This window comes from Orcinus orca, chromosome 4, assembly GCF_937001465.1.
Source record: "Orcinus orca chromosome 4, mOrcOrc1.1, whole genome shotgun sequence".
Lineage (NCBI taxonomy): Eukaryota > Metazoa > Chordata > Mammalia > Artiodactyla > Delphinidae > Orcinus > Orcinus orca.
In genome coordinates, this window is record NC_064562.1 from 101871437 (window position 1) to 102156577 (window position 285141).

The 285141-nt window shown below is 39.4% G+C and overlaps 2 protein-coding genes, 1 long non-coding RNA gene and 1 other non-coding gene across 5 annotated transcripts; 2 read left to right on the forward strand and 2 right to left on the reverse strand.

The window, feature by feature from the left end:
* Positions 1–33642: 33642 nt before the first annotated feature.
* Positions 33643–187926, reverse strand: TBC1D19 (TBC1 domain family member 19). 2 transcript variants are annotated; one of them, XM_004266216.4, is made up of 21 exons: positions 187439–187926; positions 155694–155766; positions 154670–154715; positions 138260–138335; positions 120894–120968; positions 119661–119724; positions 118445–118491; positions 114447–114557; positions 102128–102200; positions 98732–98770; positions 97044–97156; positions 87798–87872; positions 84452–84514; positions 72490–72574; positions 69432–69476; positions 53282–53314; positions 49689–49798; positions 47509–47600; positions 40257–40372; positions 34852–34922; positions 33643–33849 (listed from the first exon to the last, which is right to left on the reverse strand). In XM_004266216.4, exons 1-21 carry the CDS (start codon positions 187535–187537, stop codon positions 33775–33777), a joined length of 1581 nt encoding a protein of 526 aa, XP_004266264.1. In that variant the 5' UTR covers positions 187538–187926; the 3' UTR covers positions 33643–33774. The 2 variants fall into 2 exon arrangements, with proteins under 2 accessions (XP_004266264.1, XP_033277517.1); XM_033421626.2 differs by lacking the exons at positions 118445–118491; positions 119661–119724; positions 120894–120968.
* Positions 119168–119283, forward strand: LOC117200088 (U5 spliceosomal RNA). The gene has a single exon (XR_004481522.1). It is a non-coding gene; the product is annotated as a U5 spliceosomal RNA (small nuclear RNA).
* Positions 187927–243537: 55611 nt separating the features above from the next.
* CCKAR (cholecystokinin A receptor) lies at positions 243538–263889 on the forward strand. Its single transcript, XM_004266215.3, has 5 exons — positions 243538–255713; positions 256393–256644; positions 259723–259984; positions 262209–262336; positions 263281–263889. Exons 1-5 carry the CDS (start codon positions 255605–255607, stop codon positions 263811–263813), a joined length of 1284 nt encoding a protein of 427 aa, XP_004266263.1. The 5' UTR covers positions 243538–255604; the 3' UTR covers positions 263814–263889.
* LOC125964203 (uncharacterized) lies at positions 260257–263455 on the reverse strand. The gene is made up of 3 exons (XR_007476946.1): positions 263337–263455; positions 262772–262964; positions 260257–260459 (listed from the first exon to the last, which is right to left on the reverse strand). It is a non-coding gene; the product is annotated as an uncharacterized LOC125964203 (long non-coding RNA).
* Positions 263890–285141: the final 21252 nt, after the last annotated feature.

Here is a 285141-nt window from a genome sequence, read left to right on the forward strand (position 1 = left end):
ATGCTCTTCCTCAGCTCTGCACATTCCTTGCTCCCTCATGTTCTCAGGGCTTGACTTCAATATCACTTTTCAGTGAGTCCTTCCCTGATCACCTATTTAAAATAGGTGCTATTTAAAATAGCATCCTCCTACACCCACACCTGGTACCTACTATTACTCACCCCTAATTAACTATTTTCCTTCTGCTTATCACCATTTAATGTACTGTGATTTAACTTATTTATTCATTTATCCTCTATCTTTCTGCACTCTAGTGTAAGCTCCACGAGGGCAGAGATTTTTTGGCCTGTTTTTTCACTACCCCTGGTTCATAACAGGTGCTCAAAAATGTTATTGGAATGAACTGAATCAATGATTAAAGAATCGGTGACAGAGTCTGTTCTCTTATTCCATTACGGCTCTCCTCTAGAACAGTTTGAGCTTCTCTGTGGGAAGCAGCCAAGAGCCATGCAGGGTTTAGAGCAGGAGAGAGAGAAGGGACAAAGGAGAATCTGGGGGCAACTGTCTTGGGGAGAGTGTGATAGATGGCTGTGGGGTTGGGCGGGGGGGCATGGGGAGGAAACTGGGGGCAGGTTGGCCAGCAGGAGGCCATTTTTATAGTCAAGAAAAGAACTAATGATGACTTTGGGGTTCAAGCCTTTGTGACTGGGGCAGAAAGACAGCACTGCAAGGGAAAACTCAACATCTGGAGAGGGAGATTCCTCTGAGGCACGTTCAGTTATGACCTTCCTTCTTTTTCTTATTTCCCAATAAGCAAATGATTATAATGATTATTTGAGTGGAAATATTTTTTTTTCATAAACACCATATTTGATTGGAAAAAAAATTTAATTGTCTCATCCATACTATATCTCTCTGAGGAAAGTGGCAGACTTTTGTTTTTATTCAAGAAACATAGGAATGTACTAATAAATGCTTCAATGTATTTTTCTGCAATGCCATCTTTTGCCCCCAAAATGCAAACTCTACAGCTGTACAGTAAAAATATATTTTTAATATTATCTTGGCAACAATCTAAGAAATAAGACTCTGGCCTAAGTGAGATAAGGTAGATAGAGAAAGACAAATACTGTACGATCTCACCTATACGTAGCATCTACCACAAAACAAAACAAAAAACAAAAATGAACCAAACTTATAGAAAAAGAATCAGATTTGTGGTTACCAGAGGGGAAGGAGGGGGAGGGGGAATTGGATGAAGGTGGTCAGAAGGTACAAACTTCCAGTTATAAGGTAGATAAGCCCTAGGGATGTAATGTACAACATGACGACTATATTTAGTACTGATGTATGGCATATTTTAAAACTGTTAACAGAGTAGGTCCCAAGAGTTCTCCTAAAAAGGAAAAACAATTTTTTTCTTTTTCTTTTTTTTATATCGAGATGAGGTGATGGATGTTAACTAAACTTATCATAGTAATCATTTCACAATATATGTAAGTCAAACCATTATGCTGTAGACCTTAAACTTATACAGTGCTGTGTGTCAATTATATCTCATAAAACTGGGAAAAGACTCTGGGGCCAATACCTTTGCAATCCTTAAAGGTAATTCTCTCGGTCTCTCACTTTCTCTCTCTCAGTACCTAGTTATCCATCCATCCATCCTCCTATCATGATAATAGCAATCATGTATGTAGTTCATTTATATATATATTCCAGGCACTGTTTTGAGCTTTGCATATGTTACTTCATTTAATTATTACAACTGCCTTATGAAGAAGGCTAACTGCTGTAGAAACCCACTCTAGATTCTCAGCTTCTTAGCACAATAAAAGTTTGTTTTGGGCTTCCCTGGTGGTGCAGTGGTTAAGAATCCGCCTGCCAATGCAGGGGACATGGGTTTGAGCCCTGTCCGGGAAGATCCCGTATGCCGCGTAGCAACTAAGCCCATGTGCCACAACTACTGAGCCTGAGCTCTAGAGCCCGCAAGCCACAACTACTGAAGCCCGTGTGCCACAACTACTGAAGCCCGTGTGCCTAGAGCCCGTGCTCTACAACAAGAGAAGCCACTGCTGTGAGAAGCTCGTGCACTGCAATGAAGAGTAGCCCCCGCTCGCTGCAACTAGAAAAAGGCCGCATGCAGCAACGAAGACCCAATGCAGCCAAAAATAATAAAAATTTTTAAAAAGTTTGTTTTTCACTCAAGTAATAGTTCATGCAGGTGTTTGGCAGGCAGCCTTCTACATGGTGACTCAGGGGCCCAGACTCCTTCCATCTGGTGGCTCCCTCACCCGCAAGGCCTCAGAGTTCTCTTAGGCACCCTAGGCTAGCAGATGGGTTAAGTGAGAATGTGAGGATCACTCAGGAAGCTTCCATGAGCCAGGCCTGGAATCAGTGCACATCACTCGCCTCTCATTCCATTCGCTGGATTCCATTCGCTGGAGAATTCAATCCCATAGCAGACCTATCAGCAAGGGAGGCTGGGCTGGGAAGAACAGTCTGGCTGTGTGTGAACAGTGGGCACATATCTGTCTTTGCCAAAGGCGGGCACTAGTATATTGTTTTACATATGAGAAGACCAAGGGCTAGAAGGTTAAGAAATTTCCCAAGGTTTTATCAGTAAAAAGCGATGGAGCCAGGATGCAAACCCAAGCTGTCAGTGCCCAGAGTACAGGTTCTTTATCACTACAACTGTGATGATGTCCCATGGAGGTTAGGGCAAAGTGATGACCAGCCACCCCAATAAATGAAAAAAAAAAAGCAACAATGACTCCTAGACCCCCAGAGTGCTCCCATGTTTCTGCTTACTCTCAATCTGCTGTTTCCCCTGAGGGTACAGCCGAGAGGGCCATAAACTCAGCAACAATCCCATGCCCATCCCCCGCCCCCAGGTGCTTGATAATCAGGGAGCCAGCCTGAGCAATCCTCCCGTCACAAATGCCTGTCATTCTCTTAACAGGAAGCCAGCCTGGCAGGTGGGCGGGCTGTGGGGGAGGGCTTCACCGGAAGGCATAGAGGGGCTGAGGGATCGAGACTTCCACAGTAGTCCATCTGACAGGTCTAATTTCTGTCTAGGGGGCCCTGTTCAGAACATCATGGGCTGTCGTCTTATTTTAGGCTCTCTCATGGGGCCAGGGCAGTGGAAAGGGCCCTAGAGACCTCACTTTCTCTCTCTTCTCTGCTGCCCACTGGTGGAGTAGCTTTGGGAAGTCACTCACTCATGCTCTCTGGGCAAAGTGAGGAGTTGAGATGTGATCAAGACATCCAGGGGGGTTTTAAAACCAAAAGTATCTAAAACTAGGGGTCCTCTCCCCACAAAATGCACATAGCCGGCTGACTTTGCAGGACTGACTTCCTGAAGGCTATCCCTGAAGCTCTCGTTCAGATCAGCTGACTCTGGTTACTTTTTAGCTTGAATGCTCTTGCTTTCCAAAAGCAGTGAAGAGCCGCGCCCCCTGCTTTTGCTGCCTCCTATGGAAGGAAACCTCCCGGCACCTTCTGGGTTCCGGGGTCAGCCTCCAGGAGGTCCGCTTGGCTATGCTAAGCACAGCCGCACCCCACAAGCCACGGCCTCTGGTTGCTTGGCACCGCGCCCCCAGATCTGCTGGCAGACAGCCTTCTCCACCAGCCTTGTGAAAGTGTGAGTCATGGCAGAAGCTCTTCTGATTCACAGGGAGCATTTGTTTGACAAAGGAGGTTTAAGGGGACTTGTTTCCCTTTGTGACAGCTAATCTTTTTTTTTTTTTTTTTTTTTTTTTTTTGCTGTATGTGGGCCTCTCACTGTTGTGGCCTCTCCCGTTGCGGAGCACAGGCTCCGGACGTGCAGGCTCAGCGGCCATGGCTCACGGGCCCAACCGTTCCGCGGCATGTGGGATCCTCCCGGACCGGGGCACGAACCCGTGTCCCCTGCATCGGCAGGCGGACTCTCAACCGCTGCGCTACCAGGGAAGCCCCATGACAGCTAACCTTTAGAAAGCATTTGCTTCTTCACCGTCAGAGGAGGGTTTCTGTAATGGAGGAAAGGCTGGCTGCCACAGTCCTGCAGCTGTCCTGGGCACAGGAAGTCCAGGGGCTACTTGTAAAAGGTAAGGGGAACTAGAAATACTGTAAAAAATGAGAGCCTCCAAGTTCAAAGGAAGTCCGGATGTTGTCAAGGTCGGGCTGAGGAAGAAAGGGGGCCCAGAGGGAACCTTTCTGCTTCCTCTGAACCTTCGGTATTCCCTGCTGACCTCTAGGGAAAAGCCGGACGGAACTCCTTAGCATTTCAAGTCCTCTAAGCTCAGGCCTCAATTCGCCTTTGCCACCTCAGGCAGCTGTGGCTCCAGGTAGCCCCCCTTAGTGACACCGAATGTGCTTCCAGCTTTTCTAGGCACACGCTCTCATCATGCTGTTCTTCTGCCAGAGGACCCTCTCCCTGCTTTCCATTCATCTCAATCCCATCCTTTCTCCAGGCCTGACTTTAATTCACGTCCACCTGGAAACTTTTCTAGACCATTACGAATATAAATAAGTCACTCTTTATTGAGTGCCTACCATATAAGAGGTGTTTTACAAACCTTATCACACTTGATTCTCTCAGCAATCTTGCAAGGCAAGTGTTATCATCTTATTTTATAGGTGAAGAAACTGGGTTTGAAAGAGTTATGTAAATCTCCTGAGGTCATGTCACTAGTAAATGACAGACCGGCAGCTCTTGCCCAGTTGGCTTTAAAACCACTGTGGGACTTCCCTGGTGGTCCAGTGGTTAAGAATTGCCTTCCAATGCAGGGGACGTGGAAACAAAGATCCCACATGCCACGGGGCAACTAAACCTGCACAACACAACTGGAGAAAAGCCCACAACGAAGAGCCCGCACGCTGCAACGAAGACCCAGCGCAGCCAAAACATGAAAATGAAAACCGAAAACCAAAAAAAGAAAAAGCCACTGAGTTATGCCACAGCGCCCATGCATGTGTGCAGGCACCATCTGTCCGCCCACCCCTCTACCCTCTCATCTATCCATCCAGCTGACCATCTACCACCCTCTTGTTCCTTCCCCAAATACCTACATACAGCAAAGCAGTTCTCTCCCACTTCCAATGTCCTGTGACACTCAGTATCTGTAAGCCTCCTGTGGTAGCCCAGTGTGGTACTAATTCTTTCCTAGTGTAGACATTACCGTTCTAGCCAGATCGGAATCACCAAGGACAGGGATCAGGTGTCCCTCATGAAGCCTACCACGGCACTTTGGGCATTTTGGATACTTATTGACAACTGGTTAATGACTGAATATTTACCCTGCTTTTTATGGGCAGGCTGAGACAATAAAAACCATGTTCCCAGATGACCAGGAAGCAGGAGGCCAAGTCTTTAGGCGACCAGGGCCAGGGAAGGCCATTCAAGACAGGTCAACAGACAAAGGGTCTCTTGCCAGAGTCCTGAGCCAGCGTCTCCTGGAGCCCCAAAGAACCTGAGTTTTATATTCTTTCAAAACCTTTTGACAGGTATACAATGCTGTCAAGAAACTTCTGCAGTGAGCATTGAACTTTAGCCTTGAGATTGTAATCACAGGAAACAGTGCTCCGTTTCCTAAACAACCATAATTCTTTCTCTTTCCATCCTGCATGCCCCTTTATATTACAATGAAAGCTCTGATGACTGGAATACAAATCCAATCTACTCTTCAACAGCAACCAAAGTGGTATTTTAAAAAGCTCCTGGAGATCCTGGTCCTATGTAGCACAAGGAAAAGGAAATGAATAAAGCAGCAGTTGTCTGAACCCAACTCTGTTCCTGTTTACACAGCAGATGGACAAACAAGCGGTTGTCAGCCACCCATGCACATCCACGCAGCACTTCTGTGTGTTGACTGAATGATGTGGTCCCCACCCGCTCCCCCGCCCCCAGTCTCGGTAGAGTTCTCCTATCTAAAGTCCTGATCACACGTCATGCAATATTCTCACAGCACTGTATTATGATCACCTGTTTACTTGAATGCTCCCTCCCCTAGGCTGTGAACTCCTGGAGGGCAATAGCCATGTCGTCATCACCATCATCATCACATTAACATCTTTCAGTGCAAACTGTGTGACAGACATGTGTTAACCACTCTGCATACATTATTGGAATTATTGATGATCAGCATGGAAGCTGGGGGGAAGCTTCCTGGAGATGGCAATCACCAGAAGACGTTGTGCTCCAGGAACATTTCTGCCACGGCTGAACCATACCTATTAGGGGAACTATGAGGAACGCCCATTTCTCTAAATTAAAAACCGTGAAGAGCATTCCTTCTCAATTGTTCACCCCGCCTCCATCCTCCTATCTTATATCTCCCCCATCTAGCTATCATTTTGACATTGTATTGTCAATCTTTACACTTTAGCTCAAAAGGCATACCTTATTTCTCGGGATGACAAGTTCTTTTGCATTAAAGGGAAAAAAATAGGATTGGCTAAGGTTTCTACCAAATAGCTTCTTTTTTTTTTTTTTTTTTTTGTGGTACGCGGGCCTCTCACTGTTGTGGCCTCTCCCGTTGCGGGGTACAGGCTCCGGACACGCAGGCTCAGCAGCCATGGCTCAGCGGGCCCAGCCACTCCGCGGCATATGGGATCCTCCCAGACCGGGGCACGAACCCGCGTCCCCTGCATCGGCAGGCGGACTCTCAACCACTGCGCCACCAGGGAAGCCCAAATAGCTTCTTTTTTTAAAAAGTGATTTTTAATCTTGGAATAAGATATTCCAATTTGTTCTGCTCTTCTGGTCTATTCAAAATATCTTTCAGTAGACCTTCAATCAGAAACCAGATTTTGTTTCCCTCATACATTTCAATGGAAGGTGCTTCTCTAACACACGGCGAGTCATCTTCTCTGATCAACATCTAGAATCAATCACTCCTCATGCCCTTAATTAAATCTTCAAGTTGGAACCTACGTAGTAAGATTCTTTATTCAAAAATACCGAGAGAAACATAAGCAGGCTTCATTTCTTGTTGAAACAATACCAGTTTTCCATAATCTGACCTTCAATTGACATCAGTGGACCAGAACCTTTCTTCAAAGCAGTGCATGTATTTTTATAACCTAGATGCACAACATGACAGAGGATTATCTTCAGTCATTTAAGATGTTGGAACATTCTTTATTACAGTTGGAAAAAATAGCCCTGAGGTTAGTTATAATTCCTGTTTGAAGCTGACTTGAGTTGTCTTTTGTTGTCACAAGGTGTGGACTCCAAGTGTAGGATTGTAAATACTTACATTCTTTAGGACCAATATTTAGAAGCAGATTAGATATGTGACTCACACATTCTGTAGAATGTGTGATCATAAAAAATGCAAATATACTCACAGACAGGAAAACTATTTGTATTCTCTTCCCTGAGCAATCTGTATTTATTTTCAAGGAAAACTTATTAATGCCTTGTTCTCAGAATATATGCTATGTTTTATTCTGCCATGATTTGCTGTTGTTTCAATTTGCATTTTATTTTATTTTTAATTAGTTTATTTTTAAATTGAAGTATAGTTGATTTACAATCTTGTGTTAGTTTCAGGTGTACAGCAAAGTGAGTCAGTTATACATATATGTATATATATTCTTTTTCAGATTCTTTTCCCATATAGGTTATTACACAATATTCAGTATAGTTCCCTGTGCTATACAGTAGGTCCTTCTTGTGTATCTATTTTATATATAGTAGTGTGTGTATGCTCCATGATTTTTGAAAACTTGTTTTATAAGAAAAAAAATCAATGTTGTTTTTTAACCTACACAACCTTCCATAATATGAATAAATAAATGATCAGTTACAGGGAAAACAGGCATTGCCACAAGACACCAATGTCAAAAGAAATTAAATTTGACAATAAACCTTTAGTCACCATTAACCGTAGTACAACACGCAATGCTAAATTTAAGACAAAGATGCAAAACTGTGCAAGTAATGGAGTCTAACTCCAGTTTTGAGGTTTGTCTGCCGACAACCTTCAAGCCCCTCTCCCTTTCCCTGTCTGGCCCACGGCTGGGCAAGCTGAGGAGCCCGCCCAGGTGCAACCTCCTTTGGCACCAGCAGGAAGTTCAAAGCATGCAAGGCTCCAGTCCCCGTGCAGGAACCCTCACCCAGCCCCCACTTCTAACCACACTAAAACCCCCAAGCCAGTCTCCTTTCTCTGCTCTTTCGAGCCATTTTTGGACCTTCTTTGAAGTCTGCCCTGCATTCCCCAGAATACCTCATAATGTGAGTAATAAACCTTTTCATATCCTGCTGGTGCATGTGTGGCATCATCAGTTTTGACATTGAACCAAATTTTGAGTTGAGGTGATCACAACAATACAGTGAGCTCCTATGAAAAAGCTTTTCTATATGTACACATATTAATAGTTACACCTGTGAGCAGAAAACCAAACCACAGAGAAATATACTGAAACCTTAACAGTACTTGAGTGACAATCTCTAAGCAGTAGGATATGGGTGTTTTCTTTTCTCTTCATAGTTCTCTGTATTTTCTAAAATTCTTGCTATAAAGATATACTTTTTAATATATAAGTTAAAAACAATGTAGCATGCAATATAGAATCAAAAGTGTCGTGCCTGAAGAAGGAAAACGCTCACATTGTTTCGATTAGTTGTGTTAACCTTGCCTGATCCTGAATTATATATACGAAAAGCCCAAATTAAGCTTCCTCTCTCTCTTAAAAAGGAAAAAAAAAAAAACAGATGTAGAGGACTAATGTACGGACACCAAGCGGGGAAAGTGGCGGGGTTGGTGGTGTGATGAATTGGGAGATTGGGATTGACGTGTATACACTAATATGTATAAAATGGATAACTAATAAGAACCTGCTGTATAAAAAAAATAAAGAAAAAAAGAAGAAGAAGAAAAAAAGGAAGTGGATATTTGGACACACAAAGAGAAACCTGGGATGCACACACAGAAGGAAGACCATGTGATGAGGTAGCAAGTGGGCAGCCGTTTGCAAGCCAAGGACAGAGACTTCAGAAGGAGCCTGCCAACACCATGATCTTGGACTTCTGGCCTCCAGAACTGTGAGAAGATTAAATTCTGTTGTCTAAGCCGCCCAACCTGGTATTTTGTTATGGCAGTCCTAGCAAACCAATACAGTGAATGACTAGGTATCACGGTTATGGGCACAGTCTTGCTTCAGGGACATCATTGCCCACCTGTGCTCCTTGACATCTCAGCCCCAAATGGGACATTTATTATGTGTTTTTACCTTTCACTCTCCTGTGTTCTATTCAATCAGGAAGTGAAGTTGAGAGTTGATCAACTCCATCATTCTGAAAAGTTATTAAATGAAAGAGGTGCATGACTGCAGCGTTACATAGAGATTATGGAAAGTACTTTGGTGATACATGTATATGAAAATCCTTGAGAGAGTTCATATTCTTTGGCCCAAGATTACATTCCAATAAATATATCTTTAAAATTAAAAAAAAAAAAAGGGAAGCATCATTGCATGAAGTTAAGTTTCACTTTTTAGGAAAGTTTTAATTTAATATTTGAAACTATTTGGATGAAAGTCAGCATGAGGAAATATATTTCTGCTAAAAGAAAAAATCCTTATCGTCAGGATTCAAAGGCTGAACTGAACTCTTAAACCTAGAACCATTAAAAAATGTTAATTAAAACATATTAACATTAGCATCCTATACATGTGTGGCCATTTCCTGTCTTGCAGATTTTCACTCTAAGGACAGTAGGTCTTGTTCTGTAAATTTCCTATCAGAAACAGTGGAGTGGGAAAGAGACAGAAACTATTATAAGCTCATGACCTCCTGTGGAAGAGGTGTTATTTCCCCCATCTTAGAGCCGAGGGAACCAATTTGCAAGGTCACATGACTAGGAAGTTGCAGAGCTAATATTCAGAACCTGACAATCTAACTTGCAAGCCCCACTTTATGACCCAAAGTCACATCCATTACCTCTGGATGCTCCCAAGGCAGCCTGATTTCAAGGGGCTGAAAAAACGATGAGCAGTAGTGCTCGTACTTGAGCCTGTGCCAGAATCACCTGGAGGGCTTGTTAAGTCACAGATTGCTGGATCCCACCACCAGAGATTTGAATAACTCAGCGGGTCTGGTACGGTGCCTGAAAATGTGCATTTCTAACAAATTCCCAGGTGATGGGGATGCTGCTTCTTAGCAACCGCACTGAGAACAAGTGGGTGAGAGCAGGACCTTAACTCTGGGGCTTTCCAAGGCAGACAGTTCAAGGCCTGGGTCTTAGAGCCCTTAAGAAGTTCCTCTAATTTATTGGATGCTTAGGGCTGTCAGAGGGCCCCAGTGGCCAGGCTGAAACTTCCAGTCCCATAAACAGACAATCTCCACACACTGGGCTGTTTCTCCACTTGCCGGGTACTTCCCTCCAGAGTTGCTTCCACCTCTGCTCTCTACTGGTTAACTAGCTACCCCCAGGTGAAGTTTCACTAGGCCAATTACTCACTCGCCAGGAAGTAATCTCTTCTTTTGTTTCCACCCTCAAACGCCTACATTTAAATAGTGCCCCCAGGGGGTGTTATTAGGCTTGGGGAAGTGAAGACAGGAAACTAAATCTACTTAGACTTGTCATGGGAGACCAGAGGCCCATCTGAGAGGCTGGGTCCAACCCACTGATTGTGCTGCGGGTACTTGGCCACTTAGTAGCTGGGACCAGAGCCTCTGGGAGGTTGTTGAACACCCGCATCTGGGAAATGAAGCATTCCCTTGGCTATCCTTTGGGGAACAATAAGGATTAATTATGCTATCAGTAGAGAGGAGAAACTTGCTCAGCCCTTGAGCTACATTAACTCTTTTAGTTCCCAGAGTGGCTTTCTCTAAATCCTTGGCAGGAAATTAAAGAGAGTCTCAAGAATCTGGAGGGCGGGAGGGGTGGGGGATGGGCAGGTGTTATTGCAGAGGGTAAACAGTTTGTGCTCTGATGGCCAGTTTTATGTGGCACGTGGTAAAATGCCTTGTAAGTAGGGCTTAGAAACATCAGTGAACAAGCCCCAAATAAAAAACATGGGATAATCCCAGTTAGAAAGAATCCCCTACTTGGTGGCCTGTGCACTAGACGTCTTAAGTTCTCAGTTTTCCCTTCCCTTCCCATTTTTCTTTTTTTTTTTCTGCCAACCCTAGAGAAAAGTGAATTAGTTTGCTCTGTTGTATAAGTTAATTTTGGGCCCACTGGAATTTTGGGTAAGTGTCCTGCCTTCTTAGAAACAGGGCCAGGGGGCTTCCTCAGCCTCAGTGTGTCCAGAGGGACCCCTTACTCAGCCTTCACGTCACAAACAACCAACCCAGCCCTGCCTGCTGGAGGCCAGGGGATCTGAGTCAAAACTCTGGACCCCACACAGGCCCACCTCGCACTCGGCAGGTCCCACGCAACTTGCTGATGACAGTTGCTTGGGTCTTGCCAAGGGAGAAAAATATATAAATTAGAAGCTGGAGTGAGCACAGTGTGTGTTAAGTCCTGCCAAGCTCCAGTCGTCAGACTGAATCCTGCCTGCCATGCATGGAGCCGGGATGAACAACAAATCGAGTTCCGTCACACCGGGTCTCTTGGTCGCTCATCCTGTGGCCCTTATTCTCCTGGCTTGAGTTCCTCAGTGTTATGGCCTGAACTTTTGCAGTTTTGACTTAGCCCGAGTAAGCACACGCGGGGCTGAGCAAGTGCCCCAGGGCCTGCTGGTAAGCCTAGACGCAGGACCCCAGGGAGAAGTGAGAGGATAACTAGGGGAAGAAAAGGTAGACGGCCCATGAAGGCACAGGCAGCCGGAAAGGAGACGTGCGTACTTGCAAGAGCTCTGCCCTGGGGCCCCAGTGCTGCAGCCCGATGCTGGCTGGCCCACCAGCCCAGGCTTGGTGTGGTTGCCAGCCCAGCACCAGGTGTGAAGCAAGCGGGAAGGCCACGGAAGAGCCTGAAGCACCCGATCCCTTCTCCCAGAGCTCCTTATTGTATCTCACTCAGAGATGAGCGGGCCAGGACTGTGCCTTAGACAAGCTTACCTTGATTCTGGGCTATTTGCATTTATTGGTATTGTTGAAAGAAACCCCAGGGAGTTTCATTTTGCTCCAGAAACTCCTCGGACCAGTAGCATCTGTCATCTGGGAACTTGTTAGAAATGCAGAATCTCAGGACCCGCCCCAGATCCACTAAATCAGTATCTGTCCTTTAAGATGCTCCCGGGTGATTCCTAGGAACATTAAGGACTAAAAAGCTCTTCTTAAGCACTGGTGTCAAAACTTGGCTGTACTTTTGGGGAGTTTTAAAATATACTGATGCATGGGCTCCATCCCAAGAGATTCTGACTTACTTGGTAGGAATTGTGGCCTAGGTATCAGGATTTTTAAATGATTCCAAGGTGATTCGTTTAACGGGCAGTAAAAGTTTGAGAACCGCTGCATGAAGCGCCTTCAGATATTTCTCCTAGAGCAGCGCTTCTCAAGTTTTAACGGCACAGGAATCACCAGGGCACCTTGTAAAAATTCGGATTCTCATTCAGAAGTCCTAAAGCAAGGGAGATTCTGCAGTTCTAATGAGTTCCCAGGTGATGCCAGTGCTGCTGGTCCGAGGACCTTACTTTGAGAAGCAAGGTTTTAAGACATATGAGAGTGACCGTGGGACAGAAAGGCAGTGAAATAAATGCAGTGAAAGGCCGATTTCTGGATTCAGGCAGCAGGGTAGTGTGGGAGAAAGACCTCAGGATTCAGAGTTGAGCAGGCCAGAGTTCTTCCTTTCCTACAAGCTGTGGAAGCTTGAACAAATTGCGTAATCTTTCTGATCATCAGTTTCATTCACTGAAAAGTGAAGAAGGCTTATCTAATAGAGCTATGTAAAGATATCAGGGGACCTACTATCCCAGGGTTTCCTGTAGAAGAAAACCAAAAACAAGAAAACAGAACAAATACTAAACACTATATTTCAAGAAAATTTTCTTGAAATTAAAAAAAAAAAAGATTTGAAATTATGTGTTGAAAGAGCACAGAAAGAACCTCAGAAGATCAGCACAAAACTACCAACACCAACATCCTGATTTGTCTGCCTAATTTTTCTGTAAATAATTGATAGAGGGGTGCTAAAATCTCTATGATTTTAGATTTGTCTCTTTTTCCCTTTCTCCTCTATCAGTTTTGCTTCATAATTTTAGAAACTCTGTTGTATGTATAAACATTTAGGGCTGTTATATATTCTTGATGATTTCACCTTTTATCATTATGGTAACGTTCCTTTCTTTACTTTGAAATCTAATTTGTCTGATAGTTATACAGCCACTCCAGGTTACTTTTGATTAGTATTAGCATGCTATATCTTTTTTCATCCCTCACCCCTCATCCTATTGTTTGTTTTAACCTAAACATACCTTCATAATAATGTGGGTTAATTAAAAGGAATATATAGTTAGGTCTTGTTTTTTATCTAATCTGACAATCTCTGCCTTTTAATTGAAATGTTTACATTTAAATCTTACATTTTAATGTGATTATTGATTTGGCTGAATATTTTGCTATTTTCTATTTTCTCCATGTGTATTTTGTATCTTTTTTACTCCTTTTTCTGCCTTCTTCTGAACTGCATGTTTTTATGATTCCACTTTATCTCCTTTGGCTTATTATAATAACTGTTGTTTTATTTTAGTGGTTGCCTTAAGATTTATTATATACATCTTAAACTTATCATAGTATACCTTCCAGTGATAGTCATACCACTCATGTGGACAACCTTAAACTGTGTATACTACATTTCTACTCTACTTGCTGTTGTGCTATTGCCATGCATTTTACTTCTATATAAACCTCATAATTTCTTATTATTTTTGCTTGACATGGTTTATTTTAAAAATAGATTTAAATAATAAGAAAAAAGTTTTTATATTTACCTACATAATTATTATTTCCAGTGCTCTCCATTACTTTGTGTAGATCCAGGTTCCCTTCCAATGTCATTTTCCTTCTGCTTGCAGGATTCCCTTTACCATTTTTTAAAAATTAATTTTATTGAAGTATAGTTGATTTACAATGTTGTGTTAATTTCTGCTGTACAGCAAAGTGACACAATTATACATATATAATATCCTTTTTCATTATGGTTTTTTTTTAATAGATCTTTATTGGAGTATAATTGCTTCACAGTACTGTGTTAGTTTCTGTTGCACAACAAAGTGAATCAGCCACATGTCCCCATATCCCCTCCCTCTTGAGCCTCCCTCCCACCCTCCCTATCCTACCCCTCTAGGTCATCGCAAAGCACTGAGCCGATCTCCCTGTGCTATGCTGCTGCTTCCCACCAGCCAACTATTTTTACATTCGGTACTGTATATATGTTGATGCTACTCTCACTTCGCCCAGCTTCTCCCTCCCACTCCATGTTCTCAAGTCTATCTTCTATGTCTAAGTCTTTATTCCTGCCCTGTAACTAGGTTCATCAGTACCATTTTTGTTTTTTTGGATTCCATATATATGCGTTAGCATACGGTATTTGTTTTGCTCTTTCTGACTTACTTTACTATGTATGACAGACTCTAGGTCCATCCACCTCACTACAAATAACTCAATTTCATTTCTTTTTATGGCTGAGTAATATTCTATTGCATACATTGTGCCACGTCTTCTTTATGCATTCATCTGTCAATGGACACTTAGGTTGCTTCCATGTCCTAGCTATTGTAAATAGTGCTGCAATGAACATTGTGGTACATGCCTCTTTTTGAATTATGATTTTCTCAGTGTATATGCCCAGTAGTGGGATTGCTGGGTCATATGGTAATTCTATTTTTAGTTTTTTAAGAAACCTCCAAATTGTTCTCCATAGTGGCTGTATCAATTTACATTCCCACCAACAGTGCAAGAGGGTTCCCATTTCTCCACACTCTCTCCAGCAGTTGTTGTTTGTAGATTTTCTGATGATGCCCATTCTACAATTTGTATTCCTTTTATTTCTTTTTCTTCTCTGATTGCTGTGGTTAAGACTTCCAAAACTATGTTGAATAAGAGTGGCAAGAGTGGACATCCTTGTCTTCTTCCTGGTCTTAGTGGAAATGCTTTCAGTTTTTCACCATTGAGTATGATGTTTGCTGTGGGTTTGTCATATATGGCCTTTATTATGTTGAAGTAGGTTCCCTTTAGGCCCATTTTCTGGAGACTTTTTATCATAAATGGGTGTTGAATTTTGTCAAAAGTTTTCCTGCATCTATTGAGATGATCATATGGTCTTTATTCCTTAACTTGTTAATGTGGTTTATCACATTGATTGATTTGTGTATATTGAAGAATCCTTGCATCCCTGGGATAAACCCCACTTGATCATGGTGTATGATCCTTTTAATGTGCTGTTAGAGTCAGTTTGCTAGTATTTTGTTCAGGATTTTTGCATCTATGTTCATCAGTGATATTGGTCTATAATTTTCTTTTTTGGTGTTATCTTTTTCTGGTTTTGATATCAGGGTGATGGTGACTTCGTAGAATGAATTTGGGAGTGTTTATCCCTCTGCAATGTTTTGGAAGAGTTTGAGAAGGATTGGTGTTAGCTCTTCTCTAAATGTTTGATAGAATTCGCCTTTGAAGCCATCTGGTCCTGGACTCTTGTTTGTTGGAAGATTTTTAATTACAGTTTCAATTTCATTATTTGTGATAGGTCTGTTTATATTTTCTAATTCTTCCTGGTTCAGTCTTGGAAAATTGTACTTTTCCAATTGTACTTGTCCATTTCTTCGTGGTTGTCCATTTTATAGGCATATAGTTGTTTGTAGTAGTCTCTTATAATCCTTTGTATTTCTGCAGTGTCAGTTGTGATTTCTCCTTTTCCATTTCTAATTTTATTGGTTTGTGTCCTCTCCCTTCTTTTCTTGATGAGTCTGACTAAGGGTTTATCAATTTTGTTTATCTTCTCAAAAAACAGCTTTTAGTTTTACTGACCTTTGCTATTGTTTTCTTCATTTTCATTTCATTTATTTCTGCTCTGATCTTTATGATTTCTTTCCTTCTACTGACTTTGGGTTTTCTTTGTTATTCTTTCTCTGGTTGTTTTATGTGTAGGGTTAGATTGTTTATTTGAGATTTTTCTGGTTTCTTAAGGTGAGATTGAATTGCTATAAACTTCCCTCTTAGAACTGCTATTGCTGCATCCCATAGGTTTTGGGTTGTCATGTTTTTATTGTTATCTGTTTCTACGTATTTTTAAATTTCTTCTTTGATTTCTTCAGTGATCTCTTGGTTATTTAGTAGTACACTGTTTAGCCTCCTTGTATTTGTGTTTTTTACAGTTTTTTTCCTGTAATTGATTTCCAATCTCATGGCATTGTAGTCAGAAAAGATGCTGGATACGATTTCAATTTTCTTAAATTTTCTGAGGCTTGATTTGTGACCCAAGATATGATCTATTCTGGAGAATGTTCCATGTGCACTTGAGAAGAAAGTGTATTCTGCCACTTTTGGGTGGAATGGTCTATAAATATCAATTAAATCTATTGTGTCATTTAAAGCTTGTGTTTCCTTATTTATTTTCTGTTTGGATGATCTGTCCATTGGTGTAAGTAGGGTGTTAAAGTCCCCTGCTATTATTGTGTTACTGCCAATTTCTCCTTTCATGGTTGTTAGCATTTGCCTTATGTATTGAGGTGCTCCTATGTTGGGTGCATAAACATTTATAATTGTTATATCTTCTTGGATTTATCCTTTGATCATTATGTAGTGTCCCTCCTTATCTCTTGTAACAGTCTTTATTTTAAAATATATTTTATCTGATATGAGTATTGCTACTCCAGCTTTCTTTTGGTTTCCATTTGCATGGAATATCTTTTTCCATCCCTTCACTTTCAGTCTGTATGTGTCCCTAGGTCTGAAGTGGGTGTCTTGTAGACAGCATATATATGGGTCTTGTTTTTGTATCCATTCAGCCAGTCTGTGTCTTTTGGTTGGGGCCTTTAATCCATTTACATTCAAGGTTATTATTTATATGTTCCTATTACCATTTTCTTAATTGTTTTGGGATTGTTTCTGTGGGTCTTTTTCTTCTCTTTTGTTTCCCACCTAGAGAAGTTTCTTCAGCATTTGTTGTAAAGCTGGTTTGGTGGTGCTGAATTCTCTTACCTTTTGTTTGTCTGAAAAGCTTTTGACTTCTCCGTCAAATCTGAATGAGATCCTTGCTGGGTAGAGTAATCTTGGTTATAGGTTTTTCTCTTTCATCACTTTAAGTATATCCTGCCACTCCCTTCTGGCCTGCAGAGTTTCCACTGAAAAATCAGCTGATAACCTTATGGGGATTCCTTTGGATGTTATTTTTTGTTTTGCCCTTGCTGCTTTTAATATTTTTTCTTTGAATTTAATTTTTGTTAGTTTGATTAATATGTGTCTTATTGTGTTTTTCCTAGGGTTTATCCTGTATGGGACTCTCTGTGCTTCCTGGACTTGGACTATTTCCTTTCCCACGTTAGGGAAGTTTTTGACTATAATCTCTTCAAATATTTTCTCAGTCCCTTTCTTTTTCTCTTCTTCTTCGGGGACCCCTATAATTTGAATGTTGATGCGTTTAGTGTTGTCCCAGAGGTCTCTGAGATTATCTTCAATTCTTTTCATTCTTTTTTCTTTATTCTGCTCCTCAGCTGTTATTTCCACCATTTTGTCTTCAAGCTCACTTATTCATTCCTCTGCCTCAGTTATTCTGTTATTGAGTCCTTCTAGTGTATTTTTCATTTCAGTTATTGTGTTGTTCATCTCTCTGTTTGTTCTTTAGTTCTTCTAGATCTTTGTTAAACTTTTCTTGTATTTTCTCAATCCATGCCTCCATTCTACTTCTGAGATTGTGGATCATGTATACTATCATTACTCTGAATTCTTTTTCAGGTAGATTGCCTATTTCCTCTTCATTTACGTGGTCTTGTAGGTTTTTACCTTGCTCCTTCATCTGTGACATATTTTTCTGCCATCTCATATGTATATATATATTTTTTGCGGTACGCGGGCCTCTCACTGTTGTGGCCTCTCCTGTTGCAGAGCACAGGCTCCGGACATGCAGGCTCAGTGGCCATGGCTCACGGGCCTAGCCGCTCCGCGGCACGTGGGATCTTCCTGGACCAGGGCACGAACCCGTGTCCCCTGCATTGGCAGGCGGACTCTCAACCACTGAGCCACCAGGGAAGCCCCCCATTTTTTTCTTTTTTTAATGAGCAGGATTGTGTTCCTGTCTTACTGGTTGTTTGGCCTGAGGCTTCCTTCACTGGAGTTTGTAAGCTATTGGGTAGAGCTCGGTCTTGGTGCTGAGATGAGGAACTTTGTGAGACCTCACTCCAATGAATATTCCCTGGGGTCTGCGGTTCTCTGTTAGTCCAGTGGTTTGGACTTGGAGCTCCCACCACAGGAGCTTCGGCCCAACCCCCAGCTCATGAACCAAGATCAGGCAAGCCATGTAGGGTGGCAAAAAAAAAAAAAAAAAAAGAGAACAATAACAAAGTAAAAAATAAAATTAGACTAGGAAACTAACAGATATGTTAGAAAGAATATAAAAATAAAAATACAGATGAATCAACAACAGGAAGGTACATCAATACCACATTAGTAAAAAAGAGGAGGAGGGAAAAGAAAGAAAGAGTGGGGGGAAGGCCTTGGCTGTGGAGGGCAGGGCCTAAGCAAAGGTGAGCTTTGGATGGTGGGTGGGGCCTATGTTTAGGATCCACAGGGCTGGAAAAGGCTGTGGGGGCTGTGGGGGGTGGGGCTTAGGCTCAAGGAACAGAAGGGGCCCAGGTGTACCCCCCACCACTTGTATCAGTGGGATGGGTACCTCACCTGGGAGCCCAGCAGGCTTCCTGGGCTCAACTGGGCAGGGCACATGCCCTCCTCTCCTCTCCTGCTCCTCTGGTCTGGGAGGTCCCCTCCCACCTGCCTGTGCTGACCTCCCCCGCCTCCCTCCTATGCCCCCAGGACCCACATGGCCTGGATGGGGCTTTGGGGGTGGGTACTGGCTTGGGAGCTCAGCAGGTTTCCTGGCCCGAGTGGGCCAGGTGATTGCCCTCCACTCCTCTCCCGCTCTTCCTGGAGAGTCCCTCCCGCCTGCCTTTCATGACGTCCCCAGCCTCAGGGGCACTGATCCTATCTGGCTTCACTTTTCCTCCCCCCTCTGTCCCCCTATGTCCTACTGGTTCACTTTGGGGTTCCTCCTGTCTCCTTGGGTGTCAGAGTTCCCCACCAGCAGCCGGCAGGTGGCCTAGCTGTGGGGAGATGCTAACTCCACGTCTTCCCACACCACCATCTTGACTCCGCCTCCTACCATTTCTTTTAAGGCATGTCTGCTGGTGATAAATTCTTTCAGCTTTTGAATGTGTGAAAAAATTATCTTTATTTCCCATTCATTCTTTTTTTAACAGTTTTTTTTTAAGTGTTAAGATATTTTTTTAATTTTAATTTTGTTTTTGGCTGCATTGGGTCTTCGTTGCTGTGCGAGGGTTTTCTCTAGCTGCTGTGAGTGGGGGCTATTCTTTGTTACAGTGTGTGGGCTTCTCATTGTGGTGGCTTTTCCTGTTGTGGAGCACGGGCTCTAGGGACATGGGCTTCAATAGTTCTGGTGTGTGGGCTCAGTAGTTGTGGTGCACCAGCTTAGTTTCTCTGCGGCATGTGGGATCTTCCTGCACCAAGGATTGAACCCGTGTACCCTGCATTGGCAGGTGGATTCTCAACCAGTGTGCCACCAGGAAAGTCCCTCCCCATTCATTCTTGAAAGATAATTTTACTGGGTATAAAATTCTAGATTGACAATATTTTTTCTTTCAGTACTTTAAAGACATTACTCTACTGTCTTCTAGGTGGCATATTTCTGGCAAGTAACATGCTATCATCCTTAACCTCATTTCTCTGCATAGAATGGGAGTTCTTCAGCTGCTTTTAAGATTTTCTCTTTATCACTGCTTTTAACCAAATTTATGATTTGTCTTGTTGCAGTTTGTTTATGTTTCTTGTGCTTGGGGTTTGTTGATCTTCTTGCACATGAGGTTATTTTTCAACAAATTTAGAAAATTTTATATCTTTATTTTTGCAAATATCACCCTCTCTACCCCCCACCTTAGGGATTCTAATTACAAGTATATTAGGTTGTCTGAAGCTGACATATGTCTCATTTATCTTTTCATTTTTTTTCCAGTCTTTTTTTTCTCTTTGTATTTCATTTTGAATACTTTCTATTGCAATTTCTTCATGTTTCACTAATCTTTTCTTCTGAAATGTCTAATTTTATGTTAAAACATCCAGCTATTTTTCATCTCACTGTATTTTTGTTTTTCTCCAGAAGATTGATTTGGAACTTTTAAGTATCTTCCATGTCTCTACTTAACATGGTTAGTTTTTCCTTTAGCTTTTTGAACATATGGGACAGTTATAAAAAACTGTTTTAATGTCCTTGTTCACACATTCTATCATCTGTGTCTTTTCAATCAGTTTTGATTTACTGGTTTCTTGCCTCTTATGAAGTGAATTTTCCTCCTTCTTTGCATGCCTGGTAATTTTTAAATTAAATGCCAAATATTGTAAATTTTACCTTGTTGAGTGCTGGGTATATTTGTATTCCTATAGATATTCTTGAGCTCTCTTTTGGGTTAGGGTTAAGTTACTTGGAAACCATTTGATCTTCAGTTTTGCAGTTAAGGTTTGTTAGGTGGGACCAGAGCGCCATTGGTTTGAGGATTAATATTCTCCACTAATGAGGCAAAACGCTTTTGAATACTCTGCCTAATGCCCCATGAATTATGAGGTTTTCCACTTTGGCTGGTGGGAACAGGAACCATCCTGGCCCTGTGTGAGCTCAAGGGATTGTTCTAATACTTTTGGGTAGTTTTTTTTTTCTTGGCCTTGGGTAGTTTCCTCACATGCATGCTCTGAGGAAAGCTCCCAGCTGGATAGTTGAAAAGGATTTTTTTGCAGGTCCTTAGTTTCACTTCTCTGTGCATCGCTCTCCTCTCCAGTACTCTGTCCTGCAAACTCCTGTTGCCTTGGCCTCCTTGGCCTCCTAGTTCCATTTCTTCAACTCAGGGAGACCATCAAATTCTTGCTGGGTTTCCCCTTCCTGTGTTGCATCATGGGACCTTTCTATAGGCAGTAAGTTGGGGCAATGTAAGGTTCACCGTCCTTAGTGTTTGATGTCCCACATGTCTTGAGACCTGTTGTTTTAGTTTGTTTTTTAGTTGCTTTAGGGAGAGAGTAAATATGATTGCAATTATTTCATTAACTGGCTGCTATAACAAAATACCATAGACTGGGAGGCTTAAACAACAGAAATTTATTTCTCACAGTTCTAGAGTCTGGAAAGTCCAAGATCAAGTTTCTAGCAAGGTAGATTTCATTCTAAGGCCTCTTTCCTTGGCTTGTGGTGGCTAATATATCTTGGTGTGCCCACAGGACCTTTTCTTCCTTGTGCTGGAGAGAGGGGTCTGGTCTCTTCCTCCTCTTATAAAGACACTAATCCCATCAGGAGGCTCCACCCTCATGACCTCATCTAAACCTAATTACCTGCCACAGGTCCTACCTCCTAATACCATCCCATTCTGTGTTAGGGCTTCAACATATGAATTTGGGGGCAACACAAACACTCAGTCAATAACAACCACCTAGGACAGAAGTGGAAGTTTCCCCAAACTGTGTTTTGGGGAAGACTAAATCTGCAAGATGTTAATAGTTTGTGTACATACAAGGTTGAAAACCCAAGGGCTAAGTAGTTAATCAGGTTGTATATTGCAAGAGTTCTGAGAGTCTCTAATGGCAGTGTAAATCTCCAAAAGGAAGATATTGTACTACACATTTCCCAAATGTACTGATCATGAAATCCTAAAAATGGCAGAGATTTTGATGGGCCCTACTATTCAGGACTTGTTATTTTTGGTGTAACTATGTACATATTAATTCTATACCTCTTGAGGAAAAGAACAGTTTCCTTTCTTCTTTGTAAGTAAAGTATCATGTGAAATGTTTTATATGCATTATCTCATTTAATTTTCAGAGTAATCAGTCCTATTTGGTTCTAATTAACATTTTATAGATGAAGAAATGAAGGCTTATAAAGTTTAGGTAATTTTACCAAGGTCACATAGCTAGCAAATGGTGGAGCTGGGCTTCAAGTTTATGTCTAATAGAGCATAAAAAATATGGAGGGCTTACTGGTGGCACAGTGGTTAAGAATCCACCTGTCAATGCTCGGGACATGGGTTCGAGCCCTGGTCCGGGAAGATCCCACATGCTGCAGAGCAACTAAGCCCGTGTGCCACAACCACTGAGCCTGCGCTCTAGAGCCCATGAGCCACAACTGCTGAGCCCACGTGACACAACTACTGAAGCCTGTGCGCCTAGAGCCTGTGCTCCAGAACAAGAGAAGCCACCGCAATGAGAAGCCTGTGTACCACAATGAAGAGTAGCCCCCACTCGTCACAACTAGAGAAAGCCTGAGCGCAGCAACGAAGACCCAATGCAGCCATAAATAAATAAATTTATTAAAAAAAGAAAGGGATATTGTGAAAATATTTGTTTTCAAGAGCTGTGACCATTCACTCTATCTTCAGCACAGGAGTTACTAATATGCATGGTTCCCTACAAAGCACAGTAGGAACTCTCCCCCTCCCTTCCAACAATCTCCCTCACATAGAATAGGTATCTGGTGGTCCCTTAGAGTAAAGAGGGTCCTAAGGTTAATGCTGGGAGGTGTCCTCACACAGTCATTGATTATATTGGTAAGAGAAGTCCTGAAGGTCAGGAAGGGTGTTGTTCCTACTCTCTGGATGAGGCCACTGACCTTGTCCTAGGGCTGAAGTCCTGGATTGGCCTTCTGTCCAGGGGAGTTCTTGTCCCTCATACGGTGTCCCCTTACAACATTTGTGAACTTGGCCACCAGCCTGGCAATGTCAGAGCCCTGTCAGAGTTGGGGTCCTAGAGGCCTGTCCGCAGATCTAAATCTTTCTTCCCATACATTTATTCTGGTCTTTCCATTTTCTTTAGGTTCTCACACATGAGATGTTTAATTATTCAGCCACTTTTCTCCTACAATAAGGGGAGGAAGCCCATCAACACAAAAAATAGCATGCCCTTCTTTGAGGGTAAGGCACACAGTCCTTTGAAAGGTGAGAGAGTTTCTTCCTATACAGTCTTAACATTGACATTCTCATCCTTTCATTTGTTCATTCATTCATTCATTTTTTCTCTCTCTCTCACATACACACATTGTCTCTCCATGAGTCAATCCATCGCTTGTTCAATGGGTGCAAATTAAATTGTAATTAGAGACAATTTGTTGCTTTCTATTTCATGAAAATTTGCAGTGATTCCATTTATAAAGGAAGGATCCTTTTGTCTGAGTAATTAAAATAATCTCTCCCCAAGCCATGAATAAGTTGAAACATGAATAGGCAAAAGCCCAAAGAGGGAGAGGAGAACCAAATTCACTGGATGGGGAAAAAAATAGCTAAGTCACCAAACTAGTGCAGTGCTGGCGCAGAGACAACCACAACTCCTGCTGACTGAAGAAGCAGCTGACTATAATTAGACCATACCAACCCCAGGCTCCCTCAGGGAGCAGCTGCTCCACCACAGAAAACGGTCTGGAGCACAGCAATCATCTCTGAGAGGATTCCATTTATTCCTCTCTCCATCAGAATTCTAAGCTTCCCAGTCATCAGTTACTTACCTAAACTTTCCTCCCTTATTCTGACCTAATTCCCACCCATCCTTCCTTCCTCTCCCTAGTAAATTCCTCCCCCTTTGTCTCTTAAAATTCCTAATTCCCAACGTGAAATCAATGAACCCTTGTATTTTTCAACCCTTTCTCTGAAGACTGTATTCACCTCTTAACTAAAAGTGGCTGTATCCTGGGGACATGGTTTCTATGCAGCCCTCTCAAATGGATTATTTCTTTTCTCTCAGACCCAAAGTGCTTCAGCATCAGCCTTACTCCTCAATGCCAGTTGGAGTTTTATCCCCCCTTCCCTCTTACAAATCCCTTCTGCTCCTTTGAGGCTCACAGCATCCAACTGTACCACTCTTCTTCCTCCATGTTATAGTCACTAATTAGTAGCCTCTGGGTCTTTCTTCCTCATTCTCAGTAAAACTAACTTGCAATTCAATTTTCTTTTTATCTCTATCCCTGTCATCCTTCTTGCTGATTTCAACATGTAGGCTGATGATTGATTCATCCAATACTACAGACTCCTGGTTTCTTGACTTCCTCATATTTTCAATGATGTGTTTCTTCTACCCTACCATAGCTATCCACCATGCCTTAGATCTCGGCATCAACAAAAATGGCATAATCTCCAAAATTTCAAATGCAAATATCTCATCCTGGCTACAAATATTATTCTTCCAAGCTACTTGCTAAAGTACCCTTTCTTCAAAAGTGCTTTCATTTTTTTGTTGTGACCTTTAATCCAACCACTTCTCTTTATTCATATAAGAGAATGAAAGCCCTCAATCACCAACCCCTCCTTATCCCTCATTTCTTCTTTTCTAGTTTATATTCCATGACCCATTGTTATAGTTTTTTCCTTCAAACCCTTAACTTCCTTGCCCTTCTTTTTTTGGCCATGCCTTGCAGCATGCAGGATCTTATTTCTCCGACCAGGGGATCAAACCAGTGCCCCCCTGCATTGGGAGGGTGGAATCTTAATCACTGGACCGCCAAAGAAGTGGCCTCTTTGCCCTACTGAATGAAGTTTGGAGGCCCAATAAACAGCACCCTTCTTCCTGCCTGAGTTCTGAGTACTTGAGAGGTAAAATGAAAATCTAGGTAAATAAAAGCAGATGAAGATGATGTATCTTCTTTCCTACTGATAAAGTTAATCTCGGAATGTGACTTAATTTTGCAGCAAGGACAGGCTTTTCAAAAGTGTGTCTTGGGCTTATGCACTCAGGGATGACCTGAACAACTGCAGCCACCCCCTCACCCCACTTTCTCCCCATACCACGGGATCCAGACTTCTAAAGCTAGGGCGTAGAGGAACACTACAGAACATACGTTTGCTCTGGGCTGCTAGACCCTAAAAGAAAGGTAAGAGAAAGGGGCTGGCTTTATTTACATGCCCACTCATTGATCCCAACCTCAACAATAATATAATTCACTCCTCTCTATGGGAGGAGAGAGTGAGAAGCATTACACCAGTGAACTCCCTCCACATGGAGAGAAACATTACGACTTGGCAATGCATTTCCCCCAACACGTCTCTTCCTCCGTTACACTTGCCTTATAATAGCCCAGCTTTTTGGGGTCTTTTCCCTGTCACCACCAGAGCAATAGAAGGTTGTCTTCAAAATACTTTCACAAATTTTATCCTATTTGAACATTATAAAAACCACATGAGAGGAACTCGACAGGTAGAATCACCTATTTTTTAGGTAAGAGAATTGAAGCAATGCGTATTTATTGTCATAGGTTACAGTCGATATGGTAAACACAATTTATCTGAGAGGAGGTAGGTTAGTTTCCTGCTGTTGCTGTAATAAATTACCACATATTTAGTGGCTTAAAATAACACAAATTGATTATGTTACAGTTCTAAGATCAGAAGTCTGAAAATCAAGGTGTCAGCAGGGCCAAGTTCCTCCCAGAAGCCCTAGGTGAGACTCCATTTCCTTGCCTTACGCATTCCTGCATTCCTTGGCTCATGGTCCCTTCCTCCATTTTCAAAACCAATAGCATAGGGCTTCCCTGGTGGCACAGTGGTTAAGAATCTGCCTGCCAACGCAGGGGACACGGGTTCGAGCCCCCGTCTGGGAAGATCCCACGTGCCGCAGAGCAACAAAGCCCGTGCGCCACAACTAATGAGCCTGTGCTCTAGAGCCTGCGCTCTAGAGCCCATGAGCCACAACTACCGGGCCTGCGTGCCAAACTACTGAAGCCCGCGCGCCTAGACCCTGAGCTCCGCAACAAGAGAAGCCACGCAGTAAGAAGCCTGTGCACCGCAACGAAAGAGTAGCCCCTGCTTGTCACAACTAGAGAAAGCCCTCGCACAGCAATGAAGATCCAACACAGCCAAAAATAAATAAATTTATATATTAAAAAAAGGAAAGAATTAAAAAACAAACAAAAAAACACAATAGCATAGCATCTTCAAACCCTTCTCTGACTCTGATACTCCTGCCTGCCTCCCTCTTTTCCTTATAAAGACCCTTGTCATTACATTGAATCCACCTGATAATCCAGGATAATAGCCCCATCTCAAATCCCTTATATTAATCACACAAACAACATGCCTTTTTGTCATGTAAGGTAAGACATTCACAGGATTCAGGGATTGGGACATGAAAATCTTTGGGGAGACATTATTCTTCCTATCGTAAGAGGGATAGCACCATTACTTCAAAAAAAGAGGTGTTAGTATTCTAGTTCCAGAAGAAGTAATGTCTCTTTACCACATTTATTACTGAAAAAGCAAACATACAAATACGTATAAACATGAGCACCCAGAATAGTACCTCGTTCAGAGTAAGCATTTAGTGTTTGTTGAATAAATACATGCATACCACATATCTAAGAAAAAAGTTTCAAGGGTAAAGAATAGTTGAAGTAATATAAAATAATCACCTAATTAACATAACAAAGACATTAATACCTGAAGCCAATTGTTTAATTAAATGATCTGAAGAAGCGTTTTGGATCATCAGCAAAATAAAACTTAACAAAGTTATCTTCACTTCGTACCAGTATGTCTCCCCACCTCATTCTGAATCTGTCTCATTTCCTTCCACCGTTTAATCCCTAAACTGGCCAAACTAGTAAATGGACATATATTTTAAATATTTGTTGCACTTATTCAAGAAAGGAGTACATTTAATTTAAAATTAGGTGAGCTGCAGCACTTCTTTATTCTACTGCAGGTTCCAGTCAGTGAATAAAGGAAGAAAAAGAAATAAAAGGCATATAGATTTGAAAAAAATGTAGAAGTGTCTTTATTTATAGATGACACATTGTATATGTAGAAAATCCTAGGGCAGCTACAAAAAGGGATACTAGAAGTAGTAAGTTTAGCAAGATCTCAGGATACAAGGTCAATATAAAATAAGCAACTGTATTTCTGTATATTAACAAACCACTGGAAATTGAAATTAAAAATACCATTTACAATAGCATAAAAAGTGAAATAATTAGGGATAATTTTAACAAAATATGTGGAAGAACTCTACATGGAGAACTACAAAATATTGCTGAGTGAAACTAAACAAAACCTAAAGAAAATGAAGAGATAGTCCATGTTCGTGGATTGGTAGATTCAATATTGTTAAGATATCAATTGTTCCCAAACCTATTTACAGATTTAATGCTATCTTAATAAAAATAAAAATTGTAGCAGCTTTTTTTTTTTTTTGGTACAAATGGAAAAGCTGATTCTAAGAATTATTTAGAAATGCAAATAACTTAAAACAGTCAAAATAGTTTTGACAGAGGTGAGCAAAATTAGAGTACTTATACTACTTGATTTCAAGATTTACTCTAAAGCTACAAAAATCAAGACAGTGTGATATTGGAATAAGTATAGACATGAATCCATGGAGCAGAATAAAGAGTCCAGAAGTAAACCCATAGACATATGATCAATTGATTTTATACAGAGGTGCTGACATAAAAGGATAGTTTTTTAGCAAATGGTGCTGGAACAATTGTACGTCCATATGCCAAATGTGACTCTCAACTCTTAATTGGTACCATACACAAAAATTAACTAAAAAAAAAAAAAAAAGAATCAAAGGCCTAAATATAAGAGCTAAAACTATAAAATTTCTAGAAACAAACATAGGAAAAAAATTTTGTAACTGTGAGTTATAAAAAGATTTATTAGATAAGAGGCAAAAAGTATGAACCATAAAAAATGGATAAACTGATTCAACAAAATTAAAACTTTTGCTCTTTAAAAGATAGTTAAAAATTAAAAGACGAGCCAGAGGCTGAGAGAAAATTTTACAAACCAGAAGTGTAACCAGAATAAAGAATTCTTACAACTTCAGGTAACTGATTAAAAATGGGCAAAAGATTTAGACACGTCATAAAAGGATATATATAAATGGCAAATGGACATAAAAAGATGCTCAACATCATAAGTAACTAGGGAAATGCAAATTAAAACCACCTATTAGAATGACTAACATGATAACACCAAGTATCGGTGAGGATCTGGAGCAACTGGAACTCTTATAAATTGCTAGTGGGAATGTAAACTGGTAGAACCACTTCAGAAAAGAGTTCGGAGGTTTCTTAGAAAGTTAAATTTATGCTTACATATGACTCAGCAATTCTACTCCTAGGTATTTACCCTAAAGAAATGAAGATATTCTACATGAAGGCCTGCACACATATGTTTATAGTAGCTGTATCCATAATACACGAAAACATGAGAACAACATGGATGGCCGTTAACAATGATGGGCAAACAAACTGTATAAAATACTACTAAGTCATAAAAAGGAATGGAAAACTAATCACACAACATGGATGAATCTCAGAACATCATGCTGAGCAAAAGAAGTCAGACACAAAAGAGTACATATGTATGATTCCATTTACATGGAACTCCAGAAAAGACCAATGTAATATTTAGGAACAGGGCAGATCAATGGTAGTTTGGAATGAATGTGCATATGGAAGAGCAAATGGGAAGGAGCATAAAGAGAATTGCTTCAGGTGATGGAAATGTTCTGCACCTTGACTGTGGTGGTGGTGATGTGGGTTTATACATTTGTCTAACTTTATAGAACTGTGTAATTTAAATGAATACATTTTATTGTACATAAATTATATCTTAATAAAGTTGGCTTAAATGAAATAACTTGAGTGAGCTGAAGAGTGTACATTTTCTTCTCTCAAAATATTCCTACTTTTTGGACTTCCACAGGCAACTCCACAAATCAACTTAGTAGGGAAAATAGCTGAGTGACACTGAACAAGTGGAGATATTACTCTGAACTGAGCAATTTTCCTCATCAGTAAAATGAGTCAATTAGATGACTTCATTTGTTCATTCAATAAGCACTGACTAAAGCTCACTATGGGCAAGAAATATGCCAGGTTCTAGAGATGTAAAGCTGAAAAAGAAACCATTTTTGCCCTTTAGGAATCTGTCTAGTGGAAGACAAAGACAAGCTAACGTATCATTAGGATACTGCTTACGTATATTTAGGGTATGAGGAGAATTCATAAGAGAAGCGATCTTCCCTGATGATGCAACACCTGAGCTGGGTTTTGAGGTACAAGTAAGAGTTAGGTAGAGAGGGAAGAGAAGGCATTCCAAGCAGAGGGTGCTGTATGGGCAAAGGGCCAAAGGAGAGAGAGACATACCATGTGTTTAAGGTACTGCAGGTTGCTTAGTACATCTGGAACACAGATTTCATCCTTGTGTCTTGACTGAAAAAAAGTTTTAGAAGATTCTGCTAGTTTAACCAGTGTGTAGATAGGGGTCCTGTACCAAAGATGATATCCATGTTGTAGAGGATCACCTAAAAGGTAAAATAACTATACCTTCAGTTAGGATCCTTTCTATTGCAAAGAGAATCTTTTGGCTCATGTAACAAAACAGTCCAGGGGTAGACTGATGGAGTGTGACCTGGGAATTAACAAGGTCAACAGAGCAGCTTCTCGCTTTTTGCATTCCTAGGCTGCAGCAGCTCCAGACCCTATATCCTCTCTTGTTCATATCCAGCTTCCCTGAAAGATTAAACCAAAGCCTCATAATCAAGTTTCACTGATTTTGCACAGTCTTAGGTTTTGCACGGATCCTGAAGCAATCCTTGTGGCCAGAGAGATGGTACATAATGATGGCTTGGCCAGGACCCAGAGGTCCTGGAGGTGGGAGTCAGCCTCATCCGAAGCGCATGGAGGAGGGGTAGATCTCCAAATAAAAATTAGAGCCTTTGCAGAAGAAGGGAGACTATAGATACTTAGGAGGAATTATATTTTAAGAAAAACATAATTGTTGAACAGATTCCAACAATTTTTAGAACAAATCCGGGGGTACAAACACACATGGACAAATTTCTTCTTTCATCTTCCATTCCTAGGACTAGTCAATGAAAACTGACTTCAGAACAAAGTGATGTGAGACTCAATACATATACAAAAAACTATCACTCAATATTCTAAGCACCGTATTAGTAAATGAGCAGTTTTATGAGAACAAAGAGAAGGGTGTAATTAATTCTAATTTATAGGCTCCAGGGTATCTTACAGCAGAGGAGAGTTTTTTAGTGGGGCCTTGAAAAATGGAGGTCCTTCTGGCAGAGATAAAGTACAAGGCCAGTACAATAGCTGGTTGAGGATGAGCACGTAATTTGGTGAGGATGAAGCACAGGATAACAGATCAGTGTGAGAGAACAGGAATGGAAAGATCAAGCTGTGGTGAATTTCCCCCACTCTGCTACAGAGCCTGGACTTTATCCTTTAAGCAATGTGGTATCGTTTAATTTTTTTTTTTTTTTTTTTGCGGTATGCGGGCCTCTCACTGTTGTGGCCTCTCCCATTGCGGAGCACAGGCTCCGGACGCGCAGGCTCAGCGGCCATGGCTCACGGGCCCAGCCGCTCCACGGCATGTGGGATCTTCCCGGACCGGGGCACGAACCCGTGTCCCCTGCATTGGCAGGCGGACTCTCAACCACTGCGCCACCAGGGAAGCCCGGTATCGTTTAATTTTTAAGCATGTAAGTGACACAATCGAACCTGTATTTAGAGAGCTGCAAGAACAGATTAGATACTTCCTGAGACAAGGAAGAAGATAAGTATAGGGGAATAAAGCTAAGTTGTGAAGTGGAAGCCTGAGGGAGTTCAAGCCTAATGGTCTCTATTTTCTCTATGAAATAGGCAGAAAGAGTACATGCAGAGTGTAAGTGGGTGCTATGCATTTAAGATACACTGAAAATTTCAATTAGCCAGAAGGCTGCATTACCAAAACATTCTGATCTAAAAGATTGTTCAATAAACTCTTCCACGATATAAGATCATACATATTACATACATACATAGTGAGTGAATTGAAATCCAGAAGAGCCAAATGCCATTCGTCTATTAGGCTATTTCACCACCAGTAAGAATGCCACAGGCAGAATAATGATGTAATTATCACTGGTCATTCAGATCACTGTGATCACTGGCAGAGCCTATGTGAGGGGCTGTCAGGGGTTGGTAGGAGATGGCGGGGGAGAATGCTGGAGGGAGGAGGTCAAGGGAAGTAGTGTGAGTGTAGCTAGAGATGGAGTGGGCAAGGCAGCCTGACTGCTCTCAGTGCAGTATTTTAACAAGCAGCCAAGAGCAGCACATGGCTGAGAGGGGCTTGTGACAGCAGCGAAATGTGTGGCAGCCTACTAGGTTTGGCTTTGGGGTTCAGATTCAGAATGACTGGCTAGAGCCACCTGTTCCAAATGAAAGGATCTGCTATGCCATGGTCCATTCATTTTCTTATAGATATAGAAGAAGTCTCAAATTATCAAAGTCATACAAATGCTAATGAAGTTGGGCATTCTTCACATATTATCTTCTACCACTTGATCTTAAAATGTCATATTTAAAATTAATTACTGGGACCTCCCTGGTGGCACAGTGGTTACGAATCCACCTGCCATTGCAGGGGACATGGGTTCGAGCCCTGGTCCAGGAAGATCCCACGTGCCGCAGAGCAACTAAACCTGGGCACCACAACTACTGAGCCTGCACTCTAGAGCCCGCGAGCCACAACTACTGAAGCCTGAGTACCTAGAGCCCGTGCTACGCAACAGGAGAAGCCACCGCAATGAGAAGCCCGCGCACCGCAACGAAGACCAGCCCCGGCTCACCGCAACTAGAGAAAGCCTGCGCTCAGCCACGAAGACCAAACACAGCCAAAAAATAAATAAATAAAACAAAACAAAATTAATTACTGACAACCTCTTATATTTGCTTGGTGCTTTGTAGTTAAAAAAAAAAAATCACTTTCAAATGTATTTTCTCATTCGGTCTTACTCAATCCTGTAAGGTAAACAGAGCAAATACAAAACTTTCATGCTGCCTGTCGTCTCCCCCGCATACCCCACCCAAATTACAGATAAGAGAGAATAGATTATCTGGGGACTTCAAGCTAGGACAAGAACTCCTCCAGTTTAATGTTTCTCCCACTAGATTACTACATTGCTACTTTTAAAAAAGCTTATGAATATTCTCCTAAAGAAAAAAGCCAAAGGTGGGTGTATCTGTACACATTTGACCTTAATCACTTAAAACTCTCTCTCTTCCTAACAATCATGGGTATATGCTTATCCCTGTGATGAATGTGCATTTGTATACACAGAATGGCAAAGCGTATGATTATAATTGTATCGCCTTCAAAAGCAATAACATGGAGTTTATTAAGAATCAATCACTGAATAAATGATTATTTAGTCCTCAATAAGTCAACAAGTACCTGATGAATAAAAGCATTTACGTAGATTTCCAAATTAATAACTAGTAGTTATATAAAATTCCACCACACTTGCAGTCCTGTGCTAAACCTCATACATTTCCTAAAAATATACTCTCTAAATAAAAGACTCCAGAACTAGATTTTGATAAAACTTAATACAATTCTAAGCATTCAGTAAGACTATCAATCCATTGATTCAGAATTTTATTGAAGTGATCAGCATCTTGAATTTGAGTATAAAATTGAAAGACAATGATTTTTGGACTTTTCCCCCCCACATTCTATCATTCTGCATTATAGAAATGTTAGGTCTCTAAGAAGTAATATAAAATAAGACCCTCTACTTACAATAAGGACCAAAATAAGACTGATGCCTTGCATAATGTCTTCAGTTCTAGAATGAATGTATAATACCTACTTCTGGTCTCGCTAAGCTGCTCTGCCCTAGAAGTAAATCTCATTAAACCAAACTTCAGTAAAAGTGCATATGGGGTTTCCCTGGTGGCGCAGTGGTTGAGAGTCCGCCTGCCGATGCAGGGGACACGGGTTCGTGCCCCGGTCCCGGAAGATCCCACATGCCGCGGAGCGGCTGGGCCCGTGAGCCATGGCCGCTGAGCCTGCGCGTCCGGAGCCTGTGCTCCACAACGGGAGAGGCCACGATAGTGAGAGGCCCGCGTACCGCAAAAAAAAATAGTGCATATGGTTTTGATTTTTCATTCCCTTCATTGAGTCCTTGGGTGTCCTCTTTGTAAACTTCCAAAGTAATGGAATCTGGCAACAGATCTCAGCAGTGTCAAGTCTTCTAACTAAGAGATGGAAGGTTGAGAAATTTAAAGGGATCATTCTATTTTCTTTTTTCAGAAAGTGATGAATAAAACTGTCAAGTGGAGACAACTGTATTTGACCTTCCCCAATAGAGAGAGAAATAAAATGGAGAGGGATCTAGATCTCTGATGAGAGAAAAGTTGTTAAAAACACCAAAGTACATTTGAATTCCTACTTAAAAGCATTATCTTTTTCAAGTCTTCCCACATCCTACCCCACCCCTGGCTTTGAGTGAAATGCAATTTATAAGACAAAATGATTCATTATCTAGAGATAAATTTACAAACTGACATAAGAGAACTGTCCCAGAGGCTACATTACCTATTCAAGTTTATTACAGTATCTTTAGTTCTTATTGCATATATTGTTACATGCCTTTTACAAGCCAGGGTTATCTATGCTATGTATGCTCAATTTAGCAGAAGTTATATCTACTGCTTCTCTCTTGAAAATCAGCAGCATGCAGTGCAATACGCGGTGTGCAGAGTTATTGTTTCAAAAAGTGAAAAACTACTTAGGTTTAACTGAGGAGGAACATGATCTTTATTGGCTTATATGCAAAGTTTAATTTTGGTTTTATGCAGAGTTTGCATAGTTCATGATTAGTTTCTAATGAAAAACTAGATGTGTTGTCAGTGACCTTGAAGAAGATCAGGTGACAGTAGCAAACAGAAAAATTTGAAGAAGAGGCATAACTTTTAAAGTAGAAAGGTCAGCAAGAACTGCCTGAAACAAAAAACAAAAGGAATGATTAATATCGGCATTCTGATCAGCAAAGTGAAGCCTATGAAATAAACACAGAAACACCTTTACAATGTAATTCTGATATCAACACACTCTGAGTTCTTCAGATTGGTCCCAAATCTCTGTACTGAAGCTACAACCTTCTTTCTCTTTTCTGAACATCTTAATGTTAGAACATGTGCAAAATACTCAAATGTGCAGTAGAAAATAATCTGGACTTTAGTCTTGAGCCTTCTTCAAATATACAAGGTAGCATGAGTTTATAAGAGGTCTAACATTTCAACTTGCTTCTATAAATAAACGTACATTATGAATCCTAGTCCCGTTATACTAAGGAGTAACTGACTTTAGGAAATCACCTTAAGATGGAACTAATGTTTACTCAGTTGCAAGATGCATAAACATCCTCTTCCCTTTAAACAAAGAATGTAGGCAGCTATTTTAAGGATAAAATGTACATTTCTATGAGAGATAACAAATAGAGTAATATTGTAAGCCACTATTTAATTGAACCATGCTTCAGGTGTAAGATATACTACTGAAAAGAAACGAGCTTTAAATAATTAACTCACAACTAAAAATAAACAAAAAGCCCATGTATCTTTACTATATCATCCAAACACATGCTCTTTAATTCTTTCAACTAGTTTGTCTTTGTTCTATGAGCATATGAACAATTATAAGAAAATGCAACATAAGCCCCAATAGTTTCTATTAAAACTACTAGGTATCTTGTTTCCTGTAATGGTTATAGTGGTTTCCCATAATAATCTTGTTTATGACTTCTTCACAAGAACACTGTTTTCAAGTAATTAAGGAATTCTGAATACTTAATATTACTTAGCTCAAAACTTATGGGTTTTACCCAAGTTAAAAAATTAGTCTGCGAGTAATGTGTGTCCTATGCATCTGATACTAAAGTGCCCGAGCCTGGCAATCTCTCAGGAACTATTTCCATCCCATCTGAGTGAAACTTATCCTTACTTCAGCTGCAGCCAGTGATGTCACCTCCATCAGGTTCACTGCTCGGAAAGCAAACACAGCAGCTGCCAGGACTGGAAAAGAATGCACACTATTTCAACTGCTGGTCTGGTCTACTCATCAGCCAGGCAATTTTACTGCTATGCCCACAACCCACGATGAGGGCTCAGAATTAGTGCTTCACAACTGTATCCTGCATTCTGAGTTAAGGCCTTGTGATGAATGGAAATTGTCTCCTCTGGAGAACAGTGGTTTGATGGTGCAGTTTTGGGGAAAAGGGAAATTTTAGTGGTTTTAAAAAAGCCATTTTATAAATTGTTTCATACCTATAACTTCAATTGTAACAATTTTTAAATGGCATGAAGATCTAATGACTACCTTATAAATAAAGATTTATTTTGATGCAGGTGTTTCTTACTGATGCAATGGAGAGGCTTCTGAGAAGTTATATGCAGACTGAATTTTTAAATATATCAGATGATGTTTCATATGTATCAAGGAGGTATCCTGATAAAAATGTGGCAATGAATTCTTTCCTTAAAAATATTTTTATACTATTTTGTTATATTTATATTTTTACGCTCAGCATTGACTTTCTTAGAGTGTCATAAATGGATACGTCTGTGGGGCGGGCTACTGTGGGATTGATCCTGACATTTACATTAATGTTGGCCACAGAAAAAGAAGTTGAAACTTTGAAAAGAAAATAAACCAAACCATTATAGAACATCTTGAAGGTCAATAATGTATACTGACTAGAAAACATTTGGATTTTTTTCCCCATTAATCATCTGCATATGAAAAGAGAGTAATGCTGACATGAGTTATGTCTTATTATATAATCTACCATAAAACTTTGTGAAAGTGAATGAGTCATCATGAACAATGGAAGGACCATGTAATAGGTTCAGGCAACTCTGATAAGGAAACGGTACTGCCTGGAGGTGACTCTTGACTTCTCCCCATTTTTTTCATCACTAGTAGTGGTAGTACATTCCCTACCCAACAAGTCCTTAAAGTTTAGAAAATGAATGGTAAGGAATCTTTAAAATTATTTGGAAGACTTGTTCCTAAGTATATTGCATAGATAATGCAAATGTTTTTTTTAAAATATATTTTTACTATGGAAGTAATAATAATGATAATAGCAGTTAATTCTAATACCAAAAATGAGTTAAGTACTATTGTTAGCCCCATTTTACTAATGTAGAAACTGAGGCACTGTGAGTTTGGATGACATATACAGAGTCACACAGGTAGAAAATAGTAGAGTGACTACTCAACTCTGGCCCTAGAGCTCAAGCATTTAACCACTATGTGATGACATTTTTGAGATTGAAGGTAAGCAGTAATGACTCATCCCTGATATAGAAATCTGTGTGCTTTCCTAAGAATCACCTTCTCTTTTGTCTCTCAGAATAGTTTTCCCCTGGCAGAAACCATAATGGCAAAGAATATAAAAAAGACTGTATATACATGTATAACTGAGTCACTTTGCTGTACAGAAGAAATTAACCCAACATTGTAAATAACTATACTTCAATTTAAAAAAAAAAAAGAATGGTTTTCCAGAGACGGCCTGAAGGATGATGCATGGTGGTCCTGGGCTCTGGACCACCTGATAGGGGTCATGCCTATGGAGTAGAAGTCAGGATACAGGTCTCTTAATTTCCCCAGATAGAGGCCGAGTGACTGGGAAGCACAGGCATTTTTTGAGGGGACAACAGATTTTGGACAGTTTGTCAAAAAAAGCATTAGAACTAGTTAGGAAAATTCTGGGAGAAAAATACATGGTAGTGGTAAAACAAAATTTAAAAAGTCATCAGCTGGGATTATTTAATATGTAACAAGGGATATAAGAGACCTGGGGCAAAGAATTTACCCTTTAATTGAAATGGAGAAAACTTAAGTACCTAAAGTCCCTCAGCTTCCATTTTTACAAGAATATCAAAGAAAACCATTTCTGTGGACCAACAACTTCTTTATAGCTTTCTAATATCTGGAATCATATTTGAAAATGGAGACATTTTAGGAGCTAAGGGTTGTGGTCACTATTTCCTTTTTTGAGTATAATTTAACGGAGTTGGTGAAAGCTTGACAGGATGGTCAAATTTTCCGCTGTAGCAGGAAAGAGTTTTACATGGTGGGAAATATATAGTTTTTCCAAAGGCAGATAAGAGGGGGAATAAAAGAGTAGTTACTAATTGACTTCAGCATCCAAAATGCTTATGTGCTCACAACCTTTATTTATCTTGGTGTCACATCACAGAAGTTCCTTTCCGTCTGCTTCATGATTGCTTTGCCCAGTACTTCCTCACAGCAGGTTTATTTGCCAAGGAAAACAGGTCTATACTTTGGGATATTTTCTTTTTTAATTAAAAAAAATTTTTTTTTTTTTGGGCTGTGTTGGGTCTTCATTGCTGAGTGTGGGCTTTCTCTAGTTGCAGCGAGCGGGGGCTACTCTTTGTTGCAGTGCGCAGGCTTCTCATTGTGGTGGCTTCTCTTGTTGCGGAGCATGGGCTCTAGGCACGCTGGCTTCAGTAGTTGTGGCTCGCGGCCTCTAGAGTGCAGGCTCAGTAGTTGTGGCCCACGGGCTTAGTTGCTCCACAGCACATGGGATCTTCCCAGACCAGGGCTCGAACCCGTGTTCCCTGCATTGGCAGGTGGATTCTTAACCACTGCGCCACCAGGGGAGTCCTGGGATATTTTCAACTGAAGTCATGCTTCATATGAAATATAGAAAATCAAATATTTACTTTTGGTCTTTTAAACTTTTCTCATTACTTTAATTTTAAGCAACTCTATCATGAACATTAAGACACCTATGCTTTAAACTGTTCTTCAAAAGGCCCTAATTATTCACAATTGAAACCAGTAATATTTACTAAAATATTTCGAAAGACTACATAAGCTCACTTGAGCAAAAAAAGGTGGTCACAAAATATTCAGCCCCGAAAATGTATAAAATAATCAAAACTAATTTATATACACATCTACATGCAATTACCTACCCTATGGCTCTTTATCTGAATTCCATGGTAGGAATTCCCATTAGTCTAATTCCATTTCTAGATGTTCTACAAATCTTCTCTGTTGATTTCTTTTTTTAAAATAAATTTATTTATTTGTTTATTTTTACTTTTGGCTATGTTGGGTTGTTGTTTCGATGTGCAGGCTTCTCATTGCAGTGGCTTCTCTTGTTGCAGAGCATGTGGGCTCTAGGCACAGGGGCTCAGTAGTTGTGGCGCTTGGGCTTAGTTGCTCTGCGGCATGTGGGATCTTCCTGGACCAGGTATCAAACCTGTGTCCCCTGCACTGGCAGGTGGATTCTTAACCACTGCGCCACCAGGGAAGCCCCTCTGTTGATTTTTTAAAAACACTCAGAGAAAGTGAATGGATGCAATAGTGTGAACTGCATTTCTACCTATACATCAATAACTTTTTAATTACTGTATTAAGCTTACAGCAAAGTACGTGGCTTAGAGCAAATGCAGCATTCAACATTCATTTCTCTTTCACTTCAGTTTGCTGAGGGGTGATAAGTCACAGAATGGGAGACTTTAAATTGGAAGACGCTTTGAAGGTCTTCCAATTCAACATTTCTTTCATGATAGAAAACCTCTTAACCCTTCAGATGACAGTTAAAAAGCCCATTCTACTTTTGGAAAGTCCTAATTATTAGAAAGTACTTTCTAATACTGAGCCCATTTCTTTAACATGCTCTAATGTTTTCTGAAATGATACAAAAAGCTACATACAATACTCTTCAAAATTTATGCCCTACCCAGAAGAGTTATTTGGTAGAAAATCTAAAATCCTGTTACCTGAGAAATGGTAGCAAAAAACAATACTACTTAGCCTGGAAAATAGAAGACTTTGAGGAAAGGAGGGGGTGAGAGAGTAGAAAAAAACATGATGATGATCCTGGTTTAACAGTAGTACATTCTAACAAGTTATATTATCCAGGGACTTCCCTGGCGGTCTAGTGGTTAAGACCCCGTGCTTCCTCTGCAGGGGTTTGATCCGTGGTGGGGGAACTAAGATTCCACACACCATGTAACGTGGCCAAAAAAAAAAAAAAAAAGTTATATTATCCAGAAATGAAATGGGCTACTTGGTAAGACAGGGATTATCCAACACTGAATGTTCAGGCACAGGATAAGGACTGCCTGTTAGAAATATTTAAAAGAAGTTATACCTGATGACCTCTAGGATCCCCTTTTGTCTCTAGATTGTATGCATCACTGACATTCAGCCAAAAGAGGTGATGGCAGACCAGTTTTTCCTAACTCATATTTGTACAGGCTTTAAAAACCACTGAGATAGAAGGATACTGGGAGTTGTTAAAAACCCCAGTAAATGATATCTCTCATTATACCAGGGGCAACATTTATCTTCATGGTACTTTATTATTACCTCAATTTTCCTTTTCAAAATGCCATCTAATTACTCGAACTTTCAGCATTCAAAAATATGTTAATATGGTACCTAGAGAATCTTCTGCAAGAAAAGGGTCATCAATTAAGCATTATTTCCAAATGGCCCAGAGAGGTGTCTTTACAATGCTATCACTGGGTAAAGATTAAATAATTTGTTCAATGTCACAAAACTGGAGAAGGTTGGAACCAGCATTCTCTGCTCTCCATGTGAAAACCCTGTAATACTTATTTGAATTCCCTGATAATTTCAATGATAAAAATAATTGAGTCGATTTTACACACAGAGAAGCAAAATAATATAAGAAATCTGTGCCCTATGTGTTATCACACAGTTGCCCTCTGTGTATATCTGTTGTAAGAACTTAATTATTAAATAAGAGATAGATTTGTGGCTTTCTGAAAAAAAGATGAATTTCTTTTTGGCTTAAGAGAATATGTAAAAGGGGAAACTCAGTTACCAGGGCAGGAGTTAGAGACTGTTAGCAACAAGGAAAAGGTTTTGAGTTCAGTATAAACTAGTCCAGAAGAGCCGAGATTTCAACTATGCAGGGAGACTCAGTCTCAGTTTGGATTTTGGTAGTAGTTGAGAAAGGGCACAGAACAGAACACTAAGGTAGTCACAGGAGTCAGGAAAAAAACAGAAGTATACCTACACTCTGCTGTGCAAACCTCACAGGTGCTGAGACCGTAAGCCCTGGCTGGATTAAAAGCAGGGGAGGGGAGCTGGACATTCCTAGAAGTGACAAAAAAGGACTAGGAATAGACGTGATGGGCAGTTATGCAGACCTATTTAGATTGCAGAATCTCAGTGCTTGTCTTCTAAGGCAGATAAATCTACTAAATGTTCATGAATTAGAAATGAAAGACAACTGTAGACTCAAATTCCAATTACAGATGGTGAATATCGGAAAGCAAAGGGGCTTTACTATAAAAAGAGCATGTGTTTTACAAACAAGCACTTACTCTTACCAGCAAGAATTTCCAGAGAGTTGTACCCTAGGATTCTATCCCACAAAAGCAAGAGTTGATCTGTAGCTAAGTATCCAGAGAAAGCTCGAACCATCCATTTAAATGATATGCGAAGTCTGTAAGCAAAGAAAAAAAAGAAATTTTACCAGTGGAATTTTTTCTCATCAAAAAGCAGTATCAGAAGAACTCAACCAGTTCCATTATTAGATAACTCCTTTGTGGGTCTGAAAAATCACATGGGCATTTAAAACTCAAGCACTCTACATATATACAATGGAATACTACTCAGCCATAAAAAAGAATGAAGTAATGCCATTTGCAGCATCATGGATGGACCTAGTGATTATCATACCAAGTGAAGGAAGTCAGAAAGAGAAAGACAAATACCACATGAAATCACTTATATGTGGAATCTAAAATATGACACAAATGAACTTATGTATGAAACAGGCTCACAGACATAGAAAACAGACTTGTGGTTGCCAAGGGGGAGGGGGGAGAGATAGATGGGGAGTTTGGGATTAGCAGATGCAAACTACTATGGTATTGAATGGATAGACAACAAGGTCCTACTGCTGTAGGTCCTACTGTTCCTACAAGGAACTATATTCAATATTCTGTGATAAACCATAATGGAAAGAATATGAAAAAGACTGTATGTATATGTATAACTGAAACACTGCTGTGATTAACACAATATTGTAAATCAACTATACTTCAATAAAATAAATTTAAAAAACCCTCAAATACTCTATTAAAAGCTGTAAAAAGTACAATGGTGAGAAACCATGAGTCCTCAAATTAGTGGTCTCAAAAGCATTAAGAGGGCTTCCCTGGTGGGGCAGTGGTTGAGAGTCCGCCTGCTGATGCAGGGGACACGGGTTCGTGCCCTGATCCGGGAAGATCCCACATGCCGCAGAGCGGCTGGGCCCGTGAGCCATGGCCGCTGAGCCTGCGCATCTGGAGCCTGTGCTCCGCAACAGGAGAGGCCACAACAGTGAGAGGCCCGCATACAGGAAAAAAAAAAAAGCATTAAGAGAAAGAATTATATTCCTGAGTCCTACTTTATGTTATAGTTCATTCTTTAGAAAACTCACTTCTACATTCTGTTTTTCAGGGTGTGTACTAATTAGCTATCAATGAGGTGATCTTATAGTCTTAACAGTTCCAGGCAAGCCTAGAACATTCGAATTTTTATTCAAGATACTTGAAAGAGCTTGATAGCTGCACATTTTTCCAATTCAATAAATTATATTCCTACATTTCACTCAAATGGCTACAAAGGATGAAAAAAGACAAAGAAAACTAGTTTTAAAGCTATAGGGGGACTTCCATGGTGGCACAGTGGATAAGAATCCGCCTGCCAATGCAGGGACACAGATTCGATCCCTGGTCTGGGAAGGTCCCACATGCCATGGAGCAGCTAAGCCCGTGCCTCAAACCACTGAGCCTGCACTTTAGAGCCCGTGAGCCACAACTATTGAGCCCATGCACCTAGAGCCTGTGCTCTGCAACAAGAGAAGCCACCGCAAGGAGAAGCCCGCGCACCACAATGAAGAGTAGCTCCTGCTCACTGCAACTAGAGAAAGCCTGTGCACAGCAACGAAGACCCAACGCTGCTAAAAATAAAAAATAAAATCAAATCTTAAAAAAAAGAAAAGCTATAAGGGACCTTAGAAATAGATCTCTGATTTGAAACCCTTAGTTTTATAGAGGATGTCATCAGAACTCTGAAAAATCAACCAGAGAATTCAATTAAATTCTATTTTGCAAAAAAAAAAAAAAAAAAAAAAAAGTCCTAAGAAGTATGAGATCCTACTGTTTCATAAATAGGTTATGTTACAATAACAATTTATCTCTAGAATCAGGAAACAAACTCTTTGGCTTTGGTGCCTGAAGAGATTAAATAGTCTCTCAATTTCTGTACTATTGGCAATTAAACATCACTTGACTGCCCCTGAGAGGTTCTAGCCAAATTCTTTGTTAAAACTGTTATACAGATAAACATCTGTACTTTTTCTTAAAAGAGAAAATGGGATTGAGAGATTGCCTTTGTTGGTGTCACATTAACTTTCTTGAGACTGAAAAAGGACCCCCCAAGTTTCAGAAATTCCTCAATACTAGATAACTATTGTTCTAATATAACAAAATACATGTAGGCAGTAGTATTGATAAATCAAGATTTTTGGTTGGTTTTAGAATTTCTGTTTATAGATGCCAAAGAAACTTTTAGCCACCAATTATTTTAAATTTAAATAATTTACTAACTTTTAAGCCTAAATTATTAACTTCAACTAGTTTCATTTTACTGGATCTCTCAGTGTCTTATTAGAACAACAGCACCACACATCATGCCTTCTGCTCCCTAGTATACATCACAGATTCAATTTCTTAGAAATACAGTTTATTGAGGTATAATTTATGTATAGTAGAATTTGCCCTTACTAATGCACAATTCTGAGTTTTGTTAAGAACCAAATGGAAATTTTAGAACTGATAAATACAAAAACAACAAAAACAATAACAACAACAGCAACAAAACAGCCCTCACTGGATGGATCCAATAGCAAAATGGAAATAACCATTGAGAGAGCCAGTGAATTTAAATATAAATCAATAGAAGTGTCCAATCTGAACTACAGAGTAAAAAGGATTGAAAACAAAATGAACAGAGCTTCAGGAAGCTGTGAGATAAGACTAAAAGTTTTAATATTTGTGTCCCAGAAGAAAAGGATAATGAGTGTGGTGCAGAAAAAAATATTTGAAGAAATAATGGTTGAAAACTTCCTAAATTTGGCAAAAGAAATAAGCCTCAAATTAAGATGTTAAGCAAACCCTAAACAGGATAAACCCAAGAAATCCATGTCCAGATACATCATAATCAAACTGCTAAGATCTAAAGACAAAGATCTTGACAGCAGCCACAGAAAAACAATAATTGATATTATTTCTTCCTGACATGTTTTGTAGAATTTGCCCATGAAACCCTCCAGGCCTGGAGTTTATTTGAAAGTAGAAGGGATAAATTAAAGATGTATATTGTAAATCCTAGGGCACTGCTATAGACTGAATGCTTGTGTCCCCACTCCCACCCCCAAATTCATATATTGAAATTACCCCCCAATGTGATGGTATTAGGAAAGAGGTGTGTGGCCTTTGGAAGTTAATTAGCATTAGATAAAGTTATGAAGGTAGGTCCTCATGTTTGGGATTAGTGCCTTCGTAAGAGTCATGTGAGAGCTTCTTTTTCTTCTCTGCTCTCCATCATGTGAGGATACAATGAGAAGCAGTCTGCAACTTAGAAGAAGGTCCTCTGGAACTCAACCATGCTAGCAACCTGATCTTAGAATTCCAGTCTCCAAAACTGTGAGAAATAAATTTCTGTTGTTTATAAGCCATACAGTTTATGGTAATTTGTTATAGCAGATTGAACTAAGACAGACACTTATCAAAATATATTTTTAGAAAGGTATAAATAATAATCCAATACTGGAGATAAAATGGGGCAAAAAATTATTCAATTCAAAAGTAGGCAGGAGGGGAACTTCCCTGGTGGTCCAGTGGTAAAGAATCCACCTTACAATGCAGGGGACACAGGATCGATCCCTGGTCAAGGAACTAATACCCCACACGCTGTGGGGCAACTAAGTCCACGTGCTACAACTACTGAGCTCATGCGCCTCAACTAGAGCCTGCGTGCCACAAACTACAGAGCCCACACGCTCTGGAACCTGCATGCCACAACTACAGAGCCCACCTGCCCTGGAGCCTGCGCGCCACAACTAGAGAAGAGAAAACCTGCATGCCATGACTAGAGAGAAGCCCGCATGCTGCAACAAAAGATCCTGTATGCCTTGACAAAGATCCTGTGTGCCGCAACTAAGACCCAATGCAGACAAAAATAAAGAAAATAAATAAATAAATAATAAATAAATTAAAAACAAACAAACAAAAGTAGGCAGGAGGGACTTCCTTGGTGGTCCAGTAGTTGAGAATCCGCCTTTCAATGCAGGGGACATGGGTTTGATCCCTGGACGGGGAACTAAGATCCCACATGCTGTGGGGCAACTAAATCCTTGCACCACAACTAGAGAGAAGCCTGCATGCTGCAATGAAAGATCCCGTGTGCCACAACTAAGACCCGATGTGGCCAAAAATAAATAAATAAATATTAAAAAAAAAAAAAGTAGGCAGGAAAAGAGGACAAAAAGAATAAAGAGCACATGGGACAAACAAAAAAATGTCTATCAAGATAGTAAATAATATCAATTGATATTATTTATCCAATAATATCGATTACATTAAATGTAAATGGAATAAACACACCAATTAAAAGACAAACTGCCACACTGAAAGACCCAAGTGTACTTTTGACAAGAAAGCCATCTGAAAAGTAAAGACACTGATAATCAATACGTTAAAAGTAAAAAGACAGAAAAGAATACACTATACAAATTGTAATAAAAAGAAAGCTGGAATGGCTATATCAGACATAGTAGATTTATTGCTAGGAAAAGACATTACATAATGATAAAAAGATCAATTCTCCTAAAAACAGAGTCAAATACATGAAGTAAAAATATATATAGCAATGCAGAAATAAAAAGACAAATTCACAATTATAATTGGAGACTCTAACACTTCTTTCTCAATAATCAATAGAAAAAGTAGACAGAAAATTAACAAGTGTATAGAAGTCTTGAACATTATCAACAAGCTTGACTTGATTACCACTTACAGAACATTCTGCTCAACACTAGCAGCATACAAATTCTTTTCAAGTGTACATGGAAGATTCATCAAGATAGATCATATTCTGGGTCATAAAACAAACTGCAACAGACTTAAAAGAACTAAAATCTTATGAAGCACATTGTCTAACTGTAACAGAATTACAATAGAAATAATAACAGAAAGACATAATATCTTTCCAAATATTTAGAAATTAAACAATGCAGTTTTATATAAACTATGGTCAAAGAGGAAGTCACAAGAGAAATTAAGAAACATTTTGAATTGAATGAAAGTGAAAACATAACACATCAAAATTTGTTGAGTGGAGGTAAAGCAGTGCTTTGAGGGCAATTTATAACACTATTGCTTACATTAGAAAAGAAGAAATGTCTCAAATTAATTATCTAAATTTCACCTTAAACAAGTAGAAAGACAAGACCAAAACAAAACTAAAGCAAGTATACAGAAGGAAATAACAAATAAAAGAGCATAGGGCTTCCCTGGTGGCGCAGTGGTTGAGAGTCCGCCTGCCGATGCAGGGGACACGGGTTTGTGCCCCGGTCCGGGAAGATCCCACATGCCGCGGAGCAGCTAGGCCCATGAGCCATGGCCGCTGAGCCTGCACGTCCGGAGCCTGTGCTCCTCAATGGGAGAGGCCACAACAGTGAGAGGCCCGCGTACAGCAAAAAAAAAAAAAGAGCATAACTCAATAAAACCGAAAATAGAAAAACAAAATCAATGAAACCAAAAACTGATTCTTTCAAAGAAGAATAAAATTAATAAACCTCTGGCCAGAATAATCAAGAAAGAGAAACAAGGTACAAATATCAATCTCAGGAGTGAGAGCGGTAATGTCACTCTGATTCTATAGATATTGAAAGGCTAATTAAGAATTATTATGGAATATTATGAATAATTTATGTCCATAAATATGATAACAGATAAAATGCACTAAGTACTCAAGAAGAAGGAGATATCCTGAAGAGTCCTATATCTAGTAAAAAACTTAAATTCTAAATTAAAAACCTTCCAATAGCATTAGTTTTAATTCATGAAAGCCTTTTAATAATTGATTTCTAGCCTGATAATTAAATTTTTATATTTTCTCTTGCATCAGAATTTTAATGTTTATCATAATTCACTGAAATAAATTTGTTCCTTTTAATGATTAAAGTGTATAAATAGACTAGAAAAAAGCCAGTATTTTAGCATCTAGCAATAAACTAAATGTCTTCACTCTAGTAAGGAAAAGCATAGTTATATTCAAATATTCATTTCACAGTAGTAAAATAAAGGTCAGTTTACCACAAGAAAAAATGACTTGTATGTAATATAAAATATTTCTGCCATATTCTTGTTTTATAATATTAATTATTAATAAAATCCTGTTTTTTAATGTCTACAAAAGAAAGAGTGTCACCTAGGTGTTATCAACGGACGATATGAGGTGTTATTTTATAAATGGCATTTCTAAGATCTAAAATGTCTGAAATTCGATGGTGATTTTAGAATGGAGATATATATGTATATATGTATATATATATATGGAGATATATATGTATATATACATATATATCAATATATAAACATATACATATTCAATCTTTAAACAACTCCATGAGGTAGGAATTCCCTTGATTTTAAAGATGAATAAATTAAATTGTCTTGACTTAAAGAAAGAAATTGAGGCTTAGGTAAATTAAATAATTTTATCAGGATTTTATAGTTTAGTAGAGATAGAATTTGAATCTGGGTCTGTCTCTTAAACCCACCCACCCACTCATCCATCGGCTATGGATTCTATTTCCCATTAACTACTTTTGTGGTCTCAAAGAGTTAGTGTTCCTTTCAAATATGCCCTTATATAGGAGAAAATGGTTACACAGAAACGAAGACAGTAACAAAACACTGATAAATCATTTGGAAATTTCTGTTGCCTTAAGACACTGTTAATTAAAAAAGAGAAAAGAGAACCAATAATAATGAGGTCCACAGGTACCCTACATATTCATTGATAACTCATACTGAGATAAATGAACAAAAATTCAAGCTTTTGGAAGAAAAAAATCACAGTGTACAACCATTGGTAAATAATCGATCTAGATTCCTTTAATGAAAGCCAGCAAACTTTAACTTTTCTGTCTTTCATAAGTTGTTTTCTGATAAATTTGGCCTAAACTGACTTAATTTTAGTATTATCACATTTCTCAGGTAGTATTTGTTTCCACAAATTTTTGCCTCAGTTTGGCCAACACCTTTCATTATGAATAGAAATTAGTTCTTTTAGTGATTCTTGTACCAAGCACAAAAATCCAAGCAAATAAGAATTTATTAGAATTTTGGTAAGTCTCCCAAGAATTTCTGGCACAATGTCGAGTTATAAGTTACTACTTGATAATTATTGTTTTATTGGGGAGACTGTTAGTCTAATGTCTCTGAAAAATTACTGTATCTTTGATGATGAAAAAGAGCCTTCTGATATCAATTTATTCTTCAATTAGGAGAGAAAAATACTCACGGTTGAGCCCCAATTTCTCGTAGATGATAAAAGAGTTGGGGGAGATAAGTTTGAAGAAGAGTTTCAAACAGCAGACAGAGTGACACGATACCCTGGATACAATAATAAATCACAAGAGAAATGCATAATTTAGTATTTAAAAATGAACTCTGCCATTAAATTATTCAAATGGAAATGAGAAAAAGATTATCAATATGAATATTTTTTCCTTTTTAACAACGATAGGCTCCCCCACGTAACCTGGCATGTAGTAATGTTAGGAATTCAAGGAAAACGTCATTTTATAGAAAAACCTGCTTCTCTGTAAGTCATATAGTATCACGTAGGCCCACCAAAATTAGTTTTTTCTGGATGCATTCCAGTTTCCAGGTATTTCTCTGGTGCTACAGCCACACCCTTCACTTTCTCCTCCATATGTCCCTTCCCTTCCAGCTGTCTCACCCATCAGGGAGAATATTTCCTGCTTTTTTAACTCCTTCATTGAAATCCATCCCCAGAGAAAGACTAACTGTTTGAAATTTGCATCAGGAAGTTATCAAACAAGAATGTTTGATTACTTAGTATAAGGATAACTTTTTTAAAAACTGAAATCCACTTTTTTAAAAGGGCATTGTCTGTAGAGTACAAAGTAGATGGTTTTTCAAGTGTATTTATTACTTGACAACTCTGAATAAAGTCTTTCTTGCAGCTCAGCATTCCTCAGCATTGATCTTTGTAAGGAAGTTTTAATCCTCTTTTTGAATTTCTAAAGAAATAAGGCTGTCATGGTTCCAAATAGTTAAGTCTGGCTGCAAGCCAGAAAAGGAGATGACTGCCTGTTAAGTCTTTATTTCACTGAATAAAGAAAGGGCAGAGGCAGGGCTGTCCCAATCAATCAGCTGAAAAAGGACACCTTAGGGTCAGCACGGATATAGAGAAGGCACATCCAGAGTTGCTCAGTGGCAAGCTTCAGTGGTCTGCACAGGGAAAACATCACGGGTATCTACTGGGCAGCCAGTTAAAAACATTTTTTTGAAACTCTGAAGCATAAAATGGTACAGAATATGTGAGTAAGAAATCTGAGGCTAAGGACGAGTTATAAGAAAAAAGAATTATTAATATATTTTTGGTTATTCTAGATTAAATATTCATGCAATATAGGCATTAAATCAAGTTGTCTCAGAGAGAAGAAACCCAAATAATTGGTGGTACTTCATTTGTTCATCTGTGACATCCTAGATTTCTGTTACTTGCCTGCTTTCACTAGCAATGTATGAGAGCAACAGTGGAGACAGAGGAAGGTGGAATAGGAATACACAGGAATGGCGGGGGGAGGATAATGAACTGCTATTTAGTTGAGTAGCGGTGACAGCCTCCTCTTTTGGGAAACTTGGTAGCCCTGACACATTCCAATTTTTAATGTTTTTTTCTGGAGAGTCAGTCAAGTTACCCACAAGCAGACCAAAGCAGGCTCAAAGACAGAAAAAGTATAACTGAAATAAAATAAACACTGCTTTTACTCAGGCTAAGGAGGGTGGGGGTGGGGGAAGGAAGATATGATAAAGGACTGGACAAAATAAAACAGATACAAATACTCAACTCCCAGTATGCTTCTCTTTGAATTTCATGTTAAGGCCAAGGAGCCATCTATTGAATAAACACAAAGGAGATATCTAGTTTGATAACTGATAATTAGCCAAATTGAAAAATAAGGGACAAATAAATGTTTATTTTTCATTAACAAAGAAAAGATGATGATGATGATGATGATAATCGTAACGACAACAATAAAAACAGCAGCCATCTATTTACTGAACATCTGCCACGAGCCAAGTGCTACCCAGGTGCTTTGTACACTGCTCTACAGCACCACAGAAACTCATTATTAACTCTGAAATGAGTTTCAGAGAGGAGGAAACCAGCATTCAAAGAAGTTAGCCACCTTTGTCAAAGAAAACAATACAGACATTGCTATGTTTTTTCTTTCAACATATAAAAGATAATTTAAATGCAATTGATAAAAGGCTTTTTCCTCTCTAATTATTACTAAAACTATTTAAATATCAATTTCTTCTTCTCTTTCATTTATTCTATAGAAAAGTGTTGCTTGACCTCACAAATTAACATTTGTTTTTCTTAAGGAAAGGAAAAACAGATTAGAGTCTGCTTTGATCCATTTTTTCTTTTTTTTATGAACTTACAGAAGGATGAGAAGAGATGGAATGAAGTCTGAAGAAAAAACGCACATACATCTCACGGAATATCTGATACAATTTGGAAGGTTCATGGTACAGAAAACAAAGTGGTGCAACTGAAAGAACAAAAAAGTTAATTAATAATATTGCAGAAATACTAAAATTAAAAAAATAAGTTCACAAAACATGAAAGAATAAATATTTTCTAGTAATAATATTCATTCATAGACAAGTTTAGAATCACATATATATTCTTTTTTCATGTTGAAAAGGGAATATATGCACACATAAAAAACTGAGTCATTAAAAATTAAAAAGAAGGGAGTAAATTATAAAATATTATAATCTCAACAGTAGAATAAGAATGACACAATGGAACTATATAGGGATATTGAAAATTCAAAGTAACTTTTAAAAACTACATAAAGTCAAGTCTCTTTTTTTGAATTGAAATAATAAGAAAGTGACAATCAGGCAATTCATTTTTACTTTGTCCCACAAAGGATCTTTTGAAATTTTTAATTTTTGAAGTCAGGTAAGTAAAATATAAGATGATTTACGACTAGCTTTTAGAACGATGGTCTGCAACTAACTGAATTTGAAAATTAAAATTTTGATTAACAGTTTAGGCTATTGGTCTATATTGGCATATCTCAATATGTATCTAGACAGTTTTCATAGGCTTAAAATAAAACAACTCTAAGAATTTATTTCTCTAATGAATTTGAATTAAGTTTTCTTTTGTACCCAGTTCATGGCAGTTAAGCACAGGTGGGTCAACTCAACCAGACAGCTCATGGCTGACTGTCAGAAAGTCAGATTTTAAAATCAGATGCTGACCTGACAGTCTGATTATTCTGCACTTGCGAACGTGGTCATGCTTTTCATCTTTTCAACACTCAAGAATTTTAGGCAGCATAAATACACTATAATGCAGATATATAAAACTGCATTACCTAAATATTAATTTAATAAAAGTGACTTACTTATTGGGTAATTTCATCTATGATATAGATCAGACAGGTAAGAAGGTCTTGGGCTTTATAATGTCCGTGATGCCCTGAGGGCAGTAGGCATTAAGTAAGCAGGGAAACCAGTGAGCCAACTCAGCTCACTTCCTTTTGACAACGTGAAAGGAAAAAATGATAAAAAATTTTAAATTCTGACAAAACAAAAATTCGATTATCTGGGATAAATGGCGGTGCACAGTATTACTGATGAATAAATTATCAAAAACTAGCATTGCAACTGAGAAATTTCACTTTTCTGAAGGGCAAAAGAGAGACAAATCAATTTTAGGGTGGTAAATATCTAAATACATCCAAAAAAACCCCTCCTTTTATATATATCTATAGGAAAAGACCTTTATGTTTTATATATATATGTGTTTAAAAACTAACAGCCATGTCCTTTCACTTCAAAACTAATTTTAAAAAATTATTTTACTATCAAAATAAATTCCTACTTATTTAAATAGCCCCAACTGAGGTATTCTATACATTTAAAAAGAATAACTCTCATTCTAATTGCAACAACCTAAGAAAAAGCAATGTGGCACAAATACATGGTATTATTACAAATTCAAAATGAAGGTTTGGAATTCATTTACTTTTTGTGATGATGTATATTTTCCCCTCCAACTTCTTAAGTTATTGCTATTTAAAAACTTATAATTTGAATCTAAAGGTTTTAAAGATTCAGTAATCATTAATGATCATTTCCAGTGAAGGAATGAAAGAGAATTTTAAAATCAGCACTTTTCTATAAACATATATAATATAGAAAACGTTATAATCAGTTATTATTCAAGATGCCACAATTGGTGATGTTGAATTCCCTTATATAGCTATGAAATGGAAAAGTTTTAGTCCATTACATATAATATGTAAAAAATCTTCTACATGACTTTATTTTCCATTTTAAGCATCTTTCCCTATTTGGTTCTTCCATAAAAATGAATGAGCTCATCATCCTTTTAACCAATTACATACTGCACTATAGGAATTTATTTATGAAATCATAATATACTATACCTACAATAAAAACTTCATTAATCTACATATGTGGGAAAGGATAAGGCCAGTTTAAATTAGAGAAAAGTTTTGAATAAATTTTTAAAAGAGGAAAGTATTATAATTTTAAAGAAATACAGTAACTAAAACTAAAATGGCCTAGTACTATGTAGAGATCCTGGGGATAAGTTGCAATTATGCTAGTATACTGGTTCTAAATAAGTGGTCGCTGCTCTAAAGTATTTGTGGATGCTTAACATATTTTTCTAAAATAGTATAAACTGTATATTAAACATTTTGCATCACCTATTTCCTTAGCGAACTTTTCCCCCTTGGGTGTATAAACTTTAACCTATTAAAACAACCAGAAATGTGAATAGGCAGGAGTCAAAGATGTATTTTGTACCCTGAGAGTTGTTAGAAGATTTAAACTTTCCTGACGTTATTAACTGTTCTCCAAATCGCTCAAGTACATCTTTTAAAAACTAATTACTTGAAAAATGCTTGCAGTTGGAATTATCAAAATAAAAGAATAAAAGGGCTAACATTTTTTATTATTAAAGGTAAAAATTTATATTCTTAACCTTTTTAGGTTTTCTATTTTAAATTCCTCACATATTTATAAAAGAGAAATATGCTGGAACCTCACTATAACATTATGTGTTACATTATGAAATTTTTGTTGCTCAAGAGAATAAAGCCAAGGGCAGCATAATGCAGAATTCCTAGGCACTTTAAATCCTTTTCATTGTATGCTGGTTTTAAAGGTTTTATATTATGTCATTCACGATGACTGTCTGATGCGGAACACTTGAGGGGTTTTTTACAAAGAAAAGTGTTAATTTATCGCTGATTCTTTTTACAAAAGTAAACATTACTGTATATTTCTGTTTAGTCTAAAGGTTGGGGAGTAGGAATAGTTGGGACAACAATCTTCAACAAGCTAATATGTAATGCATGAAAATTTAAAAATTAAGTGGCACTTAAGGCATAGAGCATTCTTCCTCTTGCTAATCTTTGTTACGCTTCCTGCATTCCTCATTCAATGATACGTGAGGACACAAAGGTGCTCAGGGCTCTCAAACCTGCACATGCGTTTGTCACGTGTGCCTCAGGATGACTGGATGCTTCAATGTAATTGTTGCTGTGCACACCAGCCAGTCTGGAGAAATTATGAACTCACACTCAGTGTTGTCCCTCCCTTTGCATTCTTTCTGACCTATTATTTTTTTTTAAAGACTTATGAGAATTAGTTTAGGAATTTAAGCAATCTCATTTTACATCTATTAGAACTAAATATCAATGTGTGGCTCTAAGTTCCATTGAATTAGAAAATGGAAAACCACAGAACCATTTTCCTGGTATGTTCAATTCTAATTTGACAAGCAATCGCCATCTGAGCAATTATGATGACCCTTTATTTGAAAAAACTTTTAATTGGACATATAAACAGATATCAAATCCAATGTTTAAAAATGTTCACAATAACATTGTTAAGTGTGTGGTTGATGTAATATAAAGTGTGATTTTCATGTTTAATTTTCCAAAGTGTAATAAAAACAGTGAATATTTTAAAGCCCAACTTACCATACATTGAAAATCCATGAAAAGGGATTACACCTAAAAAAATAAAAAAGTATTTCTTTTCAATTAGTATACCCACTGAATTATTAGGTAAACTTCAGAGGATTAAAGCCAAAAATAGTGAGGTTTCCTATTTTTGCTTCAACTTTGTTCATGCATGTCAGAAAGACTTAGTGATGGGTCACCAACAAAACGATAGGCTTTTTAATACCTTTAGAAAAGCAATCTAGAGGTTTTCAATATATATCCAGTTAACTTTCTATTGATAAAGTTGAAAATTGAGACTGTGAATATGTGTTACAAAAAACAGAACAAGGCAGATCACAGAACTAAGTTTAAGAACTAACTATAACGGTCTCAGGAAGTCAATAGATTAAGTCCTTCTTGAAGCAACTTCATCCTATATACTGGAGTCCAATCTGTTAAAAAATAAGTGAGCATTTCAAGGCACCTCTTATATAGATGCATTCCCTTATAAACTTACCACAAATTACATCACAGGATGTGGTTTAGAAAAAATATTGGCAGGAATATGGTACAAATTCAGTGTAATCTTTGGCAAGAATTATACACAAGTAAAGTGCACATCCATTTAGAAGAACATACTTGAAGCCTAACTTGGTATGCTAAACATCTTGTCACAGTCTAAGTGAAAAATTAGAACTCGTACAGCTTAGGTTCAAAATGGAAGCTCTGTAATATAAACACCACCATAGATCTAACACAGTACTAAATCAGGTTGCAAACACAAAAGAAAGATGAGTTTACTTTTTTGAAAAATAGCACAGAAACGTTTCATTCATCTGACATGTTCAGAGGCAAAAACTTAGTGTTGGCAGAGCCTTCAGAGGTCACCTAGGGTAAGTTCTAACAAATGATAGTTCAGTCTCAGTCTAAAACATCCAGCAATAGGGGGCACATTCATTCACAATGCAACCAATTACAATCTTGAACAGGTTTAATTTGGGGGGAGTTATTTCTCATACAGAGTGAGACTCTGGTTCCTTGTAATCCCCACTTATGTTTCCTAGTTCTGACCACAAGGGTCACATGGAACACACCTAATTTATCTTTCCTTGTAATCCCCACTTATGTTTCCTAGTTCTGACCACAAGGGTCACATGGAACACACCTAATTTATCTACTGTGAAAACTTTCAGAAATACTGGAGGACGCTGTTCTCTCCCCCGCCCCCATCACCACCAGGTTGGGTTTTTTGTTTTGTTTTGTTTTTTGGTTTTTTTTTTTTTTGGCTCTGAGACTTTATGAGTTTCTTTAACAGTTCCTCAGACTGAATACCTTCTCTATTCTATTCTCTGGACAAGCTGTAGTTTACGACAGTCCTTAAAGTGAGGTGATGAAAGCTTTTAAGCATTTTTCCTCCCTACACACCCCACAGCTAAAGCACAGTGCACTTGTGCAGTTGTTTCTGACCTAAGTAAAGAACTGTATTCTTATCTCTATTACATTTCCTCTTTGGTGAACTGTTCCAATTTGAGATAATCCTGGATTCTCATCCTGTTATCTAATGTATTCCCTCTTCTTCCTGGGTCCACATTGCTGGAAAGTTTGATAAATGCACTATCTATGTCCTCATCTAGAGCACTATAAAAATGTTGAACAAGACAGAGTGACGGGGCTCCCCTGGTGGTGCAGTGGTTAAGAGCCCACCTGCCGATGCAGGGGACACGGGTTCGTGCCCCGGTCTGGGAGGATCCCACACGCCGCAGAGCGGCTGGGCCCCGTGAGCCATGGCTGCTGAGGCTGCGCGTCCGGAGCCTGTGCTCTCCAACGGGAGAGGCCACAACAGTGAGAGGCCCGCGAACCGCAGAAAAAAAAAAGGAAAAAAGAGTGAGGACAGGACTTGTCACTAGAGACCTCCTTCCATACTGATAGTAATTCATTGATCAGCACCCTATTGTGGTAAGTTAAGAACACAGACCAGATATCAGACAGACTTGGTTGGGTTCATCTAGCTCTGTTGTTTAAGAACTTTGTGTGCCTTTAGGTAAGTTCCTTAATCCCCTAACCTTCAGTTTCCTCATCTTGTAAATCAGAGACAATGCTAGAACTACATAAATGATTAAATGAGATAATGACTGTAGCTCAGCCATTAATAAATAAATAGTTTAGACTCAATAAAAGTTAATTATTGATATTATTATTCACAAATTAGCTCATATTTCTTTGATGATTCTAGAAGTAATTTTATCAAAAAAAGTATGAGGAAAATCCAACATTATTCTGAACTAGTATGCCAGGTCAACCACCTTTAGAATTTTGTGCTGCAACACTCTTAAATTTCACAAGCTGTAATTCTCAGGATCTACCTTTTCCCATTTTTCCCTAGTCTTCTAGAACACACCACAGATCATGTTGTCCAACTGTGTCTGAATTCTGTGCTGTTTATCATTTTCCCTGTTTATCTCTGTTTGATGAGCCACCCTGTTCTCTCAGAACCTTCCTGCTCTTCAAGTGCTTCACACTCAACTGCAGAACTCACTTCCCTCCTCTCTGGGAGGCTGATGCCACTGACATAAATTCTCACTTGTCTGTTCTTTACCTCGAACGTTCTTCACACATTTCATCTGTTTTCTCACTTCCCTTTAGGGAGGTCTTTGGAGGAAGATGCTTCTTCCTTTTTCTTTTTCAGAGCTACCATCTTCACCTGTGTTCTTAATCCTGTTTCCCTCACTTTCTCTCACAGAAGCTATGGTCAGATCTGTGGCTTGTCTATGTTTGGCCTGTGAGCTAAGAATGGATTTTACATTTTTGAAAGATTATTTTAAAAAACAACAAAGAGGAATATGTGGCAGAGAATGTTTGTGGCCAGCAAAATTTAAAATATTTACTATCTGGCCCTTTACAGAAAAGTTTGCCAACCTCTGCTTTGGAATCCTGCCCCATCAGTTTTCCTCCTCACCCTTTTGTGTGCATCATTCAACAAATAGGAATTGAGCCTCTACTCTGTGCCAGACACTGTTCTGAGGTCTGGAGCCTACTTTTTATTAGGGACAGGAAAGTCATGATAAAGTAAGTGAATGTATGTCAGACAGTGATAAGTGCCACAAAGAGAAATAATGGAGGGAAGGGGGAGAGAGAGGAAAAGGCTGGGGGAGGGAGGAGGTCTTACTGATAAAAGAGCCACTGAAGCTAAGTAGACGAGAGTCACCTGGTAAGAGGTGACCGGAAGCCCTGGGCTTCGCATGGCGATTGCTGTGAACCGGGATAAGCTTCCTGAGGTCAATGGCCTGAAGGCGGAGAGTGGTGGCATCGGCTCTCACCCCTGCTAGTGGAGGAGCAGAGGCAAGGCGTGGGTAGGTCCTATCAAAGTACTCCTCTCTCCAGTCCCTCCTGTTTCACTGCAACCTTTCAGCCAAAGATATTACAAATACCCTTGCTAATAATAATGACACCAAAGAAGAGGAGGAGGGGGACTTGTCCATTTTCTTCCCTGAACCTTACTTTCCCATCAAACAAATCTCTAATCTCTCTTCTTTCCTTGAAGCCAAGCTTAACTTGTAAAAAACTATTCAAAGTAACTTCCTTTATTTCCACATTATATATATCCCCAATTCCTTAAACTGGTTTCCACCCCTCTCACCCCAACTCCTGATGGCTGAATCCAGGCATCTCCCCTCTGTGTGTGTCCTGGCCCCCTAGCAACTGAACGTTCCTTCTCAAACTTGAGCCCACCAGGCACTGATGACGCTGTGCAGATCAGGCTCCCTGCCTCAGAAACTTCTGCTGCTCAGTTGTTGTTTTTGTTTTGTTGTCTTTTGGACTAGTTCTCTCTTCCGCACACTCCTTAAATGTAGCTACTTTCCAAGACTCTGTCATACTTGTTTTCTCTCTCCTTCCACCAGTATTCTCATTATTAACCTGTAATTCAAACAGTAAAAACCCAGTTTCCTGCGCCTCCTTCTGGACTACCTAGCTCTGTAAACAACTCCTTCCCTCCCTAGGCTTCACGGAAGAAAGCGTTGAGTCATCTTTGCTTTCTAGTCCTCCCTCAGCCCTTATACCTAAATGTGATTGTGCTCCTTTCCTGTCCCTTTAAGAAAAAGAACGCTTAACTCTTCAGGATTCAGCCACAGTCTAAAATCAGCAGCTTCAGTTTTCTTCCCTACCCCGCAAGCACAACTCTAACCCTGCCAAACTGATTGCCAACCCTTCAGCCTCTGGGGCTTAAGGACAAGGGCTGTAGGCCATGCTTTCCTACACCTCTAGCTGTGTCCCAGCCCCACCCCTGTGAGATTTTATTTTATTTATTTAAAAATAAATTTATTTATTTAATTTGTTTATTTTTGGCTGCTTTGGTTCTTCATTGCTGCGCGAGGCTTTCTCTAGTTGTGGCGATCGGGGGCTACTCTTCGTTGAGGTGCGCGGGCTTCTCATTGCAGTGGCTTCTCTTGTTGCAGAGCACAGGTTCTAGGCACGTGGGCTTCAGTAGTTGTGGCACACGGGCTCGGTAGTTGTGGCTCATGGTCTCTAGAGTGCAGGCTCAGTAGTTGTGGCGCATGGGCTTAGTTGCTCCACAGCATGTGGGATCTTCCCGGGCCAGGGCTCGAACCTGTGTCCCCTGCATTGGCAGGTGGATTCTTAACCAGTGCGCCACCAGGGAGGCCCCCTTCGAGATTTTAAACAATACTCCTCCTAGAAAGATCTCCCTGACAGCCCCTGACTCTCTACCCCCAATCATTCATTAATCAGTACTCTTGTATCAGCTGATTTGCCCTGACTGGTTGAGGTACCCTTTCACCTCTGTGAGCCTAGACAGACCTGAGCAATTCTGGTTCCACTTTCTACCTGTGTACACTTAGGGTGCTTACTTAACCTGTTTCCTTATCCAGTACTGCTCTTAGACCAAGGCAGGGGGCCTTGGAGTAAGGGCCCTGCTCTGGCCCTCCTCTGACTATACCCCTCACCCAGAGTTCATGTCCCTCCTTTCAGACCACAACCCAGACACCCAAGACTCTGAAATTCCCAGCCCAAAGGCTCCTAGCCAGCTTCCAGGGTCTGCACAACCTCTTAGGTGGAGCTACCTTCTTGATGGGTGCTATCCTCAGGATGGAGAGGTGGGCAAAGGATGGTTATTTCTGGAAGATGTGAACAGAGCTTGGACCTGCAGGCTAGTGGGTCCACATGCATGAAGTCTGTCCAGGTGTGGGGTAGAGTCATAGATAAGAAGCGGGTGAGGGATACCATAAGCTAGGGACTTCTGAGGAGTCTAAGAATTCTGAATCTGAAACTGGCCTTCCAGACTGTTACAAAGGTATATTTTTCAAGACAAGAAAACAAAGTAGACTTTACTTATCAGTTTATTAGTCTGATTTATAACTTCTAAAAATCTAGACTTATAGTAGGTGGGCTTCCAATTGCACTCCTGCCCTGGACCCTGCAAAAATTAGGAACAGACTTTCCTACAGCTGCAAAATGAGGACAATACCAATGAAGTTGTGAAAATTAAATAAGATGATGTATGTTACATGCCTAGCACAACACTTGATGCAAAGTCAGTACTTAACAAATGATGTTTTCATTCTCTTATCATACAATCATTTTTTGTTTTTCTCTCTTCCAGTGAAATAAATTACCTGAGTACAAAAACTATTCCTTATTTATCTCTATTCCCAGAGGCAAGCTTATTGCCCCGAATATAAAAGGCACTCATTAAATGTTTATGGAATGAATATATGCAGTCCTAGAGAATCTACCTCTACCATTTTTCAACTGTTCGCTTCCTTCCTACTGCCAGGGCTGAGTTCAGGCTCTGATGAACTATTACCTATGGTCCTGCAAGAGCGTCCTAATTGGTATCCCTTTACCAAAACTCTCTGCCCTCCAACAAACTTTCGTAATGGTTCAGAAATGGTTATCTTCTAGAAAGGTTGATGAGACCACGAAAAAGACCTCTACATCTATCGAGGATTTTCCTCTGACCATTCATCCATCCACCAAGTATTTGCTGAGTTCCTACTCACACGATTAATCAGTGTTTAAAAACCTACTCTGTAGCCTCTGGAGAGATTAAAATGAATATAACATTTTCTCTGTATCTATGGAATTCACATTCTAGCCTTATAATATAGGCTAAGTGTCTACAGAGTGAAATTCAAAACCTTGATCTGATCTTAACCATTCACGATGGCAACCTGAGATATATCTACCTGACTCTATACCTACTGTGGTACAGCCACACTAGATTATCATCATCGTCAGAACTCATCATGCACTTTCATACTTTGGTAGCTTTGAACTTGGTAATTCTGTACCATGAATTGCTTTAATGTCTATCAAAACCTTGCTAAGGACAAGTAACGTCTCAGAGAAACATACCAAATCTCTTAATCATAATTAAATCCTCATTCTTCTGCATTCTCATGGCACTTTGTTCACATTTCCATCATTATAATTTCACAGTTTAGTGTTATCATTAGCTGTTTGACAAATTGCTCCAGAGGACGGGAAATATGTTTTATTCATCTTTGCATGCATTTTATGACGCCACATAGTTGATAATGAATATAGTTTTGCTGAATGAATGGGTAGATGGGTAAGTTAATGATGAATAGAGAAGGAGCAAGAAATTTATTGGTCTCTAGTCGGGAGATCAGGATTCCACTGTGGGCTTATCAGAAACCAGCTGGGTAACCTTAGCAAAATCATCAAACCTCCTGAGCTTCAGTAATTGACTGTCATTAAAAGGGGCTAAGATTGTCTCTGAAATATCATCTAACTGTAGAGTTCTATGTCTAGATTATGTCTAGGGCAAATACAGAAAAATTTGTGAGATGTGAAGAAAACTGGACATATGAGAATCTTCCAATGGTTAAGATTCTTTACCAACTTAAAAGTTTTTTGCTTTCTAAAAACAAAAAAGTTCAAAACCAGATTAGATACACACACTGAAAGTCAATATTCCTAATGACACTATAGCCACCAGCTCTAGTTCAATGGAATACTTAGGAGGGTCCAAAGACCATCTTTCTTCTTTAATTTCTCTCTCTGTTTCTATCTTTGGTTGAGTCCCTTTTTCTTCCTGTGAACACCCATCTTTTTTCTATCTTCCCTAATTGCGGCTTCATTTTATTTCCTTTATTGATTATAAACTTTTAACATAATTTTAAAAGTTCATCTTCGCCTAATCATGTTGACATGTGAAAGAAAAACTAAGAGAGAAAAATAAGTTCATAAATAGAAGGCATATTTTGGTACCTTACAAAAATATAAGTATACATTATATCTTTCTAAATACTAAATATCAAAACAGGTTGCTATTATACAAAACCCCTATATTCTTATGCAAAAACAATTTTTCCTTCCTCTATTAAGTACTGAAGAAACCTTTAAACAAGCATGTTAAAGTAGTCAGAAATGAAGACCTTACTATTATTATTTTCATCTTCTACAAATATTAATTAAAGATGTCCTAAGTATAGGAATACCTTAATCAAGACAGAGCGCTTTTCATTAGGAAAGTTAGAGTGAATGAATTAGTGAACTGCCAAGAAGCAAAAGGGATGCATGTATTAAGATGACCCATGGTAGGACTTCCCTGGTGGCGCAGTGGTTGAGAGTCCGCCTGCCGATGCAGGGGACGCGGGTTCGTGCCCCGGTCCGGGAAGATCCCACATACCGCGGAGCGGCTGGGCCCGTGAGCCATGGCCGCTGAGCCTGCGCGTCTGGAGCCTGTGCTCCACAACGGGAGAGGCCACAACAGTGAGAGGCCCGCGTACCGCAAAAAAAAAAAAAAAAAAGATGACCCATGGTTAATCACACTTTCACCATATTTCCCCCAAGTCCTGAAATCTATAGCTGCTCTATAAGCAGCTAGGTTATAAGCTATTTGAGGCAAGGGCCACAATTCATACTGTGTATCATCTTCAGCATCCAGCATGGTATTTTCTACAAGTGAGATGTTCAATATATGTTGTTAATGATGGAAATTCAAGGATTTATAAGTATAATCATAGCTTATAAATAAGATATTAAAGTATTAGATTCATTTATGAATAAGCAATTAACTTATAGGACAGGAGGTTCTCAATAACTCAGTGTTGAAATTATAAATGGCCCACAAAGTCATACAGACATGCATTCGAGTCTTGTGTGCCTCCAGGAAAGTTACCAACACTCTCTGAGTCTCTATTTTCATTTTTGAAAATGGAGATAAATACTACTAACTTCACTGGGTTGTACTAAAGCACCAACGAGTTAATGTATTTAAAGCGTACCAGTACAGTATTCAGTACACAGCAGATGCTCACTAACTATAGCTATTTTATGCTCTCAGAAGGGAGAGTACCACATTTAAGTATCAGCTTAAACCTAAGGGAAAAAAAAATTTTGTCAGTATTAAATAAAGGTTCACTTCTGCTTAATCAAGATTAACCAGGGCTTAGGATTCCAGAAGAGCGTACATAGTTTGCTCTGTTGAAGAAGGACAATGTCAGATTCTGGCAAACAAACGTAGGAGGCATAAGAAGCAGTGAATTCATTAACACTCCAGGGCACATACCACCTAAAACATTTCTTTGATCTCAGAGGCTGTCATGTTCTTGACCAGTTTTTCAAAATCCTTTCCTTTCCCTCTCACCACTTCAGTCTTTCAAGGGCCAAGTTTTCAGCCACCTGGCCTTCATCCAAGAGGCACTGGGATGCTTGGGACACCACCGTTAATCTGGCCTCAGAGTTCTACAAGTCTGCTATAAGTGATTATTTTAAGATCCTAGCCTACCTCTATCTAACTGAAGAAAGTCTAAAATACTAACTGCCTACTCCATTCAATAGAAATAACTTTATAAAGTAATGATTTAATGGGCCTTTGACATAGTCCAGAATGGTAAACATCATCAACAAAAATAAATCTTGAACTAGATGACATATAAATAGTAAATATGACTCAGAAAACACCCCAAATATCAATGAGCTTTGCACCTACTAAATATTTCCCCTTCATTTCCTCACTGTCTCTATTAATACTTAGCGTTTATAGTTGTACCATAACTCTCACATCTGATTCACTTTAACATCATTCCAGTTGAAAGCAAATTTTTACACTCTTTCATTTGGGATTACTTAGTACAATTTATTTAATTCAATGTTGAAATAATCATTTCCTCTGTTTATTCTCATTTCACATGTAGCCTACAGGTCAGTAAGCATAGGGATCAGGACAATGGTCAAATTGTTTTCTAGCTATTTCTGTTATCTTTCTGAATTGGAACTTCAGAATATGACTTTGTTAGTTTATTAAATTTAGTAGTTAAAAGTTCCCAAAACATCAGAACATAACCATGTTTAAATATCAATCTAGAAATGATACTTCAAATAATTAGTTTTTCAACTTATGTCCAAAGTTACACATGACATGAATTTTGGATTATGTGATGTTTTTAATTTATTTAATTAATTTAGATAACAAATTACACTGCTATTTATCAACCTGACACTTGCAGGCAGATTTTAAATGAGATATTTTTGTTATTTCTTCCAAGAGCCTTTCCTAATCTTTGTTGTGAAGGGTTGTCCTGCACACTGTAGGACGTTTAGCAGCAACCCTGGCCTCTAACCAGGAGATACTGGTAGTATATCCCTCCCCTCTGACAACCAGAAGTGTCTTCAGACATTGCCAAATGTCCCTGGAGGGTAAGGGGGTGGAATTGCCCTTACTGGAGAACCACTGCTCTGGAGTCCTAACACTCCTCTCCCTAATGTTCACTAGCAATTACTTATTTTGTCTTGTAGGAAACAAATGGTATTAGCAAATTATGATGTTTGTTTATTTTAAGTCTCAGTCAGATCTATGTATATTTTTCCTATAAGTCTCACCTCCTTGCTTCTATTCTTGCTCCTCTATATCCTTCTACATTCATTCCCTCATTCCTTAGCTCACTCATTCAATAATGTTTCCTGAGCAGTGACTTTATGCCATGCATGATTCTAGATGCTAGATAATATTGGTCATCAAACTATTAAGGTCCTTGTTCTCTTGGAGCTTATGCTTTTATTCTACATAGTAGTCAGGATGATCTTTTAAAGATATTCATCAGGAACTGGAGGAGAGATGTCACTGAGAAGAGTGAAATAGAAAACTCTAAAACACCATCCCTCCGCTATAGCAATGGTTAAACTGGCTAGAACTGTTAGAATCAACTTTTTTGAATTCTGGAATCTAATAAAAAACTTACAACAACCAAGGAAATACTTAATAAAGAAAGATGCTATGGAATTTTGGAAAGAGAAGATTGTGGTATTTTAATTTACCCACCTACTCCCCCCCAGTCTCTACTTTGGTGGCTATAAAGACAACTGTCCACGTTCCTGGTGCGGCTTTCTCATGCCAGAGGGGAAAATATAGATCTTGAATCAAAAAATTGTGGTTGTGTGTTTTGACCTGTCTAGTAGCTACCTGAGGGATTGGGCTAAAGTGGCCAGCCAGGTGATATTTATCAGATTTATTTATTTATTTTTAATAAAAGCAAATGTATTAGCCTTAGCCACCTGGGGCAGCAAGGGATAACAGATGGGGCAAGGACTAGGCACACTGAAAAGCCTCGGAAGGAAGAGATTGGAGAGGCATAAATATGGAGGGATAAAGGCTTTGAAAAGCTCCTCTGTAATGAGGGGAATCTAGAAAAGACCTGAGAAGAACTTCAGCTTTCATTTCTGCCTGATTTCTGGGCCATGTGCAAGCAGGAAGTGAAAGCTAAGGCAGAGCCGTAAATGGCCTGGCTAAGCCTTGAAGGAGTACTCCCTACACAGAGTATATCAGTGAAGACTGATTTTAGTTTCAGACATTTAAGGAAATCTCTGTCAAATCACTAACTGATCACTAAGCTAATGGAACAGGGACTTCAGGGGGCACTCAATACAAAAAAAGATAATTTGTACAAAAACAGTTTAGAAAAGTCACTAAAAAACTACAACCCACAACAAGCAACAGCAAGTTCTGGGGAGGGGAGAAAATCTGATTTTTCAGAGTTACCACAATGTAATGCTCAAGATATCCAGTTATCAACAGCAAAAAAATTACTATGCATGCAAAGAAGTAAGTATAGTCTATTAACAGCAAAACAAGAAATTAATAGAAACTGCCTCTAAGGGAGTCCAGACATTGGACTTACTAGACAAAACTGTAGAACAACTGTCCCCCTAACTGGCCTGGCCCCTGTCTACCTCTCACCTCACCTTGTACCAGTTTATGTTTTGCTCACTCTCATGAGTCACACTGGCCATCCTGTTGTTCTTTAGTTCATCAAGTATGTTCCTCTTAGGACTTTAAACATGTTGCATTCCCTTTGGAGTGCTCTCCTCCTCCTTTGCACAGCTCACTCTGCACATTCTGGGCTCTGTTCACATTCTACCTCCTCAGAGGCATCTTTTCTGACTTCCTTATCTACAATAGCTGTGCCCTTCCCCCACCTCCCTACCTACTATCAATTTCTGTTCCCTTTAATTGTTCACGGCACTCTCTGAAATTATTTTCAGAGTTATTTATTTACGGTAGCTACTTATGTACTTGTTTATTGTATGTCTCCCTCACTAGGATGGAAGCTCCTTGGCAGCAGGTACTTTATCTGTGTCCTTTAATAAGTATTTATTAAATGAATAAATAAAGTTATACATGTTGAACAAAGAATAAAAACAAGAAAAGCTTAAAAATTTCCTGTGAGGAGTCTCCTTCAGCTCAGAAATTTTTGCTCACCAGTTGTTTAATAAATCTACTAGAGAAAGTCTTTCCACTGACAAGGCTTCAAATAAAGTGACAGGGTAATGTCCGATGCCATGATGCCCTGTTATTTCCATCCTAGGAAAGGAGATCACAGGTGGGGAAGTGCGTGAGCAAACCTCTGTCCCCATTTAAGCAGCTTCCGGGTCAGGGGTGGACAGTGTGTCAATGAGCTGCAGGCAAAGCTCTCTGGGTGAGCCCCTGTGACCACGAAAGCCAGGCCACTTTTGGTGGCAGTGGGAGAGGTGTCCTTGAGATTTCAAAGTAATCCCGTCTTTGGCAGAGGTTGAAAAACAGGGTGGGTAATATACAAATGTTGGGTGGTATTGCCTTGAGTAAAGAGCAAAGGGACAGTGGGCTGACTGCTCTTTGTCTCTTCTTGTTCTGCAGTTTCAGAATCAATCCCCAGAGAAGAATCTCCTCTGATTCTGGTAAGGTTCTAAAACAACCAGAGACAAGAAATGATACTTAAGTATTAAGATTATGAACAGCTTATGAACAGCTTTTAATTTACCCACCTACTACCCCCCACTCTCTACTTTGGTGGCTATACAGACAACTGCCCACATTCCTGGTGCAGCTTTCTCATGCCAGAGGGGAAAATACAGATCTTGAATCAAAAAAGGTGGGTAAATTAAAATACCACAATCTTCTCTTTCCAAAATTCAGTAGCATTTTTCTTTCATAAGCTTATAATAAATGGGTTTATTCCATTAAACATTAAACTATTTTTTTTTCTGGATGAAACTGTTTCTAGAACCTGTTATATACATCAAAATTTTCAATATATTAACCGCTTAATTTTCTTCTAAAAGATACTACAATGAACTCAGTAACATTTTTCTGAGGTAGTAGGGCATGGTGATTAAGAATACTGCTTCTTGGGACTTCCCTGGTGGTCCAGTGGTAAAGAATCTGCCTTACAATGCAGGGGACTCAGGTTCGATCCCTGGTCGGGAACTAAGATCCCACATGCCTCGGGGCAACTAAGCCCCCATGCCACAACTACCGAGCTCATGCGCCTCAACTAGAGCCTGCGTGCCGCAAACTACACAGCCCACATGCTCTGGAGCCTGCGTGCCACAACTAGAGAAGAGAAAAACCCGCACGCCACAACTAGAGAGAAGCCTGCGTACTGCAACAAAGAGCCTGTGTGCCGCAATGAAAGATCCTGCATGCCTTAACGAAGTTCCCGCGTGCGGCAGCTAAGACCCAACGCAGGCTAAAATAAATGCTAAACATATTTTTTTTCTTAAAAAAGAACGTTTTCTTTAAAAAAAGTCTGACTTCTTTTCTGAAGTCAAAGAACTTGGGTTCAAAGCCTGGCTTTGCCGCTCACCAGCTGGGCAAGTTAACACTCTGTGCCTCAGCTTCTTTTTTTTTTTTTTTTTTTTTTTGCGGTACGCGAGCCTCTCACTGCTGTGGCCTCTCCCGCCGCGGAGCACAGGCTCCGGACGCGCAGGCTCAGCGGCCATAGCTCACGGGACCAGCCGCTCCGCGGCATGTGGGATCTTCCCAGACCGGGGCACGAACCCGTGTCCCCTGCATCAGCAGGCGGACTCTCAACCACTGCGCCACCAGGGAAGCCTGCCTCAGCTTCTTTATCTATAAATAGGGATAATACTAGTAGCTGCCTCAGAAGGTTCTTGTAAGGATTAAATGAATTAATACATGGGATGTACTTAGCACACTGCTTAGTATATAGTTCTGCATGGAAAAATGTTAGCTGCTACTGCTGTGACTACTATTACTATTATTGTTATAGCAATATTTTTTTCTTGGTGCCTTAGCTCATTATAAAAGTCTTAAATTACTATAATATGTTGCAATGCAATGATACTTATTTAAAGGGTGGAGGGTTATTGACTTTTACATGAAATGGTCCCAGACCTATTTGCAGGAGTGCTTTTATATGCTGTTTTATAGCTTTTCTATTTTCCTTTGTGAGGTCTCTGATTTTCACTTCTACTGTTGTTAATCATTTTTCCTATGTATATCAGTTTCTTTCTGTACTTCTTTTGTTACAGGGGTCATAAAAACCAGCAAACCAAGTTTGTTAGGCACGTGTGTCAAGTAAAAGCGAATATATTCTAAACTAAGTTGGAAAAGCTCTCCTATATATGAATAGAGAAAAGAAAGTTGACTCCACGGACATTTCATTTGGCCTTTCAGAGGTATTTATTTTTTCTTATTTTCTGATTCTTATATAAATATAAAAAGTTATATGAAAATTAATTTTCTGGGGAGACAGATGTAACAAAGTTTACACATAAATGTTAAGATTAAAAAGCCTCTAATTTAGCTCAAATAAATACTCATTAAGGTCCTACTATAGCTAGATACTGGAGGAGCAAAAATGAATGATATGGCCCTAAACCTCAAGAGGCTTGCAATCTAGAGGGGGAGATAAAGCATAGACAATTAATGCCAAGATAATATAGTAAGAGATACCGAAGGTAATCACACTGGGTACTATGGGAGCCTAGAGGAAGGGCCCTTAACCTCACCTGGGGTTCCAAGGAAAGTCTCCTGGAGAGGATCATGCCTGAGCTGAACCAGAGGGCAGCCAGGTGAAGACATGTTGAATGTGCTATTACAAGCATAGGAACAGAAGTCATGAGGTAGGAAAGCAGCATAGTGCTTTTCTGAGAGTATGTAGCTGTGTTTGTGTGAAGAATTAATAATTTGATATTGTTGCAATTAAAAAAAAAAAGTGAAATGGGAAATGGTGAGAAATGAAGCTAGGAGTTAGACTGAATAGGGGCCAGAGTCAAGAGAGGTTGTCTTATGCCATGCTGAGAGGCTTGGACATTGCCTATAAAGAAATGGGGAGCCATTAATAAAACTTTAAGGAGAAAAACGGCAATTTTCAGATTTTCCTTTTAGCTGTATAACTGAGACAGCATTGTAAAAGACAGAGAAAAGCTAGAAAAGACTGGAGGAAGGGAGACAAGTTAGGTGTCAGTTGCAATGAATAAACTAGAGATAGTAAAGCCTGAATGAGGGCAAGGTAGTAGTTATGGTGAGGTAGAGAGGGTTCCAGATGTAGTTTGAAGATAAGATTGGATGATCCTGGTGATTTATTAGATGAAAGGGGTCCAAGATTGAAAGGAATCAAGGATGACTACCAGATTTTAGACCTTGAATTACTGGTTAAATGACAGTACAATTAACGGGAGAGAGAAAGAGGACAGTGTTTGGTTTATCTTGTTGCTGTCATTTTGTTTTTTAAATTTAAGTTTGCCTTTGTTGTTTTTCTTTTTTAAATAGTGGGCATATGAAGAGTAATTAGTTCAGGTTAAATTTGAGTTAAGTAATGTAGAAGTCAGAATTGAAGATATCACTTTTAGAGTAGTTAACAAATAGAAGCAAGAGAGCAGATAAGAAGTCCTAGGAAAATGTGTGAAAAGAAGAGAAGCAGAAAAAAAAAAAGAGCAGCAGAACAAGAGTGGGGTGGGACATTGGAATGCCAGTGCTTAACGAGGGACAGAGGAGGCTAGCCTGTGAAGGAACCTGGGACAGCACACTGAGAGGTACAAGGAGAGGACAGTGCCATGAAAGCCAAGGATGAGTTCCAGATGGGCTGGTCAGTAAAGAAGCTAAACGCAACTTGTATCAGCTGCATTTTGTGAGCAATCACTACACATCCGGTGCTGTGTCATACAGTGTTATCTCCTTTAATCTGTTACCCATGTGCTATAGATGACAAATCCGAAGTTCAGCGAAGGTGTATAACTTACCCAAGGTCATAGGGTGAGTTGGCAGAACTGGGATCTGAACCCAGGTCTGCAGGATTACAAAGCCCATGTTCTTAACTCTGCTGGAGTAAAAGAACTTCTTCAGGATGCAACATTATAGTATCATAATAAGGACTGCTATATATTGCTTTTCCAAGGAGCATATCTTAAAACTATCTGATAATCTCAAAGAAATGATATTCAAGGAGGTCACTATACATTTGATCACTTTAATCAAAACATACTTTTTTCAGTGACGTATTTCTTGAAATATTTTTATTTCATAAATATTACACTTGTCAAATCATGAGAACAATAAAGTGCAACACAAGGCAACCCACTCATTAGGGCACTGCTCCAATAAAGCCAAAAGGAAGGTCCTAGACGGACGAGTTAATGTCCTTCAGAGGAAAGCTAAGCACCCTGGACTTAGACACCTGAGTCTTCTTAGCTTTCTCACAAATGCTACTACTGGTCTCAAGGAAAATCAGAAAGGATACGCACAGTTCAGCAAAAAACTACCACAAACATGAAATTAATTAGAATAGTTATTCTATAGAAGGTTTATTTTAGATGATAAATTATTATCCATTTAAAGATAGAGAATAAGAAGTCACAGTGCTATTATAAAAGTTGTAATTTTCCTATTTCCCACTAGAGGGAGGAATAGCATTGCTCTTACCATTTGGTGGATAAAAGACGGCATATTCTTCTAGTCCTAGTTTTCCTGTAAGAGAAAACCATAGAGAGTTCCAATATGATTAGATAAAATAGAAAAAACTTTAAAAATTAATTTTGTGAATATACTAAAAATTAATGGAATTTATAAACTACTATAGTACAATCTCCTTTCATTTCATTTTATGATATGGAATTAATTTGAAAATATGCCAGCCAATCTTTTGGTATTAGCAAATCCTTTCATCAACTAAAGTCAATAATACAAACTTAAGCACTACAAGGTAAGTGATACAAAATAATTAAAAGAACAAACGTTTTCAAGCTCCTTAAGCACTTAAGAAGAGCAGCATCTATTTGTAAGCCTAGAATTGTTGTGTTAATTATAAGTAATTCTAGTCTAGTCATTAAAGTAAGTCCTAAGCTTTGCAACACCTCATTAGTTTACATTTTATGGAATGAGCTAAAAAGTTAAAATTAAATGTCTTTCACTATATGGTGGTAATATTTTCTGAATTCCTAAACAATTGATATGGTCTGAGAATGAGGCTAAATATTTGAAATCAGGATTATCTCAGAAAATTAAAGTATATTCACCATAATTAAATGTTTAAGTGAGTTTTAAAAAGTTTTTCCTCAAAACTTTCAAAGGTCTGAGTTTTTTCCCACCTTCTACTGAGGTGGGAAAAAGTAGGTAGCTCTTATCTTGACAGTTTTTCTAACACTGTTGAGTCTACTGAAAAGTCACATGCGTTTTTGCACTTTGGCTTTAAGGTAAGATTTTTAATTAAAAAAATTTTTTTGGTTGGGAATGGTGGGAGAGAGGAAATGAAGAACTGCATGAGCAGTTTAGGTTAGGGTGGAGACAACAAGGATTGATCTTGTGAGTAAGAAGAGAATGAAATGATAGATGGGTAGGTAGGTCGATGGATGGATGATAGAGAATATCTGCTGGGTACCCAATACTGGGCTAGGTGCCGAGAGGCAAACAGAGTAGATATGAGATACGGTGTCTGAACCATGTGGCTTATAATCCAGACTAAAACAGGAAACATTAAGATATGTTTGCTAAGTTTTCTGGCACAGCCTTTAAGTGCTTTAGAGGTTTCGAGGAGAGGGAAATTGATGATGGGTTGGTGGACTTGGAGACAATGGAAAATGTATATTGGTCTCTGCCCCTGGTTGCTGGCACAGAGCTCCTGAAACCCTTGTACTTTCCTAAGTGATAAGAGCATTAGGAGCATCTTTCATTGTATTGGGGTGACTCTGAGTGGGCTTCTGAACGGGCGCTGGTCACCAGAAAGACCAAGCCTTGATTAGAAGCCCCACCCCCTCATACTCCAGAGGGACTGGAAATGGAGTTTAATAATTGATCATGCCTCTGTGAGGAAGACTCCATAAAACCCCAGAAGTAGGGGGTTTGAAGAGCTTCTAGGTGGGCAAACACATCAACGCTGGGAAGAAGACGCACTCCAACTCCATGGGGACAGAAGCTTCTATGCTTGTGACCCTCCCAGGCGTAGCCCTATGTGCCTCTTCATCTGGCTGTTCATTTGTATTCTTTATCATATCCTTTAACCAACTGGTAAATGTTAGTACGTGTTTCCCTGAGTTCTGTGGGCCTCTCTAGTAAATCAGTCAAACCCAAGGAGAGGGTTGTTGGAATGTCCAGTCTAAAGCCAGTTGGTCAGAAGCACAGATGATGACCTAAGCTTGTGACTGGTGTCTGAAGTGTGTGTGTGTGTGTGTATGTATGTGAGGATTGAGTCCTTAACCTGTGGGATCTGACACCATCTCTAGGTAGACAGTGTTAGAATTGAGTTAAACTGCAGGACACCCAGGTGATGTCAAGACTAGCTTGTTATTGTGGGGAAAACTCCCCACATATGTGTGACCAAAAGTGTCAGAAGTGAAGTGCTTTGTGTGAGTAGTAAATTAAAAACACAGGAGCAAAACACAGTAGGAAAGAATTGGGTTTTTCCCTACATAGAAGGAAATAATCTGAGTTTTTCTGATACTGTGAGATATAGGCTAGTTCTTCAAGAACCTATGATTTTGGGGGTGGAGGAGTGGGAATCTTTCCATGTTTAGGGAATATATAGAGGCTTAGAATGAAAGTGGGATAATGTGGAATAAACAGAGAATCAAAGTTAGCTAGGTTAAGACAGGATCAACTGATGGAGGGCTGAATTAAAATTTGGCTGAATTTAGAGGTAAGTCCATTAGATAAGTTCTATAATCAGTTTTTCAGCAGATGATGTGAAAGAAACAAACAAGTAAACCAAATGCTTCTATCAATTCAGTATAGAAGCAATGTAACCAAGAGAGCCCCCAAGTGGGGGGAGCCTGATCCCAGCACTGGCAATGTGGGCCTGTCTTAGGGCAGGGGTTGTAGTAATCAGGCAGACGGTTGGACTTAGGAGATACAGGACAAACAGCATCTTTCTTTATGGGAATAGCAGAATGACCATACACAATAGGCTTATAAGCTTCCAGTGCTGGGTGTTCACTACTTAATAAAAAGGAGAAATCGGGGAAAGGCTTCCAGCTGAAATTAGTTCAATTGCCAGGTGATAGAAGGATACTGAAATAGCATTATCTTGTAGGCAGCTAGTGATAAAGAGAAGAAAGCAATAAAATAGAATTAAGAAAGCTAATAGCATATAAATTATATCAAACTTTAAGTGTGGTGTAACATTTTGAGAGAAGGAATAAAGAAAGCAAAAAAAAGAAAAAGCAAATTCAACTGATAAACTCATAGTTAGAAGGGTAAGTAAAAGTCAACAGATATGGCAAAAACAGCAACAGAGGAGAGAGCAAACAGGAAAAATGAAGAAGTAATTTTAAATGCTGTTTTGGGGAACCACTTTCCTGTGATCTGCGTTAAGTGGCTTGGGCACTGATTTAAGTGGGAGTGAAAGATAGTTACAATAACCTGAGAGACATCTTATTAAATAATTTACAACAAAAATTTTGACAACCAATATATGCTATAAAATAAACAGTCTTGGCATGATTATGTAAGTGTTAAAGAATACTTCCTTTATATACTAAAATTTTACCTCTTATGTATGATTTCGGTGGTGAAGCGCTGTTGTATGCAAAGTGACCCAACACAGATGTATCTCGGGAGAAACAAAGTAATACCTGGGTACAACATTGGAAAAAACAAACAATTAAGCACTGTTTTTTTCCCTTTATTTTGTATTGAGATATGGTTGCATTACAATGTTGTGTTAACTTGTGTACTTTTTATTTTTTTTAACATCTTTATTGGAATATAACTGCTTTACAATGTTGTGTTAGTTTCTGCTGTATAACAAAGTGAATCAGCTATACGTATACATATATCCCCATAACCCTTCTCTCTTGCGTCTCCCTCCCACCCTTCCTATCCCACCCCTCTAGACGGTTACACAGCACAGAGCTGATCTCCCAGTGCTATGCGGCTGCTTCCCACTAGCTATCTATTTTACGTTTGGTAGTGTATATATGTCAGTGCCACTCTGTCACTTCGTTCCAGCTTACCCTTCCGCCTCCCCGTGTCCTCAAGTCCATTCTCTACATCTGCGTCTTTATTCCTGTCCTGCCCCTACGTTCTTCAGAACCATTTTTTTTGATTCCATATATATATAAGCACTGTTTTATAACAGGTAATTCATCGCTACTTCTGCTTGAGAGGCACTGAGGTAGAATCTTTTAAGTTCAGTACTGTGCCTCTCAATGGGAAGAGTGCCCTCTATTGGTACACCCGTGGTAAGTGTTACAGTAGATACCAAGTGTGATGGGCAAAGTTCATCCAAAGATTTCTCACTGTTAGTCACCTAAACCTTAAACAACTGCAGAAAATGCAAGTTACTAACTACCAGGTGATTCTTTTTTTTTTTTAACATCTTTATTGGAGTATAATTGCTTTACAATGGTGTGTTAGTTTCTGCTTTATAGCAAAGTGAATCAGCTATACATATACATATATCCCCATATCTCCTCCCTCTTGCACCTCCCTCCCACCCTCCATATCCCACCCCTCTAGGTGGTCACAAAGCACTGAGCTGATCTCCCTGTGCTATGTGGCTGCTTCCCACTAGCTATCTATTTTACATTTGGTACTGTATATATGTCCATGCCACTCTCTCACTTTGTCCCACATTACCCTTCCCCCTCCCCATGTCCTCAAGTCCATTCTCTACGTCTACATCTTTTTTTGTGTGTGTGTGGTACACGGGCCTCTCCCATTGCGGAGCACAGTCTCCAGACGTGCAGGCTCAGCGGCCATGGCTCACGGGCCCAGCCGCTCCGCGGCATGTGGGATCTTCTCAGACTGGGGTACAAACCCGTGTCCCTTGCATTGGCAAGCGGACTCTCAACCACTGCGCCACCAGGGAAGCCCCTACGTCTGCATCTTTATTCCTGTCCTGCCCCTAGGTTCTCCATTACCATTTTTTTTTTTTTTTAGATTCCATATATATGTGTTAGCATACGGTATTTGTTTTTCTCTTTCTGACTTACTTCACTCTGTATGACAGACTCTAGGTCTATCCACCTCACTACAAATAACTCAATTTCGTTTCTTTTTATGGCTGAGTAATATTCCATTGTATATATGTGCCATATCTTCTTTATCTATTCATCTGTCGATGGACACTTAGGTTGCTTCCATGTCCTGGTTATTGTAAATAGAGCTGCAATTAACATTGTGGTACATGACTCTTTTTGAATTATGGTTTTCTCAGGGTATATGCCCAGTAGTGGGATTGCTGGGTCACATGGTAGTTCTATTTTTAGTTTTTTAAGGAACCTCCATACTGTTCTCCATAGTGGCTGTATTAATTTATATTCCCACCAACAGTGCAAGAGGGTTCCCTTTTCTCCACACCCTCTCCAGCATTTACTGTTTGTAGATTTTTTGATGATGGCCATTCTGACTGGTGTGAGGTGATACCTCACTGTAGTTTTGATTTGCATTTCTCTAATGATTAGTGTTGTTGACCAGTTGATTCTTTTAGTGTATTTTTAATCTGCAAAAAAGAACCAACTTGAAGAAATTTAATAAGATAAGATGTGTAGAGTGGGGACCCTAGGTAACTACGATGGCACAGAGAAGTTTGAAAAGTGCAGGAAACTGGAACTAGGCTCATTGCTGGGATGCAGCAGCTAGCAGTGGGCATGTCAGGGTGGGAGGGAAGGCAACTCATGGTATCTAAAAGGGATTAGCAGCAGTAGAACAAGTGGCAGCCCAGCACAGGTTAGAAGCTGGTTGTTCTGACCAGCAGGTAGATATGGCAACTCTACCTGGAAAGGAAAATAGGTAGGGCAGAAAGTCAAAATCAAAGATGTCCAGTACGAGGAACTGGATTGTTGATACCAGCCTGGAGGCAGGGGACCAATCCCCAGGAAGGTGATTAGTGAGTGACAGGAAATCTAGGTCCTGGTGTTAGAAGTCCTGGGATTCAAAAGATGTTACCGAGAAAAGGATTCGGGAATAACAGAAAAAGGCAGAAGCCCAGTTAACAGAACTGGGGAACAAAATCAGGGCTTGACTAGCAGCAGGAGTGAATGGAGAGGGGAACCATGAGTTCAAGACACAAGAAAGGGGCCCAGCTTTAGAAACAGGATAGATATGGAGACTGGGCATCAGTCAGGTGCAGTCATGAGATACATACCAACCATTGCTGCTGATTTATTTTTATATATTAAAAGACTATGCAAGCAATACATGTTTATGATAAAAATAAGAAAAAAATTAGAAATAGAGATAATTAAAAAATGGAGAAAGAAGACCCACAATCTCACCAGTGTTAATATTTTGATGTATATCCTTCCGGGCTGTTCTTATACATACATACATAAATTTTTCCAACAAAATAGGATTATGCATACTGTTCTATACTCTACTTTCTCTCAGTATTATAAAATAAGGGATTTCCCTGGTGGTGCAGTGGTTAAGAATCCACCTGCCAATGAAGGGGACACGGGTTCGATCCCTGGTCTGGGAAGATCCCACATGCCGCGGAGCAACAAATCCCATGTGCCACAACTACTGAGCCTGTGCTCTAGAGCCCACGAGCCACAACTACTGAGCCCACGTGCCACAACTACTGAAGGCCGCATGCCTTGTGCTCCACAACAAGAGAAGCCACCGCAAAGAGAAGCCTGCACACTGCAACGAAGAGTAGCCCCTGCTCACCGCAACTAGAGAATGCCCACGTGCAGCAATGAAGACCTAACACAGCCAAAATTTTAAAAATAAAGTAAATAAATCTGTAAAAAAAAATTATAAAGTAAGTATTTTCTACACACATTTTTTAATGCTGCAGAATAATCCACTATACAGACGAACAATAGTTTATTTTTTGCGGTACGCGGGCCTCTCACTGCTGTGGCCTCTCCCGTTGCGGAGCACAGGCTCCGGACGCGCAGGCTCAGCGGCCATGGCTCACGGGCCCAGCCACTCCGCGGCATGTGGGATCTTCCTGGACCAGGGCACGAACCCGTGTCGCCTGCATCGGCAGGTGGACTCTCAACCACTGCGCCACCAGGGAAGCCCTGATGTGTATTTTAATTAGGAACCTAAAAGTGGTCAGGAAATGAGCCTGGGATAATAAGATTTTGGAACAGGTCACCAGGACCAGACAAATAAGCCTAGGGTTGAAGGGAGAGGTCCAGAAAGCCCCAAAAGACAAATATAAATTAAAGATAAATAAAAATTTGGAAGTTGTCAGTGTACGGATGGTACTTAAAGTCAGGAGAATATATGAGATCACCAATGGCAAAGATGGGGGAAAAAAAGAGGTCCAAGGACTTATCCTTGGAGTTACTCCAGGGTATGACAGGGAGATGAAGAGAAAGCAGCAAAGGTGAATGAGAATGCCAGCCAGTAAGATAGAAGGGAACCAGAAAGCATGATATCCTAGAAGCCAAGTGAAGAAAGAGAATCAAAGAGAAGGCATGATTGAGTGACCAAACAGATAAAGTAAGGTGAAAACTGGGAAATGACCAGCAATATGAAATCACTCGTATCTTCAGTAGGACAGTTGGGCAAAAAAAGACTGATTAAGGAAGGTTCAAGAGAGAATAGGAGGATAGGACTTAGAAACAATATCTGCAGATTTTTTTAAAAGAAGTTTTGCCAAATAAGGGAACAGGGGAATGGGGCAGTAGCTGGAAGGGATAAGGGATCAAGAAAGATTTTTGTTTCACTTTATTTTGCTTTGTTTTTCAGATTGAGAGAAATAACCATGCAGTTGTATACTAAGAGGAGTGATCCAATAGAAATGGGAAAATTGATGATGGAAAAACTAACAATTGCACTGCCTTTGAGTACCGAGGGAAGATGAGTTTCAGTGTCCAAATGCAGGGACTGGCTTTGTTATAAATAAATGCACGGGCAGTTTATCCATAATAAGAGGAAGGGAAAGCTGAATATATGGGTGCAGAGGCAGGTAGGTGGAATACGTGTGGTGGAGGGCGGTTCTCAGAACTTTTATTTTTTTCAGAAACAGGACTCAAAGTCATTACCTGAGAGAGAAGAGGTGGAGATCTGAAGAGAGAGGAGGTATGAGAAGTCCTCTAGGGGAATAGATGAATGATTGGACCAGGGAAATGAAGTAGAAATGCCAAGCAGAAGTGAGGACTCTCTTGAGGTTAAAGGTCATGAATTTAAATCAAACCAGTCATCATGATTGCATGTTTTTCTCCAGCTACTTCCAGCTACTTTCAAATGTACACTGCAGCCACAGAATTGGTGGAGAGTTGTACTTAACCAGGATTAAGGTTTTGTCAGTCAATTACTACTAGAAATTGGGAGAAGCGTGAGGGAGTTGAACATGTATTCAAGAGGAAGTGATTATAATGATAGGTCATGGTATTGACATGTCTTTCACATTTGTTCTCTCTGTTCACACAGACCTTGCTCTATAGCAAGTGCTCATTAAGGTTAGCCTGAATTGCCAGAGTTGTTCACTGCCATGAAAAGCTAATCTCTCTTCACTAATCACCGTATGCACATGGCTCATGTTTATTTTTGTTTTTCTCAGTCTCCTAATTCCTTGCCTTTAAGAACCAGACATTTCCTCAGAGAAAGACAAATACCATGATTTCATTTATAAGTGGAATCTTAAAAAAAAATAACCACAAACAGACAAACAAAATAAAACAGAAATAGATTCATAGACACAGAGAACAAATTGACGGTAGCCAGAGGGGAGGTGGGTGGGGGGTTGAGTGAAATAGGTGAAGAGGATTAAGAAGTACAAACTTCCAGTTATAAAACAAAGGAGTCATGAGAATATAATGTACAGCGCAGGGAATACAGTCAATAATAACTGGAATAACTGTATGGTGACAGATGGTTACTAGACTTATCACGGTGATCAATTTGTAATGTATATAAATGTCAAATCACTATGTTGTACACCTGAAAATAATATACTATTGTATATCAACCATACTTCGATAAAAAAATTTAAAAATTTTTAAATTAAAGGAAAAAGAACCAGACATTTCAGATAACATTTCTATTCTGAAGCCACCGCTAAGCTGAACTACTCCCAGAATTTATTTCTCCTTTAATTGTATTTGCATGCAACATTGCATAAACGTCTATCAGAGCATTTATCAAATTATAACTATGTATTTGCCTTTACCTCATTTTTCACTAAAATGTGAGCTTAATAAACATGCAGCACCTTACACAGTGCCTGTATCAGAACAGACACTCAATAACTTGACATGAATAAAGGATATCTGATTGCACCTGGGCCTTTCTTGAACACCATTCAATGGCATTAAAATATGTATAACTATGGCATATTCTAATATGTCAGTATTCCTACTAAGCATATGCTAGATAAGCCAAGCGTATGGTAGAGAATTTGTCACCCAACAGAAAGATTAATTCCCGTGTCTTCTCTTTACTATATAAACATTCTTCCCTATAAATATTTTATATACTTTGGACAATAAGTTAACTTTTATAGATTGTCATGATGCTATTAAGTACTAGAACCTGAAAATGTTATTGTCAAACTACCCAATATACTTCCATGGAATAAGGGTTATCTTCTGTTTGAACACATTTTAAAACTCTGATATAATTTAAAACTTTCAGCACAATGAAGTATTTTTAAGAATTTCATGCAAAATAAAAACTAAACTTCGGAATACAAAAAAGTTGACTTATAACTCAAAACATTATTTCTGTAATGCTCAGTGTTGTTGCTTATAAAATTTAGGTAACTAACATGAGTCACTCAGAAGAGTGCCTGTGTATGCTTGTAGCATTGGCCCAGATCTTCCTTCAGGAGGGATTACTGGAGGTTTTCTCGTCTATATATGGACACAGCAATGCCACGTGCTGTCTAATTTTGTAGCCTAGTCACAAAACCCAATAAATTGATTATGACACAGAGCATGCCAGGAACATTAAGTTCACTCCATTACAATCAACAATTTTCCCATAGAGCAGTTATGTTGCTAGGCAGCTCTGCCAAAGGAAAGCCTATAATTAGTGACAAGAAAAGCCTTTCTTCTTTCTTATACATACATACACATACAAGTGTGCGTGCACACACGTATAGGGATAAAATTCTTTTCCCAGAGAAAAATCAGAACTCAATTTCTGATAATATTGTTTCCAATACATACAATTATAATTTTTATTACTTAAAATGAACTTCCCTCTGATAAGTCAGACTAATTGTAAAATTAGTTATTTAAAAGGTATGATCATGGAAAGTATCCACATGAGGAAAATTTAATTCTGCATAATTCCCAAAGACAGAACTTACATGTTATAATTATCCTTTTATTTATGTTATAAGGATAAAGATCCACATTACAGCTTTACAAAGTACTAAGAGTAGCAGAGGCCAGGAGATGTACGACTGAAAAAATTATGTGAAATCTAAAAATAATACAATTTGGACTAAAATATGATAAAAATGGAAAATAATTGTTAAAGCACACTCCTACAGTACTTACTATCTGTGATATTAATTAACTTAATATCCAATGCTGTACATAAACACTTTAAAACAATTTCAAAACATTTTTGCCTCCCTAGCTAGAATGTAATAAGCCCATCAAAGGTGGTATCATTTACATATAAGAATCAATAAATATTTACTGATGATCAACCTGCTTTTTCTCAGAGAATGTTTACTGATGATCAATCTGCTTTTTCTCAGAGAATGCATCCATTGTTTATAAATGGTTCTGTTTTTCAGACTTAGTCACTTATAAGTTTTCCAAGTTTATGGGGTACACAAAGATGAGTATATCCTCAAGGGCTAATTCTGGCACTATTTGGAGAAATTGTTACTACTCTCATTTAAAATGATATCCTTACTGACCCTGTTCATCAAATGAGGCAGATATGTTGCCTGGCAAATCTCTTTTACTACCACCAAAAAGCCTTTGTAGTTGTAACTTAAAATTGACAATCCTCTTCTTTCCAGTCACCAAAGGGGATGAAATCGTCAAATTTACACTTTTTCTACCCACACACTGAAGTAGAATAGTCAACACACTATAAATCATATGATTATTGGCCTTTGGTTGATATTATAATTTATGTATTCTTGTTTACTGTCATAATACTAAACATTTATGGGGGAGAAATTATAAAATAATCAAATAAGCTATAAAAAGTACTATAAATAAAAAGTATGAAAAATACTACATAGGACTTTAAAAGCATACTTTAGATGGCCATGACTTTGTGTGTTTGTGTTGGGAAGCAGGAAGTGGGTCAGGGAAGGTATTTGTGAGTAAGTGATATTTTAGCTGAGAGCTGAAGGAAAAATAGGAATTTATTAGAGGAAGAGGGGAGGGTAACAGTCTTTTACATCAAAGGAATTGCAGGTCTCATGGCCCTGAGGTAGAAAGAAGTATAGTGAACTTGAGGACTAAAAGATCAGAGTGGTTGGAATACACTGTGCCAGAGTGTCAGGGCAGAGGTGAACAATGAGGCTGAAGAGGTGGACCAGTGTACACAGCGTCATGTAGGCTTCATGAAGGATTTTGGTCTTTTTGGTTTTAATCTCACAAGTAACATGAATTGATTGGTGTTTTTACAAGACCACTCTGAGCAATCAGGCAAGACAAAGAAAAGAAGGCATCCAAACAGGAAAGAGAGAAATAAAATTATCTTTATTTGCAAATGATATAACCTTATATGTAGAAAATCCTAAGGATTCCACCAAAAATCTGCTAGAACTAAACAGTGAATTCAGTAAAGTTGCAGGATACAAAATCAACATACAGAAAACAGCTGTGTTTCTATACACTAACAGCAAAACATCTGAAAAAGAAATAAATAATTCCATTCACTATAGTATCAAAACCAATAAAATACTAAGGAATAAGTTTAACCAAGGAGGTGAAAGATCTGTACACTGAAAAGTACAAGACTTTGATGAAAGAAACTGAAGAAGACACAAATGGAACAATATCCCATGTTCATGGATCCGAAGAATTAGCATTGTTAAAATGTCCATACTACCCAAAGGCATCTATAGATTCAATGCAATCCCTATTTAAATTCCAATGGCATTTTTTTCACAGAAATAGAAAAACAATCCTAAAATTTGTACAGAGCCACAAGAGAACCTGAGTAGCCAAAACAATCTCAAGAAAGAATAACAAAGCATCATACTTCCTGATTTCAAGCTATGCTACAAAGCTATAGTAATCAAAATAGTATAGCACTGGCATAAAAATAGACACACAAGCCAACGGAATAGAATCAAGAGCCCAGAAATAAACCACACATAAATAGTCAAGTAATATTTGACAAGGGAGCCACGAATACTCAATGGAGAAAGGATAGTATCTTCAATAATAAATAGGGTTGGGAAAACTGGATAACCACATGCAGAAGAATGAAATTAGACTCGTATCTTACCCCACTCACAAAAATGAACGTGAAATGGATTTAAGACTTAAATGTAAGACCTGTACCATAAAAATCCTAGAAAAAAACACAGAAAAAAAGCTCCTTGACTTCACAGAGATTTTCTAGATATGACAGTAAAACCACAAGCAACAAAAGCAAAATAAATAAGTGGGACTACATCAAACTAAAAAGCTTCTGTAAAGCAAAAGAAGTAAACAACAAAATGAAAAGGATAGGAGGATGGGAGAAAATATTTCCAAATCATATATCTGATAAGGGGTTAATATCCAAAATATATTAAGAATTCTTACAACGCAATAGCAAAAAAACAAAAAAAACCCAATTAAAAAAATGGGCAGAGGAACTGAATAGAAGTTTTCCAAAGAAGACATACAAATGGCCAACAGGTACATAAAAAGGTAGTCAACATCAATAATCATCAGGGAAATGCAAATCAAAACCACAATATGTTATCACCTCAGGCCTGTTAAAATGGCTATCATCAAAAAGACAAGACAAAGAAAGACAAGTATTGGGGAGGGTACAGAGAAAAGGGGGAACCCTAGTGCACTGTTGGCGGGAATGCAAGTTGGTACAGACACTACAGAAAATAAATACGGAGGTTACTCAAACCTGCTCTCCACAGAGGTCTGCCCTATGAGTTGAAGGCAGGGAGTCCCTGACTTCTTGGCTGCATTCTTCTGGAATTTAGCATCTGCAACACAGAGCTGAGGAGTGTGAGAAATACTGGTTACCTGACCCTCATATAGAGATACTGCAGCCCTTGACTAGAAGTTATAGGGAAACGGAACCCCATCTTCCTGGCCACACTCAGCTGAATTGAAGCTTCCATCATGATGATCTGGGGGTGAGGGGAGGGAGAGAGTGCATCACGACTCAAGTGCTACAGACTGTTCTGAGATTTAGTAGCTTTTCTTGAATAAATGTTTTTTGGGTTTTTTTGTTGTTGTTGTTGCTGTCTTCATGTATGACCTTAACACAGATTCCAGATTTTTTTTTTTTTTTTTTTTTTTTGCGGTACACGGGCCTCTCACTGTTGTGGCCTCTCCCGTTGCAGAGCACAGGCTCCGGATGCGCAGGCTCAGCGGCCATGGCTCACGGGCCTAGCCGCTCCGTGGCATGTGGGATCTTCCCGGACCAGGGCACGAACCCATGTCCGCTGCATCGTCAGGTGGACTCTCAACCACTGCGCCACCAGGGAAGCCCCAGATACTTTAAATATTTTTGTTTTTTAAATAATTTTCACTGATTTTGATTTTTCTGCTAGGGATGGTTCTGTGGACCTCCTTATGATACAATACCAAAACTAATCATTTCCACTCAATATTTCTTAAGTATGGAAACAAACATTAATATATAAATGAAGCATTAACTTTACTGTACATTCAAAATTTTACTGAGTACTAAGAATTAGGTACCAGGCTACATACTAGCTAGATAAGTAAATAAACTTTTAGATTTTTGTATTTTCCAACTTTTAATTATGTTGAAGAATGGGATTTTAAATCTTTACTGTTTTTTAAAATTAAAAAAATTAATGGCACATTTAAAATCACTGAAACTTCATTAAAATTGTTTCCAGGGTTATTTCAAATGTTAGCTTTATAAATAAATTTTATAAAATCGTTGGAATTTAGTTCTTGGAATATATGATTAATTAAACCTTCTTGAGAGAATCTTATTTAACTCTTTTCTTAAACAGACGCACAACTACCACCACTATTACCAATTAGAAATCTGCTAATCCAGACAGCTGGGACTGATTTACATTTAATGAAGCAGAAATTGTCATGTGGAATCTAGATATTTTCTCCATGACACATGTTGACATTCACTCAAAATCAAATTATTAATCTTCTATCTATCTATCCATGTGTGTGTGATCTTTAAAAAAAGTATTACTTAAGCAATTCTACATAAATTTCATATTTCCTATTTGTGGTAAGATGTTTCTATTTTAGTAGATATGAAAAAGACCTAGGTAAATCCAAACACACACAATATCAGCACATGAAATGATCAAAGAGTAATCACAATGCTTCAAACTGATTTCAAAACATTTAATTATTTATTCAAGGCCTTTAATAGAAAACTATCATGTAAAATGCTTTCTCTGAATGTCTTGGGATGACTGAAATATGAACTGGACATTCAATTTAAGAATCCATGCCTAATCAAAAACTCTACACACAATAAATGCTGGAGAGGGTGTAGAGAAAAGGAGACCCTCCTACACTGTGGTGGGAATGTAAATTGGTACAGCCACTATGGAGAACAGTATGGAGGTTCCTTAAGAAACTAAAAATAGGTTACCATATGATCCAGCAATCCCACTCCTGGGCATATATCTGGAGAAAACCATAATTCGAAAAGATACACATACCCCAATGTTCATTGCAGCACTATTTACAACAGCCAGGACTTGGAAGCAACCTAAATGTCCATTGACGGAGGAAAGGATAAAGAAGATGTGGTACATATATACAATGGAGTATTACTCAGCCGTAAAAAAAGAATGAAATAATGCCATTTGCAGCAACATGGATGGACCTAGAGGTTGTCATACTGAGTGAAGTCAGTCAGACAAAGACAAATATCATATGATATTGCTTATATGTGGAATCTAAAAAAAAAGGTACAAATGAACCTATTTACAAAACAGAAATAGAGTCACAGATGTAGAAAACAAACTTATGGTTACGGGGGGGGAGGGATAAATTAGGAGATTGGGATTGATATATATACACTACTATATATATATACAGATAACTAATAAGAACCTACTGTACAGCACAGAGAACTCTACTCATACTCTGAAATGACCTATATGGGAATAGAATGTAAAAAAGAGTTGATACATGTATAAAAAAAAAAAAACTGTGCATATACCTCTCCTGGTTGGAGCAGATATGTAGCTCTTATTCTCCTACCTAGTCCCATGTAAGAACAAAAATTAACCTTATCCCAAACTTAGAACATTTAATTAGATAAAAAATAAACATAGTGGATTTCAGGAAGATTCAGTTAACAAAAGAGATATCTTCTAAAGTATCCTGAGTTAGAGAACTTAAAACAAGAACATTACATATTTTAATTTTTCAACTTACCTGATATAAGTAATCTTCAAATACAAAATAATAATCATCATTGCTTGCTGTCAATTTCACATCCTATAATTAAAAGTAGAGAGCACTGAAGAGAACCTAAATGAATATGTCTATAGTACTAAGACATAAAGGCAACATCTAGAAATAATACTGCAATGATTTTATTTTTATGTATGATTATAAACTTCTCAATTAGAGTTTATCACTAGAATTATCACAGGTAAACTTATAAATTTACTTGACTAATATAAGTGACACATTATTTGACTACAAATTGTTCACAGTCTTTCTGGTTCCATTAGTAATTCTTTATTATTTATTTCAATTTTATCTCCTTTAAATCTAATATTTAGGTGTCTTAAAATTAGAAAAGGAGATGCAATCACAACATCCAAAAGCAACCATAGCAATCTGGCCTCAAATTACTGTTCCAATCTCATCTTCCACTATTCAGACCCACATTCTTGCCATTCCCTCAAAATACCAAAAATCTTTCATGTTTTTGTGATTTTTCACTTGCAAGTCATTGCTTGCTAGCAAACAAACAAACAAACTAGACAATGTTTATCTTCAATCTCACCAGCAAGAAAACATACATAGTAGAAATATCGGAACAGTTACAAAGAAATATTGCAGGAATCTATGATAATATTGCTCAACCTACAAAATTCAATCAGACTATTGATCAAAGCAGCAATTACAGGAGGATGAAATGAGCTGTGGATGACTCTGGAGGTAGTGAATGTGTGCTACGCTTGGGAAAACTGAAAGACGCAGACTAAGAGGAAAGAAAGGAGCCAGTCTAAGTCACAACGTGGGCAGAGGCAGAGACCATGCAATCTCAACGAGGATGATATTGCCTCTAAGGAGTGAGACTTCGTTCCTGGGGATCAAAAACTTTTACATAGTACAATGGTTTGTGGACCTCCAAAGCTTATCCTTACCCACCAAAATCTTATTCTTTGGTATTTAATTTTTTTATATTAGAGAAAATTTTCTCTTTAGGGATAATAATGAAGAAAAGGTTGAGAAACACTGATATAAACTGACAGGTCAACTGTCCATCGTAGCAAGTGGTGGAAAACTGTAGATGGTGTGGATTCAAGGCAAGTTTGTGGGAAAAAAACACAGTCCAGAGAGAACCATTAGATATTTTAGCTTAGGGAGGGTTTGATGGTGTTCTGTATATAAGCATTGCCTTGTTTCATTAATTTCTTTAATCACTAAAATAATTCTACTTTACTTTCAGTTAAATTAAAAATGAGCCTTTGCCAAAGGGACTTGTAATGAAACTTCAAATAATTTAAAAATGCTCATTTCCTCAAGGGCTGACTTTAATAATGTTTGGAGTTGTTCCAATAAGATCAGCAGAACTCAACTAATACAAGTCAGAAACAACCAGAGACAGATATCTTCCTAAAAACACTCATGTTGTGGACAGTCAGGATTGATTCTAGCAGAACTTATATTCAATTCTTCAGACACAAACTGTTTACCTCTTTCTCATGACAGATTTGTTTTTTACTGATTCTAACTGAAATTCATGTTGGCAGCAAAGAGAACTCTCATGCTAGCACTCTTGGATTTTTTGAACAACTTCTCTTGTTGAGTCTTCTCTCATTTGAACAGAAAGGAGACTGAAGGTCTTAAAGCCCAAAAGATCTCTTAGGCTGTTGTTAAAATAATCCCCTGAGCACAATCATTTGACCTCAAAGTTAATAGTAGTACCTGTGATCCAAATCTATGTAAAAACTTCTGTGAGAGTCAAGACTTTTCATCAAAAGACTGCATCCTCTTAAATTTCCTCATCTTTTCTCTCTGTAGAGCACAGTGGTTAAAGGTACGGTTGTGAAGTCAGATTACCTAGATTCAAATCTTGGCTTTGCTATTTAATATATGAATTTAAACAAATTTCTTTACTCTTTCTTTACCTCAGTTCCCTCATCTGTAAAATGGTAAAATGATAGTACTTCCTGTTTTGCTACAACACATGTATCAATATGTGGCTGGTGAGTAAGGGAATGATGGCAGTATAACATGAAAATTGTGTTCGTTCATATGCAATTTTTCTTTAAAAAAGGAAAGCCAGAACAGCAGAAGTAGAATTATAACCTTCAGCAGGAAAGGACAAAGTCTTCCACAGGCATGAGCCCTTATAACTGTATTTCAAGAGAATGGAAAATGAATGATTGCACGGGGGCCCCCTCTCCAGAGAGGCACACCCCCAGCCTTGCATATCTCTTAGCTTCTGCACTTCCTCTTGTGCCCACCTGAAAAGCAGCCCCAGTGGTGCTGTGCACCACTTCCATCTGCATTACTTTAGCATTTACACTTTATTATTTTTGTACATTTTTAATAACTCCTGCAGGAGCAGCCTGCCTGAGTTGTCCAATTCATCTCCCAATTATTGTTTCTGTTAGCACTTTAGTTACAAAAGTGCTATTTTTCCTATAAGCTCTTATTTTTAAGCATGATTTTGCAGAATGCAAGTTTTTTCCAGGAAAAAATGCATTTATCATTTACAGCCCAAATGCTGGTATCTACCACCCAAGGTAGCTAACAGGATCAGATGACAATCTATGTAAAGAGTTTGGAACAATGTATGGCACATAGTAAGCAATCATTAAATGCTAGTAGTCATTGTTATAATTAACTTTAGTTATGTTTTACCCACACAAATTTTTAGGTTCTTCTCTCCCCTGTTTCTGAGATCTGGAATAATATGCCCGTCTCCTCTATCTTACAAGTTCTAAATCTAAAATCCAAGTCTTTTAAACAACCCAATCATTAATCCAGAATCAGTCATATCCTATACCACGTTTTCAGCATCTGCATCTCGTCTCAATATCAGATGCCTGGAAACAAAAACTCAATGAATCCTTATCATAAAACTTGAGACGTGCTTAACTATATGTCTAGAAACTAAAAGAAATTAAAAATAAAACATGACTTCAAAATAATAAAATAAATAAGCAGGCCCTAAAGACTGTGAGACAAATAAGATAAAAAAATCCATAATCTCATTTTCCTTTTAGTTTCTTTTTATGTAGTTTGTGTGGAAAACTTGAATTTATAAGGACAGGAAATGCTTATCATTCTCTTAATCAATAAATGGGAGGGTCAGGAAAGGATTATGAGGACAGTTTCAACGGGAAGGAGGATAACATTGAATAGAAACTGCAAATTCTGAAGGTCAAACTTAACTTTGTAAGTATAATGATCACTTAAAATTATTTTTCAAGTTTAATATGTATCATCATGCATAGTGCAGTCCCTACATGTTGAAGACTCAATAATTGCTTAATGATATCAATGAAATGGAAAAACTATGTATACTTTTACTTACTTTATAAATTAAACTGTCCACCAAAAGGTCATGTTGTATCACATTAGTCTTAAGCTGCTCATAATACAAGATATCCTAGATTTAAAAGTTAAACAAACAAAAACATTAAAAGTCAATCACATTTTAAAGTCAGCCTCAAATAAATAATGCCTTTAATAAATAATGATCATTAATAGTATTATAAACACTAAGAGGATAAGGACTTTTTTTTTTTAATTTATTTTTGGCTGCATTGGGTCTTTGTTGCTGTGTGCCGTCTTTCTCTAGTTGCGGCCATCAGGGGCTACTCTTCGTTGTGGTGCATGGGCTTCTCATTGCGGTGGCTTCACAGGTTTCTCGTTGCGGTGGCTTCTTTTGTTGTGGAGCATGGGCTCTAGGCGCATGGGCTTCAGTAGTTGTGGCTCGCGGGCTCTAGAGCACAGACTCAGTAGCTGTGGTGCGTGGACTCAGTTGCTCCGCAGCATGTGGGATCTTCCCGGACCAGGGCTTGAGCCTGTGTCCTCTGCATTGGCAGTCCGATTCCTAACCACTGCCCCACCAGGGAAGTTCCCAGGACTTTTTTTTATTCACTACTACAGTCTCCATGCCTGGCCAATAGTAGATGATCAATAAATATACCTAATCCCATCCCTTAGGATAAAATCTGCTACCTGGTGGGTATTTAATCAATGTTTGCTAAACTGATTAACTGTAATTTAATAGCAAATGCAGGACTTCCCTGGTGGTGCAGTGGTTAAGAATCCGCCTGCCAATGCAGGGGACATGGGTTCGAGCCCTGGTCCAGGAAGATCCCACATGCCGCGGAGCAACTGAGCCCACGTGCCACAACTACTGAAGCCCGAGTGCCTAGAGCCTATGCTCCACAACAAGAGAAGCCACTGCAATGAGAGGACCGTGCACCACAACGAAGAGTAGCCCCCGCTCACCGCAACTAGAGAAAGCCCGTATGCAGCAACGAAGACCCAACGCAGCCCAAAATAAATAAATTTTTTTTTAAAAAGAAAAATATAGCAAATGCAGTATTTATTAAGTAATTACTAGGTGTCAGGAACTGTTTTACACATGAGTTAATCTATTTAATCCCACTACACATGAGTTAATCTATTTAATCCCATACCAACAAAATAAAACTGTTCAACAATGATTATTATTCCCATTTACATTTGAGAAATTAAGGCCCAGAGAAAGAAGTAACTTGCTGTCCAAGGCCACAAAGGTAGTAAGATTTGATCCCAGGAAAGCCCTGAAACCTATATAAAAACCCAGAATGACTACACTACACTGCCTTTCTAATATCTAAATTATTATAAAATAAAAAAGTTTAAACATACTAAATCAGCCCTGGTAGTAAAAGTAATCATAGAGCATATGAAAAACATCAGGGTTTTTTTTATAGATTAAAAATCTTTTATTATTCAGTTTTTAGTTCAAAATATAATGATTATAACTATACAGAATCCTATGCAGTTAACCTGTACATGATTTAAGCACAGCTTGAGAAGATACATAAATTTCCAAGAGATAATGAGAAACACTCTCATCTCATCTGGCTAATGGACAATAATAAGGGTTTAGGACTTTCAATGACATTGATCAATAGAATCAGCAGTGTACTTTTCTTTACATCTGAGTCCAGGTTTTTAGAAAAGTAAATAAAAATCAGTTATAGCACAGGGAACTCTGCTCAGTATTCTGTAATAACCTAAATGGGAAAAGAATTTGAAAAAGAATAGATACATGTATATGTATAACTGAATCACTTTGCTGTACACCTGAAACTAACACACTGATAAGCAATGATACTCCAATATAAAATAAAAATTTTAAAAAATTGTAATAGCAAAAAAATCAGTTTAAAAAAAAGAATATGGTATTATATTAGAAAATCTAACTCTAAACAGTGATAAGATTTGGCTAATGTTTAATTTAATAGAGAATAAGAAATAAGAAGGAAGAGAGGAAAGATAGGAAGAGGAGAAAAGGGGAGGAAAGGAAAAAGAAGAAAAGACAGGGGAAGGCAGAGAGGGAGGAGGGACATAAGACGTAATCCAGTTAAGCATCAGGCTAATAGTTGGTCGGGGTGTTCATAATAAATAATAAAGGTTAAAAAAAAAAGGTTAAGACTAAATGGGTAGTAGTTGTGTTAAAGAGAGATGGAAATATCATCTCACTACTTCAGCTGATCCCTGTGTTCCTCCAAATCCCTCCATCCATGTCTTGGGCATTTTAGCCCTGGTTTCCACCCATATCCAAATACTGCTTGGCTCCATCAGTACATCCCAGTCTACGTGATTCTTTCTGAAGACATTCCCTCAAATAAGAGTTGTGAGACAGGTTCGCCTGGGACAAAGAAGAATATCTGTTGCATGCAGCTGCCTTGGCAGGGTGGTGTCCAACCCTATGTTTCCTGAAACACGATTTCTTTGTCTTGAAAGATGCTTAATACACAGTTCTCTGATTTGAGGCAAAGTGCTCTTTGCATAAAGATAATCTGGGGATTTACTGGCTATTTTTAGTCATTTTAATTTTAATTAAAAAGCCTTACTTTGTTCTCATTCATGTTGTTTTGATTTCTTACCTAAAGCAAAATTATTTTACTATTTTATTTACCTTCCATTGTATTTATTAAATCCATCTCTCTGGCTAGAATAAAAAAACATTTTTAAAGTCAGGAACAGCACCTAATTCAAATACCAATCCTTGACAACGGGCAAAGGGCACAGTATTATACTTTAATGTCTTCTAGGGAACACAGTGGAAAAGCTAAGATGCTTAGAGTTATGTCTCTTTTTAAAAATAAAATAAGTTTAAAATTACAAACTGATATATGACCATTAAAATAAGTGAAACAATCTAAAGCTGGATAAAGAAAAAGTTAATAACCTTTTCTTCTTCCCTGCCACCACACTGAAGAAACTAATGTTATTTGTATTGTATTTGTAACATTATTTGTAATTTGTATTCTTCCATACTTTTCTCCATGCTTATACAAATATATAATATTTAAGGGTTTTAGTTGTTTTTTTAACATAAAATGGAATCATTCTATACTTATTTTTCAGTTTCTAGTGTATATCATGGTCATCTCTCTATGTCTTTTTAATAACTACATACACTTTAATATTTTTGAAGCTGTGCTACAGATGTATCACAATTTATTTAACCATTCCTTTAGCCTATAGATGGCTACTCAGGTTGTTTCTAGTTGTTTGTCACTACAAATACTGCAGTAAATATCCTCATGCACATATGCTTTTGTATCTATGGGATAAACTGGCAAAGGTAGGATTGTAGGCTGAAGGCCATATATATATATATACACACACACACGCACATATATCTTTAGTTGGACTACAAATTGCCTAACTACTTTCCAAAAAAGTATCAATTCAAATTCCCACCAGCAACCCATGAGAGCACAAAGTTTACCTATATCCTCACCATTTTAACTTTTCCATGGATGAAAAATGGTTATCTTACTGTTGTATTAATTTGCACTTTCCCAAATACTAATAAAGTTGACATTCTTTCATATGCTTACTGGTCATTTGAATTTCCACTTCAATGACTTACATATTTTTCTATTAGATTACATTTATTTTATTAATTTGTCAGGCTCTTTATTGATAATGAAGATTAACCTTTTGTCATTTGTGTTACAAATACTTTTTCTTCAAATTAATATGTGTTGTTTGATTTTTGTTTATGGTATACATTGACAAATTTTAAAAAAATTCTTTATGGCTTTGGATTTTCTTGCTTCCCTTAGGCAAGGCTCTCCTACATCACATGTTTATACAAATATTTTTCTAGTTTTTTCTAAAATTGATTTTTTTTTTTTTTTTTTTTTTTTTTGCGGTACGCGGGCCTCTCACTGTTGTGGCCTCTCCCACTGTGGAGCACAGGCTCCGGATGCGCAGGCTCCGCGGCATGTGGGATCTTCCCGGACCGGGGCATGAACCCGTGTCCCCTGCATCGGCAGGCGGACTCCCAACCACTGCGCCCCCAGGGAAGCCCCTAAAATTGATATTTTTAATTTAAATGTTTATAACCTACATGGAATTTATTTTTATATATGGTAAGCCAAAGGTCTGAGTTTTCTTTCAGAAGAACGGTTATCAGCATCCTTTATTAAATAAACCATGCATTTCCAATTGAAATAAAACTCCAACACCTCCCTATCAGAAATAGATTCAGCAGGCAGAAAATCAGTAAGGTCGAAGTTGAACTCAACAACACCATCAATCAACTGGATATGATGGACACCTGTACACTACTTTATCCAATAACAGTAGAATACACATTCCTCTCAAACTCACATGGAACATTCACTAAGATAGACCACATTCTGGGTCATAAAACATAGCCTTAACAAATTTAAAAGAATAGAAATCATACAATGTCTGCTCTCAGACCACAGTGGAATTAAACTAGAAATCAATAACAAAAAGATAACTGGAAAATCCCCAAATACAGGGAGATTAAACAACATACTTCTAAATAACACATGGGTCAAAGAAGAAATCTCAAGAGAAAGTTAAAAATATTTTGAACTAAATGAAAAGGTAACTTATCAAAATTTGTGGGATGCAGTAAAAGCAGTGCTTAGATGGAAATTTATAGAATTGAATGCATGCATAAATTAGAAAACAAGAAAGATCTAAAAATCAATAATCTAAGTTTCCACCTTAGGAAACTAGAAAAAGAAGAACAAATTAAACTGAAAGTAAGCAGAAGAAGAGAAATGATAAGAATTAGAGCAGAAATAAATGAAATTGAAAACAGGAAATCAATAGAGAAAAATAATTGAAACAAAAAGCTAGTTCTTTGAAAAGATCAATAAAACAAATGAGCCTTTAGCCAGGCTAACTAAAAAAAAGAAGAGAAAGGACACAAATTACCCAAATCAGAAATGAAGGCGGGTACATCACTACAGATCCTATGGACATTAAAAGGATAATAAAGGTATACTATGAACAATTCTCTGCCCACAAATTTGGTAACCTAGATGAAATGGATCAATTACTTGAACAAGACAGAATTTGCTGAAACTCACACAAGAAGAAACAGACAATCGGAATAGGCCTACATCTATTAAAGTAATTGATTTAATAATTAATAAGTGTCTAAAACAGACAGTACCAGGCCCAGAGGGCCTCATTGGTGAATTCTACCAAACATTTAAGGAAGAAATTCTGCCAGTATTCTACAATCTCCTTCAGAGGACAGAAGCAGGAGGAATACTTCTTAATTCATTCTATGAGGCCAACATTACCCTAATACCAAAGACATTATAAAACAAGAATTTATAAAATATAACAATTACCAATAATGTAATAGGATATTTCAAGAGTATTTTGTATAAGCTTTGGCAAAATAGATATTTAACAGTAATAAATCATGATTACAAAAAGCAATCTTTGAAAAGCAAAATAGCCCAAATTTTTAGCATCAGAGAATATTTAAATTTTAGTATATGTATCTATTTTATGCAGACTTACACACTATCTCTTTAACTAAAGAAAAAAGGAAATATACTCTCAGGAAGTCAAAGAACTCACAGAACATTCCTAACAGTTTATACTTAATTGTTCATTAAGCATTTAGATGAGCTGACCATTTCTAGATGCTGTACAAGATACTGACTTTACAGATGATGAAGAAGAAAAAAATCCCTGTCCTCAGGTACTCAATCTAGAAAGGGAGGCAGCCAAATAAAGTAAGAAGTATGGTATATGTTTCTCTGTCTTTAGGTCTTTGCTCCTGCACTGGTTATGGTGGGAGAAAAATGAAGGAAGTATCTAAGAGTAGCAGTGATGGAGTTGGGAGAAGACAAGGTAGAGGAGATATTAGGAAGGCTTCTCAGAAAAGGTGATGGAATAAACTGCACGTGAAAGAAAAGTAGAATATCCAAGAAGACAAAAGTCTGACAAGGTTTTTTTTTTTCAGGTGGGAAGAGAGATAATTCAGCATCTCTTGGATGACCACAAATAAATTGAGGTAAAGATTATACCTTTTCTTTCAGATATCATGAGTCTGATACACTTTCAGACCATGTATTAGAGTTCTGCAGGAAACTGGAAATAAAAGTTTTAGGCTTAAGACAAAGTTTGGTTGAAAACAGAGTTGAAGCCATTATGGAAAAGGTGACTGTAGATGAGACAGTCCAGGGAAAATGTGCAGGGTGAAAAGAGGATCAAAATTGAATTCTGAGAAATACAAGCACTTGAGGTCTAGCAGGCGAACCCAAATGCAGACTTAAAAAAAAAGAAAAAAAAAAAGAAAAAGAGGGAAAGAAGAACTAAGAAAACAGGATGAACTAAATTAAAGACCAAGAATATTTCAAGGGCAGAATAGATAATAGTATCAAATGCAGTAGATGTAAAGACTAAAATGTATCCACTGTTCCTTGGTAACTTTAGCTAGGACAGTTATAGTCATGTAGTGGGGTGTATGCCAGACTATGGTAGACTGAGTGATTAATGGGATTAAGGAAGTAGGAGCATCTAGCATAGACTTTTCTTGCACAAGGCTTAGATGTAAAAGTAGAGGCAAGAACAGGTGCTGATGCAAGTAAGTTTACAGGTTTGGTGGAAGGAATTTGAATGAGTTCCTTCTGATGACTTCTGTTTTCTCTGGTTAGGAGAAGGTGAGATCTTTTGCTAAGACTCTGAAAATAAGTGGCTGAGGAGAGTGAAGGACAGAAACAGGCACTGGGAAGACTAGGTGAGCTGACCAGAAAGATCTAGGATGGTCAGGCATTATTGCAGACCTTTAGGTCAGGTTGTGGAGAACCTTATTGTGAAATCACTAAAGGAAATCTTAAATGTTAATACTCATCTTGGCTATCTTATCAGTAAGCAAGAACCTAGAACAAAGTATAAGACAATTTTCTACTTTTAATTAGCAAACTGAAATTAAGCAAAATATTTAAATATGAATGTTTACTAAATATGGATATTTTGATCCAGAGATCTAGAGAGCTGTAGAAAAGAAAATATATAAAAGCAATTCTTTTAAACTTATCACATATTTTCTTAAAAAGAGAAAAAAATCAAAGTTAAATAATGTTCTAGTAAAAGTACTAAATAAATTAACTGCTAGGAACTTAAAGCATTAAATCCCAAGTCTTTCTATTGAGGTAAGATTTTTTTTTTTTTTTTTTTTTTTTGCGGTATGTGGGCCTCTCACTGTTGTGGCCTCTCCCGTTGCGGAGCACAGGCTCCGGACCCGCAGGCTCAGCGGCCATGGCCCACGGGCCCAGCCACTCCGCGACACGTGAGATCCTCCCGGACCGGGGCACGAACCCGTGTCCCCTGCATCGGCAGGCGGACTCCCAACCACCGCGCCACCAGGGAAGCCCTTGAGGTAAGATTTTAAAAATAGCTTTATGAGTGTGAAATTTGAAATATTCCATTTATCTAACTCCTCAACTATGATGCATTTGTGTGTGTAGCTTATTTTAAGTGATTGGAAAGTAATTGAACAAAAAGTTCTGATAAAGTATTCTTCATAAGAAGTAAGTATTCTCCCTCTCTCTGCCTCTCGCTCTCTCCCCCTCCACCCTCTAATGTACCACCTACAACAATTATTTCGGAACCGCTATAGTTTGTTCAGGTCACACATTTACAGTGAAAATAAGTGTAAGTGATAGAAAATGTTTTATTCAATAAAATCAAGATTGCCTTCTGATAATATTAATTTCTATTTACAGATTTGCCATTTTGAATATAGAAAATCAAGATAACTTAACTCCAGAATTCAAGTATAAAAACTGCCTTTGAACTTTATACAATCATTATCTGGGATTACTACTTTTATTCTACAACTATACTTCTGGAAAAATTCTAAATCTATTTCTGAAATGGTAGTAGTTAGTTCCTCTGCAGAGACAGGACTTGCTAACTTAGCTCCTGATCAGTGAAGTTGGTAGGTCATCTACACAGGTCAGGACAAGAACTACTACCTCTTCTACAAGAGTTGATACACTCACAAAAAATGCCCAGCGTACACTCAAAACTGTTTTGTAAACTGTTACTTTTAAAGTGTCACCTCAAAACATCAGTAGTATCATTTGGTTTAAAACTGCTCTAAAATAAATCACAAGGTTTATTCTTTCAAAAAGGAAGCAAGTGATTTTTGATAGTGCTGTTCCGATCGGGAGATTTAAAATACTCACACACACACGCACACACACACACACACACACACACACAAGCATGCATACATAATTTGCAAAGGTTACAGGTGTAGTTTTTATAATATATGTTAATAATGTTTGATTTTCTTAAAAACTGCATTATTATAAATTATAATTAATTTATAACATAATTACATGTAATATGTAATTACTATTGCTACCATCAATGGTGACCTGTTATATCAAGTACTGTGTTAATAAAAGACTCACATAGATTTCATTTAATTCTTTCAACCACACTGGGATATAAAAATTATTACCTATATCTAAGTATGGGTAAGTTGAAGTTTGAAGAAATTTAACTCACTCAATGACTTATTTCAAATAAGTTGAGGGAGCTAGGAGTTGAAACTAGGTCATATGATTCTAAACAAAACCCATGTTTTTAACTGCTAGGTTAGGGAACTATTAGTTTGCTATTTATTAAAATCTTTAAATAGATGACTTATAGGATCAGTGGGCTTCAGCAAAAAAAAAAAAAAAAATTCTCCAAAATATTTCAAAAAGAATCAATGTCTTACACTTGTTTCTTTGTTGAATCTATTACCTGTCTGTTGGTGATTTCTCCTCATATTCATTTTATTTCCTAAAATAAGATGTTCTTATACTTAGAAAAATAACATTCCCACATAATCTGTCAATTTTTAAACCCATAAAAATCGTGCATATTTTGAAAGTAACTGTAGGGACAAAGTAGTCATTTACATATATTGAGCTGTCCATCTTTATTTCTCCCTATTATAACTCCCAGTTCTACCACACATTTTCACTGATCTGAATTGGTGGACTCCACTTCTTAAGATTTTACTTATTGTTCTGTTGTATGTATAGGTTCACCCTATCCAACTAATTATTAATAACAAAAACGTCTATGTTAAGCACACAGTGATTAAATTATATGTTAATCTTATCTTAGAACTCTAAACTACAGTGAATTTGAAAATTAAAAAGGGAGTAAATATTAGACTAAGAAAAAAATATTTCTACTTTGAATGCAGGTCTTTGAAAAACAAATATCAAATCTGGCCCATCCTTTTTCTTCTTACCTCAGGTTGGCTGGAAATATTCAAAATGAGAGCCCATAATTCAGCTCTCAGTGCTGTGGGACTTCCTTGTCTGATATACTGTTGAGCAGCAGCACTATCTTGTTCTGATAGAACTGTCAAAAGTATATTAAAATCTCATTAGAAAATTCATAATGTAAGAAATAACATTGAAATCTTTAAAAATCTTTTGGGAAGTAACATTTCATCTTTATGTCTAACATAATTGCATCATATCTTGACAATCTTCTTTTACTCTCAGATTTTTGATGTGGCCTTATTTACAGCCCTGTAAGTTTCAAGCCATAAGCTCCTCCACCTCCTACCCCACCAGGTGAAAGTTTTTAATGTAGGTACCTTGATTTCACTGTGCTTTAACTATAGCTCTATGGATGTGAAACTTGTGATGCATATGTAGAATAATTTTTGGATTTCATCATCACATGAAGTCATAGCTACAGAAACCCTAAATTTCTTATGCATATTCTACTAAGTCATGAATGTTCTAGTATTTGGAAGTGGTATGCTATTTGAAGTATTATGACTGAGAATTCTAAAGAATGTAGATATCCATTCTATTCGATGACCTTTTAGCTATCTGCCAAAATCAACAGAAGAGAGGGATTTTTAAAGAAGTAAAAACAAAAAAGATCTGATAACCTTTTAAAAAGGCCAAAAATTATTCATAAGCAGTCAAGTTCATAAAATTAATATATTATCCTTTTGTTTTCATCTTTATGTTAATGAAAATACTAGCTATTAAGTCTGGAAATTAAGCCCCCATCCAAAACAAACAAACAAAACCAAAAAATAAAAACAAAAGAAGAAATACTAGACAACTGCTGATATTTGTCAAACAGTTTTGTTTTCTTATATTTTCTTCTTAAAAGAAAAAGGAAAAAAATCTTACACTAAATGAGAATGAAACAAAGGGACCACATGATAACTTGCAGTTGTGTTTAATGAAAATATCAAATCATACAAATGCAGTCTTCTAAATAAATAGGATTCTGAAAAATTGAACTAGGGAGTTTAGAACATGATAATATAATTGCTATAGAAGATTTATTCTGACACAAGACTTATCTGCACTTCATATTTCAAAGACAAAACAGGATTTATAAAAATAAGGAAAAGAATCTTAAAAAGATGGGGAAAATTTGTTCTCCAGAACACTAACAGCTGCTTCAGTTTTTTTTGTTTTTTTTTTTTTTTTTTTTTTTTTTTTTTTTTTTTTGCTGCTTCAGTTTTTAAGCCCTACCATGGTGAACAGTCGCTGGGAAGTGTGACAGCTATTATTCTCTCCTGATGCAGGAGCATATTCCTATTAACACTAATGAGAAGGGTGTGGGCACATCAGAGAGAGAACCTGGCTCTTTGATTTTAAAATGAAATTCTACTGTTGAATGGATTAAGCTAATATCCTTGAGAAATGCGTGCCTGCATTTATCATTTCCTTTTTAGTGAACCATCTGTGTACTTCTTTACCTGACATTTATTGATAAAGCCAAATTGATGCATTTCCCCTCTTTATAAAGATTCCCATTGTTTTATCTACATTGTTAAATTTTATTCCTTTTTAGGTCTTTAGCTTCTCAGAGATTAAATTTCAGTTGAGGGTATACGATACAGACATTTACTTGAGACTATCTCATTTTCAGAAATTAAAATAAGTATAATCAAAAGCTTACCTTTTTGCCCAATACGTACATGCTCATTTTCAAAAAGTTCTAAAAATGATAAAATAAATAAAATTATTAGACACAAATATAATCAGCCACATTTAGAACAATATTATGTAAATGTTTTCTGGTGTTGATGCTTTTAATTATTTTCAAAGCTGAATGGCTCTCCAGGAAACTATAAGAATATTTATCTTTATATGTGGAAAAATCTTTTTTCTAAGTTATTTCAAGTTTGTAGAAATGAAAAGGAAATATATTTAATCAGAAGAAAAGATTGATAAACTAATTTTCTTTGTTAAAATAATACAGAATATCTTCTCACAACACAAATGTTTGTCCATTCATCTTTGACTTTTTTTCCTAAAAACAAAACAAAACTTACTGATAGTTTTATTTGCAAATCCCTACTTCTACTCTAATCTACCATGAAAGCAAATCTAATAAAAGCCTTAATACTTTATAGGAAATCCCACTATACAAATGCCATTTAAAAAGATTGTATGGGAGAAACAAAGATTTGTTTTTAAAGTACCAATCATAATGGAAATAACCTCCTAAACTAGATCATATTAAAACCGAGAAATATCTGTTCATCAAAAGGTACCACTGAGAGTGAAAAGATAAGTCACAGAGTGGAAGACTGTATTTGCAATACATATATCCAGCAAAGGACTTGTACTTAGAACATGTAAAGCACTCCCGGTAAGTCAATTTAAAAAAGACAACTATCTGACACAAATAGGCAGAAGCTGTGAACAGGTTCTTTACAAAAGAGGTAATCCAACGGACCAATAAACATATGAAAAGATGCCCAACCACATCAGTCACCAGAGAAATGCAATTAAAACCATTATGAAATACACACCCATCACAATGGCTAAAATGAAAAAGACTGACAATTCTAAATGCAAAGGAAATGGAGCAAATGAGCTTCTCATACAAAGGTGGTAGGAGTGTAAATCAGTACAGCCATCTTGGAAAACTGTTTGGCAACATCTACTTAACACTGAATATATGCACGCCCTATGATAGCAGCACATCGCTCTCAGGTGCACATCTTATACCTATGCGCACCAGGAGACTTACACAAGAATATGCACAGAAGCACTACTGATAATAGTCAGCCCCCTATGTCGGTGGATTCAACCAACCACGGATTGAAAACATTTGAAAAAAAATTCCAGAAAGTTCAAAAAAGCAAAACTTGAATTTGCTGTGTGCCAAGCACTACACTGAATCTGTGTGAATGAACTGATGTGTTGGCATACCCTGCTGTAGTCTCCCGCCATTTCACGGATCCTCAGTCTCCAGCACTTGTGTTTGAGTATTGTTCACCTTGTGTCTCGTTTGTCACTTACGTTGTGTGCACCCTTTGTTTCTGTGAAAAAATGGCTCCTAAAGAGCAATTAAGTGGTCAAAACAATCCCTCAAAAGCTATGTAAAGCAATTATACTCCAATAAAGATGTTAAAAATAATAATAATAATTTTTTAAAAAGCTAAACAATCCCTCAAAGGCTAAGAGGGAGCATTAAGTGCTATCTCTCAACAAGAAAATTAAAATCTTAGATCTTTTGAAAAGCGGCATATTTCTTGCCAAGGTGGTCCATAAGGTCAGTAAGAACAAATTGAGCATTTGCAAAATAAAGCAGAAAGAAGGTGAAATTTGTGGAAGTGTTTGTGCTGCCCCTACAACAGCAAAAGTGGTCTCTCATTCATGACAAATTGCTCGCAAAGGCGTCAAGTATGTGGCTGGAGGACATGTCACAGAAGCATATCCCTGTTCATGGCAAAATGATGTGTGAAAAAGCACTTAGCCTCTGTGAATACTACTGTGACGGGGTTGAGGAGAATGAAGGAGTTTAAGGCTCATAAGGGACGGCTGGCTAACTATGTGAAGTGCTACAGCCTCAAGAAGTTAGAGATCATGGGAGAATCAGCATTGGCTGATGCCAAGGGAGCTTCAGCGTTCTCAGAAGAGCTCAAAAAACTTATAGAAGAGAAAGGCTACCTTCCAGAGCAAATCTTCAATTGTGATGAAATGGGCTTGTTCTGGAAGATGTCCAATCATACTTATATCCATAAGACAGCAAAGTAGGCCCCAGGGTTCAGGGCCTGGAAAGATCACCTTAGGCTGGTGCTGTCTGGCAATGCAACAGGTCACGTGATCAAGCCAGGCCTCATCTACTGAGCAAGCAATCCCCAGGCCCTTAAGAACAAAACCAAAAATTGCCTGCCTATGTTCTAGCAATACAAGAAGGCTTGGGCAATGGCCATTTTGTTCTTGGAGAGGTTCCAGCAGTGTTTCATTCCTGAAGTAAAGGGATGAAGAGAAGGGGCTGCCATTCAAGGTCCTCCTCATAACTGACAACACTCTGCTTCACTGGCGAGAATGTGGACATGATGTTCCTGTCTCCTGCAGCAGCGCACTGAGGTGAATTAACACCAACCTTGCCTTCAGGACGTTTCGTGCTGCCCCTGATGCTAACCCTGACTAAGCAGCATTATTGATTTACGAAAGAGCTTCACAACTGCAGGTGCAGTTTTGCTTCCCACAGAGGCTGTAGATGCCTTAAGTCCTGAGACCGCCGATGCATGCTGGAGGCAGTTCTGGAGTGAGGTGATCAGTGATTTCAGGGGCTTCTCCACTACTGATGCAGAAGTCAGTAGTATTTTGAATGTTGCAGGGGAAGTTTGGTGGGGAAGGCTTCTCTGACATGATTGAAGACAATGTTGAGGAACACACAGAAGAGCGTAGAGAAACCCTTACCAACAAGGAACTTGAAGATCTGCTGAAATCCTCTAAAGATGATGGTGATGGTGATGATCATGATGCAGAAGATTTAGAGGAGGCAGAGCCATCAATCTGGACACTTGAAAATTTTGCAGCAGTTTCTCAAGTATGATTAGAGAGAGAACATACATGTGTGTGGAAGTGGGGATGGGAGTAGCAGGAGGGGGAGGGACAGTGTGAGGAGGCAAGAGATGAGACCTGAACAGTAAAAATAGTGGTTATCCTTGACACAGGGGATAAAGATTGAAAGATGGTAGGAAGGGGCTTCAGTTTATTGATCTGGGTGGTTATTTAGTTAGGTGTGTCCAATTCATGAAAATTTATTGAGCCATTCTCTTAGAATTTTGCCAACAAAATGACTTACATATGTCTAATGAGTTTTCAAAATTATTTTAAAGACCCTCAAATAAAAAGACAAATATCTAGTTGAACTCTAATAATTGTAACATACAAGATTCTATTCAATAATTAATAGTAACCAAGGAGAGGCAAAAAGCATGTTAGTTGTCAGATATTTAAAAAGTTACTAGATTAATTTGGAAATGGCAAGATAAACCTTAACCTCACTCTCATTTTCATTTAGTATATGCCATATGGGAGAAACACTAACCAGGAGGCACTTGTGTAGAGTCATCTATACCAAGTTGCCCTGCAGTTAAGCCAAGTTCCACAAAGAATTCTTTCTGAAAAATAAAACACAGAATTACCATGCATCTCAGACTTTGCTACACATTATTTTAAAAAAATCACCTTCACCTAAACATCAACTTAAATGAAAATTACAATGTAAAATAAATCTTTGCTTCATTCAAATATCTAAAGAAGAAAAGAATATTATTGAACTTTTAGATAGTAATGCTTTAGTCCAAAATTTTCCCTTTTTAGGTAACAAACTAATCAGTAAAAGTAAGGAATAATTATTCTGAGGAAAGAATAATAAAACTTAAATCTCTCCTGAAACATACATACACACACAGCATATGTAGCACTTAGCAATTTTATTTTCTAAATTCATTGTCTAAAATTACCAATATAATTCTGTATCTGTGCTTTCTATGGTACTGTACTTCACTCAGCTCTTAATCAAATAAATACTGCAAATATCCAAAACAACTTAAATTAATTTTTAAGTAAAATTAGACCACCAAGTACTCTGCTAAAATAAGAATAAATTAGATTTACTCTCCAGACTTCCTCTACTTATCTAGTAATGTCTAAGGAAAGTAATCATGTTTGTCTGTTGTTTTATAAATATATAAAAAACAACCCCATAGTATTCACATTATTTTTATTCCCTAAGTAATTAAATATTTCTATTAATATTTGCCTCAGTGTTTTGTTACTATTCTAATTGCTAAAACCAAACTCCCTTCTCCTTTAAAAAATGGAATTAGTTTTAATCCTTCATAGTTATCTATGATTATTTAAGTTAGTGATTTATTTGCGTCCCTCATAAGACAGTTATTCAGCCTAACACACATTTCATTTCTGTATCAATTTTAAATAACTGCCATTATATTTCAATTTTTAACTAAACTAATTTTAATCTATACTTTTAAAAAGCACTGCAACTTATGTTACCAATTTTTAATGACTCAAGTGGTAAAAATTCACTGCTTTGGATATTTTTTACTCTATGTCAGTAGACCTGGTCCCTAATCTCAGATTTCCTTCTCTATGAACATGTATTACCTTTTTTCAATCTGTATCAAAGAATATAATCACACCATATTGAAATTATCTTTTTACTGTCCATCTCCTCATTAGCCTGAAGCTCTTGGAAGACAGAGACTATCTCTTACACACATTTGCACCTCCTGTTCTTAGCACAGTGCTACGTGACACAAAACAGTGGGGAGTCAGTAAATAGTGAACCACACTACTGAGTTCTAGTTCCCACCTGCTGTCTCTACAACACTGAATTAGTGAACAGGAATTAGTCAACAACTTCTCTTTAGAGTTAATAAATTTCAGTTTCAAGAAATTCCCTTTTGGCAAGAAAGGGGTACGGGGTTAAGAGATATAGATTACTACATATAAAATAAATAAGCTACAAGAATATATTGTATGACACAGGGGATATAGCCAATATTTTATTTTATTTTATCTTATTTTATTTATTTTTTAATAGATCTTTATTGGAGTATAACTGCTTCACAATACTGTGTTAGTTTCTGTTACACAATAAAGCGAATCAGCCATATGCATACACATGTCCCCATATCCCCTCCCTCTTAAGCCTGCCTCCCATCCTCCTTATCCCACCCATCTAGGTCATCGCAAAGCACGGAGCCAATCTCCCTGTGCCACGCTGCTGCTTCCCACCAGCCAACTATTTCTTTTCCTTCTCTGATTGTTGTGGCTAAGACTTCCAAAACTATGTTGAATAAGAGTGGTGAGAGTGGACATCCTTGTCTTGTTCCTGATCTTAGTGGAAATGCTTTCAGTTTTTCACCATTGACTATGCTACTTGCTGTGGGTTTGTCATATATGGCCTTTATTATGATGAGGTAGGTTCCCTCTCTGCCTATTTCCTGGAGAGTTTTTATCATAGATGGGTGTTGAATTTTGTCAAAAGCTTTTTCTGCATCTATTGAGATGATCATATGGTCTTTATTCTTAAATTTGTTAATGTGGTGTATCACATTGATTGATTTGCATATATTGAAGAATCCTTGTATCCCTGGGATAAATCCCACTTATCATGGTGCACGATCCTTGTAATGTGCTGTTGGATTCTGTTTGCTAGTATTTTGTTGAGGATTTTTGCATCTATGTTCATCAGTGATATTGGTCTATAATTTTCTTTTTTGGTGTTATCTTTTTCTGGTTTTGATATCAGGGTGATGGTGACTTCGTAGAATGAATTTGGGAGTGTTTATCCCTCTGCAATGTTTTGGAAGAGTTTGAGAAGGATTGGTGTTAGCTCTTCTCTAAATGTTTGATAGAATTCGCCTTTGAAGCCATCTGGTCCTGGACTCTTGTTTGTTGGAAGATTTTTAATTACAGTTTCAATTTCATTATTTGTGATAGGTCTGTTTATATTTTCTAATTCTTCCTGGTTCAGTCTTGGAAAATTGTACTTTTCCAATTGTACCTGTCCATTTCTTCGTGGTTGTCCATTTTATAGGCATATAGTTGTTTGTAGTAGTCTCTTATAATCCTTTGTATTTCTGCAGTGTCAGTTGTGATTTCTCCTTTTCCATTTCTAATTTTATTGGTTTGTGTCCTCTCCCTTCTTTTCTTGATGAGTCTGACTAAGGGTTTATCAATTTTGTTTATCTTCTCAAAAAACAGCTTTTAGTTTTACTGACCTTTGCTATTGTTTTCTTCATTTTCATTTCATTTATTTCTGCTCTGATCTTTATGATTTCTTTCCTTCTACTGACTTTGGGTTTTCTTTGTTATTCTTTCTCTGGTTGTTTTATGTGTAGGGTTAGATTGTTTATTTGAGATTTTTCTGGTTTCTTAAGGTGAGATTGAATTGCTATAAACTTCCCTCATAGAACTGCTTTTGCTGCATCCCATAGGTTTTGGGTTGTCATGTTTTTATTGTCATCTGTTTCTATGTATTTTTTAATTTATTCTTCAATTTCTTCAGTGATCTCTTGGTTATTTAGTAGTACACTGTTTAGCCCTGTATTTGTGTTTTTTACAGTTTTTTTCCTGTAATTGATTTCCAATCTCATGGCATTGTAGTCAGAAAAGATGCTGGATACGATTTCAATTTTCTTAAATTTTCCGAGGCTTGATTTGTGACCCAAGATGTGATCTATCCTGGAGAATGTTCTGTGTGCACTTGAGAAGAAAGTGTATTCTGCCACTTTTGGGTGGAATGGTCTATAAATATCAATTAAATCTATGTGGTCTATTGTGTCATTTAAAGCTTATGTTTATTTATTTATTTTCTGTTTGGGTGACCTGTCCATTGGTGTAAGTGGGATGTTAAAGTCCCCTACTATTATTGTGTTACTGTCGATTTCTCCTTTCATGGTTGCTAGCATTTGCCTTATGTATTGAGGTGCTCCTATGTTGGGTGCATAAACATTTATAATTGTTATATCTTTTTATTGGATTGATCCTTTGATCATTATGTAGTGTCCCTCCTTATCTCTTGTAACAGTCTTTATTTTACAGTCTATTCTATCTGATATGAGTATTACTACTCGAGCTTTCTTTTGATTTCCATTTGCATGGAATATCTTTTACCATCCCTTCACTTTGTCTGTATGTGTCCCTAGGTCTGAAGTGGGTGTCATGTAGGCAGCATATATATGGGTCTTGTTTTTGTATCCATTCAGTCAGTCTGTGTCTTTTGGTTGGGGCATTTAGTTCATTTACATTCAAAGTTATTATCGATATGTATGTTCCTATTACCATTTTCTTAATTGTTTTGGGTTTGTTTCTGTGGGTCTTTTTCTTCTATTGTGTTTCCTGCCTAGAGAAGTTTCTTTAACATTTGTTGTAAAGTTGGTTTGATGGTGCTGAATTCTCTTAGCTTTTGCTTGTCTGAAAAGCTTTTGACTTCTCCATCCAATCTGAATGAGATCTTTGCTGGCTAGAGTAATCTTGATTGTAGGTTTTTCTCTTTCATCACTTTAAGTGTATCCTGCCACTCCCCTCTATCTTGCAGAGTTTCTGCTGAAAACTCAGTTGATAACCTTATGGGGATTCCTTTGTATGTTATATTTTGTTTTGCCCTTGCTGCTTTTAATATTTTTTCTTTGAACTTAATTTTTGCTAGTTTGATTAATATGTGTCTTATTGTGTTTTTCCTAGGGTTTATCCTGAATGGGACTCTCTGTGCTTCCTGGACTTGGATGACTATTTCCTTTCCCATGTTAGGGAAGTTTTCTAGTATAATCTTTTCAAATATTTTCTCAGACCCTTTCTTTTTCTCTTCTTCTTCTGGGACCCCTATAATTTGAATGTTGGTTCATTTAGTGTTGTCCCAGAGGTCTCTGAGATTGTCTTCAATTATTTCTTTTTTCTTTATTCTGCTCCTCAGTAGTTATTTCCACCATTTTGTCTTCCAGCTCACTTATTCGTTCTTCTGCTTCAGTTATTCCGTCATTGATTCCTTCTAGTGTATTTTTCATTTCAGTTATTGTGTTGTTCATCTCTGTTTGTTTGTTCTTTAGTTTTTCTAGATCTTTGTTAAACTTTTCTTGTATTTTCTCAATCCATGCCTCCATTTCTATTTCCAAGATTGTGGATCACCTTTACTATCATTACTCTGAATTCTGTTTCAGGTAGATTGCCTATTTCCTCTTCGTTTATTTGGTCTTGTATGTTTTTACCTTGCTCCTTTATTGTGACATATATTTTTGTTGTCTCATTGTTTTCTTTTTTTAATGAGATTGTGTTACTGGTTGTTTGGCCTGAGGCTTCCAACACTGGAGTTTGTAGGGTATTGGGTAGAGCTGGGTCTTGGTGCTGAGATGAGGAACTCTGTGAGACCTCACTCCCATGAGTATTCCCTCGGGTCTGAGGTTCTCTGTTAGTCCAGTGGTTCAGACTTGGACCTCCCACTGCAGGAGCTTTGGTTCGACCCCTGGCTCGTGAACCAAGATCCTGCAAGCTGCATGGGGTGGCAAAAAAAAAAAAAAAAAAGAGCATAGTAACAAAGTAAAAAATAAAATTAGACTAGGAAATTACGATATGTTAGAAAGAATACAAAAATAAAAATATAGATGAATCAACAACCAAAAGATACATCAGTACCACAATAGTAAAAAAGAGGAGAAGGGAAAATAAAAAAAAAAGGGGGGAAAGGCCTTGGCTGTGGAATGCAGGGCCTAAGCAGGGGTGAGGTTTGGGCATTGGGCGGGGACTATACTTAGGACCCACAAGGCTGGAAAAGGCCCTGGGGGCTGTGGGGCGTGGGGCTTAGGCTCAAGGAACAGAAGGGGCCCAGGTGTGCCCTTTCCCTGGTCTCAGAGGGCAGGTGACCTCACCTGGGAGCCCAGCAGGCTTCCTGGCTTGAGTGGGTGGGGCAAACACCCTCCTCTCCTCTCCTCTCCTGCTCTTCGGGTCTGGGAGGGCCCCTCCTGCCTGCCTCTCATGATCTCCCCAGCCTCCCTCTTATGCCCCCAAAGACCAATGTGGCCGAGGCGGGGGGGGGGGGGTCTTGGAGGGCAGGAAACAGGCCTGGGAGTTCAGCAGGCTCCCTGTGCTGATCCCCTGCCCTCCAAAGCTACCTCCAGGCTGCATGGGACCCTTTTGATATGGGTAAGTCTAACCCTAACACTGTGAACTAGGTTTGAGGGCCATCTATTGAGGCATCATATGAGACTCACTGAGTCTCACTAAGTTCAGTATTCACACAGACAGACCAGGGTTACAGATAAACCATGCATCATCAGGTCAGAATCACTATCACCAGTTTACATCATTCAGGAAACATGGGGACAACTATCCCTCATGCCTGCAGACATTAGGTATAGTTACAATTTTTTAAAAATTTGCCACAGGCTTTTTGTTCTCCAATAGCTAAGAATGAATCCACACCAGCTCCAGGTCCCTTCAGACAGACAAAGGCATAATTAGCCCCACTTACGCACATGCTAAACATTTTCATACATTATCCTTTCCCTGCTTCTTTATCTAGCAAACTCCTTCAAACTATTTCAAATGGCAGTACCTCTGAGAAGACCTCCCACCACCTCTAGGAAAAGAATCTGTCACTTCCTCTTCTGTACAGCCATATCACTTTGTATAAACTGCTACTAATAGGGCTTCTAACATCTTTTAAAAATAACTTCTTAAAAATTATTTTTTAATGAAAGGTGTAGTAGTAATGTTTAATAGTTATATACTGCTTACTACTTTCCAAGGACCATCTATATGCTTTATATTTATATATAAGTTTCCTAGGGCTGCCAGTGGTACAAAAAGTACCACTAACTGGTTAGCTTTAAACAATAGAAACTCATTCTCATGGTTCTGGAGGCTAGAAGTCCAAAATCAAGATATTAACATGCTCTCCCTGAAGGCTCTAGGGGAGAATCTGTTCCATGCCTTTCTCTTAGCTTCTGGTATTGCTGGCAATCTCTGGTGTTCCTTGGCTTATAGATGCAACACTCCAGTCTCTGCCTGTCATTCTCCTTGTGTGTCTCTCTTCTGTGTCTCTTCTCCTCTTCTTATAAGGACACCAGTCATATTGGATTTTGGGCCTACCCTACTCCAGTAAGACCTCATCTTAATTTCATTGCATCTGCAAAGGCCCTATTTGCAAATGAGGTCACATTCACAGGTACTGGATGTCAAGATTCAACATATCTTTTGGGGGGGACACAATTCAACCCATAACTTATATCTTAACTTACTGATGTGCACAACACTTCTATGAGATACTATTGTCCAGGGCTTCCCTGGTGGCGCAGTGGTTAAGAACCCCCCTGCCAATGCAGAGGACATGGGTTCGAGCCCTGGTCTGGAAGATCCCACATGCCACAGAGCAACTAAGGCCATGCGCCACAACTACTGAGCCTGTGCTCTAGAGCCCGCGAGACACAACTACTGAAGCCTGTGCGCCTAGAGCCCATGCTCTGCAACAAGAGAAGCCACCTCAATGAGAAGCCCACGCACCGCAACGAAGAGTAGCCCCTGCTCGCCACAACTAGAGAAAGTCCGCGCTCAGCAACAAGGATCCAATGCAGCCAAAAAAAAAAAAAAAAATACATACATTTATTTTTAAAAAAGATACTATTGTCCATATATTAAATAAGAAAACTAAAGCTCAAGGTTAAGAAAAACTTGCCCAAGGTCACACAGCCAGTGAGTGGCAGAGCAAGAATTTAAACCCAGGTTAGTTGGCTTCAGAATCTAATCACCTAACCACCACACTATACTATCTTTACGGGCAATAAACAGAAGTCAAATCAGCTAAAAGACTTAACAACAACAACAAAACAGCAGTTCCCTATTTATGCACTCCTCCCCAACACACACATACACAACACACACACACACACACGCACACACACACGCAATCATACTTAGCCCACTATTCAGGAACAACTACTTTCAGCGTTTTTTTTTTTTTTTTTTTGCTGTACGCGGGCCTCTCACTGTTGTGGCCTCTCCCATTGCAGAACACAGGCTCCGGACGCGCAGGCTCAGTGGCCATGGCTCACGGGCCCAGTCGCTCTGCGGCATGTGGGATCTTCCCGGACCAGGGCACGAACCTGTGTCCCCTGCATCAGCAGGAGGACTCTCAACCACTGCGCCACCAGGGAAGTCCAATTTCAGCTTCTTTTTCTGGTATTTACACCCATATTTCAAGTAACAAGTATATATTGTTATTTTTAATTTATCAGTTTCAAATATCTACTGATTTTTTAATGATAAATGAGGATTTTTAGCTCATGTACATTCTCTTTTCCTCCCTCTATCATTCCATTATAAGTATATATCAATTCTTGATTAAATCCATATTAAGAGTTTACATTATTATTACTATTTAAAAATTATTCACTGCTGAGGCAAGGAGTATGCTATAAATATGTTTCCTTTCCTAAAATATGTATCTTTTTCATACAGTCCATAATTAAACCATTTTTTCACTTATGCAATTTTCTGTAATCACTTACCTCTTCCTCTACCCTTTAACAACTCTGAAAAGACCCTCCACAATACAATTTTGCATGTGGTTAAACCTGTCAGATCATCTTTACTTTTGGTGTTTTTCTTGCAGGCACTCATCCTGGAACCCTCCAACCTCCTGTTCCAAACTGGAATCGCTCTGCTCTGGTCCTGTTGCACAAACTTTGTCCTGGAACCTCTCTTCACTGTCATTTTGGAAATTGTTCTTCTCTTAGGTTGGAATCCCATTTCCTGGATCCTCTGTTTTGCTCTTTTTGTTTTTGATCTTGTTTTGGAGCATTTCTGCCAATAGCTCCCTTAATAAGAGTAAATATTTGAGATCACATACATCTGAAAATGTCTACTTCAAATTCTCATTTGATTGACTGTTGGTTACATACAGAATTCTAGGCTTGAATTCATTCAGATTTTTAAAGGCTTTACTTAAAAATCTTCTGGCTTCCAGTCTTCCTGCTGAGCGGTCAGATGCTTGAAACTTTATATATACTCTGTTTTTCTTCCATAAAAAGTTTTTAGTCTTCTCCTATTCAGGTGCCTTGGGTCTTCTTTCACTCACAGCATTGGGTACTGGGTGGGCCTTTTCACAATGAAGATTCCTGTCTTTCCGTTCTTAAAATTTTTAATAATTCCTTTACCTCTGTTTTCTCTTTCTAGAACTCCTATTGGTCAGGTGTTAGCCCTTCTGGATCGATCCTCTAATTTTAAAAAAATACCTTTTCCTTTTTATTTTTCATCTCTTTGGCTTTTTTGCTTTTGCTCTGTTTTCTGACAGACATTTCCTGGGCTTTCTACTGATTTTTTTTTTTTTTTTTGGCATACCGTATTTTTGAGTCCTATAAGCTCTTTTTTCATTTTCTAATGTTTTGTTTTGTTGTTTTAATGAAATTCTATTCTTGTTTAATGAGTAATATCTTCTCTCTGAGAATATTAATGTTTGCTTTACATCTTCTATTGGGGAGAAATGGTTAACAACAGGCTAACCTTTTTGTCCATGTGAAGATAACCTTGGGTTTACCTTCTCTCAGCACTGTTGACCTGAAAATGTACTGGATCACACAAAAAAACTGTGGAGAGGAAAGCCAGCTATATTACTAAGCAATATAATTTACTGAAAAAATATGACCCTTGACTGGTAAATTATATCTGAAATGGAAGACTGTAAGTGGACTATAAAAATCTAATGGAAAACACAGGCCTTAGCTACCTGGTGTGCCTCTTGAGAGGACTTGGAAGCTATGGTCATGTGCATTATAAGAAATAGTTCCTATCGCATATGAGACTTTCCTATGCTGTGCCTATGTAGCCTTGGCACTTCAAATTGCATGCATTCCTTGTGGGGCTAGGAAGTAGCATCTGGTTGGCTGCAAGGACTTCCAATGAAGATCTACGTGATATACTGACATGCCATGTTTTCTGTCCTGTATCATTTTGCAAATCTAAATGAACCTCGCACCAGGTTTTGGCCTATTGTATCTTGTGAGTGTAGATGTAAATTCAAGCCTGAAATAACTATTGGTGGTCGTAATAAGCACTCATTCCCTAAATTGGCTATTTCTTCTTCTTCTTTTTTTGTTTGTTTATTTGGTTTAGTTTTGACCTATGCCTTTAAAATTGGAAGATTTCAAGTATCTGGAGATCCTAGGCTGGTCAGTTACATTTAGGGTTGAGGCAATTAACGACTGACTGGAAGCTCTGTCTGCAAGAACTGGGCAGAGTGTGGTGGACTTCACTGTGAAGCAATTATAGCCAGCCAGCTATTTTTCTTTTCTTTTTTTCCCCCGCCCCCGGTAAGGGTTCTCCAAATCTCTGTTAACCTTTTCTCTGGCATTCTAAAGTTGGTGGAGGGTGAAGAAGGAGAGACTGGGCAGGCATAGTGGTAGTGGTAGGGGACAAGGGTATTAGTTCACTATTCGGTCAACTTTCACTTAATTCCTCTGTTTTCAATACCGTGCCTCATTCCTGTTCAGCTCTATGTCTGAGGTCACTGAGTTTATAGCCTTTCTGATTCTGTTTCTGTAGTGATTAACACACCTCTGGTCTTCTGTGAGGGAGGAGGAGTCACCGGAATATGAAGGATGGAAGAGTCCGGGGGTCTTAACCCTTCCTGATACAGACTTTTACACAATCTCCACTTTCAGCCCTATGTCTCCTCAGAGACTCTATAACATGTGGTATCTCCAATTCTTGATCCTTTCCAAAGTTCAAGGGAGAAAAATCATCTGGCTTTTTGTATCAGTCAGAGTCCCGTCAAGAAATAGAAACCATACCAGAAATGTGAACAGGGAAAAACAGAATTAGCAAATGCAGAAAGGAACTATGACTTCTAAGCAGGAGGGTGAACCAAGAAGGAACTAAGAACTCAGGAAAGGGTCCCCCAGTGCCCTCAAGACTGAGATTCAGACTTTTAAGGAGAGGGTATGCCTGCCACAGGAATGTGCAGACCAGAGGTGAAGAAAAACCTTGCCAGAGAGTACAGGCTGGAGCTGGTTGACTAAGGGCTGCCAAGGTGAGTGCTACTGGGTCTTCTGTTTGCTGATCTGCTGGCTTCTGTACATGGAAAGCCCCTTTCTCCTGCTATTGTCTTGCAATGTCCCTCCAGAATCCTCTATTGACAAAGCCTAACATCAAGCTAGTTTGCAAAAAAGAAATGTTTAGAAGGTCCAGCTCCAGTATAATAAAACAGAGCAAAAAAGGCAGATTTGCAAAACTACAATGAAGTATCACTTCACACTGGTCAGAATGGTCATCATCAAAAAGTCTATAAATAATAAATGTTGGAGAGGGTGTGGAGAAAAGGGAACCCTCCTACACTGTTGGTAGGAATGTAAATTGGTACACCTGTTGTGGAAAACAGTATGGAGGTTCCTTAAAAAACTAAGAATAGAGTTACCATATGATCTAGCAATCCCACTCCTGGGCATATATCAGGAAAAGACAAAAACTCTAATTTGAAAATATATTTGCATTCCAATGTTCATAGCAGCACTATTTATAATAGTCAAGATATGGAAGCAACCTAAGTGACCATCAACAGATGAATATATAAAGAAGATGTGGTATATATATATATATATATATATATATATATAAAATGGAATATTGCTTACCATAAAAAAGAATGAAATATTACCATTTGCAGCAATATAGATGGATCTAGAGATTATCATACTAAGTGAAGTAAGCCAAAGACAAATATTATATGATATCACTTATATGTGGGATCTAAAAAAATAATACAAATGAATTTATTTACAAAACAGAAACAGACTCACAGACATAGAAAACAAACTTATGGTTACCAAAGGGGGATAAATTAGGAGTATGGGATTAACAGATATACACTACTATATATAAAATAAACAACAAGGATTTACCCTATAGCACAGGGAACTATATTCAATATCTTGTAATAACCTATAATGGAAAAAAAATCTGAAAAAGAATATGTGTGTGTGTATAACTGAGTCACTTTGCTGTACCCCTGAAACTAATACAATATTGTAAATCAACTATACTTCAATTTTTAAAAAAGGTAGATTTGGAGCTGAAAGATAATAAATTGACTACTGTCACACTTGTCATCCATACCTCCCACCTTTTAGAGGCATTAAGGCTTGACCATCTTCATGTTTGCGTCATTCTTCATTCTCCCATCAGCTCTCTATCTTAATACTTTAAAGCTTAGAGTTACAAGTTGTTTCCTACTTTCACCAAAGACAGTATTTACATTTCTGCGCTCCTTATCGTTTTGGGGTAATTAACAAAAGAAAGAGTGATGGTAATTTCTTAACTCCTTTATCAGGAAATCTTCCCACCTTTCTATAATTACTCTATTTTTAAACTAACGACCTTATCAAATTGTGACAGTCTCCAGAGCAAAGACAGCCTTTAACTCATCTTATGTTCTTTTATCTCCCTCAGTGTCTCACCATGTCATGAGCTTAATAAAGGTTGGGTGAATTAAATGAAATGTACATTCTTTAAAAAAAATTTTTATAAAATTCATAATTTGTTTCAATCAGTTTTACAGCCATACATCAGGCACTCAAATTCCAACAAGTTGTCTTATAAATCTATGCTGTTTATTAAAATAAGAAATAAGCAAAAGCATTTATAGGTCAAGGAAAGCTCATCTTTAATCCTACTAGCAAAGCAACTCACTCTCTATACAACATACTTACAATAAAAAAGAAACTTTTCATTTTATTCATTTATTTAATGAGCAGATTGTCCTACTGCTTTAGACATATGCTGCACTAAAATATATTTCTAATAGTTGCCCTCTAAAATATGTTAATTTATTTTTAAATGCCTATACTTACCAATTCAGGGATGTCTTTTACTTTGAGAGGAACTTGGATTAAACCCAAATGAGTCCTGAAACTATGAGAATCACCATTTTCATAATTTGGGTTGCGAAGATTAATTAAAACCTTTAAAAACAAATCCAACATAATTGGTTAGTTTCTTTATTGACTATTTACACTTACAAAATTGGTAGTAATAACCTTAGTATATATCACAAGATTAAAAACTATCTGGGTTATGCATATACTTTAATTACATTCTGAAAACTAAAATTGTATTAAAATGTTAAAATACTATAAATATGTTTTTAATTTAATATTCCAACAGATGATCTACCATATAAAACTAAAAAATTAAAAATTTAGTTAGAAAGAAAAACTTTCTGATGGTAAAAAGAATTGTTTGATTATATTTTACCAGGGAAAATGACAGAAAAATTTAAATTGCTTGATTGTAATATTTGCCAGGAAAAATTTTAGAACCAACTCTAACTCTTTTAAAAAACAGATACTGACAAGGTTTATAGAAAGACAGTGAGTAACATCATAAGGTTTTGCCGATAAACCGAACCCAAAGGGAAAAAAAATTTTTCAGAGGCCAAGCTAACAAGAAAGACGGATTTATATATTTTTCAAAATTAACTAGATTAAAAAAAAACTTAGATATTTGCACAGCCTTTACTCTAGGAATCTCACTTCTATCAGTATGATTATGGAAATAATTAAAGCTGTTTGCAGAGACAGTGCAGAAAAAAACATCAAGGAAGTACTGTTCTCTTATAAAACAGAAAAACATGAGACAACTTAAATATTCCATTAGAGGAAATTACCTAAATAAATTATGTTTAATTTGTACAAAATACAGTGTAATATGCCTCAATTAATATCACAATATGTTTATTAAATTAAAAAGTTACAGTATAGTAGTATTTATTGCTCTATGATGACATTATGAGTAATTTCTGTTTTAAATTTTCTTCTTACATATATTTTCTTATTTTTCTTACAACACACATTTTGGGGAGAGAATAATAATAATTTCAAAAATATTTAAAAATTGAAACTGTTGAGGGAAAGAAACCACCAAGAATCCAAGGAAGGAGATTATAATGACAGAAACACTATCATATCTGAAGAAGGCATTCATAAACTGATAACTAATGGCTGATAAAATGGAATATGCTATAAGGTCAAAAGAGTTTCCTAAAATTGCAAACACTAAATTGAAACTAAAAATATCAAAGGTATTTGTTTAAAAAAAAAGAAAAAAGAAGATTTAGCAAAGAATCAACAGTGTTAAATACAGACTAATATAGAATAACACAATTTTAGTCTAATTACACAAATAAGGCATCATACTTGCATGGGAAACTCAAAAACACAGAATTGAAAAGAAAAAGAAACTATGAATATGTGGGCAATAGAAAAGAGAAAATATTAGAAAAGCAGAAACTATAACTAAGGAAATGATTATAGAAAATTTGCTTGAGTTAAAGAAGAATCTCAGCATGACTAATAAAAGGATCAATTCAGCAACAGTCCTGAAGGCCACAGAACACTATGATTATTAAGGAGAAAACAGTTAAAGACAACCATAAAAAGATTACATGAAATTTAAGTGCTAGAAAAGGAAAGAGTTTGGGAGAAATCTTTAATAAGCTAAGAGAAATAATGCTAGCACCATAAAGGCAGTTTCAAACCAAAGTAATTTTTCTTTAAAGTTAAAAAGATACTGCTTACAATTCTAAAAGGCCTGAAATAATTTCTAACAATGTTCTATGCTGGCAAACTGGTATCAGAGACAACAGGTTCAGAAAAGAAAAAAATAAATAAAATGTGAAAGATTCAATCATTCGTTTACTCATTCACTCAACACGTTTACTGAGCCATGATGTGCTAAGCACTGTTCAACCTGTTGGAGAGAGAACAGTTAAAGATAGGATCAGCTTGCAGCTGCAGCTGGTTTATGGTAGCTCTATCTTATCTTCAGGGTTACCTGGACATCTAGTAGCAACCCTTGGCCAAGATGGGGTAAAATGCACTAACTAGTCATTTATAATGTGCTATTTAATGTCCCCTGGAGGAACTCCATATCAGTTTATTTACATTGTTTATTGAAAATGTACAGATTGCTGGTTTACATCTGAATTACCAGTGGGGTATAAAAGACCCCTCAGAAAACTTGTGCCTTGACTCCCAAGACCGAAGTATCTTGCATGTACCTTGGAGATTCATAACCCAAAGACAAAGTGCATCCTGTGCAACTGAGAAAGGGGCCTGGGAGATGTGTCTGGAAATTCTCATCTCTTTGTATTTTCTTTCTCTTGCTGAAAGAAAGCCTTATGTGGGTGTATCCTTGTGGGTGAAGTCTTGTTGAGCCTTTTCAATTATCTGACTTGACTCTGTAATTGTTGCAGCAGTGAACAAAACTTCCGTCTAATAGGATAAGGCAGGCAATAAGCCAAATAGAAAAATAGTATGTTATATGATGCTAAATACTATGGAGAAAAACAAAGTAGGAAAGGGCTATAAGGAGTTCCAACCAGGGGAGCCAGGGAAAAGTTTGCTGAGAAGGCAACATTTTTGTGTGTGTGTATGTGTTTGAATTTTTTCCATGAATATTTTTTAATTGAAATAAAAAATAATTGAAATATAGTTGATGTACAATATTATGTTAGTTTTAGGTGTACTACAAAGTGATTTGACATTTGCATACATTGTGAAATGATCACCACAATAACTCTAGTAACCATCTGTACCCATATTATACCCATATAATACCCAATATTATTGACCATATTCTTTATGTTGAGAATGTGACATTTAAGCAAAGAAATAAGGAGTGAGGGGAATGTACACACAAGTATCTGGGGGAAAAGCACTGCAGGCAGAGAAAAGAAGGAGCAAAAGGCCCTCACAAATGGGCGGAAGCCAAGGTAAAGCAAGGAGGCTAAAATAGCTGGAGTAGAACAAATCAGGAGAAAAAGTAATAGGAGATGAACTCAGAGAGGTGGTGGGGTAACAGGCCAAGCAGGATATTTTAGGCCACTGTCATGACTTTGGTTTTTAAGTAGGAGGAGATAGGAAGCACCTAGATAACAGAAGAGTGGCTTCTTCAGAATTGTACTTACAAGTCTTCCTCTAGAAACTCTGCTAAGAACAAAAGGACAGATTCTAGGTGGGCAGCTTAGAAGCAGAAAGAGCAATTAAGAGGCTACTGAAATAGTCCAGACAAGAGATGGCTGCTTGGACCAGTGAAATAGGAATGATCCTAGTAAGAAGTGGATGGATTCTGGATATACTTCAAAGGTAAAGCTGAAAGGATTTGCTGATGGATTACATGTAAGGTACAAGAAAAAAAGTGTAATCAAAGAGAGGTGAATTAAAATAATTAGTGAGTTGTAACTGCCTACTGAAGAGTTCCACTTGAATGCTCAATATGCCTCTCAAACTTAAATAAGCTCATCATCTTCACTAATGGACCTGTTTCTCCTCCTGTATTCTTTATCTCAAGGGCAAGTTACCTCTGCCCAGTTACCCAATCTAGACACTTAAAGGTTATCTTTGTTTTTTTTTCCCTCATGTGCTTTAGATCTAATCAGTTCCCAAATCTTCCTTAAAATCTCTCAAGTCTGTTGAATTCTTTCCATTTTGAATGCTGTTCTCTTAGTTCAGACCTTTATCATGCCTTGCCTGAACTACTAGAACAGGAAGGAAATAAAAAAGGAAACAATTCACTGAGCACCTATATGTGCCAGGAAGCAGGCTACATGATTTACAGTCACTATTTTTTAATCAAATCTTCCTGATTTACTTCCCTCTAATTTTTCCACGCTCCAATGTATTTTCCAAGAGCAATTTCCAAATATAATATAATCATGTTATTCCACCATTTCAGTGGCTCTGGGGCTTTTTACATGGTGATTCCTCTGCCTGGAGATGTTTTTATACCATCATTTCTTTTGCATTTTTACCTCATTAATATATATATATATTTAGCCAATAGAACCTACCTCGAGAAAATCCTTAGGTGCATAAACAGGCCTGAAAAGGCTTAAATCTAGAATTAATAAGATAGATTAAAACAAAATTTCAATTATAACATAAAAATTCTTATTAATAATAAATTGTAATGATTCTTTCATATGTTGCTATGCAGCTAGATTAATTCAAACATTTGCAGAATATCAGTTATTTGTCATACATTGCGTTAAGTATTGAGCCAATAAAAATAAAAAGGTAGTCCCTTCCCTTGACAGCCTAGATGACATACTCTAGAAGAAATAAAGAGTCCCCCCTTTGATAAATTTGTAATAGGTTATTTGTAGTTGAATTGAAAAACAATGTCAGTATAATATGAAAGTTCTATATGAGAACAGAGAATTCTATATGAGAATTCTCAAAGTACTTAGAATACAAACAATGCATTCTTAGTGAATTCCTGTAGTTGTATTGAACTGTTCTCCCTTTTGAACTTCTATAACACACTGCTCCCTTTATTATGGCACAATTTCTTGCCCAGTACCCACCCGCCTCAACTTTCTTTTAAGAAGGAGTAGTGAGGATTATGTACATGTCTACCTAAACAATTTTATATATGTATCTGTTTATCACAGTAAATGCTAGAGTTCTCACTCATTATATGTTTATAAAATTGATTGACTCAATTTTAAACATTAAAATGAACCAAAATAAATTCTTAAAAACATTTTAGAAGTATTAAAACTGTTCCACATATACTCTGGTTTCTCTTCAGATCAAATAAATCTCTTGCCTTTTACTAAAGATTTTCGTGGAGAGAAACAAATCTGAGTGTTTAATAAACTTTTTGAGGCCTTGCTTTGGCAGGGCTAGTAAAAAAAAAAACCAAACTTTTCCACATTTAATCCATCTTTAACATCTCAATGTAATTAAAGTTTGAAAAAGATTTGTCTATGAAATCCACTGAATGATTTAATTTACCCTTTTATAAAAATGTTTTCAAATGCTGCTTTAAAAGAAGATAACTGATTTAAATATCCTCAAAATAATGGAGAACACTGACCAAAGTTAGGAATTTTAAACTGCAAAGTAGAAGTTTAAGCAAAAAAAATCAGATGATAGTAAATTAGTGGAGAGGGAAAGTTGCTGTCTTTCCAAAAAAATTGTTAATATTGTTATTTTGGATTCACAATTAAGAAGGCAATTTTTTTTCCCACTACCACATTTTGAAAAGAGTTTTACATATACCTGGCTCATCAGTTCCCATTTCATTCCATTTATTGAGAAGTTCTTTCTGTTCTCCAACTGGCCTCTAAAAAAGGTAATTTTGAAATTGATTTTGTTTTGTGAAGTTAAGCAATGAAGCTGAAAAATAAGAATCAATACCTTATCTAAAAGCTGAAGTAAGCTACCATAACACAAGAAAAAATAATTTCATTACATATGGTTAGCTTCTTAGGGAATTACACTTAAATTACATTATTTAACTATTACATTATACAGTAGTCTCAGTGGCTCAGTTACAATGTGGTGCTAATGAGTCCAAGAATAGAAGGTAAATGATCTGTGCTGGCTAGTAAAATTTCACAGAGAAAAACTGCTCCTCAGCCAGATACTGCATCTCTTACCCCATCCAGCAATCTGAGAAATGCATTGCAAGGGGGACTGGCCAAGAGAGTGTGACTGTGAATCAGTAGCACCATCTTCCTATATGAAAGACAGTATATTCTACAATACTACATATTTAGACAGTTTTTCATATAAACTTATCTTTTTTTTTACACCATCCTTCTGGTGCCTTCAGTGACTTGTGCTTGGATATTATCCAAAGTACATTCACTATATCCTGTCCAACAGCAGGAAATAAATAGCAGGTTGGGAGAATGAAGTGAAGAGAAACGTTCTCTCCTACTCATGAGCCGCTATAAAGAATCCAGAATATTTCTCAAGTGGCTTTTCTCTCCTTTTTCACCTCTCCCCTCTCGAAGCCCAGAGTGACAGATAAATGTTGAGTATTAGATCTAAATAGTTCTGCAGAGATGACAAATCATTCAAGTAAGGAGACTAAAGGTAATTAAAATCTTTAAAGTGTATTTATAAGACAAATCTCCAAATCACCTATACTGCAGAGTCTATATTTATTCTCAAGATATAGGTTTATTACAAAAAGCACTACAGCATACATAATAGAAACCTATATAAACTACATCCACATAATTGGCCTTTCACAGATTTTTGTTTCAAAACAAACTGATATACTAGTAATAAAAAAAGATAAATCTGCCTGACAGTTATTTCATGATACTTCCTAGTACTTGATTCACAAAAAAATACTTAAATGTTAAAAGTACTTTCCGTGCTCTGTGGTGACTTAGATGGATGGGAGGGAGGTCCAAGAGGGAGGGGATATATGTATACATAATAGCTGATTCACTTCGTTGTAAAGCAACTATACTCCAATCAAAAAAAAAAAAAAAGTACCTTTCGTGCCAATGGGATACTCAATTCAGTGCACATACTATTTAAACTCTTCAAAATTCTTTTTTCCCAACTTCCCTGAAACATAAGGAACAATCTATTATTATTTCTGGTTAACAGTACCAAAACTGATTTTAAAACATTAAAGATGTTATGAGCTATATAGAAATGGTGAAGTTGGTTGAGATTGGTTATCTTTATTCATTAGTTTACTCAACAAATATTGATTACTGCCTACTATGCGCAGGATACTATCCTTAGCGCTGTGAAGTAAGCTGTGAGTAACAGAAAGTCTCCGTCCTCATGGAACTGACGTTCTAGTGGAGGATGGGAATGAAGATAGACAAAAAAAATAAATCAACAATCAGATGGTGATAAACATTACAAGGGAAAACAGCAGATAATAAAAAGGTAAGTTAGATTTAAGCATTTTATAAATGTTTGATACTCAGGAATCCCATTAATGACCTAGTAAAATAAAATTTTACAGAAATTGTTATAATTTTTCCAAACATGATATTTTACCCTAAATACTTCACCATGAATTTTCTAAGAATAAGAACTTTCTCCTACATAACCACATTACCACTGTCACACCTAAAAACACTAACAATAATATTTCATATTATCTAATATTTAGTCCATATTCAAAAATTTCCAATTATCCCCAAAAATGTCTTTATATTTTTTAAAATCCTGGATCCATTAAAATTGAATGCATTACATTACATTTGGTTGTTCTGTCTCATTCCTTGCAGCTTAATCTAGAGTGCTTTCATCCTTTTCTTTTTCATATCGACTTTTTTGAGGAGTCCAGACCACTCGTCTTTTATGTATCACAATCTGGATTGGTCTTACTACTTTTTCACAGTATTTATTACATTTCTTGTAAACTTGAAATAATAAGTTAATTTTAATGGTCAGTCATAAATGGATTACCCATATATACCATATTTTAGTAAACTATTCTTTTTAATGCCAAGCTAAAATGCCATAATTTTTGGTCTTTTTATTAAAATATGCCTACAGACCACTTCTGACTCACTAAAACCAAAATAAAATAATGCCAAAGCTCCAAAATTTAACCCAAATGAGAAGAAAAGGAGAGAATTATATATTACATTACCCATAAAGGACAGTTACAACCAGACAATAAAAGCAGAATAATAATAGCTCCATTATGTGATTGTTATAAAGATTAAAGTACTTTGAACAGTGACACAATAATGATAATCATTCAATAATTGATAGCTTTTACTACAGCTATCATTATTCAGAGCTTCTTTAATACACATATTTAAATACATTACTCTCTATCTGGAATAAACCCTCCATGCTCTCCTCCCATCCCAACATACTCATTCCTACATTATCTGAATAAATTTTATTCACCTTCCAGGTCTTTACCTCTATTAAGCCTTCTCTTACCTGGCCCCTCATCCCAGATAATATTCGGTACCTTTGCTTATGGGTTCTCACAGCACCTCTTCCTTCACCTATCATAGCACATATCACACTTTGTCTAGCACATAATAAATTCTCAATAATTGAACAGATTTTACCCTAAGTTATGTTGCAAGCATTTAAAAATAATCTGATACAACTGCCTAAGCAATGAATGAACAGGAAAAAAATCATCTATAGGAGGAATACAGAACTGTGTGAAATGCATGAGGCTTAATTTACTAAATATGTAGAAATAGGTTTTCAAGAATAAAAGAATACTCTTAATATATTGCATGAAATACTGCCCATACCGTGTGACCCCACCTCCTTCCCACCCTGGGCAGGTAACCCGGCCCCGCCCCAGCTGTGGCCCCTGGCTGCAGAGAAGTCTGAAACGCAGGTGCCCTGCCAGGGCCTGAGTGGCCATCCCCCCCACCGCCGGCAGACCTGGAGCAGCCTGTACAGGGGACACAGGTTCGATCCCTGTCCAGGAAGATCCCACATGCCGCAGAGCAACTAAGCCCGTGCACCACAACTACTGAGCCTGAGCTCTAGAGCCCATGAGCCACAACTACTGAAGCCCATGCTCCAGGAGCCCATGCTCCGCAACAAGAGAAGCCACTGCAATGAGAAGCCCGCACACCACAACGAAGAGTAGCCCCCGCTCACCACAACTAGAGAAAGCTCATGCACAGCAACAAAGACCCAAGGCAGCCAAATAAATAAATAAAATTAATAAAAAATTTTTAATTGCATGAAATACCCCCAAAACGAATTCCATTTACTGGCTTATTTTCAATTCTTTCTCTTTTCTTTTCTTTTTTTTTAACTGTAAAAAGTTCTCTTAGATCCAAGACTTAAAATACATTTGGGTACATTATTCATGACCAAACTTTAATTATTGCAATATAACCCACTTCCACCCTCAACATCCTTATCCCCAATTTATCTAGATAAATCTTATTCAAGGTTCAGATCTCAGCTTAAAAATAATTTCCTCTAATAAGCCTTCTGTCACTTACTCCCCCAACTCCAGATTGTTGGGGGAGCAGGTATGAGAAAGTTTAATTAAAAAAACTGTAATTTTAATTCAGCCATTACTATAAAACTAAAATTTGCATAAGATTAAAAAGTCAGTCCCTGAATTTGTATTACTTATCCTATTATATAAAGAACTAAATTTCTAGCTATTGAATTATGATTCCAAAAATTCTCATTTTCAACCACTAATAAGAGGGCTCTTGAGTTGATAAAAAGAAAATAACTCTAAGATATAAAAACAAAATTAAAGTTACAAGAGACAGCAATGTGTGGCTTATACACAGTGCATATTTTCAAGACTGCAATACACCATTTTAATACAACATAAAACCTACTAAAAACTCAAACATGAAGACCATTTAAAATAGAATGATACTTTCTGTAATTATACCTTGATAAGATATTCTGAAACATGTTTACCTTATCCTTTAAAAAATTATTCTAACAAAACATCTCTCCAGGTGTTTTCAATAAAGTACAATTTCAAGTGATTAATCATAGTTCTCCTAAATGGATATCCCACTTTACCAAGTATTTCAACTTACCAAATTTAAATTTAATGTTACATGTAATATACAGAGAAACTAGTTAAGAAAAAAGTTACAAAGAAAAGAAATTAGATATTAGAAGAAAGCATTCTGAATGAAAATAATTTAGGAAACAGAGCTATGTGATTTTCATGTGTTTACATGTGTTATTTTATTAATCCTGTGAGATATGTATCATTACCCTCATTTTACAAATAAGGAAACTTTTTAAAAGAACACCTGAGAGTAGAATGGAAAAGAATATTAAGAACTGAAGCAATGCTGCACAAAGTTTTACTCAATTATTTTTTCTGTGCTCTGCAACTAAAGCAGAAACTTGGAAATGGGGACTTCCCCGGTTGTCCAGTGGTAAAGAATCTGCCTTACAATGCAGGAGATGCGGGTTTGATCCCTGGTTGGGGAACTAAGATCCCACATGTCAGGTGGCAACTAAGCCCGCGCACCACATCTACTGAGCTCGCCCGCCTCAGCGAGAGAGCCTGCGTGCCACAAACTATAGAGCCCATGCACTCTGGAGCCCACGTGCCACAACTACAGAGCCCACATGCTCTGGAGCCTGTGCACCACAACTAGAGAGAAACCCATGCACCACAACAAAGAGCCCATGCACAACAACGAAAGATCCCGCATGCCGCAACTAAGATCTGATGCAGCCAAAAAAAAAAAAAAGGAAACTTGGAAATGATCCAGAAGAGAAGAACAACTTAAAACTGAGAGAAGGAAAGAGGAAAAGGATGTTCAATTCAGAAAAAATCAAATTTTTATGGCTAGAAAAGGGGGAAATGAGGTGTAACAGCTGAGTTTTCAAATAATGAAAAGACATAGATTCAACAAATGTTTATTGTGCACCTATTAAACACATGTCACTAAAAGATGAAAGCATCCCTGTAGTGAGGGTGGGGAGGATAAGACAGAAACAAATAATATAAGCTGCAAAAAGTTCATAAGGGCTACACCAGTCTATATGTCATAAACCAAAGAAAACATAAAACAATAAGCAAGCAATAGGAAGCCAGGTATATCAAAACTTCTAGTTGACAACAGAACACATACCACTTCCTTGAAAATCCTAAAAATAATGAAAGAAAAGCGACCCCAGTGGTTGGCCACTTCCCTACTCCCTGTTCCATATCTATGGCAAGGTTGGCAGGATTTTTCCAAGGTACGCCTTGCAAGAACTTCAGTCAGATGGTCAGAAGTCATTTCATAGAAGTCTTGGATGGTCAGAGAAATCATTTGCTCAGACATCAGAAATAGTAATAGGATTTCCTGACAATGAGGACAAATCCAAGATGAAGCAAGCGGCTGCTTTTAAGCTGGGTCATCCTTTAGGTCATCCTCAAGAACTCTAATCTTGAGTAAGTGGTATTCATTCATTCCTTTGTCTCACTGACTAACATGTACTGAATGCTTTCTATCTATAAAGCACAAAGCTCAGACCAGTGAGTAAATGTTATAAGGAGCATGTAACCATTTAACACAAGCAAGAAACTTTCCAGCAAGTAAGAAGACTTAATCAAAATGGGTTAAGTCAGTGAAATTGTGAATTCCCTGTTTCCAGAAGCTCTCCACCAAAAGGAGACAAACTCTAGAGGTTGGACTGGATAAATGTGAAGGTCCGCTTTAGCTCCAGTTTTACAGATACTTAATTTTTCTCAGGTCCTATTTCTGGAGGTGAATAAATAAGCTCTAAGTCTCAAAACTAAATGCTCAAAAAAAATCATAGTTATTTCTATGTTATTATTTAAGTAAAAATTTCAGTGTGTACCTAGCACCAAAAAAAAGTAGAAGTAGCAAATAAGTTATTGAAAAACGACAGTGCATTAATACAAAATAAGAAGAAAGTAATAGTTTCTACCCCAAAGACTTATAAAATAAAGATCTTTTAAAATGTTGTTTAAAAGGAAAATGAATGGCATTTTACATTTAAAATGTTTAAATAGGAAGACATTACCTTTTACCTAAACCCATATCCTCTCTAAATGAAATTATTGTTGCATTCTAATCAGTTTCCCTAATAATTGGAATCTATGGTATTAACTCAAAGTATTTCAAGAGTTTTATAAATACAGTAGTTTCTAAGCCATGAGAGGCAAAAGATTCACAAAAGAACTGCAACTGTATTGAAATCTTTAAATGGGTATTAACTATCACCTTGTTACTTTTTCATAGTAATGAAAATAAATAAGAAGTCATTAAAAAATACATAATAAATATATAACACGCAAACAACTATGAAATTACAAAGTTTAAAATTACTTTCTTCACCTTGAAAAGAATAAAGTAAAACAAAATAATAATCATCCAGCTATCTAATGGAAAAAGGTTTTAGTAATTCTCCGATTATAAAAGTAACACATTTATTCAAGATAGTTGGAAAAACAATATGTAAAGAATAAAATAATAAATAAGCACTCATAGATTTCAATCCGCCAAAATAACCACTGTTACCATTTTATTCTCTTCATTTTTTTCTATGCATGAATGTGTACAATTGAGATGTATATGTGTGTATGAATATACACACGCATATATATACATTTAATGAAAGCAGAATTATTTTGTTTTTATAGTTTGCTTTTCCATTTAAGATTATATCATATGCAATTTCCCATGTCATTATATTTCTTCAAAAATGTCATTTCTGATGCCTGTATAACATTGTCTTTTGGAGTTTCCATATTATATTTAAGCAGGCCCTATTGCTGTTCGTTTAGATGTCTTAAAATTTTTTACTATTATCATGAACATGAATTTCTGTGTTTCTCTGATTCTTTCCTTTAGGGTCTGAGAAATGAAATTACTAGGGATAAGGGTATGAATATTTTCTAAAAGGGAATACTTTGCAGTTTTTGATTATTCAATTCATTCATCATTTTAAAAAAATATCTATTGAGCGTCTACCATGGGCTAGGCCCCATGCCAGATGCTGCAGATACAATTGTGAAAAGAGGGACACTGGCCCTGCTCTACAGAATCTAGTGATGATACAGACAACCCAAGTATTGTGGTGGGAAGTATAGGGTGCCTCCCATGTGGAAGATTGGAGAAACAGGATAAATATCTGAGTATCTGAGAAGTAGGGGTCAGAAGTCCTTCCCAAAGAAACTATCATCTAACACAGGACCTGAAGAATATGCAGAAGTTAGCCAAAAATATGTGGGATTTGAGGGTAGGCAGTTTTGGGTAGAAGCAAAAGCATGAGCACAGGTTCTCCTGCTGGGGAACAACTGAGGAGATCAAGGATGACTAGAGAGAGAGAACATACGTGTGTGGAAGTGGGCATGGGAGTGGCAGTAGGGGGAGGGACAGTGTGAGGAGGCAAAAGATGAGACCTGAACAGTAAAAAGGGGCAAGATCACTTATAGCTTTTTAAGCAAAAGTAAGGAATTGGAGCTCTATCCTAAAAGTCTTAGAGGTTTTCAGAAATGGAGTGACAATACAGAAGGCAGAAAGGCCAATTAGGAAGGGGATGTGAATTGAAGTAATATAAAACTAGCAAAATTCTCATTTTTGCTAAGGTTACTCGATTGACAGTGAATAGGATAAATTCAACCACACAGCACATCTTGAGTTTGTCTGGGCATTTCTGGACTGGATACAGAAATAGGCTAAATATCGTCAGGTAGTGTAGATTCTGGAGCGGCTGTCCAGATTCAAATTCCAGGTCTTCCACTGAGTAGTTTGGTAAAGTTGGCCCCATCTAAGATCGTAAGAGTGACTCATTTCATAGAGTCAGCATAAATATTAAATGAGTGAATACTTGTAAAGCACTAGAATGGTACCTGGCACGTAATTAGAGCTCTATGTGCTTACTACTATTATTTCACAAGAAAACTTATGCACTTACATTTATCACACTGCATATAAGTTTCTTCAAATATTGCTTTCTGTGAAAGGTGTAGCAAAATAGTTCCCAAAGTATTTTACATGGAAATAGATTACATAAGTTTGAACAACACTAGATTGAATAAAAATTAAAGTTTCTTTACTGCAGAACCTCTCTGAGCTGTTAACAAGCCAAAAGAAATTGTAAGAAACAAAATTAAGGAGTATTAGATTTAAAAAAAGTATAAACTAAATATCCATGAGTCCCTACTGATAAAAATAAATGATTGAATAAATAAATAAGTGGGGGAGAGGAGACAACTCTTCCATGAAGAAGAATTCCAAATAATTTCTGTAGATACTCCCCGCCTCAGGGAGGTGGAACATAACTTCTTCTCAAGTGTGGACCGTGACTTCCTTCCAGACGGTACAGTATACATACCAAGGGGGTGGGGGGAAGAGTAGCTTTACAGTGGAAAAACCTCACAAATAATACCTCAATCAGGCAATCAAGGTCAACATCAACAGTGATATATCACACTGATAGTATACACCATGATATAATCTAATGACTATAAATGGCATTTTATATCTGTGATCTTCCTCCAAAAAACCCACAACCCTAGTCTAATAATGAGAAAAACAGACAAATTCCAAGAGAGGAATTTGTCTGACCAGTCCTTCTCAAAACTGTCAAGGTCATCAAAAACAAGGAAAGTCTGAGAAACTGGCAGAGCCAAGAGGAGCCTAAGGAGACATGACAACCAAATGTAATGTGGTATCCTGGATGGAATCCTAAAACAGAAAAAGGATATGAGGTTAAAACTAAGGAAATCTGAATAAAGTATGAACTTTAGTTATTAATACTGTATTAATATTAGTTCACTAAGTGTAACAAATGTACCATAGTAATGTGAGATGTTAATAGGGAAACTGGGTACGGGTTCCATGGGAACTCTCTGTACTGTCTTCTCAATTTTTCTGTAAATCTAAAACTCTTGTAAAAAATCAAGTCCACTAAAAATAATAAATTGTGATTCACCAAGAGGAAAACAATGTGTACTTCCATCCCCAAACTTATTTGTCCCTGGAACCCCCTTTTATGGAGTATCTCTCAGGGCTAGGATTCAGTATAAAACACTCTGGAAAATGCTGATGTTAGTATAAGGAGCCTCTTCCCCTCATCAGCCCAGAAAACTTCCTTGCCATCTTCCCTATAGCACATAGCACTTTCTACCTTATGTTATAGGTACATATGTCCAAGTCTTATTTCAATTATTAAATCATGAAGTTACCTGAAGGCAGAATCTGTATCTAATTTATTTCTGAATCTTCACAGCACATAGCAGAGTGTCTTCTACTCGTAGGCATTCAGTAAATATCTTTTAAGTAAATATTGTAATAATTGCTAGAAAGGATGGTAAATGCCTTTACTTATTGATTCATTATAAACTTACTAAGCTCCTGCTACATAAAGGTCAGTATACTAGAGGTAACAGTTACACAAAAGTCCTTTTAAAATTGTTACTGCTTTCCAGAGGCTTATAGGAAAAGACAGAAAGATGCGTACAGAAATTACTATAATAGAATGCAATTTGTGAATGAAGGCCATGAAATGACAGTGTGCTACAAGAGTGCAAAAGAGGGAGAGATCCTTTCAACAGGGTAATAACAACGTCAGAGAAGAGACGCCATCTGAGTTGACACAAAATAGATGGGATTTACATAATGTAAAGCAGGCAGAGGGCTTTCCGTGACAGGAAAACAAAGTAAGTGTTAAAGATGCAAGAGGAAAGGCAAAATGATTCACTTGGAATGGCACAAACGGCAGTTACAAGACAGCAGAGACTGATAAAGTGGAAGGAGCAGCTGGGGACAGATAGTAAAACTCTTAAATCGTGGGCTGTGGAGTAGAAACGTCATTTGTTAGGCAATTGGCAATCACTGAAGGTCTGTTAGAAGGCAGTGAGACACATTATAAGGGTTCATCTGTTTGAGGTTAAAGTTAATAGAATTGAAGGTACATAAGGAGAAAGACAGATTGAAAGTTGGTAGTTATAAAAGTTAGTAGTGAGGGACCTTCAAGATGGCAGAGGAGTAAGAGGTGGAGATTACCTTCCTCCCCACAAATACATCAAAAATACATCTACATGTGGAACAACACCTACAGAACACTTACTGAACATTGGCAGAAGACCTCAGACTTCCCAAAAGGCCTGAATGAGCAAGAGCCCGCTAATCAGCTGCTGTTTTAACCCCGTCCTGTCTGGGCAGGAACAGATGCCTGAGGGCGACCCACACACAGACATGGGGCCAAAATCAAAGCTGAACCCCAGGAGTTGTGCGAACAAAGAAGAGAAAGGGAAATTTCTCCATGCAGCTTCAGTAGCAACAGATTAAATCCCCACAATCAACTTGAGGTACCCTGAATCTGTGGAATGCCTGAACAGACAACATCCCAAAATGGAGGCGGAGGACTTTGGGAGCAACTGCAGACTTGGGGTTTGCTGTCTGCAACTGACCTGTTTCTGATTTTTATGTTTATCTTAGTTTAGTTTTGAGCGCTTGTTATCATTGGTAGATTTGTTTATTGGTTTGGTTACTCTCTTTTTTAAAATCATTATTTATTTTAATAATTTTACTTATTTATTTTTTTTAATTTATTTTTCTTTCTCTTTTTTCTCCCTTTTCTTCTGAGCCGTGTGGCTGACAGGGTCTTGGTGCTCCAGGCCATATCAGGCCTAAGCCTCTGAGGTGGGAGAGACAAGTTCAGGACACTGGACCACCAGAGACCTCCTGGTCCCATGTAATATCAATCAGCGAGAGCTCTCCCAGAGATCTCAGTCTCAATGCTAAGACCCAGCTCCACTCAACGGCCAGCAAGTTCCAGTGCTGGATGCCCCATGCCAAACAACTAGCAAGACAGGAACACAATCCCACCCATTAACAGAGAGGCTGCCTAAAAACATACTAAGTTCACAGACACCCCAAAACACACCACTGGATGTGGTCTGGCCCACCAGAAAGACAAGATAAACCCCCACTCACCAGAACACAGGCACTAGTCCCCTCCACCAGGAAGCCTACACAACCCACTGAACCAACCTCACCCACTGGGGGCAGACACCAAAAACAATGGGAATTACGAACCTGCAGCCTGCGAAAAGGAGACCCCAAACACAGTATGTTAAACAAAATGAGAAGACAGAGAAATACGCAGCAGATGAAGGAGCAGGGAAAAAACCCACCAGACCAAACAAATGAAGAGGAAATAGGCAGTCTACCTGAAAAAGAATTCAGAATAATGATAGTAAAGATGATCCAAAATCTTGGAAATCGAACGGAGAAAATACAAGAAACGTTTAACACGGAACAAGAAGACCTAAAGAGCAAACAAACAATGACGAACACCACAATAAATGAAATTAAAAATTCTCTAGGAGGAATCAATAGCTGAATAACTGAGGCAGAAGAACAGATAAGTGACCTGGAAGATAAAATAGTGGAACTAACTACCGCAGAGCAGAATAAAGGAAAAAAAATGAAAAGAATTGAGGACAGTCTCAGAGACTTCTGGGACAATATTAAATGCACCAACATTCAAATTATAGGGGTCCCAGAAGAAGAAGAGTAAAAGAAAGGGTCTAAGAAAATATTTGAAGAGATTATAGTTGAAAACTTCCCTACCATACCAAGGAATTAGTCAGTAAAGTCCAGGAAGCACATAGACTCCCATACAGGATAAATCCAAGGAGAAACATGCCAAGACACATATTAATCAAATTATCAAAAATTAAATACAAAGAAAAAATATTAAAAGCAGCAAGGGAAAAACAACAAATAACATACAAGGGAATCCCCATAAGGTTAACAGCTAACTTTTCAGCAGAAACTCTGCAAGCCAGAAGGGAGTGGCAGGACATATTTAAAGTGATGAAAGGGAAAAATCTACAACCAAGATTACTCTACCCAGCAAGGATCTCATTCAGATTCAACAGAGAAATTAAAACCTTTACAGGCAAGCAAAAGAGAATTCAGCACTACCAAACCAGAATTACAACAAATCCTAAAGGAACTTCTCTGGGCAGGGAACACAAGAGAAGGAAATGACCTACAAAAACAAACCCAAAACAATTGAGAAAATTGTTAATAGGAACATATATATTGATAATACCTTAAATGTAAATGGATTAAATGCTCCAACCAAAAGACATAGGCTGGCTGAATGGATACAAAAACATGACCCATATATATGCTGTCTACAAGAGACTCACTTCAGACCTAGGGACACATACAGACTGAAAGTGAGGGGATGGAAAAAGATATTCCACACAAAAGGAAATCAAAAGAAAGCTGGAGTAGCAATTCTCATATCAGACAAAATAGACTTACAATAAAGACTATGACAAGAGACCAAGAAGGACACTACATAATGATCAAGGGATCAATCCAAGAAGAAGACATAACAATTGTAAATATTTATGCACCCAACACAGGAGCACCTCAGTACATAAGGCAAATGCTAACAGCCATAAAAGGGGGAATCGACAGTAACTAAATCATAGTAGGGGACTTTCACACCTCACTTTTACCAATGGACAGATCATCCAAAATGAAAATAAATAAGGAAACACAAGCTTTACATGACACATTAAACAAGATGGACTAAACTGATATTTATAGGACACTCCACCCAAAAACAACAGAATACACATTCTTCTCAAGTGCTCATGGAACATTCCCCAGGATATATCATATCTTGGGTCACAAATCAAGCCTTGGTAAATTTAAGAAAATTGAAATCATATCAAGTATCTTTTCCGACCACAAGTCTATGAGACTAGATATCACTTACAGGAAAAAAGACAGTAAAAAATACAAACACATGTAGCTAAACAATATGCTACTAAATAACCAAGAGATCACTGAAGAAATCAAAGAGGAAATCAAAAAATACCTAGAAACAAATGACAGTGAAAACACGACGACCCAAAACCAGTGGGATGCAGCAAAAGCAGTTCTAAGAGGGAGGTTTATAGCAATACAATCCTACCTCAAGAAAGAAGAAACATCTCAAATCAACAACCTAAACGTACACCTAAAGCAATTAGAGGAAGAAAAACAAGAAAACACCAAAGTTAGCAGAAGGAAAGAAATCATAAAGATCAGATCAGAAATAAATGAAAAAGAAACAAAGGAAATAGCACAGATTAATAAAACTAAAAGCTGGTTCTTTGAGAAGATAAACAAAATTGATAAACCATTAGCCAGACTCATCAAGAAAAAAAGGGAGAAGACTCAAATCAATAGAATTAGAAATGAAAAAGGAGAAGTAACAACTGACACTGCAGAAATACAAAGGATCATGAGAGATTACTACAAGCAACCATATGCCAATAAAATAGACAACTACAAGGAAATGGACAAATTCTTGGAAAGGTACAATTTTCCAAGACTGTACCAGGAAGAATTAGAAAATATAAACAGACCAATCACAAGTACTGAAATTGAAACTGTGATTAAAAATCTTCCAAGAACAAAAGCCAAGGACCAGATGGCTTCACAGGCAAATTCTATTATACATTTAGAGAAGAGCTAACACCTATCCTTCTCAAAGTCTTCCAAAATACAGCAGAGGGAAGAACACTCCCAAACTCATTCTACGAGGCCACAATCACCCTGATACCAAAACCAGTTAAAGATGTCACAATAAAAGAAAACTACAGGCCAATATCACTGATGAACATAGATGCAAAAAACCTCAACAAAAAACTAGGAAACAAAATCCAACAGCACATTAAAAGGATCATACACCATGATGAAGTGGGGTTTATCCCAGGAATGCAAGGATTCTTCAATATATGCAAATCAATCAATGTGATACATCATATTAACAAACTGAAGGATAAAAAACATGATAATCTCAATAGATGCAACAAATTCAACACCCATTTATGATAAAAACTCTCCAGAAAGTAGGAATAGAGGGAACCTATCTCAAAATAATAAAGGCCATAAATGACAAACCCACAGCCAACATCATTCTCAATGGTGAAAAACTGAAACAATTTCCTCTAAGATCAGGAACAAGACAAAGTTGCCCACTCTCACCATCTTTATTCAACATAGTTTTGGAAGTTTCAGCCACAGCCATCAGAGAAGAAAAACAAATAAAAGGAATCCAAATCAGAAAAGAAGAAGTAAAGCTGTCACTGTTTGCAGATGACATGATACTATATAGAGAATCCTAAAGATGCTACCAGAAAACTATCAGAGCTACTCAATGAACATGGTAAAGTAGCAGGATACAAAATTAATGCACAGAAATCTCTTGCATTCCTATACACTAATGATGAAGAATCTGTAAGAGAAATTAAGGAAACACTCCCATTTACCACTGCAACAAAAAGAATAAAATACCTAGGAATAAACCTACCTAAGGAGGCAAAAGACCTGTATGCAGAAAACTATAAGACACTGATGCAAGAAATTAAAAATGATACAAACAGATGGAGAGATATACCATGTTCTTGGATTGGAAGAATCAACATTGTGAAAATGACTATACTACCCAAAGCAATCTACAGATTCAATGAAATCCCTATCAAACCACCAATGGCATTTTTCACAGAACTAGAACAAAAAAATTCACAATTTGTATGGAAACACAAAGACCCCGAATAGCCAAAGCAATCTTGAGAGTGAAAAACAGAGCTGGAGTAATCAGGCTCCCTGACATTGGACTATACTACAAAGCTATAGTAATCAAGAGAGCATGGTACTGGCACAAAAACAGAAATATAGATCAATGGAACAGGATAGAAAGCCCAGAGATAAACCCACGCACATATGGTCACCCTATCTTTGATACAGGAGGCGAGACTATACAATGGAGAAAAGACAGCCTCTTCAATAAGTGGTGCTGGGAAAACTGGACAGGTGCATATAAAAGAATGAAATTAGAACACTCCCTAACACCGTATACAAAAATAAATGCAAAATGGATTAAAGACCTAAATGTAAGGCCAGACACTATATAACTCTTAGAGGAAAACATAGGCATAACACTCTATGACATAAATCACAGCAAGATCCTTTTTGACCCACCTCCTAGAGAAATGGAAATAAAAACAAAAATAAACAAATGGGACCTAATGAAACTTAAAAGCTGTTGCACAGCAAAGGAAACCATAAACAAGATGAAAACACAACCCTCAGAGTGGAAGAAAATATTTGCAAACGAAGCAACTGACAAAGGATTAATTTCCACAATATACAAGCAGCTCATGCAGCTTAATATCAAAAAAACAAACAACCCAGTCCAAAAATGAGGAGAGGACCTAAATGGACATTTCTCCAAAGAAGATATACAGATTGCCAACAAACACATGAAAGACTGCTCAACATCACTAATCATTAGAGAAATGCAAATCAAAAGCACAATGAGGTATCACCTCATAATGGTCAGAATGGCCATCATCAAAAAATCTACAAACAATAAATAAATGCTGGAGAGGGTGTGGAGAAAAGGGAACCCTCTTGCACTGTTGGTGGGAATGTAAATTGATACAGCCACCATGGAGAACAGTATGGAGGTTCCTTAACAATCTAAAAGTAGAACTACCATACAACCCAGCAATCCCACTACTGGGCATATACCCTGAGAAAACCATAGTTCGGAAAGAGTCATGTACCACAATGTTCACTGCAGCTCTATTTGCAATAGCCAGGACATGGAAGCAGCCTTTGTGTCCATCGACAGATGAATGGATTGAGAGGATGTGGCACATGTATACAATGGAATATTGCTCAGCCATAAAAAGAAATGAAATTGAGTTATTTGTAGTGAGGTGGATGGACCTAGAGTCTGTCATACAGAGTGAAGTTAAGTCAGAAAGAGAAAAACAAATACCGTATGCTAACACATATATATGGAATGTAAAAAAAAGAAAAAAAAAGGTTCTGATGACCTAGGGGCAGGCCAGGAATAAAGAGGTAGACATAGAGAGTGGACCTGAGGACATGGGGAGAGGGAAGGGTAAGCTGGGACAAAGAGAAAGAGTAGCACTGACACATATACACTACCAAATGTAAAATAGATAGCTAGTGGGAAGCAGCCACATAGCACAGGGAGATCAGCTCAGTGCTTTGTGACCACCCAGAGTGGTGGGATAGGGAGGCTGGGAGGGAGATGCAAGAGGGAAGAGATATGGGGATATATGTATATGTATAGCTGATTCACTTTGTTATAAAGCAGAAACTAATACACCATTGTAAAGCAACTATACTCCAATAAAGATATTAAAAAAAAATTACTGCAACAAAAAAAATCTTCAGCCTTGCAGATTTAGAGACCCACATAAAAAGACTGTAAAAATGTGACTTCCCTTATTTTGATAAATAATAAACAATTCTTGAATTTCAAACAAACAGAGAAACAAAAAAGAATCAATTACAGTTGACCCTTGAACATCTTGGATGTTAGGGATGCCAACACTCCACACAGTGGAAAATTCGAGTATAACTTAACATTTGGCCCTCCATTCCTGTGGTTCTGAATCTGCAAATTCAACCAGCCTAGGTTAGTGTAGTACTGCAATATTTAGCATTGAAAAAAATCCACATATAAGTGGATTCATGCAGCTCAAACCCACGTTGTTCAAGAGTCAACTGAATTTCATCAAACATTTACCGAGAGTGTTCTGTGGGCTAGGCACTACGCTTAGATGCTCAGGATTAAAAGCACAGTCCCTGCACTTAAAGGGACTAATTTAGTGCAGGAATCTGCAAACTTTCTATAAAAAGGCAGACAGTAAAAAATTTAAGCTTTCCAGGTCATAACATCTCTAAACCAACTATTTAACTCTGACATAGTAGTGCAAAAGCAGACATAGCCAATATGTAAAGGAGCATGACTATTTTCCAATAAAACATATTTTATTAATTCCTATAAGTTTCATGGGTCACAAAATATTATTCTTCTTTTGATTTTTCAACCAGTTGAAAATGTTAAAAAAAATAATAAAATTCCTAGCTTGCTACCCATACAAAAACAGGTGGCAGGGCAGATCTGGCCCATGCGCTGTAGCGTGCCAACTCTGGATCTAGCAGGTAAGCCTGGAGAGGAAAGAGAGGAGTACCATACTCCTTGTGTGTATATACACAATACATATATTTACCATTCATATATAGTCTCAGCAACTAGCAGTAGGCTTTAAGAACAGACCTGTTATTTATCTCTGTATCTCTTCAGTCTTAATAGGAAACCAACTTTTGTGCTTTGTTTTTTATACTTATGCTAAAACTGATACTTTCTCTAAAACTTTCAGAAATTTTCAAATTTTGCCAAAAAATACTTAGACCTAAGCATTTAGTTTTATTTTCTTGAGTTTATATCTTTACAACAAAAGACCAATTATTTCATACGTGTATCACGTGATGATTATGATTTATGACACATCAATAATAAATACTGTCTGATTGCTAGCCCTAAAGTACCACCTAGAGATAGAAACAGATTACATATTTCCTCAAATATCTCCATGTTTTTTGTTTATATTGCTTCCTTTCACCCTCTAATTTTGAGGGTTTTTAAAATGAATATAAAAGCAGAAAAAGAAAAACCTGCCTAACATCTACCACTGTGGAGCATGGTAACTCAAAGCAAGCAGAACACTTCTCAGGAGCAGCAGAACTATGATAACTGTTGAAGCTGGGTGACGGGTTCACTGGAGTTCTTTAGGGTGTTTCTGAAAATTTTCATAATAAGTTCTGAGACTATGATAGAGAAAGAAGGTTGACTTATGAGGTCCATTAAATGCCTCAGCAGTGTTAGTTAGAGAGTCCCCAGCACTGTGAGGAAGGCTCATGAATAGTGCCACCTCACAGGCAGGTAGACCACACAGGGCCAAGGCAAAGGCCAGCTAAAAGAATTAGGGGCATGTGACAGAACTTGTTACGTTTCTACTTTAACAGCTTTTTACAGTTTTTCTGTTAAAGTTATTTTATTTTACACTTTTAAAGTGACTTTTAGTTGTTTTCAGTGCATTTTAGATACAAGGTTCATTTAGGTTCTGTAACAGAATACAATTAGTATGTATAACCTGCTATGAAAACAAATGTTTCAAATATAGTATCAGTAACACTGGTGTCAAAAGCTAAAATTTTAAGGGAAGAGTGAGTCAGTTCATTCCCATTTCATTCCTTTAATATCACACAATATTAGGAACAAATTGTTTCATAATATTTACTTTTATGATATTTTAAATTTTAGGCCAGTATAGTACATGATTTTTTTTTCTTCTACTCAACATTTTCAAGATTACTATAGTTAAGTAAGTGCAATCCTTGGTTACTGAAAATAAAAAGTATGCAAACAGTATTCACCTCACTTTAATGGTCTTTACCCAGTCTTTCATATAATAAATACAGTCCTAATATTAATAAGGATCTTTCACTCTGCATTATATAACTTGGTATGGAAAAATAAAATGAACAGTAGCCAACCTGTGCTTTCCTCATGTATACCAAAGGTTCTTTAAGATGTTCAGGAGGTGCAGCAGGATGACTGGGTAAAGGAAACCTGGGGACAAAAAGAGGAAGCTGAGTATTATACATTACTCCTTTTTTAAAAAAATAAACAAAGAATGCATGTTTTTATTTATTCACTCAACAACCACAGACCTGAGAGCCTACTGCCATGTACTGGTTATATACAGGTAAACAGGCCCCTGCCCTCAAAAGGTTTACAAACCAAAAGCAAGCAAGAAAAACTACAAAAGCACCACAAAAGCATATATAGGAGGCAAAGAAGTCTGAGTTATGTATTTGATACAATTTTCCCTTATGCTAAGAATTGAAAAGTATATACATTACTCTTAATAATTAATCAGTTCGCCTGGTTAGAAATTACTTACCTCTGTAGTCCATGATAGAAATGAAATAGATATTTGTTAGTTCTATGTGCTTACACAAGGTACAACAACCTAATAAAACGTTAATTCTTATCCTACTAGCACAGTAGTTATAAATTAACGATTTAATGACTTGTTAAAAGTTAAAGTGAATTCATAAATTTACATAAATTTAAAAATTATTTAGCTCTGTAAGTGCTCACATGAAAATTTTCACAACTGTTAATTTTAGTATGTAAGTACTATAACACTTAGAGAAATTTTTTTTAATTCTGAAGTCTAAAAAAGTCCATTAACTTACTAATATATCAACTTTTCTCATTTCTCCCAATTTCCTTTTCCATAGGATTGAAATGATAGTAAAAATACTATCTTTTGTAATAGCCATGTTTTAGTATTAATATATTACATACTACATTAATTCACAAATTTAATAAAATTTTAATGTCTTGAAAATTATGTTTTCTATGTAACATTACATTTTATATTCAAAATGTATTGTTTTTTATTAAGAAAACAGATTTATTTATTCAACAAATATTTGAGCCATTCTAAGTACTAAGTATATGGTAGGATTAAGACAGTTATCTCCTGTTCTTATGTACCTAATATTCTAGTGAAGAAAGAGTCAATATTTATAAAAACAAATAAATAAATCAATAGAATAATATAAAATAGTAATAAGTGCCATGAGACAATGAGAGCAGGATAGAGTCAAAAGTGATTTGGAAGGGCAGGGAAGGTGTCTAGAAAAGCTAATATTTGAACCAAGACATGAGTGAAAAGGAGCCAACCATTCAAAGATCTGGGGGAAGAACATTCTAAGTAAAAGGACAGCAAGCACAAGACTCTGAGGTGGGAAAATATGGAATGTTTAAAAATCAGAAAAAGCCAGGATGGTTGAAATGTAATGACTGAGGCACAGAGTGATATAAAATCATAGAGAAGGCAATAGGAGAACACAACAATTTAACATTTACTTAGAGTTTTCAATCTCTTTCACAACATATAGCTCCCATTGAAATTAATCATATAACTTGTACCTACAGCAAAGCAACCACGTTCTAACAATCAAGAACCATACACTGAATTCTCAAGAAATTCCTCATCCAAAGGGGGACATCCAAAGGGGGACACCAGACAATTTCACTAACTGATTATTTCTGGCTAATTGTTTTTTTCTACTAAAATCTGCATTCCATGTACCTAAACAAATCACCTTTTCCCACTCACAAGTGAAAAACAAATTGATAATCTCTAGATATCTCAGTATTTCTTCTTATATGCAAGATAGTTTAAAAGCTATATATTTTATACCACTCACTACATCATTTGTAAAGAGACGTGATGTATAATTAAATATAACTCTTAAAAATTCTTCCATTTTAATGGTAATTATTTCTAAACTTAATAAAACTTAGAAATTTAGGATTGAAACTTGAGAGCACTTACTGATGAACTTAAGGGTTATTTAATGCTCAAAGAAATTTATCCATAAAAAAAGGTAAGAAGTGACAACCCCAAATCATTCATATTAAACCAAAATAAAGTTAGATATTTATTCAATTGTAAATATTTAATGAGAACCTACTAAGTTCAAGGTAATAGAGATACAGCAGGGAACAAAACATGTTAAAATCTCTGTCCTTGGGACTTCCCTGGAGGTACAGTGAGGGTGCACGGGTTTGATCCCTCATTGGGGAAGATCTCATATGCCACATCGCGCAGCCAAAACAATAAATAAAATGAAATAGAAAAGAATACAAAAGAATAAAACAAAATAAAATAAAATCTCTGTCCTCACGTATTTTACATTTAGTAATACAAAGAGATGAGGGTCAGTAGATAGGAACAATGCAGAAACCTCCGTATCACTCTTGACTCCTCCCTCTTCCTGTCTCCCTAAATCCCCATAAATGCCACTCATCTTCTCTACCCCACTGACAGTTTTAGGCAAACAACATTTCTCGCCTGCATTCATCTGACAGATTCATAAGCAGTCTCCCCTGCTTCCACACTATTTTCAACCTATTTGCCAATTTGCCTGGTGGTTAGTCAGGAGCAGTGTCTTCCTTATTCACCAGTGATTGTATTTCCAGTGCCTAGCATAAGGCCTGGCACATACTAGATATCCAGTACATTGTTGAATAAATAAAATGCAAATGTGGTTATGTCACTACTTTGCTTAAAAATCCTAAAATGGCACCCAAACGCTTTTAGGATCCAGTCTACAAATCCTTGAGTAAGAAGCACATCCTTGCCTACAGATCTAGCATAATTCTTTCCTATGCCCCTTTCCTCTCTACCACCCAACTCTTGTTGCCGTACAACTTTTGTTCCTCCAATATACTGCATTCTTTTCCACCTATAAACACCTTTGAACCTGTTGTTCCCTCGTGCCTAAAGCATTTTTCTTCTCTACCCCTTCCCCTGACTAAATCCAGCTCAGCTTTTGGATCTCAGTCTGAGTATTATTTCCTGTGATAAGTCATCATGACATCCCCAATGTGAGTTAAGTGCCTGCCCTATGTACTCCTTGTACTTATCCTATTATAGCGCTTACTATATTGTACTATAATTGCCTCTTTAAATTCTCTGTGCCCCACTGGGATGTAAGCTCCATAAAAAGCAAAGACTATCTGCCTAACTTGTTCACTATCCCAGCACCTAGCTCTGTACATAACACATAACAAGCACATAGTAATATTTAAAACTAAGAGGGCAGGGTAGAGTCAAGATGGCAGTGTGGGAAGACGCCAAGTTAACGTCTCCCCATAATTAGGTTCCCTGCCGGCTGCTGGTGGAGGACCCTAACGCCCAAGGAGATGGGAGGAACCCCCAAGTGAACTGGTAGGACATGGGGGTACTGAGGGGGGAGGAAAAGTGGAGGCCAGACAGGATCAGCACCCCTGAGGCTGGGGAGATCAGGAAAGGCACGTGGGAGGGGCCCTCAGGGAGGAGTGGAAGAAGAGCTGAGGGCATTTGCCCCACTGACTTGGGCACAGGGAGACTGCTGAGCTCCCAAGCCGGTCCCCTGCCCTCCAAGGGCCCCCACTCCCCATGGCCACATTGGTCCTGGGGGCATAGGAAGGAGGCTGAGGGGATAAAAGGAGAGGCAGGCAGGAGGGCCCCTCTGAAACCAGAGGAACAGGAGAGGAGAGGAGGGCGTTTGCCCCACCCACTCGAGCCTAGAAATCCTGCTGGGTTCCCAGGTGAGTTCCCCCACCCTTTGAGACCAGGGGTGGGGAGCATACCTGGGCCCCTTCTGTTCCGTTGAGCCTATGTCCCACCTCCCACAGCCCACAGGGCCTTTTCCAGCCCTGTGGGTCCTAAGCATAGGCCCTGCCCACTGCCCAAAACTTGCCCTTGCTTAGGTCCCGCCCTCCAGAGCCAAGGCCTTCCCCACCTGCCCCTTTTTTTATCTCTTCCCTCCTCCTCTTTTTTACTATTGTGGTACTGTTGTACCTTCTGGTTGTTGATTCATCTATATTTTTATATACTTTCTAATACATCTGTTAGTTTCCTAGTCTAATTTTTTTTAAACTTGGTTATTGTTCTCTCTTTTTTTTTTTTTGCCACACCACGTGGCTTGCGGGATCTTGGTTCATGAGCCAGGGGTCGGGCCCAAGCTCCTGTGGTGGGTGCTCCTAGTCCAAACCACTGGACTAACAGAAAACCTCAGACCCCAGGGAATATTCATCACAGTGAGGTCTCACTGAGGTCCTCATCTCAGCACCAAACCCAGCTCTACCCAAAAGTGTACAAACTCCAGTGTTGGAAGCCTCAGGCCAAACAACCAGTAAGACAGAAACACAATGCCACTCAAAAAAAAAAAAAAAAAAGAGATGACCAAATAAATGAAGAAGAAATAGGCAATCTACCTGAAAAACAATTCAGAGAAAAAACAGTAAAGATGAATCACACACAAGGTTGTCCACTCTCAACACTATTGTTCAACATAGTTTTGGAAGTTTTAGCCACAGCCATCAGAGAAGAAAAACAAATAAAAGGAAACCAAATTGGAAAAGAAGAAGTAAAGCCGTCACTGTTTGCAAATGACATGGTGCTATACATAGGGAATACTAAAGATACTACCAGAAAACTACTAGAGTTAATCAATGAATTTGGTAAAGTAGCAGGATACAAAATTAATGCACAGAAATCTCTGGCATTCCTATACACTAAAGATGAAATATCTGAAAGAGAAATTAAGGAAGCACTCCCATTTACCACTGCAACAAAAAGAATAAAACCTGGGAATAAACCTATCTAAGGAGACAAAAGATCTGTATGTAGAAAACTATAAGACACTGAAGAAAGGAATTAAAGATGATACAAACAGAAGGAGAGATATACCATGTTCCTGGATTGGAAGAATCAACATTGTGAAAATGACTACACTACGCAAAGCAATCTACAGATTCAATGCAATCCCTATCAAACCACCAATGGCATTTTTCACAGAACTAGAACAAAAACTTTCATAATTTGTATGGAAACACAAAAGACCCTGAACAGCAAAGGCAATCTTGAGAAAGAAAAACGGAGCTGGAGGAAACAGGCTCCCGGACATCAGACTATACTACAAAGCTAGAGTAATCAAGACAGTATGGTACTGGCACTAAAACAGAAATATAGATCAATGAAACAGGATAGAAAGCCCAGAGATAAACCAACGCACATATGGTCACCTTATTTTTGATAAAGGAGGCAAGAATATACAATGGAGAAAAGACAGCCTCTTCAGTAAGTGGTGCTAGGAAAACTGGACAGCTACTTGTAAAAGAATGAAATTAGAACACTCCTTAACACCATACACAAAAATAAACTTAAAATGGATTAAAGACCTAAATGTAAGACCAGACACTATCAAACTCTTAGAGAAAAAAATAGGCAGAACACTCTATGACATAAATCATAGCAAGATCCTTTTTGACCCACCTCCTAGAGAAATGGAACTAAAAACAAAAACAAATGAGACCTGGGCTTCCCTGGTGGCGCAGTGGTTGAGAGTCTGCCTGCTGATGCAGGGGACACGGGTTCGTGCCCCAGTCCGGGAAGATCCCACATGACGCGGAGCGGCTGGGCCTGTGAGCCATGGCCGCTGAGCCTGTGCATCCGGAACCTGTGCTCCACAACAGGAGAGGCCACAACAGTGAGAGGCCCGTGTACCGCAAAAAAAAACAAAAAAAACAAATGAGACCTAATGAAACTTAAAAGCTTTTGCACAGCAAAGGAAACCATAAACAAGATGAAAAGACAGCCCTCAGAATGGGAGAAAATATTTGCAAATGAAGCAACTGACAAAGAGTTAATCTCCAAATTTACATTCAGCTCAATATCAAAAAAGCAAACAACCCAATCCAAATATGGGCAAGAGACCTAAATAGACATTTCTCCAAAGAAGATATACAGATTGCCAACAAACACATGAAAGAATGCTCAACATCACTAATCATTAAAGAAATGCAAATCAAAACTACAATGAGGTATCACCTCACACCAGTCAGAATGGCCATCATCAAAAAATCTAGAAAGAATAATTGCTGGAAAGGGTGTGGAGAAAAGGGAACCCTCTTGCACTGTTGGTGGGAATGTAAATTGATACAGCCACTATGGAGAACAGTATGGAGGTTCCTTAACAATCTAAAAGTAGAACTACCATAAGACCCAGCAATCCCACTACTGGGCATATACCCTGAGAAAACTATGGTTCGGAAATAGTCATGTACCACCATGTTCACTGAAGCTCTATTTGCAATATCCAGGACATGGAAGCGGCCTGGGTGTCCACTGACAGATGAATGGATGGAGAGGATGTGGCATATGTATATAATGGACCATTACTCAGCCATAAAAAGAAACGAAATTGAGTTATTTGTAGTGAGGTGGATGAACCTAGAGACCGTCATACAGAGTTGAGTGGGTTGGAAAGAGAAAAAAAAATACCATATGCTTACACATATATATGTAATATAAAAACAAAACAAAACAAAACAAATGGTTCTGAAGAACCTAGGGGTAGGACAGGAATAAAGATGCAGACATAGAAAATAGACTTGAGGAGACACAGAGTGGGACATAGAGAACAGACTTGAGGAGACACAGAGGGGGAAGGGTAAGCTGGGATGAAGTGAGGGAGTTGCATGGACTTATATATACTACCAAATGTAAAATAGATAGCTAGTGGGAAGCAGCTGCATAGCTCAGGGAGATCAGCTCAGTGCTCTGTGACCACCTAGAGAAGTGGGATAGGGAGGGTGGGAGGGAGGAGAGAGAGGAGATATGGGGATATATGTATATGTATAGCCGATTCACTTTGCTATAAAGCAGAAACTAACACACCACTGTAAAGCAATTAAATTCCAATAAAGATGTTAAAAAAAATTTTTAATAAAATTTTAAAAAAATGAATCACAATCTCAGAAATAGAATGGAGGCACGGATTGACAAAATACAAAAAATGTTTCACAAAGATCTAGAAGAAGTAAAGAACAAATAGAGATGAACAACACAATAACTAAAATGAAAAATACACTAGAATGAATCAATAACAAAATAACTGAGGCAGAAGAACGAGTAAGTGAGCTGGAAGACAAAATGGTAAAAATAACTGCTGAGGAGCAGAATAAAGAAAAAAGAATGAAAAGAATTGAAGATAATCTCAGAGACCTCTGGGACAACACTAAACGGACCAACATTTGAATGTAGGGGTCCCAGAAGAAGAAGACAAAAAGAAAGGGACTGAGAAAATATTTGAAGAGATTATAGTCAAAAACTTCCCTAACGTGGGAAACAAAATAGTCACCCAAGTCCAGGAAGCACAGAGAGTCCCATTCAGGATAAACCCTAGGAAAAACACACCAAGACACACATATTAATGAAACTAACAAAAATTAAATTCCAAGAAAAAATATTAAAAGCAGCAAGGGCAAAACAAAATATAACATACAAAGGAATCCCCATAAGGTTATCAGCTGATTTTTCAGCGGAAACTCTGCAAGACAGAAGGGAGTGGCAGGATACACTTAAAGTGATGAAAGAGAAAAACCTACAACCAAGATTACTCTAGCCAGCAAAGATCTCATTCAGATTGGATGGGGAAGTCAAAAGCTTTTCAGACAAGCAAAAGCTAAGAGAATTCAGCACCATCAAACCAACTTTACAACAAATGCTAAAGAAACTTCTCTAGGCGGGAAACACAAGAGAAGTAAAGACCCACAAAAACAAATCCCCCCCAAAATAACAAACAAACCCAAAACAATTAAGAAAATGGTAATAGGCACATACATATCGATAATAACCTTGAATGTAAATGGATTAAATGCTACAACCAAAAGACACAGACTGACTGAATGGATACGAAAACAAGACCCATATATATGCTGCCTACAAGAGACCCACTTCAGATCTAGGGACACATACATAGTGAAAGTGAAGGGATGGAAAAAGATATTCCATGAAAATGGAAATCAAAAGAAAGCTGGAGTAGCAATACTCATATCAGATAAAGTAGACTTTAAAGTAAAGATTGTTACAAGAGATAAGGAGGGACACTACATAATGATCCAAGGATCAATCCAAGAAGAAGATATAACAATTATAAATGTTTATGCACCCAATGAACATTGAGGAGCACCTCAATACATAAGGCAAATGTTAACAACCATGAAAGGAGAAATCGACAGTAACACAATAATAGCAGGGGACTTTAACATCCCACTTACACCAATGGACAGATCACCCAAACAGAAAATAAATAAGGAAACACAAGCTTTAAATGACACAATAGACCACATAGATTTAATTGATATTTATAGACCATTCCACCCAAAAGTGGCAGAATACATTTTCTTCTCAAGTGCACATGGAACATTCTCCAGGATAGATCACATCTTGGGTCACAAATCAAGCCTTGGAAAATGTAAGGAAATTGAAATCGTATCCAGCATCTTTTCTGACCACAATGCTATGGGATTGGAAATCAATTACAGGAAAAAAAAAAACTGTAAAAAGCACAAACACATGGAGGCTAAACAGTGCACTACTAAATAACCAAGAGATCACTGAAGAAATCAAAGAAGAAAATTTAAAATATATACAAACAAATGACAATAAAAATACGATGACCCAAAACCTATGGGACACAGCAAAAGCAGTTCTATGAGGGAAGCTTATAGCAATTCAATCTCACCTCAAGAAATAAGAAAAATCTCAAGTAAACAATCTAACCCTACACTTACAACAACTAGAGAAAGAAGAACAAAGAAAACCCAAAGTCAGTAGAAGGAAAGAAATCATAAAGATCAGAGAAGAAATAAATGAAATAGAAACGAAGAAAACAATAGGAAAGATCAATAACACTAAAAGCTTGTTCTTTGAGAAGATAAAAATTGATAAACCCTTAGCCAGACTCATCAAGAATAAAAGGGAGAGGACGCAAATCAATAAAATTAGAAAGGAAAAAGGAGAAATCACAACTGACACGGCAGAAACACAAAGGATTGTAAGAGGCTACTACAAACGACTATATGCCAAAAACATGCACAACCACAAGGAAATGGACAAATTCTTGGAAAGGTACAATTTTCCATAACTGAACCAGGAAGAATTAGAAAATATATACATACCTATCACAAGTAATGAAATTGAAACTGTAATTAAAAATCTTCCAACAAACAAAAGTCCAGGACCAGAAGGCTTCACAGGCGAATTCTATCAAACATTTAGAGAAGAGCTAACACTGATCCTTCTCAAATTCTTCCAAAAAATTACAGAGGAAGGAACACTCCCAAGCTCATTTTACGAGGCCACCATCACCCTGATATCAAAACCAGGGAAATATATCACAAAACAAGAAAATTATAGGCCAATATCACTGATGAACGTGGACGCAAAAATCTGCAACAAAATACTAGCAAACAGAATCCAACAACACTTTAAACAGTTCATACACCATGATCAAGTGGGATTTATCCCAGGGATGCAAGGATTCTTCAGTATACACAAATCAATCAATGTGATACACCACATTAACAAATTTAGGAATAAAAACCATATGATCATCTCAATAGATGAAGAAAAAGCTTTTGACAAAATTCAACACCCATTTGATAAAAACTCTCCAGAAAATGAACACAGAGGGAACCTACCTCAACACAGTAAAGGCCATATATGACAAACCCACAGCCAACATCGTTCTCAATGGTGAAAAACTGAAGCCATTTCTACTAAGATCAGGAACAAGACAAGGATGTCCACTCTCGTCACTCTTATTCAACATAGTTTTGGATTTCCTGGCCATGGCAACCAGAGAAAAAAAAGAAATAAAAGGAATACAAATTGGAAAAGAAGTAAAACTGTCACTCTTTGCAGGTGACATGATACAATACAGAGAAAATCCTAAGGATGCCACCAGAAAACTACTAGAACCAACCAATGAATTTGGTAAGGTTGCAGGATACAAAATTAATGCACAGAAATCACTTGCATTACTATACACCAATGATGAAAAATCAGAACAAGAAATTAAGGAAACAATCCCATTTACCATCGCAGCACAAAGAATAAAATACCTAGGAATAAACCTACCTAAGGAGGCAAAATACCTGTACTCAGAAAACTATAAAATACTGATGAAAGAAATCAAAGATGACATAAACAGATGGAGAAATATACTATGCTCTTGGATTGGAAGAATCAATATTCTGAAAATGACTATACTACCCAAAGCAATCTACAGATTCAATGCAATCCCTATCAAACTACCAATGGCATTCTTCACAGAATTAGAACAAAAAATTTTACAATTCATATGGAAACACAAAAGACCCCAAAGAGCCAAAGCAATCTTGAGAAAGAAAAACAGAGTTGGAGGAATCAGGCTCCCTGACTTTAAACAATACCACAAAGCTACAGTAGTCAAGACAGTATGGTACTGAAACAAAAACAGAAATATAGATCAATGGTACAGGATAGAATGCCCAGAGATAAACCCACACACATATGGTCACCTAATCTACGAGAAAGAGGCAAGAACATACAATGGAGAAAAGACAGCCACTTCAATAAGTGGTGCTGGGAAAACTGGACAGCTACACGTAAAGAATGATATTAGAACACTACCTAACACCATACACAAAAATAAACTCATAATGGATTAAAGACCTAAATTTAAGACCAGACACTATAAAACTCTTAGAGGAAAACATAGGAAAAACACACTTTGACATAAACCACAACAAGATCTTTTTTGACCCACCTCCTAGAGTAACAGAAATAAAACAGAAATAAACAAATGGGACTTAATTGAACTTAAAATCTTTTGCACGACAAAGGAAACCATAAGTAAGACAAAAAGACAACCCTCAGAATGGGAGAAAATAGTTGCAAACTAAACAACAGACCAAGGATTAATCTACAAAATATACAAACAGCTCATGGAGCTCAATGTCAAAAAAACAAAGATTCCAATTAAAAAATGGGCGGAAGACCTAACTAGACTCACCAAGGAAGACATACAGATGGCCAAGAGGCATATGAAAAGATGCTCAACATCATTAATTATTAGAGAAATGCAAATCAAAAGCACAATGAGGTATCACCTCATAATGGTCAGAATGGCCATCATCAAAAAATCTAGAAACAATAAATGCTAGAAGGGTTGTGGTGAAAAGGGAACCTTCTTGCACTGTTGGTGGGAATGTAAATTGTTACAACCACTATGGAAAACAGTATGGAGGTTCCTTAAAAAACCTAAAACAGAACTACCATATGACCCAGCCATCCCACTATTGGGCATATACCCTGAGAAAACCATAGTTCGGAAAGAGTCATGTACCACAGTGTTCACTGCAGCTCTATTTGCAATATCCAGGACATGGAAGCAGCCTTTGTGTCCATCGACAGATGAATGGATGGAGAGGATGTCGCACATGTATACAATGGAATATTACTCAGCCATAAAAAGAAACGAAATTGAGTTATTTGTAGTGAGGTGGATGGACCTAGAGACCGTCATACAGAGTGAAGTAAGTCAGAAAGAGAAAAACAAATACCGTGTGCTAACACATATGTATGGAATCTAAAAAAAAAAAAAATGGTACTGATGAACCCAGTTGCAGGGCAGGAATAAAGAAGTAGACATAGAAAATGGACTTGAGGACACGGGGTGGGAGGGGGAAGCTGTGGTGAAATGAGAGTAGCATCGACATATATACACTACCTAATGTAAAATAGTTAGCTAGTGGGAAGCAGCAGCGTAGCACAGGGAGATCAGCTCGGTGCTTTGCGATGACCTAGAGGGGTGGGATAGGGAGGGTGGGAGGGAGGCTCAAGAGGGAGAGGATATGGGGACATGTGTATGCATATGGCTGATTCACTTTGGTGTACAACAGAAACTAACACAGTATTGTGAAGCAATTATACTCCAATAAAGATAAAAAACAAACAAACAAACAACTAAGAGGGCAAAGAAGAGCTATGATTAGGACACTTTGGAGGTGTCCAGGTCTACCACCTGAGGACTCTTCCAGAGAACACCGTGAATGTCTATAAAGACTTACCCAATCTTGTGGTCTAGTGTAAGGTACTCATTATCTAAAATCTTTCCATTTTGGGCCCACTGTAGTTCAGCATTTATACCTCTCCAAGGTATGGTAGACACTTGCATATATCTACTATAGCAGTAGACTACAGTACATGTTTTTTTATAATATATACACATATAGAAGGTTTAAAAAGGTTTATATATTTCTTTAATTTATATTCCTTAAGGGAAAACAATAGGTCTTCTAATTCTTTATAAACTGCTCTACACAAAATACAGTAAAGAATAGGACACAAAGAAATCGGTACATTTTCTAAATCTTTACAGTAGTTTAGGATTAACAGTTATACTAATTGTCCTCAATTCAACAAATATTTATTTTGCGCCAGCATTGGTGGGTGGCTCAGTAACTACTTGCTGACTCAACGTCATTTATTTGATGCTATAGGAGATACTCAAAGAAATGTAAGACATAATTCTTGTTTCAGAACACTTTTAATCTAGGTAAGAAACAAGATGTAAATACAGTAAGTCCCCTACATACGAACGAGTTCCATTCCGAGAGTGCGTTCGTAAGTCCAATTTGTTCGTAAGAACAACAAAGTTAGCCTAGCTACCCAACTAATACAATCAGCTATATAGTTCCAAACTGTAATAGGTTTATAATACTTTTCATACAAATAATACATAAAAAACAAACACAAAAAGTAAAGAAAACATTTTAAATCTTAACAGTACAGCACCTTGAAAAGTACAGTAGTACAGTACAACAGCTGGCATACAGGGTCTGGCATCGAGTGAACAGGCAAGAAGAGTTACTGACTGGAGGAGGGAGAGGAGGTGGGAGATGGTAGAGCTGAAGGATCATCAGCAATAGGAGATGGAGGGCAAGCTGCAATTTCACTCACGCCTGACACTGACGGCACAGGTTCTGGTTCCTTGCTGGATTCAGTTCTATCTACTCTCTTGAAAAACCGATCCAGTGATGTCTGGGTAGTAGCTCTTTTTTTCTCATCGAAGATGACACGGTTGCACTGGATTGCATTCTGAACGGCTGCTGCAACCTTCGTGTACCATTCTACGTTCAGGTCCTGTGCCTCACAAACTAACAGTGCCTCCTCAAATAAAGAAAATCCTCTTGCCATTTCCTATGTCATGAATCTCTTTAGCTTTTCAGTTATCTCTTCTTCCTCTTGTCTCTCTTCGCCCTTTCCCTGGGCCTCCAATTCCATCAGGTCTTCATTAGAAAGCTCCTCTTGTTGCAGAGCAAGGAGTTCAATGAAGTTGTCCTTTTGCAGATCTAGCTTGAAATAAAGATACTGTACTACTGTACTCTATACAGTACTGTACAGTAAAGTACACAAAAGCACAACCACTTGTAGAGGATGCACGCATGTGACAATGTATGCCAGACACGTGAACTAACTTATGTGATTGGACATGCGAAGGCACGTTCACATCTTTGAAAGTTCTCAGCCTGAAGGTTCATATGTAGGGGATTTACTGTATATGTGAAATGTAGTAAAATGTATGGCTTTAGAATCAGACAGCTAGAGGTGAAACCCTAGCACTGCCATTTACAAGCTATATGATCTTCAGCAAGTTACTTAAGTGGTCTAAGACTCATTTTTCTCTTCTGTAAAATGATGATAATTATAAATTCTACTTCATAGGGTGGTTATAAAGACTACCTAATACAAGGTAATACCTAAAAGTGCTTACCACAGTGCTGGACATAAAATAAGCATTCAATCAATGTAAATTATCATCAACATAATATTAAGTAGTTATTAACACAATAATAGTTAAACAAAGTAGGCAGTTTTGAAGTGGGAAGAACTAACCTGGGCTAGAGTTACAAGTTTCATGTAATAACAGAACACAGAAAATTTTCTGCTATATTTGTGAAATAAAAATCTGACTAGGGCTTCCCTGGTGGCACAGTGGTTGAGAGTCCGCCTGCCGATGCAGGGGATACGGGTTCGTGCCCCGGTCCGGGAAGATCCCACATGCCGCGGAGCAGCTGAGCCCGTGAGCCATGGCCGCTGAGCCTGCGCGTCCAGAGCGTGTGCTCCGCAACAGCAGACGCCGCAGCGTTGAGAGGCCCGCGTACCACAAAAAAAAAAAAAAAAAAAAAAAAAACTGACTAAAATATTTGGAATGTTTACCAAAATAAGTAAAATGACATGAGCAAATTCCATGTATGATCTGTAAAGCTCACATGTCCACACTTCTATTAGTAATGAGAGTATGGATTTTTTTTCAGTTCCAATTACTTAACAATAAATATTTCTACTTCACTTTTGCTTTCTTTACTTATCCATCGTGGTTTTTGCCAATGAAAAATGCAACAGAATGTGCTAAGTCCACTTTATTCTTCTGACTTATGTTAGGAAACACTTCTTCCCACTCCAGATGTGCCCTTCCACATGAAAAGAGCTCCCTCACCGTAACATTCTTGGCCTCTCTCCAGGGCTTTACTCACTACACCACAGAAGAGGTTTAATGCCTTCTCCAACTTTTAAATTTTGGAAGACTAAGCTGAACACACTCACCAACGCTATTTAACTAGAAGGTTAAGTCTATTTAAGCCTAGAGTTCAGTTAAACAGCTTATTTTGCTCTTGCACTAAGCTATGTCCTCCTACCCAGTCTTTACCACAAATAAAAGTATAATTTTGATCCCCCATTTGCCTTTATATTTTATTTTATTTTCTCAATTTGTTCAGAACCCAAGTGAGGAAAGAGGTAGTATTATTGGGCTCCTTCAAATATCTCAACAAGTTATTCAAAATAAAATATTTATTTAACGTCTATTATGTAGGATATCAAAGATATGACAATGAATGAAATGCTGTCCCTGCCAGCAAGTAAAAAGGCACTCTGTCTCATAGAACAATTTTCAGGAATGCATTATGCCACAAAAATAGCAATCATCAGTAATATCTCCGCAGATGAAAATCTAATATTTGGAATTATACACAGCAGATGCTTTTATTCTGCCCATATCAGAGACAAAGACACTGAAGTTACAAGCTTTAACAGGCAGAGAGACAAATCAGCATGTCCATATTAGTCTAATCAACCCGTGGTATTTCTACTACATTTGGGGAATTTTGAAACCTTACTTGTCATGATAAATGTCTTTTCCTTTGGTGACTAGAACCAAAGGCATGATCACAATCAACTTTAGTTAATAGATAGCATTTTATATGTGATGTTATTTAAGAGGTCAAAAACCAACTCAGAAGATAGCAATAACCGAAGAAGCAAATACTAATTTTAAAAATGTGTGTCAGGCTTCCCTGGTGGCGCAGTGGTTGAGAATATGCCTGCCAATGCAGGGGACACGGGTTCAAGCCCTGGTCCAGGAAGATCCCACATGCCGTGGAGCAACTAAGCCCGTGCACCACAGCTACTGAGCCTGCGCCCTAGAGCCCGTGAACCACAACTACTGAGCCCATGTGCTGCAACTTCTGAAGCCCGCGCACCTAGAGCCCGTGCTCTGCGACAAGAGAAGCCACTGCAATGAGAAGTCTGTTCACCACAACCAAGAGTAGCCCCCCAATCACCACAACTAGAGAAAGCCCGCGCGCAGCAACGAAGACCCAACTCAGCCAAAAATAAAATAATAAATAAATTTAAAAAACAAAAACGTGTCTAAGCACAAATCCACAAGCATTCATCTGAGTCTCTTTGTTTTACAGACAATTCTGGTAAACTGGGTTATCTCATTTCCCAGTTAACAGCAGATTAGAAGGAGCAAATTGGAGGGAGTGTGAGAAACTAGAGAATGCTAGAGACACATTGATAGCAGGAAAAGAAAAGAAAAAAAGACTTAAGAACTCTGTTAGATTATAAACTCCATGAAGGCAGAAATTGTGTTCATTGTTCTATGCTATATTCCCAGTGCCTGGCATAGTGCTAGAAATAAATAACTGATGAATAATGGAACATTAAATAAACTACAAAAGCTAACATTTGGGATCTATATTTTTTGTAATGACAAATAGTTCTGTACACTTCAGCAGACTCTGAGAACAAATCCAGATAAATAAAAACATTAATGTTCTTAATAATGACACCAATTTTTTAAAAAAAGAGATAATTGTGTTTAAAATGATCAGTTTACAAAGACAGAAGGATAAGATCCAAAATGGCAACAATAAAAAGAACATTGGTAAGCTTAAATTATCCAAAATATTAACTTATGAGAAATATCATATTTCCTAATTACACTGGATAAATGAATTAGTATAAAAATGTTGGCAATAAAAAACCCCACCTATTAATTCTCAGGCAAGACTGTAATTTTTAATAGTATTAACTTACTTGAAATGCCATTTAAATACTAATGAGAAATAATAACACTGAGTACACATAGCAATACTATATTCGTTACTTACAAAGCAAATACAGCTAAACATAAGAGTATCTCAAAATAGGAAAAACTCACACACTCAGTTCACTGTACACAGCATTCTGAAGTTTCTTCTCCCAACCTATTAAAAAAAAGGAGTAAAACATACAAACATTTTAGTTTTAAAAATAAACATACATCATAATTAAATTTATCTCACAAAAACTTTAACATTACATTCATTGGTGAAAGAACTTTATCAACTTCCAGTTGCTGTGTAAAGTGTTATACTAAGGAATTATTTCTTATATATTTACCAATATCCCTTGGCTAACACTAAGTAGCAAAGTCATCAACATGATTTATTCTTATAAAACTATGGCACCATTTTCTTAAGATGAGAAGAATATTTCCTTCTTCCACTGTTAAGGTACTCAATGAATGCCAAAATCTTGGGCCATCGCACTACCAGAGCTATGAGAAATGTGCCAAGGGAAGGGCAAGAAACAGCCAGGCACTTGACAAAGATTACAAGTAATTCGTGACAATTAACTAGTCATTAAACTCCTAAACAAGAGAAGTAGATTATTATGAGGCACCATCAGTCAGATCAGTTCGCTTGGCTGCTAACTACTTGAACTTATACGGGCAAGTAAACCACTTAATATCTCAGTTCCCAGTGCAAGGGCTGCTAAACTGCTTGCTCTAAAAAAGTTGGGATTTTCTTCTGTTTTCTTTGAAAGGGTAGAAAAGAGGAGAGAAAAGAAACATGGGAGAGAAAAGAAGCAGAGAAGGAAAAAAGCCACAAATGAAAGGTAAAAGTCAAGTTACTTAGCTATGGAGATTCTTAATACATTCAGGATGTATTTTGACCAGGAAGGTAAACAGTATTTAAAACTGATTAATGTAAAGCAGTCATTCCCACAGTGTTCCTGAATTTTTGCAGCATTTCTGCAGAAATATCTGAAAGTTCTAATTCTCCCCAAATAGAAACCTATCCCGTGACTGTTACACAATTTTGGCTGAGTAATTGGCTGTGGATACAGTGTTCCCTCAGAATAAAGTATTTCCTTATTTTGCCTTAAAGAATCCGAGAAGGAAAAAAAAGCAACTTACAAACCTGATATTTTAAAGAATTCCTTAATATCTTCTTTTAGTGATTCAAGTTTAATCTCAGGTCTCTGAAGACTGGCCTAATTTTAGAAAGAAGAAGAAAAAGAAGAAAGGAAAAGACAGAGGTCAAAAGTAAGTCATTTGGGATGATATTTAATGCTAATGAAAGTTTTAAAAAGGAATGTCCAAATGTGCACACTATTTAAAAACTCCATTTTGAGGTCAGAGCATCGGAGTATCTGGAATAGCTCATAAGAGAGAAGACTTTTTCACCCATTCTTGAAATAGAGGACCTGTGATAATATACTATAGACTACTTAAAATATTAAATCTTGCAGCTTATGAATAGTTAACATCTTCACCTAAGCATTTTATTTTTATGAACATTTAACATCTATTTTTCTAATAGGAAAAATACTCAGATTTTATAAATTCATTCTCTTAATATTATACTTAGCATATATAGCACCTGGATTCACCTAATAACCAAAAACTCTGTTGCATCCATATAACTGGAGCTTTGAACAGTGTCATCTTTGGATCACTGCTCTGTAAACCTGCATTTGTTGTACATATTTATGGAAAATACATAAAACTACTCACTCACAAATGCTTATTAGTGTCTCTTTCATCTTCAATTGCATGATTTCTATTCTACTGGTTTTTCACACTGTAATTTTTACCAAAAATACTAATTTCTCCAACTTATAATGGCTTCAGTTACCTTTGAAGTGTTCATCTTTCATCACCTAGCTCTCTCTATCAAATTCTAGAAGCATATTTTTTAAGAAGGTTTTTCTATTAGGGTATCTCATAAGCATTTTAAATCTAAGAAATCAAAAACTGATCTTATCTTCCACTTACTACCTTTCTCCTCTTCTATTTTTAATCCTCATCCATGAAATTACCATTCACCAAATCTTCCAACTCAGAAACTTTCATTATTCTCAATTCTACTCTAATTCTTCTACGATTCAACCCCTTTCTGGGAAGATGGCATTGGTGGCAGTGCGATTTTTTTTTTTAATCTTCCTGATCTCCACATAAAAACAGACGAAGCAACTAGAGAGCAAAACCAAAATTCCATGGAAAACATTTACAACCAAACTTGGTGATAAGATATTCCTCATAAACCTAAAATATAAGCAGTTGTGGACAAACCAACAGCCACATAACCTGTATGGTATTAGCATCTACACAGGAAAAAGCAGAGGAGTATCTGATAGATATGAAAAGAGGAGAACCCTGAAATAGCCAGCAAGTGTTCACTGGAACATATGATGAGCTAATTTTAGAACAGGAGCTGACAATGGGAGGGGTTTTGTCTAATCCAATATAGCAGATGAGATCTGAAGACACTGGCGCAGCCTAGCACCTATGAATTCTTGAAACTGGCCAGCCAGGGCTCCCTTTCTCCCTTTCTGAGGAGAAAAACTTGATAGAGTAATAAAAATTGAGGATGACAGGGAACCAACTTATTACCTTGAAAACTGATAAATAAATGAAAAGGCATTTATCTAGCCTGCCTTTCCTACAGGAACGGTACCACTTGGTAACCAAATAATAGATAATGGGAAATGTCTCTTTATAAAAATATTCCAGCTAATAAGTAAAACAGATATGATATAATTAGAATATCACCGTTTTGCAATCCCTAATCAATTCTAGGCATTGAGCAGAAACAGCTATTAACTTTGCAAAAAGATAACCAGCAATTACGTGCTTCTCAATGAAAGAAGACTCCAGTGCCAATAGTCATGGTCACTGAGATGGCACCTGAGCCTGATCAAAGACTCTGGGTCCAACTGTCAACTTCTACGTCATACAAGCTGCACCATGAGTGTGTAATCAGAAAAATCCAGGTTGTGAGAAATCCTAAAGGTCAAACGGCCCAGTTCTTCAGCTGATCAATTGTAAGGGAGAAAAAAAAAGGAAGGAGAAAAAACCTGTAGATTTTAAAAAACTTAAAAGGTATATCAAATAATCTTTTTTTAGTTGGCAAAACTCAGAGCATCCAGGGATATACATTTGGTTAATGAAACTATCAAGAAATGCAGGAAAGTGATTACCATAAAAATCAGGTCCTCTGGGAGGGAGGGACTTGTGATTGGGTTGTGACAAATGGAGAGGTTTCTGGTGTGGCTGGCAACATTTCACTTTTTTACCAGGGTGGTTGTTTAAGGTCGTTCATCTTATAATAATTCATTACATTATAGATTTGTTTTGTGTAGCTTCTGTTTGTGTTTTACTTTACAACAAACAGGGCAAAAAAAGGAAAAAGAAAAATACATCCTCCCAATCTATTCCTTCTCTCCATTCTAAAGTCCCACTTTAGGGCTTCCCTGGTGGCGCAGTGGTTGAGAGTCCACCTGCCGATGCAGGGGACACGGGTTCGTGCCCCGGTCTGGGAATATCCCGCAAGCCGCGGAGTGGCTGGGCCCGTAAGCCATGGCCGCTGAGCCTGTGCGTCCGGAGCCCGTGCTCCGCAACGGGAGAGGCCACAACGGTGAGAGGCCCGCGTACCGCAAAAAAATAAAATAAAATAAAATAAAATCCCTGGGGAGAGGCCTGCGTACCACAAAAAAAATAAAATAAAGTCCCACTTTATTAAGGCAACCTGATTTTTCTGTTTATAGGTCAAGGAGGAAGAAACATGGCCAGCTTCCCATCTGGTATATGTACTTTCTTCTTGTTTTTAATTGGAGTATAGTTGATTTACAATGTTGTGTTAGTTTCAGGTGTACAACAAAGTGAATCAGTTATACATATACATATCTCCACTCTTTTTTAGATTATTTTCCGACATAGGCCATTACAGAGTATTGAGTAGAGTTCCTTGTGCTATACAGTACGTCCTTATTAGTTATCTATTTTATATATAGTAGTGCAGCCACCTTATTTAAATTGCAACTACCCCCCACCTGGCATTTTCACACCACCTTACTCTACTTTCTCTTCTTTCTTAGCATTTATGCCTCTTAGTATACTGTATGATTTATTTACTATGTTTATTGGTATAGTATCTCCCTACACTAGAAGTGGTAAGCTCGACCTGGGCAGATATCTTTTTTTGTTGTTCTCCTTTGTATCCTAAGTGCCTAGAATAGTTACTGCCCCATAGTAGATGCTCAATAAATGTTTATTGAATAAATGAACCAATTTCTCCCTTTTCCAATCCATATTCCAGCATTTTCTTCCTAAAACGTAGTCTTTCTCGGCTGTGGATCTCCACAGCATATATAAGAAATCTAAACTTTTCAACAGCACACACTGGGACCTTCACAATGTAGACCAACTTATCTCTCCAAATTCATCAGCTGCTGCTCCACCAAGCCAATAACATCCTCTTTTTTCACACCTCCTCCCTGACGCCCTACACTCTAGCCACAGAGAGCTATAATCACTGATACCCCAAATGTCAAATACTTTAGGGTTCCAGGCTTTTGTTCATATTGTTTCCTCAGATATAAGAGCTCCCTCAACACCTTGGCAAATACCTACTAGCTTCCACTTCCAGACATCCTTCAAATATCACCTCCTTTCCCAACTACCTCACCTGCTACCTGCAAAGATAGTACATGCTATTCCTCTGTGAGAGCACTTACCCAATTACACTGTAATTTTCAGCTCACCTATTTCTCTTTTTAACTCTTAAATTCAAAGGCAAGACCATGTCTTCATTTCTGCATCCCAAGTGTTACTTGTCATTAACTGTTGCTTGACAAAATTAAATTGACCAAACCATGTTCTATCCTTTTCAACTAATTTCCCCTCAAATAAACAAGGAACTTTATAAAACTTATGTTTAACTGAAGAGACTGGTTTCCAGTCTGTAATTCCTAGGATTTTAAAAGCTGCAAAACCCTTCTTATTATTCAAGAGTATCAAGGCAAAAGGAAATAGGTTTTCTTTTTACTAAGTCTGTATTTGGAAATGACCCAGAAGTAGCAAAATTTAAAGAATTTCAAGAGAAAAAAATGATTATTCCTCCTAAGCATTTTCAATACTTCAAGTTGCTAGATATCCTAGATATATATTTTTTTAATATAAATTTATTTATTTATTTATTGGCTGCGTTGGGTCTTTGTTGCTGCGTGCGGGCTTTCTCTAGTTGTGGCAAGCAGGGGCTACTCTTCGTTGCGGTGCGCGGGCTTCTTATAGCAGTGGCTTCTCTTGTTGCAGAGCACAGGCTGAAGGCGCACGGGCTTCAGTAGCTGCAGCAGGCGGGCTCAGTAGTTGTGGCGCACGGGCTTAGTTGCTCCGCGGCATGTGGGATCTTCCCAGACCAGGGCTCAAACCCGTGTCCCCTGCATTGGCAGGCGGATTCTTAACCACTGCGCCACCAGGGAAGTCCTCCTAGATATACTTTTTGATATCAAAGGCAAATCAAAATTCATTAATCATCTAAGCTAATTGTAAGAATCTTGAGAAATTTGAGACTCAGAAGCAGGACAGTGACAGGAGGACAACGTGATAAGGCACAGCAATTCTCAAACATGTTTTAGCAGCATAATCCTTTCTTTCAAATGAAATCTGAACCCTATCGGAACCCAATTATATAAAACACGTTGAAAGTGATATTACTAGACAATGAAAACAATGAGTCTTTTCTCATTGACTAAGGTATGATTAACATTAAAAAGGCACAGCTTTATTCTGCTATGGTCTCAATACCTAATTTATTTTTGTATTTTGTTTTATTTGCTCAATAAAAAAAAAAGATCCTGATTCACAGAGATAGGTGTTTACATTGTTAACAGCCCTCCTGGCAATCTCAGCACACTCCCAAACAAACTGCTGCAGGAAATCAAAAGAGAAGTATGCAGCTGGAATTTTTTATTTTGAAGACAAATCACTAAAAGTATTTATCACAAATACAAAAATCAGAAAAGGGCTTCTGATACCTAGAACTGCTGAAACTATGCATCGCATAGTATTACTACCATGTGACGTGTTCTCACATCAGATGTTGTCCCATATCTCAGCAGTGCACCTGGATGTGGGCTCGTGTTGAGCAGATGCACCTTCACTCGGCCTGGCCCATGCCTGTCACTGTATACCCCCTGCAGTACTACCTCACTTGTACAACGTACCATGAGTGGACATGTGCAAGCCCAAATATTTGGAAAGACCAGTGCAGATTTACATCCTTCCTCACCAATGACACATTTCTAAGTGTCCAAACAAACATATGAAGAGATGAAATAAACAGGGTTTTGGTTTTTCTTCCTCTAAGATCTATGCAGAAACAAGTTAATGTGAAATCACAATAGTGGATTATGGAGTATTTGATATAACAATGCATTTGAAAGAGTGTTGTTTCTTAATATAATGATTAAGTATTTTTAAGTGAATAGAATGTTTTCAGAATCCTTGGATATAACAGAGCATAGTTCTAAAACCACTTGGGGGGCTTCCCTGGTGGCGCATATCCAGTTTCGTTCTACTTCCACCAGAACAGGCTTAATCCAAAGCATTGCTCACTGGCAATCTTAAATTTCTAAACTTGGTGAGTAAAGGAAACTGGAGAAGCAAAGTGGCTGAAGTCGTGGTGGAGTCAAAAAAGCCAGGAGATAAACTGAGGCTAAATACTCATGAAGCACAAACCAAGGCAGAGGAAGGTTTACAAAAAGGGTTCCAAAAACCCTCTGATTCTCTCTAAAGATGTCCCATCCTCTCCACTTCTCATGATGCCACTGTGCCAATCCTGGGCTTCATCTTTCTGTGCCTGAAGAATCACAGAATTTCAGGGTTAGAAGGGACTATAGAGTTCTTCTAGGTCGACTAACCATTTAATGACTGACTCTCTTCTCCAGGGGATTTTCTAGCTTAGAAACTCTCACTTAGAAACTCTAAGCTAGCTTTCCCCACCTTTAGTCAATTCCATCTTTGAACTTTTCTGTTAGAAAATCCTTTATTATGAACTAAAATTGATTCCCCTTAGCATCTGCCACCACCATGTGTGCCCCCCCACCCACCGCAAGGTCACAGAAAATATGCTGAATCACTTTTCTGTGAGAGATCTTCAAATATTCGCATTTAACTACTGTGTCTTCCCTGAAAGCTTCTCAAGGTCACATACGTTTCTAGGTTCTCCAAGATCTCTTCATATGACAGTTTCTCCTTACCCCTGGCCATCCTTGTCTGAGCAAAGTCCAGTCCAACTTTTCCTCTATTGTAGTAACTTCCTAACCTACCACTCTACTTCACTCATTCCACTAAACCACTGATTCTCAAACTTTTAAGTCTCAGGACCCTCACTCTTAAAAAATTACTGAGGATCTGGGAGGACCTTCAAGATGGCAGAGGAGTAAGATGTGGAGATTACCTTCCTCCCCACAAATATATCAAAAATACATCTACATAGGAAAGAACTCCTAGAGAACACCTAACGCTGGCAGAAGACCTCAGACTTCCCAAAAGGCAAGAAACTCCCCACGTACCTGGCCGTGTGGCTTGGTGCTCAGGCCAGGTGTCAGGCCTGAGCCTCTGAGGTGGGAGAGACAAGTTCAGGACACTGGACCACCAGAGACCTCCCGGCCCCACATAATATCAATCGACAAGAGCTCTTCCAGAGATCTCTGTCTCAACGCTAAGACCCAGCTCCACTCAACGGCCACCAAGCTCCAGTGCTGGACCCCCCATGCTAAACAACTAGCAAGACAGGAACACAACCAGCCCACAAGCAGAGAGGCTGCCTAAAATCATACTAAGTTCACAGATACTTCAAAACACATCACCAGATGCATTCCTCCCCACGAGAAAGACAAGATCCAGCCTCATCCACCAGAACACAAGCACCAGTCCCCTCCACCAGGAAGCCTACACAACCCACTGAAGCAAACTTACCCAATGGGGGCAGACACAAAAAACAACAGGAACTATGAACCTGCAGTCTTCAAAAAGGAGACCCCCCGCCAAACACAGTAAGTTAAACAAAATGAGAAGACAGAGAAATACACAGCAGATGAAGGAGCAAGGTAAAAACCCACCAGATCAAACAAATGAAGAGGAAATAGGCAGTCTACCTGAAAAAGAATTCACAGTAATGATAGTGAAGATGATCCAAAATCTGGGAAATAGAATGGAGAAAATACAAGAAACATTTAACAAGGACCTAGAAGAACTAAAGAGCAAACAAACAATGATGAACAACACAATAAATGAAATTAAAAATTCTCTAGAAGAAATCAATAGCAGAATAACTGACGCAGAAGAACAGATAAGTGACCTGGAAGATAAAATAGTGGAAATAACTACCACAGAGCACAATAAAGAAAAAAGAAAGAAAAGAATTGAAGACAGTCTCAGGGACCTCTGGGACAACATTAAATGCACCAATATTCGAATTATAGGGCTCCCAGAAGAAGAAAAGAAAAAGACTGAGAAAATATTTGAAGAGATTATAGCTGAAAACTTCCCTAATATGGGAAAGGAAATAGTCAAGTCCAGGAAGCACAGAGAGTCCCATACATGATAAACCCAAGGAGAAACATGCCAAGGCACATATTAATCAAACTATCAAACTTAAATACAAAGAAAAAATACTAAAAGCAGCAAGGGAAAAGCAACAAATAGCATACAAGGGAATCCCCATAAGGTTAACAGTTTATCTTTCGGCAGAAACTCAGCAAGCCAAATGGGAGTGGCAGGACATATTTAAAGTGATGAAAGGGAAAAAACTACAACCAAGATTACTCTACCCAGCAAGGATCTCATTCAGATTTGACAGAGAATTAAAACCTTTACAGACAAGCAAAAGCTAAAATAATTCAGCACCACCAAACCAGCTTTACAATAAATGCTAAAGGAACTTCTCTAGGCAGGAAATACAAGAGAAGGAAAACACCTACAATAACAAACCCAAAACAATTAAGAAAACGGTAACAGGAACATACATATTAATAATTACTTTAAATGTAAATGGATTAAATGCTCCAACCAAAAGACACAGACTGGCTGAATGGATACAAAAGCAAGACCCATATATGTGCTGTCTACAAGAGACCCACTTCAGACCTATGGACACATACAGACTGAAAGTGAGGGGATGGAAAAAGATATTTCACACAAAAGGAAATCAAAAGAAAGCTGGAGTAGCAATTCTCATATCAGACAAAATAGACTTTAAAATAAAGACTATGACAAGAGACCAAGAAGGACACTACATAATGATCAAGGGATCAATCCAAGAAGAAGACATAACAATTGTAAATATTTATGCAATCAACATAGGAACACTTCAACACATAAGGCAAATGCAAACAGCCATAAAAGAGGGAATTGACAGTAACACAATAATAGTAGGGGAGTTTAACACCTCACTTTCTCAGATGACCAGATCATCCAAAATGAAAATAAATAAGGAAACACAAGCTTTACATGACACATTAAACAGGATGCACTTAATTGATATTTATAGGACATTCCATCCAAAAACAACAGAATACACATTCTTCTCAAGTGCTCATGGAAGATTCCCCAGGATAGATCATATCTTCGGTCACAAATCAAGACTTGGTAAATTTAAGAAAACTGAAATCATATCAAGTATCTTTTCCAACCACAACACTATGAGACTAGATATCAATTACAGGGAAAACACTGTAAAAAATACAAACACATGGAGGCTGAACAATAAGCTACTAAATAATCAAGAGATCACTGGAGAAATAAAAGAGGAAATCAAAACATACCTAGAAACAAATGACAATGAAAACACGACGACCCAAAACCCATGGGATGCAGCAAAAACTGTTCTAAGAGGGAAGTTTATAGCAATACAATCCTATCTCAAGAAACAAGAAACATCTCAAATAAACAACCTAATCTTACACCTAAAGCAATAAGAGAAAGAAGAACAAAAAACCCCCAGAGTTAGCAGAAGGAAAGAAATCATAAAGATTGATCAAGAATCAATGAAAATGAAATGAAGAAAACAATAGCAAAGATCAAAAATCTAAAAGCTGGTTCTTTGAGAAGATAAACAAAATTGATAAACCATTAGCCAGACTCATTAAGAAAAAAAGGGAGAAGACTCAAATCAACAAAATTAGACATGATAAATGAGAAGTAACAACTGACACTGCAGAAATAAAAAGGATCATGAGAGATTACTACAAGTAAATATATGTCAATAAAATGGACAACCTGGAAGAAATGGACAAATTCTTAGAAAAGCACAACCATCTGAGACTGAACCAGCAAGAAATAGAAAATATAAACAGACCAATCACAAGCACTGAAATTGAAACTGTGATTAAAAATATTCCAACAAACAAAAGCCCAGGACCAGATGGCTTCACTGGTGAATTCTATCAAACATTTAGAGAAGAGCTAACGCCTACCCCTCTCACACTCTTCCAGAATATAGCAGAGGGAGGAACATTCCCAAACTTATTCTATGAGACCACCATCACTCTGATACCAAAATCAGACAAAGATGTTACAAGAAAAGAAAACTACAGGCCAATATCACTAATGGACATAGATGTAAAAATCCTCAACAAAATACTAGCAAAAGAATCCAGCAGCACATTAAAAGGATCACACACCATGATGAACTGCGGTTTTCCCCACTAATGCAAGGATTCTTCAATTTACTCAAATCAGTCAATGTGATACACCATGTTAACAAACTGAAGGATAAAACCCATATGATCATCTCAATAGATGCAGAAAAAGCTTTCGAAAAAATTCAGCACCCATTTATGATAAAAACTCTCCAGAAAGTAGGCATAGAAGGAACTTACCTCAACATAATAAAGGCCATATATGACAATCCCACAGCCAACCTCATTCTCAATGGTGAAAAACTGAAACCATTTCCACTAAGATCAGGAACAAGACAAGGTTGCCCACTCTCACTGCATTTATTCAACATAGTTTTGGAAGTTTTAGCCACAGCAATCAGAGAAGAAAAAGAAATAAAAGGAATCCAAATCAGAAGAGAAGAAGTAACACTGTCACTGTTTGCAGATGACATGATACTATACATAGAGAATCCTAAACATGCTACCAGAAAACTAGCAGAGCTAATCAATGAATTTGGTAAAGTAGTAGGATACAAAATTAACGCATAGAAATCTCTTGCATTCCTGTACACTAATAATGAAAAATCCGAAAGAGAAATCAAGGAAACACTCCCAGTTACCACTGCAACAAAAAGAATAAAATACCTAGGAATAAACCTATCTAAAGAGACAAAAGACCTGGATGAAGAAAACTATAACATACTGATGAAAGAAATTAAAGATGATACAAACAGATGGAGAGATATACCATGTTCTTGGATTGGAAGAATTAACATTGTGAAAATGACTATACTATCTAAAGCAATCCACAGATTCAATGCAATCCCTGTCAAACTACCAGTGGCATTTTTCACAGAACTAGAGCAAAAAATTTCACAATTTGTATGGAAACACAAAGACCCCTAATAGCCTAAGGAATCTTGAGAAAGAAAAACAGAGCTGGAGGAATCAGGCTCCCTGACATTGGACTATACTACAAAGCTATAGTAATCAAGACAGCATGGTACTTGCACAAAAATGGAAATAAAGATCAATGGAACAAGATAGAAATCCCAGAGATAAACCCATGCACATATGGTCACCTTATCTTTGATAAAGGAGGCAAGAACATACAATGGAGAAAAGACAGCCTCTTCAATAAGTGGTGCTGGGAAAACTGGACAGCTACACATAAAAGAATGAAATTAGAACACTCGCTAACACCATATACAAAAATAAACTCAAAATGGATTAAAGACCTAAATGGAAGGCCAGACACTATAAAACTCTTAGAGGAAAATATAGCCAGAACACTGTATGACAAATCACAGCAAGATCCTTTTTGACCCACCTCCTAGAGAAACGGAAATAAAAACAAACAAATGGGACCTAATGAAACTTAAAAGCTTTGGCACAGCAAAAGAAACCATAAACAAGAGGAAAACACAACCCTCAGAATGGGAGAAAATATTTGCAAATGAAGCAAATGACAAAGGATTAATCTCCAAAATATACAAGCAGCTCACGCAGCTCAATATCAAAAAAAAAACAATCCAATCCAAAAATGGGCAGAAGACCTAAACAGACATTTCTCCAAAGAAGATATACAGATTTGCAACAAACACATGAAAGGATGCTCAACATCACTAATCATTAGAGAAATGCAAATCAAAACTACAATGAGGTATCACCTCACACAGGTCAGAATGGCCATCATCAAAAAATCTACAAACAATACATGCCGGAATGGGTGTGGAGAAAAGGGAACCCTCTTGCACTGTTGGTGGGAATGTAAAGTGAACAGTATGGAGGTTCCTTAAAAATCTAAAAATAGAACTACCATATGACCCAGCAATCCCACTACTGGGCATATACCCTAAGAAAACCATAATTCAAAAAGAGTCATGTACCACAATGTTCATTGCAGCACTATTTACAATAGCCAGGACATGGAAGCAACCTAAGTGTCTGTTGACAGATGAATGGATAAAGAAGATGTGGCACATATATACAATGGAATATTACTCAGCCATAAAAAGAAACGAAATTGAGTTATTTGTAGTGAGGTGGATGGACCTAGAGTCTGTCATACAGAGTGAAGTAAGTCAGAAAGAGAAAAACAAATACCGTATGCTAACACATATATATATGAACTTAAAAAAAAAAAGTGGTTCTGAAGAACCTAGGGGCAGGACAGGAATAAAGTTGCAGATGTAGAGAATGGACTTGAGGAGACAGGGAGGGGGAAGGGTAAGCTGAGACGAAGTGAGAGAGTGGCATTGACATATATACACTGACAAATGTAAAACAGATAGCTAGTGGAAAGCAGCTCATAGCACCGGGAGATCAGCTTGGTGCTTTGTGACCACCTAGAGGGGGTGGGATAGGGAGGGTGAGAGGGAGGTGCCAGAGGGAGGTGATATGGGGATATATATATACGTATAGCTGATTCACTTTGTTATACAGCAGCAACTAACACAACAATGTAAAGCAATTATACGCCAATAAAGTTGCTAAAAATAAAAATTACTGAGGATCCAAGATTACTTTTGTTTATGTAGATTAGATCTACTGATATTTACAGTATTAGAAACTAATACAGAAAAATGAAACCTATTTGTTTATTAGTATGGAAGTTCCTCAAAAAATTAAAAATTGAATTTCCATATGGTCCAACAATTCCAAATCTACATATATACTCAAAAGAACTGAAAGCAGGGACTTGAACAGATATTTGTACACTCATGCTCAAAGCAGCATTATTCATAATAGTTAAACAACCCAAGTGTCCACAGATAAATGAATAAAGAAAATGTAGTAAATATAATGGAATACTCTTCAACCTTAAAAAAGGAATATAATTCTGACACATCTACAACATGGATAAACCTTGAGGACATTATGCTAAGCAAAATAAGCCAGTCAGAAAAAGACAAATACTGTATGATTCCACTTATATGAGCTATCTAGAATAGTCAAATTCATAGAGACAGAAAGTAAAATGGTAATAGCCAGGGACTATGAAGAGGAAGGAATGCGAAGTTAGTGTTTAACAGGTACAGAGTTTCAGCTTGGGATGATGAAAAAGTTCTGGAGATGGATGGTGATAATGGTTGCATAGTAATGTGAATGTACTTAATGCCACTAAACTGTACAGTTAAAAATGGTTAAAATCTAAATTTTATGTTTTACCACAATAAAAATATTTGTTGGGACTTCCCTGGTGGTCCAGTAGTTAAGACTCTGCACTACCAAGGTAGGGGGTCTGGGTTCAATCCCTGGTCAGGGAACTAAGATCCCACATACCCCAACTAAGCCCACGCACTGCAACAAAGGGCCTGCACAGCCAAAAAAAAAAAAAAAAAAAATTTGTCAATTCATCTTAAAATAACAATGTAAATCCATTGTATATTAACCTAAATATTTTTATTTAAAAGAACTGTATTTTCAGAAACAAAAATTAGTGAGAAAGAGGCACTGTTTTACATTTTTGCAAATGTCTTTGATGTTTGGATAGTAAAAGACAACTGGAGTTTTCAATCTGCTATGATACTTCATCTATGGCACTATGTTGTCTTGATTGATGTATATGAAAGTCAGTGTCACACAGATATGCAACTGGAAAAGGGAAGGATATTTTAATATCCTTTTCAGATACTGTGGATATTCTCCTTTGATAGTACACTAAATTTGACAAGTAGTAGTTTCCTAAAGATTAGTTGCAATGTGGAATCTGAACATCAATAAACTTTTCAGACTTTATTAGAAAAACATGTAGCAATCTGCCTTGCACTTTGAATCAATCTTCTACCTACACATGATTTTGTAACATTATGTACTGATCATTTCAAATATATTAACTAAGTGATGCAGTGGACACATTTCATTAAATAATATCAAAAAGTAACATTTGTTAATATCACCATCAATATCATCAGAAAAGTCTTTAAGTATTAAGTAGCCATCAAAGTCACAGTGATAATACAAGTTTTCCAGAATCTGATTTTTATTTAAAGCTTGGATTTTATCACTGGCAACACATAACAGTTTTCCTTGAAGTGACAGGCTCACTTTGCTCATTTTTAAAGAAAATATCTTCCAAATATCCGAGTCTGAATAACAGTTTGTCAATAGTTTACTCTTACAAGTAAAGATGTTTCATTAAAAAAAAAAAAAAAAAGCAGTTCAGCTTGTACCTCAGTTAATTAGTTAATCACTAGAGTGGTTTTCCTCTAGATAATCATCTTATTTCAATATACAGCAGTAGTGCCTTATGCATAATTTCCATTTCCTCAAACAGGATATTTAAAAAATGTATATTCAAGAAATGAGATTTAATAAAATAATTGTTTACTGTTTGATCAAGTACACTGAAATTAAACTTTTTTTTTTTAACTGTGAATGTATATCAGTGAAGTATACAATGACTACTAGTACAGTTTGGTACTAGTTCCCCGATTTAAACCCATCACCATTGCTTTTGTACCATCAGTGCAAATGTCAGCACAGTGAATTTTTTTTAAAAAGGCCTTTGTATTTTACAATATAGTTTTGACCTGAAAGGGTCTTAGGGACCACCACAGGTCCACAGACCATACTTTGAGAACCACTGCACTGGACTATAGGTTTCTAGAGGACTTGTCTTTCATCTCTATACCAAAACAATACTTATCACATAGTAAGTATTTCATAAACATGTTTTCAATGAATGCATTACACTAAAGATTCATTAGGCCTACACCTGCAAAACCCCATGGAACGGGAATTCCCTGGTGGTCCAGGGGGTAGGACTTGGCGCTTTCACTGCTGTGGCCCAGGTTCAACTCCTTGTTGGGGAACTAAGATCCCGCAAGCTGCGTGGCACAGCAAAAAACAACAACAACAAAACCAAACAGGAGGAAAAAAAGGTTACAAATAAAAGTGCATAGAACAAAACCATGGGGAACACGATGAATAAGACATTGTATTTGGAATTTTTAGTCCAGAAAGGAAGATAGCTATAAGAAAATATGTTACAACAGAGGTATCATCCACAGAGAAAGGAACAATTAACTCTAATTGAAGAAACTGGAAAAGGGGAGCAAAGGCATAGAGGTTGAGAGGACAGACTGAGCAGAGGCATGGGAATGTTCTTGTGCACAATTAGTTTGTAGAATAGTCAAAGTTCCAACAGAACGTAGGAAGAAATAAAGTGGAGGATGAAGGGGGAACACTCTCTGGATTCCTATCTATCCTGCTCACCAGTGCCTGACTAGTGTCCCAAAAATCCACCTTTATGTCTTCACCCTCCTCAAAATACCTCAATGACCACTTCACTGCCTATAAAATAAAGACAAACCCATCCTGGCATTTACAAGCCTCTAAAAATCTTGTCCCACCCAGTTTATATAATCTCATCTCTCTAGAAGTACCCTACAACAGAAACCTTCTGCTTAGCCTTCTCACTGTTCCTACATTGGGAGTTCACTCCCATCTTCCCACCATGAGTGCCATCCAAGCCTTCTCCAATCCCAGGGGTCTCCTTTTAGTATAGTTATACCCTAGTATATGCCTATTCATTTGCATTCTTATTTCAATAATTAACTGAACACGTCCTACATGCCAGTTCCTCAGTATAAAAAGAAAACCAACACATAGTCCTCCCTCACTCTTGTGGAACTCAAAACGTATTTAGTGAGGTAAACAAAAAGCTAAGGGAGAAGAAAAAAAAAAAAAGGAAATAGTGCCCTTTCCCACATCAAACGCAAACATTCTTGTCATTAACGTAATTGTTTTGTACTTCGTAGAATTTTTCTCAAGAGCCCATCGCCACCACAGAAAAGAGGCTCAATTAAAACATGTTGAATTGGGTACCCCCTTTTCTTCCTAATACTTTTGGTTCTTTCTAAAACTGTAAACCAGATTTGTTTCTATAAGGCCCGTAGTTCCAGTGGACGTGCATTGTGGCCAAGAATGAGTTTTAGTTTCAAATCGGAAATTTTGGCTCTGTGCAAGCTGACCATGCCTTAATACTGAATCTGTATTGTATAATTCAAACTCTGCTCTGGTTTCTCTCACCTGAGGATGGATCCTTCACTGGCTTTCTTTTGCTGATGTCCCCAAGCTGACCCCCTTCTTTGCCAGCACTGACTGTCTTATGCCCCTTACTCTACATCTTTACTTCTTAGCCTCCTTTCATAATATATTGTACTTTTCCTTCTCATTTCAACTTGGCCTTACCTAATTCAAGAACCCTACATGACCTCTAAGCAACTCAGTACTGAAACAAAACATGAAGAGATGTACTAACTTACACAAAACAGATCCACATTTTAATAGTTATCTAATCCCTCAAGTACCTAAATTCTATGGAGACAAGAGGTTCCTTATTTTGAAATCCAGTATACCATGATTCATTTCTTCACTGTCTTACTTTCCAAGATGAAAGGACATGACAGTAGCCAAGGTAGATATTGGTAAGGATGATACCACTCCCTGGCTCACATCAAACACAATCAGAGTCACTGAATTGTTAATTTATATAATAAATGCAGTAGTTCAATATGGAACTTCCCCTAGTATATACCAATCCCACCCTAGAGAGAAAAAAAAGACAGAAGATAATAAGCTCTAATCATGGCACAGGACTTTATATATGTTCTATCCATCCATGCCTTACAGAAAATGTATCTAATTAAAATCTATTTAATTAAATCTATTTAATTTTCATTTCCCTAAAATAAAAAATAAATGTCAGTTTCTTCTCTCATTTGTACGATCTCTAAACTCTCTATATATGGTACATATTTCTAATAACGATGTATAACAAACGATATTTGAGATACAATTTCATAAGTTTTTTAGTAAGGGACACCAGCATTAAGATGCTATGGGGTTCTAGACTCATGACAACATCCTATCAGTTATATTATTCCTTCTCTCTCCAAAGCTTATCTTCTTTCAGATTCCTTCCTTTCACAATTCTATTATTTATAATAACAATCTGAGCAACAAGACTTATTAAGCACTTAATGGAATGGAAATAACATTTGAGGTTTTACACAACATCCATTTTAAACACAAATAATGCATGATACAAAATAACAATGTTGATCTGGTGCTAGAGATCAAATTTGGAATTAGGTTATCACTCTAATGTCTAGAGGATGAGTGAACAAATTCAATTTTAAGATGTAGGTTGACTTCATAATTTAGGAAAACTCAGAAATCAAAAACCGTAAGCTTTTTCTAGAAACACAAAATTCCATGTTATTATACCAAGATCTTAAATAATTAAACTTCAATATATAAAAGGATACATTAAAATAAAGTCAATGTTTACTACTAAAAGAGAAGCACTAGTGGCAAGGGAAAAATCTGAAAATCATTTACATTTGTCTTTGAAGTATTCGGTGTGATTTTTATTTTTCTAATTAAGTTGGGCCAACACTGCTGTAGCACTTTCTGAATATACTCAGATAAAATGAAGGCAGTACAGAAAATGCTCGTGGCAGGAAAATGCCCTCCTGATTACATTTTTAAAGGCGTGTAACAAATAAACAGCCAGTTGTTTAAATGTATATTATCAAGGCTGACTGTAAAGTTGCCTTTTAAGAGTTAACTGATTTCTATTAAATGTCTGAGCTATTGGATATAAACTAAGGCAAAATCGTTATCACTTATTTTTTCAAGCCCAAGACTACATTACTTTTAAAGGATTTATAATTATATTCTTTTAAAGTATGAATCTATAATGTTATAGATCTCTTATTTTATCTTAAGAATCAGCCAAATACATGTTTTTGAGTTTCCCATGTAACCATCTCCTTACCCTCCTTTATCTTTCCTCCTTGCTCTACTTTTTATTACCTCAAGGCAATTAACTGCCTGATGTTACATAGATACATAATCCTTTACAGGAAATTCCAAAACCTGAAAAGCTTTGAAAACCAAAGTTTTTTCATAACTGAATTAGTGGCAAAAATCTGTCCTGACTTGAACTCATTTGGTAGCAAAATCTGATCTGACCTGAATAGACATGAGACTATTTATAGTCCTTATTTATCACACTTAGTGTAAAAATTCATACATTTTGCTACATTAATATTAATGTGTATAATTACAAGGTGCTGTAAGACAATGGTAAGGATATTAAATAACATACAAATATGCATGAATTACCTTTCTAAAATTTGAAAAATGTGAATTCCAAAACATATCTTCCCCCAGGTTTTGGATAAGGGATTATGGACCTGTATTTATTTGTAATACTATCATCTTGCCATTCGGGCAGAACTTTATCTTATTCATTGTTTTATCCCCTGGGCCTAGAATTGTGCCTGACACGTAGTAAACACTCAATAAATATTTGTTGAATAATCAAAATAAAGAATCACATTGAATTAAAAGAAGTGGAGTTCAAAACAGAAAGGAACAAGAATATGTCTTCAGGGCAGTAATCTCCAAATGAAGTTATAATTTATATAGGTCATGAATCTCTTATTTGCAATTGTGAAATACAAAAATCTTCAAAAAAAGTTTTGTCATTACTGCTTATTTTCTGAAACTTCAGGCTTTCTTACAAAATTGAGAAACAGCTATTGACTTATTAGATCCCAAATTAGAATAAAAAGAAATATTTAAAGGAAAAACATTTTTAAAGAAAAGCAGAGTGCCACAGCAGACTTTGAATTCCTTAAGGTAAAGATGCTTTTTGTATTATTTTATCATTTAGTAAAGTAACTGGCACATAGTAGGTACTCAATATATACTGTTAGAATGAACATTAAAAAAGAAGAATTGGGATTTTTTCCATTTAATAAAGACATGTTGAGCACCCTTCTCAGGCCAGTCATTATGCTAGGTGTAAAAAAGAGCAGGACAAGAGCCACAGTCTTTTCTTGCCTTCATGAAACAGACTTTAGCGGGGAAGGCAGATGTTTAAATACTACAAAAAATAAAGTTCCAGGTACTATGGATCACAAAAAAAGAAGTACCTAAACTAAACTGTAAGGTTATGGAAGATCTATAAATCTTAGACAGCTATGGCTGAAGAGTAGATCGTGAAGAACAGTGCCACCAAGCTTTGCAGGCCTAATCAAGGACTCTGTACATTTTTCCAAGGGCAATGAAAAGCATTGAGGGGTTTTAGAAAAAGGAGTGATATTCCATTTGGACTTTTAACTCAGACTTCTATTTACTGAGTACTTACTATGTGCCTGGCATATTATCTTGTTCAGTCCTCACAAAATAGGCTTTATGTTTCCAAGTTGTATGTAGGAGCTGGTAGTCGATCAGCATCCCTATGTAGAACAACTAGTAGAACCAAACAAACAAACAAAAATCCAAATATCTGAAGACAGAAAAGAGTTGTTGAGAGAACAAGAACTAGAGAAACAGAAAGAGAAAAAATCTTGAGAGACGAACTGGCTTCTGTAGCAACATTTTCCCTGGGATCATTATTCTGAGCATGAACAGAAGGCTGAGAATCAGGACAAACCCAGTACAAAGCCTGGTGGAGGGCTACCAAGGTTGGACAGAGAAATAAGCAGAGGTGTTGCAGAGACTTGGAGATCTTAAGCACATGGCCAGTTTTCTCAAGAAACATTTTGAATACTAGAACTCTGTGGGGTAGAAGGTTACAAACCTAAGCATGAAACCTGTGAAAAAGTTTTTTAGCAGTCTGACAAGAAAAAGGTTAGAGTCTGGGACCCAAAGGGCAAAGACCCTTAGAGTATATCAAATTCTTAGCTGAAAACTTGTGAGAGCCAGGAAAGAACCAGAGGAAAATTGAGCCTGAAAGTAAAACTCAGCCTCAAACCAGCACACTCCCTAACTGGATTAAGGGAATCAGTCACAGGACTATCTGCCCAGTGGAGGGGAGAGTGAACCCTCAAGAAAGGAGGCATTACAGTTTTTTGGACACAATGTCTGGCAACAAATAAAAGTTACTAGGCATGCCAGCAGACAAAATCAGATGAATAAAAGATAAGAGAAAATAACACCATAGACAGAGATCCACATATGATCCAGATTTTGGTGTTAACTGACAAAGACTTTAAAACAATTGAGTTATATTTTTTTAAAAGAGAAAAACTGGACAAAGTAGATGAAAAGCAGGTAATTTTACCTGAGAACTGGAATCAATAGAAGAGAACCATTTGGAAATTTTAGAATTGAAAAACACACTAAATGTAAATAAGAATTCATTAGATGGATTTACCAAGAGATATAAAATAGCATAAAACAGGATTGGTGAATTGAAAGAAGGCCAAAAGAAAATTTCCAAACTGAAGCACAGAGGGAAAAAAAATAATGTAAAGAAAAAGAGTACTAGAGATAAGTAAGACTCAGTGAAAAATCTAATAGGCGTACAAATTGGAGTCTCAGAAAGAGAGGAGAGAAAAATGTGGCAGAACAAATATTCAAACAGATAATGACCAAGAATTTTTCAAAACTGGAGAAAGATATCAACCCCAGATTTAAGAAGCCCCACAAACTCAAACCAGAATAAATTAAATGATAATAATAATAATAATGCAAACAATAATAACACACCAAGGCACATCTTAACAAGACTGCTGAAAATCAAAGATAGAAAATGTTAAAACAGCCAGAGTGAAGGTGAGGGACATACATTCAGTGGATAACAAAAAGCCTGATGACTGACTTTACAACAGAAAACAAAGAGGCCAGAAAGCAATGAAATGTCTCAACAGGCTGACAAAAAAATTACTGACAACTTTGAAATTTATGCACAGAAAAAAAAATCCTTCAAAAATAAAGACATCATCAGACAAGTAAAACTGAGCAGCTTGTCACCCAGAAACTTGCACTGAAACAAATATTAAAAAGAGTTGTTATAGCAGAAGAAAAATAATCCCAGGGTAAATACAGAAAAGTAGGAGGGAATAATGAGAAACAAAAAGGATAAAAATTGGTTAAAAATGAGTAAATATTACTTTTTTTCTTTCTTAAGATGTCTTAACTTTCCCATTCAGGCAGTTCAGCTACAAATCAGAAACAATCAGAATCGAGGTCAGAGGATTTCAACTCCTTTCTGAAAAATCACATAATGAATGCATTGATGTTGGCAATACCATTAAAAATACTAAAATGCAAAACCAAAAAAACCCAAAAATAAACCCCAGCAAATATTGTCTAAATACTTACACTACAAAAGAATAATACCAATGTCCTGTGGAATTTAAAATAAAATGCATAACAAAAATAACACAAAGGAAAGAGGTGTAAATAAGTAAAGTGTTCTAAGTTCTAGCATTACATTACAGGGAAATAGTAAAAAAAAAAAAAATTAGTTTATTCAAGACTACAATTAATCAAGAATAAATGCTGTAACCTCTAGGGTAGCTACATAAATAACAGTAAAATAATGTGTAACTATCACATTAATGGAGACGAAAATAGAACAACAAAAATATCTGAATAAAATCTGAATAATCCAAAAGAATACAAGAAAAGAGAGAAAGCAGAATGTGAAGCAAATGTATCAAATTAAAAAACCAAATATTAAGACCAGAAATATAAAACCAAATATATCAGTAAATTCATTAAATGTAAATATACTTAATAATAAAATAAAAAGATTTGTCAGCCTGGATTTAAAAAACAACTATACAAGGACGCTGATGCAGAAAGGGTGAAAACAAAAGTATGGAAAAAGTCATACCATGCAACCACTAACCAAAAAGAGCTATACTAACATTGGACAAAACAGACTTTAAGGCGAGAACCTTATTAGAGATAAAGAAGGACATTTCATAAAGATTAAGGGGTTAATCCACCAGGAAGCTATCACAATATAAAGCTATATACAACCAATGAAAGAGCCTTAAAATTAAAATAAATTTAGAGAATTAAAAGAAATAGACAAATATACAAGCATGATGGGAGACTTAAACATATATCTTTGAATAGCTGGTAACAAACAGAAAAAAATTCAATAAGATTATAGAAAAGCTGAACAGCATAACTGACACCTGGACTTCAGTGACATATATAGCCAGCCTGACCCAACAGTGACAGATACACATTATTTACAAGTGCATGTGGAACACGCAGCAAAATTGACTACATACTAGATTGTAAAGCAAGCCTCAACAAATTTTAAAATATTTAATCAGTCAGAAAATGTTCTCTGACAACACTGACATTAAGCTGGAAATCAATAATATTGACATGATACTATACATAGAAAATCTTAAAGATGCCACCAGAAAACAAGAGCTCATCAATGAATAGAATAAAGTTGAAGGATACAAAATTAATATACAGAAATCTATTGCATTTCTATACACTAACAACAATCAGAAAGAGAAATTAAGGAAACAATCCCATTTACCATCACATCAAAACAAATAAAATACCTCGGAATAAAGCTACCTAAGGAAGTAAAAGACCTATACTCAGAAAACTGCTAGACATTGATGAAAGAAACTGAAGACAACAAAAACAGATGGAAAGATACACTGTGTTCTTGAAATGGAAGAATCAATATTGTCAAAATAACCATACTACCCAAGGCAATCTACAGGTTCAGTGCAATCCCTATCAAAATACCAATGGCATTTTTCACAGAACTAGAACAAATAATTTTAAAATTTGTATGGAAATACAAAAGACCCCAAACAGCCAAGAAATTCTTGAGAAAAAGAACAGAGCTGAGGAATCATGCTCCTTGACTTCATACTACAAAGCTACAGTAATCAAAACAGTATAGTATTGGCACAAAAACAGACACATAGGGCTTCCCTGGTGGCGCAGTGGTTGACAGTCCACCTGCCAATGCAGGGGACACGGGTTTGTGCCCCGGTCCGGGAAGATCCCACATGCCGCGGAACGGCTGGGCCTGTGAGCCATGGCCGCTGAGCCTGCGCGTCCGGAGCCTGTGCTCCGCAATGCGAGAGGCCACAACAGTGAGAGGTCCGTGTACCGCAAAAAAAAAAAAAAAAAAAAAAAACAGACACATATATCAATGCAACATGATAGACAGCCCAGAAATAAACCCACACACTTAAGGTCAATTAATCTGCAACAAAGGAGGCAAGAATATACAACAGAGAAAAAACAGTCTCTTCAATAAGTGGTACTGGGAAACCTGGACAGCTACATGTAAAAAAACAAATTTGAATATTCTGCAACACCATATACAAAAATAAACTCAAAATGAATTAAAGACCTAAATGTAAGACCAGATACTATAAAACTCCTAGAGAAAAATATAAGCAGAACACTCTTTGACATAAATCACAGCAATAATTTTTTGGATCCATCTCCTAAATCATAGGAAATAAAAGCAAATAAACAAATGTGGCCTAATTAAACTTAAAAGCTTTGGCACAGCAAAGAAAACCATTGAAAAAGCAAAAAGACAACCTACTGAATGGGAGAAAATATTTGCAAATGATATGTCTGATAAGGGATTAATATGCAACACATATAAACCTCATACAACTCAATATAAAAAAACACTACCTGATTAAAAAATGGGCAGAAGAACTGAATAGACATTTTTTGAAAGAAGAAATGCAGATGGCCAAAAGGCACATGAAAAGATGCTCAACATTGTTAATCATCAGGGAAATGCACATCGAAAGCTCATACCTGTCAGTTATCATGAAGAACACAAGTTACAAATGTTGGCGAGGATGTGGAGAAAAGGGAACCCTCCTACACTGTTAGTGGGAATGTAAATTGGTACAGCCACTATGGAAAACAGTATGGCAGTTTCTCAAAAAACTAAAAATAGAACTACCATATGATCCAGCAATTCCACTCCTGGGTGCATATCCAAAAAAACCAAAAACACTAATTCAAAAAGATACATGCACCTCAATGTTCATAGCAGCATTATTTGCAATTGCCAAGATATGGAAGCCACCTAAGTGTTCATCATTAGATGAATGGATAAAGAAGATGGGAGATTTCATATATATATATATATATATATATATATATATAAAATATATACACACACACATATATATACACATATATACACACATATATATATATATATATATATGCATGCAATGGAATACTACTCAGCCATAAAAAAGAACAAAATTTTGCCATTTGCAGCAACATCGATGGACTTGGAAGTCATTATGCTAAGTAAAATAGGTCATACAGAAAGACAAATGCTATATGATATCACTTATATGTGAAATCTAAAAAATTTTTAAACTAGTGAATAAACAAAAAAGAAGCATACTCACAGATACAGAAAACAAACTAGTCATTACCAGTGGGGAGAGGGAAGGGAGGAGCAATATAGGAGTAGGGGATTAAGAGGTATAAACTATTAGGTATAAAATAACTACAAGGATATATTGTACCACATGGTGAATATAGCCAATATTTTATAACAACTATAAGTGGAGTACAACTTTTAAAAATTGTGAATCACTATATTTTACACCTATAACATATAATATTGTACAGCAACTGTACTTCAAAAAAAGTACAAAAAGAAAATATTAATGGCTTGGAAATTAAGCAATATACTTCAGGATAGCCCTTGGGTCAAATTTTTTAAATGACAAAAAAAATTAGGAAATGTTTTATACAAAAGGATAGTAAAAATATTAAAACTGTGGAATGCAATTAAAGTAGTGCTTAGGGGAAAAATCATAGCCTTAAATGCATATTTTAGAACAGAAAAAAGTCTTGAAATCCATGATCTAAGTTTCCATCGCAAGAAACTAAAAAAAGAACAGCAAATCAATCCCAAAGAAAATAGGAGAAAATTAATAATAAAGATGTGATCCAAAATTAAGAGAAAACTGCAAAGCTAAAACTGGTTCTTTGATGAGATCAATTAAATAGATAAACACCTAGCAAAACTGTTCAAAGACACACATGCACACAAATTTTCATAATCAGAAACTGTGACAGACTTTTCAGACATTTTAAAGAAATAATAGCTTATTATAGACAACTTTAAGCCAATTATTTATATCATTTAAATGAACAAATTCTTTGAAAAACACAATTTATCAAAGCTGACAATAGAAGGAATAGAAAATCTGAATACTCCTGTATCTATTAAAAATTGAATCTGTTCTTTAAAATCTTTCCAACACAATGCTGAAGCAGAACAAAACTGGAGGACTGACAACGTCAACTTATTATAAAGCTACCAAAATCAAGACAATGTGGTAATATTAAAAAATAGACAAGTAGATCAATGGAATAGAATAGAGACTCAGAAATACCAACACAAATATAGTCAACTGATTTTTGAAAAAAGAGCAAAGGCAATTCAATGGAGCAAAGACAGTCTTTTCAACAAATTGTACTGGAACAACTGGTCATCCACATGCAAAAAAAAAAAAAAAAGGATCATAAATGTAAAATCCAGATCCATAAGACTTCTAAAAGATAACATAGGATAAAATCTAAGTTTGGTGATTAATTCTTAGACATAACACCAAAAGCATGATCCATAAAAGAAAAAAATTGATAAGTTGGACTTCATTAAAATTAAAAACTTCTCTGAGAAAGATACTGCTAAGAGAATGAAAAGACTGGCCACAAATTGGGAGAAGATATTTGCAAAGCACATATCTGATAAAGGACTTGTACCCAAAACATAAAACAGACTCCTAAAACTCAACAATAAGAACACCCAATTAAAAATGGGCAAAAGACCTGAAGGGACACCTCACCAAAGAAGACATACAGACGGCAAATAAACATATGAAAAGATATTCAATATCACATGTCACTAGGGAATTGCAAATTAAAACAACAGTGAGATATCACAACACACCTATCAGAATGGCCAAAATCTAAAACACTGATAACACCAAATGCTGGTGAGAATGCACAGCAACAGGAACTCTCAATCAGTGCTGGTGAGAATGCAAAAATGGTATAGCTACAATGGAAGACAAGTTGTCAGTTTCTACCAAATTTTTACCATACAAGCCAGAAATCATGCTTCTTGGTATTTACCAAAGTTAGCTGAAAACTTATGTCAACACAAAAATCTACCCAGGAATGTTTATACCAGTTTTATTCAAAACTGCCAATCTTGGAAGCAACCAAGATGTCCTTCAACAGATAGTGAATGTATAAACAAATTGATACATCCCCACAATATAATATTATTCAGAAAAAAAAAAGCTACCAAGAAACAAAAAGACATACAGTAACATAACGGACATTGCCAAGTGAAAGAAGTCAATTTGAAGAAGCTACATACTGTTATGATTACAACTATAGGACATTCTCAAAGGCAAAACTATAGAGACAGTAAAAACCAAGTGGTTGCCAGGGGCTTGGAAGGAGGGAGGGATGCGTAGGTGGAGCACAGGGGATTTTTTTTAGGACTGTAAAACTATTCTGTAAGATACTGGAATAGTAGATACATGGTATTATACATTTGTCAAAATCCATAGACCTGTACAACACAAACAGTGAACGCTGATGAAAACTGTGGACTTTAATAATAATGTATCAATATCGATTGGTCCACCAATAGTAACAAATGTACCACACTAATGCAAGATGCCAATAATAAGGGAAACAGTATATAAGGAAAGGGGATGTATGGGAACTCTGTACCTTTTACTTAATTTTTCTGTAAGCCTAAAACCATTCTAAAAAATAAAGTCTACTAATTAAAAACAAAACACAACAAAATAAAAAACCTCAAAAGAAAATCTGAGACACAGGTTTCAATGGAGAATTCTTCCAAACATTTAAGAAAGAAATAACACAGTCTCATAACATTTTTGTATCAAATAGAAAAGAAAAAAGGGGGGAACACTTCCCTACCATTTTATCAGGCCAGTATAACCTTGATATAAAACTTGTCAAAGACATTACAAGAAAGGAAAATTACAGACCAATCTTTCTCACTGACATAGATTCAATCCTTCAGCACTTACTATTGGACTTCTGCTAATGCATAGGATGTGGACAGCCGGAATAAGGAACATCTCTCCCACCCTAACAATGAGAAAAAGTGGTATAATCTACAAAATCATAACTTTTCAACTCACCATAAAACTGAAGTTTTAAGACAATCAAGTGAACTAAATTCCAAAGAGTAACAAGCCCCTCTAAAGACAGATGGGACTCCAAACTTTCATATTTGGCAAAGCACAGGAGGAAAGGGAGGCTACCGAAGAATTCAGCTAAAATTGTTAACTGTTATTGATGAGGTGTGGGCTAGCATGTCAGTTGAGAAACACTGGGAGCTCAAAACCCAAGGGGAATTCACACTCACTTGCATGCTCTCTTCCATAGGTCTCCATCAGGACGGAGAGCAGGAACTGCAGAGAGCCCCCTTCTGTGGCACAGGTGTGCAAGAAAGGATAGGCTACCACTACAAAACAAGCATGCAACCATGCCACCTTGCCCAAACTCTCCTCTCATTTGAGGAAGAGGCCTTAAACCTCTGAGGGAGGCAATAATTTGTTGCTTCTGGGGGTGAGATAGATACAAAAACTGTCTTCCTCATGGAAACGTAAGAAAACTCTCACAGGCCCCAAATCCTGTACCAGTACATAGCAGAGGTAAGCCACAACTAGGAAGAGGCAGGAATCTCTCTTTCACCCATTATTTGCCACAAGGCAAAGTTTGGCTGCCAAAAGCAGAAGAGAAAGGAACATTGTCAAAGACCCACTCCCAAGGCACCTGGACTGAGACAGGACCAGGAGGACAGAAAACGCCTGTATCTACCATGAGCTTAGGACTGAGTAACAAACAACAGACTACTGCTGAGGAAGGGATCAGAGCATGGAGAGAGACCTCCCTCTGTGGCACAGGCAAACGAGACAAATGAAAACTGAGGATACAGACACTGAGAAAAACCCTCCAGTACCCCAGCACTATTTCTAAGCACAAAGTTACAGCAGCCCACTGAATTTGAAGCTTGTGGTACACTGAAGCTCAAGACAGTAATAACAAAACTCAAGCCTAGCTTGGCTCCTGACTGTACTGACTGAAGCCTCCATACTCAGTAAAGATATAGAACACTTGAACAAAATTGTCAATATACTTGACCTAATTGACATGTAGAGTACAGTAACAGCAGAATGCTCATGCTTTCCAAGGGCATGTGGAACACTCAACAAGATAATCTGAATGGCCTCACACATGTTTTAAAAATTAAATTCTTTATTAAAAAATGTTCCCGTGGGCTTCCCTGGTGGCGCAGTGGTTGAGAGTCTGCCTGCCAATGCAGGGGACACGGGTTCGTGCCCCGGTCTGGGAAGATCCCACATGCCATGGAGCGGCTGGGCCCGTGAGACATGGCCGCTGAGGCTGCGCGTCCCGAGCCTGTGCTCCGCAACGGGAGAGGCCACAGCAGTGAGAGGCCCGCGTACCGCAAAAAAAAAAAAAAAAATGTTCCCGCAAAGAAAACTCCAGCCCCCAATAACGTTATTGGGAATTCTACCAAACATTTAAGGAGGAAATAATATCAATTCTATACAAATTCTTCCAGAAAACAGGAGAGAAGGGAACACTTCTCAACTCAATTTAAGAGATCAGCATTACCTGATATCAAATCTAGACAAAGATGTTAAAGTAAAACTATAAACCAATATCCTTTATAAAAATACTCATCTTCAACAAAGTATTAGCAAATTGAATCAAGAAATATATAAGGACAATGCATTATAGCCAAGTAGAATTTATCTTAGGAATGCAAAATTGGTTCAACAATCAAAACCAAATAGTATTATTCACCATATCAACATATATTAAAAAATCACATGAGCATCTCTCCAGATACAAGAAAAGTATTTAACAAAATTCAACATCAATTAGTAATAAAACACTCAGAAAACCAGGAAGAGAAGAGAGCTTCTTCAACCTAACAAAAAGCATCCATACAACATTGCACTGGTGTCACTAGCCAGTGTAACAAGGCAAGAAAAGGAACTAACAGGCACACTGATTGGAAAGGAAGAAGTAAAACATCTTTATTCGCAAATGACACATATACTTGGAAAATACTAAGCAATCTACAAAAACGGTACTATAACTAACAAGTAAGTTTAGTAAGTCCCCAGGATACATGGTAAATATACAAATATCAATTTTATTTCTGTATACTAACAACAAGTAATTGGAAACTGAAATGAGAAAAAAAGTCAGCATGTTAATAGTATCAAAAAAACATGAAATACTTGGGGAAACTCTTAATAAAATATGTGCAATATTTGTGCACTTAACTATAAAACAGTGATGAGAGAAGATGCAGATAAGAATAAATGGAGACACAAAGCATGTTCATTGGCCAGAAAATTCAATACTGTTAAGATGTCAAGTCTCCCCAAATTGATCTCTACATTCAACATACCCCAATACAAATCCCAGTAAGTTTTTTGTAGTAATTTACAAGATGATTCTAAAATTCATATGGCAAAGCAAAGTACCTAGAGTAGTCAAAACAATATTGAAAAAGGAAACAAAGTTGGACGACTAATTACCTGATTTCAAGACTTACTATAAAGTTATAAAAATCAAAATAGTGTGGTATTAGCATAATAATAGACAAATAGATCGATGGAACAGAATAGAGTCAGAAATATTCGTGCATGCACGCGTGCGCGCGCGCGTGTGTGTGTGTGTGTATACTAAATCAATTTTCAGCAAAGGTGCCAAGAAAATTAGTGGAGAAAGGATAGATTTGTCAACAAATAAGTACTAGAAATAGATATGGTATTGGACATACACATGCAAAAAACAACAACAAAAAGCTTTACATTACATCATATATAAAAATTGACTTAAAATGGATTCTAGATCTAAATGTGCAAGCTAAAACTAATAAAACTTCTAGAACAAAACATAGGAGAAGCTTTTTTTTCTTTTCTTTTTTTTAAACATATGGAATTTATCGTTTTCTGGTTTTCCCTCCTGACATGATACCATTTATTTTTTTTAACATCTTTATTGGAGTATAATTGCTTTACAATGGTGTGTTAGTTTCTGCTTTATAACAAAGTGAATCAGTTATACATATACATATGTTCCCATATCTCTTCCGTCTTGCGTCTCCCTCCCTCCCACCCTCCCTATCCCATCCCTCTAGGTGGTCACAAAGCACTGAGCTGATCTCCCTGTGCTATGCGGCTGCTTCCCACTAGCTATCTACTTTACGTTTGGTAGTGTATAAATGTCCATGCCACTCTCTCACTTTGTCACAGCTTACCCTTCCCCTTCCCCATATCTTCAAGTCCATTCTCTAGTAGGTCTGTGTCTTTATTCCCGTTTTACCCCTAGGTTCTTCATGACCTTTTTTTTTTCTTAGATTCCATATATATATGTTAGCATACAGTATTTGTTTTTCTCTTTCTGACTTACTTTGCTCTGTATGACAGACTCTAGGTCCATCCACCTCACTACAAATAACTCAATTTCGTTTCTTTTTATGGCTGAGTAATATTCCATTGTATATATGTGCCACATCTTCTTTATCCATTCATCTGCTGATGGGCACTTAGGTTGCTTCCATGTCCTGGCTATTGTAAATAGAGCTGCAATGAACATTTTGGTACATGACTCTTTTGGAATTATGGTTTTCTCAGGGTATATGCCCAGTAGTGGGATTGCTGGGTTGTATGGTAGTTCTATTTTTAGTGTTTTAAGGAACCTCCATACTGTGGAGAAACTTTTTGAGACCTTGGGGGAAGAAAAGATTCTTAGGCAGGGCACAAAAAGCACAAATCATGAAAAAAATTGATAAAAATGTATGTCTTCAAAATTCTAAATTTCTGCTCTTTGAAAGACCCAGTTAAGAAAATGAAAAGATAAACCACAGACTGGGAGAAAGTATTTGCAAGCTGCATATCTGATAAGGGACTTATGCCATATATAAAGAATCCTTACAATTCAACAATATGAGAACAAACACAGTTTTTTTTAATAGGCAAAAGATTTGAACAGACTACTTCACCAAAGGAGATATAAACATTTGATAAGATGCTCAATATCTTTAGTCATTTGGCGAATGCAGTTAAAGCCACAATGGGATATCATTATGCTCCTACTAGAGGAGTGTAATTATAAATAAAAATTAATTAATTAAAAACTGACATCAAGCACTAGCAAGGATGCAGAACAATCCTCATAACTGCTGGTGGAAATGCAAAATAATACAGCCACTTAGGAAAAGTTTGGCAGATTCTTATAGACATACACTTACCATACAACTCAGCAATTCCACTCCTAGGTATTTATCCAAGAGAAAAGAAAACTAAAAACCAAAACAAAGGGCTTCCCTGGTGGCGCAGCGGTTGAGACTCCGCCTGCCGATGCAGGGGACACGGGTTCGTGCCCCGGTCCGGGAAGATCCCACATGCCGCGGAGCGGCTGGGCCCGTGAGCCATGGCTGCTGAGCCTGCGCGTCCGGAGCCTGTGCTCCACAACGGGAGAGGCCACAGCTGTGAGAGGCCCGCGTACCGCAAAAACAAAACAAAACAAAAAAAAACCTATACCAGAAAACATGTATTAGCTTTACTCATAATCTCTATAAACAGAAACAACCCAAAGCTCTATAACCAAAACTGCCCAGCAACCAATGAATGGATAAACAAATCGTAGTACATCCAAACAATGAAATATTACTCAACAATAAAAAGGAACAGCACTACTGAAATACCAACAACACGAATGAATTTCAAAAGCATTATGCAAAATGACAGAAACCAGGCACAAAATTTTACATACTGTATGATTCCATTTATCACATTCACAAAAAAAGGGAAAGATCTCCTGATCAATCTCTGCATCCAAAGAACTTAGCATATTAGAAAATACTCGATAAACGCCCAGTGGACGGTTAGACGGGCAATCATTGCAGGGAGGGTAGAGTGCAAGAAGGTGATATATAGACGCGAAAACCAAAACGTACCTGGGGGCTCAAACCCACCTACAGGATGGAAAAAGTTGTCCAACCTACCTCCACTGACGCCAGCAGCTTAAAAAATTAGACCCTGTAAAGGACTACAATATGAATGAATAGCCTCAGCGGTTCTCTGGCCTGAAGAAAGGCGTGACGTGCCCCACCTTTCTTTAAAAAAAAAAAAAAATCTATTACTCTCACGCCCGAAACTGAGCAAGTGGAGCTTACACCTGGAAGGGAGGCTTTTCCCTGCCCAGGAGCGGAGCTGGAGAGACCCGAGGCGGGCTTCGGCTTAGGTCAGCGGGGTGCAGAAGGAGGCCGAAGCACCGCCACGGCCCCGCTGGTCTCCATCCCTTCCCACTCAGCCTCACTTACCCAGGCCTGCCGTTCCAACTGAGCGTACAAATTGGAGCCCTTGAGCTTTTGGACTATCTGGGCAATAATGAGAGCGAGATCCGACTCCTCCTGCAACATTTCCCCTGTCCTAGCCCGCCAAGCAGCGGGGACAGGCCGCTAGCGGGGAGAGAACCGGCTACGTACGGGGTCCCAATCAGGGCCAGTGACACTTCTCGGGGACCTTATTACGCAGGGACTCCTCCAGCGGGCGTTACCAGGCAACTGCCGGGCCGTGTGTCCGTTCCTCTCTGGTCCCCCCCACGCCTGAAGGTTCCAGCCCCTGCGTTCCGCTGGCAGAAAACGACCTGCGGGGTGGGGGGAGGGGAGTAGCTTTTCACTCCATTGTTCCTGCTTGGTCTGTTGTTGAAAGGCAAGAGGAGGAGCTCTTTCCTCTAGAGCCACAGCGCCTCTGATGCACCAGGGGAAATCAGAAAGTTGTGTATTTTGTGTTTTATTATAAAGAAAAATAATAGGAAAATATTGTAAAGGAAAATAATAACCTTCCAATCTCTACAGAAACAGGGCAGTGCACACAACGACATGGCAAATGACTTCCAAAAATTATGAGGCTGTGATGCTAGCCGTGTGAACTTGGGCGAGGTGCTTAAATTTCAGAACTCAGTTTCCGCCTTAGTAAAATAATACCCAGTTGACAAGATGCTCTGATGATTAGCTGAGGTAACAATTGTGAGGGGGCCTAGTACTATACTTAGCACTCCATTTTTCCCCCCTTCTCTTTCTGTTCTCTGGGGTCTTATGCCAGGAATAAATAGACAGCATCTCCTTATCTAACAGCTACAACTTAACCAAGAAGCATTTATTGATAGGTTTTCTGTGAAGCATTGGCAATTCCAGGATAGCTAAGACATTGTCCCAGCCTTAAGGAATGTACCATCCAGATTTCTCTTCTTCCATGCACTCATTCGTTCAATCAAAAATCAATTCAAAATTCATTCAGCTTTCAACCTATTGAGCACTTACATACAAGAAACTGTGGACACAAAGGTAAATAAAACATGGTTCTTGACATCAAAGTAACAGAGCAAAATTTTTTAAGAGAACTAGAAGTAGCTGATTTAATTAGTTGAATGACATTCCAAAAGCCAGCTAATATAAGGCCTATGGAACAATACATGTATTAGAATAACCTCACCAAAATAATAAGGAATTAATTTCAAATGTGTGTGTGCATATATTTTAAGCAGAGAAGATGTAGATTCCAAGAAAACAGACCAAGATTGCTGCAAAAACTAGTCTAACTGCATTAAATTTTAATGTGCTTAGGCATCAAGAGAGAGCTTTTGATTCAATAGGCCTCTGGTGGGACCTGCTAATCTGCATTTCTGGCAAGCTCCCAGGAGATGGTGACCCTGGTGGCCCAAGGACTATATTCTGAATAGCAAAGGACTAAACCAGGTGAGCAATAACAATTCAAAGGGACCGGACCTCTGGCATCTATGCACAGTACCCTGGTCTTCACAACACAACTGTTCGGAATATTGTGATGGTAAATACAAATTCCAAATAACCTGTTTGGTCAGGTTCGTTTATTAAAACATCTTTGGAATGAGGCAGGCAAGGAAAAAAAAGTACTTAAGGCAATTAATGACAGACTCTACAAAACATTCTCCCACACCTCAGAATTTCTCATAGATGAGTACATCTCTTCAACTCTTTACAGTCCCTCCATCCCAACACCCCACCCATTCAGGAATCTCCGGCACAAACATCACTATGAACAAAAAAAGAAAACTGTGGAGAAAGTTCTTTTGAGATTGAAAAGGGTGAAGTGATTAATAACTACAGAGATAACTAAAGGGAAAGAAATGAAACCATGGAGCCGAAGAAAAGGCATGGTGCGTAGAGTCAGAAGACGGTCTAGCTTCCCTCCTACTCTGTACCCTTGGAACTGCATGAGTCCCTTCCGTCCTCAGAGTTTCAGCTTTCTCATCTGTAACAAGAGGATAAAATACCCACCTGAGGGGATAGTGTACCTAGTATTAAAAATCAGTAAATATTAAATTGAGATAATTTGGCAAAAACAATGCTCAGTTCGATTGACAAGGGAATAGAAAGTACCTAAAGGAATGTAGCAAAACATGTGAAAGTAGCCAGCACAATTCTTTGCACAGATAGAGGCTTTAAAAACTTTTCTTTTAAAGAGAAAACAATTTTCAGTCTTAAAGCAGCAATTAAGAAGTTAGGATTTGATTCTGAAGGCATGCCCAAGCAAAAACAAAATTTAATCCTAACATTAAAAAAGTGTTTCTCACATACATAGAAGCGGGTGTGTTGGAGTATAATTCAATTCTAGAATGCCCTCGGTTCTCTTTTTTTTTTCAATTCGATTTAGCCAGACTTTTCAGAACACCTGCTCTGTGCTAGGAATGGCAAGGAATACAAGTAAGAAATGGTCCCTTCTCTCAAGGAATTCGCAGTCCCAAAGGGATGGTAAGGGCAGCATATAAAGAGCTGGAATTGTAGACAGGCCCCTCCCACCTGTGTATCTGGACATTTTATTACTTTAAAGTCATTGAAGGTGCAGATTCCCATATTTATCCCTCAAGGGAGAACTTTACCTTGGAAATTCTTACTCTACCTAGTGTGTTTGAGGATTGGGAAAATACTCTATTTCTGACATGTTAGAGTGAACTATGACGCAGACTAACAAATGATACCAAAAGGGGTCCAAATAATCTGAATGGTTAAAACTGTATAAACAGAGACAACAACAAACTAGATGCAGAGAGAAGCCTCCTTGAAATTGCCTCAAATTCGGAGCAGAGGTGCTCTGGGCCAACATGTATAAGGCCCTGTACCCAATCTTGACTTTCTCAGACCTGCGCTGCTTTGATTTATTTTACATACAATATAGTGTCAGATTTCACTGTGGGTGAGGGGATGCATTTAAAATCACTGACCAGTAACTTCACAGAGGCAAGGGTGTGGACCACATCAAAAACACCCTGCCAGCCTAACGCAAAAACAAGGCATGCTTCAGGGTATAACAGAACCTGTCCTTACTTTATTCACATGAGTGTGGCTTGCATAAACTCTACAATCTACAATGAAAATGATTTTCAGCTGTTAATTTAGAAGGAGACACTGCTTTTAGCATGTTGTGTCTGCAGAATGGCTTGAATTGTATGTCGTCAGGAATTTACTGAAATAACAATTATTATGTGTGTTGTGTGTATCACGAATGTCACAGATCTCGCTGTGTTTGGGAACAAACGAGCTCATAGAGATATCAACTACCTGTCATGGATATGCAGCCCCACGTGCTAGCACAAGACCTCAGGCTCCTCTTCAAAGTCTCTTCCCGTCACTCCTGAGAGCTGTTAGGAAACAACACAGGTGTGCTTAAGAAAAATTCTGCTTGTTACCTCCTCTGCTCACTTGGGTGATGTCTGATGCCCCCAAGCCACTGTCCAGGGTGCTGCTTCTTGGTGATCTTAAAGCTGCAAAACACCACAGGTGCTTAAATCCCAAGGGTCACCAAAGCCCTCATGAAAAAAGCCCCTTTGATTCTGTTTGCCACCTCTCTTTACAAGGCAGCCATACCTCATTTCTGAGTCCAGGCTGAGTATCAGACCACGCTATCCTCCACTCCCCATTTTTTTTTTCTTCCTCTGGTCCCAAGCAACTGTGCGTGAAACAGGAAGATTGGGCTACTGGTTCTGTGAGCAATCTCAGGAACTGTGCTGACTCCTTGTAAATTATAAAACTCTCAGGAGAAAATCCAAGTAACCGTGGTTTAAATTATAGGATACTTATTATTAACAACAAATCTGGAAGAGTGTCCCAAGTTTGGTTCAGTGCCTCAACAACATCATCAAGAATCTGAGCTCTTCTTTTCTTTTCCATGTTGCCATCTTCAGCATGCTGGCTTTCACCATCTAGCTTATTGCTTCAGTCTCAGGATGGCTACTGCAGTTCCAAGTAACAGGTTCTCCCACTGCTGCCTACAAAGGCAGGGAGGGAGGAAATAAGAGTTCTCAATGACTGTGTATGTCTCTCATTCTTGAGGAAAAACTATTTTTTTCCAAGAAGCCCCCAAGAATACTCCATGCTGCTTATTGCCTTAAGCTCTCTCACAAAACCACCTCTAGCTACAAGAGAGTCTGGCAAGAAATAATTCAGTACTTTATTCTCAATCCTGGGAGAAAGGTGAGGGAGAAGGATTGCTTGTTGATGCTGCTATATTGTCCAAAATGACTTCAGTGTAAAATTTTACTATGATATGAACACTTATAAATGAACTTCCCTGACTGATATTGGGGCCAATCAGACTACAAATAAATTAAAACCGTTAGAGCTAGGCAATATTCAGATCACTTACCATTCACACAGAGTTGATTGTGTGCAGTTTAAGACCCAGAATCTAAATTATAGTACTTCTCAATGTAGCAATTTCTCAGTATCATGATGCTATTTTAAAAGCTAAAAACAAGTAAGAAGACCCACTTGTAAAATAAGGTCTATGAGTAAAAGATTATGTGGCAAGAGCAAAATATCTGTAAATGTTATTGTGAGAAAAAAAAGACGACAAAAATTGGTGACATGTGGGCTTCCCTGGTGGCGCAGTGGTTGAGAGTCCGCCTGCCGATGCAGGGGACACGGGTTCGTGCCCCGGTCCGGGAGGATCCCACATGGCGCAGAGCGGCTGGGCCCGTGAGCCATGGCCGCTGAGCTTGCGCGCCCGGAACCTGTGCTCCGCAACGGGAGAGGCCACAACAGTGAGAGGCCTGCGTACCGCAAAAAAAAAAAAAAAAAAAAAAAAAAATTGGTGACATGTGAAGAAAGCAGCTTCTGCATAAATGACTTTCTTTTTTAACATCTTTATTGGAGTATAATTGCTTTACAATGGTGTGTTAGTTTCTGCTTTATAACAAAGTGGATCAGTTATACATATACATATGTTCCCACACCTCTTCCCTCTTGCGTCTCCCTCCCTCCCACCCTCCCTATCCCACCCCTCTAGGTGGTCACAAAGCACCGAGCTGATCTCCCTGTGCTATGCGGCTGCTTCCCACTAGCTATCTACTTTACGTTTGGTAGTGTATATATGTCCATGCCACTCTCTCACTTTGTCCCAGCTTACCCTTCCCCCTCACCGTGTCCTCAAGTCCATTCTCTAGTAGACCTGCGACATTATTCCCATCTTGCCCCTAGGTTCTTCATGACCATTTTTTTTAGATTCCATATATATGTGTTAGCATACGGTATTTGTTTTTCTCTTTCTGACTTACTTCACTCTGTATGACAGACTCTAGGTCTGTCCACCTCACTACAAATAGCTCAATTTCATTTCTTTTTATGGCTGAGTAATATTCCATTGTATATAGGTGCCACACCTTCTTTAACCATTCATCTGTTGATGGGCACTTAGGTTGCTTCCATGTCCTGGCTATTGTAAATAGAGCTGCAATGAATATTGTGGTACATGACTCTTTTTGAATTGTGGTTTTCTCAGGGTATATGCCCAGTAGTGGGATTGCTGGGTCATATGGTAGTTCTAGTTTTAGTTTTTTAAGGAACCTCCATACTGTTCTCCATAGTGGCTGTATCAATTTACATTCCCACCAACAGTGCAAGAGTGTTCCCTTTTCTCCACATCCTCTCCAGCATTTATTGTTTGTACATTTTTTGGTGATGGCCATTCTGACCAGTGTGAGATGATATCTCATTGTAGTTTTGATTTGCATTTCTCTAATGATTAATGATGTTGAGAGTTCTTTCATGTGTTTGTTGGCACTCTGTATATCTTCTTTGGATAAATGTCTATTTAGAGTGGTTTCTAGATACTTCATCGAAAGTCATTTATGCACAGAAATATAGATCAATGGAACGGGATAGAAAGCCCAGAGATAAACCCACGCACATTAACATCTTTATTGGGGTATTGGGGTAATGGGGTATCTGCCCATTTTTGGATTGGGTTGTTTGTTTTTTTGATACTGAGCTGCATGAGCTGTTTGTAAATTCTGGAGATTAATCCTTCGTCATTTGCTCCATTTGCAAATATTTTCTCCCATTCTGAGGGTTGTCTTTTCCTCCTGTTTATGGTTTCCTTTACTGTGCAAAAGCTTTTAAGTTTCATTAGGTCCCATTTGTTTATTTTTGTTTTTAGTTCCATTTCTCTAGGAGGTGGGTCAAAAAGGATCTTGCTGTGATTTATGTCATACAGTGTTCTGGCTATGTTTTCCTCTAAGAGTTTTATAGTGTCTGGCCTTCCATTTAGGTCTTTAATCCATTTTGAGTTTATTTTTCTGTATGATGTTAGGAAGTGTTCTAATTTCATTCTTTTACATTTAGCTGTCCAGTTTTCCCAGCACCACTTATTGAAGAGGCTGTCTTTTCTCCACTGTATATTCTTGCCTCCTTTACCAAAGATAAGGTATATGTGCGTGGGTTTATCTCTGGGCTTTCTATCCCGTTCCATTGATCTATATTTCTGTGCATAAATGACTTTCGATGAAGTATCTAGAAACCACTCTATTGAAATTCTAGGTTATTCTCTCTGGTGGTACAAGCAGAAGTGAACATTAGAAATAACCTATTCTCCAATACAAGCTGCACTGCTTGGGGAGAAAGAGATTTACTGCTGCCAAGTGATGTCCTAGTTTCTCCAGGCTCTTCCTCTAAGTTTCAGGGAACCGAGTAGAGCAGGATCTACCTAGCTCGTTTTCTCTTCATTTCTATGATTACAACTCTGCTTCTTTTCCATTTTATGTGGCCTTCCCTGCAGCATCTCCGTGCCATCTTTTTGTTGTTGTTGTTTTTGCAGTTTTCTTGAAGGCATAGTGACATGTACAAGACAAGCATATATATCAGAATAAGACAGCTACAATATTAAGTTCTAGAGATCCAATTGAAGATCGTAGTAGGGCCTGTTTCTATTCACTGTGGAAGGAAACAAGTTGTCCCTATGGATGCAGATGAGGAATTAGGATCAAGTTATAGACCTAGGAAGAATATCAAAAACCATATGTCAGAGACCCAGTCATCTGGGAGCAGAGCCAGTGAGGGGCAGAGCACGGCTGTCTAGTGAATAACCAGCAGGCCCACTGCAGAGGCTGTTAACAAGAAGGGGTCCTGGGGAAGGGGCTGACAGGTCTGTTACCAGGACTTAAGCCTGAGATAAGCTCTATGCAGTGGAAAGAGCAAGGCCATGAACCCTGGAACGAAGTGGGTGTCACAGCAAGGAGAAGCCTTCAAATGGGAAACTGAGTTACATGTTTGATAAAGAGGGGAAAGGACAAAGACTGAACTAAAAGAGTGGTTCTCAAATACCTCAAAATACCTTTGAGTTTTCATGCTTTATCTCAAAAATTCACAGGACTGTGTAGGTATTCCAAAATATGCGTCTGTTTATTTTAATGTAAAAATATTTTAAATAGTGCAACATCTAGAAAATTAATGCAAAATTTGTATCCTTGATACACAGCTGTATGCCCTCAGAGCACACAGTGTCCTAGAAGTCTCTGTGGCATTGAACTTTAGCCTGCAACTGTACCCTACTTACTAACATACCCTGTTTTGTCTTCCTATCCTGTCTCACTTCCCTACTTCCCCACACTATTTACACTCAAATTCTTATTTCAGAGTCTGCTTTGGGGAGAACCAAAATAAGTCTGGCACCAAATAAGGTTCCTGGAAGGTAGCAGACATTTCTTAGGGGCTGGTCAAAGAAAAAAAATGACCATTTCCAATTTTCTCCAGGCGGGGCTGCTTGGCAGGGGTCTTGCAGATTTAAACCCAAACTTTCAGGCCAGGAGAGTCTTCCAAACTGTATATCCTTGCATTAGAGAAGAACAATGACAACAGAGATCTTATCAGTCAGGATTTTCTAGAGGAAGAGAACCCATAGACATAGAGATAGAAATCTATACTCACAGATACAGACAGATTGATTTTAAGAAATTGACTCATATGACTGTGGGGCTTGGAAAGCCTGAAATCTGTAGAGCAGGTCAGCAGGTTGGAAATTCAAGTAAGAGTTGATGTGGTAATCTTGAGTCCAAAATCCACAGGGCAACGGTCTGGAAACTCAAGCAAAATTTCTAGGTTATAGTCTTGAGGCAGAATTGCTTCTTCTCCAGGAAACCTCAGTTTTTGCTCTTAAGGTCTACAACGGATTGAATGAGACCCACTCACATTATGGAGGCCAACCTGCTTTACTTAAAGTCAACAGATTGTAGAGGCTAACCATATCTACCAAAGACCTTCACAGCAACTTCTAGATTAGTGTTTGACCAAGTTAGTGTTAGGACATGCCTAGCCAGGGTGACACATAAAATTAACCAACACAAGAGGCATTCATGTTCTTAACATAGGTCTTTAACAGCCCGTGTACATACCTCCCTCCATGGAGTCCCATTCTACTTTGACCCCTCATTGTCTCCCTAACATCCTGACTCTCTCTATAGAATTTCCATTCTGATTTTCTGTTTTGTGGGACTCTTTGGCACCTTACCCTGCTGCATTGTTCTTTTGTTCTTGGTGTGTCCATGCTGAACTGGACTGCATTTTTGGGGACTGACCTCTTGAGCTGGGTCCACAGCCCTTTCCAAGACTGGGCATCTGGGCCCAATGGTCCATTTTGCTGGGTCCCAAGTAATGTATGAGAGTCCCAAAGCAAAACAAAGTTTAATTCATAGAACTAAACATGAAATGTGTGTCAAACAGCACTTTTGTTAAGAGAAAGGGAAGGTGGCAAAATCAAACTGGAGTCCCTAAGGAGAAGGGAACAGTGGCCCTGATTTACCATTAGTATTTTACTCAGACCGTGTGTGTGTGCATGTGTGTGTGTGTGTGATGTTACTTAATGTCAAAACATACAGGAAACACTTTAAAAGAGCATCACTGACACATTACATCAGAAAAATAAATGTTTCTGTCTCAACTGACTCATTTGTTGGAACAACTTCTCTTGACAGTACAAATAAAGAAAAGGGACAGGAAATGTAGATGGTTGAAAAGCACATTTTAAGGTTTTCAGGATATGAGTAAAGGTGGAAAGTTTAAAGTAAATTTTAAGGATTACTTTTTATATTCCTGCAGCGCAGATTGTCAGAATTAGAACAAAGCTGGGAGGTCAAAAATTTCATTTCCTTTTGACAAGAGTGAAAATTTGCTCTTTCCAACAGTAAAATTAAAGAACTGCTTCAAGTCACATAAGAAGATGGAGGCAGAGCTCCAAATTTACACCCGAGTTTTCTGACAATTTACCCCATGCATTCCCATGATTCCAGAATTTTTATTTTGGTGAGTGATGTTTGCTGTCATCATCTTTTTTCTTTCCTTTTCTTCCATTCCTTCCACCCTCCCTCCCTTCCTCCCTCCCTCCTTCCCTTCCTTCCTTCCTTCTTTTGCTTCAGAGCTGCAGAGATTCAACATGGAGGGAAATAAACTAATATTATCTCACTTAACCCTTGTAACACCTCATAAGGTCTGGGTTATTTTCCCTAAGTTTTTTTTTAATATATATACATTTATTTATTTATTTATGGCTGCGTTGGGTCTTTGTTGCTGCACGCAGGCTTTCTCTAGTTGCGGCGAGCAGGGGCTACTCTTCGTTGTGTTGCACGGGCTTCTCACTGCCGTGGCTTCTCTTGCTGTGGAGCATGGGCTCTAAGCGCATGGGCTTCAGTAGTTGTAGCGCGTGGGCTCAGTAGTTGTGGCTCATGGGCTCTAGAGTGCAGGCTCAGTAGTTGTGGCGCACAGGTTTAGTTGCTCCGGGGCATGTGGGATCTTCCTGGACCAGGGATCGAACCCCTGTCCCCTGCATTGGCAGGCGGATTCTTAACCACTGCGCCACCAGGGAAGTCCCTCCCTACGTTTTATAGAAACTAAAACTTGAATCTTAGGTAACTTGTCAAAAGTCACAATAAAGTTCATAATAACAGAGCTGGGATTTGAACCCAGCTTGTTTGGCCTCATATTTCCTCTCTGGGAAAAATGAGGGTAATTTTTGCCTCAAAAATATTCAGGTCCCACTTTTGTCTTACAAGCCCCACTAGTGATAGGAATGAACATTTCAAAAGTTTTCAGAAATCCTCCCTTTTTTTTTTTTTTTTTTTTGCGGTATGCGGGCCTCTCACCGCTGTGGCCTCTCCCGTCGCGGAGCACAGGCTCCGGACGCGCAGGCCCAGCGGCCACAGCCCACGGGCCCAGCCACTCCGCGGCATGCAGGATCCTCCCGGACCGGGGCACGAACCCATGTCCCCTGCATCGGCAGGCGGACCCCCAACCACTGCGCCACCAGGGAAACACCCTCACTTTTAATAATGATAAAATTTAAATGTGAGAACTTCTCTTGACCAAGAGATTACAAAGTGTGTGAGGGGAGAATATTTCCTTTTATTCATTGTGCACATCTCTATAAGAAGTTCCTCTAGATATCGTCTAATATCTTTTTTGACATTATTAATTTCTAGGCGTTAGAGAAATAATCAGGTTTTATTAAATCTTAGGGATGTAATCTTGAGAATGTAAGGAACATGATTAGTAAGGAAAATGGAGTGTGAGACTCTGTAGCTAAATAATACTATATTCATATATTCTTGAAAATGTATAAATGCTTTTTCTAATAAATGGTTGGACCTAAGGGTCAGTTTTGTTATTCTTCACTTCAAATATAATAAAATTCAGGGAATTATTAGTTTTGTGTCTGAGGGCAATTATTCCTTCAAGCTATTCCTTGATTTAAATAGGTTTTATTAGACTTTGAAATATGTTGGCATTTATCCAAGAGACTGTTGTTTTGCTGGAAAGATTTTTGTTAGCTCAATATTTTTCTTTAGTAACTGAAGGACCTGGTCAGAGAGACTGAGATATTGTTAAGTTTTTTAAAAATTACTTGGAGGAATATGATGTAAATTTAAATGAGATTCATCTTTAGGCTCTGCAAAGAGAGATCATCCAAGCAGAAGACTATAGTGGTCATGAGCCTGGGCTCATGGTCTAAGCTCCTTGATGCTTGGGGTTAGATGCTAGGATCTACCACTTGCTGTGTGATTTGGGGGACTTTTCTAAGCTCTTTATGCCTCAGTTTTCACATCTGTAAAATGGGGATAATACTACTTCCAACTGTTAATGTTATTATGAGACTTCAATGAGTCACTGAGTATTAAGTGCTTAGAAGCATGCCCTGGTCCCTGGGAGGCCTCAGAGAATGTTTCAACCAGAGCTTCTCAAACTTTGGTGAGTATTAGAATCTCCTAAGGAACTTGATAAAAATATAAAAATGAGGGCCCTATTCTACCTCAATGAGCCTGGGACTTTGTGTTCTTTATTAGCCTTCCAGGTGTTGATGATACACATCAAAGATTAATAACCGTTAGTTTAGACTACAACAATAAACATGTGTTCACCATTTACACATGCCAGGCATTGTGCTCAAGGCTAATGACACAGAGGAGAATGCGTCCGTCTGGATTCAGCTGCAAAGAACAGAAACCCCTCTAGCTTTCTTAAGCAGGAGGAGATTTTATCCAGACCATTAAATACTTGGGAAATAGGAAAGCCTTGAGAAGCAAGTTCTAACCAGGGCTCCAGAAATGATTCTCAGAACAACATTGTCAAGGGGACCCACCAAGGCAGCTGCAGCCTCTGCCACAGTCAGGGGAGGGGGAATCAGATCACCCTCAGGAACAGCTGAGTTTGAGGATACACCGCCTTAGCGGTCATCTAGCAGTCAAGAGGCTATCTCAACCACTGCCAACAGCTATCTCTCAATGCTCTCGAAGCTAAGTTCTGGATACTAGAATGCTGTGGCAGAACAACTCAGCATCTTCCTGACTGTGCTTGCCCCAGCAACATCCTCAGCTACCAGAAGACGGCCCCTGCCTCGCTTCCACCTTCCAAATCTCCCGTAAGGGCCTCTGATTGAGGAAACTCATTTACATTCAAGACTGAAAGAGAACACTTCGAGCTCTCTTCCTCTACAGTACAGGAAGACACACTGGAAGGAGGCTGCAAGGGATGCTGAGTGCCAATCTACCACTTCCACCATAGATGGAGATATTAGTCGGCCGAAGCTACCAGAATTAAATACCACAGACTGGATGGCTTAACCAACAAATATCTATTTCTCGCAGTTCTGGAGGCAGAAAGTTCAAGATCAAGGGACTGGCAGTTTTGGTTTCTCCTGAGCCTTCTCTCCTTGGCTCCATGTGGCTGCTTCTCACTGTGTCCTCACATGGCCTTTCATCTGCGCACTTGACCATCCTTGGCATCTCTTCTTCTTGTAAGGAAGTCAGTCCTATTGGATTAGGGCCTCATTTTTATGACCTCATTTAACCTTAATGACCTCTTTGGAGGTTCTATCTTCAAATACAGTCACACGGGGAGTTAGGGCTTCAACATATGAATTTGAGGGCAGGGAGACATAATTCAGTCCATAACAATGAGTAACACATGCTTCTGTCCTGGAGGGATTTGCTGTAGGAGAAACGGTTATAAACACGGCTGCAGGTGCTAAGTGCCATAACAGAAACAGGGAGAGATTATGGAGAAAATATAGCACAGGAGGTGGGGAAGCCTTTCATGATCAGTTACATGTGTCTGAATAAGAACTTGTAAGTGGAACCTTTCTTATGAATTTTTTTCCATTCCAGATGTACAGTTCTTGGGAAACTCAAGTACCCAATAGTGAGGAAAGGGGATAGCACAAAATGTCGCCTGCAAGATGTCATTGATGTTCTGGACAAATCTCCACTCCTTCAACTTTGGGAGCAACCTGGTGGCTGATGGGATGCAGGCAGGGAGGCCCAACAGCTCTGCTCATCACAGCCTGTTTCCTGATTTAAAAAAACATCATAAGAACTGGCAGTTTTGAATACTCGCTAAGAAGCAGGTATAGTGCTAAGACCTATACAGGTTTATCTCACTTAAGGTTCATCTCAGAATTATCTACACTTTCCAGGATTTGAATCTGGGTTGCTTCCAATGACTGGGCTCTTATTTACAGTGCCAGGAAGATCCAGATCCTCCGCGCTTCTGGCCCATCCAGGATTCTAATTCCCGAGGATCCCTGCAGGGAATATGCCAAGCCTGCAGTTCAAACCTTCCACCCAATATCTTGTCTTTATTTATTTTTTTGGCCAAATTTGCTTCTACTTTTTAACCTTTTCACTATCTTTTGAATTTTTACCTGTAAAATCACTTAAATAAATTATTTCCTAATCATTGAATAATAATAGTCATTGAATTTTTATTTTTCAATCATCTGCTCTGCTTGTCTTATTCCGTCTTGTTTTTAGTTATTCCTAACTTCTTTCCAATTTCTCAGTTTGTCTTAGAGGGTTTTTTCCCTTCCAAAGGAAAGAAAGAGATCTAATTAAGGCCATGTGCCTTAGGCAGATATTTATTAAACAGATATTTATTGAGTGTCTTTCATGTACCAGGTTAGGTCCTGGGCACAAGATACCCAGCAATGAACTGGACCATCCAGGACCCTGATCTTACAGTGCTACTCTAGAAAATGTACTGTTAAATGCATGACCAATTTTTTTTTTTTTTTTTGTGGTACCCGGGCCTCTCACTGTTGTGGCCTCTCCCGTTGCAGAGCACAGGCTCCGGACGCGCAGGCTCAGCGGCCATGGCTCACGGGCCCAGCCACTCCGCGGCATGTGGGATTATCCCGGACCGGGGCACGAACCCGTGTCCCCTGCATCGGCAGGCGGACTCTCAACAACTGCGCCACCAGGGAAGCCCCATCAATTTTTTTTAAAAGACAATTTTAGATGAACGTGGTTGCTTTGAAGAAAATAAAACACTGTGATGGGTAGAGGTGTCTGATAGGTAGATTGGGTGATTAGGGAAGGCATCTCTAATCAGTGATCTCTAAGCAATGATATTTGACAAGGTCGACCCAGGTTACTTAGTCATCACCGTCAAATTGTATTCGTCATCCAAATAATTAATATGATACAAAATTAAAGGTATTAGCTTGGATGAACAAATGGAAAAGTAAAAGAAACCAAGCCCAAGCTGCTAGTGGTTAGAAGTTTGGTAGATATGAGCCGTAAAGCCTCTGAAGACCGATGAATAGATGTGGGTCAGAACAGCCCTTTCTCATTTCGTACAATCTCCTGTTTTTGTGTGTTTTTCCTCCCCTGTTTTCTGGGCACCAGGGATTCCTTGGCTGAACTCTTGGACAGATGAGTGTGAACCCTTGACCTGCAAGTTATGTGTGGATGTTCCTCCCTGTTAGTAATCAGTAGAACTCAGGGCTTAGGTTCCAGAGACCCTGCCTTTATATTGAAACTTTTCAAATGATTGTCTTAATGAACATTTAGGTTTAAAATACACCTCATTATGCAGACAATACGCTGGCTCTGATTATAAGTTACAGCTGGATTGCTTCAATCCTTTCTCTGACATAATATTTTTCTTTCAACTAATTTTTGATTCTATGAGTCATGCTGTTTCATATTCAACTAAGCTATGTTCATTCATTAAGCTAGTAATTATCAAAATCTGTGCCTTAAATTTCCAATTATATGCCAGGTAGAAACAAATTGTTCCTCGATGGTAATGCAGGTTTGAATTCAAATGTGTGCATGACTGTAAATCTGGATGATAAAAAATTCAGGCAGTCATGTGATACTTGCAGAACAGCTATATGTTTGTCATTATGGAGCCAAAATACCCAGACAATTGACCGTTTGGTTGGTTTTTTCTTTTTCCAATTTTCCTCCAAATAATTCAGGGTAGATGTAGCCAAGGAAAACTTTAAATCATAAATGCTCAATTTTCATGGCAAATTACAAACTCCTACAACCAACACGAGTCATCAGACTTTTCTTGGAAAGAACAGCTCCTCCAAGGACCAGGATCTTGGTAGTTCAGTCAGTTATTTTAGGAATTCTTTGACATTAATCTTGAATGTAACCTTTGCTCTTTAAGATGAGCTTCTGAATTTTAACACAAATGGAAATACTGAACGAGGAAAACATAAAACAAGCAGCCAATTTAGATGTTATTGGTTTTATCACCCAGTTAAGTGTTTTCCTTCCTTGTTAGGCCAAGCAAAACAAAAAGGAGCTAAATGGAAAAAAATCAAACTCTTAGCAACTAACACATCATCTGAGAACGTTTCCAGGGATCTCATAAAGCCTGGCAAAAGAATACCTTAGTCTCCTCTCCTCTTCCAGAACTGGATTTACTCCAAAGGGATCATGCCGGGCAACCTTCCCCAGTTTTGAAGTATATAGGATAAGTGTCTCTCTGGGGCCACCAGAGGCCTCTGGGCTTGTTGTAAAATGGTGCCACGTGGTACGACGGACAGAGACATGGACGCAGATACAGGGCATCCAAACTTTCAATTCTGGATGCAGCTCTTTGGGTCTCAGTGTCTCATCTGTTTAGCCACATGTGTCTAAACATGATGATCTTTAAAGGTCTTCCATCAAAAATCTATGACGGTGTAAAGCCAGCAAGGAATCCAGCAGGTCACCAATACTAGACTTCTCTAGTATCCTGCTATATGTTAAATTTCATAAATATAGAGAGAGAGGAAAAGATTAATGTAAGTAATAATGATTAATCTAGGGAAAAAAGGTAATGATTGTGCTCGATCAAAGCAACACCTTGGTAAGCACTAGAACCGTGTCACCTACAGCTCGGATGCACTTCAGTTGGATTTATGGAACCACAACCACAGCCAAACATACAAAACCTGGCCTCTGGGATTTTCTTCACCAATCTGAGGTTTAGTCTTTACATTATTGGCTTCTTTGATTAATAAAGCATTTGGATCTTGTGGCTCTAATCAGATTTAGACTTTCTGCCTCTCAATGTTCTTATTTATAAAATAAGGGGTTGGTTCAAAATAGCTGTAAGATTCTCCCAATCTCTAAAATTCTTGTTTTTGAAAGCATGTTGGGATATTTCCTATTTTTTTTAATTTAATTTTATTTATTTTTTTATACAGGAGTTTCTTATTAGTTACCCATTTTATACATATTAGTGTATACATGTCAATCCCAATCCATCACACTGTCACCACCCCTCCCCCTGCCACTTTCCCCCCTTGGTGTCCATACGTCTGTTCTCTACATCTGTGTCTCAATTTCTGCCCTGCAAACTGGTTCATCTGTACCACTTTTCTAGGTTCCACATATGTGCGTTAATATACGATATTTGTTTTTCTCTTTCTGACTTACTTCACTCTGTAATGACAGTCTCTAGATCCATCTACGTCTCAACAAATGACCCAATTTCATTCCTTTTTATGGCTGTGTAATATTCCATTTTACATATGTACCACATCTTCTTTATCCATTCGTCTGTTGATGGGTATGTAGGTTGCTTCCATGACCTGGCTATCATAAACAGCGCTGCAATGAACATTGGTGTGCATGTCTCTTTTTGAATTATGGTTTTCTCTGGGTATATGCCCAGGAGTGGGATTGCTGGGTCATATGGTAGTTCTAGTTTTAGTTTTTTAAGGAACCGCCATACTGTTCTCCATAGTGGCTCTATCAATTTACATTCCCACCAACAGTGCAGGAGGGTTCCCTTTTCTCCACATCCTCTCCAGCATTTGCTGTTTGTAGTCCCAATCTCTAAAATTCTGAGTCTATATTTTTGGATGGTTTGAAAATCTGGATTCTAACCAATTAAATTCAACTAATCTAAGAAATGTACGCCATCAGTTTTACAGAACTAGACAGAGAAATACTTTTCCAGAGAGCAAAATGGCTTCCTAAATAGTTTCATTTTAGAGATATCAAAAAAGACACTTCAAATCCTATGCCCTCCCTTCCCCCAGAAAATCTCTCCTGCTGCCCGACCTATAGAATTACAGAATCATCTGTTTAACTTAAGACCTTATCTTCGGGTAAAATATTATGCCTCTGGAAAGGTCACATATTAAACATTATCAGTCATTTTTACCTTTGTTTGAATGAATTTTTTTTTCCAGTATGACCCTGTCTTGTTGCGTAAAGGATTTGAAGCTGCTTTCTGGGGATGAGTCGTGCAATTGCATTTCTGAGATCAGATTTGGAGAACGCCCAGGGGGACCAGGGGAAGACATGAGGAGGAGGCTGCCACCAACAAGAAAAGCTCTATGTAAATTGCAAAGTGCTGTAAAGATATTAGAGAGAGTCATTAATAAAAGGAGGAGGCTGGATGGCTAAAGATAAACTTTCCTCATTTCCTGATAATTCAGGGTCTATTATGTCAAATTGTTCTTCATTCTCCTTATGGGGCTTAATGTCCCTTGTCTAATTCTTTGGACACTTTGTTAGGAAAAGAAATCTATCCATAATTTGCTCTCTAACTTGCTCATGTTGCTTTCCTATTTCCTGAATGGCATAAAATTCTGTTAGCCACTGGGACCACTGTGTTGTCTGGGACCACTATTTGCACAGTCTCATAACTGTCCCTATTTCCTGGAAATGCAAAGATCCATTCTCCGTCTTTACATAAATAGGTGTCTATTAAGCCCAGGAAGGAAAAAATGACTAATTTTAAATGGCATTCTTGACTTGGCCAGAGCTGAAAGTAGCAAAATAGATAGTTCTGCCATAAACAGCAAAGAAAAGTCATAGCCCATTTTCAAAGGTACAAATTGTAGCCAAACACAAAAATTCAAGAAACTTCTAAATTGTACTGTACAGATTATTTTGTTTAGGTCACAAAGATAACATAACCTTGAAAAAGAAGGAAAAAGAAGCTTTTAAATCTTGGGAATTATACTGGAAACATCTCACTTTACTGGAAGACGCCAGCCCAAGAATGAGATCTATTATATGATCCAGCAATTCTACTTCTGGGTATACCCTAAAGGATTGAAAGCAAGGTCTTGAGGAGATACTTGTACATCCACATTCAGAGAAGAATTGTTAACAATAGGTAAAGAATTGAAGCAAACCAAGTGCCCATTGACAGATGAAAGAATAAACAAAATGTGGTATATGCATAAAATGGAATATTATTCAGTCTCAAAAAGGAAGGAAATTCTGACATATGCAACAATAAGGATGAACCTTAAAGACATTATACTAAGTAAAATAAGCTTGGCGCAAAAAAGGCAGATGCTATGTGACTCCACTTACATGAGGTACTTTAGAGCAGTCAAAATCATAGAGACAGAGTAGAATGGTGGATGCCAGGAACTGGTGAGAGAGGGGAAGGCAGTTTTTGTTTAATGGGTAGAGTTTCAGTTCTGCAAGATGAAAAGAGTTCTGGAGATGGATGGTGGTGATAGCTGCACAAAAATATGAATGTTTATTAATATCACTGAATGGTACATTTAAACATGGTTAAGATGGCAAATTTTGTTATGTACACTTTACCACAATAAAAAATTGTCTATTAATTCATTTAAAAATAACAATCTGTTATATATTAACCTACATATTTTTATTTAAAAGAAATGTATTTTCAGAAACAAAAATTAGTGAGAAAAGAGGCATTGTTTTAGATTTCTACACAGTTCTTTGATGTCTGACTTAACAGAAGACAGCTGGATTCTTCAATCTGCTATGGTATTCAATCTTTGGTGCTACATTGGTTTTGGTTGATGAAAAAAATCCAGTGTCACACAGATATGTAACTGGAAAAGGGAGCAGTGTTTTAGTATCCTTACCAGATATAGTGGATATTCTCCTTTGATAATCACATAAAAAATCAAGCAGGCAAAACGTGAAACCCACTACTTTTCAGCAATCGTTAAAATCTACTACTTTTCAGCAATCGTTAAAATCTACTACTTTTCAGCAATCGTTAAAACCCACTACTTTTCAGCAATCGTTAAAATCTACTACTTTTCAGCAATCGTTAAAATCTACTACTTTTCAGCAATCGTTAAAATCATGTGATATCAATGTAGTACTTCATGACATTTTGTTAAATTGAGTGGTAAATATTTAGAATGCTCATTTGAAATGTTTAGATTGAAACCAAGCAAGCTACACACCATAGGTGGAAACACTTGTTCTTCCCGTGGTGGTGAAATGGCTGAAATGATATGTTGAAAGCAATAGGATTACAAACAATACCTATTCATCTGTCAGAAAATATTGTTGGAATATATAACCAAAAACTGCTGTAAAATTGAATAAATTAGTATTAGTTCAAGTTAAACAGTATGGGAAGTTTGCTACTCTGTCAAAGGAAAACACAGTCACGCCAGCACGCTTCACTTGACAATGTTTTGGGGGTTCTGTTTCAGTAAAGAACAGAGGAAGGACTGACTACTTTTGTGTGTGTGTGAGAACCTCTGAGGAAAGGCATCCAGCAGAAGAATTCGAGTGAATTCAATGGGAAATGCCTTGGGGGAGGGATAAATTAGGAGTTTGGGATTAACACATACACACTACTATATATAAAATAGATAAACAACATGGACCTACTGTATGGCACAGAGAACTATATTCAATATCTTGTAATAACCTATAATGGAAAATAATCTGAAAAAGAATATATATTATGTGTACTAAATCACTTTGCTGTACACCTGAAACTAACGCGACATTGTAAATCATCTACACTTCAATAAAAAGTTGTTTGTTTTGAAAAAAAAAAAAAAGGAATGCCTTCCATTCAAAAACAGAGAGAGAGAGAAAGAGATGTTTTAGTTAAAGCTGTGTTAGTGCAAACTACTGATGGGGCCAGAGCATTGAGGAATACGTAAACACATTCTGTGGAAAGATTACAAATACAGCACTCCCTGTGGTAGTGTTTGTATAATATGTTTTAGAGAGATGAGAAATGACCACAAAAATCTTAGGAGCCTGTGGTGAACTGAATGATTGGTCTCAATTCTTCAGTCTGGAAAATTAACTTCAATACACTTGACTTAGACTCATAATGGACGGAGTATTCTTTCCACTCTTGATTTTGGGTTTAGTGTGTGACTCGCTTTGGCCAATAGGGTGTTAGAGGCTGTCACATGAGCAGAGGCTTAAGATGCAAGTCCTGCTCACTTCTACAACCATGAGAAGACTAGGCCCTAAATTGCTGTTTCCTGGCAGCCTGCGTTCCGAATAAGACACATGAAGCAGCCCAGAGCCAAGTTCAGTCACACACAACCAGGACCAGGGTCTCCCCAGACATGTGAGCAAGAAACACTGCTTATGCCTTAGACCACTGAGGTCCTGTGGTTGTTTGTAACGCAGCATCATTGCAGCAACAGTAGACTAATTTGGTACCCCACATACAAAGCAGTTACCTCAAAGCAAAATCACTGTCAAACTTAAAGATGATACTTATTTTTCTTTTACAAAAAAACCATAAATATTACAAATCTACTGACCTTTTCTGTGATGACAAGTAAATGTCACTAGAATGCTACCTAGCAAATATTTTTGAAACAAGTAAGTCTGTTTAATCTGTCCCTTTAAGGTGAGGGAGATTTTTTTATTTTTATTTATTTATTTATTTATTTTTTGGCGGTACGCAGGCCTCTCACTGTTGTGGCCTCTCCTGTCGCGGAGCACAGGCTCCGGATGCGCAGGCTCAGTGGCCATGGCTCGCGGGCCCAGCCACTCCGCGGCACGTGGGATCTTCCCGGACCGGGGCATGAACCCGTGTCCCCTGAATCGGCAGGCGGACTCTCAACCACTGCGCCACCAGGGAAGCCCTAAGGTGAGTGAGATTTTTAATGATGAGAAAAAAAATGTCATTGTTTTCTAAAATGTATTGATGCTATGGAGAGATCAGTTTGGAAACTGGTACTGGGAGTTTCCCACAATTATTTCATGTTGCTGCTCCAAACGATTTCTTTGTTATTTGTAAAAGCAGCCATATTTGCACCCTTGAAAAACTTGGAAACTGAATTTTCTACTGCTTAAAAATCCTCTATTGAGGTTAAGATCAGTGTATTTTACCATGTGTGTTATCACTCAATAAAACAGAAGTTTTTCCCTAAACAAATAATTTCAGTGGATTTTAAACCCATTTGTTAAAAATAGAGACAGAATGCCTTACAATTAGTTTACAAGAACAAATGATTGACATCAGGGAAGATGAAAATTTCCTAGCTGAATTTCAAGAACAATCCTTGCGTAATTGATGGGTGGCAATAAAAAATGAGTATCACGAATTGACAAGCAAAGCAAATGATACACTACTTCCAGTCAGATCTATGTATTTTTGTGAGGTATCTTTTTTGGCTCTCACAGACATAAAATCAAGTATCAAAATAAGCTGAAATTAGAACCAGACCTTGGAATTACATAATACAAAAAGTTAAATCAAGATTTTCAAAAATAGTGAAGCATATTTGATTACTTTGCTGTGATTAAAAATATTTTTACTATTAATAATATGTAGTCATGGATATAAATAATATTTTGAAAACAAAAGATTTATGTAGTATCATAATTAAAACTGTTTTAAAATATTTTATTTTATATCATCATTTAAAAATACCCATTTGCCAATTTTATTAATATATAATATAAAATAATAACGTCACATAAGCAGTTCATAAGTAAATAAACATAGTTGCATTCAAAGTAAACCCTCAGGGCTTCCCTGGTGGCGCAGTGGTTGAGACTCCGCCTGCCGATGCAGGGGACATGGGTTCGTGCCCCGGTCTGGGAAGATCCCACATACCGCGGAGCGGCTGGGCCCGTGGGCCAGGGCCACTGAGCCTGCACGTCCGGGGCCTGTGCTCCGCAACGGGAGAGGCCGCGACAGTGAGAGGCCCGCGTACCGCAAAAAAAATAAAAATAAAAATAAAAATAAAAAACAAAGTAAACCCTCAAACATATTATATTGATAGGAATGGCACAATCAGAAGTTTCAAGACCACGCACCTAAAAAAAGCCTATTTTTCTCACACCTATGCCCTCCCTCTCCAACATCTTTAGTTCCCCTTGGTGCCTCTTCCTTTCTTTCCAAGCATGCACACCCCCACCCTGTCTTGAAATCAAACACATAAGAGCATCCTTATTTGATGCTTTAACCTCCTCTGGGTAATATTCTATTTTTCCTCCTTTTTATTGCCAAATTCCTGGACCAAGTGGGCATTAAATGGTGCCTCTGTTGCTTGAATAATTGCACCTTCATTGCTTTTCTTTTGTCCTCACCACCACCCCCAGCAAGTGCGTGCACACACAGACCCTATTGGTAAGAGCCTACAAATATGACTCCATTCCTCTGAAACTGATGGTTTGGGTGCTCCCACAGATCTTAATGCCAAATCTAAAAATCCTTCCTTGGTCCTTGATCTCCTTGTCCCCAATCAAATTTATTGCTCTTCTGGACTAGTTTTTAAAACTATATTCAGATAAAATCTTTTGCTCTCGTTCTGCATTATTATGAGAAATCCAGTGTCTTGCCAGATCTAGCTGAAGATTAGTGATGGAAGATGCTTGTCACCACCCTCAAGATGGTTGTACCAGTCTGTTCTGGTGGGTACTCCTTGCCATCTTGCCACTCTTGCCCAGGTGTGGACACAGCCCCTTCTCTCATTCCCCATGGCCCTGCTAACACAAGTTTACTGTGAGGAATTATCACAGAAGACAAAAGAATTAACTATGTATCAGTCATAAGTTACAAATCACAAATCCTAAAGTTTACCGACTGGCCCTTTCATGGGGGGCAGGGGGGGAGAGGGGACTGGGGGGACATCCAATATAGGCTGTCTACTTCCTTAGTCCAAGGCCAGTCACAGTGATGCTGAGGGTCCCCTCCTCAATCAGATAAAAGGCCCCCTCTTATCTTCTCTCTCTCCCAAGTTCTAGCTCCCCATCTCTAGTCCCGGGCAGAGGAAGGTAAACTTCCAAAAGCTCATACAAACATAGAAAACAGTTTAGTGAAGTTTAGCCCGATCCTGATTACACACTAGAGTCACCTGGGACTTTTTAAAAATTCCAGTGATTGGACTGTGCCTGCAGAGATTCTGATTCACATGATTCTGAATCAGGGTCAGGATATGGTTATGTTTTAAAAGCTCCCCATGTGGTTCAATGTGCAGCCAGAGTAAAGAAGTCCCAGCTTCCCTGCCCACTATTTCAGCTTCTCAATTCCAGTATGAGTTTGAGTTCTTTTTTGCATAGAGATTTAATCTCTCCTTTCTTTCACTAGACGTGAATCCCAACTGATGACCTTTAACAAAACAAATAACCAGCAGAAGCTTTGAAATTATTCATTTTTCTGCAAAGACCCCAGATCAAATTCATAGGCTGGGCTCGTGGCCAAGTGCTTAGGCTTTTTCTAAGTAGGAGAGCTTTCCTTAATCCATGGGGGAACAGTTCTGATTTGGGTCAAGACGGACTGTGGTGGTGAGCTGAGTCTCACCTCTCTCTTCCAGAACAAACCTGGGGGCTGTGACTTAAAATTGTTTTTATCCTTTTCTGATTCACTGCAGTAAACATTGCCACCTCTCCATTTTCAATGAAAGGCTATCCTATCTTGGCTTGGTAAGCCAAATCTCCCTTCTCCAGCTCATCTCTGTCTGGCTCACCAGCCGTTTCTTCTTCCTCTTACTCAAATTAATTTAGGCCCTCTCCAAGCTCAGTTCCTGGCTCTCAGCTTTGCTATCTCTTCACACTTCCTCAAATAGGTTATTCATGTTGACATCTTCAGCAATTATATCCATCCTTTATTCTAAGTACTGTGTGCTCAGGGCTGGGGATACAATGGCGCTTAAACCAATGTGGCCCTGCCTCCTATCATGGGGCTTTTACTCTCTAGAGGACACCAACTTATTCAGAAGAGCCAAAGAGGAAATGTATCGATGCAAGTTACCTTGAGGAAAGGGACACAACTCTACAAGAGTACATAACAAAGGAATAGGCCTCATTTTCGAGATTGAGGAAACTGACATTTGAGCTGATGTCTGAAAGATGAGTCGGTGAAATCAGCATGTTCTTTGGGCCCCCCAGCTCCTTGACATTGGGTCTCAAACTTTTGCTGTTCCCAACCTTCAGTGTCAACCTTTGGAAACTCAGTTCCCAACCTTCAGTGTCAACCTTTGGAAACCTTTGGAAACTTATTATTATTCCAAATAATTACTTATTATTATTACTTATTATAATAATTACTTATTATATAATAATATAATATAATATATATTATATATTTTTATATATAATATAATATATTATATATATTTATATATAATATGTAATAATTATAATTATTATTACTTACTTATTATTATTCCAAATAATAAGACATTTCTGAGGTGATTATCTATTGTTTTTGTTCATGTAGGACACCTCCTCCAAGTAGAGGAATGAACCTTCCTTCTCCAGTTGAGTGATACCCCTCCCTTACCTCCTTCCCCAGTCCATCAGCCATTCCTCTGTGGAAGACCACGGTCTCTCATTCCCCTGGCCACAGAGAATGGTTCCAAGGTAAGAAAGTGACCAGGCTGGGCCAAACATGGCCTTTCCCTGGGATTTTTCCATTTGGAGTTGAAGGGACAGGAGGTAAAATTGTGGAACTGGAGCTGCTGGTGGCCCTCTTCCCTTCCACATGGAGAAAGCTCATCTTCAATAGGTGAGAGTAAAGAGAGACTGGAAATATGATGGGCAGATGATGTAGAGTCCTGGGGCTTCGGGGTCTAGTTCCAATCCCAGATGTCCCTGGAGCTGCCATGATTCCTACAAGGCTCGTTTTAATTTCGTGAACCACCTATTGTAGGATCCATGACACCTTCAGCCAATTCGGCCCCTAACAACTGACAGAGTCCTGACTAATACATGTTGGCTCAACCACAATTCACAGATGTTTTGGGGGGCGAGAGTGTCTAATTTTTCTTTAATTAATATGAAAATGGGTGCCAATTATTTATTATAACTGAAATCAACAAACCATATAGCACAGGAACTATGAGATAAAAAAGAAGTGGGTGCTGGGCTTCCCTGGTGGCGCAGTGGTTGAGAGTCCGCCTGCCGATGCAGGGGACACGGGTTCGTGCCCCGGTCCGGGAGGATCCCACATGCCGAGGAGCGGCTGGGCCCGTGAGCCATGGCCGCTGAGCCTGCGTGTCCGGAGCCTGTGCTCTGCAACGGGAGAGGTCACAACAGTGAGAGGCCCACGTACCGCCAAAAAAAAAAAAAAAAAAAAGAAGTGGGTGCTGTTATTATGATGCTCACAATCAACAGAAGAAACACTCAACAAATAGCTACAACAAAGTATGGCGAGAGCGATGAGAAAATTATATACAGGGTACAGTAATTCTACCACTACATTATAATTCCAGTCTCATCTTGTCATTTAAAATTCATGGAGAACTAGTATTTAAATGGCGTTTGCCTCTGTCCTCTGACTACCCCAAATGTGTAGGTGGACAATTTACTTTAAAATGCAGTGCAGAGCTTCCCTGGTGTCGCAGTGGTTGAGAGTCCGCCTGCCGATTCAGGGGACACTGGTTCGTGCCCCGGTCCGGGAGGATCCCACATGCAGCGGAGCGGCTGGGCCCGTGAGCCATGGCCGCTGGGCCTGCGCGTCCGGAGCCTGTGCTCCACAACGGGAGAGGCCACAACAGTGAGAGGCCCACGTACCACAAAAACAAACAAACAAACAACAACAACAAAAAAATATGCAGTGCAGTGTTTACAATCTTTCAATTACCCTTTCCTATTCTATCGCCCGACCATTCTTAAGTTCAAACAAAGTACCAGTCAGCATGCCTTTTTCTCAGTTGCAAGGTAAGAAATCATTTTAGAGCAGGAATGTTTAGGAATCATCCTTGCAACTCTTCCCTTCCTTTACCGTGAATAGATTGCTTTTTATGCTTTCTTCACACATTTCCATTCCTTTAAGCCATTTTTTTTTTTTTTGCTCCTTCTCAGGTTGTGTCAAATTCTGTCTCAAATAGAATAAATTTGGACCCAAAGCTCCAACTCAAGATAAGAAGAGCTTCCTCAGTTTGCTTGTGATTCCCTTGGGCATATATTCAGTCCCAGGCTGTGTGTGCCCTTTATAGCCCTGTGACCCGGGAGAACCTACCAACCTCTGTGAACCTCGGTTTTCTTGTCAGTTAAATGGGGATGATAATATTACCTATCTTATAGGATTCCACTGTGCCCGTCTCTTTTAAAAAGTACCCAACGAATGCCGGCTGCTCTCTTGCTAGAGGGTTAGGTCCAGTGTGAGTTGCACTAAGATGTCAAGCCTCCATCTGTCCTTTGTACAATCAAGTCTTTCACAACCTGACTCACTGCCATTTGTTTTCCCCAAAATTATCTCACTTGTTCCCTTTGGAGTTTATTTTTAGTTTTGATGGATCATTTTCTTTTTGGTAAAGGTGACTTTGAATTACATTTATTTTCCCCAATGTGTTAACAACAAGACTCAGTGGAGTAATCAATAGGCAATATAAACAAGCTTTGAAATGTTTTCATTCACATAATAAGAACTAAGTCATTTTGACCTCTAACTCACGAGGTACCAATCAACGTGATTCTCCAGGGTGACTTTCAGCCAGCTCTCGGTCTACCAGTGCTTCATCTTCTTGATGTAATGAGAAAATCATTATCATCATCAGATTTTTATTAACTTCCTAAAGGAGTGCTAAGCAGGAGAGAGAGAGAGAGAGAGAAACACCAGAAAGATCTGATCTTGCTTACAGAAAGAGAGACATCCAGAATACATAAATTTCAATAGACCATGTAGGTAGCTGGAAATAAGACAAAGAATAATATATTTAACTGCTTTTAGGGTGAGAGCCAGGTTTGAGCATATTTGCTCCAAGAAATTGCTCCAGGTCAGATCCTGTTCTAGGCACAGGAGATACATGACTGAATAATAGAAATTCCCCACCGTCATGGATTTAAATCTAGTGGGAGGTGACGGACAACAAAAGAAATAAATAAACATATGAATATATATATGATATTGGGCGGTTATTGGTCATTATGAAGAAAATAAAAGCAGGTGATAGGGTAGAGAATGATGGGGAGTAGAAGGAGGGGGGATTGTATTATTTTAGAAATAATAGTCAAGAAGACTCTTTTGAAGTGATATTTGAGCAGAGGTCTTATTGGAGTGCTGTAGGGATGCTTCTTAGGCAGAGAGACAGCAAGTGCAAAGGCTCTGAGGCAGGAGGAGCTTGCCATATTTGAGAAATAGTAAGAAGGCCAGTGTGGCTGGAGCCTGGGGGCAGGGGATAGGAGAAGGAAGGAGGAGGAGAAGAAGTCAGAGAGTTGGTAGACTGGGGGTGTGGGTGCCTGGATCATGTAAGGGTCTACTAAGACATAAAATGGCTTTGGATCTTGTTCCGTGTTAGCCTGGAAGTCGCTAGAAGGTAATGGCAGAAAGACCATTTGGGAGGCTTTTGCAGTGATACAGTTGAGAGACCGTGGTGCCTTAGACTAAGTGGGTAGTGTTGGAAGTCCAGGGATGTGCTCAGACTGTGGGTAATTTTGGAGGTAGTACTGACAAGATTTACTGATGGATTAGATATGGAGGATAGGCCTCAAGGATGACTCAAGGAGTTGCAGGAGAATGAGCCAACATTTACAGAGATGAACAAGGAACAAGTTTGAGATTGGGGTGGGGTGGAAGGGGACGGGGTGGCGAATGCAGAGTTTGGTTTCACATATCAAGCCAGGCCAGCATCGGGGGAAACAAAGGTGGCATTTGCCTTGGGCAGAAAATTTAAGGGGCACCAAAAAACTCAACAATCAGTATAAATAATATTGTAATACAGTATTTTAAAATTAAAATTAATGCAAAACTTGATGTTGAACAAAATATCGAAAAGTTAAACAATGTTATTTGTTTGCTTTAAGACCCTGCACTATTATGCAACAAGACCGATCATTTCCACCAGCCTGTGGTTCCTCAGGGAACACCTTACCCCACTTTGCAAGGGTTGACAATGGCATTTGAACAGATGACGCAACACAAAGCTTTGTGGTTTTTTTGCCACGTCTTGCAGCAGCAGGATCTTAGCTCCCTGACCAGGGATTGAACCTGTGCCCCCTGCAGTGGAAGCATGGAGTCGACCACCGGGGAAGTCCCACAGATACTCATTTTTTAAAATGTAGAACTTTTAACATTTTTTTCACTTGGTTCAAAACACTAGCGTATATTTTGATAAACATATATAGGGGCTCACCTGTTTCCTTTTGCCTTAGGCTCCAATATGCTTGTCAGGGTACCACATCCAGGAGGAAATGTCGAGTCTTAGCATAGACTAGGGTACAGAGAAAAATTGGAGCAAGACATATAAATGTAGGAGCGTGGGCACAGAAAGGTGGTATTTCAAACCATGGGACTGGTTGAGGTCAGATGGAGGAAAAGCATGAAGATAGAGGAGACAGGAGCTCTAAAGAGTATCTCCTGGGGAGATAAAGGAGGAAATGAGGGGAGACCAGCAAATGTGACTGAAAAGGAACAGCCAGAAAAGGACTCGAGAGAGGGATGTTGCACACATCAAGGCACAAGGGCATTTTAAGAATGGAGGAGGGGCTTCCCTGGTGGCGCAGTGGTTGAGAGTCTGCCTGCCTGACTAGGGATCGTGCCCCGGTCCGGGAAGATCCCACATGCCGCGGAGCGCCTGGACCCGTGAGCCATGGCTGCTGAGCCTGCACGTCCGAAAACAAAAAAAAAAACAAAAGAGAGAGGAGTATATAGAGGTAATCTTTTTTTTTTTTTTTTTTGTCTGTCCGGTATTTTCACTTAAGTTTCTTTGCTATAGACACTTTTACCACAGGCATTTTTGCCACTTAGCTAATTTGCCTAAGGCGATTTTTCCATGAAAGATAAATAATGGGCTGACAGTTTGGTTTCAACTGGTTGAAATATGCTAGCATTTCCTCCAGTTAGTAACATTACTGATGGCTTTATTGAGCTGACAGATGATGATGATTTGCCCCAGTGGTGGGTTTCTTATTTTGAAACACACTACACTGAAGGAGAAAGAGACCAAGGGCCTCAAAGGCATGGAGTTGAACCCCTTTTCCCATACAACTTTGGAACATCTATCAATGGACATGTGACAATATGCCAAGAACAAGCAAGTGTAGGCTTTCACAATGCAACACAAAGCTCAGTTACACACATGCATCCTCTCATGTGGAAACTGATACCTCTCTTTTTTTAATGAGAAAACACATATTTTATTTTTAGTAGGGAGAGTGGAATATGACAGGTGCTTCTTCAAACTTTCATACTCTTCTGACATGTGGGGATCTTGTTAAAATGCTGATTCTGACTCAGGAGTGGAAACCAATACCTCTCTTAATGAAGGAAGAAATTTTAGCAAAAAAGAAAAAGTGTGCTGCCAAACAAGGACACAAATCAATAAGCAGGAAAAAAAAGTATAAAATACTATGAACAAAAGACTTGGAAGACAAGGGCTTAGGTATGAACCACAAAATACAATCAGTTATTTGCACAGTATTGCCATGAGTCTGCACACATTTTAAATGTATTCAGATATTTTGTGTTTTGCAAGGAAGCCTTTTTAATTTTATTATTCATTTTTCTTGCTTCATTATGTCCTTTTTAATGTCCCTCTTTTAAGTTTCATTATTTTATCTTTTATGACAAAATATGACAATGAAGGTGCAATTATTCAAGCAACAGAGGGACCATTTGATGCCTACTTAGTCCAGAAATTTAGCAATAAAAAGGAGAAAAATAGAATCTCAGCCAGAGGTGGTTACAGGGTTAAATGAGGATGCTCTTAGGTGTTTGATTTCAAGAGAGGATGCAGGTATGTATGCTTGAATAGAAAGGAAGAGGCACCAAAGAGACCTAAATATGTTGGAGAGGAAGAGCATAGCTGTGAGCCCACAGATGTAAGAAAAATAGGCATTTTTAGGTGACAAAAATGCTTGTGGCAAAGATGTTTTCAGCAAAAATACCTAGAACATATTTTTTCATCTATAAGGTTAGTAAAGATTTTTTAAAGTTTTAATCAACTTGTAGTGAGGTGAATGGTAGCTCCCAAAGAGATATGTCTCCATCCTAATCCCTGGAACCTGTGAATGTTAACTTATTTGGGAAAAGCGTCTTTGCAGATATAGTTAGGTTGAAAATCTTGAGATGAAGAGATCATCCTAAATTATCCAGAAGGGCCCTAAATCCAATGGCTAGTGTCCTTATAAGAGTGAGGTAGAGGGACGTTACCAGCCAGAAGAGGGCCAATATTTGGTAGCACTCAAAGCCCCACTTCTTTCAGTCTGTGGCCTCTCCATTTTCTAGGGCATAATCCTGCTCTGCTATTGGTGGAAACGAGAAAAAGCACAGATCCTGTGGATGTATTTTAGTTGGGAAGGTGTCTGTGGTACCACTCCTGCTCACACTCCATTGGCTGTAACTCAGTCACATGATCCCACCAAACCGCTAGTGTAGCTGGGAAATGTGGTCTGGGTACCCGGGAGTTGGAATGCATAGCACTGTCTCTACTGTATGGAGATTCCCAGAGCAGATTCTTTCTTTCATGGGATGCTTTCATGGATTTCCAGAGATGCCCCATGTGATCACAGCTTCCTTAAAGTAGAGAATTCCTCCCTTTCACTGGTTACTTATAATTCCTCCTAAGCCTGTGGGCATCTGGCTGTCCACTCCCTCTGTTGGAGTCACATTACACCTCTGGAAGGTTCTCTCAGGTGGAGTCCAAGATGACTCCAAGCTGGAACCTTCCAATTAGTCCCCCAGCTGGTCCCCCAGGAAGCATCTGTGCTCCCCAACAGGGAAATGTAGTTTACTCCCAGTGTGGACCTTTCTATTCAGTTGCCTCAAGCGGCATCACCCAGCACTTGCCTGTAAATTTTTCAGAATTGGGTCAAATACAAATCCCTGTGTGCCTTCAACTCCAAGGGACACATGCCACGCTCTCTTGCAACCTGCAGAATGTGGCTTACGGTGGAGACAGCGCTCTCCTCCCCGCCCTCATCAAAGGAAGACAGAATGCACAGCACGTGCAACTCTCTCCCCAACGCTGACTCTCCAGGTCACTCAATTTGGGGTCACAAAATAATTTTTTCTAAATACCTTTTGCAAGTCCTGCATATTTGGTCCAGCACCTCACTTTGAAATGTAGGGGCTCTTGACATATTGCTTTGCTTATAGTGTTTTTGTAAAAGGTTTTTGTTGTTGTTTGTTTGTTTAATGTAGTCAAGTTTGTGATGCTTTTGACTCTGGGTCCAAAAAAAATTCTTATTCTACTCCTGGTTTTAGAAACTTTGATTCTCCTTCCATTTCTCCCATTACTAACTGAGCTGTTGTGGGCAAATTACATTACAGGTTTAAACCTTGGTGTCTTTGCCAGTAAAATGGAGTAATAATATGCAATTTACAGGGTCATTGTGGAGGTTAAGTGGAATATTATCTGTGAAAGTGCCTAAGACTGTGCTCAGACAGACTAAATGTTCAACAAGAAAGATCTTCTGCCATCATTCTATTCTATAACAGAGATGTCTAAACTGCTTCTAAAGTGTTAATAAATAAATAAATATGATTTTAGGCTTATGTTTGTAATTAACAAAAAGCTTTCAAAAGGGGCCCTAACAAGAGAATGAATTTGCTAGAAAATCTAACCTGGACTTTCCCTTTCATGTTCCTCTGGGTTAAATGCTCTGATTTTTTAGGCAGCCTGCTGCTGATTTAAGGTAAACTAAGAGTTTGGAATGAAAATGACGTTTAGATTTTACTTCATTTCAGCCACCTCAAACCCAGTACTGTATCCACATTGCCAAATTGTAAGAGCTACCTACTGCTCCCAGGGAAGATCTTTTCTGAATATAAAGTGCCCTGGGGAGACTGACAATATGCTCTGAAACAAAACAAAGAAAATATATCCAGCTTGCAATGGCCAACCCGGTTCCTGGTCGGTGTTTGAATATCATTTAGTCCTGATAGAAGCAGGGAGCCCTGTTAAGTCTGTGTGACAAGGACAGTGAAATGGGTGGTCCTGATGTGTTAAAGCCAGCCCCTGCATATTGTAGTTAATACAATGAAATTGCAAGCCAGGCCTGAAGGGTTACTGTGACGTGCTAGGTGGCTTCTATAACAGTTTGCTGTAAAAAGCATCTTTCTCTGAGAAACTCTGTTTGACAAAGGGGTAGCTCAGACAATTTCAGGAATCAGAGATGAAAATTTCAACTGTTTCAGATTCCAGGGATTTTAAGTTCCTACTGTGTGTTGGGGTACATGCCAGGGCCCAGTAAGTTCTGGGCTAATTGAGAAATAATATAAAGGAGTTCTTTTTTAGCTGATTGTTTATTTGCTCTTCTGCTATGTATTTGTCTCTTTAAATTAGGGAGGAACTCAGTGATTACGCTTCCAGCTGAGGTTGAACCAGGCAATGCTCTGCCTCCTTGTTTCAGCTCTCATACTGTAACCTATCGCCTTTTGCAGTCTATTTAGTGCCAAGATTTTTGCATTTCTGCTTTTTCTGGTGATGTCTGTTTAGAATAATCCCCATGTGTAACGGTGAAGTGATGTCTAGTGTCCCTAAGTGCAAGAAGGCTGTGCTACGCCCTGTAGAGAAAATACATGTGTGAGATAAGAGTCATTCAGGCATGGACTTCTGGGGTGGCGCAGTGGTTAGGAATCTGCCTGCCAATGCAGGGGACACGGGTTCGAGCCCTGGTCCGGGAAGATCCCACATGCCGCGGAGCAACTAAACCCGTGCGCCACGCCTACTGAGCCTGCGCTCTAGAACCCGCGAGCCACAACTACTGAAGCCTGCGTGCCTAGAGCCCGTGCTCCGCAGCAAGAGAAGCCACCGCAATGAGAAGCCCGTGCACCACAACGAGTGGCCCCCTGCTCACCAAAACTAGAGAAGGCCCGCAAGCAGCAATGAAGACCCAACACAGCCAAAAATAAATAAATAAATAAATAAAGAGTCATTCAGGCATGAGTTATGGTGCTATTGGCCACGAGTTCAATGTTAACTAATCAACAATATATGCTAACTGAGGTATCTTTAAACAGAAACATACATGAAATAAGGTATGTATTGATTGATTGATGAAAATGTTGTGAGCATAGGTTTATAGGTGCCTAACCCTGTATTTCCCCTAGGAGTAATTGTTCAGTATCAACTAATTTAAAGTTCTCAGTAACTCTTTAGAACATAATTATTGCAAATGATTAGAACCAATTGTAGTAGTAGCAATAATAATAATATACCAGTATGGTCATTTTGTTATTATTAATGATAATAATTACAACTATTATTATCATTAAGGCAGAACAATTGGCAATGGAGCATTCTGGTCCCCAGGTCTTATAACAGAAATGAAAGCCTGCCGCTGGGTAAGAGTTGTGACAACAACTTAAGGTATATTTTCATTGCCCTAAAAATCCTGTTTCAGCCTATTCGTCCCCCACCCCCAGCTGACTCTTGGCAACCACTGATCTTTCTACTGTCACCATAGTTATGCCTTTTCCAGGATGTCATACAGTTGGAATCATACAGCATGTAACATTTTCAGATTGACTTCTTTCAGTTAGTAATATACATTTAAGATTCCTCCATGTCTTTTCATGGCTTACTAGCTCATTTCTCTTTAGTGCTGAATACTATTCCATTGTCTGGATGGACCACAGTTTATCCATTCACCTACTGAAGGACATCTTGGTTGCTTTCAGGTTTCAGTAAGCATGAATAAACTGCTATAAACATCTGCAGGTAGTTTTTTGTGTGGGCATAAGTTTGCAACTGCTTTGACTAAAAACCAAGAGTGATTGCTGGATCACATTGTAAGAGGATGTTTAGCTTTGTAAGAAACCACCAAACTGTCTTCCGAAGTGACTGTACCATTTTGTACTTCCACCAGCAATGTATGAGAGTTCCTGTTGCTCCACATTCTCACCAGCATTTGGTATTGTCAGTGTTCCAGATTTCGGGCAGTCTAAAAGGTGTGTGTTAGTATCTCATTGTTGTTTTAATTTGCATTTCCCTGACGACATATGATGTGGAGCATCTTTTCATTTGCTTATTTACCACTTGTATATCTTCTCTGGTGAGGTTTCTTTTAAGGTTGTTGGGCCATTTTTTAATTGGGTTGTTTGTTTTCTTATTGTTAAGTTTTAAGAGTTATCCGTATATTTTGGTAACAGTCCTTTATTAGATGTGTCTTTTAGAAATATTTTCTCACAGTCTGTGGCTTCTCTTTTCATTCTCTTGACATTGTCTTTTGCAGAGCACAAGTTTTAATCTTAATAAAGTCCAGCTTATCAATTATTTCTTTCATGGATTGTGTCTTTTGTGTTGTATCTAAAAAGGCATCGGACTTCCCTGGTGGTTCCAATACAGGGGGTGTGGGTTCGATCCTTGGTCAGGGAGATAAGATCCCACATGCCTCACAGCCAAAAAACCAAAACAAAACAGAAGCAATATTGTAACAAATTCAATAAAGACTTTAAAAATAATAGTCCACGTCAAAAGAAAAATTTTTTTACAGGCATCATCTTACTTAAATTAATCTAGATTTTCTCCTATGTTATCCTGTAGCACTTTTATAGTTTTATGTTTTACATATAGATCTGTGATCCATTTCGAGTTAATTTTTTGAAGAGTGTAAGCTGTGTCTAGATTCGATTTTTTGCATGTGGATGTCCAGTTGTTCTAGCATCATTTGGTGAAGAAACTATATTTTCCCCATTGTATAGCCTTTGATTCTTTGTCAAAGATCAGTTGACTATATTTATGTGAATCTATTTCTGGGGTCTATTTTGTTCCATTGATCTCTTTGTTTATTCTTTTGCCAATACTATACTGTCTTGATTACTACAGCTTTATAATAAGTCTTGAAGTCAGATAGTGTCAGTCCCCCAACTTTGTTCTTCTCCTTCAATATTGTGTTGGCTATTCTGTGTCTTTTGCCTCTCTATATAAACTTTAGAATTAGTTTGTTGATATCCACAAAATAACTTGTTGGAATGTTCATTGGGATTGCACTGACTCCGTAGATCAAGTTGGGAAGAACTCACATCTTGACAATATTTGGTCTTCCTATCCATAAACATGGATATCTCTCCATTCATTTCATTCTTTTTTGATTTTACTTAGAGTTTTGTAGTTGTCTTCATATAGATTTTATACATGTTTTGTTAGATTTACACCTAGGTTGAATTTTTTGGATGCTAATGTAAATGATACTGTGTTTTTAATTTCAAATTCCACTTGTTCATTGTCGGTATGTGGAAAAGTAATTGACTTTTGTATAACAACCTTGTATCTTGCAACCTTGCTATATTCACTTATTAGTTCCAGGAGTGTTTTCTCACACTTTCCAGATCATGTCATCTGGGAACAAAGATAGTTTTATTTCCTCCTTCCCAATCTGTATATCTTTTATTCTCTTTTCTTGCTTTATTGTATTAGCTGGAACTTCCGGTATGATGTTGAAAACGAGTGGTGTGAGGGGACATCTTTTACCTGATCTTAGAAAGTCTCAAATTTCTCACCTATTTTGATAAATAGTCTTCCTGAACTGTTTTTACATTTTCTCTCATGGGGGAATCCTGGAGACAAATCCCCAAATCACATCTGAGATCTTTGACATGACCTTGTAATGCTGTTCCCTTCACATGGAGACAGACGAGGTATGCCAACCAAAGTCACTGCCTCTTTTCCTTTAATGGACGAAAATTAGTGCCATGCAGAAATTTGTTTAGAGCTTCTCCTTAATAGGTTTGTTTGCTCTTCTGATGTCTCCTTAAATCATAGAGGAGCTTATTTCTTTTCTTCCCACAAAGAAAAAGGAAGTTTTAAATGGACTTCTTCATTGGTCCTCAGTTGCTGTGACAGAATTCACTGTCCACTTGCTGGGGACAAGCTGACCACTTCAGCAGGCAGTGCAGCTCACAACAAGGAGAGGGCATCCTGCCTCCTCTCATCTCCAATACAAACCAAGAATACCAGCAATAAACATCAGAATGGCTGGAAGAGTTTAGTTTCCCATCTTCCAGAAGGTGCTGATACAATGTGGGTAGTGTAATAACAATAGCTAATAGTTGCGTAGCATTTACTGTGTGCTAGGTACTGCCATAAGAACTTTAGGCATTAACTCATTGAAAATGTTCAACAACCTGGAGAGGTTAAAAAATATCATCCCCATTTTACTGATGAGGAAACAGAGGCACAAGAAAGGTTACGGAAGTTGCCAAATTTCAGAAAGTCAGTAAGTGATAGACGTGAGCTGTGAACCAAGGTAGTCTGGCTCCAGGATCTATGCATATGGCCATTAGGCTAATAGCCTCTCAAACAACATTTAAATACTACTAGGGCATTGAATTTATAGAGAATAAAAGCCTTGAGAAACCAAGGGATAAAAGGCATATGAAACCCTTGTTTAAGTCTTGAAGATTGCTTATCTGAACCGTAAAAGATGAGAGGAGGCACAGCAAACAAGGTGAGGTGGAAAGAATTCAAGCAATGGTATTAGAGAGAATGGTATTAGAGGTGAATCATCCCGCTGCTGTCACTTTTACGCTGCACTACTTTGGAAACATCACACCTCAAAGCATCGACTTGCTCATCTGCCGATGAGTTGAATGATACCTATCTCACAGGGCAGCTGACAAGATGAGATGCTGCCTATTGCCTGTGCCCTGCACTCTGCCTTCTTGTCCTGTGGCTCTGGAGTAACCGTGGGCAGCCACTGTGTCTGACTGTTGCACTTGCGCAGAAACATTTGTAAGTAATGTAGACTTTAATGAAGATTGTGTAGGGGCAATGAAGAATAGCGAATGACCTAGTGTTTCTTTCTCCAACTCCCTTCTCTGCTAACCTGCCACCAGAAGGGATGGGGCAGAGCTTCTCTCTCTATCTCTCTCTATCCATCTATCTTTCTTTTCCTTTCTCATTCTCCTTCTCTCTTTTTTTTCCCTTTTTTTGCCTCTACTCCTCTCCCTCCAGTATCTTTCACCCTAAGCAATTCTATCAAACTTTTATTACCATATGACTTTGGCTCTAAGCCAGGTCTGAATTTTACACTAACACATGTAAACTTGACACACTGCTCAGGAAACAAAGGGTCCTCCAGTCATTTTATCAGGACTCACTATTTTGATTACCTATTGCTGCATAAACCACTCCAAAACTCACTGGTTTAACATAACAACAAATATTTATTATCTCGGTCACAGTTCTTTGGGTTGGTTGGGCTCAGCCATGTGGTTCCTCTGCTCCACATGGTGTAAGCTGGCCTTACCGGCATCAGGAGGATGAAATGTCCAAGATGGTTTACTCACGTGGTTGGCAGTTGGTGCTGTGTCTCTGCTGGGAGCTGAACTGGAGCCACACAGCTCCCCTTCATGTGGCCTCTCCACTTGCTTGGGCTTCTCATAGTATGGCAATTGGATTCCAAGAAGGAACATTCCCAACACTTGAAAGCAGAAGCTGCAGCTCTCTTAAAGCTCAGCCTTGGATGTTCTAAGGTAAAAATTTCTATTACCTTCTATTGGTCAAAGCTAGAGCCACCTCAGATTAGAATTTGCACCATCTTTAATCCACCACACCTGTCATCTTGAAAAAAGTGTTGTCAACAGCAAAATTATTTTCCTGTTACCTATTCAAAGTGCTTGGCATATAGATGCCAGAATAAAGTTTTCTGACTTTTTCTGTGTTTTGTGATGAAATGGGTATTGGTAAGCTTACAGGGGTAGAAATGCACAGGATGGAAACTACTGGCTGGGAATAGACCCTGGTTTTCATATCTGCTTACAAGTACCCTTTTTTGTTTAATCTTAGATCACAAACTCCAAAACAATTAAGATCACATTGGTCAGATAGCCCTTCTTTATCTCCTCCGCATCTGTGGGATACTGTTTATCCCCTCACCTACCGCGGAGTGAGTGGGTCAGCATGTGGGATATGTCCCCCCACATCTGCACTGTTCTAGGCTCAGACCACCAGCCTCACATACACAGCACATCTCTGTGTCAAGACCCTGATCTGCTCTTCTTTCCTCATTTTCCTTGCAGATTAAGTTTATTATCATCTGAATGATACATTTGAAATCTGACAAGGAATCAAAAAACATATATTTTATATTGTCAGTAAAAAGCACTTGTCAGAGCCCAGCTAGCCACAAAAGCCGAGTCCCAGCATTCTGCAGTAGCTGTAAAGAAAAGCAATAAACAGGATTCCTTTTAACCACCCCACATCGGTCTCCACTTTAGCAATAATACATTCAGCAATAACCTTATAAACAGAGCTGAGGGAACTGCAGGAAAAATCGACATTGTGACCAAGTCATTTCTCTTTCTAATTAAAAGAATCTCATAAGTCTAGACATGGATTAACTTAAATTCCTCTAAAAGGCAGAAAGTAATTTGGACAATAAAAATAAACAAACTTTCCTAATATGTAAGAGCAATTCTTAAGAGACTGGGAAAAACAAGAGCTTCTTCTTTAGAAATATAAATAATCCTCTGGAGTAGAACAGAGCTGGGTTTTAGGCAATCTGAGAGGACTGAAATAGTTTCATTTGGACTCAAATTGTGTGATGTCTGATGACTTTCCAAATATATTTTATTCAGTTGACTTTGGCCTTACACGTGTGTATTTTAAAGGAGGCAAGTGCCACATGGGGTGATCAGTCAAATAGTTCATGGTTTGCTTGATGTAAGAAGGATTCGATTTTTAAGTAGCTGAATCTATTGATCTGTTCCTTTGTGATTTCTTCTATTGCTTTTATGCTCAGGAAGTCTTTCCTTGTCTCAAGATTGGTTCAATATTTGCCTGTATCTTCTCCCAGTCTTTTTAGGGCTCCCTTCTTTACAGTTAACTCTGTAATTCCTAGAATTTATTCTGAAGTATTATAGTGAATATTTATCGTGTTTTTAGCTAACCAGCAACTTGGATACACTCCTTCCAGTGTGTGTGTGTGTTTAGGGGCTGTTCTCACCTTATCTGTTTGTACTTCCCTCATGGTAGAAGCCAGAAGCTTGATGTTCAGCTGCCTTTGCAAATAGGGCACAAGCAATGCTTTACCAATCCAGGTGAAATTTCAACTTAGAAACCAGTGATGATCGGAGTAGAGGTCTCCAAAGATCCACTCTGAGCAGAGTGGCGGCACAGGCCTCCAGATCTCAGAGGCAGCGATGGCAGAGGTTCTGGGGTCACCAGCTTTTGCGCAGCTACAGTGGTGAAGTCTGGAGGTCCATACTTAGGAGGGGAGCAGTAGGATTTCCATTCGAGCTGGGCTGTATTGTAATTTGGGTTATTCCCTGGCCGCATAGTCCTCAGGCCTGATTCCTGGCCTTCTTAAGAGAGTCTCAGGGCCACTTAATATCCTTCAATAATTTAATCATTTCCTTTTCTACTTAAACTAACTAGAGAGGATTCTATTGTCTGCATCCAAGTACACTGACTAATTCAAGTATGCTGTGCAGTAAGAATAGAACTTAACTTTTTTCAAATAATCAATTGATCCTATATGAATTGTTGAATGATAAGAATAATCTGTTTTCCCTCAACTAACTTGAAATGCCATCTGCTATAGACTGAATGTTTATGTCCCCCCAAAATTTATATGTTGAAATCCCAGTCCCCAATGTGATATTTGGAGGTGGGCTCTTTGGGAAGTACTTAGGTCATGAGGGTGGAGCCCTAATGATTAGGATTAGTGCCCTTAAAAAGAGATCCAGGAGAACTCCCTGGCCCCTTCATCCATGTGAGGACATGGAGAAAACAACTGTCTATGAACCAGGAAGTGGAGTCTCACCAGACACTGAATCTGCTGACCTGTTGATCCTGGACTTCCCAGCCTCCAAAACTGTGAGAAATAAATTTCTGTCGCTCATAAGCCACTTTGTCCATGGTATTCTGTTACAGCAGCCCACACAGACCAAGATACCATCTTATTTTCTTAGATACACTGGGGTCAGTTTCTGTGTTCTCGACTGTGTTTGATTGATCAACAGTCAATGAAATTGTCTGGAAGAGGAAGGAACTCAGACGACAACAAACCTCCTTCTGGACTGTGACAGTGAACCTCTGCTTTCTGATTCCACCTGCAGATAATTGTATTCTTGCCTTGACTGCTATTCATATCATTTAAAGTAATGTGATTTTTGCATTGAGTCATCGTTCTAATTATTTTTCCTCCAACAAAGCCAACTATGGAGACATCTGAGCCTGTCTATACCTGGGCCAAGCAAACACATCCTGAATGCAGTTAGAGAATTCTGTTATTTAGCTATTTGGAACTAGCAAATAAAAACCAGGGTGATGAACAGAATTTTTCCCTTTCCTTGTGTTGAACAGGTTTTGCAGTCTCTCTTCTTCGCCTTGGAGGAAGGTTGGAAATTAGGCAACAAGTATACTGAACCAGAAAGTCTGTGATGAAGTTGATAGTGGTCAGGGTTGATGATATCAAAGGCTTTTGCTCCCTGCTGCCTCATCCTCCACGTTAATCAGGTGTTTCCTAAAGCCTCAAGAGGTAGAGGCAAGAGTTTTAATTCAGGTATCATAAGGACCAGCTTCAAACTCTATTCAACCACTAACTGGCTGTTTAACGTTGAGCAGCAGGCAATGTATACAGAAAACCAGCTACAGCAGGGCCTGAAGGGGTGTGTTAATTTCCTAGGGCTGCCATAACAAATTACCACAAACTGGGTGGCTTGAAACAGAAAACATTTGTCCTCTCACAGTTCTGGAGGTCAGAAATCTGAAATCAAGATGTTGGCAGGGTTGGTTCCTTCCAGAAGTTCAATGGGAGAATCTGTTCCAGGCCTGTCTCCTAGCTTCCCATGGCGGCCTGCAATCCTTGGCCTTCCTCAGCTTGCACACTCATCACTCCAGTCTCCGCCTCCATCTTCACATCACCTTCTTTGATGTGTGTCTCTGCATCCTCTGCATTTCTTATAAGGATGTCTGTCACTGGATGTAAGACCCACCCTAAATCCAAGATGATCTCACTCTGAGAGCCTTAACTTACTTGAATCTGTCAAGACTCCATTTCCAAATAAGGTCACATTCTGGGGTTCCAGGTAGACATGACTGGGGAGATGGCACTATTCAATCCATTACAAGGAGCAAGGAGACATCAAAGACTAGAGTCTGGCTGACGTCAGTGCCTGATTCCTGAGTTCTCATCTGGTTGCCTGGCAGCCAAAACAAGCTATGGGTCAGAGCCAGATGGCTAAGTGAGGGGATCAAGAAACCCAGCTCATCACAGAGAAATAGGGTAAGAGGGAGAAATGAGGATGTCAGCAAGATTAGGTGGAAGGGCAGGGATACTTGGAGAAGTATGAATATAAGCAAAGGACCAAGGGAGGTTGGGCTAGTGCTACTGATCCAGCTACCTACACTGCCCTCCTGCTTCCTGAGTAAGCTGGGTTGGGCCCCAGCCTCTCTGGCTCCACAGGAGCCCGGTCGCTCATTCTCTTACAGTCCCTGGGTTGATTCTTACCAGACAATCAGCTCACACTGACCAGCAGCTGGAGTCTAAAATGTGTTTTACAGGACAAGTGTATGTTTTGCCTGAGGAAGCTCTGGCCCACCAGGCCAGCTTCTAGTCCATAAGCCTTCTCTGTGTTGGCTCAATTCCCAAGTCCCTTCTGCATCACCTCCTTGGTTTTCATTAGGGTTCCCCACTTGGATGAACCCCCTATTTATCTGCCAGGTTAGACCTTCTAGCCTGTATGTTCCACCACTGTCTGGGGTCCTACTTCAAAGTGGACATCTTGCTTTTGCTATTAACATGCATTTGCCGTCTTCTGGTTTTTCTCTGAAGGGTCAGTTCCTCCCCCATTTTCTGTCCTTGTGCCAAATAGACTTAATTCTATTCCAGCTCTAGGGTGGGCATGTGACTTGGGATTATCCAATCAGATATCATCTTTCCCTGACCATACTGATGATTTAATGGATGGGCATGTCACCGGTAGAAACCAACAAGACATAATTAGGCTTCTACTGTAACTTTCTGGAGAGGGGCACACACTGTTTTCTGCTGATTATAAACCTGGGAGAATGTGGGCCTGGGGCTGCTGGTAGCCATCTTGCCACAAAGTAGAGCCTGAGAACAGAGTAAACATACAGGAGAGTTTGCTCAGAGACGGCAAGACTGGATTCTAGTGACGTCATTTGAATCTCTGGACCAAGATATATTTAAAGCCAAAATATTCTTGTACGTTTTCATGTCATTGGGCAATAAATTCCCTTTTTTGCTTAAGGGAAAAGAGTTTGTTTTTACTTCTTGAAACTCAGAATTTTGATTACTACTCCTCCACACTTGATGGATCCCCTCTACCCCAGAATTAAAACCCTGCCAATGCCTGGCTTCTGGGGTCACCAATGCTGAGAGTTTCTTATGGTCGTGGCTTTCCTCTGTACCCCAGTCTCACCTGGGACTGTCTTGATGGAGTGGGCATTCATTAATTTTGGCTACCCAGAATCTGTTCACCACACCATTTCTATTCAAAGGGATCCTTCTCCCTGATCCCTGGCTACTTTAGCATGGATTCCTGGCCCAGACTTTGAAACTCACTTATCCCATCCAGACGATGACACAAAGATGCAGAAACAGTATTCAAAGCAAAAATGGCAGTTTTTAATCCAGTGGCCACAGTGCTAATGGTAGCCTTGCCAGAAAGTTCCTGAGATGTGGTCATGGCTATGTTTCTGCTAACCTGGGTTCCTGCAACTTTTTTTCAACTTGCTCTCTAAATCTTCCATCATTTCTGTTGGAAATAGAATATCATTCTAATGATTCTCTTTTCTGCCCTAGTTAACCAAACTTAGTTTCTGTTGCTTGCGGTCACAAGCCTTGATGATACATTTGGATGTGCACACCAGTAGAGATGAAGCCTATGGTTTCCTTGGCCTGCTGGACACTAAATTTTTTATGGAAAGTGGAGGAGCTCAGGAATAAGCGTGCAGGAGAAGTGGTAAACAATGCTTTCCTCCTGAATCAGGAAACAGGTACTGGTCAGGAGGAACCAGTCAACAGGACCAGGTCCATCAATTAAATGTTAATCTCATCCGAAAATACCCTTACAGAAACATCCAGAATAATGTTTGATCACATATCTGGGAACTGTGGCCTGATAAAGTTGACACATAAGATTAACCATCACACACAGTCTACTCTTGTCAGACCTAGAAGTAGTGTGTATCACTTCTGACCACATTTCATTGGCCATAACTCATCCTAAGGCCCAGCTCTACCCATAAGGGAAGGCAGGGAATATAATTGTCCCATGTGTCTAAGAAGAGGAAATGGGATTGGTGAACTCTAGCTGGTCTCTGCTGCAGTGAGTTTTCAACATAAAGGATCCCTGATCTAGGAAAGAACAATCCTAGAATCACTGGAACCACGTGAGGGGGATGCTCAACAAACTGTCAAAGAGAGTAGAGGGTGGCAGGGTGTAGGATGTCCTGGGAACTCAGAGCAGAGGGCAAACCAAGAGCACCATGACCAAACCTATTACTAGGAATATCATTTTTAAAAGTCAGTGGAATTAAAATAATTTTAAGCTTTGGCCAACAGCCTATGTTGAATATTCTTTTGGGTAACATAGCTATGAAAACCACCAGAAGAGAAAATGTATTACTATGTTTTAGGCCTTGTTTGTTGTCCCCAATTCTTAGTGCATGGGAAGTTCCTCAGGAAACTAAACTTTTTTTTTTTTTTTTTTGCAGTACGCGGGCCACTCACTGTTGTAGCCTCTCCCGTTGCGGAGCACAGGCTCCGGACGCGCAGGCTCAGCGGCCATGGCTCACGGGCCCAGCCGCTCTGTGGCATGCGGGATCTTCCCGGACCAGGGCACGAACCCGTGTCCCCTGCATCAGCAGGCAGACTTTCAACCACTGCGCCACCAGGGAAGCCCAGGTGAAGTAACTTTAACACTGGCATCCTTCCTCAGCATGGAACCCAGGGCATCAAGAGAGGGTAAAAAACAGTGTTTTTTGGGAAAGCCGATTTCAGACGGGACTAGCAATAAGACTATGATATAAATGAATATGAAAAATGGTACAGATGAACCAGTTTGCAAGGCAGAAATAGAGACACAGATGTAGAGAACAAACATACAGACACCAAGGGGGGAAAGCCGGTTGGGGGTGGTGGTGGTGGGATGAATTGGGAGATTGGGATTGACATATATATATACTAATATGTATAAAATAGATTACTAATAAGAACCTGCTGCATAAAAAAAATAAATTCAATTAAATTCAAAAAAAAAAAAAAAAAGGAAGGAGGTGAGTCACAAATTACCACTATTGCAAAGTGCCTGTTGTTTAAAAGGAGGATAATACAGTGGAAAGGGCACATGTCTTACAATGAGACATAGTTTAGAATCAGGGTTCCACCACATCACACATCAGGCAAGTTTCTTAAAATTTCTAAATCTTACTTATTATTATTTTTAAAGTGGAGATTAAAATACATATCTGTAAAAGGAGCACACAGCACTTGGTGGGTCTCAGACTTGAAGTTCCCTAGGAATGTACTACTTTTAACGGGCTAGGCATTCAACTAAATGCTCGGCATATCTTATCTCATTTAAGCATCACAACAACATCGTGAGACTTATACTATTATTGGTCACATTTTCCAGATAAGGAAAGCAAAGTCAAGAAAGATTTAGTACCCGGCCCGAAGTCACACAGCTAATAAGTGGTGTAGCCGGGATTTGAAGCCAAGCAGTCTGATTCCAGAGCCTGTGCTTTTAACTCTGTAGTACATGTAATGGATCACGTAGAGCATAGATATACTGCAACACTTGTTCAGAATACACGCATATATTGCTAGAACAGAACAGGGAGTCCAGAATTAGAATAAAGACAGGTTTAGGAAATATGATAAAGGTGGTATTTCAGATCAGAAGAAACAATGTGATTTATTCAACAGAGTGTGTTGGAATAATTGACAACCAATTTATTAAATTTAAATGAAGTTCCTACTTCACACCAAATAAAATAAAAATAAACTAAGAAAGGTTAACAAATATATTGGAGAAAAATCAATTATTAATTGCAGTAGATTTTCCTAATAATGAAATGAAACTGAGAAGACTACTATATTAGGAAAAACAGATAAATTTGAGTACATAAAAATGGGGGGAAATCGTCTATCTGGAAAATTAGAGTAAAATGAGTCACCATGGATCACAATATAAATAATCCAATAAGCTGAAAGCTTTCAGGGGATGTGAGACAAAAGGACAAACAAGTAAATAATATAAAGAGTCCTACAAAATCAATAAGAAAAAGTCAAACAACTCAATAGAAATATGGCCAAATGATATATTAAGGAAATTCACTGAAGAAATATTAATGGTAAGTACATATCAAAAAGGAGCAAACTCCTCCTAATAGTAAAAGAAGAGGATTTAAAATAGCCACAAGATTCCTTTTTCTACCTGTTGTCTGGCAAAATGTAAACAATTGATTACCTCTGGTGTTGGCAAGCATGTTGAGAAACAGGCACTTTTATATACTTTGATGGCAATATAAACTGCTAAAGCCTTTTTGGAGCATTACTTGACAACATCTAAAAAAGGAGATATATATATATATATATATTTCATCTATGACCCAGAAATTCCACTTTCAGAAATTGAGCCTTCAGAAATACTTGTGCCAGTGTGTATAAAGATACATGTATGAGGATATTTATTGCTTTATTGTTCATAATCATAGAAAATAGACACAATTGAAGTGCTCATCAACTGGAGAATGGTTAAATAAATTATAGTATAAATAGACTGTGAACGATCATGCGGCCTTTGGGAAGAATAAGGTAGAACTATGTATGTTGATCTGGAAACTGTCCATCATATATTCTTAAGTAAAAATGAAAACTATCACAGAACAGTATAAAATACCCAATTGCTACCCTAAGGGAGTGAAATTTGAGAGTGGAGAAAAGGAGTATTTTCTATACATATATGTGCTTTTTTCCCCAAAGAATACGTTTGAAATGCATTTTAAAAAATATTAGGAAAGATTCAAATATAATTTGTTATGTTTTTTGATTCCCTGTTCTGTGATTATTTCTCGAGAGTTGAACTGGGAAGGGTGGGCTAATGGAGAGTGGGAGTATGTTTTTAATATTATGTGCTTTATTTTAAATTTTTGCAGGAAGCATGTATTAATTTTGCAATAAAAATCAGAGAAAAACAAAACAAAATGTAAAAGAGATAGACAAAAAATAGCATTACTGAAGTTGGCAGCCCTTAAGTGTTTTCTCTTTAATCTCTGTCTCTGCAAATGAAAGAATGACAGTGATTATTTGGAAGCTGAACACACTCCAATTAGCCAAGCTTGATGACATTTATTCTAAGGAATTCAGGGAATGGGAAGATATTACTGCAAAGCTATTAACTATTATTTTGTAGTTCTTCAGAAGGATAAAGGAAACTCCAGAAAATGAGGAAGATCACCCTTCCACTCAAAATGAAAAAAGAGTGACCTTGGGTTTACAGGCTGGACATTTTTAACTCTGTTTTTAATCACTAAGATCTCTAAAGATCTTAGAGAAGATCCTTAAGTAGAAATGCAGCTGCCGGGATAAAGATGAAGTTCTGGGAGTGTGCAGGAAGGGGGTGACACTGTAATGAAGTGGCCCCTTATGCTCTCCAGTCACACTCAGGTGGGTGGGTCACTGGTCCTTTGAAGGTGACTCTGAACAGGGGCAAACACACTAGGTGTGGAGTCAGGTGAGCTGGGTCACATCAGTTTGCTGCTTTGATCATGTGGGGTGTGATCAGGACTCGGCCACAGAAACCTAACTCACCTGGCTTAAGTCAGAAGGGGTGGGTGTTGGCTCTCTCAACCGGAGCTTCTAGCAGGATCCAGCTTATAAAGACGCTGACTGTCTTCAGCTCTGAGTCCTTCTGCATCAACTCCATTTTCAGTCATCTCTTGTCTCCTGTGGGTCCTCAAAGATTCATGTTCAGTAAAAAAGAAGGCCCTTCTCCAGATCAGTCCCAAGATGACCTTTTGCCACCTCTATGGAGGTCACTGACCAATTTTCAATGATGCTCAGGTGGTATATTACTCTAATAGCCATTTGTGGAACCATTAGCTGACTCAGCTTCACAAGGACCTCACGCCCTAAGACCGGGGAAGTCAACGGCAATAAAAATTGGAACGGTGTTAGAAAAAGGGGAAACAGATGCTAGGCGAACAACAAATGTCCACTACAATCACATTGGACAAATCGCCAAAAATACCTGAGTCTCAGTTTTCTCATCTCTATAATGGGTGTAAAATGCCCATCTCATAAAACTCTCGAGAGGATTAAAGTAAGTAAATGAAAACATTTGTAATTCAGAGAGCACTGTGCAAATAGAAGATATTAATATCACTATTAACCTTGAAAAACAGGAAGAAAAAACTAAACGAAAGAGGGAAAAAGTAGACAGAAATGAATCCAGAAGAAGGTGTGTCATTCACAGGAGAAATGAATACGGCAGTGGGGAAAAAAAATTAACCTGGGCCACAAATGAAGGACTAATACAGCAATCTGCTGAAGAATTATTCCTGGCATTGGCACAGAAAATATCTATCTAGAAGTGGGAGCAAGGGCAGTCTCAGCATCCTGAGGATTAAGGGGAGGACTTTATCTTGGCAGCGGGGTTGGGGAGCAAACAGTGGCGGGAACCCAGAACGAGCTCTGCAGACAGATATTAGGGTTCTTCTGTAGACAAGAAAAATGCTGAACTGTCTTCTCAAAATGTAAATAAAGGCTTACTCGGCCTGCTTCTGTTCCCTGGCTCCCTGAATGGCCTTGTCGGCACTACACACATTTGGAAAGATAAAGGCATTAAAGTTTGTTTTATGAAAAGCAAACATTTGTCCAACAGTTAACTCATTAAGGGCTGCGTGGGTAGGGTCATTAGATAACGCTTACTTCTCCGGAGGGAATAGGCCTTTTCACTCCAGTGGTAGAATGGTGTCTCCATAGAGTGGCAGCTTTGAAGGCTAACATCTGGTTTAAATCTCACCTCTGCCAAATCCCTGCTAAGTGCTTCGAGACCTCTGTGCTCCATCGTCCTTATCTTCAGAATGGGGGTGACACAGATACTTGCTTTACAAGCACGATGTGAGGATTCAACACATTCACACATAAAAACTCCCCAAGTTCAAGCCACAAATATTAGCCAAGATTATTATCATAACTGGTCAATATCATACCACTCAAGGGGCTTGCCTGTCTATGCAGGTGTGAAATCAAAGAGATCCTAAATGTCCTTTTGGGTGCATTATCTTCTAAACTGAATGTTTCCTGAGAAGGAAGTTAAGAAAAATGACCTCTTATGGAGATCCACAAGGGCAAGACCGTCCTATCGCTCCATTCCTAGCACATAGAATAGTGACAGGTACATCTTAGATGCTCAGTATGCTCTGTGTCAAGCAATTCCACGTGCTTCGCTTTACATATCCCTTATGACCCAAAGGTAGATGCTAATCATGCTTTTACACATAACCCAAATAAAGCAAGGCCACCTTAAAGGAAGCACGAATCTGATCCGCTGGCACTGAAAGCAATGTGAACTTTACTGAAGGTTGTATTAGGGTGGGAGCAGGATGGGGAAGTAAAGAAGGGATTACCCTTGTGACAAAGCAAGAGAGAGGCATGGACGTATATACACTATCAAATGCAAGGTAGATAGCTAGTGGGAAGCAGCCGCATAGCACAGGGATATCAGCTCGGTGCTTTGTGACCGCCTGGAGAGGTGGGATAGGGAGGGTGGGAGGGAGGGAGACGCAAGAGGGAAGAGATATGGGAACATATGTATGTGTATAACTGATTCACTTTGTTATAAAGCAGAAACTAACACACCATTGTAAAGCAATTATACCCCAATAAAGATGTTAAAAAAAAAAAAAAGAAGGGATTACATTGCGCAATCACCACAGACCCGCTCTGCGTAATTAAAATCTGCTTCTCAAGGATCTGCATGTCTCCTCCCCTCTTCTCCCTCTCCACAGGGCCATGCTTTCTCAGCCTCCTGGTGTTCCCTAGGCCTCTCTTCCTTCCATTTACAAATCTTTTCCCCACTGTAGTCCAATATTTTTCTTCTTTTTTTTTTCCAAAAAAACCTTTTCATTTATACAATATATTAAATTACTTTCAAGTGAAACAATAACATAATCCCCAACGTTCACGTTCACTGTGGATTAAATGGGAGTCCTGCCGCAGTCTCCCCCGAGGACCTTGGCCCTTTGTTCCCATTTGCCTTGGTCACACTTGCTTCTCTACATGGTTTCTGATAGCGAAGAAAATAGTTCCCTCAGATTCCACAGATCTCCATCCTGAAGCTTGTCCTTGTTTTTTCTCCCCATAAGTCAATGCTCGCCACCACTGTGAGTCTACTGTTTCCTCTAAAATCACTAGGCTCTCCCATTCTGCTCCTACATCTTCCTTTTTACACTCATCATCACAAAATTGTGGCTCCTCCTGTGTATCAAGACCTTTCACTTGGAAAGTTTCATTCCGGATGATTCGTTCTTCATTGTCTCCTCAGAGCCATTTGGAATAGATTCAAAACTTTATCCATTAGACGAAGTGAGAGAGTGGCATGGACATATACACACTACCAAATGTAAAATCGATAGCTAGTGGGAAGCAGCCACACAACACAGGGAGATCAGCTCGGTGCTTTGTGTCCACATAGAGGGGTGGGATAGGGAGAGTGGGAGGGAGGCTCAAGAAGGAGGGGATATGGGGATATATGTATATGTATAGCTGATTCACTTTGTTATACAGCAGAAACTAACACACCATTGTAAAGCAATTATACTCCAATAAAGATGTTAAAAAAACCCAAAAAACTTTATCCATTAAAAAATGAGTTCATTCATGATTCCTACAATACACATTATTAAAAGACAAGGCTTTTATCTATTTTTGTTAATTAATTAATTTTTAATATATTTATTTATTTATTTTTGGCTGTGTTGGGTCTTTGTTGCCGCGTGTGGGCTTTCTCTAGTTGCGGTGAGCAGGGGCTACTCTTTGTTGTGGTGTGCGGGCTTCTCACTGTGGTGGCTTCTCTTGTTGCTTAGCAGGGGCTCTAGGCGCATGGGTTTCAGTAATTGTGGCACGAGGGCTCAGTAGTTGTGGCTCGCGGGCTCTAGAGCGCAGGCTCAGTAGTTGTGGCGCACGGGCTTAGTTGCTTGGCAGCATGTGGGATCTTCCTGGACCAGGGCTCGAACCCATGTCCCCTGCACTGGAAGGCCAATTCTTAACCACTGTGCCACCAGTGAAGTCCCAAAAGACAAGACTTTTAAGAACAAATGTGCTAGGCTTTCCTTATAACAGAGAAATTGCCTTCTGTCTGCAGCCGCTACCTCTATTGATTTTGACTCTAAGACAAAAGTCCTCAATATCCTTGCTCTTTGGCTTGATTTACCAATATTTACTGTGAAATGATAATGAAAACCAAGTATTTACACAGACAAATGGATCTCTTCACATTTCTCAGGCTTTACCTGTGTATTCAAATTACTCACTTGCTCTGTGATTTGGATTTCTCCCAGATCAGAATGCTCTGCTTGTCAATAAGATTGAGCTATAACCAAAGACATTGCCGAATTCAGAGGTTTCTCATTGCTGTGCCTTTTTTCTGATGTTAAATCAATGAAATTTATAACTAAGAGAAGCTCCACCTTCATTCCCCAATATGAATCCTCTGATAAGAGTAAGGAGTGACACAGACTAAAGGTGTCCCCACGTTCTCTGTATTTATAGGGTTTGTTCAATCCATGAATTGCCAGTATCTATTAAAGTCTTCTCTGCATTCATTACTCACATGAGAATTCTGAAATGTTGCTCAATGTTTGAGCTCTGTCTAAGGGACATCCTACAATCATTACACTTGTAGGGCTTTCCTCCAACATGACTTCTCTCACTTTAGGCAAGGCTGGAGGCATGGCTGAAGGTCTTGTCTTCTCACAGTCATTACTCCAGCCTTAGAGTAATGAAACTCATAGGTTTCAACTTCATTATTAATTCTTTGGTGCCTAGTAAGGTCTGAGAACTTGCTATAAGGTTTTCTATACCCATTACATTCATAGGCTTTATCCACAATATGAATTCTCCAATAGAGAGTAAACATTAAGCATTGGCTAAAAGTCTTCTTGCATTTATTATAGCCACAGCATTTTTCTCCAGCATATAGTCCTTGATGTTGAGTAAGATGACAGCCATGGCTAAAAATCTCCCTACATTCATTTTATTCACAGATTTTTATTCCATTATGAATTCTGTGGCGTTGATAAGATTTTGAACATTGATGAAGGCCATCCCATAACCCTTACTCTCAATGCATTCCCCACAGTATGAACTTACTCTTTTTAAGCAAAAGAATTTAATCTGTTTCAGATTCACTACATTTCAAGATTCTTCTTCTTAAACAGGTATGTGCTTTATTGTGAATATGTTTCTTTTGAAATTTTGATTATGTGGAGGATATTTAGGTATTCTCCTTGTGGGAAAAGGCTGCTGGACAAAAAGAACCAACTTCAGATGAAAGCATCCCACAAACTTGTTACACTTGTATTTTTCTTTTGTAGATGAAATTTTGTTAGCGTTACCTCTGCCCTCAAATTGATCATCCCCTTCCCATTTTTGCCTGAACAAAACTATTTTTAGTACATGGCTTGTAAGAAATATCCATCATTAACGTCCCACATAATTCTTGATAAAAATCCAACTTTGGAGTTCATCTATTTGCCACACAACCCAACTGCTTCCCTCTCTGTCAATGGCTGGCTCCACAGACTGTGTTTCTGATGGGACACAGAATCCAGACTGAAAACTCACAGCCACCATGAGAGGCAGAATAATGATGTCCACGTCCCAACCCCCGGAACCTATGAATACACTGCTCTGACAGCCAGCAGGACTTTGCAGGTATGACTAAGTTAAGGACCTTGAGATGGGGAGATTTTCTAGAATTATCTGGGTGGCCCCAATGTAATCACACGGGTCCATAAAAGTTGAAGAGGGAGGCAGAAGAGGAGACAGGGCGGAAGATGTGAGTACAGAAAAAAGGTCAGAGTGATGGGATGTAAGAAGCGTCCATCTGCTGCTGCTGGCTTTGAAGACGGAGGAAGCAGGCTGTGAGCCTTTGGACCTGGGAAAGACCAGGAAACGCATTCTCCCCTAGATCCTCCAGAAGGAAACACAGCCCTGCCAACACTTGCCTTTAGCCCAGTGAGACTCTGCTTGGACTTCAAACCTACAGGCCTATAAGATAATAAACGTGTGTTGTTTCAAGCCACTGTGTTTTTGGTAATTGTCAAGAGCAGCAATAGAACGGCAACACAGCAGCAGTGACCATCAACCCTGCAGCCGTGAGGGTATATGGGGTAGGGCCATCTCTACACCACGGTCTATGGAGGACATTGGAGCATGCCTCTCTGATCTCCCTTCAAGAGAGAACCTGTTGTAGCTGACAGCCTCGTGCTGCAGCTCCTTTGGACCCACCGTAGCGTCAGTAGGGCTTTGGACCCACCACTGCCCTCCCTGGGCTGCTCCCAGCCAACGTGAGTGGTAGGGATACCTGAGCTTGGCCATTCCTGCCCAACAGGGAGCTCCTCTACTGGGAAGTCTTTGGTCTGGGGCTCCCATCAGCCTGGCCAAGACTCCCTCAGAGCTGTACTGCAGACTGAAGCTCTTATTCAATCCTCCTTCCTTCCCACTCTTTCTTCACAGGTGTCAAACTTCCCTCCTGCGTGTCCTGCTTCCTCTCTCTTTTATTTTACGGGTATTTTCCCTAATAAATCTCTGTATTTCTAATTCATCTTGGCATCTGCTTCTCGGAAGATGCAAAATGACGCATCTAAGCCCCAGCTCCTAAGCTCCCACGTCCTTGTAGTTGGCCATGAAAAAGGCTCCCGCTTGCTCCCTCCTGGCTCACCACTGCCCCTTCAAATCTTTCTTAAACAATGCAATCTGGCCTTTCTGGTTTCTTTAATTCTCCTCTCCACCTCTCACCCTGGTGGAACCAATCCAGAGTCCAATAGCAGGCAAAGAATCCTTGCTCATTTCAGGTGCGTTGTATTGTGGAGTGTGTGTGTATGGGGGTGGGGAGCGCAAATAGTCATAATCTAACATCTTTCCTTCTTTCTCTGTCACATGAAGATAAGGGACCCAAGGCTCAGAAAGGCTGAGTACTTTGGCCAAGGTCACACACTGAGCACACGATAAAATCACTTTCAATTCTAGCTCCAGCTGACAGCAAAGCCCGTGCTATTTCATTTCAACAAAACTGTGTAACACTCTTGTATGCCAGTATATTTGCAGGGACTCCCATGGGCTTTTACTCCAGGATTCAGTTGCATCTGGAAGAGTAGTGGAGAGGATCATACCAAGACCCTATTAACATAAGGAATAGAAAATCCTCCTGGGAAAACTCTTGTCCCAGGGTAGAGTCAAGTATGCAGATGTGATCCAAGCTCAGCAGGGTTAGCGTGGAGGGAGGATTTGAACACAACATGAGATCCCATGGTCACTTCCATTGTCTGCCCTCTGACGCAGCACCCAAGGACTCACCCCTGAGTCCTGGGAAGATGAAATTATAACAAACAAGCTGTTTTTCAGTATATTAATAAAGATGAAAACACCTAGTGTTAACATATCCAGTTTTAATAAAGCGAAGAAGAAAGACATCCAGGGCACAGACACAGTGTGGAAGATGTTAATCATAAATAAAGCCCCTCAGTGGATCTGGAAAGCTCAAAATATGAGAGACTCAATGCAGCCGGAAGTGAGAGCAGCCTGAGATGGGCCGAAAAGTCAGTTCCTGCAAGAGAAGCAAATTGCCAATAAGACAGGAGCAGGAAGCGGCCAAGGTAAATATCTGAGGGAGCAGCTGCAACACCAAAGTTAAGCTCTAGAATATTCAGTGCCTTACAGGGCATGCTCTCTATGGTCTGTACAACATTCTGGAAAGACAAAATGCTAGTGATAGAGAATAGACGAGTGGTTGCCAGGGGTTGGGGAGGGTGTGGCTATAAAGGGTGATACAACGGAGTTTTTAGTGGCAATCGAACAGTTCTGTCGATTGATTGTGGCTGCGAGTATGTGAATCTATACATGTCCTAAAATTCATAGAGCTCTATATACGCACTCCCCCCAAAGTCTACTGTACTGTATGATCATTTAAGACATTAAAAAATTTTGTTAATACATCTAAAAAAGAAATGCTCTGTATGGCTTATGGAGACCTGGGTACCACTTTTTAGCAGGTATGACATACATTCATCCATCCATCAATTAATCCATCTGTTATCTATGCATTCATGCTAGGCAGGGATTAAGGATGCACAGACAGAAGGTAGAGTTTCTGCTCACAAGGAACTCATTTAGTGAAGGAAACCAAGACACATATACCTGACTTGAAAGTGGTTTGATAGAGGTAGGTACATGATGGGATGGAGGTGCCTAGGAGGGGACTCCAAGTCAGACTGGGAAAGTCAGAGATGGCTTTGCCTCAGAGCCTCTGTTTCCTTATTTGGAAGTTTGGAGGGGCAGAGTTCTTCCTGTCTTACCTATTCTAGAAGCTTACGGGGGAATCAAGTTCATGAGGCTGTCTGTGACCTGTAGAGCAAACTTATACAAAAAGTCTTATGATGATTAGATTCAGAAGGAGCTGTTTGATCTTCAGGAACAAATGGGTGGTTTTAAGAACAATGATGTTGTAGGTAATGTTATAGCAGGGAGAAGACAGGATGTCTGTACACCTTTCCAAGCTGTTATGAAAAATGTTTTTATAAATCTGCTTGAAACATTTTTTTCAATTTTTACTTCTGTTCAGGCTTTCCCTTGCTGTGCTAACAATTTGATTTCTTCAACATTGGCTGGAAGTGAAAATAAAACAGAGCTATAATAGAAGTTATAAACTAAAGTCAGATGTGATGTTTTTTCTACCATTCATCCTAAAAGATCTTTCAAACTTTCATTTTTGTTTTCCTGTAGGTCTGAAACCACTGGGTAAAAGTTGAAGGTAGGCATTATTTTAGCTCAAACATGGAGGAATCTTTTAAAGCTTAACAATGAATAATAATAATAACATTAATTACCTTTAGCACTTATTCTGTGCCAGGTACTGAGTCAAGCATTTTATAGTCATTATCTCATTTAATCCTAACAACAACCCTAAAGGTAAATGCTACTTCTATTTCACAGTTGAGGACCCTCAGGCTCATAGGAGTAAGTATTTATTCAAGTCATCCAGAAATCAGTGTTAGTGCTGGGATTTTAATCCAGGTGTGTAAATTACAAGCACAAGAAATAGATGGAGAGAAAATATTTGTAACATTAGTTAAGAAATGTTTAGTATCAGAATATGAGAGAGAGCTCATAAATCAATGGCAAGACGAAAATGCATAGAAAAATGAGCAGGTAATTCACAAAAGAAAAAATACAAACGATCAGTAGAATACAAAAAGCTGCTCAACATCACTAGTAATCAAAAATGCCAAATAAAACAAAATACCTTTTTTCCCCTATCGGATTAGGGAAAACTGGACTGATTGGTAAAAGTAATGGTTGAATGTGGGTAAATAATGGATTGTGTACATTGTTGGAGGGGGTACAAATTGACAGCATCATTTTCCAGGGAAATTTGGTGGTTTTGTTTATATTTTAAAAATGCAGGACTTCCCTGGTGGCGCAGTGGTTGAGAGTCCGCCTGCTGAAGCAGGGGACACAGGTTCGTGCCCCGGTCCGGGAAGATCCCCCATGCCGTGGCCGCTGAGCCTGCGCGTCCCGAGCCTGAGCTCCGCAACGGGAGAGGCCACAACAGTGAGAGGCCCGCGTACCGCAAAAAAAAAACCACATATTCTATGACCGAGCAATCCCAGACTTTTGGTGTTCTTCAAGACAAATACCTGCTCACATGCTTGAGAAGTACGTATAAAAGTGTTCCCCGTGGCTTTGTCTGCAAGAGCAAAAATGTAGAAACAATCTAAAGTCACTTAATAAGAAAATGGTGATAGTGTAATGTGTCCACACTGTGGAGTACTATGCAGTCGCTTAAAGGATACAGCAGATCTATATAGGCTGAAAAACTCTGATGATCCTTAAGTAAAAAAAAGCAAGTTGCAGGAAAAAAAGATGCAATACAATATCATTTTTGTAAACTCCCCAGTAACATGCAACCATACCAAGTAATTTCCATGGGTACATAGATAGGTATTTAATGTATAGAAAATGGATATAAAGTGAACTGATAAGAATGGTTCCTTCTAAGAAGGGTCCTGGAATTAACTGGTCAAAAGGAATTTAGATATTACCTCTAATGTTTGGATTTTCACTAAAGAACATGTACTTCAGTATTAGGTTTTTTTTTTTTTTGGCTGTGTTGGGTCTTCTTTGCTGTGTGCGGGTTTTCTCTAGTTGCGGCGAGCGGGGGCTACTCTTCACTGCGGTGCGTGGGCTTCTCATTGCGGTGGCTTCTCTTGTTGCAGAGCACGGGCTCTAGGTGTGCAGGCTTCAGTAGTTGTGGCATGTGGCCTCAGTAGTTGTGGCGCATGGGATTAGTTGCTCTGCAGCATGTGGGATGTTCCTGGACCAGGGCTCGAACCCGTGTCCCTTGCATTGGCAGGTGGATTCTTAACCACTGCGCCACGAGGAAAGTCCCCAGTATTAGTTCTTAATTAACAATTATTACTTTTAAAAAAGAGAAAGAAACCAGGTGTGTCTTATTCCAAAACCTAAGGTTATTGTCACACTGGCTATTAACCTATGGTTTATGAATAGATTTTGGCAGGTTCATGCACTTGCTGAAACTGTGCACGGTAGTGTATGTTTTGAGGAGTGCACATTTTTCCTTAGGTGGAAACTCATAATGTCGGATTCCTAAGGAGGATTTATGACCCAAAGAAAGTCATGAACAGCCCTAGTGGAACATGTTTCTTTTCTGTTGTGGTCTTATGGAAAGTTACTCAGCCTCTCCAGAAAATGGGGGTCATAGTAGTTCCTCCCTCAGGGGTTATATGAGGATTATAAGAGTCAATGTTTATAAAGCTCATGAAAACAGAAGTCAATCAATGTTAGGTATTATTATTACTTTCATTGTTGCTGCTATATTATTAATGGCTTTGAAAAAGTCCTTCATTCAAGAGACTTGAGTTCTCTAAACAGTTATATCACAAGTAAAATAAGGAAGACGATGCCATCCAGTCTGGAAAATTTCACAGTGTCAGAATCTAAAATTTTCTTCTGTCTATAAGAATGATAAAATGACATTCAATGACATCAATCCTCCCATCTGTTCATGCATTTACCCAGCAAGCATTTAGTGAATGCTTACAATGCACTAGATATTGCAGGAACAGCTGGAGATATAATTGCAGCAAAAAGTGGCCGAGGGGGCCCTGACCTCAAGGAGCCCAGACCCCATGCCCCCTCCACTTCGTGGAGCTGGAAGGAAGGTGAATTATAAGCTCTGAGCCTGGGTGCTTAGGTGCCGTAAGTACTCTGTTAGTACCTTTCTAAGACAACCGAATTTCAAATCCAAGCTTTTATTATTGACAGGCAGAGAAATCATATTTTTTAATCCTTAAATCTGACATTTCTCCTTTAATGTATTGGGCCATGAAGGGGGCTGAGATCAAGAGTTCTGTTCTGACCCTACTTTTGGCAGGAATGAAGCCAGATCAGCATTGCAGTGCTTAAACATTTCAAGCCACTTGTGCTTCCAACTGCTTTCATTTTTAGTCCAGTTAATGGATTCAGTAGCTGTTACAGTCCCCAGATAGCAAGTGGACATGTGGGTGGATCAGATGCCAGCAGGCACACCTCTCTGAGAGGTCCCTGTAAGAGCAGTGTTGATGGCTCCCCGCACCTCTGAGCCATGTGAACCTGGAGTTGTTAGTGACCTAATGGTGTGCAGCAGCCTTGTCCTGGAGTAACTGGGACATCTTACTGAATGATGATAATAATAATGGAATAGGACATTTGGCTGGCAGAGTTGGGACACAGACTTTCCACCACCCAGGAGGCACATCCAGCTCTTCACAGCCACTGATATCTCTGGGGGCTGTGGTCCATTTGTAAAAAAAAAAAACCTTGGGATTGACTTTATTGTTTTTAATATTTATTTATTTATTTTGGCCGTGCTGGGTCTTAGTTGCGGCACACGGGATTTTCGTTGCAGCATGAGCGCTTCTTAGCTGCAGTACGCAGACTCCTAGTCGTGGCGTGCATGCGCAATCTAGTTCCCTGACCAGGGATCGAACCTCGGCCCCCTGCATTGTGAGCGTGGAGTCTTACCCACTGGACCACCAGGGAAGTCCCTGGGGGCTGTGGTCTTTTAACTCAGGGGGGAGAAAGGCTTTTGGTTGAGGAGCAGAGCAGGAGAGCGGGAGATGGGGAGATGGAGGGTCAGGGTGGCCTTTGGACGGGATTTGGGGACTGGGGCGGATGGAACACTTTTCACAGGAGGCTTTCTGAGGTTCTGGCCCATTTGGGTGCTCGGTCACCACCTCTGCCCAAGGACTGGCCACTATGGGAATATATGGAGACAGTGTCTTTTCCATAGCTTGTGGCTGCAAGGGTAGTACATGCCCATGGTGAGATCCAGGGTGGGAGATAAAATGATAGACATGAGGAAGGAATGGTAGCTAAGAGAATGGTGTGCAGGTGCCCTTGAGCCTTGCTCTGAGGACTCCCACACATAACTGGAGGATGCTCCGTGGTGGGGCAGCAGGTCTATTTCCTGGAACTCTGAGTCCCTCATTGGTAAAATGGGATAATTAAAGCCACCTCACAAGGTTGGGTGAGGAATAGAAATGGCAGAATAAAGCACCCAAAGGAGGGTTCATGCTCAGTAAATGGTGCTTGTATCACTCACACACTTCTCTAGAGTTCAGACAGAACTTTCACACACGTACCCTATCCCACGGAATCTTCATATGAGCCTGTGAGCTTCCTATTATAGTCAGTACTTTACGAATTAGGATCTGGATATTCAGAGTCATGAAGGTCAAGGGTGGAACCCAACTGAGGCCAGATAATGGAGATGGCACAGTAAAGACACATGGAGGGGTCCTGGCATGTTCATCCCTTGATGTCCTGCTCTGAGTGGTCCTTGGAGACCCTAAGAAAGAGTGGGAAAGTTCTAAGCTAATTCTGTCTTCCTGCTGACTCTCAGGTTACCAGATCCTCTGCCCCGATGTGTCTCGCCCAGTGTCTGTCATCACTGTGAAATTCCATTCTGAGAGTCATATCCTTGGGTCTTAAAGACTCACAGCCCATCCACAACAGTGCTGAGGACCAGACGGGGTGGGAGTCGGTCAGTTGTTGGTCTCTTTTGCCATAAGACTCTGAGAATCGTTAGGTGGTATTTATACTGTAGTCGTGTCATGAAACAAGCGTAGATGTTGGCCCCAGTCCTACTTGGGGCTGAACACTGATGTTGCATTTCCAGTCTCTTTGTGGCTTATCTTCCTCATCTGCCAAACGAAATTATAGTAATAGATAATTATTACTTCCTAGAGGTTTTACGAGGAATGGTCCTGGACACTTCGACTGAGGAGTTACTATAGTGATGTGCGAAACAGACACAGCCCTTGTCTTCGCAGAGCTTCAGGCTAATGGGGAGACAGATGATGACCACACAATCACACAAATGTAACATTCAAAACTACAGTAAGTGCTATGTAAGTACATAGTAAGTGAAAGAAGAGTCCTGCAGGCTGTATGAACATCCAACAGGAAAACTAGTCTGGGTCCAGGGGAGAATTCCCTGTGAAGGTGGCATCAGTGGGTAGGGGTAAGTGAGGGTGAGATAACAGGCAGGCAGAAAAGGCCGGACAGGAGAACAATGTGGGCAAACACTGTGGGAAAGAGAGTGGACCAGGAGTGTGGCACTGGAGGGAGGAGAAAGTGTGTCGGCGCACACAGAGTTGGGGAGTGGGTGGGGAATAGTGTAAGATGAAGCCATGCGGATGTAAGATGAAGCCACTGCACCACCAGGGAAGCCCCTGGTCTATGTTTTGAAACCACGGCTCAGGTTACTGCATGGAGAAGGGATAGGAGAAGTCATAGGGAAAGTAGGAACATCAGTTATGGGTCACGTGGACTGGGGTAGAGCAGTGGAGATGGAGAGATGAAATAATGGGACGAAATTTATCTTCAACCTGAGAAAGAATAAGGCAATTTGATTAAGTCCCAATGGGTGGGATCAGTGGGAAAGGCTGTGGCAGTTAAAAGAAAAGGCAAAGGGCTTCCCTGGTGGCGCAGTGGTTGAGAGTCCGCCTGCCGATGCAGGGGACACGGGTTCGTGCCCCGGTCCGGGAAGATCCCACATGCCGCGGAGCTGCTGGGCCCGTGAGCCATGGCCACTGAGCCTGCGCGTCCGGAGCCTGTGCTCCGCAACGGGAGAGGCCACAACAGTGAGAGGCCCGCGTACCGCACACACAAAAAAAGAAAAGGCAGAGCCATGAGGGCTGGAGAAGGCTGCTTGGAGATGGGATGAAGTTGGGCCCTGAAGAATGGTAAACCCTGATTAGGTGGGAAGGAGTCAGACATGCTGGCAAGCCCAGTCGGTGAGGTGACTGCTATCATGATGCATCCTGAGTGCAACTGAGGAATCGTGTGAGACTAGATCAGAAATTAAATATGCAGACTCTAGTTCACACTGTTTCAGTTAGGATTAGGTTGCAAGTGGCAGAAAACCCAAAATAACACTGGCTTAATAAAATAAATTTATTTTTCTTTCTCACATAAATGAAGATGGGAGGTAAGCTGTCCAGGTCTGGCTAGTATATAAATTTTAAGACCACCAGGAATCTAGGTTTCTATTAGTATCCAGGTTTCTGCTATATTCAATTCTTGGCACCCACCTCGGGGTACAAGGTGGCTGCTCCAGCTCCAGTGCTCACATCTTCATTCTAGTCAGAGGAAGGATGAAAAGGAAAGAAAATGGTATGCTCCTTCTCTGTAAAGATACTTCTCAGGAGCTGTATATTCATTTCTGCCTACTTCTCATTGGCCAGACCTTGGCATACAGCCACATCTAGCTGCAAAGGAGAATGGAAATATATAACATTAATTCTAGGCAGCCACGCACCCAATTAAAAATTGGGGCTTCAATGACTATATAAGAAGGGGGGGAAGGGAAGCAGTTTGTGCTACACACAGCAGTTTATGACAGTAAATTGTAAATTAAATATCGCTGTCATCTCTTTAGGTAGGATTCCTATCAAGAGATGAGAAAAACATTTTAGGATGACAAATAATACCCCGTCTGGAATGTTCTTTTCCCAGATAGTCATGAGACTCATTCCCTCAATTCATTTTGATCTCTGCTCAAATGTCACCTCCTCAGGAAGGCCTTCTCTGGTCACCCATCACTCTCCATCCCCTAATCTGGCTTTGTTTCCCTGCATAGCACTTATCACTATCCGATATTATGTGCTCTATTTATTTCTATGTTTTTTGTGCGTCCCTCACGAGGATGGGAGCTCAGTAAGGAGAGGGACTTTGTTTTATTCACTGCTGTGAACAGTACCTACATCAGTTCCTGCCAAGTACTAGGTGTTCAATAAATATTTGGTGATTGAACAAAGAAATGGACAGAGCACACAAATAATTCATAAAAAATGCTCTGGCTTATCCTGGGTTTACATAAGTGACAGAAGAAATACAACTAGTAAACAAACCCATGGAAAATATGCAGCATCTTTGGTAATAAAAGACATGCAAATTATAGTACTCAGCCATAAAAAAAGGTTGAAATTTTGCCATTTACAACAACATGGATGGACCTGGAGGGCATTATGCTAAGTGAGATAAGTCAGACAAAGACAAACACTGTAGGTTTTCACTTACATGTGGAATCTGAAAAAATAAAACAAGCAAATGAATATAACAAAACAGAAACAGACTCACAGATACAGAGAACAAACTAGTGGTTACCAGAGGGGAAAAGGATAGGGGGAGGAGCAAGATAGGGGTAGGGGATTAAGAGGTACAAACTGCTAGGTAGAAAATAAATATGATACAAGGATGTAATGTACAACACGGGGCATATAACCAATATTTTAAAATAAGTGTAAAGGGATTATAATCTATAAAAGTATTGCCTCACTATGTAATACATCTGAAATTAATGTAGTATTGTAAATCAGCTATACTTCAATTAAAAGAAAAAGTGCAAATTAAAGCAACCACGAGGTGCTTTTTTTCAATGATTAAATTAGCAAACTGAAAATGTGAACTCATAATATCAAATGCTGATAAAAGGATAATAAACCAGTACTAATAAGCAGCAGCCTTATAAACGAGTCTGATCCTTTAGAAAGCTATTTGCCCAGGCCTCAGGCCACCAGTGCCAGGCTTCGTTCATTGGCAGCTCTAACAAGTGGCAGTGACAGTGCATTCAACGTGAGCGCTGCCCTTGGAGTGGTACTGATGGCAGCCCCGAGGTTGCCAAAGTACATCAAATGCCTCAAAATATATATATGCACAAGTGTTCACTACAGTGTCACTTATAAAAGCAGAAGGCTACAAATAATAACTAAGTACCCAACTGTATGGAAATACTTTAGTCATTTGGAGTACGTGTTCTGAATGAAATTATAGACATCCCTAAAAATAATACCATAGAGAAGTACTGAAACAGGATGATGAAAAAATACTAAGTGAAAATAATGAATATACAAAACAGTATATGTGTAAAGCACTTTTCAAACTCTCTGGGTGATGCAGTTGTAATTTTTTTTTTACTTTCTTGTCTAAATTAAAAAAAAATAAATACATTTTCCAGAACCCTACAAAAACCATATTTCTCATTTTGAGAGAAAATTCTATCTTAAAAGTACATTTTCAAAAAGTGGTAAGTAGGATGAATACTGTATATAAAGTAGGAGTTCAAATTTGCTTTTTATGAACTGTGATTAGAGGTAAAGGCTGGAAGGAGAGCTACCAAGTCTTTAACAAACGTCTATCTTTGGTAGTGTATATATGTCCATGCCACTCTCTCAGATAGCTAGTGGGAAGCAGCCGCATAGCACAGGGAGATCAGCTCAGTGCTTTGTGACCACCTAGAGGGGTGGGATAGGGAGGGTGGGCGGGAGGGATATGCAAGAGGGAATAGATATGGGGACATATGTATACGTATAACTGATTCACTTTATTATAAAGCAGAAACTAACACACCATTGTAAAGCAATTATACTCCAATAAAGATGTTTAAAAACAAACAAACAAACAAACGTCTATCTTGAGGCAGTGGTATTAAGGATGATTTTAATGTTCCTATCAACATGAAACATGGTATATTATTATTATTATTACTATTACTATTGCTATCATTATTGTTATTTACTGAGCCCTTATGACATGCCAACCACTCTGCTGTGTGCTTTACACACACTGTAACATGCAATATCCCAGCAGCTCTCTGAGGTAGGTGTTACCTCTGTTAACCCATTTTACAGGTGAGGAAATGGAGACCGAGGCAAAGCTACCTGCCCAAACTCAGCCATGACTTGTTAAGTGACAGCCTTATCAGACACAGACATGATGTCTGCCCTCCTCTGTAGCAAGGAGGGGTTTTTCACTTGTCAGAAAGGATCCAATATGATTTCTCAAGAAGGGCAGCCAGTGGGAGAAGGACTTCAGAGGGGGTTGCACACAAGCCTCTGAGGGCAGCGGGGCTCAGGGCATCTACCCTCCTGAGGAACCCATACGTGGCCAGTGCAGGGTGAGGAGGGAGGGGAGTCCCAGTCAGGCTCTTCCAGAAATTTGAGATGGTTACAGGGAGGAAAAGAGAAAAACCCTAGTAGGCAGCAGTCTGGGTGAGTTTAGAAAGAGATTGAGGAATAAGGAATTTAGAGAGTGACATTTTGAGCAGCAGAGAGGGGAAAAATTGCAGAGGGGAGGCAAGATCATTTGAAGAAATGTCAGGCTGCCCTAAGAATTGAGAATCCTGCAACATACCATTACCTGTTAACTATCTCTGGCTTCTGGACTGTGATTCTCTGAGGATAAATCATGTGGGGCTCTGAAATGTATTTGTATAATATTTTTACTTATCTATTTTTCTTTATTTAAAAGATGTGCATAACATGAATCATGAGCATATGATTCATGTTATAATGAGGAAAACAATCCAAATAAATATTTTATGTGTTTTAGAACAATTGTTTCTTAAGATGGAGAATGGTTTGGGGAACAGCTACCAATTTCTTTATCCAGGGGTCCATCAGGATTGCTCATGTTCTGTCTTCCTAGTGGGGAGCGTTTGCCAGATGTCCTCAGTACCCACGGGACTTTGGGGACTGCAGGAGACACCCAAACTCTGTGGCTCGGAGAGAGGGGAGGCACTTAAACCATTTCAACTCAGTTCAGTAAATTTTTATCAATTCTCCTGGGCCTGTGCTCAGTCAGAAGGTAGGGCTCCAAGGCGAGATGGCTACTTTTTTTTGTTTTGTTTTGTTTTGTTTTGTATTTTTTGCGGTACGCGGGCTTCTCACTGTTGCGGCCTCTCCCATTGCGGAGCACAGGCTTCGGACGTGCAGGCTCAGCGGCCATGGCTCACGGGCCCAGCAGCTCCGCGGCAATGTGGGATCTTCCCGGACCGGGGCACGAACCCGTGTCCCCTGCATCGTCAGGTGGACTCTCAACCACTGCACCACCAGGGAAGCCCAAAAAGGCTACTTTTATTTTGCCCCATCTGTTTATCGCCTGCCTCTCACAGTGCACGGAGAATTTCCCAAGGGCAGGATTCCATCCACTTGGTTCATGGCTTATCCCCAGCACCTGGCACCTTGCCTGGCGCTTAGAAGGTATTTGATAAATGCGTGCTGAGGAACGAAGGAACGGCTAACGCCCTGAAAAATGCATCAGCTCTCCCCTTGATAGCCCTAATGTCTCTTGTTGGAATTCTCTCTTTTTAAATTTAACTCTGTGGTAACACTGGCTCAGAAAGTCAGACTGAAAACTCCAGAGCTGGCCAGGAAAAGAACCGATGTAATAGAGATATAGAAGGGTAGAATAAGCAATGCAATATTGGCTCTCCTGATTTTTTACTCCTTATTTATTCCCATTCCCCAAGCACATACTGTATGCCAGGCACTGTGCTGAGGTCCTGGAGACACAAACCCTTATCCTGACCATAATAACGGGGATAAACAGAGCATTCCCAGGATTACTCTTATCCACTGATAATAACAATTAGAGTCCAGCCCTGTGTTCTAGGCATTTTTCGAGGTGCTTTCCATGAGTTGCTTTGTTTAGAGGTAGTGCTGTATTATGCCTGTTTTACAGATGAACAAGCTGAGACTCAGAAAAGTCAGGTAATTTGTTCATGTTCACAACTGTGGTGAAGTTCAGGCTTAGGTTCCCACCATCTGACACCTGTTCTCACACACTTACCAGCTTCCAGGGAGCTTCCTGAGAGGTAATCCTGTGATCACTGGCCTCCAAATCACCAGGAATGCTGGATAAAAGTGCAGATTCCCAGGCTCGGGGCTGAAGGATCAGGATCCTTGGGAAGGGAGCCTGGGAATCCCCAATTTTTAACCACTAAGCCGAGTGATCAGATTTGCACTAAAGTTCGTAAAGCACAGCACTCAGATGTGCCACAGTTACTCCTTGTGAGTTTACAAACCTTCTAGGACCCACTGTCCTGCACTCCACCCTTTCTTCCTGCCAATGGATGAACAGAACAGAATAGAAAGGCAGGAAAGGAGGAAGAAAGGATAAAAGGAAAAAAGGAAGGAAGGAAGGAAGAGAGGGAGGAAGGAAGGAAAGAAGGGAGGGAGGGAGGAAGGAAAGAAGGGAGGGAGGGAGGGAGGAAGGAAAGAAGGGAGGGAGGGAGGGAGGAAGGAAAGAAGGGAGGGAGGGAGGGAGGAAGGAAGGGAGGGAGGGAGGGAGGAAGGAAAGAAGGGAGGGAGGGAGGGAGGAAGGAAGGGAGGAGAAACGCTCCAAACTGGGCTCCATTTCAGTTCAGAGCAGGTGGACACCAGCCCTCTGCCCCGCTGCTCTTGGACCCTGAGCAGCAGGTTCCCTACAGTGGCTGGAGCGCAGCCGAAGGGCCTGAGGAACGCGTCCTTAGGAAGCATCCTCTATGGACGGTGATATCAGCCCACTTAAAGCAGCTGAAGCAGTCAGCTGCTGGGAACAGCAGTGCAGTGAAACTTAGCTATAGCCAGTGCTCAGAATCTGAATGTTTATCCCTTTCCAAATCAGGACAGTATTGCACAGGGTCCCCTCCTAGTGGGCGGGGTCCGTATCAGTCTGCAGAATGAGAAGATTCAGCCAACAGGAACCGAGGCAGGAATGACAGGCAGAGACACGGGTCCTGGCTCCAAATGGGCTATGGGACACTAAGACAGTGAAGAAAGCTCTATGCTGCAGGGAGAGGAGTGAGGATGGGGCTGCCGGCCAGTGAGGGGGTATCCACAGCTGGTTCTCGCCAGCAAATCACATGGCCACTCTGAGTCAATTTCCTTGTGTGTAAAAGGAAAATAATAATAATAGTTACTATTCTCTGTGATTTATGGAACAATTTTTCTGTGTCAGGCACTGTCCTGAGGCAATCAATCTTCATAACAAATATCTATGAGGTCATTTTGGTCCCCATCTGACAGAAGAAGGAAATGAGCCTTAGGTTAAGAAACCTGCCCAGTATTTCCCGGCAGGTAACCAGTGAAGCCAGGATGTGATCCTGGGTCTGTCTGATGCCAAAGCTCGTCTTCTTAATAATTACTGTTAGCTTCTCCAACATTCCTCGAATTTCTAGTTCTTATGACTAAGTGCCTCAACGTGAGCTGTTCATGGTTTCAGAGAACAGAGGTACCACTCTCTTCCCAGCTCCACTGAGCCTGGATGGTGAAAATGTCCCTTAGCTCATCTGTGTCCAGCAGGGATTCAGCAAATATATAACACGTAGCTCTGTCAACTGAGAGAGCTGTCAAAACACAAGGGGTCCCAGAGGCGTCTAGACCAGGTCTCAGCTGGGCCAAGCAACATGTGAGAAACACAGGGCCCTCTGCTGTCACCTGCTGTCCCAAAGGTCTCAACTGAGGAGAGCACGTGTACAATAGGGCTGGAGGAGTTTTCCGGCACCACAAAGCCTCACAGAAAACCCAGAGCTCCCGGCCAGGTCCCCCTCTCTATCCTAACCTCCCACCTCATTCCTACTTCGAACTGAACTCAAACAGGTCAAGTTCATTCCCACCTCAGGGCCTTTGCTCCTGCTGTGACCTCTGCCAAGCAGACTGCTCCCGCTGCCTAGAAGCAGCTTCCTGCAGATCGGCACAAGCTTTCCTCCTCCTTGCCATCTAGCTTTCTGATCAGAGACCCCTCCTGCGGGAGGCCCTTCCTGACCACCCTGCCTAAATTAGCACCCCCCATCCATCCCTCTCCATTACGCCTTCCTGCTTCACCTCCTCTGTGGTGCTTTACACATCTGAAATAATCTTATTCATTATCTGCTTATGTGTTTAGAAAAGTACCTGGCAAACGGCTGACTCTCAATGAACATGTGCTGAATGAATGGATGAGTGAATAAATGAATGAATGGAAAATCTTACTCAAGTGTTTCTGTAATAAGAATCCAGGTACCTATAGTCAAAGTACCCCCCTTCTTTCAGTTTCCAAGGGCAGAGAAATAACCCTGCGGTTGGTAAGAACTTAACAACCGGTAGTTATATCCACACACACTGCTGGGCATGGGTCCAAAGCTAAAAAGGCACTAACTGCTTTTATATAAGGAGGTAGAAACACAGTCCCTCCGTGTCCTTTAGTCCTGATGCTCTGCATTATGGTATCTGTTACTGTGTTAATTGTTTCTGTCTCACACGGCCAGTTTGGGCTTTATTCTGCCTATGTCTGGGACGGTGACAGGTTCCTATACAGAGAAGAGAGGTAATGTGTCCATGTGTGTGTGTGTGTCCACACCTGTGGGCATGTGTGTGGAAAAGCAGCGACACTCCAGGAAGGGTTAAGTTACAATCAGGCTGTCTGTGCTCAGGGCCCCATGGCTGGCCCAGGAATGGGATGGGCCTGGAAGGTGGAGCAGGCTTGCCTTGCACCAGCTGCTCTTTCCAAGACAGGAGTGCACATGCTTGCCCAGCTGGCCTGAGTGTGTGGAACTCCAGTCGCCTTTAAGAATGGCTTCAGAAGCCCACACCTGGCAATCACTCCCCCAACCCCCTTGCCCCTCCACGGCAGGTTCCATTTGGGAAACTCTCCAGTCGGTCATTAGAGGAATGAGCCGAGAGTGAGCCGTTCATCAGCTCGCCAGCGCTTGGTGAAAAGCAGCAAAGCAAGGATGGATGTGGACAGCCTTCTCTTGAATGGAAGCAACACGACGCCTCCCTGCAAACTGGGGATCGAAAACGAGACGCTTTTCTGCTTGGATCAGCCCCATGCCTCCAAAGGTAGGTGTCAGAGGCTGATACTTTAATTCAGAAAACTATTAAGTTGGGGGAAGAAATCAGCAAAGGCAAGGCTGACTGCAAAAATATAACAAAGTCCTCGTGAGACAAGGCTGGGTAAAGTCATCTGTTCAGAAGTTTGGATAAGAGATCAAAGAGCAGAATTGAGTCCAATGTTCTTCTTGTTCCCCAGGGGACAGTTGGGATTAATGTACAGGACTCGGGGGCACAAAAGCAGTGGGAGGAGGACCTGAAGTGGAGCCAGAAGAGAGGACAAGTGTAAAAGCTTGAACTTACAAGCATCACAGAAAAGGTGCTGTCACAATCTAGCTGTCGCCTTTTCTTGGGGGAAATCAGTGTGAAGAAGTGATTATAGCGAAATAATGCTTAGCAGCTAGGAAAGAAAGCAATCACTATTCACTAGAGGGGCTTTGTTCTTAAGAAAAAGTGGTTCCCTGAGTGAGTGATCCTTTAACAGACCAACCTTTTAGAAGCAACTGAATCACTCTGTGCTCTCCTCACTTTGTTTCTGCAAAATATTGTTAAGTACAGGGAGAGCTGGGTTCAATGATGTCCGCCCCTGAAAAAAAAAATTGGCAGGAAATAAGTGCTTGGTGCGCGTGCTAGGTTTTAACATTCTGCTCTCATAACCTCCATCCCTCGTCCGCGTTCCTCCTCTCAGAGTGGCAGCCAGCCGTGCAGATTCTCTTGTACTCCTTGATATTCCTGCTCAGTGTGCTGGGAAACACGCTGGTCATTACAGTGCTGATTCGGAACAAGAGGATGAGAACGGTCACCAACATCTTCCTGCTCTCCCTGGCTGTCAGTGACCTCATGCTCTGCCTCTTCTGCATGCCGTTCAACCTCATCCCCAACCTGCTCAAGGATTTCATCTTTGGGAGCGCTGTCTGCAAGACCACCACCTACTTCATGGGTGAGTTGCTGCTGGTGCCTATTTCTGGAGCTCGCCCCAGACCCTGCTCAGCCCCAGACCTTCCCCAACCCTTAACAGCCAAAACGAAACATCTGTCTGTGTGGGGCTAGGTGTAAGAACAGAGGAGCTGGCTTTATGAGGGGTCAGTCCTCATAACTTCCCAGAAGTCAGTCCCCAGTTTTAAGGGTCAGTTTCTCAAAGTGGAATAAGTTGGTAAGAAGCCACAGAAGAGCTTGGTTTTGCTTGCTTCTGTTAGAAAGTAAGACAGATGCAAGCCGTTCTGTTCCTTCCTGGAGGTCGTTGATTGTATTCTGAGCTCTACCCAACCCAAGGCATGGCTTTTGGGGTGGCCAGGGTGCTGGAAGAGGGCTCTTTCTGCCATTGCTCTGGCTTTCCTTGGGAACAGGGACTATTTGAAAACGAGTTTCATCAGAGGTCTAGATTCCCTTCTCAGGATTCACTTCCCAGACTGTTTTCCCAGGGTCTGGGACCATCTCAGGCACAGAGAGAGAGACAGAGACCTCTGCCACTAGACGAGGAATTGAATTTGCTCCTAGAGCCTGTGGGTCACTAAGCTGACACTGGATGGCTGAGATATGCAGCTCTCTGCCTTTGCCAATCAAAATGATGGTGGTGATAATAAAAGTCACAAGAGCTAATATTTTTGAATGCATTTTTTGAGCACCAGATATTCTCCTAATTGCTTTGAGTTTTTACTTCCATGATCATATTTTATCTCCCAACCACCCTATAAAGAATATACAGTTATCCTTCCCTGTTTCACGGAGGAGGGAACAGAGGCACAGAGAGGTTAATAATGTGCCCAAGGACACACAGGCGGTAAGCTACAGAGCTGACTTGAACCCAGATCGGTAGCCACAACAGTGGTGAGTACATGACCTCGCTTTGCCAACTGTTGTGGCTCTTCTAAGGCGGAAACAAAACATGTCTCTCTGTCCCCTCTGTCTGCCAAAATGCTTTGTCCCTTGCCCATTCTGAGAATTAGCTGGGAGAGGAGGAGGAGAGGCGGGGAATGAGGAAGGAGTTGTTGTTTGTTCTGACCTAAGCTGGGCCAAATACGCAGAGCTGAGTTGGGCTAGGGCAGCCTTCAATGACCGGAAAGCTTTAAAAGCCTTTATTTCTCCCAATTGAGGAAGCAGGATCCAGCAGTGACGAAATGACGATGAATAACTGATCTGCGTGACATGGACAAATAGCCAAGAAAGCGTCAATCTGGGTCCAGTCCTCGACTCACAAAAAAGGATCATTGTTAAACAATGACGCAATAATAATAACCAACATCTCAGTGCTTTAGGCTTTCAAGACCTGTCTGTATATATCTTATGATAATATTTGATAATCTTAACCAGGGTTTGTGGAAGGAGATTTAAAAAGAGTGCTTGTGTAGCGGCACAACACTGTGAATGTGCTAAATGCCACAGAACCGTTCACTTTAAAATGATTAAGTTTATGTGATGTAAGTTTCACCTCAACCAAAACTGTTTTCAAATAGCTGGGGTCTGAGCTAGGAGCCTTAAAACTCTTCCTGAAAATTTCTAGGACAGACTGTTCTAGAAAATGAAAAGCAAGATAATTCTGCAAGTGTTTGCAATACCATAATGGTTTTGTTGGATTTCTGATTCCAGTGATTTCAATTCTTCCCTTAATTTTATGTTCTCCTCGATACTGTTTCTAATAGTTAACACTCATTAAGCTCCTAATACAGAGCCAAAAAAAAGAGTGCTTGCCTGCTGGTGGGTTTATAAGTACAGTGGGCCCATTGTACAGACTTGACTCAGGACTTTGGGGCTGTACCCTCTAATTCAGATGTCATCAACTCCTTAAAGTCCTATAAAACACAGCCAATCCTGTCTCAGACGTAAGTTCTTATAGAATGGTTTCAGGGTTGTAGATTCCTTCAAGTCTCTCAGGAATACTCTGGATATTCTCCCTAGAAAAAGAATATTTTTATACATAGTTTCACAAAAGGCCCCAGGCTAAGAACTCCTCCATCATGGTAAGAGATAAGAGAAGAATCAGTTGAATTTATGGATGAAGAATTAAAGGGAATTTTAAGGGGATATGAGATTATAATAAGTATGTACACACACAAAATACAAAAAATAAGGAAAATTAAGCTTTTTTGACTATACGTAAGTATATCCTTTTGAATGAGGTGTTTTGACGTCTTTCTCACTGATGATGCATGTTCCTTTTACAAAATACAAAAAGCAAAGAGAATGAGAAAAAAGGCCCTAGTCCTTCCACCCAGAGAAAAACGTTAGTTATAATATGGAGAGTTTCCCCTTCTTCCTTTTTCACTAGGTAATTTTTCAACACTCCATTTGGAAACTTAGAATGTTTCACTCTTAAAAACAGTTTGGGGACTTCCCTGGTGGTCCAGTGGTTAAGACTTCCCCTTCCAATGCAGGGGGTGTGGGTTTGATACCTGGTCAGGGAGCTAAGATCCCACATACCTTGTGGCCAAAAATCCAAAACATGAAACAGAAGCAATAGTGTAACAAATTCAATAAAGACTTTAAAAATGACCCACATCAAAAAAATCTTTAAAAAAAAGTCTGTACTAGAAATTTTCAGGAGGAGTTTTAATGCTCCCAGCTCAGACCCCGCTGAATTTTCAGGGTCACAGTCCTTGAGAATATTGGGTTAAAAGGTCAACTTAACTATGCAGATCACGCTCAAAACTAAAGCTATTCTTCAGGTCACTCAGAACCTCTTCTGTGGGATAGGAACATATTTCATCCACTTGGTTATTAATTAATGAGCGCCTTCAGCCTAGGAAGGAGTTGGTTGTAATCAAAGTTCAATAAACTTATCTAAAAATTGGCAATAAGATGTATTTGCAAACACATTTCTTTACCTGCCTCAAATCGTTTTGGGAACAAAGCTGGGAATAAGTCATTTTTTTTTAGATATACATACACAATATTCTTACCCTCTGAGCGTTTTCCTCTGCTATCTATCAAACCTGCGCAGATCAGGTATGCTCAAGCTCATTGTGCAAATAAACTTTGGATTTCAGAGCCTGCATAACCAGCTTCTTTGTTCCTTTTCCAGGCACCTCTGTGAGTGTCTCCACCTTTAATCTGGTAGCCATATCGCTGGAGAGATATGGTGCAATTTGCAAACCCTTACAATCCCGCGTCTGGCAGACAAAATCCCACGCTTTGAAGGTGATTGCCGCTACCTGGTGCCTCTCCTTTACCATCATGACTCCGTACCCGATTTATAGCAACTTGGTGCCTTTTACCAAAAATAACAATCAGACCGCGAACATGTGCCGCTTTCTACTGCCAAATGATGTCATGCAGCAGTCCTGGTAAGGCTGCATGGGTTTATTTGTTTAATACAACTCGATATAATTTTGCAGGTTTAATAAAAACTGGAATGTATTGTCCAGTGTCTGGGGGGATCAGTCTCCTGGAGACTTATCGAGAAGTTTCACTCTAACCTCTTTCTAGAGTAACAGTGACAGCAAACACTTAGAGTGCTGTGTTTTAAATGCTATATATATATATATATATAAATTCAACTAATCCTCTCAAAACCCTATAGGGTGGGTACTATTATTGTCCCCATTTTACAGAGGAAACTGAGACATGGAGAGGTTAAGCAAGTCACTCAAGTTCCCAAACCTAGAAGAGATAAGAGAGCATCTGGTCTTAACCACTATGCAGTGTGCTTCTGGAAGAGCTCTGATTTTCCAAGAACTGGAGGTAGAGCCGAGGATGAGTTCCAAATCCCACGTGGTTTTTCTTAGAGCTGCAGCTGTGGTATTTGCACGGGACACTGTACTGGAAATAAAAAGGCAAAGTTCTAGTACCTGTTTCTTTGCTTACTAGTGGGTGATATTGGACAAGTTCATATAACCTCCCTGACATTCAAGTTCTTTATCTACACAAAGATTTAAGAATAAAGATTTTTTTTATCTACCTCATTAGATGGATGTGAGATTCAAATGAGAGCATGTTTATGAAAATGTCACTAAATATCTTTAAAAAGGCTACACAAATGCAGGACATTATGTTTACCAGTTCCCAGCATGTTTTAGAAGCAGGGAGCTAGACATTTAAAAATGGCTCAAGGGCTTCCCTGGTGGTGCAGTGGTTGAGAGTCTGCCTGCCAATGCAGGGGACACGGGTTCGAGCCCTGGTCTGGGAAGATCCCACATGCTGCGGAGCAACTGGGCCCGTGAGCCATGACTACTGAGCCTGCGCGTCTGGAGCCTGTGCTCTGCAACAAGAGAGGCCCCCGTAGTGAGAGGCCCACGCACCCCGATGAAGAGTGGCCCCCTCTTGCAGCAACTAGAGAAAGCCCTCGCACAGAAAAGAAGACCCAACACAGCCAAAAATAAATAAATAAATATTTTTAAAAAAGTATTAGACATGGGAATAAATGGGAAAATATGAGCTGTACATAGAAAAAAACTGGCAATAGAAACCAACCCTAAATAACACAGATGTTGGAAACTTCAGACAAGGATTTAAAAAAAACATAGCTCAAAACTGAGATAATTTCTGCTTTCTTTGCCTTCCTTTTTTTCATTTCAACCAAGTAACGCGTACACACAAAAAGAGTTATGTTGCAAATGAGGGACTTTTCCAAGATTCGAAAAGAACTCTTATCAAAACATGTCCAATTGAAATGAGAAATGGCTCAGCCACCGTGAGCCTCTGACAATTTTATGGCCTAATCGCGTAATCTTACACATGCCAGACTGCAAAAGTGATTTAGGGGCCAGACTCATAAAGAAGGAGGCTGCAATTCTTCAGGAATCAAAGATATTTAGAGAAAGCATAGCTCTGGCCCACCAGGCACTAGAACGAGCTTGCCACTGTGCCAGCGGGTCAGAACAGCCAGAATGCTTATGTTGCAAAACCAAGGAGGTTTTCCATCATTGCTACCTATGCATTAGACGATTCTGTTGCTATAAAGTCAACAAATGGTATATTGTGATGTTTAAGAGCATGAGTTCTAGAATTGTATTGCTCAGCTTCAGATCTCACCTTTGCCACGAGCTGTGTAATTTTGGACAAATTGTTTATTGTCTCTAAGTCTGTTTCCTCATTTGTAAAATGGGTATTATGTTAATAGTACCTACCTCAAAAGTTATTATGGGAATTAGATATAGTAATATATATATATACTATATTGAAATTGAATAAGTCATCAATGAATGTAAACTCTTATTATCATTATTTCAGAAACCGTTTTATTGAGGTATTCACCTACTCTCATTGGCTTGTTTGTTTTTTCTTTTTTAAGCTCTCATTTGTTTTAAATGGAGACTTGTTTCAGGCACAGACTTACACCAAACTTTTCCATTTAACTAGTCCTTCATAAGAGACTTTATCTGAAAGAAAAGAAGTAAACAACTTCTAATGACTGACTCTCCAGATGCGGAATTTCCAAAGATATTAAATACTAGTAATTAATGTGTTTCCTCAGACTCATTAAAATGGAGGTGAACCCTGCTTATTCCATCCCATCTGAGTTTGAAATGCTAGAGATGCTGGTTATTGGATTGCTTTTTATTTTATTAGGCACACCTTCCTGTTACTCATCCTCTTTCTTATTCCTGGAATTGTGATGATGGTGGCATATGGATTAATCTCTCTGGAACTTTACCAGGGTATAAAATTTGATGCTAGCCAGAAGAAGTCTGCTCGAGGTAACTATCTCTTAGCTGTATGTTGATGCCAAAAGATTACAAACGCTTATTTTCTGTAACTTAAATGGATATACCCAGAGTGTGTATAGGGTATATTAGAGGTTTTCAAAAGTCTTCTTAGGAGACTCTGTGTCCTAAGGCACAGTCGTGAGACCCAGTGTCTCACTTCCTCATCTGTAAAATGAAGAAATTATTCCTCTCAAAAGGGTGCTGGGTGGAATAAGATGACATAATACACACATCGCCCAATTACAAGCCGAGGGCCCACGGGTCCCAGGCTCTCTGTGCTGTTGCGTACAAATGGACCGCCTTCCACGACCAAAGCAAATTGTAATTCCAGGCGCCATCCTCTCTCCTCCCCTTCACTCCTGTTGCAGCTGCCACAGAGCCTCCCGTCCCCCCTTTCATTATAGTCCACTCGCCAGAGAAACTTACCCGACACCTTTGTTGGTATCACTCGCCGCCCCCCCCCACACACACACACCGTTCTCACTCCACCCCTTTACTCAGCTCTTTACCACTTATACAACTTCAAGGTCTTCTTTGGTTTTTGCTCGTTATGCAGAGTCCTCACAGTAAAAGCAGTCTGGAGCTTTCCCAAGCAAGCAGGAAATTTCCCCCTGAGGAGCTGGAAGAAGAGTGTGCCTATTCCTTCTTGAACAGTTCTTTAGCCCTATAATCTACATATGTAAAATATTATTTTACTATTATAAATTATGTACATCAGATACTACACAGTATTTTAGTAGTTTTAAGTAGCTTTTCGTTTGAAGGAAAGGACTAGGGCAAACAATACCTACCCATGTCAAGGCAGGCCCGAGGTCGCCTGCCCAATAGTACAGTTCAAGTGTGGTTTAGCCCCTTGATGCAGGGGGCAGGGGTTCCACGCCTTCCGTCTGGCATGACCCATCCCGAAAAATAAGTGTTGTCCCTTGCCCATCCAGAAAGGAAGCCGAGCCCCGGCAGCAGCGGCAGATACGAGGCCAGCGATGGGTGTTACCTGCAGAGGTCCAAGCACCCAGGGAAGCTGGAGCTGCAGCAGCTGTCCAGCAGCGGCGGCGGTAGGCCCAGCCGCATCAGGAGCAGCAGCCCCGCGGCCAACCTGATGGCCAAGAAGCGGGTGATCCGCATGCTCATGGTCATCGTGGTTCTCTTCTTCCTCTGCTGGATGCCCATCTTCAGCGCCAACGCCTGGCGGGCCTTTGACACCGCCTCTGCAGAGCGCCGCCTCTCCGGGACCCCCATCTCCTTCATCCTCTTGCTCTCCTACACCTCCTCCTGCGTCAACCCCATCATCTACTGCTTCATGAACCAGCGGTTCCGCCTCGGCTTCATGGCCACGTTCCCCTGCTGCCCCAACCCTGGACCCCCAGGAGCGAGAGGGGAGGCGGGGGAGGAGGTGGAGAGCAGGACCACCCGGGCCTCTCTGTCCAGGCGCTCGTACAGCCACGCCAGCGCCTCTGCCCCGCCCCCGTGAGCTGTGCCCTGGCCGCCAGCACCAAAGGATGGAGCGGGGACCGAGGGAGGCAGCAGAGAAGGAGAAAAAGAAGAAAGCAGGAGGAAGAGGAAGCGGGAAGTGAAGGCGCAGGAAGGCGCCATCTCCAGTGCGAACTATTCTTTGTCTGCTTGGCATCCTTCGTCTGGGTGCCAGGGGAACACTACTAGGGCGGGGCCGGGACTGGGTTTCCAGGCAGCTCCAGGCAGGCAGTTTCCATACCAGTCACCATTCGAAAAACCTCAGCAGGCCGGTAACAGGAGTCCAACAGGACTCCTCCTGCACATGTAATTGCCAAGCACGTGTTCAAACTGGGACGCGGACCCTACTGAGCTTTAGAAGTGGGGCTTTGGAGTCGGCTGTCACTCCCCATAGGGACACCCTTCTGTGCACTACTGCTTCTGCTGATGCAAAATTTGGGGGGCTACTTTGCCCCTGGGGAGTCCATCACTCTTTCACGTACATTCTGTAGCCACCCACCTCATCATGACCACGAATGGGAACCCAAAGCAAACCCTCTTCCGGCCGTTTTCTGTAGTAAAAGAACAGCCTGACTTGTGCTCCTTGAGGTCGGTCAGGGGCATTCAGAGACATAAGTTTATGTCGTCATCAGAACAGCATCTGGAAAGTTGTCTAAACGATGGAATTTGGAACTTATATTTCTGAAAAGAAAAGAGTATGTGGCAAGTAGCTGGATGGAATGCTGTCTTATCATAAGGAATGTTAAATGCCAGAGGGGGCATAGAAACATTTTTCTACTTTAATGATATATATTGCTTAACTCCACCTTTATATGGTGATATGAAACCCCATGGCTTCTTTGCCTCAACTTAACTTCTCATACTCGTCCTCTTTTCTGGAAAGACCTCAAGGTACAAAGGAAAGCTGTAACCTATGTGCACCTGGCCAAGCTGGAAACAGGTGGAGTCAGGCCCAGAATAAAAACTGGCATACTTGGACTCAACAAGTAGCTTTTGAAAGTCAAAGGCTGTATATGCCTTTAAGTACAATCTATGTGTTTGTTAATGTTCATAGTAATTTTATGTGTATGTGGAATATGAACAGAGAAGTACATTCTTTACATATATATATACTCTTCAGGGTGTTTAAAAAAAGAATAGCGGATGGAGGTTGGAATTCAGAAAGTGTTATCATTCTACATTCCTCTGCAACGGTTGGAGTTTCATGAACTTCTTTTCTTTGCAAAATTGGTGTTGAAATCTCTCTCCTCCAATGTAGAATCTCAACTTAAAATAAGACATGAACTGTACATTTAGATACAAGGAAGTGCATTTCTAGAACAGAATGTGTCAGTCCAGTCTACCAGCCCTCCTCCCTCCCTCCCCACCACTTTCTTTCATAGTTTTCATGCCTCCAAGCATCTGAGAGGTGAGCTTTTCTTTTTCCTGTTTTCTTGGGTCCATGACCACCCATTGATCCATGCCTGACAGACACTCTTTGTGGTGCACAAGGGCTAGTGTTTTCAATTATAAAAAAAAAAAAAAATCAATATGGAAAGGGGAGGGGCAGAGAGTGGCAGGAAGTGATCATGAATAGGGGAAGGGACGTTGTATAATTTAACAAGATGTGAGTGTTGACATTTGTTGTTTTTTTGTGGGTTGGGGGTATAAAGTGTTAACAGAGAAGAAATTATTGAGGATGTGAACATATGTTATAGGGGACTTTTCAAGCCAGATGTTAGTTTTTCTATTCCTCAGACTACAATCTTATTTTAATAATTCTAACCAGTCATCTCTGTCAAAAATTTCAAGGTAAAAATTCAACTGACTAAAACGTGCGCTGCTAAAATAGTAATGATAAAAGGTGTAAGAAATGAAGATGTCTCCAATATTTGAGTAAATCCTACAAAACCTACCATTTTCCTGCCAGAAGAATAAACCTTCCTCTCTGACAGTGTTAGCATATAACTGAAGCTAAATTAGCCTCTTTGCTCCCCACACCTTATTGGAAACCTTTGGAAATTCCAAAGGTATGTTAACCTAAAAATAGGGTTGCCAGATTTAGCAAATAAAATACAGGATGTCCGGTTAAATTTTAATTTCAGATAAACAATTAATAATTTTTTTTGGTATGAGTATGTCCCATGCACTAAAATACATCTTATATTTTATCTGGCAACCCTACTTTAAAAGCATGTAAGAATATAAACAAGTTTTCCCAAATATAATATAGAGCAATGAAATGCATCTGTTCACTAAATTTATTGGAAAGTCTTTCACATAATGGAAGCTTTTTTAAAAAAGAAGAAAAATGCTATTAACTTTCAGAATCGGTGCCTGACCTTTGGAAATGGTACTATCAATAGGCTGATTTTACTTTAAGAAAAAAAATGTTTTTAACATAAAGCTATTCTAGTACTTTGTTGAGTCAATTGCCTTTATTTCATGGGAAACTGAATTCTTAAATTTGAAATAAAATGACCAATAGAGTTAAGAAAATAGATTCACCAAGTTTCTGGTATTTTCTAGTGTCTTCTGGTAGCTTCCGCTCATCACCAGAGTGGTAAGTTTGAACCTGAGCACTGAAATGTATCTTTGATTTTTACTTAGCCCATGTGTCCCATGGCTTCTCATGCCTTAGTTACTTCGGTAAACTCTCAAGATAGCTTGCAGTGGTGAATAAGAAATGCACGTGTCTAGATATTAGTTTATACATGTTCATGTGTGTATCTTCTCCATTCACTTAAAATGTAATCATGAGGCGAGCGACAGCAGCTGTTGAATCTCCACTGTATTTCCTTCCAGTGCTTTGCCCAGTACTCTGTACACCATGAGTGCTCAATAAATGTTGTGACTGACTCCTGCTCTGCCTCCGATGCTTTGGAGAACTCTTTTCCTGTCCACAACAGTGAGTTTCAACAAGGGGGGCATACTCTTGGGGAGTATCAGAATTTCTAGAGGGCTTTTTCCAACTCTGCGCGTATCCCTACCCAAGACTTGGCTGTGTGAGCATTTGTTGCCACCTCTCCCTCCCTTTTGCTCTCCCCCGTGTGTGTGTGTGTGTGTGTGTGTGTGTGTGTGTGTGTGTGTGTGTGTATAATTGGAGATGTTACCAATGGGATGCTGTCACGCCTGTGAACAGTGCCAGGACACAGATTTTTTTAAAGGGCTGGGAAAAAGGACAAATACTGTAAGATTCTATTCACACGAGATATCTAAAGTAGTCAAAAAATCATAGAAACAGAACATAGAAAAGTGATTACCAAGGGCTGGGGCTTTAGTGTTTAGCCAGTGTAGAGTTTCAGTGTTGCAAAATGAAAGAGTTCTAGGGTCTCTTGCCCAGCTATGTAAATGTACTTAAAACTACTGAACTGTGTGCTTAAAAATGGTTAAGATGGTAAATTTAAAGTTAATGTGTTTTTTAGCAAAATAAAAAAGGGGGAAGGGGGTTGGGAAGCACTGGTCTATAGTATCCCTTGGTTTTGCTCCTTTCCACCCTCATTCTCTTTAAGGAGAACAGTAAAAATAACCATCACTGTGTTCCTAATCCATGTTTAAGTACTCTACTCACTTGTTAGGGCTGATAAGTATTATCAAAGCCCACTTGGCGCCCTTAGCTGTTACCTCCCATCTATTTGCTCTCCTGCAGGCATCTTCCTGTGCCATCCTCCCCCCACCCAAACCTACCTCTGAGCCCTGTGGCCATCTCTCAGCTCCAGCCAAGGCGCTTCCTTGATTCAGATCTCTATGGCCCCTCCGGCTTTCTGGTCACCCTCAAGTGGACCATAGATTCCACATTTCCTAAACCTGTTGCCACAACTGAGGACCAGCCCCACAATTCCACACTACACCCTGGCTCTGAGCAGCCCAGCCTGGGAAGAATTTCAGGTGCTCCTTCTTGCTCAAGAAGAGAGATCAGACAAGTATGAATTGTCCAGCAGCCACCCTTGTACATAACACATTACAGGTGCTCAGTAAGTGTCTGGGGGTGAATGAATAAGTGAATGGATGAACACATTTGAATGGAGTCCGTCCTCAATGCCGGGCCTTTCCGGGCTGCTTTGGGGACAGCATCATCCTAACCAGAGGCATCTTGCCCAGAGTGTGCAGTAGGTAGGGCTTGACAAGAGGTAAAGCTGACTGGGCAGCCTCATTCTGTTTCCAATCCTCCACGCTGAACATGAAGTACAGCAAAAACTGTTTTCCAGTTCGCTGACCATAAACACGTCCTCTGACGGTAAAGAGGATATACATTGGACCCCAAGTCCGGAAGTCTGTGTCCCAAACTTAGCCCTGTCCCTAACTTGCTGTGTAGCTCCAGGCAGGTCACACACCCTCTTTGAGTATCAATTCCTTCCTGCAAAATGACGGGTTGTTGCTCCATTTTTGGTACTGTGGGATTCAGTGGGTCGGAATGTGCTATGTGCTTTTATTATTCCATACCCTCCCTTAGTTTCGTTGGCTTCCCGTTGTCTTCGCAATCAGAAAAGCTCCCTGACACTAAGCACATAACCACCTCTGAGGAAGGCTTGATCTCGAGGGCACCTCTGAGAGAAGGCGGCCAGGGTGAGAAAGAAAGGGTCTCAAAGAGGAATGTGCAAGCTCTCAGCCCCTTCTGGGTCACAGCTGCCCAGAGCAACTTGTGTGAGGCTGGTCCCTGGAACACGAGCCACATTCCCACTGAAACGTAGCCAGAAAAATCCACTCCCAAACCAAGTTTTTCCTAGACGAAAGAAGTACCAGCATTCGTTAAAGCCTGCTTTATGCATTGTGAAGTCACTGGTGACAGCGGGTAACAATACACACTCATGGAAGGATGAATGAATGTCTGGTACATATGGGGTTAAAGGAGGCCGTCAAAAAGATGCTACCGCCAGTTGACCCTTGAGCTGGAGGCTCCCCTTCCCACCCACCCCCACCCGTCCCTGGAATATGCTTTCCACTTGCCTTCCCTGTTCCCAGAAGCTGCTCCAAGGATACAGCCTTGAGATAGAAATGTGGTGCTGAGGCTCCTGGACAGTGCGGAGAAGGCCTCTGAGTAAACTTCTAAGAGTCTGGTGGGCACGCGTGGAGATCTACTCATCTTGCTGCCACCCAAGAAAGTCCCCTTGCTTCTTATACCTGCCACGACCAGTCTGGAGGGCTGCCTCTGTCTTCAGTCTCTCCCTGCCCTCTACCAAGGAGGCCGGTTTCAAGTTTTACCCTGGAAGGCCCCGAGAAGGCTGCTTGCAAAGCAGCATCAGGTTTCTTATTCAAATCTCCAAACAACGTGTGAGGCATCATTTTCCACAATTCACAGGTGAATAAGTTGAGCCTCAGGGGAGTGACCATGTGTACGAGGTCCGACAGCTAGTAAACAGCAGAGACAGATCGGGCCCATTCTAATGCCACCAAGCTGCTGTCGGGATTAGGTGCCATTCAGTAACCTAAGTGATCAACAGCTGGTGATTTCGTTTCCTATAATGCTTCACAGTTCCTCGTCCTGGTGCTACACAAGCTTAAGGATGAGAAATCCCGTCTCTGTCCCCCCCCCCCCAACTCACTCACCAATGGCCTTGCTCTGAGCTCCCTGAATGTGGAGGATTTGAAAGCTGGCATTTTGCACGTGTGTCTTGGATGCTTCTATCTCTATGTTAATTTTTAGAGGGAAGATAATACACTTTGCCGTATCACGGGGAAGCCGAGAGATGCTATCAGTCAATGAGCTTTCACCTCTTGGGCGAATTATCAACATTATTAAAGTAGGTCTATTTTCTCAGAAGAATCAGAGAGGAGACAAATACAGGCCAATTTATCTGTCAGCCTGCCATGTGAAGCTTCCTGGTCTGTCGCTTCACCTGCTATCTTTCTATCAAATCCCCCTTCCCCAGTTAAATCTACAGATTATTATTATCTACAGACCGTCACTAAGATGTCCCCACCCCAAATTCATCATCTGAAATGGAATGATCTGTCATATCTCAAACCACCTCTCCTGATTCTGTCTGCTTGCTAATGGTACCTCCACTTGCTCAGATTCTCAGGCTCAAAATCGGGCTCATCTTTTTTTTTTTTTTTGCGGTACGCGGGCCTCTCACTGTTATGGCTTCTCCCGTGGCGGAGCACAGGCTCCGGACGCGCAGGCTCAGCGGCCATGGCTCACGGGCCCAGCCGTTCCGCGGCACGTGGGATCCTCCCGGACCGGGGCACGAACCCGTGTCCCCTGCATCGGCAGGCGGACTCTCAACCACTGCGCCACCAGGGAAGCCCTATTGGTCAATTTTTGTTGCCTTGTGCTTCATTAACAAACAACCCCAAATCTAGCACAGAGGATCATACATGAAGGTTTTCAAAACATGTTTGATGAATGAATCCCTCACCTATAAAATAAAGTATTGGGTCTAGATTAGTGGATTTAAAATTTTAACACAGACGAACCTCTTTCCTCCCTACCTCCCCAAGCAATTCTGTATGGAAGCCCAAATGGGAAAGAGATGAAAGATTGAGGGCTTTGAGACACTTCCTTGAAATCTTAGCAGAACCCCTTGGGGTTTGAAAACCACTAATTTGACTCCATTTCAAGACTAAGAATCTGTGATCCTTGGACCTGCAGTATCAGCCTGTCTTCCGTCAGGACTAGTGAGTGACTACAGTTAAGCTTGGCCTCCCAAGTTTAGGGTCTTGATTTGCAGACTTGCTGTGCCCTTGGCTTTGTTGAGTGAGCAGACCACTCAACACACCACGGCATTTAGCTGAGAGGAGATCCCGGTCCAACATGCTTCCTGTGGTGAGCTAAATTGTGTCCCCCTAAAATTCATATGTTGAGGTCCTAACCCCCAGTACCACAGAATGTGACTGTATTTGGAGACAGGACCTTTAAGAGGTAATTAAAATGAGGCTGTGAGGGTGGGCCATAACCCAATCTGACTGGTGTCCTTATAAGAAGAAATTGGACACACAGAGAGACACCTGGGCTGCACGTGGACAGAGAGACAACCATGTGAAGAGGCAGCAAGAGCCCATCTGCCAGCCAAGGAGGGGCCTCAGAGGAAACCAACTCTGCTCATCTTGGACTTCCAGCCTCCAGAACTGTGAGAAAATAAATGTCTGTTGTTTAAGCCTGCCAGTCTGTAGTATTTTGTTATGCAGCCCTAGCTGACTAATACACCTCCCCCTACCAAAGGTGCAGGGCTCAGAAGGCCACTCTCATTCCTGAGGCCCAAAACGAGTCCAAACTGGTCAGAGAAGACAGAGCCTCAGAAATGCCCCTTGTGTGGCACCACCAGAACCTCTGAGAGTTTGAGCTAAGTCCTCACACTTGCCCCTAGGTCTCTTCTCCATCAACTGCTCTGTCTTTCCCTCTTGGGCCCTAATTTCAGTTACATCCCTCAAGCACAGAAGCAGCAGCTGCTATAAGGAAACAGCTGGCTGGGGGCTGGGGTGCGGGGCAAATAAATGAGCTGGGCAAGTGAGAACAGGAGTAGTGGCTGAGCGGGTTCAACCCAGCTGAAAAACTCCCCAGGTGGAGCCAGTGGATCCCAGGGCCTAACTCAGCAGGTGTTTCCCTGGGCGCCTTCCAGGTGGAGGGCTGCCAGATAAAATACAAGACACCATTTAATTTTGATTTCAGATAAGCAATGAATAATGTTTTAGTATAAGCATGTCCTGGGCAATGTTGTATTTATCAGCTATATCTGGCAACTGCATCCAGGAGCTCTCACGTGCTGGGGCAGAGAAAGAATGTGAGGAAACTGAGAGGGAAGAAATTAAATATGATCATGTGCAGCACAGACGGAGGACACGGCAGAGACTGGCACATCATAGGTTCTGAACCAATTTGGGAAGAAGGAAAGGAGTGCTTCTGGGTGATGTGTCTCTGGCCAGGGCAGGTGGGGCTGGAGACTGTCACCATCCCAGCCTGCAGCCCCTTATTTGGAGTCAAGTCAAAGCATCCCAGTTGTATTCATTTTCTGTTGCTGCTGTAACAATCTATCACAAACCTCGTGGCTTAAAATAACACAACCGTATTATCTTATGGCCCTGGAGGTCAGAAATCTGAAACGGGTCTCACTGGGCTAAAACCAAGGTGTCAGGAGGACAACATTTCTTCTGGAAATTTTAGGGGAGAACCCATTTCTTACCTTTTCCAGCTTCTGGAGGCCACATGGCCTCCTCATCTTGAAGGCAGCAGCATAGCACCTTCAATTCTCTCTCTCTCTCTCTCTCTCTCTCTCTCTCCCCCTCTGTCCTCCCCATCCCCCTCTCCCTTTCCTTTCTCTCCTTGCCCCCTCTATGCTTCCATCATCCCTTCTCCTTCTTTGACTTTGATCTGTCTGTCTTCAACATATAAGGACCCTTGTGATTACGTTGGTCCACCTGGATCATGGTAACATACATACCCACAGGCTCTGGAGATTAAGACATGGATATCTTTGCAGGGCCATTATTCTATCCGCCAGTGTTTCTCCCCTGTGGCTTCTGTCACCTTGTCAAGGCTGCTATTAGGAAAAAACAGAGTTTGGCCAGGATCCATGGCTCCTAGATATATACAAGGATGGTGCTCAAAAATCAAGGTGTGGGGCTTCCCTGGTGGCGCAGTGGTTGAGAGTCCGCCTGCCGATGCAGGGGACACGGGTTCGTGCCCCGGTCCGGGAGGATCCCGCGTGCCGCGGAGCGGCTGGGCCCGTGAGCCATGGCCGCTGAGCCTGTGCGTCCGGAGCCTGTGCTCCACAACGGGAGAGGCCACAACAGTGAGAGGCCCGCGTACCGCAAAAAAAAAAAAAAAAAAAAATCAAGGTGTTGAGTACTAGGGGTTGAGACTTAGGCATGGACATGAAAGGCTGAGGGAAGGAGATAGAATGTAGATCTGAAACTAAAATGAGACACACTCAGGTCTGACCTCCTGAATATACTCCCCAGTCTACCCTGTGGGGGCATTTCTGACACCCTAAGGCTGCCTTAAATATTGCTTTCAACCAGGTCTCCCTTGGTTTGGGTGGAGAGAGCACAGTATGCTTTCTCTCAAGGTCGCAGCCCTGGGGTAGCCTGAGCCCTGCACCGTCTTAGCAACAGCTCCACGTGTAGACCCTTGGTGACCAGGCTCTGACCCTTCAGAATCTTAGTGGCTGTGCTCCTTTGCTAAGGCTGCTGTAACAAAAGACCTCAAACATGGAGGCTTAAACAACAGAAATGTATTTTCTTACAGTTCTAGAGGCTAGAAGTCCAAAAGCAAGGTGTCAGCAAGGACGGTTCTTTCTGAGCCCTGTCCATGCCTCTCTCCTAGCTTCTGCTGGTTGGCTGGGAATGTCTGTCATTCTTTGGCTTGTAGATACATCACCCCATCTCTGCCTTCATCTTCACCTGGTGTTCTTCTGTGGTCATGCCTCTGTGTCAAAATTTCCCTTTTAATAATGACACCAGCCATACTGGATTAGGGCTCCACCCTAATGACGTCATTAACTAATAACACCTGTAGTGACCCTGTTTCCAGATAAGGTCACATTCTGAGGTACTGGGGAGAGGGTTAGGACTTCAGCACATGAATTTGGGAGGGGACACAATTCAACCTGTAACAGTGACTTAGAGACTTCAAGTCACCTAATTCCACAGCTCTCAGTGAAATGGGCATGAGTAATTCTACCCATGAAGTATTCACCCACCTCCCTCAGTGTGTGTCCATTAAATGCTTAATCCCTCTGCTTCCTCAGCTCGTGGCAGAATGCAGTTTCAGATGTGCATGTCTCTTCCTTATCCTCATGGTTCCTTGAGGTGGATATTATTAACCTCATTTTATAAACGAGACTAAGAGTTTGAGAAAGCTGCCAGAACCACAGCACTCATTCGGGCAGAGCAGGAAGTCACACTTTGTGACCCTCACTTCCACTGGCCCTTTCAAAAGAGGGACAAGTGAGTGAGGACTAGGGCTTACCAAGTGTTATCCCCAATAGAAAACTGAGTCCCCGTAGAGAACTGAGCAGATCCTTGGGTCTGGAATCATCTGGCAAATTCCTTGAGGTTCAAAAAGTGCTACCAGCCAGGGACTAATTCACTGTTGGGTGAGCTGTGGGAAGCATGAGGGTAGGGGGAGTTCAGCTTCCAACAACAGAGGTATCTATGCCTGCGGTCTTGGGTCACACCCACATGGACACAAAGGCTTGGCATTCCCCATTCTAAGCTCCCAGAGGCCACTCCACCCTGCCCTTTGAAAAGGTAGATTCTTATAACTAGATAAACAGTTCCCCTTCCCCAGCCCAGAGCAGCATTACAGGAATCCCAAAAAGTACTTTTTTTTAATTACATAAAGTAATAAAATACTTAGGAATAAACCTACCTAAGGAGGTAAAAGACCTGTACTCAGAAAACTATAAGACACTGATGAAAGAAATTAAAGATGATATAAACAGATGGAGAGATATAGCATGTTCTTGGATTGGAAGAATCAACATTGTGAAAATGACTATACTACCCAAAGCTATCTACAGATTCAATGCAATCCCTATCAAATTACCAGTGCCATTTTTTTTTTTTTTTTTTTTACAGAGCTAGAACAAAAACATCTTAAAATTTGTATGGAGATAAAAAAGACCCTTAATAGCCAAAGCAGTCTTGAGGGAAAAAAATGGAGCTGGAGGAATCAGACTCCCTGACATCAGACTATACTACAAAGCTACAGTAATCAAGACAATATGGTACTGGCACAAAAAAAGACATATAGATCAATGGAACAGGCCAGAAAGCCCAGAGATAAACCCACACACCTATGGTCAACTAATCTATGACAAAGGAGGCAAGGATATACAATGGAGAAAAGACAGTCTCTTCAATAAGTGGTTCTGGGAAAACTGGACAGCTACATGTGAAAGAATGAAATTAGAACACTCCCTAACACCATACACAAAAATAAACTCAAAATGGATTCGAGACCTAAATATAAGACTGGACACTATAAAACTCTTAGAGGAAAACATAGGCAAAACACTCTATGACATAAATCACAGAAAGATCTTTTTTGGCCCACCTCCTAGAGTAATGGAAATAAAAACAAGAATAAACAAATTGGACCTAATGAAACTTAAAAGCTTTTCCAAAGCAAAGGAAACTGCAAACAAGATGAAAAGGCAGCCCTCAGAATGGGAGAAAATATTGGCAAACAAATCAACAGACAAAGGATTAATCTCCAAAATATATAAACAGCTCATGCAGCTCAAAAATAAAAAAACGAACAACCCAATCCAAAAATGAGCAGAAGACTTAAATAGACATTTCTCCAAAGAAGACATACAGATGGCCAAGAAGCACATGAAAATCTGCTCAACATCGCTAATTATTAGAAAAATGGAAATCAAAACTACAATGAGATATCACCTCACACCAGTTAGAATGGGCATCATCAGATAATCTACAAACAATAAATGCTGGAGAGGGTGTGGAGAAAAGGGAACCCTCTTGCACTGTTGGTGGGAATGTAAATTGATACAGCCACCATGGAGAACAGTATGGAGGTTCCTTAAAAAACTGAAAATAGAACTACCATATGACCCAACAATCCCACTACTAGACATATACCCAGAGAAAACCATGATTCAAAATGACACACGCACCCCAATGTTCATTGCAGCACTATTTACAATAGCCAGGTCATGGAAGCAACCTAAATGCCCATCGACATACAAATGGGTAAAGAAGATTTGGTACATATATACAATGGAATATTACTCAGCGATAAAAAGGAACAAAATTGGGTCATTTGTAAGGACATGGATGGATCTAGAGACTGTCATACAGAGTGAAGTTAAGTCAGAAAGAGAAAAACAAATATCGTATATTAATGCTATATGTGGAACCTAGAAAAATGGTACAGATGAATGGGTTTGCAGGGCAGAAATTGAGACACAGATGTAGAGAACAAACATATGGACACCAAGGGGGAAAGCGGCGTGGGGGGAGGGGGGGTGTGATGAATTGGGCGATTGGGATTGACATGTATACAGTGAAGTGTATAAAATGGATGACTAATAAGAACCTGCTGTATAAAAAAATAAATAAAATAAAATTCAAAAAAAAACCCCAAAAACCTCAGATCCTGGGTCGCATCCTTAGAATCTGGTGTGGGGCTCAGGAATATGCATTATTAACAAGCTCCCCAGGTGGTATTTACACAGGTGGTTCTGAGATGCACTTTCAGAATCTTTGTTCTGCAACTTTCTATTCTTTAGAAGGTTTGAGTCCCTGTTCCCCAAGACAAGGATTTATGGGGCAACAGATTTCACCACAGCCCCCCTGCCATGAGCCACTGGGGGGGCAACTGAGTCACAGGTTGAGACTGACCAAGAAATCAAGTGGTCCGAGCCAGGAAGCAAGGGTGGTCTTCTTTTCCGTGATGGAATACAGAAGGGTTGTGGCACTGCCAGAGAGAGTGGTGACACGGACGTGCACAATGTCACCTCACTCTCCCAGCTCCGCTCTCCAATTCTCCCTTTCAGGCTGCACCCAGGAGGCCCCCTGCTAGACCGAAAGAACTGCAAAGCAATGGCGGGGGTGGCTGGTGCAACACTCCACGAGCTGAGGCCCCATCCGAGCTAATGCAGAGGCATGCTGGTGGGAAGTAGGAGAAAGGGGGCGTGGTGCAGCAACCACAAGCAAGACTCCAGGGTCAGACCACCTGCGTTCATTCTGGATTCTTCCCTGTGTTAGCTGTGGATTCTTCCTAGGGCAGGTCAACAACCTCTCTGTGCCTCAGTGCTATTGTCTGTGAAATGGGGGGAAGAGCCCAGTGTCTGCCTCTAAGGAAATTACAGGGAAGGAAGGAGGTCATCCTTTTAAAAAGCACTTACCATATCAAAGGTGCTCAAAAGCGTTAGCTAAAATTATTAACCCATGGGTCTTGGTTGGAACTGTTACTTTGGCTTCTGGCAAGTCCATAAAGAGGAAAGGGGCACATACTAGATGCTCAGTAAATATCAGTTACATGTGCGTTTGTAAGCCTTGCCTGCTTGCATGCTGCTCCTGTATCCACCCCCAGATCCGAAGCACAGGGAGGGCAGTGTCCTTTGATCTTCTCCGGGATCCTCACACAGGGTTTGCCCAAGATAGGTACCAACAAACAGAAGCCCAGTTGGAGATGGATCCCATGACAGCTATATCATCTTCCCCAGCCCTTCCTCTCACACTTGAAAAACGGACTCGCCAGGGCTTCATTGCCCATGAAACTGGAAAGTCTTGTTGCTAATTGTTCATTCTGAGGCTACTTCACAATCCTGATGTCTTTACTGATGAACACCCGTGACCTCCCCCTCCTTTCTCATCCAACCCCCAAGTGGTACCAGAGTGGATCCAGACAGCGGGCTGCCATTGTACATGGGTTCAGATTATAAAAATGTCAAGTACTGGAAAAAATACATTTCAAATTAACTCAATTTAAATATGGGGCCACTTCATTAAATATGTAACTTGAATCTTCAGTGTTTCACTGCAAGAGGAGGAGGTGGGGAGGGGAGCAAAGGGTGGGGGGAGTGAGCCCCTGGCCCCTGCTGGGCATTGGGCTGGGCAGGTTTCCGGGCCACCCGTCTCTCCCACTGGGTGTGAACTGGGTCTTGCTGATTCCCTAGGGTCTGGGACGGCAGGAGGCACACTGCTCCTGCCCGTTGTGGTCAGGAACCAGCACCTCCAGAGGAAGAAAAACTCTGCTGCTTGCCACCCTGGCTGGTCCCCTTCCTCCCCTTTACCTAAGTGGGTACCGAGCTGCCAGCTGCTATGAGATCAAAGCCAAAGGGGAGAGGCTCCGTGCATGCGCACTGCAGGGCAACCAGAAACATTGGTTTAGGTCAGCCGTTGTCAGTCTTGATCTGTCAATTTCTTACTTTTAGCACAGCACTAACAACATACACTTATTCACTATGAAAATAATGTTATAAGTGAATTTCCTGTGGGAAAGCTAATCTGTTTAAGGTGAGTCTGAAACTGTAGCTCCTGGCCCCCTTACCTCTTGTTTTTACAAAAGGGGCATTTTGAGAAATTCAGGTATACTGGACAATGGCTGGTTTTTATTGGGGAGGGTGGTAGTGTTGTCCCCCGAGGATCTGAAACAAGAATAAAAAGGTCCGGAGAGAGAGATGGAATCTGATCAATTTGGGCCCAAAAAGTAGAGTCAGTGGAGCATGCGGTCCTAGAGTTTGGAGTGAGGGGTAGCAAGGGGAGGAGCGCTGAGGAGAGGGGAGTCCCTTTGCAGAATAAAATTAGGGTGCATGAGAGGGTAACATGACTTAAAGACCCTGAGGCCCATTTGCAATTCACTGTCCTAATCCTGCCAGGACCCAATAAACATGAGAAGGCTTAGTGCAATGGGAGGCTCACTGTGAGGTTGGTAAAAGTGGCCTTTGATACCCAGGCCTGTGAGACACACAGCCAATATTCAGCCAATATTCTTTCTCTTGACACTGCCACCTCCTCTGCAGGAGGCATATCCCTGCCCTACGGATATTGGGATTGGCCATGTGACTTGCTTTGGCCAAAAGAATTTGCAGACAGGGTAGTGACAGTGAGCAAGTTTTGAGCCTATGACTGAAGAAGCGTTGAGGGTTTCCATTTATTCCTCAGTTTGCAGCTGGTCCAAGAAGGATGAGAGACACATGGAGCAGATCTGGACTCTACCCACAGCTTGGAGCCGAGCCCAGCCTAGCACAGATCAGCTGAACCCAAGTTGACCAATGGACACTTGAGCAAGAAATAAACCCTTATTATATATCACTGAGGTTTTGGATGATTTGTTATGCAGCATTACTGTAGCAATACCTGACTGATGCATTGCCCTTTCCCTGTTTCCTACCACCTCACTCTATGTGCCTCCTATCCTTTCTCCTAGGTCTTTTCCCAATCAGAGTATTTCTTTTTTTAAAATTTTTATTTGAGTATAGTTGATTTACAATGTTGTGTCAGTTTCAGGTGTACAGCAAAGTGAATTTGTTATACATATATACATATTTCAACCTAAAAGGCCTGAGGTCAACTTCTTAACACTTAAACTAAATTTTAATTACAGACTTTCCCCTCCCAAATATATATATGCTTCCCAAGTCATTGTCTCTTTGCCAAAAGAAAGGCTTTTCTATTAGGATTTCAGAAATCACCAAGCAGGTGAAAAAGGCATTTACAGACTGGGCACACTTTTTTATGTCTCCTGATTTCACACTCCTAATAGCCAGGGTGAGGCACACCCCATCAAACAGCTGATTTTTCAAGAAGGCTCAAAATACTGAAAGAAGGGCTCAACAGAAGCCACACATCTGCTTCATTCTATCATTTGCTCACAAGAAGCGGCAACATGGGCTGGCGATTCTAGCTGCCCACCCCTCCCTTCAAGTTTGGCCAGCTCCCCAGTGCACATGGCAGCATGTGTTCAGGAAGATGACTAATGTTAGCAGAAGGCTCTGGAGACTCTCTCAGGGAACTTTAATTTATTAAATATAAAAATCCATGTTTAAATATAATGTCAAGGGTACGACACAGACCAGCATTAGCTAAGACAGACTGCTGCCTCTAATCTTCAACAAAGAGACGTTCTTCATGTTCTGGCTTCTGGGCTTAAAACCTCTAACGATTTTCCAGGAAGGCTCAAACAACTCACCAGAGAAGTCAGCGGAGGCCAACAAAGCCCATCTATTTCTTTCCATCATCTGTTCTTAATGGCAGAGGCTACGGCTTTCATGTTGGGATATAGTACGTAGTTGAGTCTAAGTTAATTTCCGTGGAAGGCAGCTGTTCCTGATTGCTTGGGCTGGGCTAGAGAACACAGCTCTGTTTTCCATGGAGCCCAGACTTCATGTTCACTCGTCCACTCCTTTAATAAAGAGTTATAGGGCTTCCCTGGTGGCACAGTGGTTAAGAATCCACCTGCCAATGCAGGGAACACGGGTTTGAGCCCTGGTCCAGAAAGATTGCACATGCTGCAGAGCAACTAAGTCCATGCACCACAGCTACTGTGTCTGTGCTCTAGAGCCCGCGAGCCACAACGACTGAGCCCATGTGCCACAACTCCTGAAGTCCGGGAACCTTGAGCCCGTGCTCCACGACAAGAGAAGCCACCGCAATGAGAAGCCCGCGCACCGCAACGAAGAGTAGCCCCCGCTCGCCACAACTAGAGAAAGCCCGCGCGCAGCAACGAAGACCCAACGCAGCCAAAAATAAATAAATAAAGTAAATAAATATATACCTTAAAAAAAAAAAAAAGAGTTATGGAGAACCTGCTGGGTGCCAGGCCTGGCCCCAGGGCCTGGAGGCGTGTGGAGTGTAGACAATGCCCAGGTCCCCTGTTTAGACTCTGGAGGTGGAGACACAGACCACACACGAGTAAACACAGAGTGCTTTGGTCACAAGGAGTAGGAAGAAAGAACAGGGTGATCGGATATGTGCCAATAAAAGGTAGGGTGCTCAGGGAATACCAGAAGTGGAAGTTTCCATGCTGCTTACCCTTCGACAGGTGCTATTTTAAGTTCTTTGTGTATATTAACTCATTTAATGTTCACAGCCACTGTATGGGGTAGGTACTATTCCTGCCCTTTAACAGATGAAGAAACTGATGCACAGAGAGGTGAGGTAACTCGCTCTATATCACACAGCCAATACGTGGAGGAGCTGGATGCAGGCCCAGGTGCTGTGTCGCAGTCCACACTCTCACCTGCTATGCGACATACTGCCTCACGGAGCAGGAGACGGTGGAGCTGAAGTCTGGGTGATAGGAAGGGACCAGCTATGTCAAGATCTGGGGAAAAGTGTCCTCCTCGGGCGGGCAAGGAGACCAGCGCAGTCCTCTGGAACCAGAGTGGCAGCTCTGGACGCAGTGAAAAGCTTTGGGATCTGTTTCCACTCTGTGGTGTTATTTCTCATTCAAAAGCCACTTTTCCTGCTAAAGCTTCATGAGGCCTCGTGCATCATCTGTTTTTCTAACCTTATGTCCTAATACCTCATACAGTACTTCATCCATAGATATATTTAATAATTCTTTTTTGGATCAATGAACATGTTGACTAATTAATTAATGAGCACTGGACCAATCTGACATTGGTTTGAATTCTAAATCCTTCACCTGTTAACTGTTCAACCTTGGGCAAGTTACTTAACTTCTCTGATTCTCATTTTCCTTTTCTGTACGATGAGGATAATGAGACAATCACCAGGTTGGGTATTGAGAGGGTTAAATGAAATAGCTTTTGTAAGGAGTCAAGAGCAAGGTCGCCATCGGATAGGTCCTACAGGAATGCTGGTGTCCAAATTTCTTTCCCCACTACGTTCAAAATCAGAGTTGTTCTAGTGCCATGAACCCACTGTAGAATCTAGAGTTGAAAGGGACTCTAAGCCCTTGTTCCTTGACGTGTGGTCCAAGGACTAGCCCATCAGAATTCCATGGGAACTTGCTAGAAATAAATAAGCTCAGGCCGTACCCCAGACCTACTGAATTAGACTTTCTAGAGGAGAGAACTGCTTATCTGTGTACTTCATAAGCATCCCTCTCCATCCCAGGTGATTCCTATCATCAAAGAGGAAGTCGAGATAGATGAAGCCTGCTCAAGTCCAAGGGTCTAGATCCTTCATACTGCTCCAAACACATGGACCCCAGCCCACTACCCTGGCGCTTGCTGCCTGGGCTTCCAAACATTGCTGCTAACCCGTTTCCCGGCTGCCATGACTCAGATACCTGCCACTCCTAGCTGGGCCCCCAGTAGATTGACAGCCACCCCACTGGATGTCCACACCGGACCAATCGGTTGGGCCCGGGAGGGTCCAGTAGCATCGCGCAAAAGAAGAGCCGGAGCCTGGCTCGCTGACCAGTGTCACAGTCCCCTGTGAGAGGTGCCTTCTCTCCTTTGCAATCCTCTTGGCCCACCTGCGGTACCTTAGGAAATAGAATGGAACAGGATTCTGTGTAACTGTGGGAGGCGGCCTTGTTTGTGAATCATCAACCACATCAACAAACCCTAAAGACGGAGGTGAAAGAGGACCAGTTCTTACTCGCCTGTCAAACGTTCTCCAGGCCTATCTATGCTAATTGCTCATTAATCAACTCTGATCTTAGGGTGTCACAAAAATTGTTTTCTTCATTTTTAGGATATGATCAGACCTTCCAGAAACTAAATTTTCTTCTTAGCTGCTGCAGAACTCACTTTAGGGAGGTGTGGAACCTGTTGTTCAGTCTTGGTGACTGGACTCATTTGGGGTTTTCAGGGAGTTGAAATAAGAATGCCTTCCACTCCCCCTTGTAACTCCTTGTTTTGCCCCTCAGCACACTGCTTTAAACATTGTTTAGAGACCACCTCTGCTGGGATGATAACCCAAATGATGGTGCTAAAACATAACTTCAGAATGGCGGTGATCCTGTCTGCCATGATGGCTCCGCCTGGCACAAAGGGGGGTTTCGATGTATACTTCTTAATAAATGCCAAAAAGCATAGAGATGTAAATGGACTTTACAAAGTTGCTCATCAAGATGAGGACTGGAGGGCACATTGGGCTGTCGTTTGTATCCAGAGCTGTTAGCTTTTAAATCTTTACTGTGCTCAGGCTGACTTTCATATCCTGTTCCAGCAAACTAGAGAAAATCTTTCCCAAGCCAAGTTCAAACTTGCTGCCATCTACTGGCCAACCCTTGACATATATTTACCTGCGTACATTTAAATTTTAACTAAGCCCACGTGTAACTTAAAACATTTGCAGAAAGTTACGGAAACATGATCTATTATAAGGATCTGGAAGTAATATCCCATTTCAGGAGAATAAACTGTTTTGGATTACGTGTTTTAAAATCTTAGATTATAAATTAGAGCGCAATGAAATTTCCAATCAATATATTGTTATATCCTCAAAGGATGGATATATTGTTTTTCTGGATTTTATGGCTCCTCCTTCATAGTTTGTGAGTTTGGGAAAAAGTATATTGAGTCTGAAAGTCAAAGAATGTCTCCTGAAGTTACTCAGGCCCAGAATGTACACATTCAGAAAACTTCGGCGGGTAGAGCTGCCCACTCAGTAGAAGATGCTAGGAAGTCCATCTTCCCAACTCCCCACCAAGAAAGTGTGTGTGAAAAAAAAAAAAAAAGTGTGTGTGTGTGTGTGTGCGTGTGTGTGAGCTAAGACCTGCCTCTTGCACAGCTTCTCACTGGCAGGGCTCACCAACGTCTCCCTTGCCCAGTGATTTGCCAGGAAACCGCCACAGAGTGCGGTTCTCATCCAATAAATATTTATGGAGCTGAGAAGATGGACTCAAACTCATCCAATAAATATTTATGGAGCCTTTACAGACACTGTTCTAGGCTCTGGGGACACAGCATTGAACAAGGCAAACAGTGCTTCCCTTCTCTTGGCTCTTGCCTTCTAGCAGGAGAAAAAGGCAATAGACAAGTGCAGAAACTCAGGAGCAGTAAACGCTACACAGAAAATAAAACAGGGAATGAGATGAAGACTGAATGAGCTGGGGAGCTGGAGGAGAGAGACTTATTAGGATGGCCATCTTTTTCTCAAAAAGCAGACACCTAAATGAAGTGAGTGAGACAGCCATGGGGAGCTCTGGGAAGAGTGATCTAGGCAGAAGGAACAGTAGGTTCAAAAGCCCAGAGGTGGGAATCTCTTGGTATATTCAAGGAACTAAAAAAAAAAAAACCAAATGCACGTCACATACATAACTTCAAATAATCTTTCCAAAGACCCTAAGAAATAAGTGCTATTATTATCCCCATTTTACAGATGAAACTGAGGCTCAGAGAGGTTAAGTACCTTGCCCAAGGTCATCCAGCCGGCAAATGGCAGAGCTAGGCAAGGAACCCAGGTATCTGGCTGTAGAACCCAAGCTCTTAAAGAATTTGAATTGATATGAGAAGAAACAAGTGCCGGGTATTACCTGGAAGAGCTGAGGGGTGTGGGTGGTGAGTAGGGGTGGAAGATAGAACCCAGGACCAAACCAGTCTTCGGGAATAAAGGGTGCTTTCCTTTCCTCCTGGGGAGACTTATAGAAGAGAATCTTTTAGAAGAGGGTGTATCAGTTGACAGGAAAGGAAAAGGAACAGGGTGTGCCTATGGGGTCCCCAGTGAAGTGTGTTTGTGTGTGTGTGTGTCTTCTCTTGTACGACTACGGGGACAGTTACACTAAGCGTGTCATTTTAAATTTCTCTCTGCTCAGACCCACACGCCCTAACGACCCGGTCCCTCTGTGAAGTCCGAGGGTTTGTGCAGCTGCACGGGACATTGTCATGGGAGAGCGGAGTACCCACACCCCTGCCTCCCCTGGGCAGGTGAGAAGGTCAAGGCTGAGGGTCCAGAGGGAGAACAGAGAGAGCCCTGTGGTCTGCAGCTAAGCTGGCTGAGAATGTAAGACAAAGGCTTTCCTTCCCAAATGCTCTGAGAGATCGTAGCCCTTAGGGGGAGGGTGGTGCCTGAGTCTCACTGTCTCATCCTAGAACCCAAGGTTCCTGAGAAGAGCAGTGTCGTCTATGTCACACACCAACCCCCAGGCCCCCAGCACCTAGCACAGGTCCTGGCAGGTAGAAGGCACTCAATAAATAGGTGTAATATGGACGTGTGATATGTCTATTGGGACCTTCTGCTGCAAGGGGCAGAAAACTTCTGGTTTCCAAAAGAAAGAAAATTTCTTAACCTGATAATGAAAAAAATGGGAACTAGATTGGGCTTTCCACCCAGTGGACACGGGGCTCCTATGGTGAACCCAGAACTCTGAGTTTGCCAGGTCTGAGCTCAGCCTTTCACCATGTTTGTTTCATTCTCAGGTAAGTTGGTTGCAGCAGCTTCAGTCCCCACCCAACCTCCCAAGAGAAAGACAGGGTCCTGGGAATCACTCTGATTGGGCCAGCTTACATCATATTACCAGCCCTGAGCCAATCGTCATGGGCAGCGAAATGCAGTGTCTTGATTGGCCTCAATCTGGGTCATGTGCTTCACCCCAGATTCCTGAATGACAGCCCCACACTGACCTCAAGGATGAGCAGAGAGGGAGAGGAGGATCCCCTATGAGCCCCTTATATTGGGTGGAAATACAAATGATCTGTACCATCAGAGACAGGGAGATGGAAATAATAGCAATTATAATGACCAACATTTATAGAGGGCTAACTTCTACTGGGTTCCATTCTAAGCACTTTACAAGTGTTAATGCAATTCTGGTAACAATGGGATGGGTAGGTGGTATCAATAGTCCTTACGTCACAGAAGAAGCAGCTTAGAGAAATTAATTAACTTGCCCAAGTTCACACAACTATAAAATGGCAGAACCAGGAATCAGACCCAGGTATCCAGCTACAAAGTCCATGCACTCAACCACAGCCTATGTAAAAAACTACTGAGAAAGCCCAGAACGGGGACAAATTAGTGGG

Excerpts from the sequence above, each read along its gene's own strand:
- TBC1D19 (XM_004266216.4), bottom strand. The coding sequence starts at position 187,537 with ATGTTGCAGGAGGAGTCGGATCTCGCTCTCATTATTGCCCAGATAGTC. Across the intron at positions 40,373-47,508 it reads CGAGAAATTGGGGCTCAACC|ACTTCGCATATCATTTAAAT; the intron begins GTGAGTATTTTT and ends CTTTGCTTACAG. Across the intron at positions 33,850-34,851 it reads CATCACTGGCTGCAGCTGAA|GCAGTTCTTGCTGACCTTTC; the intron begins GTAAGGATAAGT and ends TTTTTGTTTCAG.
- CCKAR (XM_004266215.3), top strand. The coding sequence starts at position 255,605 with ATGGATGTGGACAGCCTTCTCTTGAATGGAAGCAACACGACGCCTCCC. Across the intron at positions 256,645-259,722 it reads GACCACCACCTACTTCATGG|GCACCTCTGTGAGTGTCTCC; the intron begins GTGAGTTGCTGC and ends TTCCTTTTCCAG. Across the intron at positions 262,337-263,280 it reads CCAGAAGAAGTCTGCTCGAG|AAAGGAAGCCGAGCCCCGGC; the intron begins GTAACTATCTCT and ends TTGCCCATCCAG.